Source organism: Arvicola amphibius, chromosome 6 (genome assembly GCF_903992535.2).
Source record: "Arvicola amphibius chromosome 6, mArvAmp1.2, whole genome shotgun sequence".
Taxonomy (NCBI): Eukaryota; Metazoa; Chordata; class Mammalia; order Rodentia; family Cricetidae; genus Arvicola; species Arvicola amphibius.
In genome coordinates this window covers 136,296,319-136,576,993 of record NC_052052.2, presented here as the reverse complement: position 1 = coordinate 136,576,993, position 280,675 = coordinate 136,296,319, and the positions used below count along the sequence as shown (strand labels likewise).

Sequence of the window (280,675 nt, the reverse complement as noted above, 5' to 3'; positions counted from 1 at the left end):
TTTTCGTTGCGATGCTGGATGATCTAACCTACGACCTCACACAGGCTAGGCCAGTTCTCTACCACTGAGCTATATTCCTGGCTCCCAACATTAAGTTCTTGAGAAAATAGTCTACAAATGGTAAGATTTAATCATTTTTCTTTAAAGTGGAATTTGTAGAGAATTTGAAAAAATTTGATGTCATCAGAAGTACCTATGCAGTCTTTTCAGAGGTGTGTACTAAAGAAATGGATCATGTTACAGTGAAATCATTGTTATAAAATTTAGAAATTCTTCATGCAAAAAGATTTTGTTTAAAAAGTTTTCTGTCACATAATTATTTTTTGAAATTATAATTATATCATTTATCCCTTCCCTTTCCTTCCTCCCATGTATCAATTCTTACTCTCTTTCAAATTCATGATACCTTTTTCTTTAATTATTGGGGTGTATATGTGTTTGTACATCTGTGTGTGTGTGTGTGTGTTTTTAAATATATAGATACAACCTGCTCCGTCTGCATTACATTACTTGTGTGTGTTTTCAGGACTGACCATTTGGTGTTGGATAGCCAGTTGGGGTGCTCTTCCCTGGGAAGACTTTCTCCCATTCTCAACATTCCTTTGTTGCCTAGAGTTTTTTGTGCAGGGTTGGGGCTTTGTGGTCATGTCATTCCCTACAACCCCTCTTGACATGTCTATTGGTGTTGTTTATGTATGTTTAGTTTTATTTTGGGTAAAGTCTAGTGTGACACAAACTGTCTTGGAATTTGCTACATAGCTAAGGATGACCTTGAATGTCTGCCCCTTCGCTCTACCCTCCAAATACCAGAACTGTGGGTGTGTACAACATGCTCAGCCTCTAAGAAGTTTCAACACCAGAGAATCTTCCACTAGAATCTGAAATTTATACACTAAGACCAGCAGGTGTCGCTGTGATAAAAGATTTATTTCCCTCCTCTTCTATTGACAAAAGTGTGTAAGAAATAATTCATATTCATATAGGTGAATAAAGAGAAAAGTATAGGAACTGACGTGTAATGTAGATGGTTAGGAGTGTTTTTTAAAGTATATTTTTCCCTAATTATTTTCATATCTTTTATTATGTAGTTGATGTCAGAGTTTTGTTAGAGAAAATGTAAAGGTTAAAAAAACTGTTAATTTTCTGGACTTTATATTAAATTTAATAAAGTTCACGTACTGCAAGGTTCCAGTTTGTAAGAACATTATCTATAATGACTTTCACAGGCTCTGAGAAACTTTTAATGCTTTCTTTCAAATTAAGGAAGAATTACAGTGTCTGAAGCATCATTGAGAGACATAAAAATATAATCAGCAGAATATAAAAATAGGAATTAGAAAGCTAGTTGTTAGTGTTTTATTACTCTAATATGGAAGCCAAGGTAGAATATGACCCATGGTATTCACTGGAGCATGTCAGGATTAAGTTTAAAAAAAAAAAAATCTAGGCAATAGCTGAATACTGTCATTAAGGAATTGGCAATTGAATTGAACCCATGTCATAATAAAATAGAAAATAAAAAGTACTTAGCATTCCAATGACCAGGATCAAACATATAGTACATGATTAAAATAAGCAAACACCGTATAGGGACTATGCTTGTGAACTGTGATTAGGAAATCGTTTGCACTAAAGGTAAGACTTGAATGCATGAGGATTCAATGTAATAAGTAAGCACTTATGGATTGCCTGTATTCTAGTTATTTTCTTACTCCTAGAGAAAGGCGATGAGAGCGAGGGAGGGAGGGAGGGAGGGAGAGAGAGAGAGAGAGAGAGAGAGAGAGAGAGAGAGAGAGAGAGAGAGAGAGAGAAAGAGAGAGAGTGAAAATATTTTTGGAAAAGTCAATGTACAAACTACTTGATGCTGGTAAATGATAGCTCAGAACGGAAAGGGGAGAAGCCCTCGTGTAGAGTCAGAAGCCTTTTTGCTGCGTGTCCACCACTAAATTTGCACATGGACCTTAAGCAGCCCCTTGGCATCATTTCCAACCCCAGTAATCTCTGCTTATCCTGATAGTATGTAATGTGGCTCGTAAGTGTCTCAGGAAGGTTAGTCAGATGCATGACTGGTGGAGGGAACTGCTTGCCTGTGGGCAGATTATTTTAAGATGTGACTGGAATAGCGAGCGATTCCTGATCTAGACAGATGCAGCCTCGGGAACAGTGTGCACATACCCCGTGTGCTAATAATGGACAGCTGCGTTTGCTACATGTGCTTGTTGTTTGTGTGTATCCAGATCTGACCTCACTGATGGCCTAGTTCACTTTTGCTGTCCTCAGACGTGGCACTGCAGATGGGAACAGCCCCAGGCCCACTTCAGCAGCACTGGGGGAGCCTGGCTTGGTTCCTCATTCTCCCACATTTAACCATGTGTTAGCTAAATTGGCCCTGGCTTCCTAACCTCCACTTTACCAGCTCCCCTCCCCAGTGCTAAGGTATCCCCTCCTAACCAGATTCCTTGCTCTTTGCTTGTCTCCCTCTGTCCATTCTTACACAACAGCATATATATATTTATATATCTTGTAACGGGTACCATTGGCTTTCTGAAAACACTCCGGTGGCTTATCCCACAGCGTGAAACCCAAACTCTGAAGTCCCGGCTGTCTCCTTTCTCCTCACACCTCAAGCCCTCAGTTTCATCTAGCCATGCTGGCTTTTCTGGCCTCCCAACATTCTTGTTTGCTCTCAGAAAGCCCTTGCCTCCCAGGTGCGAGCAACAGTCCCTCTCCCAGTCTCGTTGGCTCTCTCTACAGATGCTCTGTTCCCACAGAGGCCTTCTCAGGCCCCAGTCCTCCTGGTTTTAATGTTTTGGCAACTAACATATAAGCTGTATGAGAAGCTTGTTTGTCTGATCCACTCTGTATTCTCAATGCCTGGGCTATAGTACTTATTGGGTTGATGGGTAAATGCGTGTGTGCATGCGTGTCAGGTATGTGGAGGCATGGGTGAATGAATAGGGAGATTGGTGGATGATGGCTGAGCCTGTAGGTAGGTGAATAGATGGGTGAGTAAAGAGATGGGTAGACTAGACTATGCTGTAACCCAGTATTCCTCTCTCCTAGACAACTTCACCCCTGCTCTTTTTAAGAGTAATACAAAAGAAATTAAGCATTTCTCAATATTCTGACTACATTTGGTAATGGATTTTTAAAAGCACTGAAAGATAATACATTATAACATTTAAAGATAAACTGGCGAGTGGCAATTTTAGCCATAGATACTTAAAAAACAGCCCTTTCCTTAGCGAGGCAGATAAACCACTTGCTAAACAACTTCCGCATAGCAACTGTGTGTTGAGGCCGAATAGCACTATACTGATTCTGTTAAAAACTAGTCTCTAGGAAGAACTCAGTACTTCTCATTTCTTGACAAAACACAGCTCATGGCTCTTGTTGGGAGAATATTTGACTATCATATCAGAACTGAGTTAAGACAAAGCTGTCGGGGAACCATGAGAGGTGATGAAGCAGAGCGAGAGTTCAAATCCCAGCTCTGCTCCTTGGTTGGGTGACCACAGACAAATCACTTAACCTCTCTGTGCCTCAGTTTCCTCATTTGTACACTTGAGTTGGCAAAAGTGTCAAGAACGGTCACACATTTGAAGATGAGATGAGTTAACGCGTTTAGGAGGAACTGACAACGTAGGTCTGACAGTTGTTGTTTGCACACTAATGATTTTGCCATCACTGTCCCAGGTTCCCCGTGCCCATTTGGGAATTTCCTTGCAATAACTATTGAAAGGTTGCTCAGTCGTGGCCATCAGAAGTTGAAGCCTGTTGCAGTTCCCCTTGGAGCACTTAGTGGATTAGACTGATTTTCTATGCTCTTAAAATACACATGAAAGCCAAAGAAAGGCGAGTTTTCTAACTCCTTCGATGGCACACCCACACAGCTGGCCCCACAAATGATGTCACTCTCCAGGAAGATCAGCTAATATATTCCATAGGATCAAAGGTATTTCCTAGGACAAAATGTGTTTTGCTTCTACTTCCCAGGCCGGCTTTTGATTCAGACCCAAATGAGAGAGACGTTTAGCCTTTCAAATAAGTCTCTGCTGAAGCCATTTTGATACCACTTCATTTACCAAATGTTTTTTATGATCACATTTAGTAATTTTGGTGGAATTTCTCATCCCTAAAACAAGTTGTGCTCACACCCTTTCAGAATAATGAGGTTGGTATGTGGTCAGGTTGTCTGGGGCTGTCTTATCTGCAGACCAGATCCCCAAGTCTGAGTTCCTTGTGGTGACTTACTCCTCGCTCCTGGCTTTGCTTTGTTCCAGTGTACTTGGTATGTCTGGCCGAAACACACCACCTCCCCCGTTCGGAACAATGCTGCACACATCACTTCCTGAAGTAATGGAATTGGAAGGCAACTATCTACTCACCAAACAGGCTGAAACAACAGTTCTTGATATTCTCCTCAAATACTTTAACTTCCCCAGGAATCCGGAAAAAATAATTCCATGGGGCAGTGTTATGAATGAAGACATAGCATTCCAGTCCCCTGACCAGGATCCAGCAACCAGAGCCCCAGTCACTGCCTGCTTGGCATGATGGAGAGGAGCTCTGGTTGTGCTGGTAGCTGCATTTGAGAGTCCGTAAGATAAGGGTCTGGGGACCATCCAGAGATGACTTGCAGCTTATTGCATTGATTTGTTCTATAACAGTGCTTTCCCTTTTTTTTTCTAAAGAAAACTCAGGACTTTAGTTTCAAATGCTCCACACTTAAAAAATAACAATAAAATGCTTTTCAACAGAGAATAGGCATCTCTTTCAGTCAGATGAGTTTTGTAGCAGCTTGAAAGATTTCTTCACCTCTTGTCTTCCTTTATCTTGAATTCAAACTAAAAAGTATCCCTGTTTTTTGTTTGTTTGTTTTGGGGTTTTGCTCTTTTGTTTATTTCAAGACAGGGTTTTCTCTGTGTAGCCCCTTGCTGTCCTGGAACTCACTCTGTAGATCAGGCTGGCCTGGAACTCAGAGATCCACCTGCTTCTGCCTCCCAAGTCCTGGGATTGAAGGTGTGCGCCGCCTTGAGAACCGTCTTCTTTATGATCCTTCACAATCTCTGATTTAGGGTTAGGCCTATTAATTTGATGGCATTTGGAATCACCTCGGGGTGGGAAAATCTCTGGACCTATCTGTGAGGGTTTCTGGATTGAGTTCACTGAGGTGGAAACACACACCCTAAATGTGGGTGGAACCAGTCCAAGGGGTGGGGATCTGATAAAGAAAACAAACTGAGTCCCTCTCTCCCTCCCTCCCTCCCTCCCTCCCTCCCTCCCTCCCTCCCTCCGCCCCCCTCTGCCTCCTGACTGTGGCTGTGCTGGTGTCCCCTCACACGTTCAGAACACCATCATTTCCCTACTGCTGGTGACTGCACCCCAGAGCTGCGAGCCAAAATCAGGCCTTCTGTCCTTGGTTGCCTTAGATATTTTGTCACAGCAATGGGAGAGTGACTTAATACCCAATCCAGACCTCACCACAGCCACTTCAGTGTTGTGGAGAGCAATGAGGAGACAGCTAATAGGGACACTTTTGCTTCTGCAGTTCACACCAGAAGGAAAGCTTCATTTGAATGTTTGATTTTGTGTTGACACATCCTCCACCCCTAGCATACAATCCAAAGTATAATACTGTGTGTAAGTGTCACCGAAGAGGATCCTAAACTGGGGGAAGAGAACCAAGACACTGGCATTGCTGAGGGAGTCTGCGTTTTCTCCGAGGAAGCCCATCTCATCTACTTGGTAGCACGTCCCTAAAGCTCTCACCCAGGGTGCTCCATCAGCAACCTGGGCCTCTCCATTCTGGTGCCCTGGACTCAACTACCCTGACATTTTTCTCCAGATGAAATATGTAGAGGTACACCATTTAAAATGGTGTCTCTTTTCGATCAGAAATCAATTGTGTGTAAGCCTGGAAGTAATTTTGTGGTTTATATAAGCATCACCCAAAGCCCCAGTGCCAATGGACGATTTTTCTTTATAAAGTAATGACATCATGTATTTTATTATCGTGGTGGAATGCTAACAATTGATATGAAGTGTTCTTCCTTTAAGATATCTCTTTATTTAGCCTTAAGAACTTAAGAATGGACCAAATCTTCATTGTTTGGTGTATCAGTGAAATCACTTTTGGCTTTTATACCTTAGCTCACTCCTAGGATTGGTTTAACATAGTCATTTGCCAATTCTATAAATTACAGTTGCCTCTCTGGGCTGTGTCACTTGCCCCAGAAGGGACCCAGCTATGAATAATCAACACTTTTATCTCTGTTCTATTTGTTGGTTAGTTGGTTAGTTGGTTTTTAACTTATTTAATTTTTGAGACAGGGTCTTGCTATGTGGTCTCAGATGGAACTCCCTCTAGAGACCAGTCTGGCCTTGAAATAAATGCTAGGATTAAAAGCATGTTCCTTCACACTTGATCAAAGCTCTCTAATAGGCTATCACATGTATCCAAGAAAAAAAATGTGTTGTCTAATATAGCCAGTATTTTCTTGGTAATGCATAAATTCTAGATGTAATAGTATAGTTCTTAATGTAAATACCAAGAGTCTGTCAGCCTTCAACACAAGACACATCAAAGGTTATACACAGGCAGCAAGATAAATAAGAGTTTTTCTCCTCACTCTTAATTTATATTCTTTCTGAGTAAATAGATTTACCATGTACCTGTTTATACACAGTGTTAAAATGGAATGGATTTTTTCTAAAGTGAAAGCTAATTTCAGTTTCATTCAGGGGCCTTTCTCTCTAAGCCAGTCAGACTTTATCTAGGTATTTCCACGTGCTTTTCTAAATAACATCCAATTACGAGATCCTTCAGTTGAAGAAACCATGAGGAGCTAAAACATAAATAGCTGGAAAGCAATCAGAAACTGCACTTTGAACTGTGGGATTTTGTGAAGAAATCTCTAAGTTAAAATAGGTCTTTGTTTCTTCTCAAAAGCCTTCATAGAAGAAGCAGCATCTAAAAAGATGAACACACTGTATCTGGGCAGAGATGGAAAGAGAAACATTCATAGAATTCCATTCTAGAATGCCATTGTCCTTGCCAATAGCCCCATGTACACTCTTACATTAACCCTGCAGAGTGGACTCCAGATCCTTGTTTATGCACGAGGATACTAAGGACTGGAGGCAGTAGTTTGCCCAAGTTTATATACTCTGCGTATATTCTTGACTCCAAATTCCAGCTTCTCTGCTGACATACTGTCCATCCTCCCCCTCCTTTTTTAAAGAGTCTCATGTAGCCCAGGCTAGCCTTGAGTTCACTGTATAACACTTAATTCTTCTAAGATCACAGGTCTGCATGACCATTCCTAACATTACATGGTGCTGGAGGTTAAACCCAATATATTATGTGTGCTAGACAAGTACTCTACCAACTGAACTATGTTATAACCCATACTTAATTTCTTTGTTTTATCATTTCTCTATATTGGGAGAAATAATAAGAGCTACCTCAAAGGTGATGAATACTTAATGAGCTGAATAACTTAATACAGTTTGTGACATATGGTAGCCACTCAAATGTTTAAAATAGTGTATATAGTCAAGTCTAGGGGCAATAGATCTGTAATCCAGCCACTTGGAACACTGAGGCACATGAACTGCAAGTTCAAGGCCATCTTGAGCAACTTAATGAGGCCCTGTAAAATCATCTGGGGATATGGGTCAATGGTAGAGCTCTTGTGTAGTATCCATAAGGTCCTGGGTTCAGTGCTCGGTACTAACTTTTAAAAAGTCTAAATACATATGTGCATTTGCACACACACACACACACACACACACACACACACACACACGGTATTAGAGATCATATGTGTCTTTGCTCTCCTTCCTGGCTGATACAACAGTCTGTGCCCTTTGCACCTTATTACTACAAAGGAAACAGGAGCATAAAGAATGTATGTAAAGCATTTGGTTTTCTCTGGAGGAATGGAATCTCCTTTGTGCCCCAAGAGGAGTTGGGTTGAGGAAGATGAGAAAAGGTACTTGGATAAAGCAGATGGTGGCTGGCGATGCAGGGTTGGGGGCGGGGCTTCAGAGTAGGCATCCTGTCCATGGCCCTGGAAGGGACTGATGAAAGTGTCACAGTAGGTGGTGTAAGAGGTGCTGGGATGAAAGTCTGCTGCCTGGGTGGACTGCAGTCAACCTTGAATTAGCTAAAAATAATTCTGCCTTGACTAAAAGGCAAAATCAATAGTGTTTTATTCTGGATAAAGTGCAAAAAAAGGAGCATTGTGGTCCTTGAAGTGTGGTTCAGGCTCAGCAATGCACATGCAGTTTTCTGCAGGAGCATTCACAGAAGCGCTGTGTCTTGAGATGTGTCTAACAGCTCATCCTGTCTCCCAGATCCCCACCCCTTTCTCCACATCTTCACCCAGGGACACCCTTCCACTTTGGCAGTAACAGTTAACCCATTTCCTGAACTAGACAGACCATCCTTCACCTGCCAGTTCGTATGTTCATCCGCAAAGGCTGGTTAGCATCTGAACACAAAACACGAAGTGGTAGCTTGGTTCCGCCACCTGTAAAGGCCCCGATAAGACACCAGAGGAACCCAAGTCTGTCAAACCGAGTCGCTGTGGTGTGTTTGACCAGTCGCTGGAATTTAAAATACAATTATTTATCAATCTTAGTAAAAGTTGTATTATTCATTAGGACAATGGAGATAATGATTAAAACTCTGGAACTAATCAAAGCACCCAGTCATAATCTTACCCTGCCCTGCCTCTGTAAATTTAGCCTGTTACCCTTATCCTCTGCCTCAGTTTCCCCATGTGGTTGCCAGTATCTGGTGCTTCATGAGGCTTAATATTCATTAATAAATATTAATCTATTATTTGTTAAATATATTATAATTAATGTATTAACTATAATTAATAAACATTAACAAATGCTCATTAGTACTTATCCCCTCACTCACTGGTCATAGTACCTGCTCACTTAGTTCCTCTGAACTCCTGTGAAGCGGGTGGGTGTGGTGGTTTAAAAGAAAATGGTCCCCAAAGGGAGTGGCACTATTAGGAGATGTGGACTTGTTGGAATAGGTGTGGTCTTGTTGGAGGAATGGTGTCACTGTGGAGGTGGGCTTTGAAGTCTCATAGATGCTCAAGCCTTGCCAGTGTCCCAGACCACTTCCTGTTCCCTACACATTAAGATGTAGCCAGCCCATGTCTGCCTGCAAACTACCACTTCCACCATGATTATAGTGGGCTGAACCTCTGAAAATATAGGCCACCCCACTTAAATGTTTTTTTCTTTATAAAAGTTGCTGGGGTAATGGTGTCTCTTCACAGCAATAGAAACCCTAACTAAGACAGTGGGAAACCCTGTCATAACCCTCATCTGATGCTGACAAATGAGCTTCAAAAAAGAGTCAAGTAGATCAGCTAGGACCCCAAGCCCTAGTGCCCCTTCCTCAGGACTCTCTGGTGCACCCATGGAAATGCGGCAGCAAAGGCTGGAGCTGAGAAGCTTCCCAAGGAGCAGTGTCCAAGTGCAGTGTGTGGTCCTCTGAACCTATAGTCACCTATAGTCACCCATAGTCACCCATAGTCACCTATAGTCCCGGTCAATCCATACAGTGAGTTTAACATAGTTAACATAGTTACACTTACGTAGTTCAAAGACCTGCCTTTTACACCCAGATTTGAGCTTTCCTGCTTCTTGTACTAAAATAATTTTAAGAAATGATGACGAACAGGGTAGTGTACTCTTTTTGGCTAAAATCAGTACTTACTTGGTAAACCTCTGGAAAAAAAACAAAGTGGATCACCAATTTTGGTTTGGAAACCTTGTAAGGCAAACTCTGAGCATCAGGTTGGGTGTTCCACTTGCCAAAAATCCCAACAGTGAACCGAAAAGGTGGCATTGCTCCGGTCAGCCTGAGCTCTGTCATGAGAGTGGCTGGGAACACAGTGGAACCAGAGAGAAAGGACATAACTGGTCTGCAGCCATATTGGCACTTGCAGAGAAATAATTTAAGTTTACAGTGGTATTTAGTTTACCTAAATTAAGCTTAAATTTAAGCATTTGGATTTTTAAGTAGTTGGAATTTTATCTCTCACTTTCTTTATCATCCAGGCCACCAACTCTTGGGTTGTTTGTTTGCTTTTTGAAGAAGTCATATACCATTCTGGGAATCTGGCAAAGTCTATAGATTTCTTATCCCACCTCCACCCCTAAAACACAATTTACACTGTGGATTTACACTGGCTAATTGAAAAATTGATTACACTTGACCATGTAACCATTTTGGTCTGTTTGTCATGGATCTGTTTCTCCATTACACTTCAAGGTTTATATAGGTGGGGTCGAGGTCACAATAGAAGGATTCTGTATTAGAGCATACTGTTCTGTCTGCGGGGCACAGAGGAGTTTCTTTGTAAAGTGGGTGGTGGTTAATGGGAAAACTCACAAATGGTCAAAGTGTATAGAATAAGTGTCAGTGGAGTGCTCAGCCGTGAATGGGACATCTGTGTCACACACACACACACAGAGCTCATGAACCATTGTGAAGAAAGGGATAAAAGCCAGAGGTCAGGAGGATCTGAGAGAAACAGAGTCTTCTGGACATTATTGGACCTCACGAGGCCACAGCAGATGTGGTTGCCTCCACAAGACCTGTAAAAGATCAAGCCAGTCAGCATACCACCATGGAGGGGGAAGGGGTTTGCCAGCCCCCACTCCCGGCTGAGGAGTTATGGACAATTATTGGCTTCTAGGGAGGGAGATTCAGTTTTCTTCAAGGCTGTGGCTCCTGGCAGGTCAATCATACTGAATGGATGCCCACGCACAAGGATCATACAAATCAGACTCCATGGGTTAAAAAGGAAAAAAAAAAAAAAAAGGCACAGTGATGGGAGAACACAGAGCTGAGGCGGATCTGGGGGAAGTTAGGAGAGGAGTGGAGAGGTGAATATAACAAAATTATATAAAGCTTAAAGAATTAACAAAAATGATATTTTTAAATGGAGGTTTTAAATGACTGCAGCACGGGGAAAGGTTCGAGGACGCTCATGTTGAATCTCACTACTGGAATGGGACAGTGAAAGAATGAACAGTCCTTCCCTTTCTCTTCATTTCTCTAATACTTGGAAATAAACAAACAAGAAGAAGTAGCTTTTCTCACAGAATGTTGATGTGGGAGTCCCCTCTGTGTGCTGTGATCACCATTAATAAATAAGAAACTGCCTTGGTCTTTTGATAGGGCAGAACTTAGGTAGGCAGGAAAGATGGAACTGAATGCTGGTAGAAAGAAGGGCTGACTCTAGAGATGTCCATTATCGACCTTCAGAGATAGATGTGCTGAAACTGTGCTGGTAGGCCACGACCAGTTATCCTCGGACCCCCATCCCACAGCCACGCGTTGCCACGGTTATCCTCTGCCCCGCATCCCCTCACCCATGCGTTGCCATGGTTATCCACTGCCCCGCATCCCCTCACCCACACGTGCCACGGTTATCCTCTGACCCCATTCTTCTACCCGTACGTTTCTACTGTGATTTTTAATTCTGATTAACATCTCATTGTAATCAGCTTTAATTTCTCCTTTTTTGACTTCTAAACCCTTTATCTCTGTTCAATCCCAACTTTGAGCCTCTCTAGCAGACTTATTCTGTTAGAACATGGTCCTGGATGTGAAGAAATTCCAAGTACTTGTGAGAAAACTCCAAGAAAACAAGACAAGAGTTTTGTGACCTCATTTTCTTCAAAGCATGGAATTGTTCTTGGAATGTGTTTTCATCTCTTCTCAGATGCAGCTGACAGGAGTGAGTTTACTCTAGATTACTCATTATTGCTTGTTGTTGGTATTCAATTAAACGTTTAAACTATCTTTTATGTGCCTCTGTGGAAAAATGTGCTTTGCCACCCCTGTGCATCTTGTCCTTGTGGTTGTACACAGCTTGAACTCATGAGAACTTTACTCACGTGACCTTTCCTAACCCTCGGAGTTATTGTCTGATGCTCTGAATAATGTTGGCTGTTGCGCTTCGGTTTGCTCCATTTATCAGCTCCATTCTCCCAGGTCCTACCACCTCTAGATCAGTGACATATTCCACTTCCAGATCATCCAGTAATCTTTCTGGAATGGAGGAAATGCCCTGTGCTTGTGTACAGTATAGAGACCAGGGCCGCACACAACTGCTGATCCGTGAAATGCTGCTGGCATACCTGGGGACCAAAGTGTCTTCTTAGGTGGAAACAGCAAAGCCTCCATCTTCTTTCTGTCATAAGCCCGAGTCTGTTTGTTTTCCCCTTTGACTATCGCAGTGACTGTAGCGCCTGTCTGCCAGAGTAGTGGGGAGACAAAGGACAACAAACCCCGAAGTCCTGTAACTCACTGTGTATCCCAGGCTGACCTCAAACTCACAATAGTCTTGCTTCGGCCTCCCGAGTGCTGGGATTACAGGAGTGAGTCACCACACTGGCTTCACCAGCTTCCTCCACTTGAGCGTCTAGTAAGCATTCCCAAGTAACACAGCGATTGTCTTCCTTCTGGGGCTGAGCGTTGGCTCTGTTTCTTAAAGACCATTGAAAGCAATTCCAGAATGTCGCTTTGCCGTCCTTCGCTCCATTGTAGGAAAAGTGACAGAGGTTTGCCATTCTCTGAGGAGCTCTTAGCTCAGACTCTCTCTCTTGGGGTTGTGCTAATAGCTTCACACCTCCACAAGCACCCTCGTGGGCAGCATTCGTGAGGCCTTTCCCTCCCTCTAAGTGGCATAACATACCCTTCTTAGATAATAACATTTCAAGCATCTAATTTTTGCCCAGCCAAGAGCAACATGGGAACTAGGAAATTCCATCAGCGAGCCAAACAACTTCTTGGCGGCGGCAGTCACAGCTCTTTATCTGTTTCCTCAGTTCTTAACATGGGTTTTAGTAAGTTTTTCTCTGAATGGGTGGGTTAGTACAAGAACAGCCCGGTTCTGTGTCTCAGAAGTGATGATGCTAACAGCAAAGCAGAAATTTCTCCTTAAGGTGCCAGACACCCTAGCAGTTAACTCTCTGAGAAGATATGTTATGGAAACACACAGTATATTCAATTATGTCTTGGGCTTATGAAGCCAGTAATATAAAATCTGAGAACCCAGGCGGGGAGTGTATCTCAGTGGTGAGTGCTTGCTCTAACACTTAAGGTCCTGGGTTCGAACCCCAGCACAGGAAAAATAAAACCCTTCAGACTTGTCCCACTGGTTTGAGTACTCGATGAAAGAAGTGGTGCAGGGTGTGTTTAAAAAGACTGTGGGTTCAGGAAAAAGAAAAAAAAATGCCCATTTCCCAGAAATTTGTATTTCTGTTGCATTCATTTGTTGCAACAGACATCATCCCATCCTGGCTATTTTCATCTTGTTCTTTGTCTCCCCACTGCTCTGGGACACGGGTGCTATAGTTACTGCCTGCTCTGACTGTTACTGTGGTCAGGTGCATTATATTAAACAGCCCACACTCGGTTGTGGCTTTTAACGGTGACAGGGATGCATCAGCTTCCAGTTTCCATCGGCTTTCCCGGCGGTCATCTTACTATGATCCAATAGTTCCCCCACTTGATCCCCTAGTTTAATCTCATTGTTCAAGTTGTAGCTACTCGGGGCTCTTAGAACCTCACCAGTCCTAACTTGGTATTTATAACACACCCAAGACCCCAGCTCATGGATAGCTACTTCACCCACAAAACCAATATGCCATGGAGGAGAGAACTTGGTACCCTAAGGTATATAGAAATGTCTTTAAAATCCCTGTATATGGCCCTGGGTAAGTTACTCCACCTTCCTGGAGCTCAGTAACTGCTCTGTAAACTGCCAGGAAAGGGGACACGAATTGCTTTGGTTTTTTAAGATTTTTCTTTTTGAGATTGGGTCTCAACTATCCCAGGTCAGCTTCAAACGTGCTTTGCTGCTGAGAACTTTGAATTTCTGATCTTGCTCTCAAGTGCTGGGATGACAGGCAAGTGTCACCAAGATGGACTTGCTGTACCTCCCTCCTCTCGTCTCTCCCCTTCCCTTTCCCTCTCCCTCTCTTTCCCCTTCATTATATAACCCAGCCTGCCCTTGAACTCACTATGTGCCCAAAATATCCTTCAAATTGCAATCTTCTTGCCTCTGATCTCCCTAGTGCTGGTAATAGGTATGTTCCAGGACACCTGGCTGATCCCCAGCTCTTTTAAGGAGTGTTTGTTGAAGCCAAATTAAACGAAAGCACAGGTGGCAAGTGGTATAGTGCAGCTGTGCTGTTGGTATAGCTCGCGAGGACGGGACCATTTACCATCCAGGTGCTTTCCCGAGCCTGGAAGAGACTGCTGCCAATGCATGTGCTGGGTTAAAACCTGTTCCCTAGAGGACACAGGGATATAGTCATCAGCTATGACTCTCACTACAGGATCAGGGGGAGACATCCAAGTCACCCCAGACAGCACTACCTAGTCCTGGGCTGGTTAGTAATGTTCTCGTAATTGCTCTTCTTGACTCAAGCTATCTGGGTGGGAAGTTGACCTGGAACTGTAGTAGGCACCCTCTCCCTGCAATACCCCCAGAATCCTGAAGGTGGTGTGGCATTTTCAACAGTTTGAGTCTCATGGGGACTCGGTTCCTGCTATTTGGTTGAGGAGTGGCTTTTGACCCACTCAGGACGGCTATCCTATCCTGATACGTGGTATAGATGCTGTTGCGGCGCTAGGCCAGGGCTAGGGTGCAGCCTCATGCAATGTCTGCAGGGGGCATGCACGGCGCAGCTATCTCCATGTAGGTGTGTCTGCCTCTGAGCCACAGTGGCGGTGGGGAGGGGTTCTACTTGGCTGCTCTCCTTTCAGGAGCACACTGGCAATTTGCCCTTCCATGAGGACACAGTCTGGAGGTTCCCTGATGGCTCGGGGAGACAAGAAACATCTTAGTTGACTGGGGATTTCCTAGAATATGGAGTCAGACATTTGCAACGAACAAAAAACAGTACCTTCGGCACCAAAAATACTTTCCAAGCTATGTCAGCCAAACATAAACATTACCTCCGATCCCCACTGATAAAAACGCTCACTTCCCTACTTCTTCCATAGGAAGGCTGTGGAGTGAGATAAAGCGGGGTAGCACTACCAAGGACAAACATCTCGGCATCCAATAAACTTGAGAATGTTTCTCTTTTTGTTTGCAAGGCTGGTCGCTATTTCCTGCATGCCTCGTGTTTATTGACGCGCTGTCTCCTCCGGTGTCCAGCAGCCATTTCCACACGGCTGTGATGGACCTTGCACCTCTGCCAAGTGGAGTCGGAGCGAGAGATAACAGCCAGCTACAACAATGGCCTTCCTCAGTCCCTTGCCCAGAAAACCCCTGGCACCGTGGCCTGAGAATCCCTTATCGGCGGTGCCCTGGAAGGCTCCGAGGTTCTGGAAGCCGAGTGGTGACTTGCCAGACAGTGATAACAGGCGGGTGCCACCAAGAGCCAGACGGCTGACGGCCACTGGACATCAAGGCCCCACCTGGCAGACAGGCAAAAGGAAGAGGAGATAGAGTAGCCAGTTCACACAAGGGTTTCCTGGTCACTGGGGACACACTGTCAACACAGTTGGATGCCCCTGTGCTAGCCAGAAGGACTAAGTTTATTTTTGGATCTTGTATGGAAGTTAATGCAGGCAGTTCATCTTGAGGAGAGAACGTGTTTTCTGTTGCTCTTAGAAAAGGCACATGGGTCAGGTTTAATGGTGCAGGCCATTAAGCTAAGTGCTCAGAAGGCAGGGGCAGAACCCTTCTCTATGGATTCAAGGCTAGCCTAGTCTACATAGTGAGCTCCAGGCCAGCCAAGGCTACAGTTAGGACGAAAGAGAGAGAGAGAGAGAGAGAGAGAGAGAGAGAGAGAGAGAGAGAGAGAGAGAGAGAGAGAGAGAGAGAGAGAACATGATCATATAAAAGGTGCAAAGCTTTTTATATTTTTCATTTTTAAAATAAACTTTATTATTAAAAAGTTTTCAAATAAATAAAAAGATTGCACACAAAAAGTAACCAATCCCAAAGTCTATGCAACTTAATGGACTTCATACAGTTAGAGCCAACATTCAGAACTGAACTGAACTGAAGCTGTCAAGCTTCACGTTGAATTTTACACTTTCAGTATGGAATCCATTTTCTTCACTTACCCATTTTAAATGATCCTTTTAAAGTAATTTTTGTTCTTGTTCAAGAATGTCAAGCATGCATTAATCAAATCCACCCTACCCCTCCCTTCAGCTCCTTCCTATCTGCTCCCTTCCCCCTTCCAGTTTCATGGGCTTTCTTTTTAACACGGAGACCACTTAGGGCTGCCTGTGTGTGCAGGAGTGTAGAACATAGGTGTGTGCTGGAGCACAGGCGACCTTTCAGCGAGTGCGTCCCTGAAGACAACTTCTTCCGGGGCTCCTCAGTTAGGGGTGGAGCTTCAGGAGCCCCTCCCTACCTCTGTTAGGAGTTTGGCCACCTTGGTCTCATGAAGGTCTTGTGGCTGCAATCCCAGCCACTGTACTTTCCATGTGTGCCATGGCTCTATCAGGTCCAGAAAATACTGTTTTGCTACAGACTATGAAGGATTCAGGTCTAAATGGGACATCTATATCAACCGCCTCCCCAGGGTTCAGGGATCGTCAGGAAAGAGGAAGCAGAAAGAGAAAGAAGTAGTGATATTTGTTTTTCTTTTTCTTTTCTTTTTTTTTTTTGTGACAGTGTCTTGTGTAGCCCAGGCTTTCCTCAAACTCGCTATGTGGCTGAAGCTGCCCTAGGACTCCTAATCTTTCTGTATCCAACTCCTAAGTGCTGTCATATCAGGAAAGGCGAAGCTTTGGCAGTTATATGTCATCCTTGGAATGACGGACATATCCTTGATTCTCACAGGATGGATTTGATAATTCAAAGTAATTTGACTTGTCTGTTTTGAGCTGCCCAAAGAGAATTTCAACTAACATTGACTATTGACAAATTCCACTGTCTTGTGGAGATGTGGATCTAGAATGTCCTCCAAAAGGCCTTGTCCTTGGTCCCAAGAGGGGTGCTGTTGGGAGATAACAAAACCTTTAAGAGGTGGGGGCTGCTGGAAGGAGTTTAGCTGTTTGGGGTGTATCAACTTGAAGGCGACTGTGAGAACTTGATCTCTCTCTCTCTCTCTCTGTCTGTCTGTCTTCCTCTTTGTGTCCCCACGGACACACAGCACTCCCACTAGAGTTGTTGGACCCTAGCGTCCAATCACCGAGGAGGAGGAGTCGCCCCAAGAGACCATCTCTCATATCACAGCTGATGTAAAAGCATGAGGATTTTATTAATTCTGTCATGACAGGGTCCTCCAGCAGTCGGGAGGCTAGAAGACCCTGAACGTCTGGTACAGGCTATTTTTAAAGGGAAAAACCACAGAAGGAAGGGGTGTCTGGGGGTTGTTCTTTAATTATTATGATTGGCTTATTCAAAAGGGCTATTACCAATAATTGGCTGGAGAGTGGTTGCCAGATCAGATGAGGTAAAGGGAAACTTCTGAGGGTCACTTTACCCAGGGACTAAGTCAAAACATCAGTAACTGAATCAACACCTAAGGGTTATCTTGCCCCTTTTCAGGGAGATGGAAAGTTCCCAACATCTCAGTACATGCATGTGTAGCTGTTAGGTCCTTGGTTCCCAGGGGAGGAGGGGAAGTACTGAGAGTTGTCAGAAATGGCTTCAGAATTGTCTTAAAGTTCTACAGAGTCTTTAAAAGCAACAGGTCCACCTGATCATAGACAGAAACCTCCAGAATTGGGAGTCAAAGCAAACTTCTGCTCCGCATAAGTAGATGGTCCAGGCATCAATTCTTAGGCATCATAACGCAGGCAGTACATTATTACAGAGCTGGAACCAGGACAAATAGACTACACTGGTTTGCAAAGGCATCTTCAACTCAATGCACAGGTAAGCATCCTGGTAGATAGTGTTATCACCAGACACTGATGGAAATGCCCCCTCGTGGTCTCAGAGCTTCATGGAATAATAGCTGGGACTGTGATCGAGGAATGAGTTCACAACTAACTCCTCATTGTTGTGCAAAGTGCTTTACTGTTCGGTTCTCCCGAGTCCAGAACAGCGGGATCAGCACTCTTCACCAGGGTCACTGAGCACAGTGCGGGTGGGTGTAAGGAGCCTGGGCTCCGTCCCATCACTTGCTGAAGTCACACAGCTTGTCCTTAGAGTGACTCAGAGAAACCTCCTAGCCTGATGAGTTGTTCCAATTATGATCCATACCTCGTTTTTGCACACTGTTTTATTCAACATAAAAGTGCCTGGGTGACATGAAGAAACTTAATTACATTATATAAACACAGTGTGTTCTACCCTGGACCGACACCTCATCACCTTCAGGCAGTTACTGTGATATCGCTTAATCTCTAGGAGTCTTCATTAGACGTCTGACACGATGCCGCGCCAGCTACCTGACGGGGGGGGGGGGGGGGGGCAACGTGTTCTCCCCCTATGATTTTACATCACTCCTTGTGTTTAATATGTGGGTAGGTTGATTTTTGTATGTTAGTCACTGAAATCCCCTGAAGAGAAAAAAAATCTCATCAAAACATGGCTTCGCCTCTGTAGAGCCAACTGTGCTAGGTTGTGTACTTTTGTTCTCAGCAAGATTTTGCAAATTAAGATCAGGCTCCGTTGCTCAGGCTGGCAGATTATTTGAAGCATACAAGGAGATGTGTGTGGACGGCATGCAAATTCTTTGCTATTTCATGCAGGGACTCAAGTGTCCATGGAATGCGAGTGTCACACATATGGTTTCATAACAAAAGGATATAATGGAGGAGCAGCCAGGAGGCAGGTCTCCTAAGGTGAGGACTGGGCATAAGGTTTTCAGCCCTCCTCTCCTGGGATCTGCTGTCTCTCCCACCCAGGACATCGGTGTGTTCGCCAGCCAGCAGGTCCCTCATATCCAGAGATTTCTTTATCACTAGTTTTCATTATGCTGATATGGTTGACTAAATTATTGGCCACATGACTGAACTCAATCTACACCCCCCCCCAACTCTCCATCCATGGACCCCTCTAGTGAGCACCAGCCCCATTCCAACCTTCCATTCTTTCCGGTGCCCAGTCTCACCTGCATGCTATACAGAGATGTCCCAGGACCACCTCATCAACAGAACAAACACACCCTCATCCTTCACGTAGTGCTACAGCGGTTTTGTAAAGTTCTGTGCCAGGCTCTGGGAGCAAAGCAGTAAGAAATCTACAGCAGAACATGACTGGAAATTTAGAATTGATGTTAGGTTCTCACTCATGGCTCTTTGCACTTTATTGGCTAACTTGATGAACGGCACAGCCTCTGTAGGACATCCTGCTGTCATCTGAAACTAGCAAGTCCGGTCCATCCTCCAAGTCAGCTGGTCTTAGGTTCTCCACAGTAGTTATCCGCTGCCCCTCTGGGCACTACAGCTTCACATTTGAAAGACATCCGTGTCCCATCTCCATCTGAGCATATTACTCTAGCCTTTGTGAACCTAAGCCCCCAATAACAAGAGCTAAAAATCCAAAATCAAACAAAGCAGTTAGAATCTGAAATTCTATGTCCTTCTTAGCCTTCCTCACAGAGATTCTGTTTTATCCTGTGTTGTCAAAATTTTTATACTAAAGCTGGGCATGGTGGCTCACACCTGTGATCCCAATACTAAGGGGCTTGGGAAGAAGAACTGCAATGAGTTGCAGGCCAGCCTAGGCTACATAGCAAGTTCCCAGCTGGTCTAGGTTGAAATATAAGACCCTGGATCAAATAATGAGAAAATTAATGAATGGGTGAATATAGGAATAAAAGAATGTATAAGTCAGATTATATAAATTCTCCAGTTTGTATGGTGATTCTTTCTAATAAATACATCACAATGAAAATATCAGAAGTCAGAAATGCATTTAATATGCCTGACCTACCAACAATCCTATTTAAATGCCACAGTGTACTGTACAGTGTCTGTCTGTCCTTCTGGTTGCTGGCTGGGAGCTGAGGCTCATTGCCAATGCCCTGAATTGTGGCAGAGGAACAATCACACCCCTTTTGATAGGTTCAGGTAAGAGAGAGAGCCACATTCAAAATTTGATGTAGTCTCCACTGAGTGCTTATCATAAAGCCAAAAGATAAGTCAGACCATTGTTAGTCAGGGACCATCTGTAGTTGAATCACAAACATGACGTCAATCACCCTCAGCCAGCTGGCATCCAAGTTCACCAGTACCTTTTTCAATGAACCCAGTTCCCTCGGTCCTGAAGCAAACTGCCACCGAGTTATCTTGCAAAGCAGGTTTTTGGATTTCAGTCCGAGAGATATGGTGGTTAGGGTCAAAGTGCCAGGAGATTTGGTGGACACTGGTGACTGTGTGTCTCTGAGAAGTCCATCACCTTTCCTGTCCATTAATCTACCTGTTTCTCAAAGAGAAACTTCCTGGCCTCCTTCTTCAGGGCATGCATCCATTCAGTGGCCAGTCAAATGGCCCTTTATTAATTTTTCCAATAGTTCTCCTCTAGGCTAGGCACTTGTTTCTCTTTCAGGCTGGGTTCCCAGAGCTCACATGGCAGCTCACAACCCTCGGTAAATACAGTTCCAGAGGATGCCCTCTTCTAGCCTCGGTGGGCACTGTCATACAGTACATAGACAAATGCAGGCAGAACACCCATACTCATAAAACTAAGTCAATCTAAAATTAAAGATGATCTTATGTTTTCAAGGTAAAAATTGAACTTACTATAATTGTATTAAATATAAAACTACCTCTGGTGACTTGTGCTTTTCTCTTTCAAAAACAAGTTTTGGGTGGATTTTAAACTAGGGTGTGTGTGGGGGGGGCGTTTAAACTAACGATTCAAAACCAAGCTGTTGTTTCTTGCTCTACCTGCTTGAAAGTGGATCAGAATCAGGTTAGGCTCCACGTATTTAAAGAAAATCAGAGTTCTTCCCCTTTATCTGTCTTAAGAATGGTGTCTTGGGGCCAGAGAGCTGGCTCAGCAGTTCAAAGTGTACTTCTGTGGTGTTCAGGTATAGGAATAGCTATGGGCTTGCGTGACATAATGGGCGGAGCTCGGGTGCAATCAATTGTGAGTCTGTCTTGAAAACAAGGACGAAGAGTAGCCATGAATGTGGGAAACTGGGTGCTGGGCTGCGTGGCTATCGCAGGTTTATGTCCATGTCAGTGGTAGATGCAATGCTTTTAACCGAACGACCCGTAGAAGAGGCCCCAGCTACAGTTGTCATCCAGCAGCGGCATCAGGAGGGCTCCCAGCAATGATGGAAGCAGTTTCGGGGGATCCCCAACCTTCCTTCGTCCGTTTATCTGACTTCTACTGCAGAGATGAGAGAGAGCAGAGGGGCTGTGATTGAGAAAGGTGGTCCCATCCCCCGAGTTTTGGCAGACTTTTTGTTTAACCTCCTGGGCTGATAGACTCCTGATTGGTCCCTACTCTTTGCCTCATTTACATATACACGCCCAGCCAATCAGGGTCTTTCCATCATCAAGCTGAGACTCCTGGGACTGTCTGGGGTTTTGTTGTTGTTGCTGCTCTTTTGTTACGTTCTGTTTTGTTTTGTCTCAGTGACCTGCCATTCCTGCTCTCTGAGATCCACTGCTTCTGCCACTCTGACCACGAGTCCGCCTTTTGCAGACCTGTTCTTAGGAAGACAGCACTTGGGGACCCTGAGGCCCTAACACAGCTTCTCTCACTTGGCATCCCACAGCCACTGCACGCTAAAGCTTTTCAGTTTTCTGTTCAAGCTGCCGCTCCCTTCTCCAGTGTGGTGACCTTCCCTTTTTCTTTCGTTCACAGAGTCTTCCTGAAATGTACACAATCATGGTCTGCCCACTTCATTCTTGGAGGAGGGGGCAAGCGTTTCTCAGACAATGTGGGCAAATCAAGTGTGTGTATATCTGTGTGCATCCTTCCTAAGGCAATAGTTTGCTGTCTACACATCCGTATACGTGTTCATATTTTTTTCTTTTCCCTCTTTTTCTTTTTTGATTTTCAAAAGACAGGTTCTTACCATATAGCTGAGGTTGGTCTCACGCTCAAACTCATGACCCTCCTCCCTCACCTCCTGAGTGCTGGAATTACAGGTGTACATGCCACACCCAGCCACATTAGCGCCATATCTGTATCTATATTTTATCCTGTGTTATGTGACTTTTCCAGGGGTGAGATGATCAGATGTTTACTTGTCCCAGATAAGGCACTAATGACAGAGCAGGGAACAGACTGCACTGGAGCCTGGAGCCTGACTTGTTTAACCAATGAGTTTATTGGGGTTATTTACAGGCGTGGAGGTGTATCGGGGGCTGTTGTAATACCCTAACATGGGGGACAACTTGTAAAACCACACCCCTGCAGCTCCCTGCACAACTCTCAGGCAGCGTAGGGCCACCGAGTCTCAACTCGAGCCTTCACTTGCTGTGTCTATAACCTTGGGGAGCATCCTTGTGATTCCTGTAGGTCTCGAGAGCCTCCTGGGCCTTGAAAACTTAGTTTTCTGAGTCTGGTGAGCCCCCCTCCTTCCAGGAAGGGAAATTTCAATTCAGAGGACACAGCTATACAACACAAACCACCTGTTTCTGTTTAAATGGGATAAAACGGACAAAACTTGGAAGAGGTTGTGTAGCTTGAATGTTATGCATTATGAAATGATTATCATGGTCAAGCCAATTAGCATACAGCTCACCTCCTATAGGAACTATGTGTGATGAGAATATTTAAGATTTAAGGTTTACTCTGAACCAATTTCAAATATGCGAGGTAGGGTTCTGCAGCATATCCACACCCACTCACAACCCCCCCCCCCCCCACACACACACACGCTCGATTCACTAGAATGGCTTACACCCCATAGAATGAGCCAGGGTAGTCCATCAGTGTCTGTCTTCATGCTGGAAAGATCGAGAATCCAATAGCTGCTTAGTCCTGAAACTGATGCTCAGCAGGCCCAGTCTCACGTTGAAGGCCTGGCAGCTCCCTCTAACACCTCTGGTGTCGGTCTGTATTAGAAGGCAAAAGAAGCTGGAACCCAATGTTTAGTGGGAGATGGTGATCGCAACAGCAGGAAGATTACACACACTCCTCACCAGCGAGAAACAAAATTGGGCATGAGGCACTAATGTTGGACCTCTGCATCTGGGCTGCCTACTAGAAGGTTACCCATGCTGAGGGAGTGTCTTCTCGCCTCCATTAATCCCTCCTGGAACTATCTCCCTAACTTACCAAGAAGTTTCTTAGTTGATTCCAGATCATGTGAAGTTGACAAACAAGATTAACCCTCACAGTAAGTGATTTTCAAATTCCTTTTAGAAAAGGTTGTGAAAAATATTTGCCTAAGGGAGCAATATTTGTTCCCTACATTATCTTCTAGAAATTTTGTAGTTTGAGGCCACATATCAGAGAAGTTAGATTCAGAGATCATTTTTCCTTATGTGACTATTCCACTTTTCAAATACCATTGATTGAAAATGTTCCCTCTTCACCTCAATTAAACTCTCTTTGTGACTTGGTTAAAAAAAAAACCGGCCTTCCCTGGGGGCTTGTAAGATGGCTCAGTGGCTTAGCGCACTGGCTGCTCTTCCTGGAGGTCAATTTCCAGCATCTACGGCAGGGTAGGTTCCAGGGTATCATCCAGCCTCCAAGGACACGAACACGTGTGGTGCACAGACTTACATGCAGCCAAAATAGTCATATAATAAAAATTATTTTCTAAATTGGCCTTAGTATTGTGGGTCTGTTTCTGGGTCCTCTATCCCACCCCATCCCACCTCACCCCACCCCATCCCACCCTACCCCTCTCATCCCATCCCCCCACTCTGCCCCACCCCATCCCACCCCACCCCATTCCACAGTGAATCTTATATCATCACCACTTTGTTGTGACTGTAGTTTCCCAGTGAGTCATGAAATGAAATCAAGTAGTAGTAAGCTTCTAACTTCTCCCTTTTCCAAGTTATTTTGGGATCCATGCCGTGGTTCAGACACCAAGTATGACAACCTTGGCTTGATCCCTAGAACCCACACAGTAGAAAGGGAGAGCCAACAAACAAAGGTGTCCTCTGACCTCCACTCTTATGACATGCCATGCACACACACACACTCATAAATAAGCAAACAAACAAACAAACAAACAAATAAATAAATGTAACAATGTTTTAGAAAAAGCAAATGAAACCAATTATTTTGGCTCTTCTGTAGAAATAAGATTGGTTGGATTGTGTACTGCTTAACATGCATGAAGTCCTGGGTTTAATTCCAAGCATTGAATAGCATTGGCATCACTGATTTCTCAAAGCAAGATGTAAAAAGCTTTCTGGGAGCCGGGCGGTGGTGGCGCACGCCTTTAATCCCAGCACTCGGGAGGCAGAGGTAGGCGGATCTCTGAGTTCGAGGCCAGCCTGGTCTACAAGAGCTAGTTCCAGGACAGGCTCTAGAAATTACAGGGAAACCCTGTCTCGAAAAACCAAAAAAAAAAAAAAAAACCTTTCTGGGATATCTTCAGGCTGGTGTTCATTCTGCAGGTTAAGCAGGGAGGAAGGGAGGATGGTTTGCTAGACTAGTCTCAAAGACTGGCATGTTTCTTTTATTTAAACTTTCTCAGTTGCTTATTCAAAAACAAAACTGTAAATGTAAGTAGACAAATGAAATCTAAATTTATGACTATTCAAAAACAACTAGGTCAATAGAAACACTACTACTCAGTGTAGAGCGGTGGTTCTCAACCTGTGGGTCGCCACCCCTTTGGGTCAAATGACCTTTTCACAAGGGTTGTCTAATACTACAGGAAAATACAGCTATTTACATTAAAATTCATCACAATTCATCACAGTAGCAAAATTACAGTTATGAAGTAGCAACGGAAATAATTTTGTGATTGGGGTCACAACATGAGGACCTGTATTAAAGGGTCGCAGCATTAAGAAGGTTGAGAAACGCTGGTTTTTAAAAATGTAAAAATACAAGGAAGTAAAAATCTTGCTAGGCTAGAGATGCGGCTCAATTAGAGCACATGCCCAGTGAGCCCAGCCCTGTTTTCCATCTCCAGCAGAGTAAACTGGGTGCAGAGGCACCTGTCTGTAAAGCCAGCAGGTGGGAGATAGAAGCCGGAGGAGCTGAGGTTCAAGGTCATCCTCAGCTGCACAGTGAGGCTGAAGCTGGCCTGGCCTGTGTGAGATTCTGCCTCAAAAAATTGCTAAACAAAACAAAAACAACTCCCACTCAAAATCTTGGTCAACTTGTACACTGTAAAGAAAGAATGTAAGGGGTAGGGGTAAGGGAGGTGTTGGAACTCCTTGCTGGGTCTTAAGTGTTAGTGTCTGCCTGCTAGATGCAGGGAACGAGGGACTGGCAGGTTCTGGACTTCTGGGCCCTTTGATTCATGTAGCTGCTAAGTCAGTACTGGATTTGAGTTTGTTCCCCACCAAAGTCTCCTCAGTCCCTCACCTGGGGAGTAAATTTGCAGCATTGCTCATCCGAGGTGAAGGCACCACCTCCGAGCTACACCTAGCTTGGAGCAGCATTGGGGTGCCTCGTACTCCTCAGGATTCTTGGCTTTCTTATACAGGCTATCTTTTTTTTTATTTATTTGTTGCCTCAAGTGTCCCTTAACTCACGCTTTTCCTTCAGAACACAAACAGGACCCTACTCCAGGCAGGCCATCGAGGCTCCAAGGGCCAATCCTCTTTCTTGCTTTGTGGACTTACCATAGGCTATGAATAGCACATTAGAACTGCTTTTCCATCTTTCTTTCCTGTGTCTATTTGTGGGAAACAACTATTTCTTATTTGTCGCCAAACAAATAAGGTCTACAAGGTACATGCCACCTCAGGAGTCCTAAATAAGGTACCTCAGAATGACTAAAGCAATTGCACATGAATGAGTACTTTAACCTAAGGTGTATTTGAAATGTTCTCATGCCTTAAATAATTAGTACTTTTACCCTCTCATAGGGTGCTAGCCTGTAGAAATGCAACCATGGCTCTTCCTGCCCTCAGCCTCAGTGAGTCAACTGCCTTAAGCACTGGGTGTTGGGGTAAAGTGTTGTCCCACAGGCTGTGTGTCATGGATGTGACTTTTGACTTCAGTGTTTTTTGATATCTCAATTTATAATCTCAGGGCTGGTTAGTATTCGCTCTTACATGTCACCAGAGAAGCTAGCCATGGCACTTCTGCAGGGCTCCTGGTCCTCAGGTTGTAAGGCAGCCATATCCTGCATTCTCTCTTGTTAACAGTTGGTATCCCCTGCTAGAGGATACCCAGCAGACACCTGGACATTAGAGTTTCATTTTCAAGGACTCTGTCTCCTTTTATGCTATTTTTTGTGTGCTTTATTTTTTCCTTGCTCCCCTGACCAAGAGGCTACGGTTTCTTTCTTGGGTAAGCGTTTTTCTGCTTTATGGAAGCATTCTTCACAGGGCTAGAACTGCTTTAAATGTTCCACTCCAGGAAACAGAGCCCGATGATAGATGGAAACTATCTTAGAGTCGCTGCTAGGTTGCAGGGAGCTTGACTCTAGAGCCTCCTGAATCGGGTACCTACTTGTTAGAGGCAACTTTTTAAAGTCGTGGTGAAATTGATCATCATTTCCCTTTTTTTTTTTTTTTTGTTTTTTGTTTTTCGAGACAGGGTTTCTCTGTGGCTTTGGAGCCTGTCCTGGAACTAGCTCTTGTAGACCAGGCTGGTCTCGAACTCACAGAGATCCGCCTGTCTCTGCCTCCCAAGTGTTGGGATTAAAGGCGTGCGCCACCACCGTCCGGCTTCATTTCCCATTTTTATTGCTCGGCCCAGTGGCTTTGAGCAATATTCACACTGTTGTACGACTATCACTACCATTAGTTCTCAATTCTAACTCGTCTCGGACCCAGAACTGAGCTTATATAGGGCTTCTTGGAGGAGGTGGGGGGGGGTTGAATTCAGGGCCTCTTGCATACTGGACAAGCATTCTTCCTCCACAGCCTGTGATAGTTCTTGTTTAAATGCAGGCATTTACAACTCTTAAGTTTCCCTCTAAACATGCTTTTCCCTCTAAAAGAACACATAAGCTGCACCTCATCAAACTTAAAGTTTTAAGTGATCTTAAAGAATTGCCCCCATTTACCTTATTTCTTTAATACATAAATTATTTTAGGATTATGTCCCTTGACTTTTGTATGGTGTGAATTTACCAAATTCCTTCTGTTGCCGACCTCTAATTTCATTGTCTTGTGGTGGCAAAACACACTTTGATGATTCCAGAAAGTTTCGTCTCTTGAGAGCAGTTTTATGGTAGAGTGCTATTTCTCTGGATAAGTTCATCTGCACTTGATAAGAATGGATATTTTGTTGTTCCTGGGTGGAGTGTTCTACAACATCTGGGAGAGCTGGCTCACTGAGTCATTCAGATCACCTGTATGGTAACTGACCTTCTGTTGTTTGCTTTACCCATTATTTAAGCTGCGCTAGGATTGAGGTGTGGCTCCATAGGGAAGCGCTTTTCTAACTTGTGAGGGGCTGTGGGTTCAGCTCCCGACACCACAAATCAATGAGTTAATTAATGTGAAAGTGGACTATTGAAATCTCCAGCTACTCATGTTGGGGTGTCTAGTGATTCCTCCACTTCTGTAAACTTCTGCTTCAGGCCTTGAGTATCTGATGCTAGGTACATGTAATGTATGTCCAAAATATTATAGTTTTGACACCTTGATCCTTTTATCTCTATTAAATTTCTTTGTCTCTTGTAATAATTTTTAAATTAAGATCTGATCTTTCTGAAAGTAGCTTCTATGATACAGTTTCCTTTCATTTATTATTTGTATCATTATTTCTCCATCCTTTTGAATCGAAGCATTATCTTTTTGTTTTCATATGTTTTGTCAACTCTGTATTCCACTGAAGTATTTCACATATTATATCTAATATAATTTCTAGTATGGTAGATATGTCAATTTCTATTTGATTTCTGTATTGTATTATATATGTGTGTACATATATATTGTGTGTGTTCTTTGCTTCTTTTTCCTCCTTCTTTTTTTTTTTAAATATTTATTTATTTATTATGTATATAACATTCTGTCTGTGTATGCCTGCAGGCCAGAAGAGGGCACCAGACCCCATTACAGATGGTTGTGAGCCACCATGTGGTTGCTGGGAATTGAACTCAGGACCTTTGGAAGAGCAGGCAATGCTCTTAACCTCTGAGCCATCTCTCCAGCCCCCCTTTTTCCTCCTTCTTTATGCTCTTCTTTTGTGTTAATTTCTAGTTTTCATTTTTATCTTTTTATCTACCTATTTTAGCTTTTTCCTCATCTATTTCCCTAAAGATTGCCATTGTCTTAATTTATTACACTACTGTTCAAATCTATTCCAACTGAATTACAATAGTATATAGAAACATTTCTCGTATTCCACTCTGTTCTTAATCTCCTATTATAGGCTATTTTTCATGTTCATTACATCTTTATTTATCATATGACCCTCAATACAAATATATATTTAATATATGTATCATAGATATATATGATTTCTCAGTGTGGTTACAAAAGGAAAATAGTTACAAAAATATCTTTGTACTGACTTTTACTTATGTAGCAGCCATATTGCTTTCTTGGCTGGCCTTCTGTTCTTTATTTTGTTGGACTTGAGCTACTGTTAGGTATCTCCTTATTTAATCCTAGAAGACTCTCAATTTACAAATTATTTCTTAAATTTTTATTACATTTGTTTATTTGGGGGAAGTATGCATGGAGGTCAGAGGACAACTTGCGGGAGTCAATTCATTCCCCTGATCAAACTCGGATCATACAGCCTGGTGGCGAGCATCCTTACCTTCTCTGTCATCTTGGCAACTCCAGAATTACTTTTTGTTGACTAGTTCCACCAGTAGCCTGTCCCTCATTTTCTGGAGAGTATGTCAATCTCTCCTTCATTTCTAATGATAGATTTGCTGGGTATAGAATTTTTTTTTGACAGGTGTTTTTCTGTTAGCATTTTGAATATGACATTCTGTTGCCTTCTGCTCTCCCTAGCTCCTGATGAGAGACCTGCATTTGGTATTACTGAGAATTACTTGTCCACAAGAAAGGCAGCTACTTTCTTGGTGTTAAGTTTCTCCTTTAAGCTTCAATGTGCAACAACTTGATTATGATGTGTTCATATAAGAATCTCTCTGAGTTTATTCTACATAGTGCTTTTTAAATGTCATATATGCTCTTGTACACTCTAAAGATTTGTCACTTGAATTGGTCTAATAAAACACTGATTGACCAGTAGCCAGAGAGGAAGTATAGATGGGGTGACCAAACTAAGGATGGTGGGAAGGAAAGCGGGGAGAGGTGTGAGGAGTGGCCAGCCAGACACAGAGGGAGCAGGAGATGAATGTGTCATGCTAATAAAGGTACTTCCATGTGGCAGAGCATAAATAAGGAATATGGGTTAACTTAAAATATAAAAGCTAGTTAGTAATAAGTCTGAGCTATCTATAGGCTGAGCATTTACAATTAATATAAGCCTCAGAGTGGTTATTTGGGAGCAGGCAGTTGGGATGAGAAGCTTCAGTTTACACATATTTAAGTGTTTTACATTAAATTTGTGGACTTTTCATCCATTACCTTTTCACTTATTCTTTCTTCTTTTCCTTCTGAAACTCACATTCACGCGTAGTTATGATTGGTATCTCAAGTCTCCGAGGATCTGATCATATTACTTCATCTTTCATCATCTTTCCTCAGACTAGAAACTCAATTGACCTATTTTAAGGTTCACTGATTCATTCTTTTTTTTTTTCACATGCCTAAATCTGTCGTGGAGTATCTCATTTTTTGAAAAATTTGGTTAATGAATTTTTTTAATTTCAGAATGTCTGTTTCGCTATTTGCTATATGTTTTCTATTTCTTTATTGATATTTTCTATTTTGTTTAATATTATTTTCATATTTTTTGTTTTTTTTTGAGACAGGGTTTCTCTGTATAGCCTTGCTATCTGGAAACTCACTCTGTCAGGCTGGCCTTGAACTCATAGAGATCCACCTGCCTCTGCCTCCCAAGTGCTGAGATTAAAGGTGTGCACCACCACCACCTCATTCATATGCTTTTATTTAGTTCTTAGGGATGATTTTTTTTGCCAAAACATTTTTTTCTTTGTGACAAGGTTTCACTTACATAGCCCTGTCTGGCCTGCAACTGACCATGTAAGCCAGACTGGCTTTGAACTCACAGAAATCCACCTGCCTCTACATTCCGGATACTGGAATTAAAGGCATGCACTACTATGCCCAGCTTCTCCAGTTCATAAATATTGACATTTTATTGCATAAATATTGTATACAGTTAGAATAGAAATTCTGAAGCTGTAGAGTTTCACATGGGATTTTACACTTTAACTATTGGATATATTCTTGTGCACACCTTTTCTCTTGGCGAAAAGAGGAAAACTTTATGATAGAATTTGAACTAGAAAAGCAGCCTTTCCTCCCTTAGGTAGCTTCCTGCTGTGTATTTGGGCACGGCGGCGAGAAAGGGAGTTAATCCAGTGCACACTTATGTCACTTGGAGATGGTTTTGTCCTTCTCCTGTAATAGCCACTCTAGTCTCTCCCCATTTGTTTCCTTTGTCAACGAAGGGTTAGAAAGATTTCCTTAGGGACTTAGGACTGCTAAGTCTCTCAATGTTTGTAGTCTCTACCGGTAAGCTGTGACCTGCCTTCAGCACTCCGCCAGGCAGGGGACAGTGCTGTTCTTCTGACTCGTGCAGAGCTGCTTATAGTGAGCCCCCAGGGCCTCTTGTTTTTTCTAAGCGTGTACCCAGAATCCACCTGGACATTGTCAAATCTCTGTGGATGTCTCGTTCTCCAGGTTCCCCTCTTTAAGTGCTTTTGGTCTTACCGTCTCCCCACCCGATTCCACTCCTCAGGCATCCTCAGTATTAAACAGCAGACACTGGCTAGTTCGTTAATGATTCAGGGAGTCTTTTCACTTGGTGACCGGGTCAGGTTAAACATAGGACTAATTGTTCAAATACATGAGTCTACAGGGGACATGTCTCATTCAGAGTGCCAGAGAGGTATTTGATAATTTTGTGGCGCCATGAGGAGGCTACAGAAAGTTCAAAATTAATGGGGAGTTCAGTAGGCAGATAGAAAGCAAGAACTCAGGGCCTTATTTTGCATTTATTGGCATATCATAGCCATTTGTTGTTGAGTGAATTGAAAGCTAAGTTCATTTTGCAAACAACTAAAAGAGACTCTTTCTGGTTCTTAATGGTTAGAACTTTATGACTGATAAATCAAAACTTCTCAAACCTGTATTTTCACTGGTAAAATGAAGTTAATAAGCTTTGAAAATAGTGGGTAAAGGTGCTTGTTCCCCAATTCTGCCCTCCTGAATTTAATCCCTGGGACCCACTAGGTGGAAGGAGGGACGGATGCCCAAAGGTTGTCTACACACACACACACACACACACACATGCACACACATGCACAGATGCACACACGTGTGCGCGCACACATGCATGCACGCACGTGTGCACACACACTAAATTAATTAAATGTAATTTAAAAATAAATTCTCATAAAAAGCTTTGAGGAATGAATATATTTTGCAATTGCTTTGTATAGCAGGTTGTAGTCTGTACTAACTGTGTCCAGTGTATTATTCTCAATATTTTTCATTCCTAGCCTTGTACCTTAAGACCTCAGAATCCCGTTTGATGCTTTATCTAAACCCAAAGATCATTTTCCTTCCCTTTATACTTAAAACATTAATCACAGGAAATTCTAAAGAATCTCCATCCTGTGAGTAAGGAAACAGTAAGACCTGAAAAGAATGTGAACTATAACAAGCTACAAAAGGAGTCTGCGGCAGCTTGGTGGTGTGTCGAGCCCTTTCTTTCCAGAGTTGTTAGGGTCAAAAGCCTTGGTCCTCTTGGCCCCACTGGTCCTGCTGTCCTCGTCCACCCTGTTGGTCCTCGCAGCCTTAATAGGCTAGGCTCAGCCACCCGTCTCACATGTTCCAAGATTTAGTGAAAAATCAGAGAACGAGTCCCTTAATGTGGTAACATTTGGAAATTCCCCAAGTCCATTTTCTCGGCCTTGACATGAGGTTGATTTAGGTTTAAGCAGAGGGCAAGAGGTATACATAGGTAAGCAGTCCTGGCCAAGGTGCCGTCCTGCCCACCACTGTCTCAGCTCCAGCCTTCCTGCAAGAGGGACTGAGAAATTATCAGAACGGTGTGAAATCTCTGCAAAGAAACGAGGTCCCCTCGATGACACAAGGTTTCAGCGTTTTTGTCCCAGCATGAGACTCCTGAGAGAATCCCAATTCATTGGGTTTGTTGTCTCAACAGTCTGATAGCCAAAGTGAGGCTTGTTGCTCTGTCTAGAATATCTTTGCTCCTGCCTACGATAGTTCCCCCTTCAGGGTAGGAAGATCATCTTTGTGTTATTGTTTACCCTAGTGCTAAACTACCCTCACAGAGTAACCAAACCAAATCTGAATTAATATTAAAAAACGTTCCCACCTTCCCTGGACACTTTCTTCCCCTGTGGCACCACTGGCAGAACTGACGTCTGAAATGGTGCTCCATCCCATACCGGTGGCGTGGGTAAGTACACTGAGGTGTGGCTCAGTGACTCACTCTGCAACTCACTCCACTCTCTCCAGGAACTGAGCCACGTCCACAGGCACAAGAGCTCCAATGCCAGATGTCAAAAGTCAATGTTTTCTTAGGAGAGGAAGCGTGTCGCTGGGTGTCACTGACTAACACCGGCAAACCATCTGAAGTCGCTCCTCTCCTCTCCAGCTTGCAGTGGGGATTGCTTACTAGACCCTCGGGGTTGCCGTGAGAAAATAACGGTGAACACCAATGCTTTCCGTGCTGTGATGCCTCTAACACTGGCCTTGGAAGCCCAGCAGTTAGTACCTTCCTGTCTGAGCAGAGCTTTTGACCTCACGAGCACTGTGGTTGGGTGGGTGGGCTCCACTCAGGTGTATTCTTTGGAAAGTAGGGAGCAGCTTGCCTATGTGAAAAGGTACCAAGCCCAGGAACTCCATGGCAGTGATAACCTTGGAAATGCTTTAAATAGGGACCAGAAGCCCCACCCACCCTAGCTTTTATTTTATTTTATTTAAAAAAAAAAGTGCAAAAGTGGCCCTGTCCTGCCCTTGTAGCTAAGTACAAGATGGCTCACCCACTTGCCTCTTACTGGCTGAGAGACTATTGCAAAAGTACCTGATTGACTGACAGTCTCATGGTGATGAAGGGCCCGAGGATACTGGGTCCTCTCGAGTATGTTTGCTTATATGAGAGAAAGCATGTCTACCCCAGGTCCACAGCACTATCCTTGACCAGTTCACTAAATCATTTACAGCTGGTACCAAACCAGATTTTTGGCTCAAGCGGAAACCAGTCCACAGAAGTCACTTTCTAAAGACTGTCTTTCTGCACTGAGGACTGTTGAGAGGTGATAGACAAAGGGAAGTTGATATTTCAAGTACACATCATGGGGCTGGCCTGTCCATCACCACACACAGTCACATCCAGAGGGGAGATGATAGAAATACTTCAGATTAGCTTAGTAAGTTTTAAATATCAACACATTATTATTAATTATAATTATTCACAGAACATTCAATTCTCAGAAGTTACTCATCATTAAAGTGTATACCCTTTTACCAACGCTCCTGTTTTATCCACTATAAGCCCTTGGTAACTTCCCTGTTTCTCCAACTTTAATTCTATGTTAGAGTTACATAAAGGTGGCATCAGTATCTATGGGTCACAAATTACAGAATTTCCTTTTTTAAGTCTGAGTAATATTCCAGCTATTTTAACCAATTTCCACACTTTTTTCAAGAGAAAACTGTTTCTTAATGTAAGTAAAGGTATATAATGATGATTTAATTATGTGCAATATAAGAGTTTTAGAGGTTGTATAAAATATAGTTAGACATTTACTGACCTATTAATTAAATCAGTAGGGAATATTTAAGACTACACTCAAAGAATACAAGAACCAAAGAGGAATATCTCTGCCTTCTGAAAACTTACAAGTTAGGGAATTTTCAGTTTGGATTGAAGGATAAGTTCTTTTGAGGAGAAAACCATAAACTGAGTTATGAAATTCAGTTATTCTCACACATTTCTACAAGAAGCACCTCCCCCCTACATATCAAATTTTATTCAAATGAGTGGTGTGTGCCTCTAATCCCAGACTCTGAGGCAAAAGCAGAATCATGAGTTTGTTATGGGATAATCTTTTTGTACACTGTGAAGATGATGTGTCTCTGCCAAGGCACCTTCTGATTGGTTTAATAAAGAGCTGAATGGCCAATAGCTATGCAGGAGTGGATAGGCGGGACTTCCAGGAAGTGGTACGAACTCTGGGAAGAAGAGAGGCAGGACCCACCAGCAAGACATAGAACACATTATACATGTAGTATGGAGGAGAGTTAATAAGCCACACGGCAGAATGTAGATTAATATATAAATGGGTTAATTTAAGTTATAAGAGCTAGTTGGCAACAAGCCCAAGATAAGGCCAAACTTTCATACTTAATAAGAAGTCTCAGTGTCATCATTTGGGTTCTGGTGGTCCAAAGATAGCCTGACTACATGAGTTCAAGGCCAGCCTAGGCTAAGAACAAATTCATTATCAGCCTGACCTACAAAATAATACCTTGTCTCAGCAAAATGAAAAATTATGAACTAAGTGGAGCTCTTGCCTAGCATCCACAATGCACTGGGTTTGATTCCCATCACTGCCAAAAACATGTTCTAAAAATGAAATAATAAACTTCTTTTTCTTGATATTGTAAATAGATAGCAAATAAGCATCTTGAAACTTCATTTCTGGTCAGCATAACAGAGATAAAATTTTACATAAAAATTAATTCCAGGCACTTTAAAGAGGGAATCTGAATTGAAATTTTATATAAGAATATAGACCTGTTGTCTGGAGAGATGGATCCATGGTTAAGAGCACTTGCTGTTTTTTCAGAGCTCAAAAGTTCAGTTCCTGGGACCCACATCAGGTGATCCACAGCCAACTGTAGCTGCAGTTCCAGAGTATCTGATGTTCTCTTCTGGTGTCCACAAGCACCTGCATTCATGTACAAATACCCATACATAAAACACGTGCATACACAAAATAAGTAAGTCATTGAAAAAAGAATATAGACCTAGGGAGTAGTGAATTTTTAGTGTTTCCTTCTTACATATTCTTTGTAGAATACTCAGACTATATGAATTGCTCATAATTCTATTACTAAGGCATACTCACTGTTTTGTTTTAGGACTTAACTTCTAACCTTGTATGTATAATAGCAGCAAATTTTAGTAAGTACACATGACAATAGCTGCCACCACAGCATGTATCTAAGCCTGTTATATCCAGCATCCCTGTTACATACAGTGTCTTGTTTGATAAATGGGCTCAGGCCTCCCTGTGTTTACTACCAATTTTAAAGGTAATATAGTCCCTGGGTGGCGATGACATACACCTTTAATCCCAGTCCTTGGAAGGCAGAAGCAGGTGGATCTTTATGAATTTGAGGCCAGCCTGGTCTACAGAGTAAGTTCCAGGACAGCCGGAACAACAATGAAAAACCCATCTCAAAAAAATAAAAAAGTAATAAATTGTGTGACTTTTTTTAACCATCATTTTTACTGAGATATCGTGTTAATTCATGACACGGAATTTTAACTGATTTGATTAAGCAGATGCACTTAGTCAAATGATTTATTTTTGAACCCTCTGCTATTATACTAAATGCCAGTGGTAAACATGTGTTGTTGTGATAGCACACTGCAAAAGATCTTGTCTCCAAGATTCTTTTCTTTTCTTTTCTTTTCTTTTCTTTTCTTTTCTTTTCTTTTCTTTTCTTTTCTTTTCAAGACAGGGTTTCTCTGTAGCTTTGGAGCCTGTCCTGGAACTAGCTCTTGTAGACCAGGCTGGCCTTGAGCTCACAGAGATCTACCTGCCTCTGACTCCCAAGTGCTGGGATTAAAGGCATGCGCCACCACTGCCTGGCTCATGTGCGTGTGTGTGTATATGCACATGTGTATGCATGCAGGATAGAAGTTGATGACTGACATTTTCCTTAACCAATTTCTATCTTGCTTTTGGGATAGGTTCTCTCACTTTACCTGGAGCTTGAAGGTTCATTGAGACTGCCCAAAGTGCTCTAGGGATCCTCTTGTCTTTACTTCTCCAGAACTAGGATTAAAGATACACATCACCGTACCTGGTTTATTTATTTATTTTTAATGGACGGTAGAGATTGAATTTGAGTCCATCATGCTGGCATGGTAAGTACTTTGCTAACTTATCTCTCCAGTCCTTACTTGGACAGTTTTTGTTTTGTTTTGTTTGTATTTGAGGCTTTTAATAGACATTGCCAAGCCAATTATTCCTTTCTCATTCAATGTTTATATTCATAGAACGAAATAACTTAATGAGTATCTGATATTCTTTCATGGAATTTATTTTATCAGAGTTGCCACTGTCATCATATCTGTTCACAGCAGTGAAAACCCTAACTAAGGCACACGGTGAACTGCATGGCTTCCTCACTGTGGTTTGGATCTGGAATGCCCTTGAAGGCTCATGTGTGAAAGGCCAATCCCCAAAGTGGTGCTTTGGGAAGTGGTGGCAACTTTAAGAGGTAGAGCCCAATGCGAAGCCTCGGGTCATCAGGGCTGTGCTCTTGAGAGGGATGGTGGGACTCCTGTCTCCTACACCTTGTCATGTTTGGGCCATGGGATGAAGTGCCCTTCGCCATATGCTTACTTCTGTGAGGTGCCATTTCACCACAGGCCCCAAAACAGCAGGGTCAACTAGCCATGGACTGAAACCGCCCAACCTGTGAGCTAAAATAAACCTTTCCATTTTGAAAGTCTATTGTCTTAGGCATCTGTTATAACCTTGGAAAACGGACATGCTCCACTTGGCTTTCCCTCTCAGTGGCTTCAGATTTTGAGCTCCCAAATTTGCCATAAGTCTGGCAAATTCAGGTGGTATTTTATCGGGCTCATAGTAACAGAGGGAAAGGTGGTGCAGTTGCTTTTCTTTCCACTCGAACAAATGAATTCTATAAATTTTTATGAGTCTGAATACGTAATGAAGATTTTATAGGTTCAAATCCACACTGTAGTTTTTCCCATATCCCTTTCCTATCATCATAATATCCAGATTCTAAGACATGCGGCTGAAGAATTATCAAGAGAGCTGATTAAAAGGGGAGGTTGGTTTATCATGCTAGTGTGAGGGGAGACCCCTGCCAGCATGCAGGATAAGTGGTCTAGCCTGCCATAAGTGGTCTAGCCTGCCAGCATGCAGGAGAAGTGGTCTAGCCTGCCAGCATGCCAAGGAGGCTGGTCTAGCCTGCCAGCATGCAGGAGAAGTGGGCTAGCCTGCCAGCATGCAGGATAAGTGGTCTAGCCTGCCAGCATGCAGGATAAGTGGTCTAGCCTGCCAGCATGCCAAGGAGGATGGTCTAGCCTGCCAGCATGCAGGAGAAGTGGTCTAGCCTGCCAACATGCAGGAGAGGCTGGTCATCCACAAATCAGGCAAGGGAGACTGAGGCCCCAGCTGTGGGAAGAGGAATGGAAAGACGCGAAGAGTTCCCAGAACTGCTGAGGAGGATGCTCGTATGGACACAGCGCTGAATGGCCAAGTCACCCAGTTAACGATTCCAAGCCAGGCAGTCTCGTTTCAAGCCTCCTCCTACCTCCCTTATTTCTCGCTCTCTTCCCATCTCCCAAGTTTCTCCTTTTGATGCAGAGCATCAAACCCAGGGCCTACAGCAGCCACACTCAACTGGACCACTGAGCTCCACCCAGCTTTCTCATCACTCTTTCAGAGTGACCTCCAATCTAGAAACTTTAGGATCCAGTTAAAGCCGCCCCTCCCCCACCTCTTCTTCAACCCTCATGCCCTGGGCCCACACTGATACCACCTGATAGTTGCCTGACTCTGACTCCTCTCTATCAAGTGTGTGCTGCTCTCGTGTCTTCCACGTTTGGCTTTGCATGCTTTGTTCCTTCCTGTGTCCTTTAAGTGCGTGTTAGCACAGAGCTGTGCAAAGGACAATGGAGCTCGTGTAACTGCGGTTCTAGCGTATGCAAGGCTCAGCCGCCTGCCCCAGCCTGTCACTTTAAAGGATGAATATAGGTGAAAAACAGTGAGAGGACATTTAATCAATGCGGCCACCCTGGGAATAACAAATTCCGGTGCCTTCTAGGTCCACTCTCAGGGACTGACATAAGGCTTAGGAGTAATAGCGGGAGCACTGGGACAGGAGCAAGAGCAAGAGCAAGAGCAAAATGAAGTGTGCTGGCTCAGGTGTAGTTCGCTTGATCATGGTCCCAGCTCTGGCTCTAAGGAAGACACATACAGATGACCTTACTTTGAGGCCGTTGCTTCAAAGCGACCAATCCATTTCCTGCTGGGTGCTCACTTCTACTTCAGAGTGCACCCTCACTTTTATAGATAACTGCCCTCATGTGGGGGAGCCCCTAGCCCATCACCTGTTGCTTTTATTTTCCCCTATCTCTGTGCCTTTGGCCTTGTAAAGGGCTTGAGGGGATTAACCCCAGCACTTCCTGACACTAGCTTGGCAAGCACACTATAACTGGTCTGTGTTCTCAGCCCTGTGTGCTCATTGATTTGTTTCTGAGACAAGGTGCCACCATGTAGCCATGGCTGGCCTTGAATTTACCCAAGTGCACGTGCCATTATGCCTGGCAAGTTAAAACATTTTACCGAAGAGCAAAGGACTTTTGTAGAAGTCAGCCCACTTTTAGAGGAAAATGATTCTGTGTTCTGTTGAAAAGGAGAATGATTGTAGGCATGGCTTTGGAACGTGGCCAAGAGTTCAAACGGTAGCTAAAATATAGATGACCAAAATGAGGAGAATTTTCTAAGAACACAGTGGCGAAAAGTATTCTTCCATTGTTCTGTGTGGTGGAATAGATTCCTCAAGAGCTCTTGCAAATAATGTGTTCTATTCAGGGCAGCCACTGATGCCAGATTCCACTAATGTGGACTAACCTCTTTTGACAGATGGCATCTGATGCAGGCTTGCTGAAATGAGCTCTCATCTCTCATGATAACCCTTTATTCTCAAGCACTTTCTTTACTCAGTTGAAGTTATATTTGAAGATTTTTATGGCTCGGGAATACAGGTTAGCCCTTAGTAACCATGGGAACGATCCCAGGAGTTCCATAGCTATTAAACCCCAAGAATTGCTCAAGTGCCTTAAACAGTTGGCATAGTCTTAACTTATGACATACACAGACTTTTCTACATAATTCGTCATCTCTGATTACTTAGGATAATTAATGTTTGGTTAAAAGCATCACCTCAGCTCCCCAACACTCCTTTATACAAAGAGTCTAAATGTTTAAGTCAGGGGCTTAACCCCAGACCCCTGGCATCCATCTTAAAATATTGAGTGGAAAACTCCATTCCAAGCCCCCTCCCTGGGAGTAGCTGCAGCCCAGACTCCACCTCCAAGAAAGCCTGCCAAACGGTGACCCCTCTCCAGGGAGGGTCACTCCCACAGGCTATTTGACTACCCCCCAGAGAATGAACATGTGGTCTCCTGATGTAGGATTCCCCTCTGTATGCTGTGATTACTATTAATGAATAAAGAAACTGCTTTGGACCTATAGCAGGGCAGAACTTAGCTAGGCTGGGGAAGCTAAACTGAATGCTGGGAGGAAGAAGGTGGAGACAGGGAGAAGCCATATAGTCCCACCAGAGACATATGCTGGGAACTTAACCCCGTAAGCCACAGCCACACGACGATACATAGATTACTAGAAATGGGTTAAGATATAAGAGTTAGCCAATAAGAAGCCAGAGCTAATGGGCCAAGCAGTGTTTTAAATAATACAGTTTCTGTGTAATTATATCTGGTCTGAGCTGCTGGGTGGCCGGAAACCAAACAGGCGGCATTCTAAAAACAGTCTCCTGGTTTTCCGTGGTTGTTCTGGTTCTCCTTTTCCCCTCTCTTGTGTTTTCTGGGGCAGGGGGAGGCACCTGGGAGTGTTGGCATCCATTAAACCTGGGTATCTTCTAATTCAGTCTAATTTGGTCTGATTGGGATTATTACGTCAGCAGAGAGGTTTGTCGACTAAGGAAAAATACTTAACGCTTAGTATTATACAAATGCTATGTAAATAGTTGTTATTTCTGTACTGTTTAGGAAATAGTCACCTTGATTTTATAGGAAAATGATTATAAATTTTGTAGAAAAACAAAATTCTTGATGGAGAATCCCATGGAAAATTATATTCTAGGAAACAGAGGCCAACTAACTTATCTTAACCCTTGTTAAAACTGCCTGTTTGTGTGGAACCCCCTCTAGTTAATTGCTCATCTTAGCATCTAGTAAAATAAATTGTTTTAAATTGCTTACTCTGTGAAGCCTACCTCACAGTTGCTGATTGATGGAGATGCTTGGATGTGGTCTCTGTCCTTAAAAATCCTATGTTCCCTTGGGGAATTTCCTTTCTAGTGCAGTCTATTTGGTGTTTTGTATGCTTTTTATATCTTCTTTGGGTTAGAGAAATTTTCTTCTATGATTTTGTTGAAAATATTTTCTGTGCTTTGAGCTAGGTTTCTTCTTCATCTTCTGTTTCTATTATTTGTAGATTTGGTCTTCTCATAGTGTCCCAGATTTCCTGGATATTTTATGCCTGTATTTTTTTTAAGATTTAATGTTTTCTTTGACTGAGATATCCATTTCTTCTATTGAGTCTTCAATGCCTGAGATTTTCTCTTCTATCTCTTGCTGGTGAGGCTTGCCTCTAAGGTTTTTGTTGAGTTCCTAATTTTTTTTTTTTTTTTTTTCAGATTTCCTTTAGTTTGGGTTTTCTTTATTGATTGTATTTCTACTTTCAAGTCTTGGATGGTTATTAATTTCCTTCTATTCTTTGTTTATGTTTTCATAGATTTCTTTAAGAGATTTATTTGCCTCCTCTTTAAAGACCTCTATCATACTCATAAAATCTGTTTTAAGGCCTTTCACTTATGCTTCAAATACGTTGGCATATTCAGGGCCTGCTGTGGTAAAGTTGCTGGGCTCTAGTAAAGACACATTGTCTTGGCTGCTATTGTGGTTTTTTTTTTTCTTTCTTTCTTTTTTTTTTTTTTTTTTTTTTTTTTTTTTTTTTTCGAGACAGAGTTTCTCTGTGGCTTTGGAGCCTGTCCTGGAACTAGCTCTTGTAGACCAGGCTGGCCTCGAACTCACAGAGATCTGCCTGCCTCTGCCTCCCGAGTGCTGGGATTAAAGGCGTGCGCCACCACCGCCCGGCTTTGCTATTGTGTTTTTATGCTGGTATCTAGGCATCTGAGTTTGGGATGACTGTAATTCTAGGTGCTGATATCTGGCTTTGTCTTCATTGGATGGGACTTTCTTCTTTGGATTCTGTGACCCTCTCTGGTAGTAGATGTGTATTGTCTGGCAGAGAATTCTGGGATCCTTCCAGGTGTGGCCAATGGAGTTCTGCATAGAATATGTTTCTAGGTATTGTAAACTGACCCTTAGGAATGGGGATGGGCGGGGGGGGGGGGGAGCTGAGGGTTTCCATAGTAGGGAGGAAAGCCAGCAGGATCTGCTTAGTCCCCTAGAAATGGGGGTAGAGAATTAGGAGAGGCCACAGTAGGTTGTCTGCTACAGAGCTGGGGATGAAGACTGGGGATTGGATTTGGAAGAGAGGAGACAAGAGTGGGGATCTGAAGCCAGCCTGCCTGTTCGTTGGCCTACTTGCTTCTTTGGCAGGCTTGACTGGCAGATTCCCAAGGGATGCCTGCTGGAGTTGGGGGCTGGGACAACAGGATGAGTAGGGGGAAGGAGGGTTAGAGGAGAAAATCTGCAAGTCCTGATCTGCTGGAGATGGTGGCAGGAAAGGAGAGGAGGCCACAGTAGGAGGTCTATTGCAATGGCTGGGGGGGAGGGGTTGGATTTGGGATTGGATTTGAAGGGGAGGAGGGAGAAGCGAAGATCTGCCAAGAGCCTACCTGCTTCCCTGGCTGCAGGTAGCCTGTGGGTTTCAGGATTTGAGAGCTGGGGAATGGGATTAGTGAGAAGAAAGAATGTCAGAGGAGATATAAATAAAATTATTTAAATAATTATATAATTTAAAAATTATATAAATAATTTTTGAAAAAAGATTATGCCATGGTATATTTAAGAGGAATTTTTTATCATTTATAGAAATTGAATGTAAAGGAAATAATTCAATTGTTTTTCTCTTGGAAAAAAAAGGTCCACAATCCTTTATTATTCTGAAATCCAGAAAACTTTCAAGTAGAGCTTTTCTCATTTGCTTTCAGCAAGCTTTTTTGATGGTCTAAGGGATCTAAGCAACTGTGAGTCTAGCCTTATTCCTTTGCTAACCCTTCTTAACATGTGTGTACCGGTACCATGCTACATGGTACATTAAACAGAACCTCTGTTCATTATTAAAAGTTTTTTTTTATGTATCTTGACTATGGAACTTTCGTATGAAGAATGACTTACTTGAATCTGCATATTAAATCCATGAATAAAACAAATACTCTCGACAAGGACTCCTTTTGGAGAGTTAGTCGAGGAAATGGAAGCATCTCAGATCTAGTACCTTTTTAGAGGGTATAAATTAATAGGATGCACGGTCACAGAAAGAGACTTTAAAAGGTTTTTAAGAATGGAAGCCACGTTCACAGCCCATGGGGAATATACTCTCACTTCAGTTTGATGCAAATTACATTAGCTTGATGTTGAGCAGAATGCTAACCAGATAGCCACCCAGAGGGGAGAGGGAGAAGACTGATTTCAGGCCTGATAATCCCTACTGTCTTCTTACAAAATACACTCTGTGTTCCACCTTCTCTGTGACAGCTGAAGGGTGTGAAGAATCAACACCCATAACCCATTAAACAGGGTGACGAGACACACCAAGTGGTCCTGTCATTCCTGGTTATATTATGGTAGTCTTATAATAATATTATATTGAGAGTCTTCTTCACTTTAGGGGACGCTGTAGCAGAAGGGTCTTACTGTTTAGATCAAGGGTTCAGACATGATTGTTGGCCCTCGAGGTAATGTTTAAGTCCCACTTTTTTGGCTGCTGAACATACAAGTTGTAAATCTACTGAACGGATGTTGGATAGGGAAGAAAGAAACTAGTAGCTAAAGAATTTAAAATAGTTTTTCTGTTGATCCCTGCTTAGGCTAGACTACGCCCCAAGAATAAGAAGAGAGCGCATTGTTGTGGGATATTTGAACACTCTGTGGAGATACATTGCTGTGACTGGTTTAATAAAGAGCCGAATGGCCAATAGCTAGGCAGGAGGTATAGGTGGGATGTCTGGGCAGTAGGAGATGAATCTAGACGCTTGAGAGATGCCAGGAGACACAGAAGAAGCAGGATGGGTGGTATGCGACAGAACATAGATTAATAGATATGAGTTATAATAGTTAGTTAAAGCAAGCCTAAGCTAAGACCAAGCTTTCATAATTAACAAGAAGTCTCCATGTCATTATTTGGGAACTGGCTGGTGGGACAGAAAAACAATAGTTACATATGGTGTCCAACAATGTTGGGGGCACATATTTCCATATGTGTCTTTAAAAGTTTGTGTTTTTCAAGCCAGGAGGTGGTGGCACACGCCTTTAATCCCAGCACTCGGAAGGCAGAGGCAGGCGGATCTCTGTGAGTTCAAGACCAGCCTGGTCTACAAGAGCTAGCTCCAAGACAGGCTCTAAAAGCTGCAGAGAAACCCTGTCTCGAAAAACTAACTAACTAAATAAATAAATAAATAAATAAATAAATAAATAAATGTATGTTTGTGTTTTCAAAAAAAAAAAAAAAAAAGACCAGATAGCAATAAAAACAAGTAACCCAGGTGATCTAGCCCCTAAGAATGACTCTGCTGTAATTTCCTCAACATTCTGTATCCAGAACAACTTCAAAGCTGCTAGCTGAGATGATCAAACCTCATGAACTATGCAGCCAATATTTCAGATAAGCTCTATACTTTTCCTTTACACAGAGACTAAACAAAAATTAATATAGCTAGCTCTCTCAGCACTTGACCATTATCCTAATTTTCTCAGGGTCCTCTAAAGATGCCATTGCCCCAGATAATAGGAAGCAGCCTAGAGAACAGGACACCCACATTCCCAGTAGGTGGAATGGATGGTTTTGGTCAATCAGTGGATTATGGATGTTTATCATCATTTATGAGGGTTGGATATAAATTGTTATTGGCTATGGCCAATAAAAAGGCTTAACAAAGCATGTTAGATTCAGGGATCTCTTTCTGAAGGGAAAAACAGGAGATATAGTATAGAAATGATGGGATAAAAGGGTAGATTGTTGAGTCTACTTTTGAACAACCACTAGTCTCAAATATTTTACTTTGGTATAGATTTTATATTTTGATACAAAGTTAAGTTTATTTTTATTATGCCATACTATATGTTCCTAATCTTGTTTAAGGTATTATACCTATGGAGCTTATTTAAAAATGTAAAGTTTTAATTCTTGGAAGCTATTTAGGATAATAAGGAAGGATAGGTTAGTAGTTAGTCATCTATAACAATCAAACTTATAGTCATATTTGACACCAGGTGCTTTTTCAGTCTCCAGAACCATTTGTGGGTGTCTGTGCTGTATCATCCCATGGCAGGAGAACACGCACAAGAGAAAGCAAGGGAGGGCAGCTCAGTGCTATAGCATTTAGTAGGACATTTTCCCATCCCAACACCTGGTTCCAAATAACCGACTCAGAGGCTGAATATGAATTATAAAGATAGACTAATGGCTCAGGCTTGTTACTAGCTAGATCTTACACTTATATATATATTTTTTTTCGAGACAGGGTTTCTCTGTAGCTTTGGAGCCTGTCCTGGAACTAGCTCTTGTAGACCAGGCTGGTCTCGAACTCACAGAGATCCGCCTGCCTCTGCCTCCCGAGTGCTGGGATTAAAGGCGTGCGCCACCACCGCCCGGCTTCTTACACTTATATTAATCCATATTTCTATTTCTGCTTTGCCACGTGGCTCATGGCTTGTTACCTCATTTTTCACATGTCCTGCTTGCTCTACAGCTGGTTGGTGTCTCTCCTGACTCAGCCCTTCTGCCTCCCGGAGTCCTCTTGTCTCACTGTTCCTCTCTACTTCCTGCCTGGCTACTGACCCGTCAGCTTTTTATTAACCAATGAGAGTAATACATATTCACAGTGTGCAGAAGGATTAGTACACAGCAACAGCAAGGTCACTGTCATGCTTCATGATACAGTCCTGGGAGGGTGATATCAATCCCCACCTTCATGACCTAGTCACCTCTTATCAGGCCTAAGTTCCCAACACTATGGACGAAGTTTCCAACAGCAGGGTTTGGGGGTGCATGGTTATTCCACGCTAGCTGACCGCAACTGCAGTGCTGCAAGTAGAGGATGCTGGCGTGTGTGTCCTTTCACAGAAAAGAAGGGGAGCATAGAGAAGCATGCTCGGCTTGCCCCAAACAACAGGGTCAGCTGCAGGAGGAGCAGGCAGGCGATACTCCTTATGATCCATGACAACTTCAGTACATGGTGGTGTGTGTAAGCAGTCACCCTGGAGAGTAACATTATAGCAGAGAAAGCTGCAGAAGGAGTGACAGATCATAGCACATATATTTTACATCCTTGTCTCCAGAGCCCCAAGCTGTGAAAACCCCAATCAGAAGGGGACCTAAAATTCAAAATTTCACACAGGGGTTGCTGTTGGCCATGGCTCTCTGGGAAGCTAACGGCTCTTGTCATAGCTATAACGTTCCTGTAGTAATAGTTGCCAAACCAAAAGAGAAAACAGCAAACATAATAACTTTTTACGAATATATTTCCTCTCAAATACCCAAGAAATTTGTCAACTTAGCCGAAGCTGGGTTCCATCAAGGATAAGCCATCGTCTAGGCTGTCAAACCCATAACATTGGTGGGTGGCGAGATGACGTCATCGCTGCTCTGCAGCTTGTAGTAATTTCCCCTCCCAGCTTAGCACAGAGGTTGAGATGACGGCTGGAAATGGGATTTAGGCTTTCAGATGAAAGTCACACTTTTCTTTTCCATTGCAGTCACAACATTCTTCTCTTGAGTGGGATAACAATTGTGCTGTCACCAGCATTATGTCATGCTATCTCCCTTGAAATAGCATTGTGTAAGCATGGGAGCACAGCTGTGCAAATAAAACATATTTGCCGGCAGCTTGGTGAAATCCTGCAGGCACATACTAATTGGCTTGCCTTTTTAAGAGTAATATCAAGGATGTAATATGAGAGCAGTTGCTGCTGCAAATGAGCCAGGAGAGAGTTCGGGAACTCTGAACCAGGCCTGGGCTCTTGTCGTGATTCCTATGCCTGTCTGAGTACCCATCTTAAGTCTCACTAGGAATACCCTGGACAGCCAGGGAAAGCCTCCATTGCTAGTCTACCCTTGGTCCCCGAGATCTGGCTGAGCTTGGGGATCAGGTGTATTACCAGCTGATAACCAAGAGAGGGAGCGCTGCGTGTTTCATAGTCTGAAGGAAACATTTATTGTAGCTGTTGTCAGAATCGGAAAACCTTGACTACCTTTTGCAATAGCCCAGAGCCCATCGAATAAATACAACAAAGACACAGTTGATGAAGTGCTGTCATGTACCAGGGTGTGAGGGTTTAAATGAGAAGTGTCTCTTACAGGTTCATATATTTGAACACTTGGTCCCCAATTGGTGGCCCCGTTTGTGGTTATGGACTGGGCATGACAGGGAACCTAGTTAGAGGAAGTACATCCCTGGGGGGTGGACTTGAGAGTGTAGAGCCTCACCCCACATCAGTTTTGTTTCTGTTTCCCCGATGTGCTACAAAGTGTAAAATCAGTCAGCTTCCTGCTCCAGCCACCTGCTGCCACCCCCTCCCCCCCCCCCATTACGTACCTGCCCTCTGGAGCTGGAAGCCAAAGCAAACTCTCATCTGCATGCTCCTCTTGGTCATCATTTTATCACACCAACAGAAAAGTAACCCAAACACAGGACAAACCAAAGAACTACCCTGGTTTTAGAAATACCGATGCTACCAGGGTGGATAGGAAGGGATTAGAGATGCCTGAGAAGGGGGTTGAAGAAACGGCGCTTCCTTTAGTCTACAACAGAAATGCCTACTTGGTAGTCACTTCACCCACGACTTCTCTACAAACGGTGTGTCTGAGAAGCCAGGGATGCTCACCTCTAAAGTCATGGGCAGAAGGTTTGAGATCCTCCTCCGTAGACATTTCTGTTGGCCGGAGCTCTCTTAGCTTTCTTTCTTGTTCATCCTTCTCATTATCTTATCAAGCAAGTTCAGGAAGAACTGGGGGTTTGGCTCAGTTTGTGGGGTGCTTGCCCACATGCAGGAAGCCCTGGGCTAAACCCCAGCTTTGTATAAATTGGGCATGAAGGTACCTATTTGTAATCCCAGAATTTAAGAATTTCAAGCTGAAGGTCATCCTCGTTAGGTAGTTTGTGGCCAGCCTGGGATACATGAGATGGAAGAGGAGGAGGTGGTACATGACACTTCCTTCACAGAACTGTGTATAAGTTGCGGTATCACCAATTGTAGTGGTGTCTTAGGGTTTCTTTCTTTCTTTTTCTTTCTTTCATTCTGTTTTTGTTGTTGTTGTTTGTAGTAAGAACAGAGCAGGCTGCGTCCCGTTCTTTTGCTTTTTTCGAGACAAGATTTCTCTGTGTAACAGTCCTGGCTGTCCTAATACTAGCTCCTGTAGACCAGGCTGGCCTCAAACTCACAGAGATCTGCCTGCCTCTGCCTCCTGAGTGCTGGGATTTAAAGGTGTGCGCCACCTTTGCCCTGCTAGTTTGGGCTTCTATTGCTGTGAAGACACCATTACCAAAAGGCAAGTTGGGGAGGAAAGGGTTTATTGGTTTATACTCCCATATTGCTGTTTATTATTGAGGGAAGTCAGACAGGAACTCAAACTGCAGGATCCTGGAGGCAGGAACTGATGCATAAACTGATGCAGAAGCAGAGGGTGCTGCTTACTGGCTTGCTTCCCAAGGCTTGCTCTGCCCACCTTCTTATAGAACCCAAGACAAGAAGCCCAGAAGCCCAGGGATGGCACCACCCACCATTGGCTGAGCCCTCCTGCTTTGATCACTAATTGAGAAAATGCTTTACAGCTGGATCTCATGGAGGCATTTCCTCAACTGAGGCACCTTCCGCTGATGACTCTAGCTTGTGTTAAGTTGGCACACAAAACCAGTCAGTACAGGTAGTTTGAGAGAAAATGGCACTATTAGGTGGTATGACTTTGTTGGAATAGGTGTGGCCTTGTTGGAGGAAGGGTGCCAGCGGATTTTTCTTTGAACTGCCAGCTCTCTCTCCCTCTCTCTCTCCCCGTCTCTCTCTCTCCCCCTCTCTCCCCCCCTCTCTCTCCCTCTCTCCCCCCCCCTCCTCCCCCCCCCCCTCTCTCTCTCACACACACACACACACACAAACCAACATGGAGACTTATTATTAACTGTGAAAGCCTGACCTTAGCTTAGGCTTGTTTCTAGCCAGCTCTTATAACTTAAATTAACCTACTTTGATTAACTTATGTACTGTAACATGGCTTGTGACTTTTTCCTCTTTTCCTGCATGTCTTGCTTCCTCTATGGTCAGCTGGCGACACCCTTCCACCTCACCCTACCCCTGCCACTTCTTACCAGACTTCTCTCTGTCCAGAAGTCCTGCCTATACCTGCTGCCTAGCTGTAGTAAGAGGTCACTTGTTTATTTGTTGGCTGCCTGGCAGTTCAGCCCCAAAATAACTACACAGAAACTGTAATCTGTGTATCACCACGAGGCTGTGGCTTACTGGGTAAAGTTCCGGCATCTGTCTTTGGTGGTGCTACATGGCTTCTCCTTGACTCTGCCTTCTTCCTCCCAGCATTTAATTTAGTTTTCTCCACCTAGCTAAGTTCTGTCTTGCTATATGTCCAAAGCAGTTTCTTTATTAATCAATGGTAATCATACCATAAGAGGGAAATCCCATATCACCTAGCTATTGGCCATTTAGCTTTTTATTAAACCATTCATGGTGACATATCTTTACACAGTGTAATTAAATATCTCACAACAGAAGTGTGTCATTGTGGGGGAGGGCTTTGAGAGCGCCTTTGTTCAAGCTATGATCACTGTAGGAGACATTTCACTTCCTGTTGCCTGTGGGTCAAAATGTAGACCCTTGAGCTCTTTCTCCAGCACCATGTCTGCCTGCACGCCACCATGCTTCCCACCATGATGATCATGAACTAAGCTCTGAAAGTCACCCAACTAAATGTTTTCCTTTATAAGAGTTTCCGTGATCATGGCGTCTCTTCACAGCAATAGAAAACCCTAACTAAGGCACCAATCATTCATTCTGGGAATCCATGTCTCCAAAATGGCAATATATTCTGGGGTCTGTATTACCAAGAGAAATAGTGGTTTTCTTTGAGAAAGTCTTCATAATAAAGTATCACAATCTAAGGAGCATAAACATCCGGAATATATATCACATAGCAGAGATGTGGATACTGGAAGCTCAGCCAGGATCGGTTCCTCTTGAAGCCCTTCCCCTTGGCTTGCAGAAGTATCTTCTCTCTTGTCCTCTTGTGTGACCTCCCTGTGTGTGTGTCTATGCCTTATAGCTCCTTCATATAAGGACTATAAATGGCCTCACTTTAGCTTAATTGCCTCTTTCATGGCCCTGTTTAGGATTGTGGCTAGTGATAGACAGCCTGTTGAACAGCCCAGGGCTCTGAGCCCAGACCCACTCAGTCTGCCCGGGCAGAATTATAGTGGTGTGACTAGGAAGGACCACTCAAGGCTCTTGGGGATGGTTCCATGTAGATCTGGCTTCAGAGCCCTAAGGTAAAATTTCATCACTAGCCCTCTTTGCATTTAAAAACCACCTCTTAGTGTCTTACGTGAGGGACAAGCTCGGAACAGTAGAAACGTTTTTCCTCCCCAGCAAAAGTGGATTTCTTCCTTCCCTTCTGCCAGCAGAAGTTTCCAGAGTGTAAGGCATAAAAAAAATCCATTTGAGGGCCTCATTAGCATGCCTATTTTGCAGACAAAAACCTCTGCCAGCAAGCCTTTGGCAGAGCTAGACTCTAAGTCAGAAATTCCATTCGTGAGCCTCAGTGACACAGATGTGAGTGACCACCTCTGCCGAAACGCGGCTCTCTCTGCTGGGGTCCCCAGAAGCTTTCTGACTGTTGCCAGTGACCAGCCTACCTCTGGCTGCCATGTCAGTCTTCCTGGTAAGGGGAAGCCAGTGGGTGTCAGGTTTTGGCTGGACAACAGGAATCATGCCACCGTGTTTATAAAAAGCACAGAGGCTTTTTAAACCTAGGAGAAAAGTCTTCATTACATCATTGAGGTGCGTCCACCATTACATCTACTTGGTGTATTTTATATTATGTCTGACTTTTGTGGATGAAGCTATGGAAGCTTCTATGTTTAGTTAAACACCAAACAAGGAGGCCCAACTGAGTAAGTACCAGACACTCGAGACCCAGAATGCTGACTCAAAGGTACACAGTCTCACAGCTCTCCAGTTATGTGTAAATCTTAAGAACTAAGACTTTAAAGTAATTGCCCTAGTTTGAGACAATCAGTTCTTACAGGGTCCATCATGGTTAACAATGACTGTCAACCTTGTCAGGTCCTAAATTCACCTAGGATAATGCCTGAGAAGGATTATTTAGACTCATGGTAATTGAAATGGAAGACCCTCTGTAACCAGGCAGCACCTTTCCATAGGTGTGGTCAGAAGACTGCTTGTTCATTTCCCGGTTGCCCAGACCCGAAATAATTACACAGAAACTGTATTATTTAAAACACTGCTTGGCCAATAGCTTAAGTGTACCGCTAGCTGGCTTTTATATCTTAAATTCACCCATCTCCGTTATTTTATATTTTACCATGAGGTTCGTGGTTTACTGGCAAAGTTCCTAGGCGTCTGTGGCAGCTACATGGCATCTGACTCTGCCTACTCTCTCTTTCTACATCTATCTGCTTGGAATTCCCACCTTACCCTATTCTGCACTGCAATAGGCTCAAAGCAGCTTCTTTATTAACCAATGGTATTCACAGCATACAGAGGGGAATCCCACATCACCTAGGATCCCAGAATGAGTAAAAGGGGGAAGGTGAGCTGAGCAATGGCGATCATAGTTCCCTGCTTCCTAAGTGTGGGTGCAAATGTGACCAGCTGTCCCAAGCGGGTGCTGCCAGGTCTTCTTTGCCCTGATGGACTGCACCCTGGAACTACCAGCCAAAGCAAACCCCTTCTTTCTTAAGTTGTCTTTGTCAGGGTATTTTATTATCACAGCAAAAGGGGAAGAAATGCAGCATATTTAGTTTTTTTGCAAATAGACTTTTTAAAAGAAGATAAAAGAAAAATGTGGGAGTTTCAGCAACAGGACAATGACGGAGACAGCACATTAACCAACTGAGAAATTCTTCAGAATGAGATCTTGTTTCCATGGAAATATAATTGTACTAATAATTGAAGGGAGAAGAGAATGTGCATTTATATAGGATTTTAAAGTTTAGCATTTATTTTCGTTTTCCCTAATAGCTGGCTCTATTAATAAACAACTTAGAATTTCATTACCAGACATTTTGGCTCAAACACAAGAAAACTGAGTATGTTCCCTTGGTGAAATAGGTACAGTGAACATATCTATTGATCTATCTGTCTGTCTGTCTGTCTGTCTGTCTGTCGGTTGGTCGGTCGGTCTGTCAGTTTGTCTGTCCATCCATCTGTCTACCTATCTATTTATACAGATAGGACTTTAATGGGAATTAAGAGAAATAAACTGCTACTTTATTGAACATTTTTTTTTGTTTTTCACAAGGGTTTGTTCTTCAGAGGTATATGCCAAGTTAGTCCAACCTGGTAGAGTGCATGACACAACATTTAGAAGTGCTTATTTCTAAAACAAAATATGCCAGAACCAAGGCAGCCATTAGTGTAAAAAGAGACTACTAACTTTTGCTTGAACTAATTTATTGATTGATTGGTTTGTTTGTTTGTTTGTTTGTTTTGTGACAGGGTATCTCTGTGTAGCCTTGACTGTCCTGGAACTTGCCTGTAGACCAGGCTGGTCTAAAACTCATAGAGATCCTCCTGCCTCTGCCTGCCAAGTGTTGAGATTAAAGGCGTGCACCTCCACTATCTGGTGTGAACTAATTTATTTTAAAGATTTATTTTTCTTGTTCTTTTACATTTATGTATGTATGTTTTGCCACATGTGTGTGGGTACCTAAGGAGCCCAGCACAGGGCATTGGACCCTCTGCAGCTGCAATTATAGGTGGCTGTGAGCTGCCTGATAATAGAATCTATAAACTGAACTCAGGTCCTCTGCAAGAGTAGCGGGTGCTCTTAACCTCTGAGCCATCTCTCTAGAGCTGAATTTCCTAATTTAATAATAGTAATAATAATAAAGTCCACAAGTATTTATCTTTACTGCTTGTACTGGCTTTTGGAACCCATTCTCTTTGGAAGGATTCCTTGCTCAGCCTAGATATAGTGGGGAGGGCCTTGGACCTGCCTCAAAGGAATGTACTAGCCTTCCTTGACTGCCCATGGAAAGCCTTATCCTCTCTGAGCAGTGGTTGGGGAGTGGGGAGGGGGGAGGTGGAAGGAACAGGAAGAGGGGAGGGAGTGAGAACTGGGATTGGTATGAAAAATGACAAAAAATTGTTTTCTTTAAATTAAATAATTAAAAAAATAAAAAAGAAAAGAAATGGAACGACAGATGACAGAATAAGAGAAACAAACAAACAAACAAAAAAAAGAACAAAAAATCCACAAGTATATTCTCTTTAACTGTATGGGCAATATTTAATTTGCCATCCACAGTGGATTAAAGTGGAATAATGGAGACTGAGAATTCTATTTCTTTTTCAAATCAGAATGTGCTGTTTGGAAGAGCCGTTTGCTTCAAAGCCACAACAAAGGAAAAACAAACCAAACAAAAAGCAACAACAGGGCACTGCATCATCACTGTGCCAGAGACAATGGCGCCCTCAATGAGCACAGAGTCAGGAATGTAACTTAGATCAAACTGCTCCGTCCCCACCAAATCTAAATAAGTAGCCTAAGAAATATGAAATTAGGAAAACATCGGTCTTCACAGAAAGATGTAGACATCGTCAGATCAGCAGTGAAACAGCCTTCTGGGAAGGGAAAGAGTGAAAGTATAGGCTCCTCAGAGTCTGGACCTAGAGGACGGAGTTCCGGAGGAAACTTTGGTTCATGAAAGGAACCTGGCGCCCCGAGCTAAGGTCCCCTCAAGATGTTTGTGCTGAAGTCAACACGTTGGTCTAAGGTGGCAGGGCCTTGGGGAGGTCATTGGCGTGGGTTTCTCATGAACTGTGGTGGCATCTTTACAAAAGAAGTCTGGAAAGCTGTCCCGCCCCTACGGTCAGGATGAAAAGGAAAGGTGATCTCTATGAACTGGGAAGTGGGTCATCCCCAGACACTGACACTTTGATTTGGGACTTTCAGCTTCCAGAACGGTGAACAATACATCTATTGTTGATAAGCCACTCAGTGTGTGATATTTTGTCACAGCAACCAACATAGATAAGACACTCAGGAAGTGATGTGAACAGTGTATAAACTGCTAGCATCCCCTGCTGTGGGGTTAGGGCAGTGTCTTGAGATCCATGATTATAATTAGTGAGAAATGGTGGCTAATGTGATGGAAATTGCCTAGTAAAATTGGGCTGGAGACTTTGGAGCAGGAACCACTGCATCAAAGATGAAGCTGCCAGCAATGGGAATAGCATCCCTGGATGGTAAAGGCAGTGGCTCATCTTGGCTATCACTTGACACACTTGAGAAGCAGGAACCTTAGTTGAAAAATAAATGGCCTCTGTCAGATTGGCCTATGGGCATGTCTGCTGGACAGTTTTTTTTTTTTTTTTTTTGGTTTTGCGAGACAGGGTTTCTCTGTAGCTTTTTTTTTTTAGAGCCTGTCCTGGACCTAGCTCTTGTAGACCAGGCTGGCCTCGAACTCACAGAGATCCGCCTGCCTCTGCCTCCCGAGTGCTGGGATTAAAGGCGTGCGCCACCACCGCCCGGCTGGACAGTTTTTGATTGCTAACTGATGTAGAAAGGCATAACCAACTATGGGAGGTGCCATCACTAGGCAGGTATTCATGGGCTGTAAGAAAGCAGGCTAAAGGCTAAGTGGCCGTGGCACACGCCTTTAATCCCAGAACTCAAAAGGCAGAGGCAGGCAGAGTTCAAGGACTGCCTGGTCTACAGAGCAAGTTCCAGGACAGCTGGAGCTACTCAAAGAAACCCTATCTTGAAAAACAAAACAAAAAAATGGGCTGAGCAAACCAGGGGAAGCAAGCCAGTAAGCAGCATTCCATCTTGGTCTCTGCTTCAGTTCCTGCCTCCATGTTCCCTGCCACAGCTTCCATTGATAATAGATTGACTATAACCGATGAGCAAATGGACCCTTTCCTCCCTCTAGTTTGGTCTGATTTATCACAGTAAGAGGGAAGCAGACTAAAGCCGTGGCCTAACAAAACTGTAACCTCTACTTAGGAGACTAGGCTGATGTTGTAAGGAGGCCTCTTGTTTGTTTCCCCGGCCACCTGGCAGCTCAGACCCAAAATAACCTCCTGGAAACTGTATTACTTAATTCACTGCTTGACCAATTACTTAAGCATATTGCTAGCTAACTCTTACATCTATAATTAACCCATCTCCATTCTTTTATATTTTACCATAAGGCTCGTGACCTACCAGCAAGGTTTCAACCTATCTGTCTCTGGCATCTCCATGGCTTCTTTTCACTCCGCCTTCCTCCTCCCAGCATTCAGTTTAGTTTTCTCCACATAGCTAAGTTCTGCCCTATCACAAGCTAAGGCAGTTTCTTTATTCACCAATGGTATTCACAGCATACAGAGGGGACTCCCACATCAGGCTGAGGAGCAGACATGGGCACAAGCCTGGTGGTAGACAGAGGAATGTCACTGTAGCCACAGGCGAAATCACAAGGACAGAGTTCCCTCATCAACATAGCAGTGGCTCAGATGGTCTCAGCTGTACTCAGACTGATCACCCACTGGGTCAGCACCAATCAGTAAGGAAAAAAACACCCAAAACTATGCTATCCACAAAAAATGTTCTCGATCACAAAATCTGAGGTAGGGTTGAGAGAAAGCATATATTTTTGGATTTTTTTGTAAATCAATAAATTTTAGACATTATTTTAAACCTCAATAGCATTCAAGGAGTAGCTCCCCATGAAATACGATGAATTGTGAGGTGACTGCAGAGGAGGGAACTGAAGAGTAGTCAGACCGTAAGAGGAAATCAATGGGGTATTGAAGAAGTAGAACCAGGAAGATGACATCAAGTTTTCAAGAAGCTTTAGACTTTAGTGGGAAAGAACAGAATCAACCCTGCCAAGAATTATTTCAATAATGGAGAAGACAGACTGGAAGTGGCACACACACACACACACACACACACACACACACATATTCATGCACACACATACCATAATGCAAAAAGAATCAAAGAATATGAGAGTTCCTATAGTCATGCAATGGCAAGCCAATGCATGTATAGTTGATATTTTTAATTGTTTTATTTATTTATTCTGTGTGCATGCAGGAGTATGTATATATATGCCAGTGTCAGGACAACTTGAAGGAATCAACTCTCTCTCTCTCTCTCTCTCTCTCTCTCTCTCTCTCTTTCTCTCTCTCTCTCTCTCTGCCATATGGATATGAGAATCAACCTCAGGTTCTCAGGCTCACCGGCAATCCACTGAGCTATTTTTCAGACTATCTGATATATTTTTAAAACCATCAGAACTAATGGAACAGGTATTATTTTAAAACATATATTTAATTATGTATTTCTCTGCATGTGGGTATGCATGTGATGGCCAGCAGACAACATCCTGAGGCTGGCTCTAAGTCAGGTAGTCAGGCTTGCCAGCATGTGCCTTTACTCTCTGAGTCATCTTCTTACCCTGGAAAGCTATATTTAAAGAACTAAAATTTCCAGGAACCAGGGAGATGGCTCAGCACAAGCTGCTCTTCCAGAGAGCCCAGAATCTGTTCCCACCACACAATGGCAACTCACAGCCAACTGTAACTCCAGTTCCTGGGAATCTTACACCCTCTGCTGGCATCCACAGGCACTGTATGCACATGGTGCACAGACTTACATGCAGACAAAACACCCCTCTGAGTTCAAAGCCGGTGTAAGTTCCAGGATAGTCAGGGCCTAATGGAGAAACCCTGTCTCAAAAAAACCAAAATTTCCTAGAAATCTAGATCTCCCGATTAAGATAGACCAGCATGTACTAAGCAAAATAAAGAGAATGACGGACAGCACACACCTTGGTTAAAGTTCAGAAACATGTATAAATATAAGCATATAAATAAATAACATCATTCATACTCTGAAGGAAGTTCCACACAGGGAAACAGGCTGGTTTCGGAGCAACAGGGGTGTCTACCCTACTTTTTTTACGAGATAGTGCAAAGGGCAACGAATGATTTTGAGAAGGAAATTTGTGGCCCCAAATTCCTCACAATCCAGCTGCTCTTCACTTGTCAAGAGCAGAGAGATTCAGAGAGACCCAGTTCAGAGAGACCCAGGGCCTGTGAATGTACATCGATGTATTCTTCATGGAAGGACTCAAACAGTGCTCCACAGTCCAGCAGAATCCTGTCACCTGGGGGAATCTGAGAAACCCCAGGGATCGTGTAATCATGAACTCGGTTGATCAGGTGACAGGCACTGATCCCATACAAGACAGGTCCTCTCACCAGTGAGTCACCAATGGGGGACAGGACCCCTCCCCCTGACTGCTGAACTATTGGCTCTTGAAAGACTTTGGGTCTCTCAGGAGGTGCCATTGTCTTTAGCTGTGTACACACTGGTGACATTGCCAGGCTCCAATCGATAGATCCGATCCCAAGGCCACACAGACAACTGCAGTCAAACCCAGAGAGACACAAAGAAAACACAAACACGTGAATGTGGGGAAGAAGTTAGTAGTGGGAGGAGAAGGGGGAAGGATGGGAGGGAGGAAGATGAGAGGTGGTGGAAGGGAGAGCAATTAGGATGCATTATATACATATAGGAAATTTTCAAAGAACAAATGTAATTAATAAAAAAGTAAAACACGTACACACACACACACACACACACACACACACACACACACACACACACAATCCCAGGTATAATCTCGGACCCACTACATCAGAACCTGACATTTATCAGGCTTTCCGTGTGACTTATATGCACATTAAAATCTGAGACCTGAACCGGGCGGTGGTGGCGCACGCCTTTAATCCCAGCACTCGGGAGGCAGAGGCAGGCAGATCTCTGAGCTCGAGGCCAGCCTGGTCTACAAGAGCTAGCTCCAGGACAGGCTCTAGAAACTACAGGGAAACCCTGTCTCAAAAAAACCAAAAAAAAAAAAAAAAAAAAAAAAAAAAAACTGAGACCTGAGGCTGAGGAGATGGCTCTCAGTGGGTGGGAGCACTTGCTGTGTGAGCGGGAGGTCTGGAGTTTGGATCTTCAGCACACACATGAAAAGCTGTGACGACACCAGGCACCTGGAACTGTGGTGTTGGGGCTGTGGCAGAGACGGGAGATTGCTGGGGCTCGCTGACTGCCAGCCTAGAGCAGAGGCAGCAAGCTCCAGGTTCAGGGGATAGCGATAGAGGAGGATACTTAGCGTCATCCTCCTTTGGCCTTTGGGGGCATCAGAGCAGGGTGGGAAAGGCAATAGTAAACCCAGGATTTGATCAAAATGTAAACCAAGGGCTCTAACAAACACCCAAAATGAATATGTAGAATCCATTCTTCTCCCTCCCCCCACCTCTCTCCGTGTGTGTGTGTGTGTGTGTGTGTGTGTGTTGCACATATCATGGCATTTGTGTGGAAGTCAGAGAACAACTTAGGAGAATCAGTTTTCACCTTCCACCATGTGGGATCTAGAGATGGAATTTAGGCTGCCAGGCTATTTCATTCAGTCAGGCTGACTTCTGTCCTCAGCTGTGAGGCAAGTGTGGCAAGTGCAGCTAGAGCTTACCTGCTAATATCTGGGCCTTATGTACTGGTGCACAGTGGGTGATAGGCTGGGTACCAGTGCACAACGGATGGGAGGCTGGGTACTTTGTCCCTTACTGCTTATCTGCAAGTAGTCAATCTGCTCCATGTCACTTGTTGCCTATGAGTGTGCTGTCCCTGGTCTCAAGCATGTTAGTAACCAGCACACTGCTTTGCAGAGATGTAAACCAATGCCTTGAAAATAAATGCTGTCAAAAACCTAAACTAGAGAGGTGGAAAGAATTGGTAATAGGACATAAAATGAACCTATTTAAAGATGTTCAATAGAGGCCTTACTGTGGGGATGCTTTACTCTTTAAGTTGGTAGATGTTGATAATATTCTTTAACCTTTTAAAGGTCAAAAATATCCAAATTATGAATTATCTATATGGAAAACTATTTGAGAGGGGGGAAATTGTATAATAAGAAAGCTAAATTTAAAAGTAAATGAATCAGAGCATAATCTTTATAAAACTAAATGCAAACCAGAGGGGGGAAAAACAGGCTGATCTTAGACAGTGAAAAGAGCTGCATTACTAATCATCAATTCAGAGAATATGGGAAGTATAAAAAAGAAACCAAAATTCTTCTGAGCTCCCCTTATACTCAAATACGTAGATTGTTCTGATGATCATCTTTCCAGGAAGTCTGCTTAGTATTTATGAATAGGACCATGCCACGCAGATGTTGTAAACATACCCATTGAATTTGGTGCCTACTTGTATTTGTTCCTGTTATTTGTTAATTCAGCTCCCCCTACCCCACCTTATATAGCCCAGGATATCCTCAAATTCTCTATGTAACCAAGGCTGCTCTTGAACTCATGACCCTTCTGCCTAAGCCTTCCAAGGGCTGGGATTACAGGCATGCACCACCATGCTCAATGATGCAGCTACTTAAAATTTAAATATATAATCACAAATAGCAACAAGGAAATCATCTTTAAAATTAAAATTGCAAAAGTGGTATGAAATTATGTTTATTGCACAAAATTCAGATGTATATGTGGTGTGTTGGTGTGTTCATATTCATGTGTGTGTGCACATACGTGGAGGCCAGAGGGTAATGTTGGGTATTTTCCACTGTCACTCTTTTCATCATCATCATCATCATCATCATCATCATCATCATCATCAATTGGAAATAAGGTCTCTTATTGAGCATGGACTTCCCCAATTTGGCAAGACTAGTTAGCCAGTGAACTCCAGGATTCCTCTAGTCCTTAATTCCCCAATGGGTGCTATGATTGCTGATCTATGCCACCATGTCCTTTATACATGGGTGCTAAGGATTGGCACTGGGGCATCAGTCTAGTGTGGCTAGTACTTTAGTAGCTGGGCCAAAACCATGTAGTGTAGGTTTTAATTGTCCCCTGATGGTCTATGTGGTAATGCCTTGGTCCCTCTCCTGAAATACTATTGGGAGCTGTACAAAACTTGAAGACATAGAGCATCATGGGAAGTCCGTAGATCATTAAGGGTGTGTCTACAAGGGGATGGCAGCCCCCTTCCCATTTTCTCCTTTGCTTTCCAGCCATGAGGTGAGTGTCATTGCTTTAGTGAATGCTCTTGCCATGAAATCATGATGTGTGTCACCTCAGGCCCAAAGCCAGAAGCCAATACAAACCATACCTTTTGTAATTAAATTATATTAAGCACTTGTCATAGAAGGGAACTGACTAATTCACATAGAATATGATGCCTCAGTAAATGAATCGGCAGGTGATTCACTGAAAGTTATTAACAGGTCAAAGAGGTAATGGACTCACATACTCTGTGTTCATGGCTGAGTACTCCAACCTCTAAGATATCAATCACATTATCTGGCTGACTTAGATTATATGGTTCAGTTTATTAAGTCTCTTCTCAAGCATTCTCTCTGTTATCTCTCTGCCTCTGCTATTCCACTTGGCCGTGTCACAAGCTAAGTCCATCTCTCTGTATACTTTGGGGATGAACCATACAGTAAAACATACTTGGTACGTCACAATGGCCTCAAGTGGACGCTCAAAGCTACCAGCCATAATGTTAAACCATCCTGTTCCGGTTCACTGTCCATTTGTTTCTAGACCTCCATTTCAGACCTTCTTTGCCCTCCCAAACCTCAACTATATCCTCTGTCTTCAGTTCCCACTCCAGATAATGTTTCCCACTAAAGCAAGAGAGTAGAAGACGCGGGAAGAGGACAGATTTAAGCTCCCCCAACCATTATCCACCCATCTCTCTGGATCTGTGCTTACCCATTGTGTCTGCTCACATCACAGGCAACACCTGTGCTCTGTGTTGCCTGGGGACATCCCTGTACACTCATCCAGTCTCAAGTCGTCACCCTTAGGATGCAAAATCAAGTGGGTTGACTTTTCTTTCATGGTGAGAAAACAAAACCCTCTTAGTCGCCCTCCTCACTTTGTCTTCCTTAACAAGGTAAAGTTCTTTTTTTTACAAGGTAAGTTCTTGAAAGTGCCATGTGCCCCCATTGTGCCCATTCCTCCGTCAGCTCTCAAAACGCTCCCATCAGATTTTTGTTGCGTTTCCTGAAATGACTATTCTCAAGGTCACCATCTATACATGGCCTAATCCAGAGAGCTTATTCTATTTCTCCTCTCGGAGGGTGGCTTGTCTGCTTATTGGTTAAATTGGGACACATTTAAGAGTGACTGGAGAGGCTAACTGTCAAACTATTCAAAGAGAGCCTTCCTTAGACTGAATAAACCTATTTGGGGTTTTGTTTGTTTGCTGTCATTTTGTGGTTTTGGTTACAAGATTTCACATAGCCCAGGCTGCCATTAAATTTGATATGTACGTAAGGGTGACCTTGAATTCTTGATCCTGTTGTCTGTACCTCTCTAGTGCTGGGGTAGCATGCATGCATGTACGTGCATGCGCGCGCGCACATGTGCGTGTGTGTGTGTGTGTGTGTGTATGTGTGTGTATTTTGTGACCATATCCAGCTAGTAGAGTTTATTTAAACAAAGAAAAATAAGAATGATCCACAAACAAGGCTGCTAGCAGACCCTGGCACTGCCAGCCAACAACATCATCTGACAGCATTTACAAAAAAAAAAAAAAAAAAAAAACCTGAAGTGAAGCATTGTTGGCGGAGAGTTCTGTCCAGCCTGGTCCCAAAATAATCACACAGACTGTATTAATTAAAACACTGCTTGGCCAATAGCTTAAGTATATTGCTAGCTAGCTCTTATATCTTAAATTAACCCATTTCCATTATTTTATATTTTACCATGAGTCTTGTGGTCTACTGGCAAGGTTCTAGCTGGCAGCTCGCATCTTTCTCCTCTGGCAGCTACATGGCATCTCACTGACTCTACCTACTTTCTCCCAGCATTCATTTTAGTTTTCCTGCCTAGCTCTATTCTGCCCTATCACAGGCCAGAGTAGTTTCTTTATTCATTAATCAATAAAAGCAGCACATATACAGAAGGACTTCCTACATCATCTAGAGATTGCATTGGTATGGATCTTGGTTTATTGATACAAATTTAAGCTCAATTTTGTTATATGTATATTTCTGTTCTTGATTAAGGTATTGTGTTTGTGCAGCTCATTTAAAAATGTAATGTATAATTACAAAATAGGTTAATAGATATTCATCTGTGCTGGTCAGGCTTGTAGTCATGTTAGTTAGGTTTTCTAGCTATACAAAGATATATTTCAGGCCAGTCAGTGGTGGCGCACCCCTTTAATCCCAGCACTCAGGAGGCAGAGGCAGGTGGATCTTTGTGAGTTTGAGGCCAGCCTGTTCTTCAAGAGCTAGTTCCAGGACAGGCTCCAAAGCTACAGAGAAACCCTGTCCCAAAAAAACCAAAAAAAAAAAAAAAAGAAAGAAAGAAAGAAAGAGATATAGTTCAGTTAGATAATCTTCAAACCTTTCAAAGACCTAAGGAATATGGCATTTAAAATATTTTAAGAACTTAGGACTTTTCATGACATGAGACACATTTGCTCCTGGCAGCATTGATTGCTTCAAGAGGATGGTGGGCATTGAAGAGAATTCTTATGGAGTGTGCTAGCCATTTGGGCAAGAAGCTGCTTTTGCAGAAACTGCTTGACTGGACTTGCAGGGTCCACAGAAAAATGACTGCTAACGCTGCCTAAAGAAGGTGAGACAGTTCTCAGGGTTCCTGCTTCATGAAAGAGTCGGCCAGACATTCAGCAGGCAGAAAAAAGTGACTGACAAACTGCCAATACAGGTGTAACTGTCTTTGAAATTTCCTGCTTCATGGAAAAGTCTGCCAGATACTATGGGCCTGTTGGCTCAAGATGGATGGCTAGAAGAATGTTACAGAAGAACTTTGGGTGACTGTCTAGGCAGCGAGATGTCTCTGTCAATTCTAAAGTTTTGGAAGATGCTCACAATGTACTTTCTGATTACTTAGGTAATATTATATCCTTCTGGAGTCTTTGATGGAGTTGAAGAATAGATAGTTATAATTTCCTTAGTTATGATAAAAGATAAAGTGTATAAAAATATTGTAACTATGATTCTTGTTTGATACCTGTTTTGTCATATGTAATTTTACTATGTTAAAGTTAAAACCTTCCTTTTTTATTTAGACAGAAAGGGGAGATGATGTAGGAAGTCCTTCTGTATATATGTTGCTTTTATTGATTAATGAATAAAGAAACTGCCTTGGCCTGTGATAGGGCAGAATAGAGCTAGGCAGGAAAACTAAACTGAATACTGGGAGAAAGTAGGTAGAGTCAGTGAGATGCCATGTAGCTGCCAGAGGAGAAAGATGCGAGTTGCCAGCTGGAATCTTGCCAGTAGGCCACAAACCTCATAGTAAAATATAAAATAATGGAAATGGGTTAATTTAAGATATAAGAGCTAGCTAGCAATATACTTAAGCTATTGACCAAACAGTGTTTTAATTAATACATTCTGTGTTATTATTTCGGGTCTGGGTGGCTGGGAACGAATGAGCAGTCTGACAATAAGGCATAGTTTTCATTGGCTACAGCTTAGTTAACCAATCAGTCAATGGATTATAGCTCAATTAGATAATTGGCTATGGGGCCTCCAGCAACCAGCCAAAATGTAGTCACTGTGGCTAACTTCTATTTCGGTTTGGGCTGTTTGCCTGCCCTGTTTAGAAACCCAGTTCAAATCAGTCATCTTCTGCAAATTAGAATCAAAAAAACCAAGTCACTAGACATGAGCTGGGACTGTTCGTGGAAAAGCAAGATCTGCTGGTAGATTTGAAGCAGCTGCTCACTGCTTCCTTGTTATTCCATTTGGGTCTCTATTTGGATAATAGTGATCAGACCTTCCTCTCCCTTCCTGGTTGCTCCTTGTTTGTCTTTTCCTCATGTCTCCTCATCTGCTGGCTTTGAAACTCCCCTCTTCCCCACAGCTTAGCTCAGACTTCCACAGTGATCTCACTCATGTTATAACTTTAAATGCTACCTCCACCCTAATGCTTCTCAAATGAAGCATTTATTATTATTTATTATTATTATGTTTGCTGGCCAACACCTCTTCTCTGGACTGGAATATCTGTGTGCCAACTCCTGGTATTGATGTGGGATGTCCTTCTGTATATGTGTTGCTTTTATTGGTTACTAAAGAAGCTGTGTTGGCCTATGGCAGGGCAGAATATAGCCAGGCTGGAAGAGATGTAGATGTAGAAGAGAGTAGGCAGAGTCAACAAGATGCCATGTAGCTACTGAAGGAGGACATGCCAGAACCATACCAGTGGACCACAGCCTCATGGCGATACAGATTGATAGAAATGGTTAATTTATGATGTAAGAGTTACTTAATAAGAAGCCTGAGCTAATATGCCAAGCAGTGTTGTAATATTTGTGTGATTATTTGGGTCTGTATGGCCAGGAATGAAGGGCAGTCTCTGCCTACAAGGTATCTACACATATCTCCAGTTCCTGTGTTCAGTGCTGAGTGACTCTGACATATTTCCACTGATGACAACTCAGCTCTCCTGGTTGTTGTACATAAACTCAACAACGTTATCCTGACTCCTCTCTGCCCCACAGTTCTCAGCCCACATCTGCCCATTCTTTAATCCTATTGGCAGCTACATCAAAACAGCTACAGGATCCAACTGCTTTTCACCACCTAGTACTGCTTCCACCCTGGTCTAAGTCATAGTCATCTCCTGTGGCACAACAGTGACAGGTCCTTCACTGGTCCCCTGAAATCTCCCCTAGTGATGCTATTGACACAGAAGTGAGATCATAACATGATTCTGCTGATAGTCCTCTAAGGACATCCCTTCTTGGTCATGGAAGCTAAGTTCACACTACAAACTGTCTCATCCTGTGCCTCTGACCCCTCACTACCCATAGTAATACCTGCCCCTCAATTCTTTCTACTCAAGAGTTCTTATAGATAGATGCTGTTCTCTGAGCTAAAGTTTTCTTTCTCCAAATGCTCTTGTGTGCTATTCTTCACCTTCTATTAGAAATTCAAACCCTTTCACCTTGAACCCCAAACCTTAATACCCCCTTCCCTATTTTCTCTTTGCATTTACCACAAATAAAAACATTTTCTCTCCCTCTGTTATTCCCTCCTCTCTCTCTCTCTCTCTCTCTCTCTCACTCACTCACTCTCTCTCTATCTCTATCTCTTTCTCCCTCCCTCCCTCCCTCCCTCCCTCCCTCCCTCCCTCCCTCCCTTCTCTTCTCTTCTTATCTTTTCTTTTCTTCCAGGGCTGGGTTTGAACCTAGGTCAATACGAATGTCGGGCAAGCACTTGACCTCTTTGCTGGTAAAATGGCTCAGTAAGTAAAAGCTCTTACACAAGCCTGACAATCTGAGTCTGATACCATGGTTGAAGAAAAGAATTGACTCCCGAAAACTGTCCTATGATCTCCAAATGCACACCATGGCTCATGTGACCCTCCCACACACATGCAGAGACAGAGAGTCACACACAGAGCTTTGCCAAGAGGCAGTACCACTAAACCTCAGTGCTTCAAAGCATTGGGAGCTGGGCCCGGGCATCCATATTGTTTTGAAGAGCAAAGTGATTCTGGGGCAGCCAGAATGGAGAACCGCTGTGTTAGTCAAACCATTTTCCTGGATTCTGAGTTTGGAATAGTCTTCTGGGATTCAGGCAACCCGTTACAGCTGTCTGCTGAGCACAATGAGAGAAATAGATCTCTATGCCAAACCAGTACATTGCAGATCCACGGAGATGGCCGTCAGTGATGACTAGCAAGGGGAAGGTTAGAAGGAACCCAGGCAATGGTTGGTGAGCTTGTGCCTCAGTCTGCTGGCCCTGAGTGCAGGGTTTCTGTGGGAGGAGTACAGAGGAGCCCCCATGGAAACATCCAGCAGTCAAAGGGCTGAGAGATGGTGACTGGGAAGAAGAACCAGTATCAGTACAGACTCAGTGAGCCAGTGGGGAGTGGGAGCCAGGCTTCTGTGAACTTCACCAGACAACATAGACCTCAGTGGTCACAATTCATTCAATAGAGAAGCTTTCTGTCTCCCCGCCCCCTTCCCCACGCTGTCCACAATAATCTCATATGGATTTCAAAAGCTTTTCTCTTCCATTAGAGTCCCGGATCTATTATGTTATAATGTGTTTGTCTGTGCTTATTAACTATTCAGGAGGCTGTGTTGTTCAAGAGCTTGTGTGGGTAATGAGTAAATATTAAGTTCCTTACACCATTTTAAAACACTGAAAATGGCACTACTTCCCTGAGTGATCCCAGACAGAGAAATTGCTTTGTTCTTTAGATTTTTTTCTTCTAGTGATCACAATAATCTCTTTGACCTTCTCTCCATATCTCATATTTGAGCAATCACAAAAGTTATTTTAAAAAAAAAGAATGTAATGTCCCTTTTTAGAGGCACCTTCCAGAATGTTCTGAAAGTTAGAACAACCGGATGTATTTACTTTCGGTCCCTGCTTAAAAGCAGCATTTCAAGCCCAAATAATAACTCAGGATACACCTGTTACATTAGTGCAAGTTTCAGTTTCTGAGCTTTTTGTGGGGCCCTCCTTTCAGAGTACTATTTTAGGGGTACGTGGCACTGTGAGGAGGTGGGACCTGAAAGCTGCAGTTTCTCCTGCTTGGTAGTGATTCCTCCTGTTTCAATTTTCATGGGATGCCCTGGGACACAGAAAGCTTTGTAACCAGGGGGCTTCACCAGGCACCCGACGGACTACTACTGGAAGAGCCTGCAACCCCATAAAGGTTCAAAATACACAATCAGAAGATGTGTATTTTGATGGTGTACCAAGATGTCTTTGTTCAGTAATGAACCCCATGTTCACGGCTGCTTTTCTTGGGACACCTTCTCAAGGAAGTCAGCCTCTGAGAGAAGACAGCTAGGATTTTCCAGCTGTTCATTTCATAAACAGGTGTCAAATGCCTGCTGAGAACCAGACATCTTCTTCACAATCCTCACACCACGGAGCTTCCACACCGAGCAAGGTCTGCCACACACAGAAAGGGTAGCAGCGGGAACTAGTGTTCTGTTAAGGAGCCTGGAAAGGATAATTTGGCACAGGTACACAGTGCAGGAGTTCCTTCCTTCGGAGCCAGACAAGTCCTTCTTGGAGATAGGTCGTGAGGTGCTGTATGCCAAGGAAGTGTGTACAGCCCTGGGGATGAACGAGGTCTCCAAGAGAGAGAGTGTAGACAGAAGGACATTTGGAGGCTAAGCCCCGGAAACTAGCATGGAGAGGGAGCCTGAGGAGCAGGGGATGGGAAAGTGAATCAGAGAAGTTGAAGAGGATGGCAGACTCAGGTGTGTGAGTGTCACTCATTCAGGTGGAGTGAGCGTCGATTGTGTCAACCCCACAGAGAAGCCCAGTGGGATTAAGAGAATGGAGTATTCCCAATCAGACTGGGATGCCTTCATGCTAATCTGCTTTCTGCCACTACAATAAATACCTGAGACATATACAGAGAAAAGTATTGAGACTCACAGGCTTGGAGGTTCTGGGCAATGATGAGTCGTCACCTCAGGAGCCATAGAATGAGAAGTGGGGGTCCTGAGATCTGTGAAGATACACCTCCAATGATCTTACCCCCTTCCTCCTCTGAAGGTGCCACCACCTTCCACTAGCACCACCATGGACCTTCAACACATGGACCCACATAGGGAACATTGGAGATTCAAACCACAGCATCTTTATTCAGATATTAGGAACAGTAAACATCCTAGATTTCCTGTTACGAGGGATAGCACCTAGATGCTGCAGTAACCAGGAATGAAGACAGGAGGGAGTGAAGAAAGATTCTGTTAGCCGGAAGGAACCACAGTCTTCAGGGACATAAAGGGAGTGTCCCGGAAGAATGGCAAAAACTAGAAGGGCAGATGGAGCCACACTCAGTAGAATCAATATCAGTATAATGGGAGATAGCGTTCTGTAGACAGGAGGGAGCGATTCGGTAAAGGAAGTCACTTGCCTTCCTTCTCAACTGCAAGACTCATGTGTCAAACAACCAGCAGTCAATGCTTGAGAGGGTTCCCAGAGCTCCACTTTATGCCAATGGTTCTCAACCTTCTAATTCAGTGACCCATTAATACAGCTCATGTTGTGGTGACTATAAATTATTTTGTTGCTACTTCATAACTAAGTTTTTGTAAATGGAGACTGATTTTTTTTTTGTTTCCTGGACACCCAGGCCTGAATAATTTACACAGAAACTATATTAATTACAACACTGTTTGGCCTATTAGCTCAGGCTTCTTATTAATAACGCTTACATCTTAAATTAACCCATTTTTATTAGTCTATGTACTACCGTAAGGCTGTGACCTACCAGTAAGGTTCTGGCATCTTTCTTCTTTTGCAGTTGCATGGCATCTGCCTGACTCTACCTTCTTTCTTCCTTCATTCAGTTTAATTTTCCCCGCCTAGCTCTATTCTACCCTGTTATAGGCCAAAGCAGCTTCTTTATTAATCAATGGTAATAAAACATTCACAGCATGCAAAGGGGAATCCACATCAAATTTTGCTACTGCTGTGAACTGTAATATAAATATCTGATATGCAGGATATCTAGTATGCCACCTCCAAAGAGTTCGCGACCCATAGATTGAGAACCACTGATCTATGCAGCTGAAAAAGGCACTGATATTATAAACAGTGTGTATGGTGATCTTCTGTTGATATTTATCAGCAGCACAGCAAGAGGGGTTGAGAGGTATGAAGTATTGAGGGGCATAAAGCTTCGAGCTCAACTTCCACAGCTTACTGGACAGGATCACTGGACAGAACCATTGGGTTTTAAGCCACCAGTAAGTATCACAGGACACGAGGCATGATGGGGGTGCATCACAGGAAGCCTTGAACAGCAAGCCGAGGGATTTCTATTTTAGGCTGTATGCCAAGGCCATTGGGCAGGGAGGGGGTGCTGGTCCAAATTTGAGCAGCAAACTACCATAGTCAAGACCATGTGAGCAAAGGAAGCTCCTTGATCCCTCCTGTCGGAGGCAAGCTCAGGTCCGTTTAGGTCAGGAAGGTGGGAAGAAGTTCTTGTTTGAAACCTGCTGTCTTGGAATGCGAGGACACAAAGGAAGAGAGGGAGTGAGCAAGAGATGCTGCCTGAAGTCCTGAAAGAATAGTTTTTGGAAATTCGGTGTTTGGCAAACCACAGTTTAACATTTGCAGGAGGCTCAACCTACCATGAAGAGCGTGCTTACAGATGCTGCCAGTTTCCCCTGTTGCTAACCCAGGAATAAAGGCTTTGGGTCTAGAGAGGTTGCGACTGATAAAAGCCAGGTGACTCTCAGAAATGCTGCTGAGAAGCCCCGATTTTCTTACAATGTCAATTTCTTTTTCAGCGGCTTAGAGCGGAGCGCTGGGAACACTCTCAAGTGTTCATGTTGGTGTTGCAATCTCCCTAATTTAGCTTCAGTTTCTCAAGGCGGGGCCGGGAGCTCTGATTGCCACCTGCCATGAGATTAGCGTGTTGGCGTGAGTTATACCTCAGTCCAGGCAATGGCTCTCAGCCACGCACAAGGCCGGTTCAGTCAGAGCAGCTGGTGGCATTCATTTTTGTAGCCAGTGTGAGTTAGAACGCATATGGCAGGAAGAAGGGGTCGCTTTGACTGCCTATCCTTTTCACCCTGAGTGAGGGCAGGGCTGAATAACAGGAGGCGCTCTTAGGAAATGGTTTCATCACAGCCCCCGAGGCCAGGCCCTCAAATCACAGTTGAGTTCTGGCTAAGAATCTGACTCATGCGAGTGAAACCCCACCCACTTTCGCCCATTTTCCTCCTTTCCGCTGACAGCAGCTCAAGGTGGTCTTGAAATCTTGGGGTCTTGGTGTGTGATTAGATCAACATAGGCTGCCACTGCCCCGTGCCTCACGGCTTGGCCTTTTCGTTCCCAACAGGGAAACGAAGGGAAAAGGCTGCTGAGGGACTTGGGAAGGTGAAGGAGCTCCGCGAGATGGACCGGAACTGGACTGGGATAGCGCTAAAGGTGCTGCACGAAGGACCCCAGGATCTCAACGAGGTCTTCCCTGACGTTTTCAGCAGAACGCCGCTAGATGCCCCCGGAGGTCGGGCAGGCCATGGGGCGTGCCCAGGCGAGCGGGGGCGTGGTTAAGGCGGGGCTCTGAGATGAAGGCGTGGTTATGCGGTCGTGGGAGGAGCCGGGGCGGGAGGTGGTGCCGCGGAGGGGACCCGCGGCCCGGGCGAGAGCTCGCCAGCCCCGCCGCGATGCCCCCGCGCCCAAGACGCCTCCTCCCGCCGCTGGCCGGGCTGCCGGCCCTGGCCGCGCTCCTTCTGCTGCTCGGCTCGCGTAGGGGTGCCCGGGCCCAGGAGGCGGCGGTGGACGGTGGAGCCGAGCAGGACCCGCACGCCAAGCACCTGTATACGGCCGACATGTTCACGCACGGGATCCAGAGCGCTGCGCACTTCGTCATGTTCTTCGCGCCCTGGTAACTGCAGCTCCCGCAGACCGGCGGGGCCGGGACCGGGGGTCAGGGGAGGGCGCGGGGCCGCGCGGGCCATCCGGGGGGCGTGGGCCGCTGCGCCCGGGCCTCGCCGCTGACGTGGCGCTAGCCGCCGGGCGGAGCGCGTGGAAGGGCGGACCCCGAGGGGAGACCCGGAAAGGCCTCTCGGCCCCGCCGCGCTGCCGGGGCCCAGACCCCCACCCCCACACAAACATATACATGCTCGCGCGCGCGCGTACACGCACACACACAAGTCCCCTGCCCAGCTCCCTAAACTTCCTGTGCTGGCCGGACGCGGTGGGAGCCCGGCGACCACGAGCCCTCGCCCGGAGGGTCCTCCCTGCTGGCCCTTCAATATTGGGCTGGGTTGAAAAATCTAAGGCCCTCCCAAAATGTGACTTCCCACTCTGTGTGTCGAGGGTGGGAAGAGATCACCTAGGTTGAGGAGTTGGGGTTCCCCGACCCCTGGGAGCCCGGAGTAGTGCCAGTTCTGGAGTCCCCGCTCCACGCTGGAGTGGACAAAGCTGTCTTCTGTCACCTCCTACTCATTGCTTATTTGGGGCCCCAGTCAGTTGGAAGAAACAGTGTGAGGTGGAACAGTTTATGTAAAAGCCATACACCTTCATGCTTCCATTCTCCGGTTGGGGCTTCCTGGTGCACCCCGCTGCGTTCGCAAGAGAACTGTACCTCAGGAATTGTTCTAGACTTAGCAGTTCTTTCTTGCTGGGCCTAGATGCTCAGAGAAGGAAGTTCTCTCTGGTCCAGAGCAGATAGTGTTCAGAGCGCAGGCCGCTTGAGGTGTGGGGATGTGCTGACTGTGTTTATTGCTGAGCAAAGTACTCTTCCCTCTCGCTTGCTCCGTAGGGGCCCCTTAAGGAAAGGGGGCTAAGCGGTTAAGAACAATGTATCTGTGGAATGCGACTTATTCAGTGATTATGCCATCCAAAGTGGTAGAAACTTTCTTTTTAACCCTGTAGTGGGCTATTTTTGCATTTCAACTCATTTAGGGTTACATTAACTTCTAAGGGTCAGCCTGGCTCACAGCCATTATCTATTAAAGAATCCGCGAATGGATACATTGTTTTCCGAGAACAGCTGACTTGAATCTGTAGCTTCCAGTGAAAGAGAAAATACGGGTAGCCTGCAACAGCCAGTGGGTGTTAATAGTTACTCTGCATGAGTATTCTCAGAGTAGTGACTCCAATTAAGTACACCACAAGACTTAACTGGGGCCAATTTCAGTGGAATAAATCTGCAGGTTTTAGTTTTATAAGCATAATTGACGTGCAGATAGAGTTAGGTTCTCTGCGGTGCTGGTAGAGTTTTAATTTTGGAATATTTCCTGTAATAGGTATTGCATAAATTCTTCTTTTAGTTGTATTTAGGTAGACACTACTCCCCAAAGTGAGTCTTCAGTTCTTTGCTTCTTGCTACTCTGCTAAAAATGTCAGAGATACATAGGTGCTCACCATGGCCTTTGAAAGCTAGATGTTTGTTGTTTTGAAAGGAGGTTGAGACAGGACCTCTCTGGGTAGCTACATTGACCTTGAATTCATGATCTTTTTGTTTCAGCCTATGGAGTGCTAAGATTTTAAAATTAGACTTTTAAGAACGATATGAAACTCAAGAAAGAATACACTGGGTCTCGGCCCCACTTCTCAGGTTGCGTGCCTAGAATGTTAGATGCCTACATGTGATACTGGGGGCAAGGACACCGTGTAATGAAAACATTGACCTATGTCTGTTTGTTCTAAGCTTGGTGGCTGCAGGATTGTCCTGCTGTTGATTTTTGTGCCAGAATCAGAGCACAGTGCCTATAGTGCCAGTTTTTGGGTCATACTGAACCTGGGGACAGTAAGGTCAAGATTAAGGTTAGGTGCCTTTGCTGTGACTTGGCCCCAGGCCACCTTCTAAATGCAGCCGGCTGGCTCAACCACAAGGACTCTGAACCAGAAATGCCAGCTCGATAGGACCGTAGATTCATCGCTGTTCCTGTGTGCAGAAGGGTGTGCCTGCTTGGTGACGGCCCCAGATGGTCAGTTTAATTTGGGGTGCAGGGAACTAAATCTTTATCCTCATTTTTAATTTTGTATCATCCTAAGAGCCTTTTCAAGGATGCAGAGGATGGGTCCAATTCTAAGACGAGGAAATCAGATTCCTGTAATGTCAGAACTGCCCTTGGCAGTCCCTTGTGGCAGCCACCTGAAGGCAGTCACCCTCCAGTCTCCCAGCAGCGTCTCATAACTGGGCTCTGCTCCACCGTGAGAACCAAGCCGGCTTTCTTTGATTAAGTCCCAGATGCCATGAGGAGCAAACAGGAATGTGGGTCAGGTGGGGAACGAAAGTCCACGTGCCTGATTGTGTACCCACTTAAGGAGTCCTTGGATCTTAACTCCCCCCCTTCCTTCCTTACTCTCCTTTCTTCCCCAGCCCACACCTTGCTGAACTAACTTTGCTGAATTCACAGACGTTAAACCCTGCAATACAGTTTCACTGTGTGGATTTTCACCCCATTCATTCTGCTGGAGTTGCCAAGAACTTTGTGCGCACCAAGTATCTGGACAGGACTGTGCTGGATTTCTTGGCACTTGTACCAGATACATAAAAAGAATACTGACGATCTTCCAGAAAAAGGGAATGATGCTGGTTTTAGGATTTTATTGCTTATATGTTTTATTTTTATTTCTGTGCGTGTGTATATCTCTATGGGTTTGTGTGCCGTGTGTGTGGGTCCCCGAGGAGCCCGAAGAGGGTGTCAGATTCCGTGGAATCAGAGCTACAGACAGTTGGGACCTGCCTGGTGTGGGTGCTGGGTGATCTGAAAGAGTAACAGGTGCTCTTAACTACAGACCTCTCTCCAGCCCTATTTTATTTGGGCCTTTGTAAAACAGGGATTTTCTTAGCATCCCAAAAAAGTCCTGCTGGGAAGACACATTAGCTTGAAGCCGACTTCTGAGGACTACCTTAAGATGTTTGTTTTGGAGGTTAGGTCTTCTGTCAAAAAAGAGGCTTACCACAGATTTATTGAGGCATTATTGAGTCAATACCAATTATCAGTGCCTATCACTCTTGTAAGTAAGCATTTTTTTAAAGGAGCCGTTCAGAAGGCAACATAGCAAGTAGTGACGTTATAAACACACCACTTATTTATTCAATAAGAGAAAAAACCCAGCCCTGTGCCTTAATGCTGTGTGATTGCACTCATTCAGAACTCACATGTGGTACAGCATACAGATTAGAATGCAAGACCGCAGTCAGCACTGCCCTTTAGGTCCTGTGACGAAAGATGCGAAGAGAGGCAAGTCAGGGCCTTGCTGCTATTAAAGATAGATGGTTTTAAGATGAGCGTATAACTAAACTCAGGCAATCAATACCAGATACTTGATTCTACCGATGATTGGAGGTCTGGAGATGTAACTCAGAGGCACAGTGCTTGCCTAGCATGCACAAAGCCCTCGTTTGATCTCCAGCACCACATTAGGCTGAGGGTGGTTGTGCACACTTATAGTCCCAACGCTTGGAAGCTGAAGGTAAAAAAGGCAGAAGTTCAGAGTTATCCTCAGCTACATAGAACACTCAAAGGCAGCCTTGGTTACTCAAGACCTGTCTAAATAAATATAAAAAATTAAGTATATTTATTTTAGGGCTTCTGGCTGGAGAAGGGGCAGAGCTGATTAATCTTGAGATCTCCTTGCATTGTGTACATTTCGTTATGTAGTAGAAGAGAGCTGTCTTTGTAAATAATGGAGCAGTTTACAGAAGGGCGATAAGCCCCTTGGGAGAGCAGGGGAGACTTTTCCAGAAATGCAGAAAGAGAAGAGAGTGGATACAAAGTAGCCTGAGAGACAAGAAGACTTCTTGGAGGAAATGATACACAGGCTAGATCTGAAGGCAAACAGAAATCATCCAGGTGGAGTTTCGGGGAATTCTTGGTAGGGTGCATATATGCCTTGAGTTCCAGGGTGTACAAGTATGTTTCAGGAAACTGAGATACTGCAATTGTACCCCTAGGCCGGCTAGAAGTCAAGGAGGTAGTATCTGGACATAGAGGTCAAAAAAGAATGTTAGGACAGTAATCTGCAAAATTTTGATTAATGTGGAGAATGTTGTCATTGTGAGCTATCTATCCACCTGCTGCATTTTGAGAAAAGCAGGGTTGGGAGTTGATGTGGAGAAGGCTGAGGTAGTAGTAACCTGGACGCCCTGGGACCTGGCGCTCAATGTGCTCTTCCTCTGACCTCGCTGTAGGTGTGGACACTGCCAGCGACTGCAGCCAACTTGGAATGACCTGGGAGACAAGTACAACAGCATGGAGGATGCCAAGGTCTACGTGGCTAAAGTGGACTGCACGGCCAGCTCTGACGTGTGCTCCGCCCAGGGTGTGCGAGGATACCCCACGTAAGCAGGAAGAAAGAGGATGCGTGTATCTCTGTGCTGGGGTTTCCACGTGTGTGTCTGTTGTCCGTGACCAAGGAAGGCCCAAGCTGAACCTGTGCTAACTTCCCTCATAGCTCTGTGGCGCTGAGTGTAAGCAGGTCCCTACTATTAGGACAAGATTATATTGAGCACTGTGTATTGTAGACGCCTTTTGCATTTTGCATGGGGAAAGCCTTAATCTTTGTTGTTTTTTTTCCGTTTCTGAGACATTGAGCATTTGCAGGGCAGTGGTGGGATCCAGTCGCCTGAGATCCAGCCCTGGGTGATGTGTCACTTAGTTTTACACAGCCCGTTCAGACTTTGTCCCTTTTGATTGGAACTCTTACCACTACTGCAGTTCTTCTTTTTCTTACTGATTAAAGATCTTTACATCCTCTGCAGCTAGCATACGGTCTCTCTTTCTGTTGGGGGGCAGGTGTGACAAGCCAGAGCGTGATAAGCTTCTCGGCAGCCACTTGCTCCCTTGATGGGTGTGTGCATGATGGGGTAAACAAATGATGACTGGCTGTGCACTCTGGATGACTGTCCCCCCCGAAACCCGTGTGTTAGGCTGGCCAGTAGACTGTAGTGCTGTGGGGAGCGTACAGAACCTTTAGGACATGGGGGCTGGTGGTTCACTACAATTGTGTCCTTGAAGGGGATATTGTGATATCAGCCCTCTTTGTGTTTTCTTTTGTTTTTTGTTTGCTTGTATCATGTCTGTTGTGAGGAGAGGGTCTGTTAGGTTCTATCCGGGTACAGAGCAAAGGCAGTGAATTCAAGTTACCGCATGGCCCCAGTCATCTAAAACAGGGAGTCAGGATGCACTATTTCTCTTTCTAAGCTGATGATCCCAGCTCCTTGTTAGAAAGCAACAGAAAGTTGGCCGACAAACTGACTTCTGAAAGAAAAGAGGATGTCTCAGTCCACTTCTGTTGCTATGATTGCCTTGCGGACTGGATAATTTACACAGGAGTAAAGCTGTATTGAGTCTCTAGGTCTGGAGGGTCAAGGTTATGATAGGCTCCGTGTGATGAAGGCCTTCTTACTCAGCAGAGTCCCAAGGTAGCACGAGGCATCATATAGCGTGAAAGAAAGCTTGCTTATTTGGGTCTCTTCATATAAAATCACTAATGGAGTCATGGCCTTGCAAATACGATCTTATCTAATCCGAATTGCTTCATAAAGATCCTACCTTGTCCCACTTCTTGGAATCTCACAATGGGAACTAATTTTCATGGATTTGGGTGGGGACAGTCAAATTAAAGCACACTGTGGGTGAGCTTTAGGGACTCCAGCCAAGAGGTCTTGGAATTGTTCCTACTGCATCTGCTTTGGGGTGACTGAACTTTTCATTCCTGTCTCTTTCTCCTCCTGAGGGAGGACATGGACTCATGACCAGGCACCATGTCTGGTGGAGTCTTCCAGAAATAGCCATTGTGGTGCAAATGCAGGATCTCATAGATAGCAGTCTCCCCTTTCAGGCCCTGTGGCCTGTGGAGGGATGGGGGAGGGTAATTACCAAGGGGTTATGCCCTTCCTCCTGCAAGGGAACTCTTAACAACTTCGACTCTTAAGTATTCGTTACAGTTGGGGCACCAAGTCAAGTCTATGTAATACATAACTTAATTGACTAATCCATAGGACCTGGAGTTAAGTATGAAGTCTGAGGTCTCTGATCCTTAGAGGCAGCAAGTGATGTGGAGGCCACAGTGGAACCCCAGGTCTGCCATCCATAGCTGTGTAGCACTGGCTGTGTCATTGACCTCCGAGTCCAAGGGTGACAGCAGCGCCCTCCGCCTCGCTTTTCTATTAGCACAGGGCTTCAGTGGAGTTCTACATTTGAGATTTAGCCTTTCCATAAAGGACTCTGGACCTTCTGGGTGTTAGCGATTGCTTACTGATGAGCATCACATTCAGACCTGTATCAAGTCAGATCTTAGAAGATCCTGGTGTGTGTACCTTGTAAATAGCATTCACTCACTGCTGTTTAAAGTGAACTATGGGACTGGGTATGTAGCTCAGTTGGTAAAGCTCAAGGCCATAGACTCCATCTCTGGTCTGAATTAATGAACAAGTGAATGAATGAATGAATGAATGAATGAACTGTTTGATTCCCTTAAACATTCTAGAGAAGCCGCTGATAAATAGCAGGGAAAGTAAATACTCACTGGTGAGAGTCTAGTACTTCCAGGATGCTGGGACGATAGAAATGGGTTGACTGTGTCCCCTTCCTCTCTGTACTGCCTGCCATACAAAACATGCCACAGGGAGGCTGAAACTGTAGTCACAATGGGCGAGAAGGACGGGTGTTACTGGCGGGGAATCTGTCTTAATTTTGTTCCCTGTTGCTGTGATAGAATACGCCGACTAAAGCAGATGACAGGAGACTGTTTATAATAGTTCTGAATGCCAGGTTACAGACTGTCTTTGTGGGGAAATAAAGGTGGAAAGAAGTTGAAGCAGCTAGTGACATCCACAGTGAGGAGAAGAGGAAGAATGAACGCATGCATGCTTGCTCATGCTCAGCCAGTTACTTGGTAGTTCAAGATCCCTGGCTTAGGGAATGGGGCCGCCCATGGTGAGCATGTTTTACCACATCAGTGTAATCAAGACAACCCTCTCCCCCCAGACATGCCCACTGGTTAAACTCTGACAATCCCTCACCAAGACTCGCTTCCCTAATGATTGTAGATTGTGTCATGTAACCAACCACTGCAGAAGCATAACGGGGTTCTGTACTGCAACATCAGGACTCCATGGGTGCCACTGGCAAATTTAAAAACACCTTGCATTTTGTATCCTGGCTTATTTAGAAAATCAAGTCCCCCTGAGTAAGTCAGACACGTGTGTGTGTGTGTGTGTGTGTGTGTGTGTGTGTTTAAAGAATTGGAAATAAGCTCAGACTGTAGTGAATGTAGGTGAATGTGGTCTGAGAGGGATTCCCATGTTGATTAGGAGCCTACAGAAGTGCCCAAGGACAAACTTTCGTTTGGTTTTGGTTTCTACAGGGCGCAGGAGGCAGAGTGCTGCGTAAGTGGTTGCATTGAGGCAGGTGGATATACCTGCCTGTATTTTTGCTTCCTTTCTAAGTATGACAATGTACTTTAGCCTGCTTAGACTTTGGTTTTGTTGTTGGGTGGTTTTCTTTCAGATAGGTTTTCACTGTGTTTCCAAGATGATCCGGAACTCAGTTTCTAGGCCTTGTGCATAAGCTTCACCTCCTTGGGCCCCAAAGTGCTGGGATGTGGAGTGTGTGCCTCTATGCCTAGCTTTCATATGTTCTTTATGGGAGGTGCAGTATAGTGCCTACATCTACTTATCAGACCTCAGCTTTTCCTTGTGTAGATGGTCCCAGACTTACAGATGGTTTGACTTGCTATCCTTCACCTTCATGATAGGGCAGAAGCAGCCCCATACAGCCATTCTACCCACCGCTTTCAGCACCGTGAATTATAGGAGACATATCCTTGTTCTGGTGTCGGGTGACTTTACCCACCAGAGGCTCCTGTGTGTGCCTGAGCACTTGTTAGGCCGGGTGGGATGTTTAAGTGGTCCAACTTACTGTTGTTCTAACTTAGGATGTGCTTGTGAGGATGTAAACCTACTGTAAGCTTAAGAGAATTGTCTCTGGGAGCCTGAGGACGCTGGACGTTTGCTCATGTGTTCTCCATAAGGCCATTCTGTCCTCCTAGCTGCCAGATATAGCCAGTGGACTGTTTTTTCCTTCATTTCATGATGTTGGAGAGGGAGCCTAGGGTCTTGTGTGTACTAAGCAAACACTCCTCAGTTCTTTTCTAGACAGGGCTTTACTCTGTATCCTATGCTTGCCTCAGATTTGCTATCCTCCTGTCTCACCCTTTGGCAAACTCCACCATGTAGTTTGGTTTCCTTGTATAGCCATGGAACTTCATTTAAAGGGAACTTACTTGTCTGTTAATGGGCTGGATGTTTGTGTCTGGGAAAACATGCTGACATTCTAACCCCACTGTGTTGGTACTGGAGGTAGATGCTATTATGGGGCTCCAGAGACCTCTCTTGGCTTTCCTGCCACATGAGGACACAAGGAGAAGGTGCCATGAGGGAACCAGAAAGCCACTGTAGACATTAAATGTATTACTCTATGAATTTGGACTTTAGTCTCCAGAACTATAGGAAATGAACTTTTGTGCTTTATGGGCTGCCAGGCCAGTCTTGGTGTCACTGCAGCCCACGCTGCCTGTGACACTCCACCTACATACCTGAGTTGTACACTTCCTCCGGGAGGTGTTAGAGGGCTCCTAGCCCTTGCCTGCATTTCTCCTTCTTCTGACAGGAGCCACAAGTTTAATACAGTCTTGACAACTTCTGTGAAGCTTTTTCTAAGGCATGTTATAACTGGAGTGATCCAAGACCAGGATGTGTGACATTCATCCTTTGGTGATGTCTTATACTCACCGTCAGAGGAACTGTTCCCTCATCTGCAGATTCCGCAGAGGCCAGTGAATAGAAAAGATTCTTGTTCTGCGGGGATGCAGGGGATGCAAGCGGAGCTCTGGGGCTGGAGTGGGGATTCAGGGGATGCAAGCGGAGCTCTGGGGCTGGAGTGGGGATTCAGGGGATGCAAGCGGAGCTCTGGGGCTGGAGTGAACGGGGGGGTGAGCAGATAGACTGCAGCAGTTAGAGGGCCCTGATGGTTGGTTCCACCAGGGACTGGGCTTCCGTCTGCCACGGTGCTCTGCAGACACCTACTGCAAAACTGTTTTGTCTGCTGCAAGCCTAGTGAGGCCCGCAGGCTGCGGGAGCAACAAGGAGGCCAGGAAGGATGTGGGGTGCTACCAGGGTGAAGCCTGGTGGAAGTACTGAGGGCAGGTTTAACTCACAGCGTGCATCTGCAAGTTTTCACCCCAGTTGTATTTCCCTTGAAGAACATCAGAAATGTGTGAAAGTTTAGGAGCATGGGACAACTCCTGTAACATCGGTTTTGATTGGCAGATAGGTACCTGGCTGCAGCCCCTGGCAGATCCATTGCTGTTTCACTGCATGGTTTACTCTTAACCAAGGGCAGCTTTAAACTTGTATACTTCTGCTCTCCCTAATCTGTTGTTATTCTTTCAGCCTGAAGTTTTTTAAGCCTGGCCAAGAAGCAGTGAAGTACCAGGGTCCTAGAGACTTCGAAACACTGGAAAACTGGATGCTGCAGACGCTGAATGAGGAGCCGCCTGTAAGTGTCCCCTCCCCCTCCCTTTACAGCCCAGAGGCCAGGCAAGGTGAAAGCTTACAATTCTTTTTGAAGTCGTAAATAGATCTGTCCCTGTGCTGCTTCTGGTTGACTGAATGAGTTTAAATTTGCTCAGAGGAGCTCACAGCACCCGAGCATGTTCTCCTTAAGTACAAGATACTGAGTAAATGGGAATCATTATTCTTAAATGGTGGAATTTCCACAGCATGTTCACCGAACTGTGGGGTGCTTTCTGTTGTCAGGACAGCTGTAGATTTCTGACCCACTGTTGGGAACAGGCAGTTCGCCATACTGATCCCTTGAACTATTCTTGGCTTCCTTGGGCAAGAACCTTGGGGATTAGATTCTTCCTAACAGTCTTTCGTTTCGTCGAGTGACTCTGTGTACTTCACTGTGTTTCTCAGTGTGTAGCCCAGGCTGGCCTTGAACTCAGGTCGCCCCCACTTCCCCACCTCCCCAAAACTGGGATTATAGCTGTGTGCCGCCACACGGAATGTCTCTGCTCTTGTTTCTGATTGCTCCTTTTGTAGCCCAATAACTTTATCTTTCATTTGTCTACTTTTTCCTTTAAGTAGTTTGCCATGATTGTTTTGGAATTCTATGAATTTTTTATATGAGTGTTCAATGTTTAGTAAGCTATAAAAGGTTTTTTACTCCATGCTGAGTTGTTTAGATGGCAGCTGGGTCAAGCCAGCTCACAGCCCTTGGAGGCTGTTTCAAATGGCTTTGTCATGGAGGCCGTTCATAACATTTATCCGCTTTCATGCTTTCTGGAATTATTTCATTTAAGCTACAAATATCGTTAGTGTATAGCAGCCCGCCGCATGGTGACCATCCTTGGCAAATGGTGGTGTCACCTTAGATTTATAGGTTTACTTTTCGGTTTTCTTTGCGCCATTCAGGGCAAGGCAGGACTGCCAGGCTGGAGAGGAGCCTCTCACCATCTCCAAGTTTCTGTTCAAATAAGCACCTATCTCAGAACGGACTGATAAATAACCTGAACACAGTTCCTTCATAGGAAGGTGTTCAGACATGTACGAAAGTGCCATTTTCCCTGTTTTGCCAGCCTGGTCTCCCTTCCTCCTGATCCCTCCTGCATCCATTCAGGGAATAGACATACATTTTTGCTGTGTAACATAGCCACTGTGTCACACATGAGTGCAGTGCATACCCATGCATTTGTACCAGGGGCTGCCTTTGCCCACCTGGAGACAGGCAAGACCAGGCCCTGTTGACTCTCCTGTGCAAGCCAGTGCTTTCTCCTGTCTCCAGCTCCTGGAGCTCACTTGGGCTTGCTCCTACTGTCTGTCCATAGTGTGGCTCTTTTCCTTTGCTTCTTGATCCTCAGCTTTCCAGGCCTGAACTGGTTTTACTAGTAATATAAAACCCTTAGTAAATGCTCAGGTGTTTTCCTTCTCTCTGTGTGTAGGCACCATCAGAACACTGTAAGTGTTACTTACTAGGGCTGATATGGAAACTTCCATTTTGCTCTAAATCATAACTACACTACACAGTTCCTTTAAGGGTCCTGTGTGTGGATGGTTACATGAGGGTGGGTGGACTCAGTGGCTTGTGGTGCGGTGTTGGGGGGACTGGAAAAGTAGCCAGCGTCGCCTCGTTTCCCGTCTCCGACGACTGTGGGAGCATCAGGAGTTCTGAGTACAACTGCAGTGGGAACAGCTCACTGAGGGCGAATTATTGTGTCGGAGCTGTGCGCTGACTGGCTGCCTGTGGTCCCAGCACTGGGTTGAGCTCCACCGCTCATTGGTGCCACTTTCAAGGGTGTGTGTGACCCTGCAGCTGTGTTCTTCACTCTGGATGTCCCAGCTCACCAGAAACTCGCTGCCTCCTTTAGTGTTTTCATACCTCACATTTGAAACCACCATTACTGTGTCCGTAGTATCGAGGAGCTGGCCTCATTTTAGGTAACCAGAACCCACAAGCTCGTGGGTGAATTTGCATCTTTGTCGTGCTGAAAAGCTGCAGGGGCAGGTGGGGTTTTCACGTAGATTGAAACAGTATTGTTTTCTCTATGAAAGTTGTTTTTTCAGAGGGGTGGGTATGAATTAAGCAAGAATTTTTTTTTTTAAACACTTGAACTACCACATTTATTCAGTCAACAAGATTCTTGAGTGGCTTACATTCCTGGCAATGTGAAATCCAACACTACCTATATATATATATATTTTAATTTTATTGAGCTATACATTTTTCTCTTCTCCCCTCCCTTCCCCGCCCCTCCCCTTCTGCTCTCTCCCATGGTCTCCATGTTCCCAATTTACTCGGGAGATCTTGTCTTTTTCTACCTCCTATGTAGATTAGATCATGTATGTTTCTCTTAAGAGTCCTCTTTGTTGTCTAGGTTCTCTGGGATTGTGAATTGTAGGCCGTTTTTTGTTTGTTTGTTTTTTACTGTTTTTTACTCACTCATAAGTGTCCAAAAGCCACTTATGAGTGAGTACATGTGATAATTGTCTTTCTGGGTCTGGGTTTCCTCACTCAGTATGATGTTTTCTAGATCCATCCATTTGCCTGCAAATTTCAAGATGTCATCATTTTTTTTTCTGCTGTGTAGTACTCCATTGTGTAAATATACCACATTTTCCTTATCCAGTCTTCAACCGAGGGGCAATTAGGTTGTTTCCAGGTTCTGGCTATGACAAACAATCCTGCTATGAACATAGTTGAGCACATGTGCCCTTTGGATATCAATATGGCGATTTCTCGGAAAATTAGGAAACAACCTTCCTCAAGACCCAGCAATACCGTAACTTTTGGGTATATACCCAAGGGATTCTCAGTTGTACCACAAGAGCATGTGCTCAACTATGTTCATAGCAAGAAAATTTTAAAGAGAAGGTAATAGTCTCAAAAAAACCTTTTAAAATAAACTTTCCACAAAGAGGCCTACTAATGGGATGCTGTGTCCTGTACATGGTGGCAGATGGCAGAATGGATGTATGTGGAGGCCTGCCTCCCCATTGGGAAGTACAGGCTGGGAGGGTGGTGAGCTTACCGGGCTCAGCACAGATATGTCCTGAGGGTTTCCATCCTCAGTGCAGGAGAGAGGTGACTGCATGGAATCTCCCCTTAAGCATGCTAGACCCAGTCACCTAAACTTCATGTTTAGTGTCTCTGAGCAGTAGAGGCTCTCAGACAATCACAAGGAAGAATGACAGTGACAGTATGCTTTCTTGTGGAAAAGTTTAAATATGCACATTTTGAGGTGCTGTAAATTAGACCCAGGGCCTTGACTCAACCAGATATCCTATCCCTGAGCCATATTCTCAATCCCAAATAGGCAGTCTTTCTATAGAGCGTTTTTTTTTTTTTAAATTGCATTTGTTTATTTAATTTGTGTCTGTGAGCATGTACTGGGGGTGGGAGTGATGGAATTGTATTTTGATTCATTCCCATATATGTAATGAAATGTCTTGGGGATGAGAGCCCCCAAGCCTAGACCTGAAATTCATTAATGTTTCTAGTTTTGTTATATGTGCCTTTTCTGTATGTCCCAAAGGTAATTTTTGTACAATGTTTTCAGTATGCCTGCTTTCTGACTTCAGTCTGAGACATGGGGCCAGTGTGGGTTCCCCATTGTATGCCTGTTGTGGAATATTAGTTTAAGATATGTTACATTTGTTTATGCTGTGGAACATTTGTTTAATAATGCAAAGGTGTATTGCATTCTTAAATTGTGTTGCATTTGTTTAACTCTGTAAGCTGTGTTACTTTGCCTGCCTAAAACACCTGTTTGGTCTAATAAAGAGCTGACTGGCCAATAGCTAGGCAGGAGAGGAAATAGGTAGGGATGCCAGGCATAGAGAATAGGAGGAGAAATCTAGGCTCAAGAGAAGAGGGAGGAGTGAGAAAAGGAGAAGAGGAGTTGCTGGGGCCAGCCACAGAGTAAGAAGGAAAGAAAGACATAAAGAAAGGTAAAAAGCCCAGAAGGAAAGTGTAGTTAAAGAGAAATGGGATAATTTAAGTTAGAAAAGCTGGCTAGAAACAAGCCAAGCTAAGGTCAGGCATTCATAACTAAGAATAAGTCTCCATGTATTTATTTGGGAACTGGGTGGCTGGCCCCAAAGAATGAAAAATGAACTATAGGTGCGTGCTCTTTTGCTCAGATTTTGGAATATTCGTGGTTGACTTTAGTGATGTTGAATTTGTAATGTAGACAGTGTCATGTTCGTTAACTTGACACCAGCTAGAGAAAATCTAGGAAGAGAGTTTGAACTGAGAGAACACTTCCATAAGATTGGCCTGTAGGCAAGTCTATAGGACTTGCCATTTCTGGGCAAGTGTCCTGGGTTTTGTAAGAAAGAAGGTTAAGCAAGCCATGGGGAGCAAGCCAGTAAGCAGCAGTCAACCATGGCCTCTGCTCCTGCCCTGACTTCTCTCAGTGATCCACTATAATGTGGAATTATAAACCAAATCCTTTCCTCCCCAAGTGAGTTTTGGGTCATGGTGTTCATTATAGCAATAGAAAGCAACCTAGGAATAGACTTTTACTTAAATTAAAAATTGAGTTCTTGAAAACTTTAACTTGACGAGATGTGAAGCAATTTAAAAACATTTAAAGATGTATTGTGAAAAAAAGCAGCCTTTCTAAAAACGTTTATCGTTACCGAAAGGTAAATATATTAAAATGCTCGTGCTGCGTAGGCAGCTCAGAGAGGTCAAGGGGCAGAGAGTAAGCATTGGGTCCTCAGTCCTGCTCTTCATTTCTTCTTAGAGAATAGTTTTACTATGTATGTGCATATATGTGTGTGGAGGTGTGTGTAAATGAGTGCAGTTGCCTCGGAGGTCAGAAGAGACTGTTGGAGCCCCCGGAGCTGGCGTTATAGGTGGCTGTGAGCTGCCAGGTGGGGGCTGGGAACCGAACTCTGATCCTCTGCAAGAACGATGCAGCTTAACTGCTGGGCCATCTCTCCAGCCTCCTTTGTTCGTTTCTTACTGCTAGAGTTGTATAGCCATTTATTCTTGTTGGGTGACTGACTGGATGCTGGTGGAGGTGGTAAGCCATCTACTTAGCCCTGCCCTGCTCAGCCTCTGCAGCTGATAAATTCTCCACTGGCAGATCAGCTGCTTTCGTCTCTGGGCATCTGTATTAGTAAATAAATTTGCAGTGGCTGTTAGAGTGGCGTGGCTGCTGACTTTGATCTCATCTCCTTAATGCCCCTTCTCCTCTTCACTGTCATCTTCTCTGGGCTGCCTTTGGTGCAGAGGGCCCTGTGGGATTGGAGTCTGTAACCCATGTGTATTCTGTGTCTCTGGTGTACTTTGTTCTGCTGAACCCTGATAGTTAGTGTCCCCGTCACTCCTCTCTGCTGGTGGATATTGTGTGTTCAGCGTACTCCCCACATGCACTAAGGTGGGAACCTTCACATGTGACAGGGCTAGTGTTGTGGTCTCTCCAGACCTCCTCTCCCCATTCTCACTGTTCTGGGAATTATTATCACTGTGTGGAAGACCGCTCAAGGCAGATAGCATCTATGAAGGTTATGGTCTGCTGCGTCTTTACTGCCTTGCATGGAACTCAACCAAGGCCTGTAACATTTGCTGCCCCCAGTCTCCTTTCGCCTTCAGCAACATCAAACTACAGTCTCTCTCTGCCTTCCGCACTGTGAAGGCACTCCTCAGCTCCTTCTTTATGGTAGTCTGCTATATGTTCCTGTTGGTGAAACATATCTGTTCTTACATTGAACCATTTTACTGTTCTCCAAACCTTCATTGGGATGACTTCTGGTCTCCATTGGCATATACTGTGTGGTGAGGTCGTCTGGGCCTCTGTTGCCTGTGGTGCCTGGCTTGGTGTCAGTGGCTCTGGGCATGGCTGTGGCTTCTGGATCTCAGCCTCATGGTTATGATGATGAAATGACTTGGACCAGCTGAGGCTCCTCCCGGGTGTGATGGGAATGAGGCCAGAGTTGCTCAGGGCTCTCTTCAATTCACAAGTTTTAAATCACTTTTATTTTAGTATATTGTTGTGATTTCTATTTTATCATTATTATTAAAACTCCCATTGTGCTTCATTTACAAATTAAACTGTCACAGGCTTGCATGCTCAGGGAAAGTAGCAGATATGGGGCTTGGTTCTATTCATTGTTTCAAGCAGGGGCTCTTGGGATGTCACTTACCTGCTGTGCTGGCAGAAAATCCTTTGCATTTCTGTCCCAAACCTTGTCACGTGAATTGCTTTCTTAAGGTTTAGCTCACAAGGCCATCCCCGCCATGTCTCTCCTTCCTGTGACGTGTTGGGTTCTTGGTTCCTATTGCTGACTTTTTGTCACTCTTTGGTAGCATCTCTTCCTTGTTCTCCCTGCCCCCCGGTGCAAACTGAAGGTCACCAGTACCTGCTCCCTTGGGATTTTGCCTCTAGCTTTGCCTGTTTATCCACCTTTGTGTCATTAGCCCCTACCTGTTCAGAGCAGGAAATTTACCTTGAATTCCGTGGGGAATCTCAGACCAGGTCCAAGGAGAGGGTGTGGTTTGGGGTTGTATAGACTTCACTTTGTTTTTTCATTTGTTTGAGTTTGGGAAGGAGGCAGCTGCCCCGGAGCCTAAGTCCTATAGGGTGGGCTTGGTGCTAATACACTTGGTGGAGGTGATTTCCTGTCTCCCTGGCCTTGTTCAGCACAGCTGTGAGATAGACAGACGGGGACTGTTCTGGACAGGGACAGGTCACCTCCCTGCATCAGCTGCATCAAACCCACAGATAATTGCTTTGCTTCTTATTAGACACCAGAGCCTGAAGCAGAACCTCCCAGAGCCCCTGAACTGAAGCAGGGGTTGTATGAACTCTCGGCCAACAACTTCGAGCTGCATGTTTCTCAAGGTAAGGCTCTGTGCTGGTTTCTCTGGCCATTTGAAGGCTCATAGCAACATCGAGTCACAACTCCTGTTGTCTCTTCAGCACCAGTTGGACTGTTGTTTAATAAGCCTGCTCTTAAATAGCATCCCCCTCCTCCTTCATCCTTGTGGGCCTGTTTGCCAATGCTGTGAGCTCACTGGGTACACAGAGCACCCCGAAGCTGTGAACACACCGGGTGCACACAATACCCTGAAGCTGTGAGCACACCGGGTGCACACAATACCCTGAAGCTGTGAGCACACTGGGTGCACACAATACCCTGAAGCTGTGAGCACACCGGGGGCACACAACACTGAAGCTGTGAGCACACAAGAGGCTATGAGCACACAGGGTGCACACAATACCCTGAAGCTGAGCACACAGGGTGCACACAACACCCTGAAGCTGAGCACACCGGGGGCACACAACACTGAAGCTGTGAGCACACAGGGTGCACACAACACCCGGGGATAAGAAAGCCCTCGTTATGGTGGTCATATGTTTACTGGAGGCTGAAACAAGCACATTTTTTTGTTTAAACAATGTAATAGGACTGTTCAACTATGAATCAAATTAGGTGTTCTTTATACTCCCTTTTTGGAATTAGTCTCTAAATGTCTTCCTACACTCTCCACTGTGAATAAAGCACAAGCCTCCCTTTGTTAGTGCATGGGCATGTTTCAGAAGTTGGCCCAAGCACATGTGGCCAAAAAGCAAACACAGCTTCCTTGCTGGCTCTATTATCAAGTGCTGCCATGGAGAGACACCCCCTGGAAGACTGGCTTGTGCACACTGTGGGAAAGAACGTAGGACCATACCTGCCCTTGCAGCCTGCCTGCTGGGAGTCAGACCGCCCCTCACCACCTGTACTACTGAAATAGTTTCATGGTGGCTTTCCTTACCACTAGAATGAGGTCTGTAATCTGTACTAGCCCTCCAGCCCTGGGACCTTGGGTGTTTCCCCTACTGGGAAGTCAAACTAACTCGGGTTCTGCTAAAACGTGCATCCAAATGTCATAGACAGTCTCTCCAGTTTAGCCCCGCCCCGCCCAGAGTGTCTCCTGCAGGACACACCCTGCAGACCCCACATGGTATTATTGTTCCAGGGCTCACTAGGGCTCAAAAGGCAGCTATGGCTTCTGGCACTTGCTGGCTTCCCATCAGAGCTGCTTGGCTTCTAGGGATTCAGTCTCCATCCTGCAGCCCAAGGTTCATACTCTACTTGTCTGCAAAGATTTGCCTTGAAAATAAGTCACTCATAATTTCAAATAAGTTGATTCCATGTTTCCTGAAATGCATTATTGTCATAGCAAGAAGACCTCAGCCACCAGTGCTCAGGTCACCATCACACTGCCTCCTGTCCACTGGGGGCTCTCTCCTGATTAGGGGGTGCTGTCAGCCTGTGTAAAGCAGAACAGACAGATAAAAGTCCCCAGTGTCCAGAAAATAATGTTGTGAGGACTTGGTTTTGTGATTTGTTTTTTTAAACCTGTTTTTTGACAAAATGTAAGTACAAAAAGCAAAAGTAGGGCTCAGTGAACTTTAAGACAGTTTTCCATGACCACTGTCCAGATCAGGAAGCCGCAGCCCACTGTGTGCCACCCGCCTCCAGGGCTCTCTGCCATCCTCTTCCCGTGGCACCTGTGTGGGCGCATGGCCTCATAGCTCAGGTGTGTGTTACCAAACACCAGACTTCAGTCATCTGACTCGTCATGGCTCAGCTTAATGGTTTTCTCTCCCCCCCCCCCCAAGTTTATGTTAGATTTTATGGATCTTAAGAGCTTTCTTTCTCTTTTTTTCCTTCTTTCTGGCTTTCTTTTATTTAACCTCACTGAAGGCTGAGAGTGTCTGTGTAAGGCTCTGCTGATCTGCATGCTATCCAGCATTTCTTTCTGTGTTTACTGAGCACATGGTTTGCGGGCCTGCAGAACTCCCCAGTCTGGACTTTGCTAATCAAATAAATCTCTAGTGGATTCACACACTTCCTTGGTTTGTTTTTCCCATATATACTTTTGGGATGCTGGCAGGCTATATGGCTGTCTGTGACTGTGATGTCTGTTTCTGTGATTGTGACTGGAGCCGCACCAATGGCCACTGTCTGGTCCCTCCCCCATCAGATGTGTCCGTGCTGGCCTCCTCGCGGTAGTTAGGGTAGTAAAAGAGGCAGGGAAAATGTACAGTTCTTTCCCTTTTTGCCAGTTTTCTCAGTGTAAGTTGGTTCTCTGTAACCCTTCAGAGAGGACAGGTTTGATTGTGAGTTACTGTTTTGATCTCAGATATAAACATACATGGTGGTGAGTCCCTTTTTACCAGAAGGACTTGAGATCTGTGGGCAAGAGGAACAGAGCTGTATTCTTCAGTTCAGCGTCTGGTGTCTTGTGACGTAAACCCCAATGTTTCTTTTCCCTCCTCTCTGCCTTGGCCTTCCCTACAGGCGACCACTTTATCAAGTTCTTCGCTCCGTGGTGTGGTCACTGCAAAGCTCTGGCTCCAACCTGGGAGCAGCTGGCTCTGGGCCTTGAACATTCCGAAACTGTCAAGATTGGCAAGGTAAGTGCAAGCCCTTGTTAAACTGGAAACAGTCCGCTTTGGGCTGGATTAATTAGCGGAGTGGCCCATTATTCATTCCGTGTGCAAAGCTGAAAACTTGATTTATTAATTGCAGTTAGTGTGCCACTTGACAATTCATTTCACCCTCACAGATGGCAGCCTGGTTTTGGAGTCTGCTGGCTTTTCCACAGCCTGGAGATAAATTATGGCCTTGGCCGATTTATTCTGAAGGGATGGCCAATTCTGAGTTGGCAGCCCTGGAGCTATGCAAAGATATGGGCAGAGCCTTGTAGAATGTGCACTGGATGTCCGTGGAGCTCAGCCAGTGGCTCTCCTAAAGGGTCCTGGGTTCTGCGCTCACACAGGCTCATAGCAGAGCTTCTCATGGCGAGCCCTGCTTTGTGCTGCTGTCCATAGTTCATACAGAGAAGCCAGACATTCCTGTGTGTCCAGGTCTTCTGGAACTATCCAGAGCAGCTCCTGGACCACCACGTGCTTTTAATCTCATTGATTTTTCTGACAACTCACCAGACACTCACTCCATGGAAGGTCTCTAGAGAAAATCTCCCTTTTCCACTCTGCCACAGGGCGTATTTGCATACAGAAACAGAGCTACGTATCTGGTTATGAGAGTCAGAAGCAGAACCTCAGGGTTGGTTGGGTAGACCTGGTAGGCTGGCCTTGGTTGAAATGTCTCTCCTCAGTTGCCACTTTGCAGAAGGGAAATAAGGCAAATCATGTGTAGTCATGAAGATGAGAATTTGCTACTTAGCATGGCCCCTGGGGTGGGGCGATGCTGAGGAAATTGTAATTCTCAATGTGCAGTGTGCGGGTTTTCTCCTATGCCTGCCATGCTGTCAGTGCCCTGTTCTGTGCTGTGATTATTTCCGTCACTGAAGAGTGTGTGGACCTAAGTGCATCACCTTGCATTCTGTCTTGCCCCAGTCTTTGTATCCTTACTTCAGATTATTTTGTGAGTTTTTATGGGAGGTGATTTACCCAGGCTCTAGCAGAAGCAGGCATGAGCAGACTCAGGCTGTGAGGGGCCGTCATGGCTGGGCACTTGGAGCTACTTTAGACAGGACCCTGGAGAGTGCTTGTGCCCCTCACAGACCCAGCTTAAAGCTTCCTGGACTTCATTTTAACACCTTAACGGCTCTCACAGCAGCCTTACAGCTTAACATAGTTTAAACCCTTTATTGACATACTAAAAAACGGCTTAGTTCTGCTTGGCTAATTTTAATGCTGATACAAATTTTTTAAATGTTTGTTAAAAATATCAGGCAAGCAGACTCTTGATTTACATGTAGTAATCTGAGCCAGGCCTGATGGGACAGGTCTCTAACCCCAGCTATTCTGGAATCTGAGGCAGGAGGGTCACAAATTCAAAGCTAGCTGTAACAACTTACTGACTATATCTCAAAATAAAAATATTTTAACAAGAGCAAGGGATGTAGCTCAGCAGTAGAGTGCTTGCCTCATATACACAGGGACCTGGGTTCAGTTCCCACCAAAATAAATGGCTCCTGTAATTCTTACTGGGGCAAGTTATAGTGCTACACTTACCAGCTGTTCTTATTAAATGTGAACTGCTTGCTCCCGCTTCCGGGGGTACATGCACAGGGACCCATGCACGTCACTGACCTGTGTCCCCTGTCTTGATCTGAAACTGTAGAGCTACAAGGGGCAGTAGGTTTCCATGGCATTGGGAACTGCCCGGGGAGTGTCTCCCTCACAGGTGCCTGCTGGCTCATGCCACGCCTTTCCCAGGTGTCAGGCTATGCTTCTTAAACCTGCCATTTTTAGTGGAATCCAAATGAATCCTGTATCTTAAGCCAGTCTTGTCACCACGTGCCATTAGCATGGGTGGTGGTGTGCATGGCTTCTAGGCAAAGTCTTTCTAAAACTTGCAGCAGACTGCCATAGAAGCTGTGGAATCTGGATTAAAACCTTTTTTTTGGTAAAGTATAAACTGTCTAATAATGCGTTTTCCCAGGCTCTGAAGACACTAACTGGGTGCTGTGTTCTTTGTTCACAGGTCGACTGCACACAGCACTATGGGCTCTGCTCAGAAAACCAGGTTCGAGGCTATCCCACTCTGCTGTGGTTCCGAGATGGCAAGAAGGTGCGTCTCCACCTCCTGTGTGGATGGGATAACTGTTCCACTCACCATTGTGGCTGAGGTGCTGAGTTTACAGGGTTAGGAAATGGCCGCTGTCACCTGCTGGAGGAATGTATATGGTGGAGTGTGATGTGTGCTTCCCTAACTGATAAGACCTAGTGAATAGGAAAGCTGACATTTGTCAAACTGCTCTGAGGGATTTTTGGTAGCTTGGGTTTTCATTGGCTTAGACGCCTGTGCTCTGGGATGAACATGGACCTTCCAGGCTTTGGAACGGTATTACTGCTAGCTCTCAGTGGGGTGGGATTCTTTCCTCTGCCCCTTCCATGCCTTGCCCATGGGCAGCATCTCAGAATTCTCAAGGAAATGGGATGGATGGATAATGGCTAGCCTCTACTTTAGACTCTAAGGATGTATAGCTTGTGTGTGTGTGTGCAGGGGTAGGAGGTGGGTGCTCTGGAATCTAATTTCCCGTCTGAATGGGAGCAGGCAGATCCACAAGAGACACAGCTGGAGCTGAGAGCCCTGGCGGTGCCTAACTGGACCAGTGGGGTGGGCGGGCATGTGACTGAGAACACTGACAGAATCACTGTGGCCCGTGTCTTGGACAGGTGGATCAGTACAAGGGAAAGCGGGACTTGGAGTCACTGAGAGACTATGTGGAGTCACAACTGCAGGGTCCAGAGGTGGCCCCAGAGACTGTCGAGCCCTCAGAAGCCCCAGAGCTGGCTGCTGAACCCACGGGTGACAAGGTGGGTGTCTGTCAGGATGGAGGGAGATGGTCCTGCCCACCTTGAGTCTTCTCAGTGCAGAACGATTTCTTGTCTACTGTTACATGCTGTGCATGGCCAAGGTCAGCAGAGGCTTCCCTTGAAAAACCTGAGCTATATGTGAGAAAATCCCTCCAGAGTTTGCCTTTTTGCCCTAGGTTCTTGGGGACAGAAAATGTGAGGGTTTTCTGTGAAACCTTTCCTGCAGCCCTGGCCCCTTCTGTTTACTCCAGAACTGACTGCTGTCATTTTACTCTGACCCTGAAGCAGAGGCTCCTGGGAGATCTGCAGTAGGAAGGGCTGCATAGTGGCTTGGCCAGTGGATCACAGACTATTTCGTGTGTGTGGGCAGCCTCTGTCCCTCCTCATTCAAGGGTCCTGGGCTTTAAGATTTATTTTTATCACTTTAATTCAGTGTGTAGATGGGAGTGTGTCCGTGCAGGTGCCTGCCAGAGGCATCTGACCCCTAGACTGGAACTACAGGCCACTCTGAGCTGCCTAGTATGGGTGCTGATAACCAAACTTGGGTCCTCTGCAAGAGCAGCTCTTAACCACTGAGCCATTTCTCCAGCCCCGAAGAATCTTGGGTTTTTTAGACTTTTGGTTCTGCATTTATCAAGTTTCAGGCACATTCTAGGTACTGTCGTGGGGCGCCAGGGAAAACAAGCAACAAAAACCCTTCCAACTGTTTTCCAGTCTGTGCAGGGCGCGGGTCTCTGGAGGAAACGATGAGAGAATTATGTGAGCAGGTGGCAGAAGGCAGTGACAAGCCCATGTGCAGGGAGCTGGCCTAGAGAGCCTACAGCTCAACAGTTGCCAGAGGGGGGCGCTTGTGAGCCAGCTACCGCTAGGAAAGCCAGCTGTTGTGTTCAGAGCAGGGCCGCAGGCACTGAGAGGACTCAGTTCCAGGAGTGCAGTGGGGTGCCCAAGACGGGGAGGGATAGGAGCTGGAGGGTGGAGCCCTAGCAGGTTTGAGCAGTCACCTTCAGGAAGATGAGCTGCAGCTGCCAGGGTAGGGAGATCTGTTGGCTCTGGGCTCTGAAACACAAAGAGACCCCAAAGTAGGGGTTGGAGGAGGGAGGCTAAGAATCCCACCCAAGTGAGGATAGTTCCTGGGGAGTAGGATGCAAGGGAGGGAGGTGAATCAGATTTCTGGAGTTTCTACCCAGTGGTGGCAGAGAGGGTGAGACTCACTGGGGCCAACGCTTGAAAACCCAGGCCATGGAAACTGGAAAAATTTGTGGTGTCAATTGCCCTTCCCCCTTAGTGGGGCAGCAAGAGGCCCCCCTTAAGCTTAGGGACCCGTTCCTTAGCTGTGCTCTTACTGGTCACGGGTAGCCTGAAGTTACTGGTTTACGAACCACATACAAATAAATGTTAGAGGAACATGTGTGTCATGACGGTCATCTCTAGCAGGGTAATTACACACCACAAGGGCTTTCTTTATGTTCCATGGCTATTTATAACCAAGTTTTCCATCAGTAATCTAGCCTCTCAGAGCGCATGGCTGCTTACTGTGGATGTAAGGATGGTAGTGGCCCCACTCAGCCTGGGAGTCTCCAGCAGTACACGGAGCTGTGCAATCTGTGCCCCACAGTGGCACCCTCACTTAGAGAAATACAGATGAGATCTAAAGAACCGTAAGACAGAAATGCTTTAAAATGCCTGTGTGACATCCCCCAGCCTGCGTTGGATGCCATATTCACACTTATTTTGCATAGCAGAATACATAGCCTATGTAATTATAACCAGCTATCCCACCCATGCTGCTCGGTTCCTGATGGCTAGTAGAGATAAATGCTTGAAGACAAGCAAGACGAGAAAAATGGCATCAGCAGTTAGCTCCTGCAGATCCATAGGCATCTTGGGCTGCAGGCTTGGGAGCTATAGGCTTAAGCCTAGAATGGACTGGTCCTCATCGCAGAGCCCTAGAGGATAGGACCTGTCCTTGAAGTCCCTGGGCTGGTTATGGGTAGAACAGAGGCCTGGAGGGCTATCTCAGCCTACTACTGCCCAGTCCCCAGCAGCTCTGTGATAGTGTGTCTGCCCTGCATATAACTTGTAGATGGCTCTGGCCAGATTCCATCTTTCTGCCCTGTTCTTTCTTATCAGTGTCTTTAAATTGACCTTCCTCCCTTGAAGGGCACTGTGCTGGCACTCACCGAAAAGAACTTTGAAGACACCATTGCACAAGGAATAACCTTCATCAAGTTCTATGCTCCATGGTAAGTGGTCATCTTAGATATGATGTAGTGCATCCTGTCACACAGCATGTTTTTCAGCTGCCTGGGCAAGAGTCATTTACACAGACCATCTTGCAGGGAATGATGCCACTGTACCCTGGCTAGCAACAGTTATTTTATAGAGAAAAACAATCTACTTTAAAGCTCAGTCTACTTAGGCACAAATAGAAATGGAAGTGAATTGGGATGGATGTATAAAAAGTTCAGGGGAGCTCAGCTTTCTCTTAAAGCCATTCAGTACGTGACCTAGTTACCTGAACCTTCCTGCCATGTGATCCTCAGGGACCAGAACAAGAGTAGATGGAGAACAAACTGAGACCTAGATAGCCCGGCATTGGAGGATGATAGCTTCCAGGAATGGCTGGAACTCCGCGTGTCCCTTGATGCCCTGGGCCTCTTTTCCTTAGCTATAAAATTGCACCATCAATTTATCTTCAAAAGTACAACAGTCACTTGAAGAACCGAGTCTGAGGAAGAGTGTTAGATGCTAGGTCACTATGTCACTCTTATCTGCTTGTCCACTCCGTGTACTCGGGAGCGTAAGGTTAATGAGGATATGACGCATGACTTGGGCAGCTTTTGCCCTTGAATAGAAAGGCAGCTTGGTATGGTGATTCATGCCTGAAATCCTAGCACGAGGGAGGCAAAGGCTGGAGGACTTTGAGTTCATGGCCAGCTTGGGCTACAAAGAAAAGAAACAAACAAAAAAAAATGCTCCCACATAATGCCATTAGAATTATTCTTTATTTAGACAAACCCTCAGGCTGTCCAGCTAGTGAAGAAAGAAGACCCTCCTTTGGGAGGACAGACAGAAAGAGTGACTCTCAGCACAAGAGGCAAGATTTGGCCTAACTTTGCTGTGGCCTCTTAGAGGTGGCTGAAGTATCAAGGAATCTACAGCAACGCAGTCCAGTCGAAACTGTGCTCCCTGTTGTTCTACTCACCATGTGTGGAAGTGGGCTCAGAGGCCACCAAATGTGGCATGACTTCCAGTTCCTTTTTAGGAAAGGAGGGCCCCTGTGTACCCAGGGGGAGAATGTGATGGTGTGGATTCTGAGGCTGTTGTGACTGTCGACCCTGACCCAGATCTCAGCATAGATGCCCCTGTTCTCTTCTAGGTGTGGGCACTGTAAGAATCTGGCTCCTACCTGGGAGGAGCTCTCTAAAAAGGAATTCCCTGGCTTGGCAGATGTTACCATCGCAGAAGTAGACTGCACTGCTGAACGGAATGTCTGCAGCAAGTACTCGGTGGGTACCTCTGGGGACTGTCATTTGGCAGCACGGACTGAGTTCACTCTGTCCAGGCCCCTCTAGAGAGTGGCTTGTATCTTGAGTTGTGCCGTTTGAGAAAAAGTAATCTCTGAAAGGACAGCCTTCTCTGCCACAGAGAAAGCTCTGGGCCTTGCTGGGTCTAGTGTACCGTGCTGAGAGAGGTGTGCTGCTGCCATCATGACCCCGCCTGCCCAGCACCCGCCTGGTGCCCTGCTCTAGCCACCCGAGTGCTCAGCGTTCAGTTATAACAAACATCCTGATGGATGGAGCTAAAGAAATGTATAACCTAAGCCACCCTTGGAAAAGGCCTGGTGATGGGTGGTGATGGGCATGGAGCCTGCCTCATACACACCCCAGTCATCCTGATCTTAGTCACTGCCCATCTTATTTTCAAGATAGGATCTCTCACTGGACCTAGACCTGACTGGCTGGCCAGTCTCAACTCCTGGACTCAGTCAGTCCAACACCGGAATTACAGATGGGTACCCCAGAACCTGAGTTTTATGTGTGCTGGAGATCCAAATTCAAGTCCTCATACTTACATATGTGGGGTGGCACTTTACTGACTAAGCCATCTCTCCTGCCACCCAATTTTCAAGAAACAATTTGTGTGATTTAAAGTACTTCCCCCCCTCTCTTTTAAAGGTACGAGGCTACCCCACATTGCTGCTTTTCCGAGGAGGTGAAAAAGTGGGTGAGCACAATGGAGGCAGAGACCTTGACTCTTTACACAGCTTTGTCCTGCGCCAGGCAAGGGATGAACTCTAGAAACCCTGGGAAGTCGTGCATCCTGGCTCCATCACCTTGTGCAGGAGTGACAGCAGGCGGACATCCGCGTTCCCACTGGGGTTAATTGGAAAGCTGCGTGTACTAAGCCTCTGTAGCTTCTCCATGTGTGCTGCTTCAGCCACCACACACTATGGATCTGATCATAGCTCATGGTCCCCGGGCAAATATTTTCAGTGGCAATCCGTCCTGTAACCTTCTCTTGACAAAATTAAATTGGCTTCCCTTACAACAAAAATATATAGTTAATGGAAAACCAAATTGCTGACCCCCTGTTGGCTCCTGAGGGATGTGGCAGAAATGCATCATCCAAAAGCAGGTTTTTGAACTGCCTGAATTCTGGAAAGGTGGCCTGTGGCACGTTGATGTCCCTCTGATCTGAAGGTCACAATTGACTTTATAATATGGTGGTCCATAGTTTGTTTTGAAATCTCCAAACAAAAATCCACAGGATTTTAGAAATACCTTCATAGCTAAGGTTGGATCCTGGCTGTCAGTACTTCTCTCATTGAGAGAGGTAAGCCACGGGAGCCATGTGAATGGCACTTCTGATGTAGGTTCAAAGGATCCTCTTGTCTGCTTGGCATAGATGGAAGGTGTAGCTGTCTTCTGCAGGAAGTGAGGGTGTGGGAGGGGCCACATGGTGGTCCCCACCATTCTATTTGCCTCCTGGGACAAAAGCACCCAATGGGCTTTTCAGAACCAGGGAGACGCTGCAGCTTCAGTATGGCCTTCCTAGCTACAGCTCTGACCCTCTTCCCAAGCTCTCCTCTAAGCAGCTCGCTCTCTCATGTCCACCTTCACGGAGGCTGACCTTGTACTGTATGAGCAGGAGGGTCCATCTGACCTCCAGACCAAAGACTGCCCAAGGCTGGATATCGCACTAGCTCCTTCTAATTCTTGTCGTCCTGGATGTTAGACATTGCCGCTCTCACCTGTACAAAGATGCAGCTAAGCTCGCGCCAAGCCTCTGTCTTTCGCATTGAGTTGCTTGTCCTCAGGAGCACTCTGTGCCCAGACCCTTCACCCACCTTCCATGAGCAGGTGAGCTCCACACCTAGCACAGAATGAATTGCAAGGGGACTAGAAACAAGACCACATCTACTTCCTGATCAGCAAAGGCACCCTGCCGGCCCCTTCCAGACATTTATTATTAATCATGTGTGGTTCACAGCTGTCCTTGAGGCCCAGCTCACCGTGGCTTCAGCTTTGCATCATGAGTCTTGTATTAAAAGAAAACTCAAGTGGTACAATTGGTTTATACTTTCTAAATAAATTTTTTTAAAGAAAAGGTCTGGTCTTTGCTTAAATGTTACAGCAAAATGGATATAAAATAGACAATAAATTATAGTTTCTATTTACAAAAAAAAGCTGTAAGTACAGTTACAGATTATAAATGTATTATTTAATCAGTTTAGTACGAAATTGCTTCCCAGTACATGATTGTGAAAAAGACATCTAAAAAATATCCTAAGATTTAATCTGATTCTTACTTTCTACAAGAGGAAACTGTGGTTTTAGTTCACAAATACCATGCTCACCTCAACAAACCCATTCTTAGAGGCAGGCCCTTCCTTTGGGTCTCTGCTGCAGACTAGTCCTGAGCCACGTGTGCTACCGTAGGGAAAGGCCAAGAGCAGTTGGAGAGCTGGTGTGCTGGAGCCGGTATCCCTGTGTGGATGTGCTTGTCGAGCCCGCTGGGAGCTGCAGTCACTTTCTGCTGGTCCATGGCTTAGAGGAAGGCTGCTGCAGCGGCTTCACGCCCTACCACACAGTATGGCCCTTCTACTTTGGGTTCTAGTAAAGACTTCAGGGAAGAAGGGGGTGCAGAAGTGCTTCAGTTTGTTTTGATCGAAATTAGTACATTTTCACACCACCACCACCAACAAAAACCAAGTAACTGCAACAGCAGACAAAAGGCACCTCTCCAGTGAATGGCGGTGGCTAGGGTGAGCTGGGAATGGAATCTGATAGAGCTCCCCCTTCCCCTGCATTCTGTTACCTGCAGAATCTCCCAATGCTACTGAACAATCAGTAGCTCTTTCCGTCAGGGGTATTTCATATTCCTTCAAGGTTATTCTCTACTTACACCGCAAACAGCTAGATCTAAATGCTAAAATACTAGTCTGGGTGAGACTGGGGGCGGTGAGCTCTGGCGTGTTTCTGCAGTTACCAGGCCTGTACTGAAAGCACTACAACTTCCTACAGACAGCAACTGCTCAGGTCTGACCTGGGGACGTCATCAGCAAGGTCTTCATAAGATCCCCTTTGGGCAAAGGCACCGGCGGGAGATGCTTCCAGTGCCATCATCCCACTTCGCTGTGCTTCTTCGTGTGTGTTAAGGCAGATTTAGGTAGGAATCCAAGGCAAGAGTCACTAGCAACGAGCTTTGCCTTAATGGCATCCGCAAGCTCTCACAACCATATTCCTGTATTTTTTCAAGATGACATTGGAGTTATCGTCAAAGTAAAGAACTGAGATGGCATTCAGCTTAGTTGGTGCACAGCATGGTTTGGGGACGTACTCGGGATTCATAAGGTGAACCTGTTCCAAAATAGAAGTGGGAGCGGGCACTGTTAGAAATAATAACCTGGTCTGGATTCGATCCCACTTACTGCCAAGTCGGGGCACTCACCAAGGTCTGTACAATGGCGTGGTTGGTGGCATTCATGTGTGCGTTGAGTGGGAAGGAACACTCTCCATCACAGTAGTTGGCAGCATAGCCTTTGGGTGCAATGATCCAGTCCTTGAGATCAAGCAAACGGAAGGAAGTGAAAGATCACCAGGTACCCCTACATCATCTGCACTCTCAGTGACCCCAAGAGAAGACATTGATCATGGTGCACACAGCATGTGGACAGGCAGGGAAGTCTGGGAATTGCCCAAGTTCACATTTAGTGACGCTGAGGTAAGAACCTGGTTGGTCTGACCCTAGAGCCTTGGTCTTTCCATGGGCTCGTGTGACTTAATTGCTGCAAACCTGTTAGGTCTGGGATTGCGCTTGTGGCTGGCTTGATGGACACATGCTGCCGTGGAGGAATCCTTTCTACACTATGAATATGTATTGCTCTCATTGGTTAATAAAAAGCTGACTGGCTGGTACTTGGGTAGAAAGTTAGGCGGGAAAGCCAAACTGAGAATGATGGGAAGGAGGGTGGAATTGGGAGAGAAGCCAGCCAGTGGCCCAAGAAGCAAAGCATGCTGGAGGATGGGTAAAGCCATGAGATATATGGCAATACATAGATTAATAGAAATAGGTTAATTTAAATGTAAGAGTTAGGTGGTAACAAGCCTGAGCTATAGGTTGAGCATTTGTAATTAATATAAGCCTCTGAGTTGTTTGAGACAGGGTGGTTGGACAGAAAGACTCGGTTTACTAAATGCTCCTTGACTTAGGATGGGGGTTACATTTCAATAAAACACCAGCGTTAAATGCCCATAATACACCTAAAATATCGAGCACCGTGTCTTAGGCACAGTGCCCTGTGGGGCTGACTGAGAGCTGCTGCCACCCGTCATGTCCAACGATGAGACTCCAGCCCAGAAGGACTCAACCTCCAAAACTCAGGGCACTATATCTAGAGAACACATACTGCTCCTACATCGTCATATAGCTGAAAAATGGTCAGTTAAAACATCGTAGGTCAGGATCTGTCATGTCTACTTGGACCCAAAGGATCGTCTGTAGGATCCCTGTCAAAGTAACGCCACCTACATAGAGAACAACTCCTATCTCCCATTTCTCAGCACACTTAGCTGGACTTGGTATGAGCCAAACATCTTCCACTGGGTGAGCCAATTTGGAGCTACTGAGGAAATTATTAATCAGATTTTTTTTCTTTGTAATCCTGTTTCTAAGTATAAGTTGCTTAAATGTCCAAATACATGCCCCGCCTTACTCCAGCAGCCTGAGTATTTGAGAGCTCCTCCCAGAAGCTGACAGTGGCAGCCATGGGTGAGGTATGAACAAGGTACCCATGGAGGCCCATCCTTATTCTGAGGACTCACCTGCCATCCCAGGTCCTGGAAACTCACGTAAAGTTCATGCTTTTTGCAGGCTGTTTTTAATTCACTGCTGTTGTAGTCTGTTGGAGGAGATAAAAAAAAAAGAGGTACTCATTAATTCCTTCACTTAAAAACAGACGTGAGAGCTTTTCCTCTCATACATGCAGGCACTGTGCGATGCTCAGGGCAACCGTGAGCCAGGCCCCTGTTGACACACGTGGTTCCCCCCAATAGTTCGGTTGCGTTCCCAGTTGTCTGCTTAAATTTAGAGCCACTGGGGGAATTAATCATTTGACTTTTTTTTTTCTAATCTGGCTTCAAAATAAAAGTGGTTCAAGTGTTTAATACATTCCCCTTGTCTGTGAAAGAATGTGACGAGCGCTAGAGGAAGTTGGCACTGAGCCAGGGGAGCTTTCGAACACGCCGCACTTTGCCCGTCGTGGGGTCTGCTTTGGCACCGTTATTTCACGGCAACCTTTCCACAGCAGATGTGCATCACGTAGTCTGCCTTGTGCAGGTCTGCAGATGGCTGTGTGGCGATCTCCACTGGATTTGAGAGAAGGCCGTCATTAACAGGTAACTGTCACTGCATTCCACATGTGGACTATCCAGACATGGCATGGAGCTTGGGTGACAGCTTCTGGCCCCCAAATGGGGGAAAGGGTGACACTGGGAGGCCACCCTCTCCTGTTCATGGGTTCCAGTCTCACCGCTGTGCTGAGCCCTTTCTCGGTACCCTAAACCATCCCAAAGCCAGCATTTCCCCGAAACAATCTGCTGGGCCGCCTGTGCAATCCAGGAGCCACCGGCCTGGCTTAACCAGCCTCACCAGGAGGCCGGGGACACATTGATTCATTTCAGCCCATCGGAGCAGCTTCTCTGTGACATGCACATCTCCTGCCTGACGCCAGGGACACAGATGAATCACGTATGGCTTCTGCCTTGGAGACTCAAAGGGCTGTGTGAGAAAGGTGCTCTGGGTGCCCAGCTCCAACTCAGAATACAGACGGCATGGTCAAGAGTCATGCAGAGTCAATACTGCTGAAGCTTACAGAAGGGACGGTGAGGGGCTGGGGGAGGGACAGAGCAGTTCTGTTGGAATGGGTTGGAGGTGGGAGATAACACTGGAAAAAGGAAGGACTCACAGTGCCAACAATGATGTGGAGGTACGAAGTGAGTCTGGAATGGTCTGATGAGTCTGGGGGGGGGCAGTTCAGAGCTCTGGTTTTAAAAGACACATAGGTGTGTTTGCTAGGTATAGGGGCAGAGAAAGGAAAAGGAGGAAAAGAAGTTTGGGAGGAAGAGTCTTCCTCTAAACTGGCCAAGAAAAGTTAGAGACTGGAGCACAGCACACCACCCCTGTGCTTGTCCATCAGCCATGCGAACCAACGAGTTCCCTAACAGATGTATTGGAACTGGAATTTCACACTTTAACACGAACCCCAAATCAGAAGTATGCAGAACTCAGAATTCTGTAAAGAAACAGTATCAACTGAGGCTAGTGGCCTGGAAAGAGAGATGTAGGTCAAGTATTTGCTGATTCTAAATCTACTCATTCTCAGCTGGGCGGTGGCGGCACAGCCTTTAATTCCAGCACTCGGGAGGCGGAGGAGGCGGATCTCTGTGAGTTCAAGGTCACTCTGGTCTACAGAGCGAGCGAGTTCCAGGACAGCTAAGGCTGTTACACAGACAAACCCTGTTTTGAAAAAAAACAACAACAACAACAAAATCCACTCATTTCTACCCTGCCCCCCACCCTGCCTACCTGATTTTGCAGGAGAGCCCCCCTCCCTCACCTGTAGTTTTAAGTCCACATGAGAAGCAAATTCAGAGCTACTATGGAGGGGAATTTCTTTATTCAGGGCATGGAGGATTCTCATTCTGAACATAGACACACCTTTCCTGCTGAAAACAACCCATCAATGAAAAAGAGAGGAAAGGAGAGAAGACATAACTTCAGGGATTGCAGGTCAGAGTAACCTCTAGATAAGGTTGCTACAAAGGAAGCTTAAATAATAGAAAGGCAGGACATGCTAAAGCAAGAACATTATGGCAAAAGAACAGGGCAGATAGGAAAAGATAGGTGGGCGCAAAAAAAAAAAAGGAAACAAGCAGACTATATAAAAACGATAAACATTGGAAATAGAATGGAAGACGAGTGAAGAATTACTATTCATTTCAAGAGACCTTCAAATATAACATAAAAGTAAATGGTAGGAAAATATGACTATCTATAGGGAGACTTGGAAGACAGATAAGGTATGAGGGTAGAACAAAAGTGGGCCTCACAGGAGGTGATGATATCATGAGGCACCACCTCATAAGGTGCTACATGCCTTTCTAGTGAATAGATCAGTTACCTTGACAGTAGATTCCTATAAACAAGGATACCCCACTCATGTGGGAAGTCCTTCCGTATATGTGTTGCTTTTATTGGTTAATGAATAAAGAAACTGCTTTGGCCTGTGATAGAACAGAGCTAGACGAGAAAACTAAACTGAATGCTGGGAGAAAGAAGGCAGAGTCAGTGAGAAGCTATGGAGCCGCTAGAGGAGAAAGACATGAGCTGCTAGCTGGAACCTTGCTGGTAGGTCGCGAGCCTTGTGGTAAAATATAAAATAATAGAAATGGCATGAGCCTCATGGTAAAATATGAAATAATAGAAATGGGTTAATTTAAGATGTAAGAGTTTGCTAGCAATATGCTTAAGCTATTGGCCAAACAGTACTGCAAATAATATAGTTTCTGTGTGTTTATTGCCAGACCAGGCAGGACAGAAACCTCTGCCAGTACCCCATGTTTACTGTCTTCTGTATATCATTTTCTGTCCTTAGATCCTATCTTCTATCTTGTGACACTTCATGAGGTCTTTATCACATGTACCTGGCCAAACCTTTCAGCTTCCAAACCATGAGCTAAAAATAAGCTTTTTCTTGTCAAGTACCCAGTCTCAGATACTTGGTTATAGCAACACAAAATGGACTGAGCCACCACATAGAAATCCTGGACCATGAGGCACGGCAACATTCCCAGATGAGTATATTCCGATCCTGTGAGAGAGCTGTGCACCTGGAGAGAGGACAGAAACTCCAGGACCCCAGGCCCCATTCCACCTTCTTCTGGATCTCCGATTTGGCTATTCCTGAGTTTATAACAAAATGGTAATCATAAAGACAGTGTTCTGGAGAAAACAAATATGAAGGAGTGGGCACAGAAGTGCCTCGACCTGTAGGAAAACCAGACACAAACACGGGTGGCGTGGAGACGTCAGGATAGTTAGTGTCTGATAGGAAATGGCATTCCTTCTGGGGACCTTACTCTAATGAGCTGGCTCATGTTAGAAGTGAACTAAAGGTCACCTGGTTGGTCAGCATGTGAGAACTAGGGTGAGAACACAGGGACAACTCCTTCACCCCTGGATTCCTAGCTTCCACTCTGCAGCAGGCCTAACATCATGTAACCCAAGAACTCTGTCCACTTCCCAGCCGTCCCAGCTGTCTGCGAACACGCCTGGACTGACTCCCTCAGTGCTCAGCACAGAGAACTTTCTGGAAAGAGAAGCTATTTCTTTTAGAGCCAGACATTGACGTTTTTGTTATTAAGGACTGGGGCCAGAGAGAGGAAAGGCAGGAATTCAATCCTCCTGTTTCCTTTCCTACAGATATTCTCAGGCCAAGCTTGTGTTTCCTTATAGTTCCATGGTGAGCGCTGGCAAAGAGTGTATAAATATTTGTGAAGGTCACTGACCTTTGGAATACTTGTTTCTGTAGCTCAGGGTTCGGTGCCCTGGGTTCCACGTGGAACAATGCTGACCCAGTTTTTGGTGTGTTTTGTTTTTATAGATTGACAGGCAGAAAAAAAATCCTCTTACACACACCACCATTGATATCTGTTTAGAAGAGGGGTCTGAGGAAGGCCAGGTTTAAAAAAAAATAAAGAATATGCAGCTAAAATTTCGTAAGAACATACCCATTTAAATGGGAGAAAAGAAGAGACTGCAGCTTTGTCCAAGTGGGGGCAGAGGAAGGAGAAGGTACAGATTAGAGGCAAAAACAAAACCATGAAAACACAAACTTCTCTAGCCCCAAGGCCAATGATAGGGCCCATGGACACAGTGTCTGACTCATGGGCAGCCCATGCACCAATCTGAGGAATCACCAGCATTGCCACCTAAAAGCCACTAGTGCTCCATCCAGACCCCAGGTCAGAACCATCAGGAACAAGTGACACACTGTCCAGGCAAGTCTGAGCACACAGGAGCCACAGGTGCTGTCTGGGAAGGATCAGAGGCAGGGACACCTTTGCTCCAAATAGAGCCCACAACTGTCTTTGGCCTCCAGGATGCCAGGCAACCCAGGGACACGCTGACATGAACACTTGGTACCAGCCTCAAGATACACCTCCAAGAAGGGCTGACTGCTATAAGCTTAACATGGCAAGCAAACCCTGGCCCTCAGTCACCCCATATAGTTCTCGGCTCTGAGACAGGAGGGCAGGGCCAGTGAGATGGCTCAGCAGGTAAAGGCACTTGCTGCCATCCCTGATGGCTTGACTTCCCAGTTTTCTTCTTCTTCTTTCTTCTTCTTCTTCTTCTTCTTCTTCTTCTTCTTCTTCTTCTTCTTCTTCTTCTTCTTCTTCTTCTTCTTCTTCTTCTTCTTCTTCTTCTTCTTCTTCCTCTCTCTCTTTCTCTCTCCCTCTCCCTATCCCCCTCCCTCCTTCCTTTCTTCCTCTTTCTCCTCCTCCTTTCAAAGAGGACATACCCACTCCTATCCCCCCTTTCTCCTCAAATGGCAAGGAAAAAGCAAAACAGTGGCTCCTACAATGACTCCTCTTTTCAGGGGCTTAGCTGTCCTTGCCTTATCTCTGGGCTTCTACGCCCCCTCTTATCCAATGGAATGTCTCTGGCTCCCACTCACTCCACCCGTGGAACAACGTGCCATTGAGGGGGGTGCAGAAGGTGCCAGCTCCTTGTGTTGGCACATCAGGCAAGGGCAGGGGAGTCACTAGGATTCAGAGTTCGGGTTTCGGAAACTTCTTAAGAGGCTGCAGAAGGGCTTGGCTTTCTGTCTAGATTTCTTCTATGTTGGTACATCAGTACTAGAGCCACAGGAAGGCCCCAGTCCAGTGCAGTTCAAGGATTTCAAGGCTACACACGTGCCACTTCATCAGTATATGACACTGGTCTCCTCTCGGCTACATGCCTTAAAACAGACACGATTTCCCTTTAACACCGAGAGTTCATGAACTGGCTGCGACTTCCTTTCCATCTGTCACTTCCTGGACTAAGGTGTCTCCTAACTCCCTGGACCCTCCCATGGCTGGTCATTACTATAACTTACTGGGCATCTTACGCCTGCCTATTCTGCTTTATTAAGATGGAGAATCAAAATGCTCAGGACCTGACCACAAGTGTTTCAGATTTTGGAATACTTGCATCGCCTTTCCTAAGCTGATCTTCTTTGATACAAAAGCCCCCTAACATGTGAAACTTTTTGAACATGGACAGGATGCTCAAATGGTGTTAGATGAAGTGTTTCAATTTTGGAATTTTCATATTGGGGATGCTTGGCCTGGACCTGCCTTATCCAATTGCTGACCATCACAGAGGGAGACCTAGGGGGGAGGCAGAAGGGGAGGCCTAGGGAGGAGGCAGAAGGGGTCTTCCTGTCTATTGTTCCCCTGATAACTATTATCCTAAAGAGATTTAATAGCAAAACCCAAGCATGATAAAGCTGGGCTTTGAAATGATTCCAACTCTTGAGTCACTAGCCCACATTTAGCGCACTCTGAACAAACATCTTTCTTAGCTGAAGCATCTAGAAGCCAAGGTCAGGCTCTAAAACTCTAACTTAAGCTCAAATGACAAAGTAAAACCCCCACCTTCCTTTGAAAAATCAAAATGTTGGCATTTTCAGGCCCGGGCCCTGGCTTCTTCTGAACCATGATGCTCATGATAAATTAATTCCCTCAACTTCAGCATCCTCAGCCCATGGGAGCCAGAAATGAAGTACCAGGAACACTATAAGATGTGAGTCCCAATCTGTGACTCAGGGCCCCTGAACTCTCCAGCAAAGATTGCACATCATAATGACGTCATTGAAGACATGTTTTCTGAGACATTCATTCTAGTTACTTCTCTTGTGCTGGCAGGAGACCAAACGAATGCTGGTGGGGAATGTAAGGGGCTGGAGACACGCACCGCCCACAAGGTCAACAGCACCTGGAGCTGTTGGATGCTCATGCTTTCCCGAGAGGTCTTAGATGTACGCTCAGGTGGGTGGGAAAGGAAACGGAAAGAGGATTTCGTCCCAAGCAGCAACAGAGCAATGACAGACCCGTGCCCCAGGATGCTCAGTCCCGAGGACTTGCTATGTCATAGGCAGAAACAGCAACAACAAAATCTCCCATTATCTGAGAGCAGTGATAGCAAAGACTGAACTATAGCCCAGTGGCAAAGCCGTCACCCAGCAGGCACAAGGTCCTGGTTCCCAAGCCCAGAGCCACCAAAGGGGAAACCCCCTCCCTTGCAAAAAAGAAAAAAGCGACAGTAAAATTCCAGTGACGATAAAACAAAGACCAGTTCAAAGTCACAGCATCAGACTCACGAGACGACGTGAGATGACATCAATGTTCCTCTCCTCCCCAGATGTGTCATGGAGGGCTCTGAAGAAGTAGCTGCTGCAGAACCAAGAATTGCCAAAGGACATCATCCTTCCACGCGTTGACCTCGCAATGGACTGGGCAAGGGGCACCGCAGTCCCCCACAAGGCAGAACAGCGGAGGCCAAGAGAAACATTACAGAAGAGGAGAGACCGGCAGCCGGCAGAGACTTGGGACTGCAGGCCAAGGACCCAGGGGCGCGGCTCAGAGCACACCAGACTGGCAAGACCTGGGGCTGGGAAACAATCGCCAGATTCATAAGGATCCCTCCTGGGCTACACAGAGCAACTTGGCCCAGCACTGTCAAACAGGTGTAAAAACAATAAAGACACGTCCTGAGGCCATGCAAGCCCATGAGAACAGTGCAACTCAGCCAACGTCCACCATTCCTATGGAGAGGACAGCTGTAGGGAGGCGTAGGCACGTGGGCACCATGCAGGGAGACTTCCCTCCGACCCACTGTCCGGTGCACGTGTCTGCAGGGTCCAGCCTGAAGTCAAGTACAAATGGGAAGAACAGGTTGGGGCGGGCTTCAGGGGCCAGGAGGCAGCAGGCGGGCTCGTGGCCCCTTCCTTGTGGTGGGCAGGCCCGGCTGTCTCAGGAGTCTGCTGCTCGGTTGCTAAAACAGCTGCTTGTCATGTTTCAGCCTGATGACAGGTGGTTTGATGAATGAGGCTGGCATCTTTACTCAGGTGCGAGATGTCCCTGGTGGGCTTCTTCTATGCAGGGCTTCTTTGGGAAGAAGGGTCAGTGCCCTTGGAGTGTACCATGGAAGAAGTGGGCAGCCAAAGAACAGGAATCTCTCCCTTCAATCTCCTGAGAGGAGTTCAGGGCGGGGGGGGGGGAGGGGTGAGTGGGTGAAGTCACACTGTAGATGGCCTCTTTTCTTGAAGACAAACTAGTTTGTCCCACAACCTCTGGCCCTTCAACAGCCTGGAAGGGAAGCCTAGAAAGACATTATGCCCATTCTCCAAGCACAGGCCAGATTTCTGAACATCTTCCTTCTTTTCTTCCTTGGTTTCCCCTGTGGTTTGTTGCTGTTGAGTTAGTTTGTTAGTTGGCTTTAGGGTTTTTATGTATTTACTTTGAGACAGTTTTATACTATATCCAAGAATTTTGGCCACCAGCGCTCTGTAGGCAAGGATGACATTGAACTTCTGATCCTCCTGCCACCACCTCCCAAGTGCTAGGATTATGGGCATGCACTGCCACACCCAGTTAACACAGTATAGGGGTCAAACCCAGGGCCTTGTGCATGCTAGGCAGGTACTCTACCCGCTGAACTGCATCTCCAGCCCTAGAAATCCATTCTTAGGTAGAAATCTCTCCCTCTGCACACCCACTTCCATTAATAGAAAAAAGAGCCAAGTGCATAAAGCAGAGCTCTGAGGGGCTGAATTCAAGTCCCTTCTCAGTTCCCTGGAGGTTCAGAGAAGACAGAGATGACAGGCCCCGTCATCTCGGCGCTTGCTTTGTTGAGGGTTCTAAATACATGAGAACAGAGGGACTTAGCCTGGGCCCCTCTGCCCTGAACTACTGAAGGAACACAGCAGACTTGGAGGACTGGGTTGGAAAGTGGAGTAGGGAGGCGGAGGGGCAACAGGAACCCTTGGACCGTATTGCAAATTAGGCCACTAATTAATATCCATAATTAATTTTAACTCATCAGCTTGAAAGAAAAAGTTGAAAGGGACTTGGGGAAAAGGAACGGGATGACTTTGCTGAAGCCCAAATCAGAGACAACACATTTTCCTAATTAAAAGCAACTGGCCTGTGTGCGAGGCGGGCAGGGTGAGTGTTGAGTCAATCATGGGAAATTATCATTTTCAAAAGCAATCAGCACTGCCAGGGTCGCCTCCAGTCTGAGGTCCTAGTAACCAAACTGGCCACAGTTCCCAGATGAACCCTACCACTGGCTGACTTCATCATCAGGCCCCAGAGGAGAATGTAGACCATTAATTCAATTCAGCAGTCTGCCTCCCAGGGGAATAAAGCAAAGCAAGCATTCCTTTTTATTTCTTCTTTCTTTGAAAGCCTCAACCCTGACTGCTTCTAGTGGTAAAGAAATACAGGAACACCCACGCTGTGCAGTGCTTACAAGAAACACCTTAACGAGGAGAGGCAAAATGTCACAGCATCCTGGGTGGTGGCCACTGAGGGGTCACCTCCAAATCACTGGCATAAAAGAAGGTTTAGTACATCACAGCCTAAAATCTAGGGGACACTTCCTCTCAAGGAAAAGTGAGGTGCTTTAATAAGCTGCATTCGTTCTTCCTGGGAACCAAGAATGGCAGCTGCCGTAGCTGCCGTGAAAATAAACACAGCCTCTAGAACTGTTTTACTTCCTTGGGATCCCAGCATGCGTTCTAAGCACGTACTTCATACAAGTGGCTGTAAGTCATCTTTGAAGGTGATTATGTGCCGTGTGACTGCATTTCACCAGACCCTAACGCTGTGAGGTATCCCGCACCCTCACTGACAGAGGGCTGAACTGAAGCGCAGGCCCACTGGGCAGGTTTCTCCAAAGTCACAAGGTTGCAAGAAAGAAAAAGAGAAAATTCTGACAGAAAGTCTCACTGCCAATACTCAATGTCACACTTGTTTTCTGGGCAGTTCAATAACCCAGGGAATCCAGGACAGGAGCCCTTGCTCTGAGCATGAACAATGTTGGGATTCGAACTCAGTACCATTTGACTGCTATGCACTTGCTTCTAGGAGCTTCCATTTCCCATTCCTCCCAGTGCTAGAGAAGACTTCTGAGAGTTGGAATTAACCCTCAAACACTGAGGACCGTTTCCTCTCTCTTGCCCTTTGGATTTGCTGGTCCAGAATAGAACTGAGTACCTGCTGCAGGCTTGGCCAATCAGAGTTCTTCCTAGGCAGCAAGGTGATCAGGGTGGGGCACACGGTACAAGCCAGCCCAATGAGCATCAAGGCCTGGCTTCTTGCTGAACTCAGCAAGGGAGAGAACTCTTTATCTAAAGATGAGGTTGCCAAGGTCACCCTGAGACTCTGAGAAACCTTACCGTACACTGACCATCTTTCTGAAGATTCCACCAACAAGAAATAGAACTTTCTAGTACCATCAGTTTCCAACAGTCCAACAAAACTGAAACAAGAAACCCTAAATTTCCCAGTCAAGTGAGCCAATAAAATCCCTGTTAGAGGCTCTGAGTGGACTATTGCTCCCAGCCAAGAGTTCTGGTGATGTTGATAGAGAATGAATGGTTTGGGGTGTTGGTTTTTGTTGCTGATTTTGTTTTGTTTTGTGTGCATTGGCATTTTGCCATGAGTGTCAGGTCCCCTGGAACTGAAGTTACAGACAGTTGTGTGCTGGCATGTGGGTGCTGGGAATTGAACCCTGGTCAATTAAGCAGTCAGTGATCTTAACCTCTAAGTCATCTCTACAGCCCTATAGAGCATGAATGCATAACACTTCATGGAAATTGAGCACTCCAAGTCTGAAAAGCACAGGCTGATGGGTGGTACTCAAACCAAAGCGCACTGAAGATACTGTATAAAATTAACATACATTATATGCACATAAGGGGAATAGGGATATAAATTAACTTTGCCATCAGACATAGGTCTTATCCCCAAGAAATCTCCAAATCTGAAAAAAAGAAACATCTGAAACCTCTCTGGCCTCAAGCAGAAGACCTGGGTTTTGTTCCCAGCATCCACACAGCGGCTCACAACCATCTCTAACTAGTTCCAGGGGACCTGGCACATCACCTGTCCTTCATGGGCACCAGACACACGTGACACACACATACAGGCAACACATTTATGAATTAAATAAAACAAATCTAAAAATTAAAATAATTGGAGTGTTCCCATGATTTTTGTAGGAAGGGAATAAAAAGAGTTACAGTCATCCCATACAACAGAAAGATGCTTATTGGAACCAAGAGGCAATGTGGATGCCTGCAACTCTAGTCTTCGGATAATAGCGCTCTGTGCTGAGGGGCCTAGGATCCCATATAGGTATCTGTGGCCGGGAAATTACCACCGTTGCCACTGTATTTGCTGAGCAGAAGCCGTCCCACACCTGGGGCCACAGGTACTTTTGTCCTAATGGGCACCAAGCCTCTGTCCACACTCACCTGAAGCACTGGAGCCCCGGGACACGTCCTGTGACTGGGTGGAACGGTTGCGACTCTGCTGCCGACGCCGACCGGAGACTGACCGGGTGGTGCGCACGTGGACCTCGCTCACCTTGAAGAAGGCCACCATGAAGGGCTGCTTGTCGTAAGGGCCGTCTCTGCCCACCAGGCCCGCCGCGCGGGGGTTGACGTGGAGTCCTTTAATGCAAACCAAAGCCCACCCCTCTTTACTCCACAGAACCTTCGTCTCAAAGCTACACAATGAGGCGGCTCTTCCTAGGCTTCCGTGGGCTAGTAAAGTAGTAAAGAGTGGGAAACGTGGACAAGGCCCCACACAGTCTCCCACCCTAGCTGGGTCCCTTTAGATGGAAGACTCAAAATGGCCTCCCAGAGTACGGAATCAACCAATGGAGTGCGTGCTCTCGTTTCTGGTCCTTTTATTTGTCAGTATTCATTACTTCCTCTCTGGCTCTATTTCTCCCCACCAATGGAACGACAACTGAAGCAGGGGGCCAGGCAGGAGGGGAAGTTTCCTCACGGGACAGTCAAGATTCTAATGACTTTCCAAGCTCTCCTTCCTCCTCTCGTTCCTTCCAGTTCTATCTTTTGGTGCTGGGTAGAACCCAGGGACTCACACATGCTAGACAAATGCTCTCTCGCCGAGCTGTATGCACCAAGTTTCTGGGTGCAATTCTCCCACCCGACTCAACCTGGCTATCCTTCTCATTGTTTTCTGCAGCTGCGGTGGTAGGGTGGGGTGGGGGAGACATGGGAAAGGGGAACAGTAGGGGAAAGGACCTGAGCCTGCTTCTAAGTCCTTGCTAGAAAAAAGGTCTTGCTTTTCGATATGGTTGTGAGAAAAGAGAAAACCAGGTCATCCCGGCGCCAAGGGCTGGACTCCAAACAATGGCTCCGCCGCAGCTGCTGCAGCGGAAATGAATGAAAACGGCTGCGGGCAGACGCTGGCAGCATGCAAGTCACAACTCACCATCCTGAGTCACCACACTCAGCTGGAGTCCCATGTTGTGCTGTGGAGTCACCACCCACAGATTGCTAGTTGCTGTGATGTCAAATTCCAGCCAGCCTTCTTCCGAGGCCCACACCGCACGGGTGTCCAACAAAAATAGGTCAGAGTCCCTGAGAGAAAGACAGAACAAACGGCACAGCGCGTCACCTGCTGTCCTGTGGCGCGTTCCTACTGCGTCTTGTCATTAAAGGAGGCTGAAGTCAGATCATGCCCATTTATATGACCAGCCACAGCTCCGCCCTAAATGACACCGTATAGAATACAGATACAACTTAATTAGGAAAGACCCAGGACATGAGCTATCAGGCCCTCCTTAAATTCACCAAGACCAAAGATTTCTGGGAAATTAGGGTAAATTGCAAATGTTATTTCATTTGTCTGAATATTTAGTTTCCTTTTATTATGGCATTGTTTTATTTATGATGCTATTAAGAACTTAATTATGGCTAGTGAACTCTAAAAAGTAGGAGGTAGGGAACAATAGGCATAAGAGTAGATTAAATCAGGACCCAAATAATATATAAAAATTATATAAAGATTAAGTCTCACATCAAATCTCTGCAAATATCATCAGGCTATGTGTATAAGATATATGTAAGTCAAAGTGAATTCTGCATTTCAACTTAGCAAACATTCCCCCAAATATTTCATTATATATATAAAAATTATCCTCAGTTACCAGAAACCCTTCTAGTCCCATGCAGTTTACACAAAGGATGCTCAACCTTCACTACTTTAAAATAAGCATCAAATTCTAATCACGTACATTCACAACGTATTCTCTTCTAGCTTGCTTTACTAAGCTGTTACAATAACTATCACTGCTAGAGTACCAATATCTCCCTTCTCAGCTGGGAAACTGAGTCTCAGACATGAGGTTACGGTAAGGATCATGTAGCCAAGATGAAAGCACAAATGAGCATGAGAATTTAGCTCAGCGCCGATTCAGAAAGTTTTTCATAATGACAAAATGACCAAAAAGAAAAAAATCTTTTGAGATTATTTCCCAAGACATCCTGTGATAAATGAATAAAGTTGACTTATCAACCATCAGAGTTTTTTGAGGCCAGTGCACCATCTGAGTTCAGAATCTTAGATTTCTTAGATGGGAAATAGGCTTCTCCCTTCCAAGGCAGCTTGGAGCTAGAAGGGAGAGCTATTGTCATCGTTCCCACGTGGAAACAGTAAGTGACAGGGAGTTTACTCAGCTGCTTAGCAGTCTGCAGGGGCACATGCAAGTCTGTCCTCTTTAATGTTCTCCCCCTCGCGGTGGATGGGTCACCCTCCCTGTGGACAGACCGTCCCCCCGCGCCCCGGGACAGGGTCAGGGAGATGAGGGGTGTTCAGGGAAAACAGCAAGAGGGGACTGTGAGTCCAACGCTTTGAAGTGGAGATGCAGAGAGACATAAGACCCACTCTGCAAGGTCAGAGATGACCCTCATCCAGAAATAACACAGACGGTATGAACAGCTCTGCGGGAAAACCAGCCCCAGTCCCCAAGAAAGTGGAGGCTGTAAGTAGTCATGTTAGGAGCAGACTTTGGCCGGCATTCCCCAAAACCGAGATCCAGAGAGAAGATGAAAGTAGGAGGCAGAGTGTGCGCCTGCGCACCAAGTCCCTGGCGAGGCTCCGTTGTTAGGTGCGGAGCTCCAACTACGCTACAACAGGCACCCGATATCTAAGGAAGCGAGATAAGGATGCAGGCAAGGGCCAGACTGGCGGGCAAGGCTGGCACACAGACCTGGGATGGACTTATGGTTTTGTTTCTAAAGGGTGGGGTTTGTAAGAAAGGATGGCGAGCGGAACACAGAGGTGCACACCTGTGATCCCAGCACTGAAAATCGTTGTCTAAAATGGAGATGGAAAACAGAGGAAAAAAAAAAAGAGAAGGGAATAAAGGAAAGAGGAAAGCTGAAGATGGATCTGGGAGCAAGTAAAATTTGAGACAACAATGGAAAAACAGCTGGTGAGAAAGATTATTATTACAATGTGGGAAAAATTAAGTTTATATGGTTTTGCTGACTAGTCTTTTGTCAACTTGACCCAAGCTGGAGTCATCTGAGAGAAGGAAGCCTCGACTAAGAAAATACCTCCCTAAGGTCAGGCTGTAGGCAAGCCTGTAGGGCATCTTCCTAATTAGTGATCTGTGAGTAGTCCAGCCCATTGTGGACTGGCCGTCCTGGGTTCTGGGTTCTGTAAGAAAGCAGACTGAGAAAGCAATGGGAAGCAAGCCAGTAAGCAGCACCCCTCCATGGCCTCTGCATCAGCTCCTGTTTCCAGGTTCCTTCCCTGTTTGAGTTCCTGTCCTGACTTCCTTCAATGAGAAACAGTGATGTGGAAGCATAAGCCAAATAAACCCTTTCCTCCCCAAGTGCTTCGGCCGTGGGGTTTCATCGCAGCATTAGAAACTCTAAGACAATGGTTTATGGTCATCAGTGGATACCAGGGGTTGAGTTTCTGTCATAACTACTGCAGTTACCTCGGGCACCCAGACTGCATGGCTGTGTCTGCGGTGCCCATTGATCACTATAGTGATGATCATGGCAGTTCTTGATGCTTACGAGCCTGGCTAAACAAATGCAGTCCAATAGCTACTGGTCCAAGTGGTGGTGGCGGAGGGGTACAGCTTGACTTTAGGATGCCTAGGTTCTCTGCAAGGGACATCCGTATGCTAATTCCCTTTCTTACAACTGTGACAAAAATGCTTCACAGAGGCAACTTAAAGAAGGAGGAATTACTTTTGGCTCATGGGTTCAGAGGATTTAATCTATAACTGCTTGGACCCATGGACATAGGCAGGACAGCCTGACCACAGGAGCATGCTAAAGAAGAGAGCACTTTACTCCGAGGCTGTCTCTCTGAGACAGAGGGTGAAGAAGGGAAGTATGAAGGTATGGAGGGAGGGAAATAGGACGGAGGGAGGAAGGAAGGGAGGTAGAAAGGAAGGGAGGAGTAGAAACAAGGACAACATACCCTCTGGAATACATCCCAAGCTAGCATCTGGCTAGGCCTATCACCTCCCAAAATGCCACCAAAAGGCCAAGTGTATAGCACACCAGCTCATGCTGAGCATTACATAATCAAACCATAACAAGAAATAACACAGACTTAAGGTAACAGGACTAACTGGGATAAAATATACATATACACACAGGATACTGAGCTTCCACGGGACACTGTACTAGAGGCTGTGTGTGTGTGTGTGTGTGTGTGTGCGCGCGCGCGTGCATGTGTGTGTGGCAGGGCTTCACACACTATATATAGTTCTGGCTGGCCTGGATCTCACTATGTAGACCAGTCTGGCTTTCAACCCACAGATATCAGCCACCCTAATATAAGAAGCAGTGAGCAAGACACACTGTCACAAAGTAGATTACAAGAACTGATGCCTGAGGTTGCCCCTCTGACCCCTACACAGATGCCCACACCCCACCAAAGCGCTAGGTTGCCCTCTGACCCCCAAGAAGATGCCCACACCCCACCAAAGCCCTAGGTTGCCCTCTGACCTCCACACAGATGCCCACACCACACCTCCTACCTCCCCAAAGAAGAGGTGGAAGCTTTCGTGAGAAGAGTTCAGGTAACCTTGACATGAAACCCATTGATTTGGAGGGTTTGTCTGCAGGATCTGGCCACAGCTCACTGACAGAGATGGCTACATACGCAAGTGTCCTTGTCAAGAAGAAGCTTGTCTGGAATATTCCACTAGAAGGAATTCCTTGCAATAGTTCTTGGCTTGTGCACCAGGGGCTCATGCTTTATGGCCTCCATTCCCATCTATAAAAAGCAAAGTCTAGAAAAGTCCACGGTACAGTCTGAAAATACCGAACAAGGACTCAGAAAAAGTAGGGAATCAAAAAAACAAACAAACAAACAAACAAACAAACAAAAACCCCCAGTGCATTTAAAGATCAGAGTTGGCTACATATAGAAACAGGGCAGCTATGGGCTTAGAATCATGAGCCGGCCTCACACACGGTGCCAGAGAGGAGCATGCAAGCTCCCAGTATGGCTAGCTGTGGTGACACCCCCAAGACTGTCCTGACTTTGCCCTGTTCCTCCCATTCAAGAGAGCAGTGTGTTCAGGGTGAAGGCACCACTAACATCTACTAAGGGCTGAAGGTGCCCCCCAAAGTCATGGGTTGACTTCTTCTCCAGTGCAGCAGTACTGATGTGGATCTCTGGGGTCTGATTAAGTCACAAAAGGCTCTTCTCTCATGAATGGACGGTATCCTTGTCACCAGAGAAGGTTCCAGATAGAGGACAAGTTTCCCCCTCTTCTCCACTCTTTCCTTTCTAATTTCCGTCCTGGAGATGACACAAAAGAAGGTCCTCACCAGCCGTGGCTCCCTAATCGTGGATTGCCCTTACTCCAGGGCTGTGAACTAAGAAGTCTCTGTTCTTTGTAAAATATCTGTCTTGGGTATTTTGTTATACTGAAACAAAGTGGATCAAGAAACACGCATTTCTACAACAAGTGTAAGGAACGTTACAAGGATTAAACTCGAAGGCACAATCTCACAGCATCTAGGAACTCTCTGGCCCCCATCTATTTATCTTCTTCGGTGTCTTGTGGCCTTCTCAGTGTATCGACTCCTCAGTAAAGTGTGGCCTTCCTCAGGTAGACTGGGGGTTCTAGCTCAGTGTCAGAGGACTTGCCCAGCTCGTGTAAGGGTTCCTACCTTGGCCCTGGAGAAAAAAAGAGTCCCCCAAACCGAACAAGATGCATCTGATTGCTCTTAATCACACTCTGGCAGAGCTAAAATGAGACAGCCTCAGCTAAGATACTCTGCACCCCTAAATGAAGACTCCTCATCTGGCCACAGTCACCCCAAGTGGTTATCTGGGCTCTTGCTGACATGGCAGACTCAACTCACATAACAACGGCAAGGGGAAAAAAATCCTAAAACTAAAGAAATCTGTAAGGCACCTTTTGGCGATTTTGATTCTCAACCACCACTCAGATTCCATTTTGTTTGATACTCAAGGCTTCCACGCCCAAAGTCAGAGCAATGACACTTTTCTCCGTGTCTCTAGGACGTGAATTTCCACAGACTGTAAATCAGCCTGGAAACATTTTTACCAATTGGCAAAGCTAACTGAAGAGACCTCCAAATTAAAATCAGCACCAGAATTAAAATCGACCAGCTGGCATTCCACTCACAGACCTGGAAGGTTCTGGCTGGTTGGCACAGCTGTCCCCACGGGGCTCCTCCTCTGACTCGGCTTCCAAGGTGCCCTCCAGGTTGGTAATATTTCCCTGGGTAAAACACCGTGGGCCCTTTCTTCATTCATTGCAGAGAAGGGCAGGAGGTGCCCGAATAGCCATCCTCCTGCCTGTACCCAAGGTCACCGTGCCCTGTCAGAAACAGCTGTGCTTGCCAGAACTCATTTTATTAGGGGGGAAAAAAGTTCCTGATAAGGTAGAATTTATTTATTTAAAATAAGCAGATTCATAATGCACGTCTTTGCCGTGTACGGGTCTGGATTTCGTGGAAAAGTAAAGACACAAACAAAATTCCAATACTGGTAAACTCATTCTAACGAGGAGGGCCTAGTTTTTTTTTTGGTTTTTCGAGACAGGGTTTCCCTGTAGTTTCTAGAGCCTGTCCTGGAACTAGCTCTTGTAGACCAGGCTGGCCTCGAACTCGCAGAGATCCGCCTGCCTCTGCCTCCCAAGTGCTGGGATTAAAGGCGTGCGCCACCACCGCCCGGCAAGGGCCTAGCTTTTGAGCAGATTAAAGAAAACACAATTGAAGAACCTTTGACACTTGAGCTTCTCTTAATGTAAGGTATGTATTTATATTTTTGCCACTAGAAAGGTAGAAAGGGAACTATAAATTTGATAAAGTGTTACAAACCAGGATGCACTGCTACACACACACACACACACACACACACACACACACACACACTACATACATGCATGCAGGCATACACATGGGCTTGAGAGGCAATGCTGAATAAATACATAAATTGATCATTGATCATTTCAATTGAGTTTGTAGCACTTGTGCTAAGCTTTCACCTTGGGGACAACCATATTCTAGGAAGATGCTGAAATGCCAACAGAGACCCTCTCATCTTCACCCGACACAAAGCGCTTTGCCATCAGAACAGAAACACAGAAAATACTAACGGTGTTGCCCCGGTGACTGTCCCAAGAGCTCTTATGTATGTTAGCTCCTCATCAACACCCTAATAGAGGCACATGACCAGCACAGCACAGCACAGCACAGATTTGGCAAAAGTTGAAGTAGCTTGGTCACCATGGTCACACAGCCAATAGCACCTGCTCTTACCCATCTTCCCTGTCATCTCCAGAGAAGACTGCATCAGACTGCAGAGCTTCAGGCTCAGTAGGCCCAGGTGGGTTTGACAGGCGTACGTTTGACAGGCTTGAGAGGGATGCAGACACTACAGGATTTGGAGAACACTCCACGAGGCAAGGCCCAGAGCATAGCACCTGTTCATTCCGTATTTCACTCCCCCCTTTGCCTGCTCCTAAGTTTGGAGGCCACCTACTCTTTCTCCTTTCAGAAACAGTGCACATCAGGTGGAAGCTGGGCCATGAGCTCAGTTGTATTATGGACTGGCTATCAAGTCAGGCTGCTAAGAAGACTCACAGAGAGATCTGTCTAAAGTTTCAGTATTTGAGATGATAGAGGAGGTGGGAAGGGAATTGTGTATACCCAGGGCTTCTCAACATACCTTCTACAGCTACTTAAACAAAACATTGATTCCATGGCCTAGAGTCTATTCCAGCCTGCCTTAGTGGCAAACACAAAGAGAATGAAGAATCCCTACACCTTCTGAGGAAGAATACATCTTAATCTCACCTATTTTAATTCTCTGATCCTACATTTCTATATCTTTGACCCATGTAGGGTAACAAAACAGTTAAAATACTGCTAATTTGGTGGAGCAGGAGGAGTTTCATAAAATAATCCTAACCACTAATGCAGTCTGCCTCTCCACATGTATGGAGATGCATGCAATCAAAAGCAATCAGCTCCTAGTAATGAATAATACATAAGGCACAGTGCACAGAAACCTAAACCCATTTTCCTACCTCATTCAAGCTGACCAAGTATGTAGGCAGTTCCCAAAGACTGCTGCTCTCTCCAACCACACACACCCCGACTGCTCTCCAGCAGGAAGCACCTCTGCATTCATCTGAGCATACACGATATTTTTATAATTTTAATTCCACATTGTGCTTTACGAACAGCTCATGGGATCTGGAGGGAGGCCGGGACATTCTCGAGCTTGAGCTTTGGTTTTGTATTTCTTCAGGTAGAGAACATTCTGAGTAGAAGGGGCACATACTTAACCGGAGAAGCTAGCTGCTTACATCACCCCAGCTGTAGGTGCCCCCCTTTTCAGGTGGAAAAGAACAAATACTAAAAGGGTTATTGCTTGTCTGAGGCCCACACTCAGTTGTGAAAGCCAGGTAGGAAAGGGAACATGGTGTGGCTAGGCACTGTGATAAACGCTTTTTCTCTCCCCAAACAGCAAAAGCAACTTCCCATCCTGATTTTCCCAAGGTTGTCCTTTTCAGAAAAGAAACTGTCTCTGGTATCTGAAAGGGTTGAGTTCTATCTTTGCTGAAAACCCAACGACATTTTGTAACAGCACTGTCTGCTCACAAGTAGTGCTGCACTAAAGAAATACTTGTCCTGGATCCTGGATCCAGGCCAGCTCCTGGACTCGGTCTTCTTGTAGATCTATGTTAGGTTCATAACACATGTATCAATATCTGTAAGGGATCCGTTTAGAGACTTTTAAATTAAAATGCTAGTAAGACATTGGTCTCCTAAGATGATGTAGACTTCTGGTTTTGATGTGTCAAGCTAACACCACCACCCAAAAAAAGGAAGACATGGGCAAAAACTCAAGCCTGTTTGAAATCATCATAGAGAAGGAAGCTGGGCAGCACACGTGGGGTCAAATTCAAGATCCCCAAATGGGGCAGGGTGCCGAGGCAAGGTGTTTGCTGCCTTTTTCATTGCAGAACACTTGTGAATTCCTACAACCAATAATAAACCAAAGTAGAAAGCAGGAGCTTGGCACACTATCACCAGCTAAGGATAAAAATGCGAGTTCAAATGTTGATGGTGATGAAGACGATGACGATGGGTTGAAGGGAGAGAGGACATGAAGGTCGCAAAGGAAACAGCCTTCTAGACGTGAGCATGTCAACGTGATCTCAGAGGTTTGGATTCAGTTTTCTTCCTCAAGTGCTGGCTGCCATGAACACCAATATTTTCATTTGAGATATTTGCCAAATATGAAGCTGTGTATACATGGGATGAGAAGCTGAGAAAACAAGCAGAAAGAAGCTGTTTGGAAGCTTCAGAGCAAAGGAGGATTTTTGGCAGTTTCACAATGCTGAGAGTTTTTAAAAAATGAGAGTTCAGAGCCCACCAAGGATGAGGGCCTCTGGTAAGTATCCTAGTCTCAGCTGAAACCCCCAGGGAGCTAAACTGCAAGAGGAGGGGAACCAGAAACAGATGAGCCCTAGAGAACCCAAAGCCCAGCTTCCTCTGGGACAAAAGGGTAAAATGATTGGCTTGCACTGCCTCGGACTTCCAGAAGAATGTTGAATTCAGTCTGCAAGAAAGCAACAGTGTCTATAACTGTTTTTATTAGATTATACACAAAATTGAATAAACAAAAAAGTTGTCAGGCATGTCAGGAAATAAAATCAAATGGAAAAAACCAATCAAGGGACTAAAAAGATGATGGCAATAGACCCAGAGGTGATCCAGATACTAGATCCAGATGCAGTTTCTGAATCCAAGCTGTATAATAGCAACAAATCACCAATTGAACTTATTCCAGGGTCTGAAACTGCCTTAATATTTGAAAACCACTTAATGTATGCACACTATAAAGGAGAAAAAACACATACTCCTATCAAATCAGAATATATACATATATACACATATATATGTGTGTGTGGATATATATATATATATATATATATATATATCCACACATACATACACAAAATGTTACATCAATTCTGAACGTTAAAACAAACAACAACTTTTAGGAAGTTTAGAGGATAATTTCTTTAGCCTACTTAGTTTGAGCATATATGGAAACATTCAAAACAATCATTCTTTATAATAGTATGGTAGCAAATCTTTCACTTGCCCCCCACCAAGGTTAGTGAACAAGTAGATGTCAGAATTGCATTAGACTTCCTAGCCAGCAAAATTAAAAGAAAAAAAAGCAGCAGCAAAAAATGAATTATAAAGAAAGAAATAACAGATATTTACAGTTGATAGGGTTATACTCATAGACATTTCAAAAGTATGAACAGAAAAATGATAAATATCAACAGAAAACTCCAAGTTTCTGGATACAAGATCAATACACAAAAATCAGTTGCAGTTCTACATGGGAGCACAAACCACACACACTACATCACATTACACCACCATTTAGAAAAGCTTGCAAACATTCAATGTCAGAGCTGAAGAGATGACTCAATGGTCTGCTGTAAAACCATGGGAACCAGAGTTAGGTCCATGTAACACGCTGAGTACGGTCACACATACCTCTGTAAGATAGGAGGATAACTGGGGCTTGCCTGATGTTAGCTTTGCCAGAAATTGTGAGCTCTGGGTTCTGGGAGAGACCCCGCCTCAAAGGAATAAGGTGAAGAAAGAGGACACCTGACACCCTTCTCTGGCCTCTCTATCCACATACTCACGTAGCACACATGTATGCATTCTCCCTCCCCCCCTTCCTCCCTCTCTATCATACACACAGCTTAATGCTATTTGTACCAGGAAAAAAAATGTATTTTAAGTTCACTAATTCTTACTTTAAATATCTTCCCAAGAAATCGGTTTGACAGAACATGGTAAAGAAAGGGGATCATTACCCAAAGAGAATAAGTGATCCCTGCCAAATAATATGATTGTGAGACAGGGAGAACGTGGAGGGCAAGAACAAGCAGAGGTGAGGTGACTAACTCATGCATGGAACGGCTAGCCACATCTCGGAAAGGATTTTTTTTCTCAGAATTTCTGACTGGCTCTCACAAGAATTTCTTGGACTTCCACGAATGAAAAATTTATTGAATAAGAACTACAGAAAAAAAGTGGCATAAATGCCTCAAAATTGCCTAATTTACCTATCTACTATAGTTTGAACGCAATATACCTTTCACAGGGTCAAGTGTGAAGAGCTGATCCCCAGCTGAGGCTGGTGTTTTGGGAGATTGTGCAACCTTTAAGAGATGAGGCCTGGTTGCCGAAGTAGGTCTCTGGGATGGGCTTATGGGGCCCTGGTGTTGCCCCTCAAAACCATAGTCTCTCTCTGCTTCCTCATATGTGAAAATGTAACAGTTTGTGCCCCAATTCCTTCCAGAGATAAAGCCACCATGCCTCCCTAGTCATGAACCTGTGAACTAAAAGAAAATCCCATCTTCCCCAAGCTGCTCTTTCCTGGCTAAATTTGGTCACCATGGAAAGAAAAGTAGCTAACGCAGATGTGATAAAAGTCCTGGTGTGTGTATGTGTGTGTGTGTGTGTGAGAGAGAGAGAGAGAGAGAAAGAGAGAGAGAAAGAGAGAGAGAGAGAGAGAGAGAGAGAGAGAGAGAGAGAGAGAGAGAGAGAGAGAGAGAGAGAGAGAACCAACGTGCTACCATCCTGCTACTCTGCGTGGGTATGGGCGGGCTAGGGGAACACAGAGCTGCCTGTAAGTGCACTCCACGTGTGAAGACAGGCACTGTGCACATCACACAGAAGATTGTAACAAAGAGGCAAACAGGCAGGATGATCCGTGGAGAGTGCGGATGGTGGCACACAAATTTATCCTAATTATTCTCCTCTCACTTCCTCTACAAAACATGTTGATGGGCAGTGATGGGTCAGGAGAACAATTGAAGAATGGAAAGGCCGTCTGTATGAAGGCCTGAATTCTAACAGCCATGCTCTACCACCAATGGGAACAGACCGGAGCATCCTTGTGACACCTGCATCTGAGCTCCAAAGATGGAGGAATGGGGCACGCCAACCTCTTCTGGGCACTTCTTGCTTATCTGAGCTTAGGAAAAACCCTCACATCATCAGGTGACTTTTAGGAAACACAACAAACCATATTTTCAGCATTAGTTAGCCTCGGCAAAACCCAAATATGCCATGCTTTCTTCTCTTAAATGTGACCTTTTCTTCTTCTATTTGATGGAGCAGGGGAAACCTAATGACAGGATATGAAGGGAAGACCTTTTCCAAGCTGCCAGTTCTATATAAAGAGCAAATTTATATCAGTTTTACTGTAAGGATGTATTCGCTTGCAGTAGCAAATCTTGCTCTCGCAAATAAATATATTTTCTATTAATTCTTTGAGAATTTCATACATAAATATTTTGATGATTTGAATAAGTATGGTCCTCATAGGCTCATATATTTGAATGCTTAATCCCCAGTTTGGTGAACTCTTTGAGACAGATTAGAAGGATGAGAAGGGTGTGGAGCATTGGAGGAAGTGTGTCACTGGGGGGTGGGCTTTGAGGTTTCAAAAGCCCACACCAGTCCAGTATCTCTCTGTCTGCTGCCTGTGGATCAGGAGGTAGCTCTCAGCCCCATGCCTGCCTCCTACTATGCTTCCACCATGGTGGAAATGGATTAACACTCTGAACCTATAGGCAAAGCCCCAATTAAATGCTTTCTCTTCTAAGAATTGCCTTGGTCATGGTTTCTCTTCACAGCTAGAGAACAGTAACTAACACACATTCCATAAACCCATCTTAAAACATAAACATCCACAAAACCCCTGACTAACTTTTAAATTTTATTGTCATTATTGTGTACACATGCATATGCTGTGCCTGTGTGCATGATGCATGTGCGCGCCATGACATGTGTGTGCAGGGTGCATGTGCGCACCATGACATGTGTGTGCAGGGTGCATGTGCGCACCATGACACGTGTGTGCAGGATGCATGTGTGCACCATGACATGTGTGTGGTGATGAGAAGATGACTTTGTGGAGTTGCTTCTCTGTCTACCTTCATGTGAGTGCTGGGGATTGAACCCAGGTCACCAGGCGTGAATGTCAAGCACCTTTACCTACTGAACCATCTTGCTAGCCCACCACGGAGCAAATTTTAAAAGAAGTAATAGACATAGGGTATCCTGAATGCCTCGGACTTGGTATAAATTATCAAGTTGCTCTCACTGTAACCTAAGGGTTGCTTCAGGTCTTTCCTTGACTTATATACGCTCCATCTCAATACCCATTCTCAGGCTTTAGGTCAAGTACCCTGTTTCTGGAGTAAGCACCCTGTCCTTAAGAAGTCACTTGCTAGTGGTGTTGTAAACTTACCTGATACAGTTACTTATAGAAACATTTCTACAGCCAGTACTTGCCTTCTCAGGGGCTCTTGTCACCTCCCAATCAGCTCATTATGTCAGAAGATGCAAGACAGCATTTCTTCTGTCTTTAGCTTAAGTTCTGAGTTAGCATTTAAAAACCCAACTCCCCTCCCTCCAGGAGGCCAACTAACTACTTTGTAGCACAAACATTTGTTACTAAGTGAACACAGCAAATGTTACAAATTGCACGTCAGTGCAGATTAGATAAATACGTTTCCTTTCTGTTCAGAAAAGCCTGTTCAGCCAAGACACCCCAAGATGGTACAGATGGGGAGGTCAAACCAGCAGAAGAAGCCCTGCAGCTAAGTCTGGAGGCCTCTGGAAGAACATTCGGAAGTAGCAGGAGGCCTGGGCTCCTGGCCCACAGATAAGAACACCTCCCCCAACCAACCTGGAGGCCTTCAACAGCCTGAAAGTTTCCCAGCTTTCCTAGTATTCCCCTAGGCACACAATTTAAGCACATCCAACTGCCAAGCGCTCCCATCCTACGAGACACATCAACCCAATAGTCATCTGAGGTTGGGACCATTCTAGTTTCTGCTTTCCAGACACACTGCTAGCCCAAGGAAGGATGTCACTATCATCCTGAGCACGTGGAAGCTGCTCCTTTTTGGCCAGAGTTCAGGATACATCTCACAAAGCTCCTGCTGCCACTCTCTTTGAAATAAAAACTCTTTCGAAAAATTTCGCAGTCACTATACTTCTAGCCTAGTGTTTTTGTTAGGACTTTTCTTGTGAGAGAGGTAAAATCATGCATTTCAAACAAACCTGTGAGCCCAACAAGTACCTTCAGGCTATTCTCACTAGAGAAGTAAAATGGAATAACCAGTTGGGCAGAATGAAAAGCCAAAGGCTAAGACAGGGCCAAAGAGCCAGTTCTCTCCAGTGCATCGAAAGATGAGTACCTAGCAAGGAGAGACTTTGTTTTTCCAAACAAGATAGCTCTTGTGAAGCTACCAGATTTATGTATTTATGAGGGAAAAGCAAACACCAAAATCTTCCTTGTTCTGAAATTCTGGTCCGTTGATTCCATACCCCAATGCCTATAGCTCACTCATTGTTTGACCGTCCCAGCTAAGACATGACCTACAGCTTTAGTGTATCTATCCAGCACCTTGATGTGTTCCCAGTGCCTGGCATCTGCTGGTCCTTCTATTGTTACATTATTTGCTGGAACAAAGGGCTAACTCAGAGGCCTATTAACATATCAAAGGGGACGCTGGCCACCAGGTTCTTCCAGCATCCCTCAGTCCCTAACTGTTTCAGGGTCTTCCTTGGCTGACTGGTAAGGAACAGGGTACTGTTCCTGTTCCTTACCCTGAATTCTCCAGCTCAGGCACTAGGCTGGTTTCCCTTCCTCCAGCTCCTTTGACCCCTATATAACTCAGCCATGTTGGCTACGCCAGTCTCTGGGCCCAGGTTGCCACTCATGGTCTGTGGCTCCTCTCTTGCCTCCCCCCACACCCCCAACGTGGCCTGACTCAGTCTAACCATGAGTCTAACTATGTTCACCCTGGACTTTTCCAGATGCCGCTGCCTCTGGCTTTGCCCTCCCTTTTATCTATAATAAACCTTCACCTCAACCCACACCTAGGGGCAGTCATGTAGGCATGTCTTCCTTTTGTTTCTTTTCTTTCTTTCTTTCTTTTCTTTTTTTTTTTTTAGTCATCCAGTGCTGAAACCTAGGAATGGCATAAATGAGTCCCAGTCCCAGGAACGCATCCGTTCTGAACCAAGCTGCTGATCGGACTCTCCTAAGGTATGTATGGAACATTTATTTGTTTCTCCTGGCTTTTGCTGTCCACCAAATCTGACTCCGAATTCTAGAGCCCAGTACTTAAGCTGCCGCCTCCCTCCACCTGCTACTTTGTTAAGTGTGTCTCCCAGCACTTAGGGCCTTCTACGTCTCCCTGCCAAGGTACCCACCTGGGGACTCTCAGCTCTGGATGGCTACACCCATCTAGCTATCTATGCCTACGCAGGGACATCTTTAAAGACACTCATCCATTTCCCTTTCCCCAAAAGCCTCAGTCTCTCACCCCCACCCCCCGGCAGTCTAGCCTGGAACCACCTGAGACCTTTCCTGTTATATCTTATATCTTTTTTTAAAGATATAAGGATGGGGGAGGAAGGCCAGTTCCACGAGGGGCAGCAGTCCCACAAGGGTTAGCGGCAGTGACTTGAGGCCTTTGTAGGTCTCCAGGCCTCCATGAGACCCCTGAGGACTTGGCGGGTCACCTTCACAGATGGAAGACTTCAGTAGGTGAGAGAGAGAGACAGATACATCATGCAGAGAGAGTTTGGGCATAGTTTATTTAGTGAGTTATGGAGGGGGAAGGGGAAAAGGGGGAAGAGGAGAGAGGCGGGGGGGGGGAGGGCGCGAGCATGGGGAGAGATAGAGGAGGAGGGAGGCAGAGAGAGCAGAAGTCATCTCTTCAGGAGAGAGACAAAAGAGAGACAGGAGAGAGCCCAGGCTGGAGGAGGTGGAAGAGCCCAGCAGAAAGGGAGGGAGTTGGGAGTGGGTGGGGTTTGTCTCTTAAAGGGACAGGGTACCCAGGTAACAAGCCTGCAGATTATAATATTTTCCTTGTCTCCTCCCTCCAGGAGCTATGGTCCCCGCTGCAGTCCAGCCTGGGACCACTTGAGACCTTTTCCTTGTTTCTTCCCCTAGGAGCCTCCTGCAGTCCCACAGCTTCTGCTCTCTGCTCCCTCCTAAAGTTTCCTTTCCCCCACTCATAGCTGCCAGTTCTGTCTCCCCCTTAAGCCCTCTTGGGTCTTTCCTCCCTCAGGTGGAGCTCTGAGAGCCTGTTCTCTGTCTCTCAGCTCCCTCCTACACTCCTTCTCAACTCCCCTTGGGAATTTATAGAGAGTCTCTCCAGCAGAGTTCCCAGGAAACAGACCTGAGAAGGCCTGAGCCAGACACTGGTGTGCCTTCAAAGCTACACCAGCCCTTCCCAGGGCTAGCTCCCCCCGTCCTCACCACAGAGCTGTATATCCAGAAGAAACCAGGGTCAATCTGGAATCTCTGGAACCTACTGGAAAGTCGACGGTTTTTCAAGGCAAATTAGATTTGGTTTCAGAAGCCAAAGGAGACTGTGGCTGTGCTATAATCCCAGGACTCAGGAGGCAAAGGCCAGAAGACTGCCAGTTTGAGGGCAGCCTGAGCTAGGCCGCAACCCTGCTTCAGAAAAAGGCCAAGCTGAAGTGTCTTTGGGTCTGTAAGTGTGGGGTCTCCTCCCTTCTTTCCTGCTTATCTTTGCATTTACTTTCCAGTTGCTCTAGGCATTATCCCTGGCTTAAGATGCACCCCGTGTCACGTGACTCTCCACTTCCTGTATTCTGTTCTCACCGAGTGCTGTGCTAGACAAATCCCCGTCTGCTCAACACACTTCAGACTCATTGGTTTCCTTTCTGGGACGACAGATTTGAATTAAAGCCTTACTACCGCGTCCTCTGCCTGTCCATGCTCCGTCAGTTGCTGGCCAAGTTGTTCTTCATTGCTAGGCAACACCATGAATATACTTTATTGCAGATTTTTTCCCTCTATAAAGCAGTCACTTGGACTCATTTTAGCAAAGCATAGTAACATAGACATACTGAAAAGGTAATCTATCATTCCCTGTATCTAAATGGCAGTGTTTGAATATGCTTATTCAAAGTAAACATGTATGTATACTATATATGTACAAATACTATTTGCAGTCACCTGACTTGCAATCACTTGTAAGCATTATTCTATAATTTTAATGTGTGCATTAATTTTAGCCACCCACATATCATCAAAACTGAGGATCAAACAATAAGTAAACAGTTTATCCCAATAAATCGATTAGCTGGTCGTCAAGGATGCTTACTAAGTATTACTGACTTGCTTGGGGGAAAGACCCCTATTTTAAAAAAAAATCTACTTAGCAGCAGAACACCCTGCCGGGTAAACACTACCCTTCAGCACACCAGCCCTTCACGTTCAATAGCCCCCTGACCGCCAGACCACCTTCCAAAGACACCTGGGGTCACATGAGGAGAGAGGGTGAGAAGCAGGGAGCAGCCCCACCTTTGGGCTTCCTTGAGCCTTCGTACCTGTGCTGGTGCTCCTGTAAGACTTGGTAAATGCTGATAAGAAAAGTTTGGTTTTTAAAACTCCCCACAACACAGTCCTTGTAGACGCGGAACTCTGCAGCCGTCACCGCCTCACCCTCGGGAATCTGGGATAAGTTGAACTTGAACTCTTTGTGGTGTCGCTGGCGTGGGGAGAACTCCTTGTCGCACTCCACTGTAGGGTTAAACAAGAGAGAGTGATAACTGGTGTTACTCGACCTGGTGCCACGGGCTCATCTCACGACCCGCTCCCCAGTTTCACATCACAGATTACCAGTGACCAGCGGTGGATTCACGAGACCAAGGGGCTGAAGGAACACGGGCTGAACTGCCGAGCGGGCAGGTTGAGATTGAAATCCCCCCTTCTGCCTGAGATGAAGCAAAATCTTTGTACCGTGTTCAGTTTGAATACAGGAGTTTCAAGAGTCGAACAAAGGATTGGCGTGAGGTCAAGTTACTTAAAGACTCTTGGTTTCGGGTTCCCTCATCAGCACCAAAGAACACGGCTGTGCAGAAAGGCGTGAGAACGAATGAAATATTGAAGAAGAGCTTGCCACCCACTACACCTGCCTAAGAGTTGTTGGTCCCCAAAACAATACGGGTTAGCAGTCAATGCAATTGGTTGCCCACCAGAACAAGATGCTGAGGCCTTCGTGGTGGATGTGCCACGCGCTCTCCCTGCAGAACACGGAGAATCAAGAGGGAGCCGAGATAAAGGCCCCCTTCCTGCCTGGGAGGTCTCTTAGTGCTTGATGGACGGTGCTCTGCAGCTAGGGGAGCAGAGTCTGAACCATCCTCCTTTAGTGGGCCCTGACTGCCCTGCTACCCACTATACCGAGAGAAGAAGTGCCCACTGGTGGAGGAGTGGCATGGCTCTTATGACAGTAGCCAGTCGCTTCCCGATTGGAACTGCAGTCCATGCCACAGGAGGGCACTCACATCTGGTCCAGTAAACCTGGCCAAAAACCCATGACTGGGAGGTCATGGGTCCTACTGGAAGGCTATTGCTCTTTCATAAATAAATGATATGCCTGTCAAATTACCTTCTAAATATTCATCCTTATTCCCATAGGTGAGTGCTGATGTCAGCTTTGGGAAAAGAGGCTTCGATTTGTCATGGACAGTGGGAACTACAGAGACTCAGGTCTGCTCCAAGGTTGGTGAATAGGTGACTACTGAGTGTCCAATGTAAATGGGACATCTGTGTCTGTCACCACATCCAAGGCTGGGGGAGCACTGAGGAGAATGCAGAGCCCAAGGGTGGGGTGGAATGGTATAGAACGCTGTCTCTTGGGCATGGCATATGGCTGCACACATGAACTCATGGCAGTGTGACAGCCTGCCTATGGCCCACGTAAGACTTGGCCTGGTCATGGAAGGTGTAGAGACTTATAAGCTGCCACCTCCCACACAACACCCTGACGATCTACAGGCTATTGGCAGTTGCTGGAGGAGGGGGAGACATTATCTTCTGTGGTGTAGCTATTGGTGAGGTGCTTCTGCTCCTATAAACAACCTGCTACTCACGTTCCTACATAATCAAGACACCCTAACGACGGTTCAATGGGTGACAAGAGACAGGAAAGCAGAGCTGCTGGAAAGGAGGAGGGGGAGGAAGAGGGGACATGAAGATAGTGAGGGGTTATGAGCAGAATAGAGGAGAGGTCATCAGGAAATCCACCATTACGGATAATTAATATATGCCAATGACTTCCTGACCCTTCTACCTTTTCCTCCCTGTTGCTTTTCCCTCCCCAGTTTTGTTCATGTGTCACCATCCGTACATGACATGAAAAGGGACACCCTGAGCTAAACTCGGGAGCTGTGCCATGCGTGGAAGACAAGCAGTACATCTCCCCTGTCTTGCCCTACAGAGGTCTCCACATTTTGCTTGCCGTTCTATGACAATATTTGTAGAACATTAATTTGCTATTTGACAACTCCATACATGTAAATAATACATCCTCTCATCTCCCTTCCACCTATGTCAACACGTCTAAATCCCTTTTCCCCATTCATGTCTTTTTGTCTAGGGATCTAATGAGTTTAACCGGGGCCACCTGTCTAGAACTATCCACTGGAGCCGAGTGTCAGTGGATTTTTGTTGAGGAGTCTAGGGTGAAGTCTCATCGAAGATGATCAGACAGCAGAAGAGGGTGTGAGATTCTCTGAAACTATGGTACAGTCACCTACACAGGCAAAACACTCCGACATTTAAAAATAATTTTAAAAGATTTAAGTAAATAAAAATCTATTGGTGGGAAGATTTGAAAATGACACCGACCAGATCTACAAGAGACTTCGAGGAGTGACAGATGGTTGTGAGCCACCACATGAATGCCGGAAATTGACCCTGGATCCTCTGCAAGAGCAGCCAGAGGCCTTAACAACTTCATCTCCCCTTTGCAGTCCTTTAGGAAAAAGCAGTGGCTTCAGGAAGAGTCAAGTGAGGTCTGAGCAGCGAGTAGATGATGCTGTGTCCCCAGTGCGATGGCAGCTTTGCTAGCCAGTGACCGAGGATGAAAAGCAAGATTGTTGAAGAGGTCACACAAGGACGGCCACACAGAAGGCGGATCACCTTTCCTTAAAGCTGATCTGCCTCCTAAATTTGATACATTTATCATTGTCGGTTAAAGAGGAATTAAATCTGATTTCTCAAAGAGATTTTCTTGAAAAAGAAAAGTCACATATCCTTTCTATAGGACCTTTTAGATACTAATTTAATATAGCTAAATGGAAATGAGTTTCTTAAAGATTCCTTAGAGAGCGCACACAAAAATTCTCCAAAGAATCCCTTCCATCTCTTACTATGAATAGAAAAGAATTACATACATAAAATGAAATACAAGAAAGTAAGACATTTCCATTGCAAGAAATAGCGGGACCGACTATGTGCAATGAATGGGAAGTGTGGCAGTCAGTCCTTGCTGAGGACCACCACGTCCAACAAGCCACCTCCAGCTGCATTTGTCACCTGCTCTCGCCTGCGCACTTTGGCACTGGTGAAGCTGAAGCTATGCCTACGCTGCTGCAGGCCGTGGGCTTCCTCACATGCCTGTCAGGGGAAAGACAGCAGGTGTGTAAGAGGTCTCATAGCCTGAAACCTCCCTGTTAGGAAGAAGTCCAGACCAGGGCAGAAGGTCATGGAAGTGTGAGAGGGGAAGAGAGTAATAGAAATAATGGAGAGAGAGAGAGAGAGAGAGAGAGAGAGAGAGAGAGAGAGAGAGAGAGAGAGAGAGAGAGAGAGAAAAGACAACTGTCAGGCGGGCGGTGGTGGCGCACGCCTTTAATCCCAGCACTCGGGAGGCAGAGGCAGACGGATCTCTGTGAGTTCGAGGCCAGCCTGGTCTACAAGAGCTAGTTCCAGGACAGGCTCTAGAAACTACAGGGAAACCCTGTCTCGAAAAACCAAAAAAAAAAAAAAAAAAAAAAGACAACTGTCCAACCATATCACGTTAATTTATTTTTAGTTTTGAGGTTTCTTTAAAGATATATTTGTTGAGAGAGAGAGAGAGAGAGAGAGAGAGAGAGAGAGAGAGAATTGCAAAATGTGTATGCAGTACCAGAGGTAGCCAGAAGAGGGTACCCTATCTCCTGGGGCTGAAATTAAAGGTAGCTGTGAGCCATCTAATGCGGGTGCTAGGTATTGAAGCTGGGTCCTCTACAAGAGCAGCAAATGCCTTTAAGTGAGGACCCATCTCTTTAGCTAAAGTTTTTTTATTTTGGGTTTTTTTTGTTGTTTTGTTGTTTTGTTTTGTTTTCGAGACAGGGATTCTCTGTGTAGCTTTGGAGCCTGTCCTCGTACTAGCTCTGTAGACTAGGTTAGACTTGAACTCACAGAGATCTGCCTGCCTCTGCCTCCCGAATGCTGGAATTAAAGGCGTGTACCACCGCCACCTGGCAGTTTTTTGTTTTTTGAAACAAGGTCTCATGCAGCTCAAGACAATCTCCAACCTGCCATGTAGACTAGGCTGTCCTTGAATGACTGATCTATCTGCCTCCACCAGGGCTGGGGTTATAGGCATGAAACCATGCCCAGTTGAGGAAGCCATCTTAGGCATCTAGTTCACTGGGGCTTTGGAACAGACCAAGCACAGCCACCAGCTGACATGAGAAACCTCAAGGAAGAGCCATCTTGCTGAACCCAGTGACTTCAAAGGACTGAAAAGTCACACTGCACTGCTCCTTCTAGCCACTACATTCCTGGAGATTTGTATGACAGGCCACTGATACAAGAAAAAGAAAATGTACAGAAGAGGCTAAGAAAAAAAGGAGGAAGGGACATAGGATCATGCTAGCAAGGAAGCAATTGCATGTAATTCTTAAGGTTGAAGACTGCCCAACACTGGGAGGCAATGTGCAGGAAGAATCCTGATAGAGGCAGGTTCATCTTTAATCAGGAGGAAGAGACTAGAGGACCCCAAATTTAAGAACAGCATGGAGAGAGATGGCTCAGTTGACAAGTGCTTGCCAGGCAAGCTGGGGGACTTGAGTCTGGTCCCCAGGACTCACCCATTAGGTGAGGAGGTATGCACGAGTGGGAACGGGATGGATGCAGAGACCAGAGGATTCCTGAGGCCTGCAGGCCAGCCTGTTTAGCCAAATAAGTGAGTCCCAGGGACAGCGAGAGACCCTGCCAAAAAAAAAAGTTGGAAAACAGCAGAGGGGAACACCTAAGGTTGATATCTGGTCTCCATATACATCCACACACGTGCATATGCACCCACACATGCAGACATCCACACACAGTGTGAGCTACATGCTTGGCTCACAAAAGAAGAGGAAAAAAAGGGTAAAGAATCTGGCAAATTCTCAAAGACATAAAAGGATGCTAGACACGAGAAAGCATTACTTTGTTACAGTGTGAATTACAACCCCTGCCTTCCAGGGACTTTTTCCCTTCTAAGACATTCTTTTATCCTCTTTGGAGGAAAGTCAGTGTCTACAGCCCCAGAGCCTCTGCATCTCTCACCCACCGCTGACCCCTCCTGTGCCTTAGTGCAAGTTGTCTACCTTCCTCTCTTCCTCCCAGGATGGAGAGCCATCTTTTCTGAGTTTGCTTTCCCACACCACAGGGTGAGTGCCATTGGCTCACAGTGACATACGACATAAATACACTTCGGTTACATGCCTCTAGGTGCACCTGAAGACCATATAATGGTACAGTGCGAATGTCCCATGATCCTCTTGGGCTCGTGTGTTTTAAGACACAGTCTCCAGCTGACAGCACTGTTTTAGAAGGATACACAGCCTTTAGGAGGTGGAGCCTCACTGGAGGAAGTGGGTCCCTGGGGTTGGACTTTAAAGTTTCTTAGCCTGCTCCTACTTCTGGTCTAATTTCTGCTTCCTGACTATGGCTGTGAAGTTACTAGTAGCTTCAGGTCCTGGCTGCCACCGAGCCATCTCACATTCCCGCTGCCGTGACGTCTCTGCCACCGTGGACTGTCTCCTGTCGTGACCCTTGAGCCAAAATAAACCCTTTCTTAAGTTGCCATGTGAAATCTCAGCCTCCCTTTTTCCCCCTTTTGTGATGCTGACAGTACGTTTGAGCATCCGTTGAGTGGGGATAACCTTTCCTGAGATCAGGTGAGACCACTATTCAGTATAGCATAGACATCGGGTAATAGACACACCAATGCTGTGACATTCGCAGGCGGTTATTTGAGAATCCAGCCCTCTGCATTCAGAACAGGCCCTTGCTGAGTCCCTAGACAGTGCCAATGAATACTTCCTGCAATTTAGCTTTGTCTTTGAGGACAGAATACTGTGCCCAGAAGGTGGCTTGTGGAGTCACATTCTCCTCCTCTCCAGTAAAATGCTGCTGCGTTCTCCCGGGCAGTACTTCCAAGAATTTTTACTTCAAGGACCAGTTAAAGCCTTTATTAAAGCAGTAATAACCTTGTGCGAGGTCACCTACTCTCTCTCTTTGTCCTTTGTAAGGTCAGTGTAAACAAAACAAGGCATCGCGCGCGCTCCACTTCCATCCCATCTCAGCAGCAGTGCGTTTGTGTTAGCCCTCAATCAAACAGACCGCGACTGAAAAAACCAGAATTCCACCCTTTAAACAGAACGAATGTGGTTCCCAGGACTCACTTTAATCTCTCTGTTTGCCTCAGATTCTACCTGCTTAGATTTCAGGCCGACCCCGGATCATCATTACCCTAAGGACAGAAATGACAGATTTAAGGACGGTGCAGCCTCTGGAGGCAGGCACGGAAGCAGGGCCAGAAGCACCAACTTAAGCCTAGAACTTGACCAGCACCACTGCACTCCTGCCTGGTCCATCCCCACCTCTGCCCCATAGAGCCTCATACATGAACCGTGTACCTATCATGCCTTGCCTCTTAAAAGATGAACACTTCTATTACATATATGTCAACCACTGTAATTCATACGGTTTTGTGTTTTTCTTTTTCCCTTGATGTTTTTCTTTTCCGCTCAGAGGCTGGGTGGAAACTGAGCAGGCACTTAGGAACACAGGACAGGCATGTTCCCAGAGAGAGGGCAGATGGCTCCTGCAGATGTCCAGCTGCTTGTCAGCTGAGAAACAGGGCTGCAGATCCCCAGGTGGGCATAGCTATTCTGCAGGTCCTGTTGAGTGTCCCATCTCCCGTCTTCACCCTTACTTTGGATGGATCTATTAAAAACATGGAGATTACTTACAAGAGATGGCACAGATGTGGAGAAAGTGGACTCTTGTGCGTCACTGGTGGCAAAGTAAGATGGTACGGCTGCTGTACAGAAAGTATGATAATTCAGTGTGCTCATTGTGGGCTTACCACGGGACCAGTCACTGTCTCGTGGGATATGTTACAGCCATGCCATAGAAGTGGTATTCCTAACAGTCCAAAGCCAAAAAAAGCAAGGCAAGTGTCCATCGATGAACAAAACATGGTGTGAACCCACAATAAAATATTCTTTAGCTTTCCAAGGGAAGAATGTTTTCACAGACACCACAGTATAGGCGAAATCTTAAGGCACTGTGCTAAGTGAAATAAGCCAGGCACAAATGGATACATAGTGAATGGTTACATTTATATGATAGCTTAGTTCAAAGAGAGAGAAAGTAGAAGGCTGTTACCAGGAGTGGAGAGAAGGGAAACTGGAACTTAGTGGTCAGTGAGTAGAATTGTAGTTTGGAAGATGAAAATGTTCTGGAGATGACTACAGAGCAATAGTAATATACTTCATACCATAGAACTGCACCCCCAAAGGCTGTGGACTATTCCTTTACACTGTGTAAATATATGTCTCTGTGACTGGTTTAACAAAGAAGCTGGCTGGCCAATAGCTGGACAGGATAACGTTAGGTTGGAGAACCGGACTAAGGACACTGGGAAGAAGGACAGAGTGAGAGGAGTCACCAGCTGGATGAAAAGAAAACAGGACATACAGGAGAGGGAAAAGTCATGAGCCTCAGGGCAGCACATAGATGAATAGAGATGGGTTATTAATTTAAGTTTTAAGAGCTACTTAGTAATAAGCCTGAGCTATCAACAGAGCATTTATAATTAATATTAAGCCTCCTGTGCTTATTTGACAGCAACTACTGAGACACAGAAAAACTCTGTCCACAAAAGGCTTTTAGATTGTGGGGCTCAGAAGATGGCTTATTCCTTAAGAGTGCTTGCTGCTCTTGCAGAGGACCTGGGTTTGATTCCTGGCTCTCCCAAGGTGGTTCACAAGTACCTGTAATTCCAGTTCTAGGGGAACTGATGCCATCTTCTGGCCTCTGCAGATATCAAGCATGCATATGGTGCATACATACATACATACATACATATATACATACACATACATACATACATATATGCACTCAAACACTTAAACACACAAAAAATAAAATTGGACACATCTTTAAAAATGACAAATTTAGGCTACTCATATGTTTAACCACAATAAAAATAGCCTACTAAAAATAAACACCATGTCTATCACATGATCAGACCCAGCTAAATTAAAACATTCTTTATTCTCTCTTAGGATAACCAATCTGTCAAATTTTCTCAGACATTTCAAAAAATGATTTTTCTATATTTGGCTTAATGGAATTGGGCTCTCAGTTGAGTTCTTCCTTTCCAATTCATTGTTTTGTCTCTTGACTCATTTTTAAAAGCTAATTAGTCAGACATACGAAAAATTCCATTAAGCTAATTTTAAAAAAATAGAGCTAGTACCATGAATGACAACATGAGAACCATACCCTTCCAAACAATGCGGATGAGTCTCCTTTTCAGTGCTGCGTTAGAAGCTACGTCAGGGACATACAAAGGACAGTGGACTTAGAGACATGCTCCACATTGCTGGGTCTAATGCATAGCCCAGGCTGGCCTCAAACTCAGACTATGGATTCCCTGCCTCCAGCCCCTGAGTGCTGGGATCCAAAGTGCAGTCCACCACACCCAGCTTCATTTGGAATTTCTGCAGGTGTGCTCATGAGAGGCCCAAATACCCTCTCCCATGCGCTTGGATTTTGTCAGGGACGATTGCTCTCTTCCTAAGAACTGATCTATGTCTCAGAGGTCTAGCGACTTATCTACAGACCATCTCATTCTGTTCATATTTTTGAGGGAAGGTTTGTGTGTGCATGCCTGATTGTGTATGTGTGTAGGTACCTGTGTGCATGCGTGTGAAGGCCAGAGGACAATCTTGGGTGTCACACCTCAGGAGCTGACTACCTTGGGTTTTTTGTTTTGTTTGCTTTTTTTTAGTTAGGGTCTTTCAACAAGACCTGGCACTCACTGATAAGCCCACTGTCTTAAAAAAAGAAAAGAAAGAATTTCAGAACTGTTATTCATGTCCAATTTCCCCTTCTTCACTGGGCCTAATTAAATGTTATTTTTCTTCTCACTGTCATTTAATTGGATTATTAAAAGGTAGTTCAATATGGATATTTTCCCAAAAGGCATCTATGTCTGAATTATATCTACTTAAGGTGTCTGTCTAGAGAGGGGCTGGGAAGAAATCCCAGTTGGTATTGTGCTTGCTATGCAAGTCCAAGAACCTGAACATGCTCCTCTGCTCCCACACATGAGGCCCTGTGCTAGATGCGGCTCCCATTCCCTTGTTACTGTTCTCACAGTCTTGGCCTGGTCTCTGCTAGGCACGGGAACATGTGTCTACAATTCTCAGGGCAAGGGCAATGGAGGCAGGTGCATTTCTGGGGCTCACTGACCAGCCAGCCTACCGGCATTAGAAAGATCCAGGCCAGTGGCAGGCCGATCTCATAAAACAAAGAACGACTCCCAAGGCTGTATTCTAGCCCCCATAGATCCACCCGTCCCCACACCCTCACAACACCTTGCTGCCCCCCCACATATGCGCCTATACATGTACATACATGTAAAAATGGTTTAGAAAAATATAAAGATTACACCCATTTCAATTGAAAAACTCAGAAGAGAAAATGAGAATGAAGGGAAAGAAGAGAAAAACTGTTTAATGTACAACCACACACAGTACTCCATTGCTAACTGGATTGGGTTCCTGGGAACCGAACACAGGGCCTCATGCCCACAAGGCACGAACTTTACTGACAGAGTCATATAACAAGTCATTTATTACTAAAAAGAAAAAAAATACAACCATTTTCACACCCAAATGTAGGTATTAATGTCATTTAGGTGGGGAACATTCTCGGTAGCTTCATATTTGTGTCTCACTAGGGAAATAAGCAGATCTCAGCTGGCATCAGGGAGAACATTTGGCAGTTACCAAACGTGGATCAGGAAGTCTCAGGGCACCACTGATACCAAATGACTGCATTTTTTTGCCCACTTACAAGGACTAGATAAAGCAACCAGGCCACATTTAGTACAATTCAATATGCACAGTATGCAGTTTTGTATTCCACAAGTGATAAAAAAAATTCACATATTTGCTCAAAACTGAACAACCTAAGAAGAAAAGCAGATTCTCTCCCAGTCCTCCCACTTCCACAGCAGAGCAAGGCCGGGCAGGGAGCACGTCCTCTGTGAGGGAGGGAGGCCGTTAAGGCTGGACTTGGGCAGCTTTGGAGCTCAGGGAGCAAGCTCAGGCCTTGCAGAATGCTTCTCTTTCCTCTCCCTGGGGTTACCCAGCAGCTCATGCACCAGTGGATCCCCATTTCCCACCATTAGCGTTATACCTTTGCTTCATTCTCTGTATCGTCTCCTTCCAAAACGACAGCTAGACACACGGCAGACTCTGACATTTCTTATCTCTTAGTTCCTTATTTTTAAAAAATCTTCTTGTCGGTGAAGTGAATTATTTCTTTGGGTCTATTTACAAACTCATCAATACTCTCTTGTGTTGTTTAATATGATATGCTATTTTTCATTTCTAATAACTCCAGTTGTCATTATTGTTAGGTTTTTCCAGCCCTTTTCAATTGCCTTGTGGTGTTATCTGCTCTTTCCATGCAGGTCCCATGGTTTCAGTCTAACCCGGGGTTCAGTCTCCAAATTCCCCAGGACAGCTTGACCGGCTACTCCTCTCTGATGCTCTCGACTTTGGTAGTGTGTCTCCTTGTGTGTTGGGGGATTGGGGATTTTCAAGTTTTGGGTTAGAAATTCACTGTTAGAAATTCACTGTGAATATTTAAATTGATGCTTCTGTTGTTCCTCACAAAATGCAGTTTTCCATTAGGAACCACCTTACTGCCTAGGAGTCACAGAATGCTGTGTGACCCTCAGCAAGAGCTCCAGGCTTTGTTTCAAGCCTAAGCTGGTCTCAGGTTTTGTAGCAGTGTGGAGCTTTGCTCTTGTGGAAACCTGGGCTTTCTGTGTATTTGCTCCTGGGAACCAAGCCTGGTCCTCATGCCACTGGGGAGCAGCCCTGAGCCCCTTGCTTTTCTTTATCTCGGATCTGACAGCATGTCAGCAGGGGGCCCACAGATTGCCCTGAAAACTTCCACATTTTGAAGTCTTATCTTTTATGTTTGGAAAACAACCTTTGGGATACATCCCTCTCAAATATCAAGGATGTTGCAAAAACAGCTTAATGTCTGAAGTATTTACAAAGCAGTACCACAGCCCTGCTTGTCTTGTCTGTCCTTAGAACAGTCCCTGAATGGAGGCAAAGCAAATACTAGCTACCACTGCCATAAAATCAACAGGAATCTAAGGTCAAAGGCCACTAACATTTACTATTTCAACTATTCTCTTTATGCTCATCCCTCCCCAGTGTCTCCCATCCCTCCCCACTGTCTCTCATCTCTCATCCCTCCCCACTGTCTCTCAACCCTCCCCAGTATCTCCCTCCATCCTGCTGTCCTTCCTAAAAGAGTGTGTTTTATTCCCAGGTACATTTATTCCCCCAGTCTCCTCCATACCAGCTCACCCACAAAAGGTCCCATCATCCCTCAGTAAAGCTAGAAGCTGACAACCAAGCTCTAGCAAAGGACTTCTTTTAGAACTTTTAAGTTTTATACATATTTTTAAATCTAAACCACAGACTGAGTGGCTTGCAGACCATAAGAATTTATTCCCCGCAGTTACAGAGAGATTTCAGAGGGCCAGGATACAATCAACATATCCAGGGATTGCTAAGGGCCTGGTTCCCACATGGTATCTTCTTACCATGTCCCTGCATGGTTCTCAGGGCAAGGCAGCACTCTGGGGCTCTGTGGTTTTGAGGGACTGGAACCAGGGTTTCAGGTATGCTAACTAACCATGTACATCACTAATCTATACTCTCAGTCCCATGCAACCTTTATAAAAATATTTATTCTTATTTTTAATCATGTGGGCATGTGTGTGTCAGGGGGAAGGCTTATGTACATGTGTGAGTCCAGAAGAGGGGGTTAGATCTGCTGGAGCTGCAGTTATAGGCAGTTGTGAGCCACCTGGCATGGGCGCTGGGAATCCAACACAGGTCCTCTGGAAGAGCAGCAAACAGTCCTACTGCTGAGCCATCTCTCCAGCCCCATGGAACCATATATATAAATATAAATACTAATCCCATTCGTGAGGGCACTGGCCTGAGGAGCCAATCACCTCCAAAGGCCCCACCTTCTCATGCCATCACAGTACTTATCAGGTCTCAACAAATGCATCTGGCAGGGAGAGGAGCCCCGGCATCCAGGCTATTAAAGTAATACAGTGCTCTTTTCAATCTTCCTGCAAGGGGCTGGAGAGATGGTCCTGTGGCTAAAAGCTTGTGCTGCTCCTGCAGAGAACCCAAGGCTCAGATCTCAGCACTCACATCAGGCAGTCCATAACTATCGGTAATTCCAGCTTCAGGGGAGCTGATGCCATCTTCTGGCCTCATTGGGCACTACACTCACAAGTGCATAGCACACACATGCACAAAACTAAACATAATAACAATCAATACTTAAGTCTCCCTTTAAGACTGAATCCCAGGAAGCCTTCTACTATAATTTCAATCTTAAGTTCAACCCAAAAGTCTAAGTGTTAAAGACTTGACCCTGGCAAAGTATTGCTACAAGACAATGGAACCAATACAAGATAGGTCTTAAGTCCCTGGGTGTCTCGCCTTGAAGAGGAGAACAGAATCTGTATTAGTTTCTTTTCTCACCACTATGACAGAGGGAAGGGAGAAAGATACTTATTATGGCTCATCATCTCGAAGGCATCTGCCCATCATGGTGGGAAGGATGTGATGGAACATAGCAATACAGAGCATGGTGGCCAGGGAGCAAAGAAAGGGAGACAGGAAGGGTCAGGGAGAAAACACTCCCAATGATCAGCGCCCAGTGGCCAGCTTCCTCCAGCGAGGACCAAGCATCCAAACACGACCCGCTGGGAAATATTTCATATTCACGCCATCATGGAATCCAATTTCTTTAACACTTTAACCAATTTAACACTCATGGGATGGGCAACTGTATTCTGCTGTGTGTTTCTCTCATGAGAAGCTGCCTTAGCACAAGTCTAAAAGCCAACAGAGCCAACGGAAAGGTTCCAAAGCCACGGCCAAATGAACCTTTCTCCTCTTTGCAGGTGTATTGCCTTGGGTGTGTCTTAGGATGATAGACAGCTGCCCTCTTTGCATCTACCTACCCCCAGTGGTGATGGTGCCCTTGACTGTGGGTCCCCATAATGTCTCATGAGAATCTGCAGCATCGTATCCTTAACCTTGTACCATCAGCATCACCTACCGCACCGTGAGATCATAGAACAGGCCCTGCACATGTTTACCTCCAAACCTCCAAGAGAGGGCTTAGGGCTGAGAACTCACAAGGGGCACACAAATGCCCAAGCCAGGACTGAGCACTCTGTCCTGGGCCCTGGAACACCCTCAGGGGGCATGTGGGGTGAAAATGGAAGTCAGGCTTCTGACCTCTGCCCCAGTGAGCTCTTCCCCTGAGATCCAGGAGAGATTCTCTAGAACAAAGTCACCCGGCTGGAGCAGCCTGGCAGGTCTGCTCAAGAGTGCTGGTTTTATAGCAGCAAGGCTATTGGCCCGAGCAACTAACACTCATTCTGCTTCAGGATTCAAACTCCAGGCATGCTAAGTTTCAAAAAGCAAAAGGAGGAAATTAATCTGGCAAAGCTATTTCAGTCATAGGCTGAGGCACAGGTCGCCGTGCATAGGAGGGAACCAATTTTGACATCATACCCTGTGTGCACTTCATGCACAGAAAAAGACCCCTTACCCACTCATTTCTTTCTCTTCCATTATTATTTTTTAAATCTTAATATTACTTGATGTAAAACAAACCATTTTGAGGTAAATGATTCAGTGGCTTTTAGTACACTAACATACACCACAATCTTTAGCTGATTCCAGAAAATTCCATCCCCCAAAATAGAAGTGACTAAACGGGAGCTCCCCAGTCATTGCTTATCTCAATGTAAGGTCAACTGCACAACACTCGGAATTTGGTGCACACTGTCAATGTGCAGAGCTGGTTCCCAGCACACAGCAGGCTCATGGTGAGCCTCTGCCGAGCAGGACAGAAATGAGGCTAACCGGGAGGAGTCACAGACGACAGTAACGGGGAGAACCGGATCGATGCTGCAGACCGATAGTCAAAACATGAATATGATACCCCAGATCAACATCGTGGGAAGGATGACGAGGGAGGCTGAAGACTGAGCAAAGACAAGAGAGGACACATCTTGCCAGAACAAACTCTGGCAAAGCTAAGAAACAAGGAACCCTCATCAGATGACGTCTGTGCGCTCTTTTGAAAATGCATAGCCTGGTGTGTGGGGCACGTGGGGAGGCTGACGATGGGGGAGTCAAAGGGACTTCTTTCTAACTTAACCAGTTTCAGTCCCTCCAGGTGGTCATAGAAATTAGCAATGGAGACAGTGTTATGTTATTCTATCATGTATTGGTCTATGGTATCAAAAATAGACTTTAATGGATTTGTCTGTGTTCACTCTCTGGTGACTAGCCCATCCTGATGAGGTACAGGAAGTGACAAGATTATTTTGTTGCAATACATTCTTTTTTTTCTCTCTCCTTTTTTTTTAAAAAAAAGAAAACAAACTATCTTTTTTCATTTTACATACTAATCCCAGTTCCCACTCCCTCCATCTATGTTCCCCCTACTCCCCCCATCCAATCCTCAGAGAGGGGAAGGTATTTTCTTTGTGGAAGGTGCAAGGCCCTCCTACTATATCTAGGCTGAGCAAGGTATCCATCCAAAGAGAATGGGCTCCAAAAAAGCCAGTACAAGCAGTATGGATAAATCCTGGTGCCACTGCCAGTGGCCCCGCAGTATGCCCCAGCCACATAACTGTCACCCACATTCAGAGGGACTAATTTGGACCTGTGCTAGTTCCTTCTCTGTTTGGCTGGAGTTGGTGAGCTCCCATTAGCTCAGGTAGACTGTTTCCGTGGGTGAATTCATCACGGTCTTGAATACATTCTACAGACTCTGGCACTAGAAGATACAGCCATCCCTTTTATTAAGAGCCTTGTTTCTCAGGCTCTCCCACACCAGGGACTATGTTAATTATGCTAACATCTGTTTATCTGACCGACACATCTTTCTGCTTCCAGGAAAGATTCTAGGGGAGGGAAACTAAAAACCTCCAAAATGGAAAGTCATCTCCTGAATAATTGAGAGTTAACTATGCTGGCTTAGGCAACTGTCTCTCAAACTGGGTGGTAGAAAAAAAAAAAAGCAGCAACAACAACAAAGGCGCCAACCCCCAACACTAAATCCTGACTTTCTCCACAGTCGGCTTAACCATGACAATGGAGCTATTTGGTCCAACAAATCATTCAAGTCTTAAAAGTTAAAAAAAAAAAAAAAAAAAAAAAAGTAACCAACAGGCCCAATCCCCTCCTTCAGTTCCCAGGGTCACCAAGGTTTATATTCCTATTAAATTACACCGCATCAGATTATTATATTCTTATAATCCATGGCATAGAACCCGGTGTGCCAAACACGGGCATGTGGGTTGAGTCCTTTCTCATGATCCTTTCCAATCCTCCCCAGAAGTGGTTGGCACAGGGCAGTCTAGGCTCTGAGGCCAGCACACATCCTTAGCCAGAGCCACCTGCACACGGTCCTCATTGGTCCTCTCCGAGGAGGTCATCTCCAGTGGCAAGTGAAAAAGAAAACACGGGTGTGTCCTGAGGTAAGGCAGGTGAGGATATGGAATTCTCTTTTGTGTTCCTCTGGCTCAAGTGCCTCCAGCAACTCCTGGACTGTCGCAGGTAGTGGCACGCATTTGTCCAATGAAGAGACAGAAGCCCTGAAGCCAGGAGAACCGTACTTCAGGTACTGGCTGGCCTGCCAACAGCAAGATCACACAGTGGAAGATTTCCTAGTTAAACCAAAGGCCAAGACTTGGCACCAGATGCGAGGGTCTTAACAGGGGTGTGTGTTGATGCCTGGGGGTTCTAAACCCAAGAATAAAAAGACTCCACCCTGGGGGCGCAAATAGCTCCCTAGTACAGCAGGGCCGGTCTGCGCCCAAACAGAACGAGGCCTCTCCTTTCCTTTAATAGACAAAACTTGGATTCCAGGTCCCTGCAAAAACATAACAAATGCTTCTCCCAACACTGCTCGGAGAGAATGGCTTGCCTTTTCTGGGGCAACAAGGCCTCTCTATCCCTCCCGAGCCACAGAGAAGCGGCTTCCTTCTGTCCAGCTCTGCTGGATTCAAAGTCTACTTGCAAAGGTCACATGCCCTACATTGCCAAGGGCACAAACTCAGCAGGGCCGAGCACGTGAATAGACTACTACGTACAAACAAGACAGAACACACCCCTAGAAAGTGAAGAGGGTGAGAAAAAGAATAGTCGGTTGCCTCTTCCACGTTGCTGTCTACAAGAGAAACGTAACTTCTCAGCTAGCCAGGTACCTCTCACCTGAACAATGTTATCTTAAAGTTGTTCTATTCGCAAGGGCCCCAGAGATGCCAACCTACCAAGGCATTTGGGGGCACTTTTCCTCAGACAGGGCAATGACAAAAGACTAGCATAAAGCCAGGAAGACAAGCCAATCTGGGACCCTTTCAAGTGTGACAGATTTGTGGCATGCACTTATTTACATTTTTCATGTGGTTTTGATTTACTAATTAACAAGTGGGGCAAGGAAAACACATTTCGGGTTGGGTTGGAGGTACAGTCTCTCACAGTGCCTCATCTCTGCTTCCCGGGGCCTTTGGTGAAATGTGACTTTTGGATCTGCTGTTCTTCAGTAATTTCCATGTCTAACATGGCCTTGTCATGTCGCTGCAGGATTGAGCTTAGGAAAAACCAGGCTGGAGAAGAAAATCCGCATCCAAGCATGTATCTGTGGGGAGGGGAGGAGAACAATGGGAACGACCAAGTGACCGGCCAAAGATTTCTCCGTTTCTCCCTCCCTCCTCTAATTCAAAACATTAAACTTTCTTATTGCGGCCGCACCAGACGGCACATTCTTCGCTCTGGTGATTCACTTAGCTTTCCTGAGAACACAATGGACAGAAGATCTCCGTGTGAAGTGACTGATTTGCCTCCGGACCAGGTCCAAGCTAAACTGCTCCCTTCACATTCTGTTTTCCCAGAAGCACAGCAGGTCCTCGCGGTAGGAGAGGGTCCACAGGGTGGGTGGCTCCCTACCTCCCTCCGGCCAAGTCACAAGGTCTCTGGTCACAGGCCCATGAGATCAGCAAGCAGGCATTTCCGCAGGTTTGGGGCAGAAGCGAAGCAAAGCAAGCGGTCAAGATGGGTAGAGGACAGGGAGCATCTCTGACTTGATTTTTGACCCGGGATTTCTCGAGACCAACAGTCCAGCCTCGCCAGAGCACTGAGATAATAAAGAGCCAAGGGTCACAGAGTGGAAAGAGAACAGGTGGGGTGGGTGGGATGGGGTAGCTCAGTGGCAGAGCCCTTGCCTTGCCTGTGGAAGGCTCCAAGTTACATCCGTAGCACTGGAAAGAAAAGGGTGGAGCTGATGGAGGGGGGTGAGAGGAAAGGGGAGCTCCTGAGGGTTGTCGAGGAGAACGCCCTAGGGAAGGAGGTAGGCAGCAGCCCCTCAGTAAAGACATGCACGCACACAGATTAAAGCCCAGTGCCCGAGCATCTCCTCGCCCTAAGTTCCTACTTGAAATACAAACCATGTGGCCCATCTACGCTTGGTACGATGAGGTGTCACATCTTGATGCTCCCACAGCCTATACTTAGCCCTGCCTTATCTTCTTCCCGTCTGATATCAGCACTAAGCAGGCCATAGGTGGGCAGGAATAAGGAAAAGCGCAGGCAGCTATGCAAATCATCTTAACTATCTGCTTTTCCCACCGATTCTTCCACCAAAGCCATGCAGCAGCAATCAGTAACTGATGGTCTCTTTTCAGAACCTTCAGCATCACCTCCTACAGGTAAGCCTCCCAGCCATTCAGGAAAACGCCAGTCAAGACTCCTCCCTCACTGGGCTGGAGAGATGCTCAGCAGTTAAGAGGGCTTGCTGTTCTTGCAGAGGACTGGAGTTTGATTCCCAGCACCCACGCCGGCCCCCTCACAACTGCCTGTAACTCCAGCTCCAGGGGATAGACACCCTCTTCTGGCCTTCAAGGGCATCCACATAAATGTGCACATATACACACATAAACATACATATACATAGATTAAGAATAAAATGAATCTGAACTTCTTTTTAAGAGACATCACAGTGGCAGCTGCAACCTAGAACATTTTCTGTGGAGAAAGCAAGCCAGGGATCAGGGAGAATCTTAGAGGCAACTCTCGGGGCACAAGAGAATGCTGAACAGGCTGGCTGCAATATATAATTTCAGACTTAGAAACCTTAAACTGGACCATTGCCAGGAAGGGGGGGGGGCTGGCTGTAGGGTTGCTGGAACACACACACACACAGGGCAGGCCCGCTGCAGGGCTGGAGTGGTCCTGTGGTTAACGGAATGAATGAAGGGCCTGAGGGACTCGTTGCCATGGCTTAAGATTCCATCAAATCAACAAGGCCACAGAGCCTGGCACTGTGGCTTCTGAAACTTCGCCTGTTGCAAGTCCCGCCACAATCTGGATCATCTGTGTCATTTTGCTTCACTTTGTACTGCTGTTCCCAGTGGAGCGGGGACACTTCGGAGGGGGAGCCTACAAGGTTGGAGAGAGTACTGCAGAGGTAAGGAGTGGAGCGGGGGACCCCAGGATGGAGCGGGCTGCGGGGAGCAGGAAGGTGTTTCCCTACAAGCTCCCAGGATGAAGATAAAATCCACAGAAACAGACCAAGTCCACCACAGGCTGGGGTCTGGGACAAGATGTAACTTTTGGTACTAGGCTCATGCACAAGATAGGACTAGGGACGAGTTTCCAAGACCTGGCCCAACCATCAAAGCACTGCACACAAAGAGAAAGGAAGAGAAAGTGCCACCCATTTCCAAAGCCCAGGATAATACGAGGCCAGTCCCCTGTGCCCAAGCAGTCCTTTACCCCGACCCTCACTACCAGCAGCTGTCCTCCTAGGACAGTCTGAGTCCTGCAGCATACACTTTTCTCACGTGTCCTATGTCGCATACATCTTGCTTCAGCAGGATTACACTGAACACCCACTATACACAGAGGGCTTGAGTGATGTGTGCACAGAGTCCTCCTGATAACCACACACACGGTAGCCACGTCACTGTGCGGACTCCATGACGAGGAACACGGACTCTCAAAGACGGGAGTAACTTACTCAAGGCCACATGGCTCATGAAGGCCTAGGAACTGACCCCTAAACCCATTGTAGGAATAGTAACTATCATCCAGAGCCTGTGGGCAGCCACCAGGACACCTAAGAGTTCAGAGGACGGTGTCAGCTCACGACTCAGAGATCTCACCACATTGCACGGACCTGAGAGGCAAGGTTTAGCTATCCTACCCAGATCAGAAAGCATCCCGTCAGTGGGAACAGGGAAGTCAGAACACAACGCCCTATAAACTCACAGTTTGGGGCTCAAACTGCCACATCTAGATGGAAGTAAGACACAGTGTGCACCCCAAGGCATGAACCCTGTTCTGCTTAGGAAGTGTCAATCAACTCAGACATGGGCTTCATTCCTGTTATCTCAGCACCAAGGAATCAGCTTTTCTGCTAATTCAAGGCTAGCCTGGGCCACAGAGGAATCTCCTGTCTCAAAGAGAACAGAATACAACAAAAAAGGAGCCTGAGATTTCCCTGGAAGAAAGCTACCGATGGGAGAAACAGCCTGGAACGAGCTAGAGTCCCTTCTGTGTCTGAGGAGAAGTCAAAGAAATAATTCCAGGGCTAGAGGCCTGGCTTGTAGTCCTCCTTCTAGGCTGTCCGTGCCTGCTGCCTTGGGGCGTGGACAGATGGTCATGTTTCAGAGGACTGGCTCCACCTGGTACCCCATGGGACTATGCACAGAGAAACTTAAGGTTCTCAGACCCTAAAGCAAGCAGAGAACTAAAACAGCCAGGGTCTGGAAGAGCTACCAGCAGGAGAGAAAAGGGCAGCATACTCCATGAGCAAGCCAAGAGAAGTCCTTTCTTTCTTTTTTTCTTTAGATTTATTTATTTATCATATGTACAGTATTCTCAGTATTCTGTCTGCAGGCCAGAAGAGGGCACCAGATTTCATTACAGATGGCTGTGAGCCACTATGTGGTTGCTGGGAATTGAATTCATGACCTTTAGAAGAGCAGGCAGTGCTCTTAACGGCTGAGCCATCTCTCCAGCCCGAGAAGTCCTTTCTTAGAGCTGTGACATTACGACCAAAGCTATGGTCCTGCTGCTTCCAATGGCTTTTCAACTCACCACAGCCTTGCAGGGCCAGATCTATTGTCTCCGGATGAGAGCTTCCTTCAGAACTAATGCCATCAGAGAGAGCAGGAAAGTGTTCACAGTAGTCTCTCTCTATCCTTAGGTGTTCCAGAACATTCATCAGACACCAAAATCTACACATACCCAAGGCTTATATAAAATGGTACCAGGACTAGAAATATAGCTGGGTGGTTGAGGGGTTGCCTTGTTTTCACGAAGCTCTTGGCTCAATTCCAGGACTATAATAAATTAATAAATACCAGAAATCATCTCTAGGTTAATTTATTTACACTTGCTCAACAGAGAAGCAGTTTCTGTTTTCCATTTTCCTTAGGTTTTGTTGTTGTTTATTCATTGGCTTATGAGACAAGGCTTCAGGGAACCCAGACTGCTCTCAAGGCTGGCCTTGAACACCTGATCCTCTTGCCTCCACCTCTTGAGTTTTGGGTTGAAAGGTATACACTACATCACCCACTTGGTTCCATATTTGATTGACTCTGTCAATACACACTCCACAGATATTGAGGTTTACTGTAGCTATAAAACTACACATAGCTTTTGATATATAGTTCTATAATAGTTTGTGTACACACACACACACACACACACTAAAATGTACACACAAAAGAATTACAACAAAGTTACATTTATGTGGAGTGAATTACTGTAGATGAGTCTTTTGTCATTTCTATTTCCTAAGTGATTTTCAACAAATAGGTTCTGTTTGTAATAAAATACACATATTATTTCAAAATAAAGTTAGACAAGCACCATTTGAATGGGCTATTGATGGCCCTGATTTCACTGCCTCTTACTTTTCTTCCTTAATTGGTTGAGTACTCTCAGATGACCAGGGACATAGCTGTAATGCCTCTTTCCAGCTGATGGGAAGATTACTCACTGGACAGAAACTGCTACAGAAAACAAAACCTCAGGCTTATGTTTCTGGTTGAAAATTCACAGGATCGCCTCGACTTCAGTTGCAAGATGAAACCCAGCATTTGGGATGGAAAGACTTCTTTCCCTGACTTGCTAAGCCTGGGGAAAATGTGATGGGGAAGGGAAGCTAAAGACAGTAGCAAAGGGCAGGATGCACCACTTCCTGGCTTACCTCGGGGTGAACTGACTTTGACCTGAAGCCTCTGAAGCCACAAGCCTAAATTAATAGCCATCCCCCTATCACTGGAGACTATGATAGGTAAGGAATCTACTACTGAGACATCCAATCTGCCCCCGTATCATTCATTCATTTCATTCATTTTGAGCAGGGTCTCTTTAAGTTGGCTGACCCTGGCCTTGAACTCACAGTCCTTTTGCCTTAGCCTCCTAATCAGTTGTGATTACAGGCATGCTCCTGCATTCTTGCCTACTCTAGAGAAGGGTGATAGAGCAGGTCTCCAGGGTTCCATGCTCCAAATGAGGCCCTTTGGCTGGAGCCCATAGTCTGGCTGTTTGTGACAGAGACATTAGAAGCCCCTCCCATTGGGAGCTTGTTTGTGATTAAACGCCTTCTACTCAAAGGGAAATTCTGCAAGTTGTGTCTGCTGACAATGCAGAACTCCACAAAGATGCCAGCCACGCCTTACAGCTGCCAGCAGGCTCAGGTGGGGAGGAACGTTCCAGATCTGAATGAGAAGGGCTGAAATGTTTCACGGGCTGTGATACCAAGTTAAATACCATGATTCCATGGGGGAGTAGCAAAGATGATAAAACTATTTTTATCTCAAGTCCACTTCAGCAAAGGAGGACATATTGTATGGCGCAGGGATTTGGGTGTGGGAAGGCACAACCCTACTGCTCACGGGTTGCTTTGAATTTAGGGATAGCCTTGGTTAGACACAGAGAGGGAGACCTTGTCTCAATGAAACACATGTCTCGTGGGTCTAAAACAAGCACATTATAGTGACTTTTTCATGTGTTATGTGAAAAATGGAATGCTTGAAGAATGTTCTTTTATACTCCCAGCACGGTGAGATTAGGAGATCTGGAATTCTTCCCTGGCTCTAATTTGTACATTTTTGCCTTGTTTTTGATCTACTGAAATTCTTTGTAAATTATGAGAAAAATCAGCAGAACAAAACTGTCTCGGCCATGGATTTGGGCTATTTTATGCTTTTTAAATATCTTCAAGGAAGCAGTCCGGTTATAGCATGTGGGCATGGAGTTCATTCACCTGTCAGATCCAAAGCACAACTGTCCCACACAGATGGGAGTGGTCAGGCTGGAGGACCCTGTCCAGTTCATTTCCTCATCCCCGTCCTTCGCTTTGCAACATGAAGTGGTTGAACAAGGTGTTCCCCAAGGCCCATCCCAGCATCCCATTGCCACAAGGACAGGAGGTGATTGGGGCAACTCATACAATCTGCTTAGCTGAAGGGTAAAGGAAAATGCACATACATGCAGGACTTTCACTCCAGACAAAAGCTACTTTATGAATACATAATCCCATGACTCACTGATGACTGAGGATTCCGTTAAAAAAGTAAGAAGTCAGTGGGGCCGAGCCCTAGAAGACCTAGCGATGAAAGCATGCGCCTGATTCAACTCAAATCACACAAGAACCAAGCGAGCTCATCCGCACATATAAGAACATGTCACACTTGGGATGCTCAAAAGCAAGGCATGGGCTACAGAGATGGCCAAGCCAGTACCAGGCTCCTGAGCTCAATATCCAGAAGTCACATAAAACAACAACAACAACAACAACAACAACACACACACACACATACACAAAACAAACAAAACAAAAAACCAAAAACTGGGGTATGGTGGCACACACTTGTCAACCCAGTGCTAGGGAGAAGAAGGCTGGCAGACCCCTGGAGCTTACTTGCCAGCTAGTCTAGCCTACTTTGAGAGTTCTAGGTTAGTGAGAAAGTCCATCACACACACACACACACACACACACACACACACACACACGTGGGCAGCACCTCTACATGCATGAGCACATATGTATTCTCTAGTACATGCTCCCACACATTCTAACACGCATACAGATGAAGGTGCACACACAAAGACAAGACATTGTGTTTTTCTATGAAATTAGAAAGTTGGTTTCTCGACAGTCAACATGTAATGAGGAATTGGGGCTGTTTGCTGCTATTTCTGACTCATCTCCCTTTTAAAGCAATATTTAGAACAATTGCTACTACTGAAACTACAGGACTTGAATTAAAGTCAGACCTAATAAAAAAGATCAGACACCCATGGGGCCACATTGGAAATACTAGGGTGACAAATTTTGTTTATATAACATTCTACAGTATTTCCCCCTAATGATGCAGTGTTGCTTCCTTTAACCTATGATAGCTTTCCGTCCCACTAATTCAATGCTTGGAACGATCAACTTATAAAGAAAAAAACCCACTGTTTGGAGGCAACACATCACAAGAACAGGCATGGCTTACTTGATGGCAGAGATGAACAAGATCAGAGGGACTGGACTTACAGCCCCGTTGAGGGCACTGTCCACAGTGACATAAAGTCTTCCCACTGATACCACCTCGTAAAGGTTCCACCTCCCTCAACAGTGCCAGCCCGTGGGCCAAGGCTAACCCACAAGCCTTATGGAGACACTTGACATCTAAGCTGCAGAGTAGCTCACATCCTGATGCACTGGTACACCTTGAGGTGAACTAATTCTCATAATTCAGTCCATCTGCAAGCCACTAATCATCAAGTAAAAGCCAGTATAGACAAAGACAATTAGGGCTAGTTGTTTAACTGGGAAGTTTTCCATCTGGGGAGAGGTTTGCCCTCAGTTCCCTGCTTTCATCTTGTTTGATCCCCTGGTGACTCAATGGCTACATGCCCTGAGACTTCCTGGCAGTGGCGATTCTGCATTAGGGCAGAATCCAAGGTCACTCCAGTAGCTAATACGTGGGTTTTTGTGACTCCGGTTCGATGTCGGCTCCTCCACTCAAAATAGTGTGAACAAGAACTGTTTGATGGCTGAGCAACCAGTGTGTCGTTTGAATCGGGGAGAAGATCTGTCTTAACTGCTCTTGAATGGAGTGTGACTGTTCTCAAAGGCTCCCTCGAAATTCTCCAGCTGACTCTCCACTGACTCTATCATCCAGAGGGCAGACTCCGCAGGAGGTTGGCTGAGACAGTCTAATACAGAAGTGGAACCCATGCTCGAGTGTCAGAGTCGGACCCTAATTTAAACCACACCAATGCACAGGAGACTAGCAAGGTGCCCCTGCCAACTCTTTGGTTTCCGGTCTGCGCTAGTATTTCTACAGCTCTGCTGTGTTCTATTTCCTCTAGTTCTATTTTTGGACACAGGGATTGTGTTGGGAAGGCCACAAACTGGAGACAAAGGAAAACTCTAATAGCAAACACAATCCCCCTTGCTCGACGCTTGCTGCAAATTATAATGGGAACCAATTAGGCCATTTCTTCCCTCCATTTTTAATAGTTTGGGGCTGGCAGACACAACTCAATGGTAAAGCACTTGCCTGAAAGGCTACAATTCCCAGAAACAGTACACTATATGGTACAACACACACACACACACACACACACACACACACACCAATCCAAAGTGTGATCTTCCTCATGACGCCTAGGATCATTTTAACCTTTACAATATGTTCATTAAAGCCATTTCAGCCTATGGATGAGCAAGGCCACCAGTGGCAGAGACAGTATGTAACAATCAACAGAACTCTTGCTATGTGCCCAGAAGACTTATCAGCTCCATACACAGACCCTTCCTCATAGCTCCCACGCCATCCCAACTGGTGACAAACTTCCCCCAGGTCCCGAAACCTATCTGTGACAGTGCCTGTCTATTTGATTTGAGCCCAAAGACATTATTCTAAAGTTCATGCTGTTGAACACTCTGTTACTCTCCATGCATTCAAAATTATTTTCGTGTCCATTGTCCCATGACTGTGTTAGTGATGAAGGCCTTGGTGAAGGTTAAGAACTCATAGCTTCCAGGAAGTAACGACTCCCACTGTTCAACGCTAGAAACCAGGACTGACTCCTTGGTTAAGTCCATGAGTTCTTGTGGTAACTGTGAGAGAGGGACCCTGTCAAGGGGAGAATAATTGAGCTGTTGACTCATGAGTTTGGCATCACACAATATGATCATTTTGAAAGATACATAGATAAGCTCATTGTATAACTGGCTAAAAAGGACACACATGAGTCACCAGCAAGAAAATAATGACACCAGGAGGTCAAATGGCATACTCATTTTGGGGAAGGAGATGCATCTAGTATATGGGCCCCCTGACACTTAGACCACATCTCCTTGCAATGACCTGATAGAGACTGAGACACGGAGAGGGAAAGAGAGCAGTAGAGAGAATCCATGTCATTATTCAGAGATGGAGCTGAGGGATAAAAATAAAGAGAACACGCACATTCTATGTAGAAGGAAAACACCCTGAATAGAAATAAGAGCATCAGAAGCTAGGGAATAAACACATTGCATGTCCTGGATTTCATCTAGGCAAGCATTTCTATAGGACTGGTAGATTTTGGGTAGAAGATACTGGTTTGATCTTTTACGTTGTTGGTATCCTTGCAGTGAGATCTAGACTTCCTTTGTTAGTTCAAGCTGGACCTGAGAGGAAGGTGTGGGAAGTCTTGCTAGTGAGCAATAACGTCTGACATGGAGAAGGGAATAAATACAATCCTAAGACTGAAGGAAAACTAATAGTTTTGTGGCTCTGGCATTAAGCAAATTTCTTGAGCGTCCCTCCCCCATGATTTCTTTTTTTTTTTAAATATTCATTATTTATTATGTATACAAATATTGTGTCTGTGTGTATGCCCGAAGGCCAGAAGAGGGCACCCTCATTACAGATGGTTGTGAGCCACCATGTGGTTGCTGGAATTGAACTCAGGACCTTTGGAAGAGCAGGCAATGCTCTTAACCGCTGAGCCATCTCTCCAGCCCCCCCCCCCATGATTTCTTAAGCGTAGGTACTGGCATCATGCCCTGATCATGGCATACAGTGTGACACAAGAGGGTGCTCAGGTTATGATTAAAATTACCATCAGTAAATTCTGAGGGACTCACAGTGAGCATGAGCCTAAATTAATCGAAGGTTCCCTTGAACGGCCCAGAGTTTCATCCAGCTGTGCTGGGTATCAGCCATCATTAGCGGGTGCCCTCAAGGGCCCATCTCTTCAAGGCTTATTCCCCAGCAACTCAGATGTTGGGAGGTGGCAGAACCCACAGCAGATGGTGTGCGGTAAAAGGAAGTTAATCACTTGGGAACGTATCCCTGAAAGGCATTCTTGGACCCTGGCCTTTTTCCTTCCCTTCGGGGGTGTCCATTCTCTGTCCCCACACTACGACATTCTGCCTACCTCAGGTAGAAATGCAATAGAGTCAGCTGCTCATGGACTAACATCTCCAACGTCTCCTCTTCTTAAGTTGCTCTTCTTTGGCCCTTTTGCCACAGCAACTGAAAGCTAGGATCAGAGAGGTAGTAGAGCCAGTCCAGGCATGACGGGACTTTCGTGCCTCTGATGAAGAGAAGACTAGTCGCGGAGAAAGATGGGTGGCTTCTAGAACGTAAGTCCTTTGGCTGACAGCCATCAAAGAAATGGGGACCTCAGTCCTACAACCACAACAAATTAAATAACTGCACCTTCAAAGATTGGACCAGCTGCAGTTTCTGAGGGTTGCCACGAGGGGGCGGCACCACTCAAGAACAGTGGGTTTTAATCCTGAACCTCTAGTGGCCTTCTAGAGAAAACAGAGTAGAAGAAAAGGTGGGAGGAGCAAAGAAGGGCCTCTTCTACACGTGACTATTTCCTATTCAGATCAGGGGGATTCCCAAGATAATCTGAAGGGGAATAAATGGGGAATTTCTACTCTCAAATGTGGACATTTGAACTTACAATTATGTTTACTTTATGGCAATGGAAAAGCAACAGGAAGCCCAAGTGACACCAGGCTTTCAAAATGAATGTCTATCTGCCCTGGACTGGTGACATTACCAGTCTTCTCTGGAACTGCCAAGCAGTGACACTGAGTAGCAGGTCCACCCTCATGACACTACTCCGTTGAGGGTGTGGCTGAGCTAGGATGCTCCTTAACCGAGGTGTATTCCATGCACTTTCAACTTCCGGTGGGTTTACTGGAACATAACCCCATCTGAAACCCAGGCCATTCTACAAAATATTGGAAGCATTTTACAAAAATCCAGTTATGCATCATGCTAAAACTTAAATGAGAACACCAGAGAAGAGGTAAGAACACGGAACTTGGGACAGGAATGACAAATTGTGTGTCTTTAAGACCCTTAACCCAAGCTGAGGATGCTTTTCTGCCCTTTCAGCAATTGATGAAAACAAAAATCTACAATCAGTTATACACTTCACATAGAAAAATTACCCAAGAAAAGCTGGGACCTAAGAGTAGACCCCGATGGGGTGGCTTACAGCTGGACAAGGTATTAAAACCATAAATGAAGTTTTTAGTGTACTTTGATACCCAGTAATAAAACTAACAATAGCTGAAAATACACCAGAAACATTTATATTTCCATAGTTTTTTGAGCTTTCAATATTTTAAATATAATTCAACATTTTTCTTCCCTGGGCTCTTCATATAACAACGCTTTGTGTGGAGATGGCTCAGAGTTTAAGAGCACTGGTTGCTCTTCCAGAGGACCCTGGTTCAATCCCTAGCACCCACATGGTGGCTCACAACTTTCTACAATGCCAGTTCCAGGAGACATGACACCCTCTTCTGCTCTCTAAGGGCACTACAGAGATGTGGTACAGATGTGGTACATGCAGGCAAAACATCCATACACATAAATAAAGAGAGGAGGAGGAGAAAAGGAAGGAAGGAGGAGGAGAGAGTAGGGAGAAGGGAGATGGGGAAGGAGAAGAAGAAGAAAGAGAAGGAGAAGGAAGAGAAGGAGGAGGAAGAGAAGGAGGAGGAGGAGGAGAAGGGGAAGGAGAAGAAGAAGGAGAAGAAGGAAAAGGAGAAGAAGAAAAGAAGGAGAAGGAGAAGAAGAAGAGGAAAAGGAAGAGGAAGTTGTTGTTGAGGGTTTAGAAAATAGCTGTCTGTTTAATGCTTGCTGTGCAATCATGAGGACCTGAGCTTGATTCCCAGAACCCACATAAAATGCCAAGTGTGGTAGAACAATGCTTAGAATCCAGCACTGAGGAAGCAGGGACAGGAAGATCTCTGGGTTTTCCTGGCCATCCGGTTGTCAAGCCCTGGGTCCAAAGGTGAGACTGTGTCTCAGAAAAAAAGTGGGCAGCTGTCTTGAGGACAATGCCTGAGACTGACCTCTGACCTCCACAGGTACTTACAAATGCACACACACACGTAAGAATAGCTTTGGCGCTTATTGTCTATCCTTGTTTGAACAAATATACCAAAGGGTTAATACTGCTAGTGTGTTTAATAGTGTATTGGGGGAGATGCAGCTTAGGGTTAAACCCAGCGGCTCCTGCACGCTAGGGAAACAGTCTGCTTCTGAGCTACATCCCCAGCCTAATTCTGTTTATCTTGTGACTTAAGCAAATTTTAACTTTCATCTCTTCTAATGTGTGTGTATATTTACTCCTTATTATGGGTCTCTGATTACTTTATAGCTAGAATTCATAACCACTTTCATTTTCTTCCAGTTTGTAATAGATTAATTTTGTGACTTTCTGGTGCCTAAAGGCTATTGTATTTCAAAACGTATCTGAAGTCTAAGCCAGCATTCATACACACCAAAATGGAGAGGGTTCCTTAAGTAAACCCAGAGAAACGTTCCCTAAGACAGAGTCTAAAATAGTTACGTGAGAGAATATTCTGTCAGTCTCGAGAGCAGATGGATTCGCTTATTCTTCCCTCCCTAAAGTCCTCCTGCTTTCTTAATCCAGTTATAACACAACCTTATCAAAGCATATAACACGGACAAGCCTTGCTCTAAGTCGGCACCGACCCAAAACAACCATATCACTGTTAAACCTGGAAACTCTGTTCTGGTTTGGCCCCCTCCACCCCATTACCTCCATTTCAACACTTGCCCATATAGATACCAGACTCTGAGGGAGACATTGCCCTGTGCTCTCAGAATTATCACAATCGTTTTCACAGATATGTTTTTTCATTTTGCTAAGAATCCCAGAGCAGGGAGGTGGCTCCATGGGTAAATATGCTTGCTTCCAACACCGATGACCTGAGTTCCATCCCCAGGGCCCTGGCTCCCCACACACATAAAAAAAATGTAATTAAAAAAATTTTGATGGAAAAGCATTTTATCACAAGCACACACATGCATACACACACACACACACACACTTTCCATCAGCAGAGTCTTTCACTACCTAAAGAGAACATTAGGTAATTCCAAGAGATTCCTGTGGCATGAACTGTTACCACGGCAGCGCCACTGGAAAAGCCTTGCCAAGGGAAGGGAGCCCACGTGACCTTCAGGAGGCGGTGAGGCCTGGAATCAACTGGGTCAAATCAGACCGTGTTGCAGTCAAGGGAAACAGCAGTGAGGACGAGCCCTGGCTCAGACCTCATTTCAGAACAATGCGCATCCCTAAAAACCGCCTCCTCCATCAAGTCGGTCCAGCTAGCTGGGGAGGCAGTAACGGCAAACTTCAAGCGCTTCTCTCTGGGGAGCATCCATTTGCCCTGCTAGGGTGCTTGTTCCCATGATGCCCAGTGGACGAGAGACATAGCAATGGGTTACCATGGCAACAGGGTACTCCTGTAAGTCAGACCTTCTTCCTGAAGATTCTGTGCCATTTCCTTCTCTGCCACTGATTTCTCGCCCCTGTCATTGTGCCTGACAACAGCATTGTTGCTCCCTGGCCTGATGCTTCGAATCCAGCCCTCATGGGCTTCATCTGACTGTTGCCCTTAGATACCAACTTCCCACGCTGATACCAAGTGGATGGAGCTGGGCATGCCATGCATCTAGGTGAGTGCCAGTCCAGAAGTGAGTGTAGAGAACAAAACTATTCTCTCAGACAGAACTTTGAAAAACCAAGGATGGTGTAACAGCTGTGTTTACTACTGACCTTCAACACTATTCAGCATGAGTTTCGGAATTTCTTATCCAGCTGTTTGGGCTCTAAGTGTGAGCTGCCTTGAGGTAACTATGCACTTAGGATGAGCCCTTCCACATGGCATTTTCCAATGTGTAAGCGGTGGGGGGTATTGCTCAAAGGGACTCCGCGTCCAACTTGGGTGTCAGGGACAGGTGAGTCAGAGACAGGGTCAGTCCCAGTATTCTGACTCAACACTGTCGCTTTCCCCGTTCTTTCTCAGTGTACAAATGTCTAGTCTTGGGGCTGGAGGGATGGCTCAGCAGTTAAGAGCACTGGCTGCTCTTCCAGAGGACCAGGGTTCAATCCCCAGCATCCACATGGCAGCTAACAACGGTCTGTAACTCCAGTTGCAGGGGACCCAAAACCCTAACATAGACATATATGCAGACAAAACACCAATGCACATAAAAATAAAAAATAATTATTTTTAAAAAGACTCTTTAAAAAAAAAGAAACAGCCAAAGATCGCCTATTCTCAAATCACCAGGAATCGGTACTTACTGCAGAAGCCAGTGTGAATGTTGCCTCTCTTACACTCTGAGATGCCCCTCCTCTTCAGAACAACAGTTTTTAAACACTTGGAGCAAGATATAAAGAATTTAATTATGAAGTATAATGAAACCCCTAGAAAACAATTTCCCCGATACTTTGTCTACTTCAGTCCTTAAATCCAGCACAGCGCCTGGGACCAAGTCAGTGTCTCAGGATGAGGTCCATGCAAGGCAGGCTTAGTGGTGCACACTTATAATCCCAGCACTCAGGAGGCTGAGGCAGGGGGATTATGAGTTAAGGTTGGTTGGGACACACAGTGAGACCTCATGAAACAGACAGAGAGAGGCAGGTTGGAAGGGGAAAAGAGGAAGAAAATAAAAAGAATTCTGTGCATGTAGCGTGTCCACCTGAGGAGCAAGGACAGGAAAGGGCAAAGCTCCTGGAATTGGCTACCCATCAGCCTCTGCGACAGCAGGAGCCTTCCTGGCCTCAGCGTGTTCTTGGTAAGCGTGGGATGCTGAACTGGGTGTTCTCTGACTCGCTGGACATTTAAGGTTTTCTGTGAGCCTTTGTAGCAATTATACTTTGGGGGGCTCACACAATATGAGGGCCGCCATTCTGCTGTTTATAAATACCAAGAGCTTGGCCTAAAGGGAATGTATAATTCTTATTTTTTAGCAAGCAAAATAAATGTATTTTAGTATAATGGCATTAAAATTTTTCTTTATTGGTATATACAATTAACCAATGAAGACCCCAACCTCAGGGGGTTAGAGAGAATCCAGAAATATATTTATTTTTAAATACTTTTTGAGACAGGGTTTCTTGTGTAGCCCTGGCTCTTCTGGAACTCACGCTGGAGACCAGGTTGGCCTCAAACTCACAGAGATCCGCCTGCCTCTGCCTCTGGAGTGCTAGGGTTAAAGGCGTGCGCCACCACCACCACCCATAATTATTCTTAGAATTGTTTCAAACCTATGAGATAATAATCTCTAACTCTGTATGCAGTAGGCGGTCAGACAAATTTTTCTGTGACAGATGCCTAACATGAAAGGGCCTCTTGGTGCAAAATATTGTGTGTGGGGGGGGGCGGGGGAAGTTACTATTTCTATGATGCACTCCAGTCCCCCAGGTTCTGCTGTCTCATAGACGCCTGTGAGCCCTAGAAGGCTTCCAAAACATTCAGCCCTCCAGTTCAGCACAGCATGAGTTCAAGCACAGCCACACACTGGGCTGTCAACCGGAATCAGCAAACAGCGTCTGCAGTCATAACCATACCTGTCTGCCTCTCGGAGGGCAGAGCTTTCTACTGAGTAACAGCGTGCAGAATGTGGTCAGCCCGTCAGGACAGCCCCCCGGCTGCATGCGTTCTGACACTAATCAGGAGAGGAGCCACGAGTCTACACTTAATTCCTAAACCTCATCTCATCCCTTTCTATCCCTCCACAGCCACACACAGGGGGAAAAAAAATCCTGTTGTCCACGCTACGCATTCTTTTTCCAATTCTTCGGGGCTGTTCTTCCATTTCTGTTTAGAACAGCTAATCTTCCACAAACCTGGACTGAGTGCAAGAGGCCCATTTTGCACATCCCAATCCCACAAATGTAAATAATGCCTGGATATCATTAACCCTTGAATGACAGCTTTTCCCAGCCACAGATCCAAGAAGGTTTAGGAAACATATGATATCTGTTCCTCACTCATTCCAATGAGTTTATTACAGGTTTCAGAAAGCTACCACAAATTTCCATTTATTTAAACTCAAACCAAACATTTTGAAAGGATGAAATGTTTAAGCAATCACTTAAAATTTTTATCAACATGGACATAAAAAGGCTATACTCCTGAGCCATATGCCAATTGGAATAAGAGGAACCGAAGCCCCACACTGAAAAACATTAGTCCTCGCTGTTCCTGATGGTCACCAAATTCAAGGACCTTTAGAGCACAGATGTATAATAGGAAATGGACCAAAAAGAGCCAGTTTGATCTTTCAAAGAAAATACAATGATCTAGAAATCTGTTTAGTGCCAACTGTTGGAAAGGAAGAGAGAAAGGGGTTATGAAAGTCATCTAGACCCTTATTAGGTGATGTGTGTCTAAAGAGTAAAGAACATTTAAAATTGACAATTCAGAACTTGTAACGGTGCTGTTGAGAGGCTAACCATAGCAGAGATATTAGCGATGGTTTCCCAAAGAGGTTCTGAGCAGATTCTGGTGAGGGGCTTCTGTTTGGTTCACAGGCAGATTGCAAAAGTTCCTTTCCCATCCATCAGTGAATTTTCAATCTTCTAAGAGTTTGCCTTTGACCAAGAAAGCCTGGAATCATCCATAAACACTGAGGGGCCACTGATCAAACCTGCCTAACATAGGAGTCTTCGAGACGAATTTGAAGTATCATACATGGGGCAGGGGTAGACTTCTCTCTCTCCTCAACTGTCCACACACTAAGCATACAGCAAACTCAGCATACAGCTGAAGCTCCTGCAAAGCCAGTGAAAAGTCAAATTGCTGGGCCCCATAGCCCACACTTGGAGCTTAGCAGCAATCGGGCGTAGGCTCCCAGAGCCACAATTAGCAAGTCCCCCAGGGACAGTGATGTTGATAAATTGCAGACCGCACTTTGAGACCAATGGCCTGTGTGTATCAAAAGGTCGGAGATGGAACACGAGGTTAAGCATTCTGCAACTCTAACGAGAGGATACTAGCCCACTGGTTTCTATCTCTATTCTATTATAGTGCTACTACTTTGTTGAGAGTTTCATACATGCTTACAATGTATTTTGCTCATATCCATCCCCACTCCTGCCCCTAACTCCTCCTGGATCTACCCCCACCCCCAGATCCCCAGCTGCATCTTAATTTTATGTCTTTTTTTCCCAGAAAACCTACTAAATCCAACTGCTATTACCCATACACACACAGGTGTGGGACCATCCACTGAAGCATGTTGATTTACCAGAGGCAACACCCTTAATGAAAACCCTACTAGCCATCAGCTGTCAATAGCTCCTCAGCTGGGGGGTGGGATCATGAACCCCTCCCTTCTACATGCTCTAGTGTTGACTGGCTTGATCTTGTGTCTTGCACAGGCAACCACAGCAGTTCTATTATGCCCAAATGTCCAGAAGATACTGTTATAGCCTAATCTCCCCTGACCTAGTTCTTATGATCTTTTTTTTAATCATAATCTTTTCTGTGATGATCCCCAAGTCTTGCAGGGAAAGGATATGAGATAAACTTCCCATTTATGGCTGAGCACTCCACACACATTTAGCCTCTATACTTCAACTGGTTGCAAGTTTTGGTGTCAGCTGCCATTTACAACACAAAGAAGCCTCTCTGATGAGGCCAGAGAACTTCACTAACCTATAAACAGAGAAATATGAATTTAGATGGAAGTTTGACACTATGACCATTTGGTAAAATAATAGTATAAGCTCTCCCTGAGCTTCCCAGCCGTGAGTGTTTTACCCGATTATTTACTCTATCATGTGTGTGGAGCCTTAAATCCATTCAGACAGTGGCTGGTTACTTCCATAACATTTGTGACACTATTGCACCTGCTAGCACATCTTGCCATGCAGGTCATTACCGTAACTCACAAATTTACAAAACAGTGATGATTCCTCCTAGCAGCCTACATAGTTCCTTCCAATACTTTGAAAGCAAGGAGGAAAGTTCTTGGTCAGTACCAGCTTGATTTTTCCATGTTCTATGACTCAGTTGTGTGGTGTCTTCAGCAAGAGGATCTTATCATAAAGTTCTGATATGCAATCAAGAACAGTGGCCATAGCCTGTATTGTACAACTCAAAGGGAGGGGGTTTCCCACACCTTGAACTGGGCTTTCTGTTCATCAGTCAATATTTTCCAGGTGGAGTATTATCCCATGTTAACTCCAATTAAATATCCCATAGTGTATTTAAGTTTTTTTTTTTTTGTGTGTGTGTGTGACTTATAAGGTAGCTGGTTTCCATGATTTTTCAAACACCCTCTCCCAACTGCCTCTTCTGTCCTACCTGTCAATGTTTTTTTAATTTATTACATTAATTTTTTTGAGAAGAGCATGGTGTGTAATGATCAGAGGATATCTTTGAGAGCCAGTTCTTTCTTTCTACCATGTGGGTTCTCAGGATTGAACTCAGGTCATCAGGCTGGACAGCAGACACCTTTACCCACTGAGCCATCTGGCTTGTTCGCGCGTTTCTATTTTTAAGAGTTAAAAAGAAAACTGACAAACCGAATCAAGAGAAAGGGGAGGGTTGGTGAGTACTGACATGGGGTGGCTGGTAGGTAGTAGAGTCCTCTTGTCAGCAGGACAACACTGGAGGCAACTGGCACCTCAGTATTATGACTTACCCTGGACAGAAAGGTTAATAAACCCACTTTCACCCCAGTTAGGTGAACTTTATTATTTCTGGCCTCCTCACTATGCTACATGAACTAACATCTTTATAACATGGAACTTTAGTTCTAAACTGTGTTTTCTTTAAAAAAATTAACAATCAAATTTCAGCTTACAGAAGATAAACTAATTTTAGGCTTAAGTGGAGAGGCATTAATTTTAGTGGCATAAAAAACACTGAATGTCAGCCAAGCCAAGAAGGGAAAGAACTAAGGAAAGACAACAGCAGTAGAAGTCTCTGGAGCTTAAGTCATTTGGTTCCCTAGTTGTCTAGGCAAATAGGTGGAATGTGGTCCTGAGAATCACAGAAAAGCACATGCCGAGAGAGTGCATTCTGACCACAGAAGCCTGAGTTGTTTAAGTCAAAGATCCCTGTAAGGGAATGAAAGAAGCCCCAGTCCACATACTCACAGTACAAGAATCTTAAAGGGTCACAAAACTGTTTGCATGAGGCAATTAGTTGTCTCAAAGTCCTGGGAACAGGACATGAGAGTTTAATGTATAGCTTTCCCACTCACCCTGAGAACTGGTCACCAACAAAGAAAACAGCCGTACCAAGTTGGGTTGGATTACAATACTTGTCATCCTCCTTTGAGGACCCGGACCTCTGAAGCAAGAGGTCCAGGTGCTGGAAACCCCGAGGCAGCACTCACCCTGGGAGGGTGTTACCAACTGGCCAACTTAATGTGCTGTTGACTATGCTCTGTGGAAATGCTTGGTGCTAATCTCCTGAACCACATGGCTGACCCGTGTCTCAGAATGCAGCAATGTTTGTGTGTGAAAGGGTACATTCTTTCCAAGGAGACCCTTCACACTTGAGCAGTAATGAGACTGAATGTGACCCGAGTCGTGTGTCGGTGCAGCCAGAGATAAGCAGACTCGAAAGTGCCTTCTGTGCTGACCTCGCTCAGCCTTGCTGGGACACTTCACACGCTGTATTTTTCAGATTTTAATGGTCTTCTGACTTCTGTGCTAGCATAATTTATGGCCTCACTGACCCTCAACATGCTCTTCGTGGGGTTTTAGTTTGCCTTACATGGTCCCACAAAGGCCCTTAGAAAACTGCAAAGCTCTTGAACCAGATACGGAGGCTGTCTTCTGCCGCCATCGCATAACGTGCGCTCACTGATTCCTGATCATTTCTGCAACGTGAGCGCTCCCTCTCCAAAACTATAACAGGACTAGCTGTGGTTTACCCTCCTCTGTGTCCTGTGCAGCCACACAATTAATATTCCACCCTCAACCACTCAGACATGAAGGGCAAGCTTGCTTCTGTAGTTAAATACAACAGGGTAACAGGAATGGCAGCCTTCCAGGGTCTCAAGTTAAACAGATACACATTTTAGTCGACTTTTTTTTTTTTATTAAAAATTTCCGCCTCCTCCCCGCTTTTAAAAATGTCTGTGAGCAAGCCCATCATTGTGTGTATACTGGATAGACACGGATCACTTAACACACCTGTGTGTCAGTGGGTGGCTCTGTAATCCAAAAGACAGCATTTAGGAACTCCACATTGTATAAAGCATTGGCAATGAACTCAGCAATCCCTCTAGGATCTGCTAAAAGGTTGGCAGATGAATGGTAAACTTTTACATGGGAAGGACCCTAGGCAAGATTGCTGATCCTTCTCACTGCTGTTTCTTAGACTAGCTAATATAGGTAAGGGAAGTTTTCACCTGCTCAAAGAGAGTGCATTCATAGGGTTAAACCTGGAACAATACCAGTGCTTAGAATTTAATAATAATTAGCATTCCGTGAAAGATTTTTCTTAATCGCCCTGGCATAGCTAGGCAATGAGTTTTCGGGCACCATATTGAAGTGGGGGAAAGGCAGAAAGTTTACAGAATATGTATTTTTGTGTATATACACATATACTCTAAAGAAATGGAAATTAGTACTGAGAAATTTATTTTGGCCATGGAATCAGAAATAAAGTCAGGAAATATGACACCCATCCATGCTCAGAAACAGGTCCTGTTCTTGGACTAAAGGACAAAACAGCTTTTAGACTATATGTAAAACAGAAATGATGGAAGGGAGGGGGCATTTCTGCTTGTGTTCCTTGAACTCTAGATTATGACTAATACATAGAAAGCACTAGGTATACCGGGCTATAGCTCAGAAGAAGAGTGTGTGTGCCATCCTGGTTCAATCCCCAGCATCTCTCTCTCTCTCTCTCTCACACACACACACACACACACACACACACACACACACACACCCCTGAGGACATGAGATGCTCATTGAACGAATGGATTTTCTAACTGTAGAGGAGAAGAAGACCCCTTCCAGTATTAATCATTGTCTCTGTTCTAAACTCTAATCTCCATTAAAGTCCAGGCTTAAGATGAAATTAGTCACTTAAATAAAGGACTTTGGTAATAAGTTCTGGTAGTCAACAGAGATCCCTGCAAACTCTCAACAGTCGCTAAACCAAATAATAAAGGGGTGAGGGATGGGGGAAAAAGAGATGTTGAGGCCAGGTGTCATGGCAAAACACAGATATTGGCTGTTATGGGTCAAACTGTCCCCTACAGGCTTGTGTGTTTGAACACTTAGGCTCAACTTGGTGGCTGTTTTAGGAAGTTGTGAACATTTTAGACAGGAGGCACAGATGATGAAGTTGGGTCCCCGGGACCAGACCTCTGGATGGAGTTAAGTTAGAGTGTGGCTCCATCTCCATCTGAGCTCTCTGAGCCCAGATCTGTCAGAACGTAATGTAAGCCACTCCCCAGGCCTGGCCACAAATTGAACTACCCCAGCCACCTTGATGGACCACGCTCTCCAGAGCGTGAGCCACGGTGAAGCTCTGCTCCTCTAAACTGCTAAAGGAAAAAGTTAACTAACATGGTGACAAACAGAGGTCCATCCTCCCATCCTCCCATTCTCCTTTCCTCCCTTTCTTCCTTCCTCCCTTCCTTCATATCAAAGTGGCAAGAATAAGAAACCTCCATCACATTGCCCCAGAGGTAAGCCTGTGGGGACATTGTAGCTGGTGACACTCCTGGGTGGGCCAGTCTTGAGTTGTGTAAGAAAGCAGACTGAGCAACCATGAGGATCAAGCCAGTGAACTGCATTCTTCCATGGTCTCCGCTTCAGTTTCTATCTCCAGGTTCATGCCCTGACTTCCGTCTGTGACAGAGTGACCTGGGAGCTGTAAGATGAAATAGACGCCTTTTCCCTCAAGTTGCCTTTGGTCATGTTGTTGACGGGCAGCAATAGGAAGCTAAGACAAGAATAATGGGACTTTATGCTCTGTTTTAATGCCTCACACGTTTGTATCTCTGCCTCTGACTTATAGTCTGAGGTAATTCTTAGGAGATCAAAATTCCTTAGTACGGCATTTGGGCTCTCTACTCCCTGAATGCTCCACCCACTCTAGACATCTCCACTTCTGACAATGGATACAGAAAGGGATACCACATGCTACCTACGCTCATAATTTTCAATGCAGAAAAAAATGTGATTACATTGATTCTTTATAGGTTGCAATTGATGGCTGTCTTTTATCCAGCTTAAGATGCCACATTCAGTGAATCACGGCATTCATTCATGGGACTACTAAGAAAGGTCAAAGCTTGGCAAATCAAACTTTGAGAGCATGCAACTATGATGCTCCACCTGAATCTTGATCTAGCTTTCAAAAAATTAGCAGTCGTGACCTAGCTTAAGTTTAACCCTTGGCCTTGAGTACGCGGAAGAACACGGCACCCTCTTGCAGCCACCAGACAGCTCTTTTGTTCTAGCACATATGAGGAGAGAGACTGAAGGATCAGAAAGTCGTAACACTGAGTAGGTTTCCCAGTGGAGGCCAGCCTCCAGTCCCCTCTCCAGAGTAATCACTCTTATTTATAGCTTGTATATCCCTTCAGAGCAAGCCTATGCATGCACACACGCGAATATTCATGCTTATGTAATCTCCCCTTAATAGAAATGACAGGCTCTTTAAAAACATGCATCTTGAAGTTAAGGGAATATATTTGTTTTCCCGAAATTACAAAGGGCTAGTACTGAAAAGAAATCACACCTGGACCGAGAAGCAAATCGAAGAAAGGCCTAGTAGGATTGCCACATGAATGGAGCCTTGAAGAGGAGGGAGAGGGAGGACCGGAAACTCCTCAGAGGTCTAGCTAACCTCATAAACGAAAGCTTGAGAAGGAGGAGGAGTATATAGAAGGAGAGCAGACTTTGACAGTAGATTTGAGCTTACTTTGCACACTAGGAAGAAAAAGATAAAAAAAAAAAATCAAAGGACACCAAACACCAGATGGAAGGGCAAAGACCTCAAGATATAAGTTCAGTATCAGTCCATAGAGCCAATGATAGTGTTATCTAGGACTACGGTATGACTGTATTCAAACCATCTGGCGAATTCCAGTTAGGACCTCCCGAACTCTTTCTCAAGAATCAGAAGGCACTTGATAGTCTGTCTGACCCCACCCTCTCCCAGCCTAGTCTACTCCTCCTTCCCCCTGACCACTGTCTGAACCATCTGTATCTGAGCTAACAAAGATCTCTCAGCCCTGTCTGTGTGTACTGCTCCCTCTTCCTAGGCTAGCAGTTCTCAAACTGTGGGTGGCAACCCCATCACATGGGGGCACACATCAGATATCCTGCATATCAGGTATTTATATTATGATCCATAACAGTGGCAAAATTACAGTTATGAAGTAGTAACCGAACAATTTTATGGTGGGGGCCACCACATGAGGAGCTGGATTAAAGGGTCACAGCGTTAGGACATCAGGAGGGATGAGAACCGGTGGCCGAGGCTGTTATTTTCCTTTTCTCCTCACACAGCAATCCCTCTCACATGCCAGTGCACTCACCTGTGCAGGAGAGACCTACTGCAGCCAGCCCATCAGGTCTGGTCGCTTCCTATCCAGCTTCTATGTCCCTGCCTAGCATCCATCACAGGCTGGACTGATTGCATCTCTATCCTATTTACATGTTAACTTTGTCCATCGTTACAGCGACTGGGTCTCACCTAACTTCTGGTTGATCCCAGGTCCCTAGCAGTGTACCTAAAGCAGCCACACTTAGGCCTGACCCTCCCTCCCTGCAGCAAGTGCGCTCTAGGCCAGAACTCCAGATGGTCCCCAGGCGGCCTTGGTCTTGCCATCTAGAACTAAGACTGCCCAAGAATGTCTCTGGGATGGTGAGAGCGTGACACTGAACAGTCAGAAGAACATATAATCATCAGGTGACAACCAAAGACGTCCCAGTCCATCCAAGGGCACTGCCACCACCTCCTCCATGTAGCAGCCTGAGGGACACATCAATAGTGGCAGTATCCTTCTCTCGCGGTCAGATGCTTGCCTTGTTTCTCTGTTACCAATTGGTTATGGTATAAGCTGATAAACTGGTCTAATTCTCTGTCACCAATCCAGGATAACTGTGCCGGCATACTGACTCTGAGTGAGTTATCAAGACCCCGTAAACCAACATCACAACCATGTCCAACAGATCCCGGGGGGAGGGGGGGAGCGGGGTGTGTGTCATGATACTTGGGGCCACCCAGAGTCTCCAAGTAAAGGTCCAGTATATGACATTGCAGGCCGTATCTGTTTTGTTCTTTACTGCATAATAAAGGTTGACAACACAGAGGGATTTGAGGCTTCCCCTACTTGATTCAGTAATGTGATCACTCACACTTTTGAATCTGAATTATTAACCAAGGGAGGTTTTTCTTTCATGACTAATGGAAAGGGATGAAGTGAATGCAGGCAGTAAATGGACTGGCTCACATCAGGGCCACACCCACACATACCACACACACACACAGCTCTGGGAGAGCCCACCAAACATTTTCACTTCCCTGTGTATCCAGAAGTCAATGAGGCATTTACCCTCTGAGCTTCAGGCTGGTGAAGGACACACCATGTCACCCTAACAGACGGTCTTCTACACATCTGGGGACAAATCTATCTCTCTAATCAACATCAAACTGATCATACTGATTACCTTTGGTATTGAACCGTTGCCACTCCCACAATACTTGATATCCAACAGGCATACAGTTGCTTCTGTCAAGAAAGAGCTCAGAAGCCCACTAAGTCCTCACAGGCGCCCAAGCCTAAGCTATCTACAGAACCCACAGAGGCACAGAAGATGTCTGTGTCCACGCTACTTCCTCCTACCCAGCCCAGTCTGGCACACATCGCCTCCACCCAGAGTTGAAAATCTCCTCCGACGCTACACAGCCCTATTATCTAGACAGACCTCTTCAGTCCCTGCACTGTGTCAACGAGGGCCCCTGAGGTCACTGAGGACAGCAGGGCTGGCAGGGAAGCACGACTTGGCAGCGCGCAATTGTCCTGGGCCACACCGCGTGATCACGGATCTGAGAGCTCTGTGCCGAGCAGACAGACAGGACTTCCTCTGCCCTGCTCACCTGGGTTTGCTCCTGAGGATTGCCTCACAGTCGGCCCTGCAGCGCCCACCCAAGCAAGCACGCGTCAGTCCTCACAGGTGCTCCTCTATTGAGTTTCTCACTGCGTCACTGCTCAGCGAAGAAGGGTTGGGTTGAAGTCCAATGCTATCAGGCAATGCCAAAAATAAGAGGGCTGGTCTTCGAGAAAACAATAAACAGAGCCATTTGGAAGTTTTGCAAGAAAGTTTTAAGAGGGTATGGTTTAAGTTAATAAATACTCTATTAAAAAGCTAATGCGTAGCAGCCGAAGGGATATCATTCATGTGCACAGGAGGAATCATCCAGCTAGAAATATTTTGCCTCATCATCTTTGACTTGATTACTGCATTCCAGAAATGTGATACATTTCTTCTCCCAAAGTAAGGGGCCAGATGAGAACAGTCTCAATTCTGAAAAGCTCACAGACAACTCCCTCAGACCTGAGGCCAATGCTTAGCCTTTTCCACAAAACTGAAGTGGATCTGTGGGCTGACCAGCTCGGCTGACTGCCAGGGTCAAGGACTTGTAGCCCTCTCTCACTCACTCTGCTGTGTAGGCATCCTGGAGTGACCACTCTTGTTCTCAGTTAAAGAATCATTGAAACTAGAAAATGTGGCTGAATGTGATTTGCTTATATTAAAGAGTTATTTCTTGAGCAATGTGGTCAGTGGGTTTGGAGAATAAAGACACCCCGATGAGCATTCCTGCTATGCTCCTACACAGGAACATGAAATGGTCTGATAAAAATAAGATGTAATTCCTAAAAGTAAATACACAAATCTAACCTCTAGAGCAGGGTTCTCAACCTATGAGTTGCGACCCCTTGGCAAACACAGGCGTTACAGTCAGAGCAGCAGCGAAATTACAATTATGAACCAACAATTGAAATAATTGTGTGGTCGGGGGTCACCACAACACAAGGACCTGCATTAAAGGGGCGCAGCATTACGAAGGTTTGGAACCACTGCTGTGGAAGAAGGAAAACCATGCCTGTCAATATTAAGAGAAGCTAGTGCATAATAAAGACAAAAATGATCCTGCCATCCAACACGGTTTAGACCTGGCTTCCAGGCCTCTGTGGGCAATGGAGGAAAATTGTTTGAATTTTAGAGGACATACGAGCCATGGAGACAGACACTAGTCCATAGGGGAACATGAGATCAAATGAGACATTTCATGGACATTATTGACTATGTATGAAATTTTGTACTGGAAATATTTAGCTCTACAAGGCAATTTTCCAAATGTATATTTAAACTTTCCTTAAAAATTCAAGAAGCACTCATATTTATTCTCTTCGTATCTGTTACTGGTGAGGAAGTAAGGAAGAGGAGGGTCGTCCCATTGTATAGTTGAGCATCTAAGATGAAATGTCCCAGTAAATCTGATTATGACTGAAAAGGGGTTTAAGGAGGAATGACGCTACCTACCAAGTGGGAGCTTTCAAATAAAATATATAGGCTTTCGTACGTATGCTCTCAAGTACTCTTTCCTTTATTGCAATAAAATCCATATATTGGCTAGGAGAAGATACACTGATACAATTGATAACAAAATTGGTGATCATAAAAACTTATAAAACATTCACTATGCATTATGCACTAGCCAGATTTCTGTTACTATGATAAAAATAACTGAGATAATTAACTTAGAGAAAAGGAATTTGGGGACTGATGGTTTGGGGAGGGGGCAGTTTCTATTGAGCCATTACTTTGAACAGGAAACATGAATAAGGAGCAAGGAGACAGAACAAGGAATAGGAGGCATCAGGCCCCACTATCCCAAAGGGCATACCCCTAATGACCTAAAACCTCCCACAAGACCCTGCCTCTTAAAGTACCCATTACTCCCCAACAGCACTGGCCTGGCAGAAATGCCTTTAACACACAGGCCTTTGGGGTACATTTAAAGTCCAAACTATAGCAGACCAGGTGTTTCAGTGATTCACGACTGTTTATCAACACCAGACCCTTCGGCATGATCTATTAATCAATAAGCAATCGGTTCCTTAAGCAAGTACAAGATGTCTATTTAAGAGAACAAACTCAAAAGCTAACAAGGCTGAGAAGAACCAAAGAGCTTTCCAGGATAAACAGTCTAAGATGACATGATTTTTAAATATTACAGATTCTTAAAAGACCAAACCAAACTAACCAAACAAACAAATAACAAAAACCCAGCATGCACACAACAGAAGCCAGCACAGATTTGTGGTACTTTATGACTCAAGATCACAGATGCTTTGTTTATTAAGCTACCCTGATCAAGATTATTTGGCCGTTTCTTTATATTACCATTGGCCTTTTAAAGTAACAGTCCTGTATTTATAGGATGTCAGCATTGGAGGAGACCTTAAGATTTATCTTGGGATAGCCCTAATATACTATATAATAATATTATATATATACATATATATATATATGTACACACACATACATACACAAGACAAGGAGACTCTGAGGCACAGAGAGGGTAGGCAACTTGCACAATCATGATCATCGAAAACCAAGCAGTCCTATTTTCAGAGGAAAAAAAAAGTCAACATTAATGTCTTCGATAATTTCAAAAGGCCTTCCCTGATGAATAATCCAAGTTATTAGTGGTTCTCTGACCCCTACTTTATACACAATTACTGATTTAGCATCTGACTCCGTCCCCTGCTTTGGTTGGCTGAGGCAGGGTGATCATTGACAATCCGCAACATAAATAATCCTTGAAATGCATAATTGAGAAGTGAGTGTAGTAATTTTAGCAAATGAAGCTTGGCTCTTGGGCCTTAAATGAGGTTATTCTGTTGAGCGAGCCACCCTCCGCTCTCTGCCTGCTTTCGAGTCCTTGCCAGATTTTGCCATCCAAAACCTTGGAATCCGCGGTAGCCCAAGTTTTCCTGAGCTGTGTTGGAAAGTTCGAGTAAGCTTGTTACTCTTCGGCTACTGACCAATTAAAATCAGTACACGATGTGGTGAGGGAGAGTGAGTGAATGAGGTCAAGAGGTAATAATTAAAAATGAGGTAATGAGATGATTCAATCCGCATTGCCTGCCAAAAGGGCCCACTGGTGACCACGTTCCCAGTTTCCCTGTGTTTCCCAGGCATCTAGCCACAGAGTCTGTGGGATAAAGTCACCTCTAACCCTAGCACAGATTCCTCTGGTTCCTACATGGCTTACTATAAAGTCTGAACATAAGAGAATTCATTTGCAGCATTTTCCTTATGCTACAACATGGTTCAGAAACCTAAAGATCGTTTTGAAGTATGTCCCACTAACAGGTGGATGATCTATCTGTCCTGTGATCATCCATGTGCACAGCAGCGCCCAGTGGGTGACTGTGGATCACCTAAGAAGCACCTTCGAGATGAGTGGGAGAATATTACTGGTTTGAGGAATAGGAACAATAAATGGCTAGGAACCTATAAGCTTGGGTCCTAGGGTATTTTGCTCATTTATGACGATAATGTAGAAAGTTTGTGGAGACAACTATTCTGCTACACCAGAAAGAGTGCAGCACAGAAGTGTGGCCTTTCAACACAAACTAAAAGAGGCTCTGGGCTTCTCATGGACTTGACCTAAGGAAAGTGGCCTAGGTTATCCAGGAGATCCCTGCAAGTCCAGAATCTTCTGGTCTTGTAGCATGCATGACACAGATATGGCTACTTAACCTACAGGTATTCATGGCCTACAACCCCTCACATGTTAAGACAACAAAGGTAACAAACCCTACAGGAACACAGTCTTAGGTAAAAATATAAGATGATTTTTGCCATTAGTAAATTCAAGCCTTGCACTTCTCCGTACTTCACACAAACAAGCAAGTCAACGAGTTAAGTCTACAACTCAAGTGATTGAGAATTCCATACTCACGTTAACTTGGGGCGGGGGAGAGCAAACAATAGAAGCAGAAGATCCATAACACGATACCATGCAGAAGCCACCACTCCCCACAGAAAGATGACCAATGGTCACCTCCACTCAGGTGCTAGCATCTATATTTCTCATCACATTGTGATGAGACTAATCTCAGAGGAGGCCACTTAGGAAGGAAGGAAGGAAGGAAGGAAGGAAGGAAGGAAGGAAGGAAGGAAGGAAGGAAGGAAGGAAGGAAGGAAGAAAAGAAAAGAAAGAAGGAAGAAAAGAAGGAAGGAAGGAAGAAAAGAAGGAAGGAAGGAAGGAAAGAAGGAAGGAAGGAAGGAAGGAAGGAAGGAAGGAAGAAAAGAAGGAAGGAAGGAAGAAAGGAAGGTAGGAAGGGAGAAAGAAACAAACAAAGAAAGAAGAGAAATACATGTAAAATAACACAGAATCTAAAATATCTTTTTATGTTGATGCCTCTAACATTTTGTTGCTGTATTTAATAAAATTGAAGCCTAAGAGAGGAATCAAGCCATCTCCAGGCACATGGAACTTACTACTCATACAATCTGCAATCCAAGAGAGAGATTTACAGACCCATGGAGAAAAATAAATCAAAGGTACACTCGTGAATAACGGCCAATAAGAACAGCTTCGTGGCGACAGGGTGATGGCTTATGCTCCTTCTCAACACCCACTCCTGGTTCCTCATCGACAACTCAATTTCACATTGACAGAATTTATAAAACCTCAGTTTGCCAAGGTTGGTTGCTAACTCTAACTCCTTACTCAATGAATTCTTAGGTGCTTGTTAAGATTAAAACACATCACCTACCAGACTATCCACGCCTTGGCATTAGATGCCAAGACAAAGTTGGAATGATTGTAGCACTCAGTTTCTTGGGATTTGTAACAGCCCACGTTCTGCATGGGAGATGGAAGATGGGGTGCTGCCCACACTAGATTTATTTTGGAGACTGGGAACTTAGGGACACATTAAATAGAGCATACGTTTAAAAATAAGCACCACCTGGAATTTCCAGTATGTCACCTCACAAAGAGTGTGACGATGTATATTTGTTGTGGTTACTGCAAAATTTCCTGTTGCTTTAGCAAAAGTTCCTCGGCTTTGGACTGGCTCTCCTACAAGGACGTTTACCATGAAGAGGTAGGGACTAATAAAGAGGCTTGCCCTCAGAATTTTATATCTAAGTTGACAAAAACAATAAACTCCAACTCCCACAACAAAAAAATTAAAACAAACAAAACAACCCTTAGGTTCTTTTTCTAAGCTGAAGGCTGTGTCGACATAGTTAAGACAGAACCAATTGCCTAGACAGATTTTGGTACCTCTGAGTATGACCGCTATTTCCCAAATGATTTCACTAATTTAAAATGTGAAGATGCCGTTCTATGTGAATCTGGCAACTTTATCTTTTTTTAAAGCCTGCATTAGTTTGCTTACAGATCAGATCTTGTGTGAGATAGAGCTAAAACTTCATGTGTTGACTTTACTAGCAGCACAGGGTTTGGTTACATTAAAACAATAATGAGGAAAAATATCACATTATCTGCTAAGTATTGCTTTTTCTGACAAAATAACTTCGCCACATGGAAGTCTAGATTTCCTAAGAGTCAGGACACTGGAGACATACAGATAATTTTCCTCTACCTAGAATGTTCATTTTTTAAAATCTGGTAAGAATCTGGGTAGGATTGGTTCAATCTCCCAGCATCAAAGATTGGTCTTAGTTTAGCTTCAGCATGAGAGAGAGAGAAGAGAGAGAGAGAGAGAGAGAGAGAGAGAGAGAGAGGAGAGAGAGGAAGTAGAAGAGATGGGATGGAGGTGAGGGAGGATGAGGGAGTGGGGAGGGGAAGGAGGAGAGGAAGCTCTCGAGAGAAGCTCTCTGAGCCTCGTCCTTCTCTCTCTAGAGAGAGATAGGGAGAGAGAGGATGCCATTTAGCAGGCCTTAAAGAAACGATGTGGGATGGGAAAAGAATCATGTTTACATCTGGTCCCAACCTTTCTCAGCTCTGTGGCTGCTTCTGGCTTCACCCTAACTGCCAAGACAAGACATCCCTCCCCTGCACCACCATGAATGGATGAGTGGGTGGGTGGCTCTCTGTGTCTCTGTGTCTCTGTCTGTCTGTCTGTCTCTCTGTCTGTCTGTCTCTCTGTCTGTCTGTCTCTCTGTCTGTCTCTGTCTCTCTGCCTCTCTGTCTCTCTGTCTCTGTCTCTCTGTCTCTCTCTGTATGTCTCTGTCTCTGTCTCTCCTCTCTCTCCTCCCTCCCCCCCCCTTCTCCAGATGGAGTTCTCTGCTGTTTTAGACCTCTCTACAGAACACCATACTGACGACTCCACCTCCACTGGCCTTCACTCTTGGGATTCCACACCTTTCAATTTCACCTTCTTCCCATAGTCCTCTTCACTAACTCCATGCTTCTTAATCTATCTCGGTAACTATCTCCTTTTTAACCTTAGATACTCTTCTGGGAAATTCTATTGCTGTTTATTAAGTTATGCATCAATCTAGGCTGTAGCCCTTCAGTTCTAGTCTTGACCTTTCTTGAAAATTCCAGCCTTGATTCCAGTTGCCTACCTAATGGGTTCCAAGGGTTCCTCTAACTTGGCAAACTGTCTCTTCTACAAATCTACAGTTTCCCCTCGTTCTCTAAGCCAGCACCTCTCAACCTGTGGGCCATGACCTCTTCACCAGGAGTCACACATCAGATAACCTCCATAATCAGATATCTACATTATGATTTATAACTGTGGCAAGTTACACTGATGAAGTAGCAATGAAAAACCTTTTATGTTTGGAGGGTCACCACAAGATGAGGAACTGTATTACACGGCTGCAGCATTAGAAAGGTTAAGAAGCCCTGCTAAGCCGTCAGGAGTTACCTATCCACCAAAATTTTTAAGATCTGTGCCTGGGAGTCACCCTTGACACCTCACTGTCTACCATTACCCTCTGGTTCTGGTTCAGCGCAAAGTAACTGGAATTGAATTTCCTCCTATACTTTTCCCGTGCCTCCTGCTCTCCATCCGTGCCTCCACGGCCTTCACCCAGGCCTTCATCTCTTTGCTAGATTACAGAATGGCTTCCCATGGCCAGTTTCTGTTTCACCCAATTGCCTCACAGAGACAGAGGGCACAGGCTGATAACACTACTCCTGATCAGATAGCTTCAATGTGTTGTCATCAATAGGAAGGTTGCCTCTAACTGGCCTTGTGTATCCTGGATCTGGCCTGTTTGTCTGGCTGTGTCCCTCTGGGGTAAAGAACTCTGCATGACAGAGCTGATTTTCATTCTGTGGCTTCATTTTTTTTTTCATCTACTCAGATTGGAGCAGCCCCTAGCCCTGCCAAACATATCCTCTAGCTGAGTGGTTCTCAGCCTTCCTAATAGTGCAATCCTTTAATACAGGTCCTCGTGTTGTGATGATCCCCAAACATAAAATTATTTTCCTGGCTACTTCATAACTGTAATTTTGCGACAGCTGTGAATCATAATTTTAAAAATGTCTGGTATTCAGGCTATCTGATAGGAAACCCCTAGGAAAGGGTAGTTTGACCTCGAAAGGTGTCGTGACCCACAGGTTCAAAATTGCTGCTCTAAATTATCTGCCTAAATCAACTTTTATTAAGACTTGCCTCTGACTCTGATTTTCCTCCTTGGTGATCTCTGTAGCTATGCTATATGCATCTTTCAAAATCATAGGCTAGGTATAAAGTAAATTCACCCATCTCGATGTTTCTCCTCATGGAAGGTTACAGTCATGGAGAATTTCATGGAGAATTTCAAGGTCACTGCACACAGTAGGTGCTTTATTCACTGACAAAGAGATGGCTCATTAGGTCTTTTTACTTTAAGATAGCAATTATTGTTCTATTTACAGCTTAATAAAGCGTGTGAAACCAAACAAACAAACAAAAAAACCACAACGATTTTCAGAAGGGATCCTTATAATCTCCTAGGCAGTATGGGGATCCTACGGTACAGAGAACTTTCTCTGTAGTAGGGAAGGTCTTGCCTGAGCTAAATACTGCAGCTGGTTCTCTTCACACAATGAAGGCTTTAAAAAAAACAGCACAATGATATCAGCCCATGTCCAAATCCTTGCCCCACCCCAGACCTTGGGTTAGTGTGATGGCTGCAGCGACTCTGCATCTCATTTCCCCATCTTCTCATGGCAGTGACATGATCTAAGACTGTTGGAACTGTGGCAGAATGACTGGAAATTATCAAATGGTGCATTATTTCCCAAGGCCCCTGCTCCTCTTCTCTTTGTCCTATGACTATCTTCTGTGTAGACTATGACATCTATGACTATCTTCTATGTAGACTATGACATCTATGACTATCTTCTATGTAGACTATGACATCTATTACTATCTTCTGTGTAGACTATGACATCTATGACTATCTTCTATGTAGACTATGACATCTATGACTATCTTCTGTGTAGACTATGACATCTATGACTATCTTCTATGTAGACTATGACATCTATGACTATCTTCTATGTAGACTATGATATATGAAAGTAGGCCAATATCACAAAGAAATCACCAAAGCATAATGAGAACCAGAGGCCAACACTTCGACTTTTGAAAGTCGGGACCCCCCCAGGAAGCAGTTTTGATAGAGCATATGCTGGGCCAAGTGTATCTCCCTCCACTCTTTCTCTGACACCAGACAGAGCAGGACAGCATGGGTGTGGGGCCCAGAAGATGTGTTGCATCCTCAGGCAGAGCTGAGACGACACGCAGTATGTTTTCAGATCCTGTCTGAGAGACCTGGGGGACATCTACAGCGCACACAACACTCAGAGGGCAGAAGGGTGAACGTGGCTGTTTGCTCAGAAAGTCATGGAGAGCCGGGCGGTGGTGGCGCACGCCTTTAATCCCAGCACTCGGGAGGCAGAGGCAGGCGGATCTCTGTGAGTTCGAGACCAGCCTGGTCTACAAGAGCTAGTTCCAGGACAGGCTCCAAAGCCACAGAGAAACCCTGTCTCGAAAAACCAAAAAAAAAAAAAGAAAGTCATGGAGAGTAGGGTAGAGGGGATCACTGACATTTAAAGCGTGTGCTCAAGAATGAAACTGTCAGATATCTACACTAAAACAACCTTGAAAGTAGCATATGTTGGCCTGGACTAGGTACCTGAAAGTCCAGGATCTGGCTATGGTTTGGAGGTGTTGGTAAATGGGCCTTCAGCATGGGGCTGTAGAAAGGTGACAGGACCTTGAAAGGGGAGGGCCTAGCAGGAAGTGGTTGAGTAACGGCCCTCAGAAAGGATAGGTAGTTCTTGTGGGATCTGCTAGTCCTACTGAGAGGAAGTTATAACATAGCACTGTCTTTTCCTGTGTTCTGAGTTCTTTCCACACCAGGTGATCTCTTTCCTACATGTTCCACGATGCTTCCCAGCCAAGTAGGCCCTCACTAGAGGCTGATTCTATGAAGCCACCCAATCTTTGACTTCTAGCCTCTAAAACTTGAGCTAAGTGAACTTCTATTACTTAGAACACGGATTCTCAACCTTCTTAGGAGACTGCTGGGAAAGGGTCATATGACCCCAAAACGTCATGGCCAACAGAGGTTGAGAACCTAGCATCATTTAGTTATAACACTACAAAATGGAGTGTTATAGAGACACACCAGCCTATATCAAAGTGGTAAGGGATGCGAATACAAAATGGGAAAACAATCCAGTGAATTTGCCTGGAAAAAAATGATGACCAAGGACAAACATAACCCAATCCCCTGCTTACTTTCTAAAGCTATACAAACTCAACAAATGAGATACAATCCTATAAATAAGAGGTAAGATTTCTGTGCTAGAGTACAAAATGGGAAACAGGCCAGAAGGAGGCGTTTGAAAAAGGAAGACCCAAGCTTATTGTGGTGTCGTGGGGACGACTCTGTAGACAGGTGTGTGTGTGGAGATGAAAGCAGAGGGATGGGTGGATTTCTGACGCAGGAAGGGGCGGAGTAGGAATTGGGAAGACCCAGCGAGGGCTCTTTGATGGCAATGGGGCAATAGTGGGACATAGCCCTGAACAATGCCTTTGACATGACACAGGGGGGTGACAGAAGCTGGTGGTTTGTGTCCCATTCAGTTCTGTTTGTACTACAAAGGTCCCAAGAACCCCAAAGTGACTGTCAAATGGCAACTGTCCACTTGTCCTTCCTGCCCCACGCTAGATAAATTCCCACAAAGTGGAAGGGGTAGGAAGACAGGGACATGGGTCTCAGACACAGGGTACCATCTAGTCCCACAGCCCTGGCCCATGGCCAGTGGACTGTGTAAAAAGCAGCCAGGTTCTACAGACTCCCTGTGGGTTGTTCAGGCTCAAAGACACCCCAAGAACCTTCTTTATCTTGAAAAGACAGGAGCATCATTTGTAAAAGGTTAATCAGGAAGAGCCCCCTAAGGTCTCCCACAAGATGGATGATGAGGATTAACCCCATGGACGCTGGTCAGAATGTTTTGGAACTGGCTGCTTAGGAACAAATGGCCCATCACCAGGAGATCCGGGGCACCTGCGAGCCTGCCCACCTGCCTGTCAACACCAACCACAGTTTCAGTTTACAGATCCATGAGAACTGCAGGCTCATGGGGCTCATTCTTCTTTCCACTGTCTTCCCAGCTATACTTTTTCTTCAATAAGCAGTCAGATCATAGAGTTTTATCTTTCACAACACTGAGACTTTTCCTCTCCACAAGCCTCCTGAGAGTCACCTCCCAGCTGGGGCTCACAATCAGCTATGTGTTTACAGTGACCCCCTGGAGACCTGAAGGTGGGTGGGTTTTTTTCACAGTTGACTCAGTTCCCAGTTCAGTGTCAAAATGAACTCTTTCCTGTGCTGGGGTTTAAACAATAGACACCCCTAAGGAAGGGCCTTAGACGCAAAGACTCTCTGAATGTCTGTCCTCACGTCCTTTGCCTCACATTTTCTCCTCGAGGTAGGTCAGAGCCATCCCCTTCCAAAGTCAGCCACAAAGCCGAAATACATATTACTGCAACTCTCCTGCTGTCTTCCCGTGTAACAAAGGTCATAGAGAAACTCTATCCACCTCGTTTGGTTACAGGACACGTCGGGAGATGCTGAACAGGATGCACAAGTGATGTAGGTGTGTCTTCTATGTATCAGATGATTTCATTGGTTAATTAATAAAGAAACTGCTTGGCCTCATAGGTTAGAACATAGGTGGGTGGAGTAGACAGAACAGGAAGAAGGAAGTGAGGTAGATGGCTCAGACAATTGCCCTGCCTCTGCTCTCTGAACCAGCTGCGATGAATCCAGCCACCAGGCCAGACATGCTGAATCTTCCCCGGTAAGACACCACTCATGGTGTTACAAAGATTATTAGATATGCGTTAGTCAAGATGTGAGAAAGAGGCTGGAATTAATGGGCCAGGCAGTGTTTAAAAGAATACAACTTGTGTGATGTTATTTCGGGGTATAAGCTAGCCGGTGGCCGGGAGCTGGGCAGGATGAAAAGCAGGCCTGCCCGCAGCTCCTCACTACACACAAGTCTCAGCACTGCAGAATATCCAGTTGCTCAGGCCTTTAGACCTACTGCACAGTATGGTAACAGTGGCTAATAACACGAACCACACACTTGAAATTTGCTAACACACACATACACACACTAGAATTAATTTCATACAGAATAGTTTTGTTTGGGATGTATGTTAATATGGTAGGGGTACATGTCAAGTTAAGATTGAGGTATATGTTAATAAGCTTAAATTAGAAAACAAAATAACATTCTTAGCTGTTTTTTTGTGAATGAAGACAAGCACTGCCATCCATCCATAATTTACAATGAATACTTTCCCAAGTAGGAAGGAGAAGAATTCCTAACTTTTATGTGTTGCTGAAAATATACTCCAGCATATACTCGGTGTTGGGATTCACAGGGGTCATGTGCAACCTTGAGACTACCCATCTTATTTTTTGATCTTCAGTGGATGTTTAAAGGCATACAAAGGGTTCACAGTTGTTCAACAGATACACTGGGAATAGCTAATTGTTCTCTCAGCTTTGCATCGGTGTACAACAGCACACACGTGTGTTCCACCTTTGACACAGAAGTTACTCACTATCTAGAGTCCAGCTGGGTAAGCTGATCTATGCCCCTGCTACATCATGGATCTTAAATGTCACTCAAAGACCTTTGTGGCCTCCATGTGGTAGCACTGGTTGGTGAATCCTCTAAAAGGAAGGGCCCAGTAGGAAGTCAACTCAGTGGAACATGCCCGCAAAGATAATTAAGGGACCCCAGCCCTGTCCCCGTCTTCACTCCCATGTCTGGGCTATGAAGTGAGTAGTTTTGTTCCCCCATGTGGCCCCCACTACGATGGATGGTGTTGCCACAGACCCAACACAACAAGGCAATCAATATGGACTAGACATCCTAAACTGTGCGCCAAGGCTTTATCTTGGGTGTTCATGATGGCGCCAGAGTGCTGATCTGAGCAGACACAGTGCTTTCCATGTTAGCCACCAACGGCGATTCTCCTTTGGTTGGGCTGTGGCCTGAGTTTGCCCTCTATTGCTAGCTGCTACCAAACCTCTGACCAGAAAGGGAATGACTGAGGGTCTGACACTTAACTGATTAAGTCCCTGGAAAGATACACTTTACTCCAGTGACTCAAGAAATAAATTCCAGAGTTGTGCAAAGACTGTACATATAAGAGAGAATATAAAATGAAACTTAAAAATGAATTAAAATTTAAAAAAAACACTAAAAAGAAGAAAAGACTGCCCATATAGAAGCTGAACTATCAATCACCTGTTGGTGGGATCTATAACAGGGCACATCTACTGTATGTGGTCTAAAGTTATATACTTAAAACTATGTCAGTCTGGGCACCCATTACATCAAAAATGGCTTGATTTCTTTGAGACGGGGCCTCATGGTGTTGCTTAGGCTAATCTGTAACTCAGAATCCTCCTGCCTCAGCCTTCTTAGTACTGAAATTGTAGGTTTATAGGCATAAGCATATAACGTATACAATAAATTTTTTTTAAATCTAAAAGCCGAGTTCAGTGGTGTACATTTGTACTCCTAGTACCGGAAGACTGAGGTGGGAGGGGTGTAAGCTAAGGGCAGCCTGGGCTCATGTGGTGGGTTTCTGTCTCAAAAACAAACAAAACAAAACAGTAACAGGAATCTACCAGCCAGCAATCCAGAAGGTGGCTCAATCTTGCCAGATATAAATATAAATTCACTTATCAGCAAAAAGGAAGGCTAGCTTTAGAAAAGGTCTATCAAGGGCAAGTCATTCTGTGGGCTTCTGAGTAAAATATAAAAAATAAAACAACTTACTGCTATAATGAAAGTAATAAGCATTCCATAAGCATTAAGAAATACAAATCCCAGAAGTCTTCTACCAATACCCAGGATTTAGCAAATGGGGGGCTTATTCCAGCTTAATTCAAACACACACTAGCCCCTCAGTGTGACCTAGACCTCTCTAGACAGGGCTGCTAAAGCTGAGGCGTGGCTAAGTGGCGAATGACTCAGAAGGCAGAGCACCTGGGTTTGCTAGCCGGAAGGCTGCAAGCAGACGGAGGGAGCCCTGCTCGGAGAGAGGAGCAGAACGGATTGCTTGCAGAGTTTTTTCCCAGTCTGCAACAATTCATCTGTCAAAAGAGAGCATGAATGGGAAAAATCCAGCACCAGAGCCAAGGACTGTGTTGCAACTGTCTAAGATTTTTGAGAGCGGGCCAAACCCGCCTTTATAGATTGTTTTCACTCTCGTGGCTTTGCAGCCCTTCATCCCTAAATACTTGATAGCTGCTTGAGAGGTGTAACGTCGGCTCAGAAGCTGACTCACTTCTGTGCTCCTCTGTTCACGTTTGCTGCACAGATGGTACGCTTGTACAACTGGCCAAGGGACGTGCAGACACATGCCCCTTCTTAAAGAGTTGACAGTTATTCAAGGAAGTCTTTCTCCACCTTGGTCCATCTCTCCCTCCCTGATTGGACTTTTTCTTCTACCCTGCTCACACCCACCCCCCACCCCATGAGTGGAGACTGCATTTAAAAACTAGTCACTTAGCTTCACGGGGCAGCTCTGAAGAAAATGATCCTAGGCGGGCCAAGGATGTGAAAAGCATTAACAAGATTTAAGGATTATCTGTGGCTCTTAATTCCTCCTCCTGTTCATACCTCTGAAGGTCAGGGACCCTGACAGCTAGCTGCTGGGCAAAGGCTGAAGGTGAAGGAATGCCAGACCGAGGGTCCCCATATGGACCTGCTTCCTTTAAACCCAGTACCACCCCCCTGCTCAGCTACCTGATGCACTGAGTGAGCTAGTCATTCATTCTGAGCACAGCTTTCAGAGACCACCGCTGTTTACACTGCCTCGTGAAGGGGCTGCTCATCGCTAGGGGCCATCCTGTTTTAGGGTGGTGAAGTCTGCAGTTTTTGGTACATGTGCACTCCTAGCTCTTCAAACAGCAACCTGCCCAGTAGACGGCTGATAGTAACAGGTGCTAGTGGGGGTATCTCACGACTTGGAACCCGAGGGCTTCTGTGAAGCACTCTGCCAAGGATGGGAGTTCAATGATTTCTGAAAGGATTTTATTGAAAAAGAAAAGAAAAGGAAAGAAAAGAAAAACACACCAAAGAAGGGAAAAACAGCTGTTTGGAAGTAAACTATAAAACATCTGTAGCACACGACCATAATCTCTAAGTGTGACCATGAACTTTTACAGGGACTTCATACTTTAGAAACAAGACCCCCGCCCACACAAGATATCTCAGGCAATAAACTGTCCCAGGTGTTCCTCGCAGGGTACAAGAGAGGTGAGTTCAGGGGTGCTCCCTGGGGACAGCACTGAGCTTTCTGGAATGCCACTGAGCACAATGTCCCCACTACAGCTGGCCATGGGGAGGAACAGAGAAGAGAGGAGAATAGTGATCTTTTCTAATCGTCCAATGGAGTTTGGAGAACCAAAGGCCTCTGCTGGGAATGCTTTGACTTCTGCCTTGAGCATTTTTTTTTTTTTTTTTTTTTTGGAGACTATTCAGGGCACACAGTTAATCAAAGAGCAGAGACACATTCTGCTGTTTCTTTAGCTCCCCACACTACTACACTAGAACTCAGAGTTGGTAGTTTTTTGGTTTTGTTTTCAATAAAGGTTTAAGGGTCTAAGTAGCTCAATGTATTTTTCAGTAACTAAGTTACCAGAAACTTGTAGCGTGCCTGTATTTATTCTCTTTAGGAGGCTCCAAGTTGCTAAAAGGGTCCTCAGAAGGACATATTTCTTCACATTCTCTTGATCTCCGTGTGTGGAGATTTGCTTAACAGCTGTTTTATGTACAACTGTTTTTTCAGCCGCGTCCTCCCCCTCCATAAATAGACTTTTTTTTTTTGAAAGGCAAAAGACACAACCGAAAGTTAAGTTCTCCACACAGTCCTGCCAGCAGCAGACACGGTAGGTCATGGGAAGACAGTTAAGGGAAATCATCCTGCCCCACGGCCTCCATTTATTCCCTTAATCACTTACAATGGAATTGGAGTTGAAAGCAGAAGAAAGCCCGTTGAGTGTGAAGACAGCACAGCCCTCCCCGCATCCCAGTCCAGCAGAAAAAGCCAAATGTTGTAACAACTGATTTTACTAAGTGCCTGGGAATGCCACACACCCAAAAGCTCTTTTCTCCTTCACCACCATGGCTAGTAGCAAGGATGCCAGGTGCAGTACAGGAAGAGAAAAGCCAGCAAATGAGCCATTGCGATCCGTGAACAAACGAACTTCCTTCATTTCAGCAATGGTACTTGTTGACGCCGCCCCTTCTGAAGCAGACACGGTACCCTCTTTTCTTCCAACAGCATGCATGGAGATGCCACACAGGCCTGTCCCTATGTCATAGCTGCTGAGAGGCCCGCCACAGAAAACCCAGCTGGCACAGCACTGTGCCCGTAAAGGTCTAGGGCCTCTTCGAGCTACCTAGAACAGGTGTTTGGCATGGGGGTAGGAGGTCAGTTTTCTCCAGAACTGACCTACATTTCTCATTGCCATGACAACTTTCCTCAGTTTATAAGCACAGTCGAACATTCCTATTTTGAAACACTGCAAAAATCCAAAGCCGTGAGAGCAGACATGCTATCACGAGCAGAAAATTCCATACCGGCCAACGTTGTCTCGTACACAGAACTGTTTAAAAATACTGCATACGTCACTAACAGGCTATGTATATTAGGTGTATACAAAACATAATTAAATTTTGTGTTTAGACTTGGGTCTCATCCCCAAGATAGCTCATTAGGTCTATGTGAACACTCCAAAACTGGAAAACATCCAGAAGTTGAAGCACATCTGGTCCCATGCATCTGGATAAGGGATATTCCATATGTGTTATGCTTTCTGGGAAGGGAGGGTCCTAGGGGCTCCCCTTTCCTGGAGCGAAGAGTGCACTTCAGCATGTGACTTCCACAGAACACTCTGGAGTCCCAGAAAAAAGAAAGTAACCATGTGACAGCCCCTCCACCCCGGAAGCAGGAAGTAGTCAAGCTGTCTTGGGACAATAGCCCCCCTTCCCTTGCTGCTCCTAAAACTCTGGGTTAGCATCCAACTGAGAAGTGAAATGACTTCCAGGGTGGATCAAGAGCAACTTACTGCATCTTCCTGACTTGTGTGTCAAATGCTGTCTTATACCAGACGCTACCATTTGAAATCTGAAGGATTTTACAAGATGAAGTGAATATCATCAGATGCATAATTTTTAAAAATAAAAGACACTTTGGAAACAAAATACCTAAATTTGAGGACACAAATTTGGAAACTTTACTCCAACAAAGAAAAACCTTATTTTCCAATATCATGTGTGTTAACAAGATGAACATTTCCCCTTCAGATGACATGAGCTCTCTCTCTGTCTCGCATGTGCATGTGCGCACCACACACACACACACACACACACACACACACACCACACAGACCGGCTGAACTCTAGAGACAGCAGATGTAGATGTAGATTTTTTTTAAAACAGAAACTAGCACTAAAGAAATAAAGGAGAAGGACTTAGGTCTTAAGCAAAGGAGATCCAAGAAGATATATCAGAAACTTGATTTTTTTTAATATCACTCATCACAAAACGACTGGAGAAGAAGGACATGTTTTATAGTTTATGTGAGACATACAGTAAGCAGACTAGAAGTACCACCTTCCATGTCTGGGTAACATACAAGATAATTTAACCAAGTTGCAGAAGAATCACGTCTGCTTTATAATAAAGGCCCTGAATTTAAAAGAATTAGAAAGGTGATAGAAACTACTGTCTACGGAAAGAAAACAATAGACAAAGAGACATCACATGAAATGTGAAGGCTTTTCAGACCAGTAACATGGGACCTTAGAAAGGATGCAAGAAGCTGGGTGGTGGTGGCTCACACCTTTAATCCCAGCACTCAAGGAGGCAGAGGCAAGAGGATCTCTGTGAGTTTGAGGCCGGCCTGGTCTACAGAGTGAGTTCCAGGACAGCCAGAGATACACAGAGAAACCCTGTCTCAAAAGAAGAAAGAGGAGGAGGGGGAGAAGGAGGAGGAGAAGGAGGAGGAGGAGGAGGAAGAAGAGGAGGAGGAGGAGGAGGAAGAAGAAGGATCCAAGAGAAACCTCCCTTGCCACAGAAAGCAAGGAGACCCGCTGGGTGGAGCACATTATACAACCACAGGTGACTTTCCCACCTTACACTCTTTCAGTTGCCCTGTTTTTCCTGCAGAGTCAGCTGTGCCCTCTTAACGGGATCCCTCCCAGGGATCATTTAAACAGGTGTAAGTCCCTCTGACCATTGCTCTCCCTCTGAGTGCTCACATCTGCCTTTTCCTCCCTCCCCAGCCAGAGTTCAGACCAGACGCCTGCTCTCCATCTTTACTTCCATCCCACCAGTCTTAGGTCACCTCTGCGGCTGGGATGAAACATCATGGCTAGAAAGCAACCTGGGGAGGAAAGGGTTTATTTGGCTTACGCCCCCACAACAGGAACTCAAACCAGGGCAGGGACCTGCAGGCAGGAGCTATGCAGAGGCCCTGGAGAGGTGCTGCTTGCTTATTGCCTTACTTCTCATGATTTGCTCAGCCTGCTTTCTTAATAGAACTCAGGACCACCAGCCCAGGGATTGAGCCACCCACAATGGACTGGGCCCTCCCTCAGGAGCCAATAATTAAGAAAATGCCCTATAGACTTGCCTACAGCTCAGATCTTATAGAAGCGTTTCCTCAACTGAGGCTCCCTTCACTCTAGCTTTGCCACGCTGACACAAAACTATCCAGACACTACCCCATTCCAATCTGCCCCGTTCTCTTTCGCCAGTGGCTTTCAACCACCACCCAAGAGCCCCCAGGATGCCAAGTTCAATAATCAATGTCAAGTTCTCATACTTTTGGGGTTCGCATACAGGTTGCACACCCTTAATCCAACATCCCAGATGCTCCATCCTCAAGAATCTTTTCAGCTATGACAAGGTAAAATGCCTGATTGCATGTGACAGTTCACAGTCCCGACTCTTCCCCCCCCTCTTCTACCCATTTATCCTGTCGTAACAGCCACACCCGCTGCATCAGTTACTCTCCACACACGGATAGCACCAAGCTCTACCCACGCTGCTCTGCCCTTCACAACACCGGAACTCTGTCAACCAATGCCTGAGTGACAACTCCACCTCCGTGTCTCCAAGATGCCTCCAGCTCACATGAGCATGGATAACAATCTTTCCCTCCGGTGCACAGGCTGTCGGGGTCCCCAGTGTCTGAACAAACCCTCCCCAAGAGAGGCTCCACCTCAGCCTCTGGGAAGAACAAACCCTCCCCAAGAGAGACTCCACACTTCTCTCTTGGCGGTCCCTTCACCTTTAGTTTGCTACCTGCTTCACTTCCCTCCTAAAGCTCTCAGGGTCCCTATACTCTTCCTCCCTGCTTTCTACATGACCACCATTACCCCATCCAGCTACAAAAATAGCTGCTCAGGGCTCCCCACTCACCCCCTCTACCCAGATCGTGTCTTTTTCAATAACTCTTCTCCCTACCATCAGCTTTCTAGTCTTGTAGGACAAGGTCTGGCCATGTAGGGTAGTAGGCCTTGAACTCTGGACTTCTACCTCAGCCTCCCAAATGCGAGGATTACAGGTGGGAGCAGCCTCAACGGCTCCCTGCAAATGTATGTTTGCTCAAGTGGCCCTCCTACCACTCCAAACACAGTCACTTAGAGAGTCCCGTGACTTCCCATGACATTTGTGCTTTTTATGCTAGGAATTAGGCCAAGCACTCTGCCACTGAGCTGGAGTCCCATGGCTCTTTATCCATTCAAGTCCTGAATGTGTCCTATCCAGTTCTGTACTCACCACACAGCCTTCCTCGTCTACAAGTCCAGCAGCCCCCACGCACAGGTCTTCAGACCACATCCTGCCACTCTAGAGAACCTTTCCCGGTCTCCCTGTCTTAGCCCGCAGCTCTTGTTCCTTCAGACCACCTCCCACAGTTTGTCTTTACATTCAGTCCAGTAACTATATGATCAGTAGCCTTGTGGCTTTATTGCGCTGTATCCCCGTACCTAGCTCTTGACATGTGACCGGCACTGAGGCATTCTACTTCCGGCCACTGTGACAAAATACCTCGGAAAGTCTGCTCAAATGAAGAAAGGTCTGTTCAGATCATGGTTTCTGAGATACAGAAAACTTAGAAACGTGGAGCCTCGTGGCTGTGTGCTGAATTACGGACGCCCAGTTAGTACTCAGAAGAACCTGGCATGGATTAAGTGGGGTGCAAAGAGCCTTGACTAGCTACATCCATGCATTCCATGAGAGAGGATGAGAAGCAGGTATGGACACGGGTTCTAATGAGAGTTTCGGGGCCGATAAAAGATGGCAACACAAAGTGTTGTCCGGTTTGAGCATTAGCAAGTTCCCAAGAGATACTTGAAAAATCAAGTTTTTGCTGTTCACAAGTAGAAGAACAGGCGTGGAGTCCTTACTAAGTTAGAAGCTGTTCGGAGGCAGTAATAGAATGTTGATTCAAGAACTGCCAGTTCCGGCAGCGGTAGCACATGTCCATCACCAGGGAAATATAGAACTGTGGCCGTCTTAGTTAGGGTTCTATTGCTGTGAAGACACACCATGACCACTGCAGCTCTTAGAAAGGAAAATAGTTAACTGGGACTAGCTTGCAGTTCAGAGGTTTGGTCCATCATCATCATCGTGGTGGGAAACAGGGCAGCAGTGGACGTGGAACTGGAGAGGAGGGCTACATCTTGACCCTTGACCCGCAGACAGAAGGAGATTGTGACACTAGACCTAGCTTGATATAAAGACCTCAAAGCCCATCTCCACAGTGACACGCTTCCTCTAACAAGTCCACACCCCCCTAATAGTGCCACTCCCTATGGGCCAAGCATTCAAACACATTGAGTCTATGGGGGTCAGACCTATTGAAGCACCCCAGTGGTTAATACCAATCATGGGACCAGCAAGGAGAACATAAATACATCACTTACAGGAGAATGGATGGAGCTGGAGATTGCGTTAAACAAAATAAGCCAGACACAGAAAGACAAAAATAATGATTTCTCTCTCACATGTGGAAGGGTGTGTGCACTCACACATGGCTAGTAGGAGAGGGACAATCCAGAAGAGAGGATAAATATGACAGGAAAAGGGACAGACGACGGTAATGGGAAGGAGGATAGTCCAAGTACATGACATTCTTGAACAAAATGTCACTGGGAACCACATTGCTTTGTATAATGTGTACACACAAAGAAAGTTAAAAAAAATAAAAGGGTAAATATAGAAAGGGAAAGAAAGGTAAAGGAGCTGTTGCTATTTCTGTCCTAGCTTAGGACCCCAGGGATTCTGTCCCACGATCCCTAGCACTACACCCAGCATGAAAACATAGCAGGCTATCTGTGGAATACGGAAGTGAAAGAATAGATGACTGAACAGAAACGCCAAGCCCTTGAAACACTGGAACATTCCATCTTGTAAACTTAATTCTAAGTGGGCCCTTTGGCAATTCTAGTAAGAATCATTAGAGACGGGGTTCCTTCCATAGATCTCATGCTCGACTCATGACAGTGACAAAGGGTAAAGTGCTCTTAGGATCAAGAGGGTGCACCAGGACACCCTGCACATTATTCTTTGGGGACAACATGGTGGATTTATGCCAATTTAAACACTTCTACAATACAGCCTGAACTTGAACTCCATAGAACTTCTGTCATTGATTGGTTGGGAAGCGGGGGAGAAGGGCATCAGAAAACCCGAATTCAGCAAGCACACCACTCACACACATACACACACACACACACACACACACACACCACCTGCATCAAATGCACCACACACACATACCACAGGCACCACACACCACACACAGCTACTATATGCAATACACTCACCTTATTTACCTACCCAGGAAGAAAGTAGGCAGTCCATGCCACCAGGATAGCAGCCTCAACAGTCAGCAATAAATACAGACAAGAGACATCAAAAGTCAGAAAGAATTCCAGAATGACCCACCTCATCCTCCATCATTCTACAAGGAGGACACGAAGGCCAAGAGTTGCTAAACAGCTCACTGAATTAGGCTCGTGGAGCTGGGACTTCTGTGGGCTCGGGTGTGAGTCCAGAATGTTTCCTAAGATACCACTTGGCCTGGGCTTTGCGCAAGCCTTCAACCTGCTGCTGAGGCTTTCACACGAATGTTGTGAAACCATTTCAGGAAATTCTTGGACGTGTTATGCTCACATTCTTTCGAGTTGTCCGAGCGTCCAGCAGAGAACTACAGCAGAGTTCTGGGCGGCCCACAAAGCCACTGATTTTTCGAGTCTCGTTAGAACCACTCATGACTATCAGGACGTCGGCACGACCACTGCTAAATGCTAACATTGGCAGCAGCCTCCCCTCAGTCTGCATGCAAGGTTACTACTAAAGCACACTGATGTTACGAACAGGTTTTGCTCACCGGGCTTGAAAGAGACAAACAGGAACGCAAGAAGCACAAGCCTGGGGCTTCTACTCTGTGTCCACCACAGCACAGACGAAGGGTCTTCAATGTTGGAGTCTATGTCTGCTCCCAGTATCTGGGAGGGCATTTCTTGTGATGGGAGATTTCAGATTTTACTTCTGTATAACATAGATTTGCTATAAATTCACCTGCTCAGTCTGTTCAAACCATTTTGAATATGGGATTCCAAATCTTTTATAAATCTACGTTGCTGGGAATAGTGGTGCACTTGGGAGGCAAAGACAGGTGGATGTCTAGTTCAAGGCCAGCCTGCTCTACATAGTGAGTTCCAGAACAGACAGGGTTATGTAGAAAGAGCCTGTCTCAAAACAAACAAAAACAAAACAAAACACAAAAAAACATTTTTTATAAACTTGTGTGTATGTTATATGTTGTCTGTGTGTGCATGTGTCATGTGTGTGTGTGATATGTGTGTATGTGAGTGGGCATGTGTATACATATGTGTGAATGTGCATATGTGATATATTGGGAAAAAATACGGAAGAAGCGAAGAGAAGTTGAAATAGTCCCATGAGAGTCAGCATTCTGCTTGTCTTGCAGTCTAAGCAGTGAGAATATTGGGGGACATCATATACTGACTCATCTATATCATGAGGAGCTGAGATGCAGATGACAACACTCAGCATAGTGCACTGGGGATGTAGCTCAGTGGCAGAACATTTACCTAAATCATATAAAGTCCTAGGTTCAAACCCCAGCATTACAAAATCCCAACCTAGCAATCTGGAGAAAGAATTTTATATATAAATACCCATGCATACAAATTCAAATGTATCTGACTTCCCTTGAGGCAAGGTTATAAACTCATCTTCATCTCTCCACCTCAGATTCACACTATTGAAGTCTGGGTGGCCTCTCTCCTCCTGTTGCATAACTGTAGAAACCCTGGAAGTGGTGATGCTGGAGACTGGCTGTCCTGGCGCACAATGTTTCTGAAAGCATAAATCTTAATTCCTGTCCCTTCCATAATAACTTATGTGGACTGTCTAGAAATCGTTCTACTCTTACCTCAGAGTCTTAAATTGTTAGAAAGGCATAAATAGCCTTACCTTGGCTCTCCATAATAGCTGAGAAACTTCCAGTAAACTTGATGACCAGACTGCTGTATCTACAAAGGATTAGTTTAAGCAGCTAGGTGCACACTGAGCCCCAGTAAGTACCAGAGGGACCTGCAACCATAAAGTTATTCCATTGCTACTTCATGACTGTAATGTTGTTACTGTTATGAATCCTAATATAAATATCTGATATGCAGGATATCTGATATGACCCCCAAAGGGGGCGCAACCAACAGGTTGAAAAACAATGCCCTAGAACAACACTGGACAATAACCAGAAGTAGCTTCCTTAAAACAATTGCTACTACAATACCAGACAGTCTGGAATCCAGTGCCCTAACCCTGGCCCCAGGACCGCACATCATCTTAGGCACAACCCAGAGAAACAAGAATCTGCTGGTAGACCAGATATACCCTACTGGGCTCAAAAGCACTCGCCAGCAAATATCCACCCCCACACACTTGCCTTGCTCCCACCTCTAAGGTGATTGCAGCCTGGGGGTGTCCACGAGCACAGCCAAGTGGGGAAATGAGAACCGCGCCAAGAGCTGAGGCTGCTGCAGCTGGGCCTGAGTGAGGCAAAGCACAGCGGGAGGGCGGAGCAATCCTGAAGAACTAGACTGCTGTCCTTGCGGGCAGCGAGAAGGTCCAGCCTTGTTCTGAGTCATCCCCATCCTGGAGGATAAAATCCAGGGCAAGCCCAGACCCTCAAGTTATTCAGATAGCCACGAAAACAGCAAACACACTCGCTGCCTTGCTGGAGAGCCAACTGAGACCAAATGCCGAAATGTTCATCCATCTAATTCCATGGCGCTCTGTCCTGGTGACACTGACAAAGGTTAGGAGCCTCCACTCCACACTCTCCCCATCCCCACACCCTCTGGATACAGAGTCCCCCCGACACTGCTTTAGTGACAGCCTGGCTGCCCTCTCTCCAGTCTTCCTTGACCAGGTGAGCTGGAACTAGCACCTCTGCTGAGCCAACAGGCAGTTGTGCTGGGGAAGGCAAACAGGCAAATCCATTGAGTTTACAGACCAACCAGCCTAGTCAAATAAGTGAGCTGCTCCAGGTTCAGTGAGAGACAATATCTCAGGAAATAAGGAGAGAGAAATAGAGGAAAACAGGCAAGGACGTTGACTTCTGGCCTACACACACAGACATAGACACACACACACACACACACACACACACACACACACAACTAAAGCATATTTATTTTGGCTCATGGTTTGAAAGGATACAATCCAGCAGGCTGGATTAGGCATGGAGGCCAGCAGCGCCATAGGTGGTGTAGGATAATCTTTTTGTACACTGTGAAAATGTGTCTTTGCCAAGGCCTTCTGATTGATTTAGTAAAGAGCTAAATGGCCAATAGCTAGGCAGGAAGAGGCTAGGCAGGACTTCCAGGAAAAGAGGAGAGAGAGAGAGAGAGAGAGAGAGAGGAGAGAGATGAGAGAGAGAGAGGAGAGAGAGGAGAGAGAGGAGAGATATGAGGAGAGAGAGAGAGAGAGAGAGAGAGAGAGAGAGAGAGAGAGAGAGAGAGGATATGAATCTTGGCATAAGAAAGACGCCAGAGGACACGGAGAGGAAACAAGAGGTACAGGACGGAAGAGAGATAAAAATCCACAAGGCAAAACATAGATTAATCTAAATGGGTTAGTTTCAGTTATAAAAGCTATTAAGACAAGCCTAAGCTATAGGCCAAGCTTTCAAAATTAATGTCTCTGTAATTTTCTGTAAGCTGGCGGTACAGAGAAAGGCTCTACACATGGGAGTGGGAATGTGCAGCCTAAGATACCTCATATCCCAGCAGAACTGAGAGTAGAGAAAGGTACAGAAGTAAGGAAGAGCTAGGCTATCACCCTCAAGGCCTGCCTCCCGCAGCCCACTTCCTCCAGTGAGGCTCCACCTCCTAAAAGTCCTACAACCTCCAAGACAGCACTACTAGCTGGGGGTCAAGTGTTCAAACACAGGAGCCTGGTAGGCACATTCCACATACAGATACTATGACAGAATGGACTCCAGCGGCACCCAGAGGCGCTAATAGAGAGGTCAAGCCCCAGGCACTCCAGGTTCACGGAAAGGACTCAGGTATTTCCTCGTACTTTGAGTTTTTTCCATCACGTGTCTCTTTCCTTGCAAACGAGTTACACTGTGCGTAAATCAGAATAAAACTGAGATTGCCTCTGCATTAGCATCAACCTCATTCACCTACCTGCATTTGGGTGCCATTTCTGTGTGGTGTACCAGTCTGGCTTTCCTATCTTCCTACTCCAATCCTATCTGTGAAGGATGCTCTCCATGGCAGGACCCACTTTCCCATTATCCCATGGACTCTGCTCAGCCACCTTCTCTAGGAAAACACAGTGTGGTGAGTGAACAAGATTAATTCCAGATGTTCTCTGGTCTCCTGTTCCCTCCTAATTCCCCTTGGAATATGGGAACTCTACTGGCTTTGCCTGAAACACTGCAATCAAGCACAAACCTGGTTTTCCTGGGCTGTGTCCACATGTGTGCAGAGAGGCAGGGCAGAGGGAGGACCGTGCCAGGACTTTGCGATCACGCTGGGGAGCACTCACACCCGGAAACTACAGAAATGGCATCAGTTGGTCAAAATCCGATGGAGACAGAATCTACTAAGGTACTCGTATGTATTTCTCTTCAGCTATTTTCCCGACTACATCATAGGGACCTATAATGAGAAATCTCCTCTGGGAATCTGGAGATAAAATTGCCCTTGGAAAATTCAATTTTGGAAATCAACCCATAATGAATCCAATTAAGACAAGTTAAGCCACCATAAAGAGGCAGATTAGCTCCCAGGCCGGCAAGGCATGGGAGTAATCAGATCAAGTGTTTCACAAAAGATCGGAAGAAAGAACACAAGAATGTGGTAATCAGCTGGGAAAGAGGGTGTTCCTGTCACCTGTCACCACCGGACCTTAGAAAATAGGATCCGAAGCCAGGCCTGGTGGCTTATGCTTATAATCCCAGCACTTGGGAGGCTGAGGAGAGCATATTGTGAGCTCCAGACCATAGCAGGCTATACAAAGAGAGCCAGTCTCATTAGGAAGGAAGGGACAACAGAAAGCAGGGTCCAGAGGTAATGGCAGACACAGTTCCTACCCAAGCACGGTCTAGAATTTGGGGAGACAGTCTCAGGAATTTAGAACGAAAGTCACAGTTTGAAGGATCTTGCGCAGTCTTGCATTCTGATTCCTGCTTTGTGCAACTACCTCCCAGTTACAATAGGGTTCTGTGATGTCAGTCCTCGGGGAGAGGACACATTGGCCAAAGGACACAAGTGTTTGGTCCCACTGGGAGTTCTCATCCTCACTGTATGCTAATAAACCAGTACAAAGTTTGGAATGTGGCTTGTTCCACCTACAGAGAGGGAAAGGGCCCACATTTAACTAGAGCTGTCTGCTGCCTTCTGCTATTGTGATTCCACTATTAGTCTGGAAGCTTGTGGCCAATATCAGGCATTGACCTTTACGACCACAGTACAAGTTCGCACATTCACCCAAGAGAAAACTACCCCTGACACATGCAACGCTACCTGAGGAGGGGAATGGGAATGATCCTATTCCCCGAGTACTGAGGAGGAGAGGAATCTCATCTGTTAGCTACAGACCGTCCCGTTGGGCTAGGACCTAGATGAGCCTGGGGTCACAAAGTAAACGCGGAGGTGCTCTATTAAACAGAGGACAGAGAATGTGGCATTCCCAGGGGTGATCTCGGCAGGAGACAAGTTGGCATACCCAAGTACACAAACCAAGTAGCATGTTCCTGGATCACATGAGGAAAAGAAACTGTGGAGATTCAGTCTGAGATGGCTACTGTTTGCTCTGCTAAACCTGGCCCCCAGGAAACATCCTCTCCCACGGTGAACCAGTCTTCAGCAAAACTGTCTGCTGACAGTACGATGCTTGAGCACCCAGCAGACTTCAGCGTGCGATGCCTGAGCCCAGTGTCCTGATCCACCACACACTCGCCATGACAACCTCAGAAAACGTTCTAAAACTCCTCTGCCTCAGTTTCCTCATCTGAGAAAGGATAGGATAGTGGTGACTTTATGGCAGCCCTCTAGAAGCTGGAACCATCACAAAGTACTATGGAGGGAAGGGATGCTCGCTTGCACATCAAAGCCAACCCTCTACAGAAGACAACCCGGAGCAAAGGCCAGCAGAACCGGCAACTCTAACTTGCCGGTTGTCTCCAGGGCATGGAAGAACAATCCCACACAATTGGGCCTCAAGCCCAGGGAGCTGGATAGGCCTGGATGACATCTGGAATCGACCAGCAGTAATTGGTGCATATTGAGCATTTACTATCTGTTGGGGTAGACATCTGTTTCCCTGAAAAGGTTTAACTTGGTTGACCAGTAGAATTTTAAGCAGAATTAAATCCAAGACAGACAATGAAGTGCCATAAAAATCAGAACAGAATGAGAGGTCAGTGTCATTCATATTGTACAAAGGCACACCATGCCCTGTTACACTCAGCCTCGTTCTTCCAACAAGCCAAAGAACCGTCAGTCATCTCAAGGAATATCAGCTGGGTCCCAGGAATGCTCAAAGTCAACACTGCAATGCTGGCAGGACAACACTGAAACTCCTGATGCCCAAGGCTCCTTTCCAGAGATGGATTCACTTAGCCGGGGAGGCCAGAACCCTGGGATTTAAGCTCCCCCACGGACTCTAGACAAGAGTTAACAGCACAGCTATAATGGATTTTAAATTATTTCCACCAAGACAGGGTTTTCCGAGCTCCCCTCATAAGAGGGGTCATCTGGGGTAACTTGACTGCCATGTATCCCAGGCCCCGTTTCCTGGAATTTCTGAATGATCCACTCTGGAGTGGGGTTCATAGTTTGCGTGTCTGAAAGTACCTTGGGTGTTCGGCATAATCGACAGGGTTCAGAAACCAGGAGGCATTATTAGGAGAGAGAGCCAGTAATACCACACAATCTGCAGGGAGCCGAAAGTAATGATACAAAGTATCATGTTTACATCCACAACCCAAAGTCTCTCCCCTTGGGATCCTACTGCAACGCTAGCCTATGTCCTGGACCTAGATGACAGATGAAAGAAACAAGAAAAATAAGCAATTCTGAGAACTCTCCATCCTTACTCAGGGGACCACAAGGCCCAGAGAGGAGAAGCAATTGTTGCATGTGGTTTTGGTCACTCCTCCCCACCCCCATTGTTATTTGAACAAACAACAACCAGGACCCAGTGTTCAGCCCTGATGTCAGCTGCGCTCACACCATGGAATAAGGACTTAGATACTGACTCAATTCAAGGTATATTCAGCTGCTTCAAAACAGGATGTGGCTGATTTTCCTATTTTAAATAAGTTTTATGCTGTGTTGTTTAGACTAGTCCACGGTATTAAACAACAATAATGCATAAAGCTTGCAAGCTCATTATGTTAACTCTAAAAATAGATGTGCAACCCTATGCCAAAACTCAAGAAACATGGGGGGGTGCAATGTAAAACAAATTCTATCTGACTCTCTCTAAAGATACTAAGATAACAGTCTGTTAAAAAAAAAACATAGCAGACAACCAGAAGGTTTACTGCAGAATGCAGCGATGATTTGATGTTAGAAAACCTGCAAATAATTTTTTTATTACAGTTTTCAAGTGATTTCAATAGTGTCATTGAAGACACAAAACTGCAAATTACTGCGGCCTGGTCCTGTGATCCCAGGACAGGCAGGAGACATGCCAGTACCCCCTGGGGACCCCACGGCATGGGGCACCGCTATGACAAATCATGTGATGGAGAGGTGGTAAAGAGAAAAAAATGGAGGAGTGTAGGCACTATGGAGAGAGGTGGACTGGAGACAGGATTGCAGTAATATGTTGAGAGAGAGGACTGAGGTTACATGCTGTTATTACCCCAAAAATTCGGCCTGAGGGTACACAACAGTGTGGAGTTTATGCAGATACAGACTCAACCCCGCCCCAACCTTCCACTGGGCCAGGGGATCCACCTGGCTCTGAGCAACAGTGAATGCCCAAGATGAAGAAATGTTCACTTTCTGGATTGGACCTCCTCAAAGGACCACTGCTGTCCTCAAAGTCATTAGAGACCCTGCTGGGGACGGACTGTGGTCAATGCTGCTGCCCCACGATGGGATGAAGCCTAAGATCCATGTGGACATAAGCAGTTGGTGCCACTGCCTGATGCCTTGGTGATGTTCTCAGGCTTTGCTGCCTGGGGGGGTGGGGCCATCCTGATAAAGCTGTGGATTGGAGAGCGCTAATCTCGCCACCCACAGGAGAGCAGGCCCCGCCCCTCGCTGGCCACCAGGCGGCTCTCCTCAGTCGATAGCTTCTGGTGGGGATGCAAGCAGAGACTCATTCTCCTTGGCAGGGCTGGCCACTAGGAACTTGATCATTTCCCATGGGTACACGGACAACACAAAAGGGGCTTGCTTTCTTTGGGAGAGGCAGTTATGGAGGAGGGGGACGGACATGGGAAGACCAGGAGGTGGGCGAGATTGGGATACATAAGGCTAGATTCCCAAATAATCAACTAAAGACACATTTAAAAAGAATTGCAAATGACAACTCACAACTGACATCAATAACTCTTTTTCCCAAACATTTCTTTTTCCCGGACATTCTAACACTCCTGCGGAAACCACCAACCATATTTTTCCATGCTGTGGAAATCTACTGGTTAGTTTTCACAAGTTTTAAATTTCTAAAAACTAGAAAACTCAAAACACACTGCCCCACAAAAAAAAAAAAAAAAAAAAAATTAGGCATTCTAATACACCTGTGTTGAGCTTGACCCCAGCTTAGTCCATCTGAAGTAAAAGCCAGCGGCGCTGAGCTAACCTGCTGCAAACAGAGGGTCACCTGGAAATCTCTTAAAGATGCCCAGGCTCCTACACCAGACGTGGAAATTGAAGGGGTGCAAACTGCAGGACACTTTTTTAAAGCCCTCCACGGTGGTTCTAATGTCCAGCGAAATCCAGAAACCTCTGACTTAGACAACTTTCAGGATGCCTATTGGATAAGCTTGCTGACCAGCGTGGCTCCCTGGATCCTTCCCCGCTAGTTAGCCCATATCCTTTGCTCTGGGGTTCTAGCCTTCCTTCAGAAGTTACCTGGGACTTTTGAATAATTCAGTCTGGAGTTTGACTGCACTGACACATCCCAGACTTGACAACTTTTGGGTCGGGTGGGTGAGAAGAAGCACGGGTAGGAACGGTCCCACCATCCCCCAGAAAAGAACACAAACAAGCACAGCATTTGACAGACCACGGCGGAAGTAAAAATAAAGGGTAGAGGGAGTTCAGGGGAGGGAAGACTTTTTCCACACCTCCAACTACTAATGCAGGATGTAACAGGTACTCCCACTGAGGGAGCCAAATAACTAAGGCAGACCCATGGGTCCCCAGACAGATGACCTGGTGAAGTGGCAGGTGATGTCAGATAGGCTGAGGTGACTCGTTGCCAGAGGAACCACTACAGTCAACCAGAACAGGGCAAAATGGAATGTGCCACACACGTGTCGAGGAAGCAGAGGCCACCTCCAGGCTGGGTACCTACCTATGCTCAGGCGTCGTGGCAACAGAACCCAGGGCACCCAGGCCTGACTAGGCAAGGAGGGAAACTTAAATGACACCTGGTCATTTCAACTCTGGTTCCCAGTCCAGTGTGTGGCACCCTAGTAGGTACACCCGCCTAACAAGCTAGAAGCTGTACACACCAAAAAAATGCAAGCACTATGCCCAGATTCCCATGGAATGGGCAAGTGGGACAGCCTGTTGCCCCATTGGGCACCGACAGCTGCATACGGAAGAAAACTATTTACCAGAACAGAAGAGCCAAACAGAAAAGGACAGTGGAGCCAGCACCAGGTTTGGGAAACTGATGGATTGCCAGAGGCTCCCTGCAGACCAGTCTAGGAGATAAGGAATTAGGGAGGCAGCCAAGGTGATGGCACTTTTACCAGCTTTGCCTCCAGGGGACGGAGAGGTCCTTACAGTGAGAGAGAGAACAGACTTGCCTCCTGTCTCCAACCAGGGATGGGCAAAGGAACCATTTTGGCAAGCACAGTACTGCTGTGATACAAGGGGGCCCACAGCACCTACTCCAGCAGAGCCCATGGTTTCATCTGAGCCTCGTCAACCTGGAGGAAGGCAAGCATTCGATCCTAGCCCCCTCCAGCCTCCTGCCCCACCTAAGAGGAGGAAAGAAGATGAAAGAGTTTTGTGAGGATCCCAGCATCTAACGACTAAAGACTAAAACCTAACATAAACTTCAGGATGTCTCCCCTCCCCCAACACCTGCCTGCCACATCACCAAAGGGCCTATTTACCAGGGCTTCTTGGAGCAGCAAACGTAACCGACATTGACGGACAGGAATCCAGCTCAACTGGCATTACCAGGCATACTAAAAGGCAAGACACAAAATCTGAAGGGAGAGAGCAAGCAGCAAGACAGATTCTGGTGGAGCCTTTAAAGAGGCCACAATGATCACATCCGGAAATTGAAATAACTCCAGCTAAGTGCCAGGGGCAAAAGATTTGCCAGCTAGTTCCTGAATAAGGATTGTCTTTGGCCTGAATGAGCTGACTGTATTAAGTTTTCACCTAGCATAATAAATACAGAAAAAGACAGCTTTGTATCTCGGAGGAAAAATAGCTGACTGAGAACTGAGTTTCCTCAGCATCCACCCCCACACCTACTGGACCCAAACCTCCAGGGTGGGGCTTCAAATCTACACTTTGCAAAGTACCAGGTTCTCTGATGATCAAGCAGCTTAGGAAAAGCTGCTCTGTGCCAAAGGAAGCTTAAAAAACCCAGAGACACACTCTCTGCCTCCCCGAGCAGAACAAACGACCTACTTGAAATGTTTTTGCCACTCTCTACAATAAGCACCAGAAGTGCTGACGTATCTTCAAAATATTATGATGTTCCATACCTGTTGGCTCACGTACCGAAGTATTTAATTATCTGACTGTTTCTGCCATGACTGGAAAGTCTCCTCCAAAACTCATGTTAAAATTTAATCACCAACCAAAAAGTATTAAGAAGGGGGACCATTATAAGACAATTATATCATAGGGGCTTTGCCTAAGGGAATGAGTTGGGTTGATATGGACATACACATGGGAAGAGACACTCCTGGCTAGTGTTTGCTCTAAAGCCCTCTGCGACTCTGTTAGTCCAGGTATCCTAACTGAATGGAGCCAGGAGTGGCCAGGTTCTGTGTCTGTTATTCTCTTAGGCTGTGGGGTGACTATGGGTGTTAAGACTGTGTTGTTACATTGTCCTCCCTACATTCCTGAGGTTAGGAGGTAAGATGCCTGAAGCCCACGCCCCATTCTCAGCCCCTCCAGAGGCCCAGGATAAATGACAGCTGCACTAGGTTGAAGAGCAGGCTGACAACACAGCACAAGCCTGACTCCATAAGGAAGGGGACCGAGGGTATTTCTCAGAGATGGAAGTGTTGCTGAACATGCACAAGGCATGCTTCTGTCCCCAGCCTTGCAATAACCATCATGATACCCTCATCATCATCTTGAGGCAACAGCCGATGATGATGATAACAGTCAGAGTTCCCTCCCTGAGAAACGTGAATTTTCTGACAGTGACCCCACAATCTTCCATTCGTTAGCATTCTTTAGGGCGGCCAATTATTTTAACCAATGGCAGGTGGAGCTGGGATAAACCAATGACTGGGAAAATTTAAGCCTGCTGGTCTCAAGGGTGAGCCGTGCCAGAGCAGTGTGCGCATTTATGGAGTACGGTGTGATGTTTCAGTACATTATACAAGGTAAATGAGCACACCAGGCTAAGTAGGGTTTCCTTCTCCTATCATTTCTGTATTTCTGGGGCCTTCACTGAAAATGATACCATAAGGGGTGGGGGGAGCAGGGAGGAAGACGACAAGGACAAAACTCAGACTTACCACAGACGTGACCCTGGAGTCCACTAGCTACCTGCATTTGGTAAGGACTTCATAAACATCTATCAAATAAATGAAGGCACAAACGGAAGCCTCCAGCCATCGAATGCCAAGGTCACAGGCTGTCCATGCACAAAGTCAACTAGTACAGTCTTTGTAGGTTACGAGGACATAACCATAAACATTGCATACAGCCTAGCACATGCTACGTTTTAGCTTCAGCGCGAGGAAGGAAGCAGGAGCCAAGACTTCTTCTAACTAGAAACTGACGTGGCATATAGGCTGCTTGGTCCATGGTTTTCTCATGCTCTTACTCAAAATTGTACATTATTTTTAAATGAGAGCAAGTCGAAGAGGGAAAAGTTCCCTCATCACCACCAGGAAAGGCAGCTGCAGTCTTGTGTATGGGAAAAAAAGGTTTAAAATGAAGGAGGGGGATGTAATTTGAGCCTCCTTTTCCCCCAAAGCCTTTCCACACTCATCCTTCTGACTCCTCCATCTGCCTCAGCTGGACACACAGAACTGGCCCCGCTCACACCCAGCTTGCTCTGGAAGACACAGAAGACACATGGACACAGCCTGTTGAGCCTCGTCTGTGCCTCCAAAGGCCGGGAGAACACTCTCCTGCTGCGAGCTCCCTGGCAGGGCCTGGCTGTTTTTTCACCATTTCTGAAGACGGGCCTTCACTCAACAGCTGTGTTTGTTTACAGGCCTAGAAATGAGCACAAGACCCGCTGGCTTGATCCAGCAGTGTTTCTCTTTTGGCATGTCCCCCTCCAGACTACACAATAGATTGGTCTATGTGGCCCAGTTATAACTTGCCATCAATGGAAGCCAAGAGGCTGCCATGTCCAGGAATCTGGTATTATTTACTTCAAATGCTACAGACAAACAGGCTTTTTTTTTTCCTTCCTTTCAGCAGGGCCAAAGGCCACACCTACAGACCTACTGTCACCATTAACACCGGACCTCTGTTGACTATTGATGACGTCCCTACTTCTCACACATGGGGGACAGTGCAGTAAGTCAGTCACCTCGTGCTGCTCACCAGAGTGAACACGGATGTCAGTGACTGCAGACCAAACCTTTCTACCCCACACGTGACTCCGGGTGGCAGATAGCTTTGTGTGTGAAACCAAATCCTCTATCTTTTAAAGCCACATGAGGAGGGGGTAAAAGGCAAGGACGTGAAAGAAAATGGGGGTGCCTCCCGGAGTCTCTTCTATTTGGAAAAACGCTTGTGTTTTCTTTTGGTTCGGGTGTCTCTGATTCCCCCAAGAATGCCTTCTCCCCAATGCTTTAAAATAAAAATAAGAGGATTATTATTTATTATAAAAATAAAAAAGCTTAACTTTGGGTTTTTTTTTTTTTTTAAGGATTACTAAGTCCTCTTCTTGAGAAGTCAAAGCATAACTTATGCTTTTGAGAACTCTTTTGTGTTATCCCTCCCCTGGAGCTGACCACAAACAAGAGACTGAACACACACACACACACACACACACACACACACACACACACACACACTGAACAACTTTCTCCAGGTTCACAACTCACTTTAGAGATACATACTTCATACTTGAAATACACACACACACACCACGCTTCTACAAACTGTGCATCCCAGGCTCACAGAATTCTTGGTGTCTCTGCTGAGCTGAGGGCAGGAATGTGCCAAGTCTTAGCAGTTTAGGGGTCAGGCAGAGGAAGGAGCCTAAACTGCACAGCTACATTAAATAGGCTGTGTAGAAGGCTTCCAGGATGCCCTAAGTTCAAAGTGTACCCCAACTGCACGTACTTCTGTGCCCCACCTGGCTTCTTCACCAAGCCAACTATCAAGATGCAGCCAGCATCCTATTGCCTAATCCCCCTCAGGAGAAAGGTGACTTCATGGATTTACAACCCACGCTTTGACAGGACAAGTTACAGGTTGAGCATGCCTTATCCAATATGTTCGGGACCAGAAAGATTTCCAAGACTGGATTTTCCCTAGCTTTGCCACACTTGCAGATCTGCACTGAAACAGGCTGTGAATGTGGCCCAGGTCCAAACATGAAACTTATTTCTGCTTCCGGTACACTTGACACACACAGCTGAAGGTACAGTTACGGTGTCTGCAGTGTGCCTTTGTTTTGACCCCTGCCTTCCACAGCAGGCCAGGTATGGAATTTTCCACTTGTGTATCCACGTCGATGTTCAAAACATTTTGGATTTTGGAAGAATTTGGATTTCTGATTTTCAGATTAGGGATGCTCAACCTGTAGGGCCCCTGGAAAAATACTTAAAAGCTGCGGACGGACACTGGGATAGGCACACAGTCACATCTCCTCCTGAACCAGGATCTGAGCACAGATGCCTCCAAGCCCAGAGCCAGAAAGGGAATCGGGAAGCTGTGAAATACAGCTGATGTTTTCATGTCTACAGAATTTATTAACTGTTTTACTATATTAGCATTTTGAACACAATGATGCCGTTCACTTTTCTTTTGCATTTCTTATCGTCCCCAGTAGGAGGGCAACACCTACTGCAGAAAAGCTCAACTCCACCACACTGCGTCTTAGCAATATAGCAGGTGTTGAGAAAATTCATCACTGAGGCAAAGGTCTACCCAGGAAGGCTCCCACTGGGCCTGGATGTTTCCTTGGGAAAATAGCATCGACACATGGAGTCTCATTGTAAGGAAAGAGCAACCTCTTCCTTGTGAGCCATGCAAGCAACACACAGGCCACACCCTCAAGAAAGTTACAAACCAAAAGCGGACAAGTAAGAACGGAAGGATAAGGGGAGAGGGCACAAGCAATGCTGAGAAGATTTGGAGAAACAGGAAGCTGGGGGGTCTACTCTGAAGATGTCAAGAATGAAGTAGCTCCCATTTTGAGGCTGGAGGCATGAGCCAGCGTAAAAAAACACCCAAGACAGGGAGGGGACAGCCACACACGGGCAGGGTGCTTGCCTTACTGTTTCAGTGCCTCGCCGAGAACTTGTGACTCCGTGAAGTAGCAAGGATGACCAGCCTTGTATCTGGAGCCCCTGGCTGTGCCGCGAGAGTTCTGTGATGTCACGTGATGACACCAAGGCTATGACATCACACGCCCTTCTCAACCTTAAAGAGATGCATGTAGACCGCTATGCTAAGATAATAAACTGTGTTCTCTCCATCCACTGCCAATGACATTATGGTGGAACACTTGCCTGGAAACTTACTATCATGACCCGCCAAGAGCTGAAGGTCAGCATGTTTTGATTGTCAAACAGGTTGCACATGATGCAAATCCATGACGTCAGAAGTGATTTCACAAATGTTTGGGTAACAGGAATCTGACTCATAAACTCCAACACAGCCTAATGAAACAGCTGTGTATATAAGTAACCCCAAGATGGTCCTGGAAAAGGGTTACACGGGGAAGCATGAAATGAGAGGATAAACTCTGAGCCTTGAAGAGGCTACTGTCCCATGCCATAGCTTTATGTTCTATGTAAGGCAAGGGCAAATCCACTTTTCAAACACGACGTGCCACCGCTGTTCATGATGGGCAGGGAGGTGGACAACCCTAAGAAAACGAATGCATAGAGGCTTATCGTTTACCAAGTTAATAGGCAGCGTTCTACCAAGTGCAGCACTGGGCAAAGGAAATGCCCTTGGGAGGCCCCACAAGACAGCAGTACTTATTTCAAGCATCTGTGTGCATGTGCATGTATGTACATGGGTACATATGTATGTCCATGTATTCTTATGTGCGTGCATGTCTTCCCTGATTGTCCCCTAACTTTCTGTTTGGGAGACAAGGTCTCTCACAAACATGGAGCTCATTAGTTGGCTAGAATGTTTGGCCATCAAGGCCAAGAGATTCTCCTGCCTGCCTGCCTCCCCAGCGCCGGGATTCCAGGTGTTCACAGCCATGCCCCGCTTCATAGGAGAAAAGCTGGAAGTCAGAACCCAGGTCTTCACATTTGCATGGGCTTTACAGGAATCTCCCCAGCCCGTCCAGAGAACTTTTTGAAACACCCAAGGTTTTGACTTTGATTTTCATTTTGTCTACCAGACCCTCCTTTTTAACCTGTGAGATCACATAGTCCAAGACAGTGAAGCAACTTGCCCGACTCCAACATCTCTCCTCACCCATGTGCAGACTGACACAGATACCCAGAATTGGGACAAAAATGTTACGATTCCGCATTTTGTTTCAATTTCATGAATTTATTATATCACACATTTTAAAGGTTTCATTTTAAAAAAAGTTAATTGAAAGCTGAGAGCGGTGGTGTATATCTAATCCCACACTCCAGAAGCAGCTGAAACAGGAATGCCGCAAGTCTAAGGCCAGCCTGGGCTACACAGTGAGTACCGGGCTAGCCAAGGCCACTTACAAAGACTATCTCAAAAAAAAAAAAAAAAAAAAAAACAAGGAAATATTTGGTCTTTAAATTTTACTTATTTTTTAAAGCCATCACAAAGGATATTTTATTTTACTCATTTTTTTTTACTTATTTGTTTTGCATTTTAGAATTATTTTATTTTTTGGAATTATTTTATTATGTAGCCCTTAATTGCCTAATATACTTTCAGTGTAGTATAGGTTGGACTTAAGTTTGAAAGCCTCCTGTCTCAGCTCTTCTAAATGCTGGCATTACAGATATATACAGCTTACCTGTACAGGTTATGTGTACCATGTAAGTCTTTGAAATCTGACTGGGGTCAGGGATGGGAGCACATCGCTATAGTGGCAGCTACTCAAGAGGCAGAAGCAAGACATTTCCTGGAGCCCAGGAAGTCAGGTCCAGCCTGGGCAACATAGCAAGACCTTGTCCCTAAAATAAATTAAATGCTGGACTGGGGATGTAGGTCAAAAGTACAGTGCTTGCCTAGCAATCCCCAGCACTATAATAAATAAACAATAATAAGATAGAATAAACAATCTGTTTAGTCCTACGTATGCTCATTACTTAAAACCCGAAGCAGACTTGGGCGAGAGTTCAGAGTTAGAAGTTCTCGAACAGTATGTGCTTGCTTCACTGATGAGGCAACTGGGATCACAGAAATGTCACATGACTCTGAGAGCACCGGTTTGTTAATGACAAAACCAGGACTAACCAGCATGCTCGGGATTTCAGTATGCTCTGCGGCGGGTGAGTGGGAAGGCGTGAGTTCTGACCGCCCAAAGGATCGGGGGCGCTTTCTACCCACACATCCACAGGTCTCCTCTACTCACGGGCATCCGAGGAGGCAGAATTCTGTTTTCCCAGGGACACTGAACTCCTGATCTAATTAGATGCAATCACAACTTTCAAGCACAATGACATGGAGTGTGGTCCTTACGTGACGACTTAAAACTGCAAGGAATATCTCCTGGGTGATTGAACTTCAAGTCTCCAGATCGGCACCCGAAAAGACATCCAAGACAAGCTTTCTTTGTTCCACATAACCATTTGGAAGAGCATTCTGAGGGTGCTATCCCAGCACTGTAGCAGACATGACAGATACAGACATGAGTAAGAAGGACCTTGGCCTTAGGAGCACTCAGGCTGTGGGAAAACCCTGTGCAGACATGTTAGCCTTACACGGGTACTCCAGTTCTGTTCTGGCCATGTAGTCTGGCCATGTATGAAGACTACAAGTGGCCTGAGCTGTGTTGGGGGAGCACAAAAAGGAGAGGACCCTCATTCACCCCAGATACACATGAGCACAAAGAGGGGCGGTGACGGTGTTTGTGGTCATGTCCAAAACAGACAGGATGGTGGAGTACCGAGGGCTAGCCTGTCGCTAGACGTGTTCTCTAGGTGTCATGCTTGGCTAAGAGACCCCTGTAACTAGCCTCTCTGAAGCATCGGTAAGCTTTACCCTTCAGCCACCACCACCACAGCTGTGTGACAGAAGAAGGGAACACACAAGACACCACAAGGTCCTGCAGGAAAGAGCAGAGCAGTTCCATGCATCCTGCTTTCAACAGTCTTAGATGTAAGCCCTAATTGTCAGTGTTATGACTTTCTAAAACATGGACCTAGTAAGGTCCTGCAAGGACTTAATAGAAGCCTGAACGAAATGTCTTTGGTTTTATTGTTGTTTTGTGTTTGTTTTGATTAGTTCTTTGAGACAGAGTTTCACTGTGTAGCCCTTGCTGTCGTCAAACTCTGAGATATGCCTGCCTCTGTCTCATGAGTGCCGAGATTAAAGGTGTGCACCACCACACCTGGCTGAATGTCTTTGTCTTTAAGAAAGTGCCTGATGTTAAATATTGAGCCCCAACTCACTGAATCTATTCCTAGTACTGCTGTTTTAACCTTGAGGTAGGACCTTTATTGCTTCACACAATTCTGTCCACAGAACTGGCACGCTGTTTTATCAAAGTGTGGTGTCTACTCAACCTGAACTCACAATCTCAGTGACTTCACGAGGATACTAGACCACTGGGGCTTGGATGTCACTCAGTGGGGGGAAATCCTGGGCTCCATCACAGCACCAATAAAAAGGAGATAGGGAGGAGAAATAATGAATGGGCTTATTCTGGATCTTGTGCAGGTTATGACAGGCTGAGCTGTAGCTCAGTCAAGAATGACACACATCCATCTACACAGTTCTCTTCCCGGGCAATGGTGCCCTTCTCCACTAGCAGGAATACAATTTGCCTTGATTCACTATCCTAAAACTTTGATCTAGAAAACGAGTGACAGCTAGGGAGGGCATTACACGGAAAACCTGTGCAAATCATCGGAGGTGGAATTCTAATGTGAACTTTTGACGTTGGTGGGGTAAAGGAGGTGACCAGCACTTATGCCTAAGGGCCATGAAGAGAAGAGAGAGGAATGCTAGGTGCAATATCCACCCTGCTCTGTAGTACAGAGATATCTGGGGGGCCTACAAACATCAGACACTCCTGCTGTGGGGAGATGAAGCTTAGGGTACATTATATAACACAGAAAACACTGACAGGTTACTGGGCAGGGAGCGGAGACACAGGAGGAGTTGAGAATGAAGCAGGCCATGTACCTGAAGTTAGACTTGTTTCAGCATAAGGACTTTCCTTTTCAAAGGACCAAATGAAAGCTGGCACTCACAGGCACCCTATGTACTGGATGACTCATGTCCTTCCCGGATTAATGTCCTTTCCAAAACCTTGGAATGTGGTGTGAGTTGAAAACAGGGTCTTTATTGATACAATCAAAGTTAAGATGAGGCCATACTAGAATAGAGTGGACCCTTCTTAGTCCAATCTGATAAAGACCCTTTTATGAAGAAAGACACAGAAATGGGTCCAGTGGGCAGGGGGACAAGAGGGGTGGAGATGGAGGGATACTCCTACAAAGCCACAAATGTCAAAGATTGACTGTCACCTGAGAGGCGAGGAGATACTCTGTATTCAGCATCTCCAACTAGAATCCCTTGTAACACAGTTGCTGAGGCTCCAAGGAGCATGCTCACTCATATGACCTGCTTGGCAAACACATTTCAACTTGGAACCACTAATTTTTTTTTACTTCCTCTTGTGTGCTATCCCTTCCACCTCAGAAATCCCCTGGATATCCCCGTACATCAGAGCAGAATGGATTTCACAGCCGCCATTCCTCCCTTTTCTCTTCATGACCCTGACTCATTTCAGAGAGATGGGGATCACCAGGGACCAGTGGATCAATTAAATAGCAGGTGTCTGACTGAAATCCAGACTAGTTTTAATAACTGTTGCTTAAAATACTCTGAATGCTTTTTAAAATCTGAAACTGCTTTGGACTCAAACCAAGAAATGTTTTAAGATCAGTAGTACTTTTACCATATGCAGTGGGAAATGGTGCTGGTTCTTGCACCATCGGTGCCAACTCTTGGTTGACCCAGTGTCTTGGTCTCTTGAGATAGATGGAGCAGCTGTTCACCCACTAGATAATACTCCGGCAATTCTTTGGCCCTACAGAAGGTGCCAACTAGGAAAAAAGAAAGTACAAAATGGGACTGATGTGGGATGTCCTTCTGTATGCTGTGAAGACATGTTGCTTTTATTGGTTGATGAATGAAGCTTCTTTGGCCTATGGCAGGGCAGAATATAGCTAGGCAGGGAAGTCAAACTGAATACAGGAAGAATTGAGAGAAACACCAGAGGCTGCTGGAGAGAAAGATGTCAGAGCATCTATGGTAAGCCATGGGCCACATGGTGATACAATAGAATGGGTTAATTTAAATGTAAGAACTATCAAGTAACAAGCCTGAGCCAACAGCCAAGCAATTATAACTAATAATAAGTCTCTAAATGATTATTTGGAAACAGCTGCAGGATTGGTGGGTGGGACAGAAAAGCCTCCAGCTACATTTGGTATCCAACCAAAGTGGGGCAAGAATTTCAAATAAGACTGAGAAACCTTTTTTAAAAATGTTCTAAAACACATAAACAAAACCAAAAACAGCTTCCTGGTTGTGTCTCTCATGCAAGCCGCAGTACAAAGACACCGCAACATTCGGGCTTGAGCAGAGCATGGCGGATTTCCGCTGCGGTACACAGAGGCATCTCCAAGCCACGCAGCACGGTGCCTGATGGGTTTAACTTTTACTCCTACAGACAAAAAAGACTGTGGGCCAGCTGAATACTACCTGATGGCAGCATTGCGGGGAGAGTAAGCATGACCTCTGCCATGTTGGGAAGCCAAACAGGGTGGAGCCAACAGCCAAAGCCACTGCTTTGGTCTTAGCCATGCCCACGTAGCAATTTAAAGTAGTGTTCAAAAAAGGATTCCAGATACACAATAAAGACAGATTCAGAGAAAAGAAACTTCTAAATGGGTCACAGTGTGTTTAAAAAAATGTATGTAGGCTTGAAAGAAAGAAAATAGGTATAGGCAATTACAGAAAGAAATAAATAGCTTTAAAAAAATTTAAAGAGTCTTTATATTAAAGTAATATATCACATTAAAGTACTATAAGAGAAAAAAATCCACATAAGGATGGAAAATACACAGGGAGTCTGGATCCTGTATAATTTTGTGTTGAGTCTGAATTTTTTGGTTGCTGAAAAGCAAAGGACAGCCGCTGAGGGAAATGAGACTGAAAGAGATATTGATGAAATATACCAATAAATATTTTTAAAATGCCTTACCCTTAAAACGTAAGTCAAAAAAATTTGTAAAATAAAACTTGCTTTGGATAAGCAGTTTTTCTTTTGTTTCCACAGAAGAGGAGAGTTGAGGATTCCTTCCAGGCTAATATGCTAATATGGTTTGATTGAACAAGATCCACTGAAGGTCTCCAATGGGAACAATGGCCTAGGCGATCCAACGTTCACAACAGCTTCAAAGCTACTGGCTGAGATAGACCAACCAAACAAAACACCCCAGTCAGGACTTGACCATAATCCTAAATTTTTTCAGGATCCCCATAAGATTACCAGCATATCCAACCCGCAAGAAGTAGTCTAGAAAACTACACCCAAATCCCCAAAATATTATTTTTAAATGTTTTTATTTAAAGGGGGCTGGTTATAAATGGTTAATGGTCAAGGTTAATCTCTTTCTAATGAAAAGGGGGGATATAATATAGAAATGATGAAAAAAAGCCGGGCGGTGGTGGCGCACGCCTTTAATCCCAGCACTCGGGAGGCAGAGGCAGGCGGATCTCTGAGTTCAAGGCCAGCCTGGTCTACAAGAGCTAGTTCTAGGACAGGCTCTAGAAACTACAGGGGAAACCCTGTCTCGAAAAACCAAAAAAAAAAAAAAAAAAAGAAATGATGAAAAAAGGTAGATTATTGAATCTAGTTTAATTCAAAAAAAAAAAAACAACTGTTAATCTCAAAATACTTTACATTTGTATGGATTTTTATTTATTGATTTAAGGACAATTTTGTTATACTATATGTATATTTTTATTCTTGTTTAAGGTATATTTATACAGTTCATTTAAAAATGCAATGTCTAGTTAAAAATTGCAAGTTAAGAGTCATCCATAATAATCAAATTTATGATCATGTTAGGTTTTCTAGATATGCAGAGATATATTTCAGATGAATAGGTAATCTTCAAACACCTCAAAGACCTACAGAATATGGCATTTAAAATGTTTTAAGAGGCCGGGCGGCGGTGGCGCACGCCTTTAATCCCAGCACTCGGGAGGCAGAGGCAGGCGGATCTCTGTGAGTTCGAGACCAGCCTGGTCTACAAGAGCTAGTTCCAGGACAGGCTCCAAAGCTACAGAGAAACCCTGTCTCGAAAAACCAAAAAAAAAAAAAAAAAAAAAAAAAGTTTTAAGAACAGATTTGTCTCAATACTGAGACAAGTCTGTTCCTGTACCCAGAGGCTTTTCTGTACAGTTCCTGTAGCCATTTCCAAATAATCATTCAGATGCTTAATATTAATTATAATTGTTTGGCCAATGGCTCAGACTTATTACTAGCTCTTACATTTACAATAAATCAAACCCATTTCGATTAATCTGTGTATCACTACATGGCCTGTAGTTTACTGTAGATACTCTGACATCTTTCTTCTCCAGTGGCTGCTGGCGTCTCTCTTGACCCTGCCTTCTTTCTCCCTGTATTCAGTTTGACTTTCCTGCCTATCTATATTCTGCCCTGACATGGGCCAAAGCAGCTTCACTCTTTAGCTAATAAAAGCAATATGCATTTGCCGTATACAGAAGGATGGTGGGAAGAACATGTGTTGCATTCCATGTAGTTAACTCTATGTCCTCTGACTCTACATCCAAATCACTACCATAGCCCTGAAGGGTATGCAGAACTATATCTACCATTTGCCCTTGTTCACCTGCATCTTTCTCTACTCCACAGTGCCAACTCAAACATAATGTTCATCCATGCATCCCACAAACTCTTTCTTGAAGCTATAGATTCCTTATATTAAATAGCATTTCAATTATTCTCTTAAAAAAAAAAAACTAGGCTGGCTGGCAAGGTGGCTGCACAGGTAAAAGGGCCTAATGTCAAGTCTGATAACCTGAGATCAATCCCCAGAATCCATATGGTAGAAAGAAGGAATCAACTCCTGCAAATTGTCCTCTAACCTCCACATGCACTTTGACACACATGCATACAAACAGACACATACACACATACAATATAAATAAAATGAGAACACCCATATTTTACAATTCTATTAAAAAGTCGTTTATTAGAATTTGTTGTGGTTTGAACGTGGCTTGACCCAACAAAACTCATATTGAGCCCCAATTGCCCACTCTAATGGCGCTCAAGTCAGGGGGGGCTTTAAAAGATCTTTTCAGACCATGCCAGGGCAGCACAATAGAGCCAACACTGTTAGTGCAGGTGTGGGAGAGCCAGCCCCAAAATTGTGACCATGGGAGAGCTGTCCCTATTGTCCATCTGTCTTGTGGCGACATGGGTGGGGGAGAAATGCCCCCTTTCACTGCCACCCATCAACACTGGAGGCAGGAGGAAGGTCATAAAAGTGGGAAAGCCATCCCTGACCCCCACCAGCTGCAACACTCAGGAGAGCAGGCCCAGCACCTCTCCAGGGCAGCACAATAGCGTGAACCCTGTTAGCAGAGTCTCGAGTGAGCCAGCCCCAAAATTGTGACCATGGGATTGCTGTCCCCATTTCCCATCTGCTGGACCGACCCTACAGCTGCCAAGCCCCAGACCCAGGGTTATGACTTGGTCTGTCCTAACATCCACTCCATCTATGATCTGCTGGAGCACATGAAGGGACCTGACCTGCAGATCCAAAGCTGCAGGACCTCCACAACACAGGGCAGCAGCAGGATGTCCAGGAGACAGGTGCAGCATCGATTGTGTAGTGAAGATCAGGGGCTTCCAACCAGACCAATGACTCTTTGCAATGAGGGATGCATGGACCAAGGAGAATACAGCATTACCTGTTGGGTCACACTGAAGCTTTCCTAATTCGATTTTTTATGTTTTTCCCTACCTTTATTTTTTTTTCATTTTATTGTCTTCCTTTTTTTTCTCTTGAATTTTGTTTTGTTTGGGGAGAGAGTAGTGTCAGAGGACAGATGCAAAGGGTCAGGGAATGAGTGAGATCAAGATACATGGTGTGAAAGATATAGAATAAATTTTTTTAAAAAAATTGTTGGAGGCATCAAGAATCCATCCCCATGAAGATGAAGATTCTTCTTCCAAGTCTGAGTTTGTCTCTTAAGATTGGGTTAGGCATACAAAGCAAACATTTACTGATAGCAAATTGTTAAGAAATTTATTTTAAAATAATTCTTTAGTATACATATAACTTTTATCATTTTACTGAAGACAAAAGCAAGTTGCACACAAATGAGATGGAAGCTTTATTTTTATATAAAGAACTAAATCTTGAGCAGGGAGGTAGGGGAGGAGAAGGGGAAAGTCTACTAAAACATACTTTGTTTGAAAATGCCAGAACAATGTCTAATACTTTGCATGTTATTCTAAAATTTTAAAAATGTAAGCAAACGAAGAACTCTTGGCTGAATGTCTGATACTGCAGGACATAGAGCTTTTTTTGTTTGTCAAGATATATCAATATTTTGATTTCGTAACTATATTTTGATTGTATGTGAGAATGCCACTTGACATAAACACATAGTACAAAATGGCAGAAATATGTTTAGGGCCATTTCATAAACTGTTGGAGATTCTTTTTAATCCCTGGCCAAAATTAATTTCACATCTTTTTTTTTTTTAAAGTGGAACTCAAGTCAGCGACTCAGACAGCAATTTTTTTAAATCACATCCTAATACAACATAACTCAAAGATGAACTAATTGGATACTTACATGCTAAGGATTGATGGGAGAAAAATATATTAAGTCTTTGTTTCTTATCATTAAATCCTTATGTTTCTGTAAGGCCAAAAATATATGTATGCACAACATGTACGCACAGGAAAGGTACTCAATTCATAACAAACAGTAGTCAAAACTATGAGCGAATATGTTTCCAGCAGCTTCCCCGATGTTGCGAGGGCCCGTGCAGTATACCACTGGGTGTGTGCTGTGTGTTCAGAACCAAGGCTACAGAGAAGTCATGCAAGGCGATGTGGCTGGATACTGCTAGGAGCTCAGTTTCATTACACGTTCAGTTTAAAATTAAAACTTTTGGTGGCTGCACCTTCTGAAACCTTTACTCCTTGTCAAAAATTTTGACTCCCATGTTGAGTTACTCGATCCCATACGGGGTTCACAGCCCTCCATTTCAGAAGTTGAGCAAAGATCAAGAAGCCTTAGGAGAGTGAAGAGTTACTCCATTAAGTAGAAAGCATGAAATATCACACAGAATCTTACAACGTCTTTGTCAAGTGCTAATCTGTATGACCTGGGAGTGTCTAACCTGCTGTCAGATAAGACCACCACCCTAAGACCTGAGGTGAGGTGAGGTGATGCATGTGTCGCTCAAAGTGGTGTTTCCATGACGACTGAGCCTCTGCTTCACTGCGCTGCTACTGGTTGCTCCGGGACCCCCATGAGCCTTCCAAGCAGTCTCACTTGAGTAAACAAGGACAACATCTTACACTGTAGCTTATACAGGCAGAAAGAAAACGTAACTCGCATCTTCCAATGAAACCTGGGTACCTTCTGGCTTCCAGCTCATCGGGCCACTGAAGTAACTGCTGGACAGAAGCCATGTCTAATTCTGTGACCATTAAAGTTCTTAGCATGCTACAATTGCTCCACAGAGATCTGTAAACATGATTTAATAATGTATCTATGCAATCTGGAGGACCAGATCCTTCTAGTCTTCTAGTCTTCCCAGGGATGTAGAGATATATACATATACATCAACCTGAATATAAACTCTGGAATACCTGCCATGCTGCTCACATCTTTTAAAATAAAAGTACTGCTTTCTAGAAATAAGAGACAAGGAATGCTTAAGTTGTTAAAGGTTCATTTCTTGAGAGTTTTTGTTTTTTTGTTTGTTTGTTTGTTTGTTTGTTTTTGGAAGTTTCCAATTAAAATGTTCGCTGTGTCTACTAAATTTTAGTTAGGGAGCCCTGTGAGGCTGATCTGAGCTCTGTGTCTTGGCCAGAGGAATGGACTTTGCAATTCTCAAGCCAATTTCTTCTTTGACCAATTTGGCAGTGTGATTGGCTGAGCCTGCAGGTAGTCCAGCAAGCACTCTTGGTGAGCCCCATTTTTATGGTGTTGGCTTCCAGCTAAGCATCAGCAGAAAGGAGGCAATACCAGCTGGTCCAGTCTGTCTTTCAGCTACATCAAAGGCCAGGAGCTTAATGTGGCTGAGAAGAGAGTAATCCAGCAACAGTCACCGCTTTGGATGGCAGCCAGGAAGAAGTAGGTTGCACACGTCAGGCCTCCTCTAGACAAGGTTCAGCAGCATCCCATGTGGCTCCTCCACCCTCTCAGCTAAGTCACACAGAAGAGAAGCAAGGTGGAGGGAGCCCAACCCAGGACAGCTCAGAACTGGGGCGGAGGCGGAGCCATGGAAGGAGGTTACCTGACACTTCACCTCCAAGTATTTGATGACCATGGAAACCAGACTTGAAAAGAAACAGCCAAGTTATTAAAAAAAAAATGCCATTTTTAATCTTTCAAATAAAGAATGTTCGCTTTGTATTTCTAAAATGGGGGAATGAAAAGTCAAAGAGGCTTTTGATTTAAAAAAAAAAAATAAAGAATTCATGTTCCAGAACCCACTGGAAAAAAAAAAAAAAAAAACCTCAAATATACCTAGTCAAGGCCACTATATTTTTACAGTTCATTAAATTTTTAAAAAGGCAGGTAAATCACAAATGAACTGTCCAAGAAAAATAAGAAAGTTATTGTTATAAAAGCCACCGTAGGAATCCCAAGCTGAATCATTGCGCTGTACAACTTTAGAAACTCAAAAGAGCAAAAAGCCCTCTCAACTTTCAGTTTCGGAACCCCTCTGCTTCCCCATCCTGCCCTTATCACTTCCGGACTGATATATGTCCAAATATATTTCTGGACTGGTACTTGCTGCAGGGGTCCCGTGCCTCAGCCTAGCAACCCCTCCCTCCCCTCTGAGCCACATGCTTGCAGGAGAATGTGGCCTCGGGATCTTAGTATCATTGGGACCCATCCAGGCAGCAGCACAAAGCAGGCCTTCCATGTTTAACCGGAACAAGGCATATTAAATATTTAAGCTGATAGCAATGGTTTGGATCTGGAATGTTCTCCAAAGCTATGTGTCAGAGGCTTGGGAAGAAAGGAAACATATATACACAAGGATCACTAAAGTGACTTTAGCATTGCATTTATGTGTTAAGTGTGTGTGTGTGTGTGTGTGTGTGTACTTTTAAATGTATATAATATACTTTTCAACATATATATATGTAACGAAAAAAAAAGTCATGAAGTTGAGAGGGAGACATGGGAGGTTGGAGGGAGGGAAGGGAGAGTGGAAACTGTTTCTAGTTATATGTTACACTGTACCCACATGTACAGCACAGTATAACATGTAAAAATGAGAACAGGAAAAGCTAAATGTTAGGGAATAAGGAAGGACTGCAGGCAGGTAATTGACATGATTTATGAAGACGATATAAAGAAGTGTTTGTAAGCCAAACTCTGTCATGGACTTTTCATTTTGAGTGGTGGATGAATGCATAAAAATATATTTGAAGCCAAGCTTGGTAATACATGCCTGCAAGCCCAGCATTGCCGCAGGACAACAGCAGGCAAGAGTTCTGGGAGTTTGGGGCCAGCCTGGACTACATAGTGAATTCCAGGTTAGCCAAGGAGACGCTATCTCAAAAGAGAGATATTCAGTAGTCAACGTGCAGATCCAATGGGAAGCTCCACAGCTGCTCTTTTCTATCCCATACAGACGTCCGCCGCAGAAACGCACACACGTTGAGCCTGGTTCATTTGGGCATATGTTTTTTTTTTTTTTAATTTCAATTTTTTTTGAAAGTTTATAAAATTTCACAAAAATTTTAAATGGCAACAACTAAAAAAGTGAGGTCTAGTGGAAGAGTCCCTAGTGGGGTATGCCCTTATAATGCATATTGGGACCCAGGCCCCTTACTCTCTCTTTGCAGCTTCCAGGGAGCCATGAGAGGAACATGCTGCATCATTACATCCCAAAGCAAAAGCCAACTGACTAGCACTGCAACTGAAGCCCCTGCAACTGGGAGCCAAGTTAATCCTTTCCCCTTTTTTATTTAGCATCATCATGATCATGATCATTATTATTGGCTATTTTTAAACAGGGTTTCTTTGTGTAGTCCTGACTGTCCTGGAACTCCCGCTGCAGACCAGGCTGGTTTTGAACTCATGGAGATCCTCTGCCTCTGCCTCCCAAGTGCTGGGATTAAAGGCATACATATGCCACCACCACCCAGTTTCCTCTTTTTATTTTATGAATGCTGGGAGTGTTGCAAATGATTGTATTCTATGTTTTTTTTCACCCCCTCTGAGAAATGCAGAAAGACTATTTATTGCAGAGCCACAGCAATGAGTAAAGAAACTATCACAAACATTCAGCAGATGTAGAAACAAGAATAAACAGGAAAGGAAGAAAGAAAATAAATAGTTAAGATGGGTATGCTAATTGTAGTTTATTATTATTATTATAATCAAATATCTAAAAGCAGCAGTTTACGAGAGGATTATTAAGGCTCATTTTGAGGGGGTGAGTTCTGGCATGGCAGGTGGGAATGGATGCAGGAGCCTGAGGCAGCTGGTCATGTGCATCTGCATCCAGGGAGGGGCTGGGATGCTGACGTCCAGCTCACCCACTTTTCTGGTTTTACTCAGTCTGGAACCCTAGTTCAGGAGGTGGTGCTACACACCATCAGGGTTGACCTTCCTCTCCCAGGACATTTCAGAGACCTAACTCTGGAAACACCCTCACAGACACATATAAGGTTGGGCCTCAGTGATGCCCTGGGCATGCATTAATTTAGTTGACAAAAATCAGCTATCCTGTAGGCAGGTGCATATCAGACGTTAAACAGAGGTTTTTAAACCCTCAACAACTATGTCATCCAGCAAGGGTCCCAATCTTCATTAGGAAAAACCAAAGCAGGTTAGAAAAACCTCCTGACTTTTCCAGACAGTGGCAGCTGAGCTTCCAGTTCCCAAAAGCCCACGAATCACTTCACTGCACATCACCTACCCCATCTACACAGGAAGTTTTTCCAGCTTGATCCCGTGCAGATAACCACAGCTAATGTGCGTTCCCAATACAGGATAGGCATGATCATATTTCATTGTATATATGGATGAAAGTGTAAAAATAAAGAAGTTCCCATCTATCCCCACTATGAAAATAATTTTCTCCTCTGTCCCTTGTGTTCTAGAAATGGTCAGATTATGTTTGTGATTAATAAAGGCGTTCTGGGCCCTACTATTTAGGAAAAATGCAGTGGGTCCTCAGTGCCTCAGTGGTTGCCGATCACAGATGAAGCTCACAGTAGATGAGCAGCAATAAAAGCTCTACATCCTCATAGTGAAAAGGAGTATGCATATGATATGTCAACGTGACAGTACAAACTGTGCTTCAGGATGAGTATTTATACTCTGGAAACCCCATGTCCCTTCTCCCTCACCCCTGTGTGTGTGTGTGTGTGTGTGTGTGTGTGAGAGAGAGAGAGAGGGGGGGGGGGGGGAGAGAGAGAGAGGGAGAGAGAGGGGGGGGGAGGGAGGGAGGGAGAGAGGGAGGGAGGGGGGGAGAGAGAGAGAGAGAGAGAGAGAGAAAGAGAGAGAGAGGGCTGAACCCATAGCCAAAGCATGCTAGAAAGTTCCTTGCTACTGAACTACACACCAAGATGGGAAATATGAAAACTATAAGTGATTGCATCAAACTGCAGGAGGGAAAGTGAATATCACACAAATCTACTTCCCCACACAAAATCATTTCCAATACTGTAACTGTATGTAGGGAGATTGATGCAGAGGGTTAGAAGTTTGAGGTCTGTCTGGCTATATACCAAGATCTTCTCTTTAAAGAGAGAAATAAAAAACATTGCATAAAATTATCTCCAGAGTATGCGTATAGGTGTATTATCAAACACTAGTGAATTTTGTATTTAAACTTGGGCATATTCCCAAAATTCTCAAATCTAAACCACTTCTGGTCCCAAGTGTCTTGGATACTCAATTGTATTTAGAAGTTTCCCTTTGGGTGGGGGGTTGGGAGGGACCCAGGCTCATCTTTACTAATATTGCGGATTGTCTAAAAGGCCATTCAAGAACAGAGATTCCAGCACTGTTTTAAATTCCTCCTCAACTGATTCCAGGATGGAGGCATCTTCAAAACACTGCCACACTCTCATAGTAAGAGAGACATTGTGAGGTCCAAGAAAGCCATAGGGCTGTAGAATTGTGGGAATGTGGAATTGCAAAACTCCAGGTCACTGGAATGGTTCTCAGTACTGTTGGCTACTCAGACGTTAGCAGTGAATCTTGGTGGTTCCACTTGAGTTAGAGCAATAATAGCAAGCATCTCCACCCCAGGCTGAAGCCCACTGTAGCTCTGACCTAACTGACAGGGTCTCCACGGTACCCACAGCTAGAGCAGACCCCAAATTCGGCTCTATTTTGCCATATACTGACAGATCTCTTGAACTCATAAGCATCTCTCATTTCTGTTCACATTCCAAAAATAACAAAATATTAAGTGTCTTCCAGAACTTTAAGACAAACAGGAACCACTTGAGGTTTTCCGATTTTCTGTTGGATGTTTCCCCATCCTCAGCAAAAGACGATTATGCATTAAATAATGTGATGGGCAAGGGGCATGAAGACTTGGTTTTACATGGCCCCTCATTACAAACAAGTCTAATAAAGCTTTATAACTATTGAATGCTTAAAATGTACAATGCACTGTGATAACCTCCTTACGGTAGCATCTTTCTCTTTTCTTTTAGGACCTGAAGAGGTGGAGGCAGGATCTCATGATGCAGCCGTAGCTAATCTTGAACTCAGTATCCATATGCCTCACTCTTATGAGTGCCAGAACAACAGGCATGCACCACCATTCCTGACTACATGCGATATTCCAATCAATCTCAACAGTCACCTTGACAACTGCACGCAGTTTCCATTTTGTAGTTAATAAACAGAAGCCCAAAGAAGGCAACTTGCCTTAAGTCATACCACCTTAAGAGTTAAGCTCATTCTTGCTGTTATTTAGTTTTTATTTCATAATCATAAACTAAATTTGGCAATCTAGCCAGACTTCCAAGTAAGGAATCAAAAGGACCACAGCAAGAATGAGGACAAGATGGTAAGCACCTGGGGCAGAGCAACACTCTCCAAAGCAATGGAAGGAGGGGGCTGGTTAGTCAGGCACAAAAGACAAAGATGAATTGCAGAGGGCAGTGGGGAACCAAAAAAATTACAAAAGTCAATGATGAATGGATTAGAATGTCACAACAAGATCATCTGTGTGTTAACAAAAGAATTAACCTTAAGAGTGAATAAAATATACAAAAAGAGATAAAATGGAAGTCAAATACATTAGCACTTTCCAGTTAGTAATCCTGAACTTGCTGATTCTTAGCACAACTGGACCCCGCCACTAGACAGATTCCATCACATTCCCATTCTCCTCCACCTTTCCAGTGATCACATGCTCATCCAACCAAGGAGCATTGGTGCAGATGAAAACATGGGACCTTTCATGTTCCTCTCTTCAGCATTTGACATGCAGAAAACATCAAGATCTGTGTACTACCAGAATGACGTTCTCAGCCTCAAATTTTGTACTGTTAAGTCCCACTGTGGCACACAAAGTCACCACCAGAGCACACACATCCCAGGATGTTTCTGTGAAAGCAGGAGCCCTGGCAACCAAATCTTATACGCAAGTCTTCAGGACACGAAAGTTTCTGCTGTCTTTTCAAACTTGGCAAAGATATCAGAGGAGAAGTTACCAAAGAGCTCACAACCAATGCCGGTGTTGAAAACATGGTGGTGTTGACCGTGGACAGCAGGCAGTCTTGGGAAGCAAGATGCACCTTCAAAGCCCAGCTGAACAGGCTAACTCAAGCACCTTCACTCCAATACCCGCAGCCCTTCCAGAAAGGTCTACCAGCTTAAAATAGTCTAATGAACCGATGCCAAGAGAATAAACTATACATATAACACACTACTTATTTTTCATTGCTGCCTTCACAAAAAGTGAAGTGAGAGAGAAGCCCAACGGGTTTGCTGGGCTGAAGTCAGGATGCCAGACATCTCTGCACTCCATCCTCTCTGGGGTGCTGGGTGGAGGATCTGTTTCCGCAATCATTTATCCTATAGGGACAATTGAGCCCCTTGTGGCTACAGAACTATGACCCCTCCTTCTTTGATGGCTGTCAGCGCAAGGCTATTCCCAGCTTCTTTAGATCATAGTGCTCCACAGCCTGAATCCTCTTCCTCCATCTCCCAAAACGGAAGCGGAGAGCCCCCTCTTGCCTTTTCTTCCAACCTGGACTGTCTTCCTCTGATGTAGGTGGGTCTTCTATCTGTTACTTTCATTGGTTAATTAATAAAGAAAACTGCTTGGTCTGATAGGTCCGAACATAGGTAGGCGGGGAAGACAGAACAGAATGCTGGGAGGAAGAAGGCAGTGAGACAGTCGCCATGAAGCCAGCCACCATGTCAGACATGCTGAATCTTTCCCGGTAAGCCACCACCTTGTGGTGCTACACAGATTATTAGAAATGGGTTAAGCAAGATGTGAGAGTTAGCCAGTAAGAGGCTAGAGCTAATGGGCCAGGCAGTGTTTAAATGAATAAAATTTGTGTGTTGTTATTTCGGGTATAAAGCTAGCCGTGTGGGATCCGGGCAGGGTGAAAAGCAGGCCTGCTCGTCTCATTGCTACATTTCTCCTCTGTTTGTAAGGCCCCCTGTGGAGGATAGTTCAGGAAGAAATTCCTGTTTTGAGGTCAGCTGTTCAGTAATCATAATTTGCTTCGTCATATAATCTAATATAGTCATGGATAAAACACCAGGAGTGAAGATCAAGAGGCCAAAGTCCTGCTTACAGCAAACACCTGCCTAAGCTGTTGTTAGGTTGGGATAGAAAGAGTCCTGCTAAGAAGCACAAATATGGAAGGCTTGGTTCCCAACACAGCAGTGTCCAGAGCCAAGGTTTGGGGAAGTGATGGGATCATGAGAGCTTTGAGTTTAGTAATGGATGAGCCCTTTGTGGGGGTCACATGACTGCATCATTGGAAGGAGGTGGGAAGCAGAAAGCAAGGCCTATTTGGAGGAAGTAGGTTACTAGAGGTGAGCCCTGGAAAGCTGTATCTTGTCACCAGCCCCCTCTGTTCCTCTTCCTTCTGCTTCCATGGGGCCATGAAGTGAACAGTCTCTGCCACTTGCTTCAGCTGAGATCCGTGACATTGTGCCTTACCTCAGAGCCAAAGAAATGAGCCCAGGTGACCACTGAATGCAATCTCTATGATTGACCATGAGCCAAAATAAATACCACCCGTGTTGATTTTCTCAGGTATCTGTCAGAGCAATACAAAGTTTAACGTAAGTATCTAGATTTCTCTACACCATCTCCTACCTACGTGACTGGCCTAATTTTCAGACGCCAAAGGGATGAAGTTTGCATCCTGTAAACAAAACCTTCTTGGGAGTAAGTGTGGGTGTGATGGCTTGGAGAGAGGAATCCTCTCGGTGGTCACGTGACAGATCACCGCTTCAGCTGGCACTGGTGAATCCCAGCCTTGGAGACAACATCACCAGCCTTCCACCATACCTGAGCAGGTGTGGGCTGGGCAACAGAACTGAGGTGAGCCAGATAGAAAGGCAGATTGAGTGGCCCTGAAAGAGTCCCAGATCCCCGAAGTCTCCTTGTGGGCCAATTAGATTCACCATGGGAATAGTCTCTGCACCTTGACCACAGATGCAATTCTAAGCAACCAGCTCCCAAATGGGCATTTTTAATCATCAGGAGAAATGAAGGGAGGAGTTCCAGGAAGATCGGTCTATTTAAATCAGAACTCACCAGATTTGAGGCACTGGAACGAGAATTTTTTTCCCCACAAGTTACAATCTCCTGGGTATTAGTCACAAATGCATCACCTAATTTCACCTACTCGGTGAAAACCTCCTAAATGTAGCTATAGGAAAGTTAAAAACACACACTATTTTAAAAATTCAAAAAAGACACAATCAAATGTCGCAAGTAAAGTTAAACTGGGGATGGAGCAGGAGATCAATCTAGATAACTGCAAAAAAAATGTCCTAACTGCTGCCCCCATTTCCTGGCCTTCCTCGTCCGCAGGCACACAACCATTGCTCCAGTCTCGCTGAGGGGTCATGGTTTCTCACTGCCAACAAAATAAAATTCGGATCTTCAGGCTTGCTTCCACATCACCCGACTTGTCTCAGCTTGTCTTTGCTATCTCTCCCCCACCACCAAGAGTGCCCTGGGGACCGGTCCCCTGAGACTACTTGCCATTCTCAAATCACCATTGCCATGGCCCTCGGTGCCTTCCCCCTTTGTCCTTCTCTACCAGCAGAAACCCATCTTTTCTTTCCACCCTCAGTCTGAATGTCTTCAGTGCTCCCCCCAATAACCACACCCTCTGGATGTTCTGGAACATTCCAGTCTTACCTCAATAAACATCAACATGTGCCTCTGAGGTCAAAGTCAGTTCAGTTTAACTGTCTCTCTCTCCCAAACCAGTGATTTATCCCCCTGCATTCTGCATCTTCAACTTGATCCCTCCCTGCTATAGCTAAGGCCAACCCAATATGATTGGTACAACCAGATTAAAATTACCACATACAATGCATAAGACACTCTATGAACTTGAGAAATACTCTTTGTGCTAGAACTGTACTTCTGTTTGGCTAAAGAAACACCGCCACTACATCTTCTGGTGTAAGGACCATCTTCTGATGACAGAGTCCACATACTGTTTCCCTCATCTGCTACTTAACATCCTTTCTAAGTATGGGTACCACACTTGACTTATGATAGTTGAGATATATATATATATATATATATATATATATATATATATATATATATATATGTATGTATATATATATATATATACATCTCAATATATCAAATTTAAAAAATCATAAGCTGAAAATGCACCGAATGTATGTCACCTCCCAACCCTTTCTTTCAGCTGAGCCTCACGGAACACTATGGAGTAGGAAGATGTCACCCCTCACGAAGTGGCGAGAAGCAGAGCCCTGGCATTGACAGACGCACACTGCCATCTTAGGTGATAATCCAAAATCAGAGTCCCAAGTATGACTTCTACTGAAGATGAATGGCTTTGCAACAACACGAGGCAGAAAACTTTGAAGTCAAAGCAGCCTGGATCCTATGAGACCTTTTGTGTATCACACACACAATAACTATAAAAGAAATCAATACCGTTCGTACTAATAGTAAGATCTTATTAGACCTATGATTCCATAGATTAAAAATGATAAATTCTTATAAAAAGTGATTTTTAAAAAAAAAAAAAAAAGCCCACATCCAGCTACCTGAAGGCTCTAAAACAGTAGTTCTCAACTTTCCTAATGCTACAAACCTTTAATATAGTTCCTCATGTTGTGGTGACCCCAACCATAAAATTTCACTGTGACTTCATAACTGTAATTTTGCTACTGCTATAAATCCTAATGTAAATATCTGATATGCAGGATATCTGGTATGTGACCTTCCCAAAGGGGTCATGACTCACAGGTTGAGAACCACTGCTCTAGAGGTCGACCAAAAGCTGGCATATTCCAGGGCTTGGTACTAGAAGTGGGATGGCTTTCCCAATTCTGTGACTTCCAGGTAAAGCCAGGCACAGTTGACCCTAGCTGGATCACCAGCAGGAGACCCACAACCCTGCCTGAAAGAATCACAGGATACAGACCACCCAGCAACGAAAGGGGCCCCATAAGGGAGAAACAGGGAGCTAAAATCCTCAGTTCTGCGTGACCCCTAAACCATCCATACCCAAGACAGCAAATGACCTCAAGGAACTTTCTAGCGCTATATATCTTCTGGGTTGCACGTAAACATCTGGGTGGATGTATATATCAAAATTCATCAATAGCAAACAAAAAACAAAAAACATGCATTTCACATCAGCACTGATTGTACTGACACGCAAGGCGCAGTTCTGAAAAGCTGCTATACTAATGTCTGCCAACTAATTTTAAAATTCATTTTTTAAAAAAGAGTAAATTGAACTGCTGGGCCGCGGTGGTGCACGCCTTTAATCCCAGCACCTGGGAGGCAGAGGCAGGTGGACCTCAGTGAGTTCGAGGCCAGCCTGATCTACAGAGTGAATTCTAGGACAGCCAAGGCTACATAGAGAAACCCTGTCTCAGAAAGAGAGAGAGACAGAGAGAGAGAGAGACAGACAGACAGAGAGAGGGAGAGACAGAGAAAGAGAGAGAGAGAGAGAGAGAGAGAGAGAGAGAGAGAGAGAGAGAGAGAGAAACTGGCGTGAATAGAAGCATGAGTGAACCTATTAGAGCAGGTGCAATGCAGTCACGGTAAAGGCAGGTTCTAAGCGTCAGACTAGAAAGCATTTCTATATTTCGGTAGGCTTGAAACTTCACAATAAAAATAAATGCTGGGAAAAGTTAAAAGACACATCCCAACTTGGAATTTGGTCCCTCCACAAAAACTGTTGGGGCCCCACATTAGCAGGAGTCAACGTGAAGGAAGCCAGGAATTTATTACCGAGTTGTAAATGAAGAGCACTTAGGAAAGAGTTTGGTAAAACCCGGTTGCCATCCAGTAGGAAAAAGCATGTCCTGGAGGTGACCTTAGAGAATCATGGAAAGAACTTCCTCATCCCCGTGAAATGTTTGGGTGACACACTTTATTTTTGTAGCGTCAACAGGGCTATCCTGGTAGTCTGTGCGGTTAGTGGCATTAGGTGGCACCTTCAGGATAAGCTTCAACTCTGAGCTCAACTTTCTGTGAGCTGGATCCACAACTCCTGAAGTGCCATGAACGTTTAATAATGGATGAGGGGAGAGGACACGGGCATACCTGTTGATGAACAAGGTTTTAAATTAGCAGGTAGAGCATGGTGGGGGAGTACTTGCCCATTTCTCCAGGCCTGGGTTAAAAGGGCAGAGGGATGATGAATCCTTTTGTCCTAGAAGGGACCACCCCACATCCTCCAACAACTGAAGGGTGCCATGGTTAGATTGCATCCTACAGACACAAGATAAATGGTTCTAATAAGAGCCTGCCAGTTAGAAAAAGAAGCCACATATATGTCAAAGGCCAAGACAAATGAACCTCGAAAACAGTGAATGACACATCACCACCCATCAGCATTTATTTCAAAATGCAGATTAAAAAATTTTAAATGAAAAACAAAATACAAAACTACTGATTTAGGGTGGGAGGGCGTGGGGAGAACAGACCATCTAGAAACTTCCCTCCGTGTATCACACATTCTAAAAGCACAAGATGCCCAAGATAGTCTCGGCATATAGCTCAGTGGCAGAGCGCATACTTGGCTTGCACAGAGTCCTGGATTTCATGTCTGGCACCAAAAACGCATCAAAAGAGACAAGATTATCACCTGGTAGGACTTACAAGCATAAGACTAAAATTGTCTTCATAGTTCCATCCCATTTCCATCTAATCAAACATGGAGGGCACATCTGGGTTTGCTGTGTCTACTCCACTTCTCTCCCTCTCCCTTTTCTCCCTCTTACACTAAATACCTGTCCTAGAGATGAAGGCGTTTACGTCACACCGACTCTGGCAGAGGAAAAGGTTAACTGTTGACGGGAAAGGAAAAGAAAAGGGGTCTCCCTTCCAAGTCCTACCAATCTCATGAGAGATAATCTAAGCACTGAAAAACGGCTTAATTTTACTAATTTTTTTTTGGGGGGGGGGGTTTCGAGACAGGGTTTCCCTGTAGTTTCTAGAGCCTGTCCTGGAACTAGCTCTTGTAGACCAGGCTGGCCTCGAACTCAGAGATCCTCCTGCCTCTGCCTCCCGAGTGCTGGGATTAAAGGCGTGCGCCACCGTCGCCCGGCTTAACGGCTTAATTTTAAACACCTTATAGCAGCCTTTGAAAAGAGATACCTCGCACCTGGCACGTGCTTACTCTCGTGACATTCTGCCGACCTGTTTGGACATCCTCGCACACGCTGCATCGGTGTCTCTGGATTGGCCTCTCTGGGCTCTAATTCTGCCTGATTCATTTCACCAAAGGTCTGGAAATATACCGAGGCAATAATGAAGGTCTGTTCCAGTCACCCAACCCAGAGACCACGCTCCCCCCACCCCGCCCCTCTGAGTAAGGGGCATCTCAGCCCTGCTCAAGGCTTTGATCTGTTTTCGGTTTTTAAATGTTCCCTGCTGCCTGGTGGGGAGCTAAGTGACTCTGCTTCAATAGACATTATGTCACCCCTCAACCCTTACGTAAACAGAATGTTTAACACCTTCATAACACAAGCCAAGCAAGTCCCCAGCCGAAGCTGACAAGATAAGTATTTTGGACCAGCACCTGCAGGAGCCATGCCTGTTTGCATGTGAGCTTTCTGCCTGGCACAAGCAGGGCCTTGATTGAAATTGAGACTTGGTGGCAACTTCTGACTCCCCTAAATACTTAAAAGTCTCAATGATATCAATCAGGAGGAAAATGCTGTTTCATCTTCCTGGGGACCGTTTTTTTTTTTTTTTTTCAACCATGTAGAAAGTTCTTGAACATATACCCTGAAAAAGGGAGGCAACTTCTCTTTCTTATAGCTATCGTTGTGTACGGAACCTAACAAGTACTCCCCTCTCGGCACACAGCACTTCCCAACTTAAGGTTTTGCCATTCAAAAGTTTGGCTTTATTGATGAAGAGAGAAAAGACAGCAGCATAAGCATTGTTAGACAGTCTAAGCTACACAACAGTATTCTTAGAGACCTACTCAGTTAGCCCCACACTAGGTGTGTGGGTCTTCCCACATACCTGCCAAGTATGAAGAAATTATAGAGAAAAGGGCTATGGATTTAGCCCAGGGGTAGAGCACTTGCCTGGTATGCCCAAGGCTCTGAGATTGATCTCCAGCAACCACAGAACACACAAAACTTAGAGGATTGTCGGCATAGAGTCAGTCTTCAAGGAATTGAACCGATTCATACAACTGCCGGGTGGCAGAGACAAGAACTCTGGGCTGCCAGCTCCACAACCACAAATAGGAATCTGAACTTGAATGCCTTTCAGGGTTCTCTGCACTAACAAAGTCCTCTCTCTTTCGGTCCCAAATGTTCTCCCAAAGAATCTTGGTCTACAGATACACAAACCTCAGAAATGCCTCCCAGCTAAGGTGGCTTCTGAGCTGGGTTTAAAGAAACAGGTAGAATGGGAAGTGTGAAAGCAGACAGCTGGGCAATGTCAATGGGCAGTGTCATGGAGCAGAGTGAGGGACAGGAGAGTTCACAAAGACAGACCAGTGAGTGCAGGAGAAACAGATGGGGTGGGGGGAGCCAGCATTTTGGCTTCCTTCAGAGGACCATAAGGATCCAATGAAGGTGCTGGAGGGGGGAACAGATCACATCTGTGCTACAGAGAAGCTGGGCTGGCGGGGATGCCGGGCTGGTTAGCAACAGGGAGGCCAGGGGAGAAGTCAAGCCAAGGCTCATAAAGGCTTCATCTGGGGAACCTGGGAATCAATGGAAAGAGAATGAGCAGATGGGAGTGTGGGGGGGTTCCAAACCAGAGGCCATGAGTCTGGCAGGGGGATGGATGTGGAAGTGAAGGCAGACTAAACTCAAACCTGCAAACTGTGATTCTCAACCCTTACGCGGCTCCCATCGCCAAGAGATTGCTAGGATGCAGAATTGCACATGCCCGCCCTCACGAGTCGTGGGCAGATGTAAGAAGCTGCGTGTTACAGTGTCTGTGATGACTCCTCACTCCCCGTTACCGGCCTGCCCTGAGATATGAACAGAAAGGGAGAGCTTGTAGACAGATCGATGGCAACCTAACAAACAACCTTATAGGAATGGAATCTAATAGTTCAGAACTGAGGCTTGACATTGAGCACATTTGGCTTTCCTTTGTCAGTTTTCTAGCAATTCATTTCTCAGGAATTTTGCAAATATACGGGGCCACAGTTCTTACCATCTGTTCAACGGAAATGATGCCATTCTTGTACCAAGGCAGTTTGAGAACGCTGAACTATTTGATTCTGACACTGAAGTGGCTTAGGTCGCTCCGAGAAGAGATAGGTCAGTGAAGGAGGAGGGTAAGGAGGTCTTCAGTGTATGCCTATTTGCATGCCAAGGCAAAGGAGGGAGACCTCTCTGCAGCTAATGTCACAACACACTGACTGCCACCGCCTCCACAGTGCGTCACCCAAGAATTCCAGCTATCAAAGGACCCAGGGGCCACTTCCCTTCATTCCTGCACCCAACTATGACCTTTCTGTACCCTCCCTTCCTTCCCTGGGCCCAGTGTGTGGTTCTCCTGCCATGTATCAATCTTCAGAATCTGTTATGTTTGAGAAATGTCCAAAAACACAGCAAGTTAGACAGCAGAGCAAAGGAGCACCAACAATATCAGGTCTTAGGGAGAAGGGATGAGGACTTGGGGAAACCATTAGTTGCCACTGATAAAACAATTTTTGCAAATCAACTAAGACAGGAACCAGGATGCAGGGGATATGCAGCCTCCCTGAATGACAGGCAAGTGGAAGACATCAAATAATTTCCAAAACCAATACCTGAACCATGGTGGTACATGCCTGAAATCCCAACACTGGGGAAGGCTAAGGCAGAAGGATCAGGAGACCAAGACGAGCACTAATTGCAGAGCAAGACTCTGCCCTGTTCCCCCCCCCCAAAAAAAAAGCATGGGGCTGCAGAGATGCCTCAGTAGGCAAAGCGCTTGCTAGCCAAACATGAAGACCTGAGTTCAGGTCTCCAGAATCCAAATGAAAACCAAGTGTCCTTTCCTAGTGTCTTTACAATGGCAGCACCAGGAGTGTGGAGAAGAGACAAGTGGATCTCCAGAGCTCACTGGTCACCGGCCTAACTGAAACAGCACATTCCAGACTCAGTGAAAGACCCTTAGCAGACAAAGCTGAGGCTATCCCACAACCACACACACACACACACAAAAAAAAAATCTTCGCTATGTCTAATGGCCATAAATTAATTTAATTCCAGAAATACTTAACCTTTACATTCCTGTGAGGTTTTGGATTTGAATGTCTAAGAACCCCAGGTCTGGGCTTTCCATTGAATTTTCCATGATCTGAGGAAAGATCAGAGAAAAGTCTACCTCCAAAAACCAAACTGTTAGATTCTCCTGTGTTAGGCAGTATAATTATAGCTGTAGACTTTGCTGAGGAGGCTTAGAGGTTATTACTGCTAACTAATTCAATACGATTTTTAATAAATTACTTAACAACAAATGACACATTTTCTAGATTATAACCTTTTATTGGTTTTGGCTGATTTTCTAATAGTTCATATGGCCATAGCTTTCTGTGTGTTCTGAGTAAAAACAGGCCTGTTATGAATTCGGGGCGCAACTTGGTGGTAAAGTCCTTGACTGGCATGTGCTGGGTCTTGGGTGTGGTTTTTGGAACCTCATAATTTAAATTAAATAAAATAAAAATTGACCTCTAAAAAACAAATATGATGGAGAACAATAGAGAAGACTCGGCATCAACTTTCGGTCACTGCAGCATACATTCACACCCAACACCCCCCCACACACACACACACCCTACAACACTATTGACTACAGGACTGAATGCTGTTTAGACGCTTTGGTTAGCATGGCCTTAAATATCATTTTCTCCCAAGCTTTCCAAATTCTTGCCTTACTCTGTACATATGCACAGCTAATCAAGTCGAAATTTCTGCCTGAGATAATAGGAATAACAAGTAGCATTAGCTACTCCATAAAGCAGAAGATCATAACAAAATACACTATTTATATTGTCACACACACACACACACACACACACACACACACACACACCACCACACACCAGAACCCTTGGAGAAGGGGGAGCATGGGGAGAAAGTTGAGAGTTGATTGGAGATTGCTTTCTTAAAGTTTTTGGACTTAAGCCCTCTCTAAATTACCCGAATTTAAAACAGAAACCCATAGAAGCATCTTTGTGCTGTTTTCCAGCAGGATTCAATCTTTTAAACTCGACTCTTTAGAAACAAGACGCTGATGGGGTCACTAACAACCCCAAAGTACCCCAGATGTCTGCTCTCAAATTTTAAAAGAAATGTGCCTACTTTTATCATGATTTTCAAACATAAATAGAAAAAGTGAAATACCAGATGAAGGCCAACCATAGTTGTAAAGAGCCAACTTGATGCCCCACAGACCCAGAGCCCCATACACTCGCGACCCCAGGGTTCTCTGATCCAAGGAAACCATTCACAAATATCTTCAACACATTCCATGCATGTGAAAAGCTAACATCCTCTAGATAAAAGCCAGTGAAATGGTATGGATGAAGGATGGGGTTCTGAGCGTTGCTTCCTGTGTGTTAGGATTGGTCATTCTGTGCCCTTTGGTGAAAAATTATTTGTAGTAGGTCAAAATAAAATATTCTTTATGACTGTGGTGAAGATTTCACTGATACCTTCTATGTCAAAGTTAATTATATTTCATGGAGCCATATTAGTTAACAACCCTAGAACTAGGTGGGCTCTAGGCTAGTCTAGGATTTCTGAACTGTATTCCAGGACATTAAGAGTCATGGGGGAGCTAAGGAGATGGTTCAGAGGGAAGGCTTGCTGGGCAAGCACAAGGACCTGAGTTCGAATCCCCAGACACCATCTAAGCCAGATACGGCAGCATATGTCTGTAATTCCATCAATCCCATGGTGAGATGGGGGTAAAAATAGAGCCCTCTATAAAATAGGGCTCTTGTATTTTAGTAAAAATAGAACCCATTTAACCATCTAGCATAGCCTAAACAGGAGACCTGAGATTATCCTCTGACCTCTACGATATGGCCCACACTCATATACATGAACACACACACACACACACACACACACACACACACACAGAGAGAGAGAGAGAGAGAGAGAGAGAGACAGAGAGAGACAGAGAGAGAGACAGAGAGAGAGACAGAGAGAGAGACAGAGAGAGAGACAGACAGAGAGAGAGAGAGAGAGAGAGAGAGAGAGAGAGAGAGAGAGAGAGAGAGGGAGAGAGTTTAATTTTTAAGAAGAGCCATTAAGGTATGTAACAGCTTGGGACTAAAATGTTCCCAATAGCCCGTGTTTTAGAGGTATGGTCCTCAGCTTGGAGCTGTTGGAAGATGGTACAACCTTTACATGGCATAGCCTGGAGGGAAGGCTTCAGGGCAATGGGAGAAGACCATTAGAGGAACTAGCAGGATGGACCTCCCTCATCCTCTCGTTTGTGTCCTGGAAATGAGGTAGACAGTTTTCCTCTTCCACATGCTTCCCTCAGGGTATGCTTCCTCACCCCAGACCCACAGGTAAGGGAGACAGCTGATCAGGGATTTGAACTTCCAGAATGGTGACGAACCTGTTCTCTTTGTAAGCTGATTGCCTCAGGCACCTGTTATAGTAACAAAACTGACAAACGCACGCTTGTTGGAGTTGGAACCTGGACTGTCCTTCAAAGGCTGCGTTGAGAGCAGTCCTCAGTACCACAGCATTCAGCAGGGGGATTAAGGGACGGCTCTAACTCAGAGGACTAATCAAGCAAAAGGCTCGCAAATGAATAGATTACTTGAAGGTGGTAGGAACTGTAAAGGATGAAGGCTAAGAGGAGGAAGGAGGGGTGAGGGTATACCTGTGCAGAGTCTGTCTGAATCCTGGACTCGTGCACTCAGCCTCCACACCACCTCTCCCCACCTTCCTTGCCACCAGAAGCTAAGTGGCTTTGTTCTACCATATGCTCCTTGATGGTCTTCCTGGACATAGCCCCCCAAACAACTTTCAAGTCACCATAGAGAAAAACCTCTGAAAGCATAACACACACACACACACACACAAACCCCTCTTTAACTTGTTCATTTGAGGCATTTTGTTACAATAATGGAAACTGACCAGCACTGGGACCAACGAGAGAAAGCAACTGTTTCCATGAAGGGGGATGTAACAAAAAGAGATGGCTGTGCCGGAAAGCTCAGAAGCCTGACAGGTCCCAGAATGGCACTGAACAGAGTAGCAACAATGGGAAGCCATTCCCACCTCCAGAAGGAGGAGACAAAGCCTATAGGACACCTATGCAAGATGGAACAAGGCAACCTGCTTGAAGCTGAAGCCCCAGAAGGTCAGGGGCAGGCGGGAACGGAGCCTCTAGCACTCCATGTCCTCTACCGTAATAAGTAGGAAGGGCCAGGAATGGGCAAGGCAGTGAGTAGCCCAGGTTGGACACAGGGAGCTTTCAGTGAAAGCAGATTATGTAACAGAGCCGGCTCAAAGGCTACGATGCAGTAGCTGACTTGCTGTTGGCCTAGTCACAGCCTCCGTGCCCTGACAAGCACACAAATCTCAGGGAGCAGACTATAAAGAACTTCCATGATCTTTCTTTCGCAGAACATTTTGGAAAAGGAGTAGCCCATGAAATACGTTTTGAAAAAAGCTGATGTAGTCCAGTATTGAAAATTCATAGGCAAGCAAAGAACCCTAAACATTTGGTTAAGTGGCTTGAACGAGACAGGAAAACAGGACACTATAAAGACTAGAGTCTAGATGTAAGCCTCTGGGTCTTAATCAAGGGGTCTTCTAATCTGTAAGAAAAAGGCTTTAAGACTTTGGTGCCATCAAGAAATGGAATACGTAACCATACAGTCAGCAATGACTTGCAAAGCTCTCTGAAAGCATGTATTATTATCTGCCCTTCTGCCCTGCTGGGTCAATGGCAACTGCATCAAAACTCTGGGGAAAGAGCATGCATTAAAAAAAGAGAATAAATTCAATGAAGTTGCTAGTGCTATTAATTGGGAAGAAAAAAAGGGGGCAGAGTTGGGCATGGTGGGACACACCTGTAATGCCAGGACTCTGGAGGCCGAGGCAGGAGGGCTGAGAGTGCAAGGTCATCCTCAGCTACAAAGCAGGTTCAAGCCAGCCTAGGCTACATGAAACATTGTCTCAATAAACAAATAAATAAGTAAATAAATTAAGTTTAAAAGGGAGAGGCAAAAAAAAGAGAAAAACTAAAATCCACTATTTATCACCTACGTCCCTGCCACCACGTCGCCACGTTAATTCCAATGGCACACGAGCCTGTGTAACAATAGGATCAAATAACTTTTATTAAGCAGATAATGTAACGCAGGGGCCGAGTGTGTAAGAGCAGGAGTCCGCAAGACTGGTGTTAGAGGTTCCTGTCAACGCAAACTGCATAAAAACGCAAGGGCCTATTCCATGGCCCCCTGGAAGAAACACAGTTCTGGGTGGTGGCGGTGGTGGTGTTCCCCAGCTGGAGGTACAATCTTCTCTCGCACACAGTCTTTAGCTCTGTCCTTCAGCGTCCTTTCTCTTTTTGTTCAACCAGCCAGAACATACCCTAAATAGCATGCTAGGGAAACACAGGTGAATTTCTTGAACCTAACTACATAGCCATGGCCCCAAGCTCTTCCCTATTGTGGGAGGTCCTTCTCTGGAGGTGGTAAGTAAATGGGAAATAAGGGGTGGGAAATTTGGCTATAATTCAGTGAGAAAATACCCCTGCCTCTGATGAATATTCATAAAAGAATACTCAAAGTCTTGACACATGTCAGACAAACAGCTCAGTGCTACTCTAGCGCCCGTGGTCCTTGTTCGTGTCACCACATTTCCACACTTAGCTACCCAGTAATCTCTAGAGCCCTTAATAGAAAACAGTTAAAGGCACAACAGTCTACTCTATTATTTACAAAGCCCTTGGGGGTTACGAAGCCTAATTAGTCTAGATTCACTACTGTCTAGTTTCTCCGAAGATAGGCTGGGATCTTGTCTCTAGGTCCAGAAAGATTTTTTTTGAGGGGGCTGGGGAGTAGGTAAGAGAATTTTCTCAATTCCAAATTCACACTATTTTAATACAAATTTTCATAAAGAAAGGAAAAAGCATTTGCCTCCTCCCCTAACTACCCCCAATTTCAATAATTTACAAGCATAAAATTCCAATAATTCCTGTTCACTCTTCAGAACTCTATTTTCCTCCTCCAACCCTGCCGAGCACGGATCAAACAGAGCACAAACCAGGGAGCAATTTAATCACTCGTGTCTCTCTCTGCCTGAGGGATTGTCTAGGTACTATGGTGACAGACACCTCCGTGAAAGTATGCAGACGGGTGGGGGGGGGGGGGGGAGTAGCTCCTAGACTTTAAAAATGGAAAGAAAGATTTCTGATAGATTCGTCGTCAACACGCGAAAACACTGTAAGACCCATGTTGTCATACGCAATCAAACATTTTTATGCAACGCCAGGGGTGGCTCTGTGGACAGAGTAGCAGTCAAAGTTATTTTATATTATTTTCCCTCCAAACTCTGCATAATTTGGATTTGTGTATATCTATGGAGTGTTCTTGCCCATGAAATGGACAGCTTTTCCACATAGGGCAATGAGCTACTTAGGATGGTGGATACAGATTATATATTTGCCCAACTCACAGAATATACACCAAATGTAAGCTGAGGGGGCTGGCTAACCATGGTGTGTCCTCCATTACAAGTGGACCATTCCTGATGAGGGGTGTCCACGAGAAGATTTCTGTGGGGGGGGGGGGAGTAGGGTCTACATGGGAGATTTCTGGAACTTTCTGCTCAGTTTTGTTGTGAAACTAAAACTTCTCAAAACATATACTCTTATTTCTTTTTAGCATACCGCCTCTGCTGTTAGCATATACTGACCCCGGAAAGCACAAATAAAATCTGGAAGAAAAATTAAGCCAAGTAAAAACTTGTCATTTTGCAGTTGAAAGAGTCAGCCTTTGGACAATTTAAATGCAATTCAGACTTTTTTTTTTAAGGGAGGGAAAATAACTGGTCTTGGAGGGTAAGCAACGCCAATTTGTAAAAATATCCCCTGGCCACATCCACACAGACAGTCTGCACCAATGATACAGCTAAGCTCCTCCTCTTCCAAGACACAAGTCGGAATATTTTTCCCAGCCCATGTTCACGAACAGGAAACCAACAAGACTGTAAACACAGGAACAACAATCAACAGGCGCAGATGTTTCAGGCTGGAAGTCGCGTTCTGGACAGGGCGAAAGGGTAAGTGGAGAGAGAGAGAGAGAGAGAGAGAGAGAGAGAGAGAGAGAGAGAGAGAGAGAGAGAGAGAGAGAGAGAATCGGGACCCTGGCAAAGAGCAAAGGTCAACTCAGAGTGGGTCCTCAAGGGACGCTGTCCCTGCCTGCTCTGAATCCATGCTCTCCCGCCCAGACAGCGCTCCCAGTAATGAGAAAACAATCTGAACATCAAGTCGGCACTGGGGAGCACAGACAGTTCAGGTCTAGGGCAGTCCCAAGCTATCTAGCAGGACCGGTCATCATGGGTGTATGCCCATGAACTTGAAAGCCAGGAAGGCGCTCCCTCTCAGAACCAACAACCGCTCTCTCTGCAAAAATGTTTGGAGGAGATTCTTGGGCCCAGTCATCTGGGATTGTGTTTGAGATAATAAGACTGTGGGGAGCCATCAAGGAATTACCTGATGCAATTTAGATACCATCTCCATTCTGGGCCTGGTCAGGGAATAATGGAACTGGGAAGGGCAGGAAGAGGGATCTCCTGGTGCCTATCAACGGAACAATGCAGCCAAGACAGCATGGTTTTCAACTCAGTTTCTGGAAGAAAACAATTCTGTGTGGGGCCAGCAGTCCTGCAGCATACCAAACAAGCCATATTTATAGACATACTTAGTGTTTTCTTTCCAAAAAGCAGAGCTCTAAGAGAAAATGTTACTGGCCATGAAAGAGTTCAGAAAAAAAAATCCAGAAGCTGTGTACCTCCCTCACCTCTTAGCTGGAAGAGTGCTTCAGGATGCCCTTGCCGTGTCTCCATCATTTAAGCCATGTGCCCCCCAGCCCTACTTCTCCGATCACTAAGAATGGCTTCTGTAGGGATTCCTCTTAACACTGACATCTAGCAACAAGACAGAGGAAATCGGTGCTGAGCAAATCTAACAAATGTAAGTACCGGCACAGGAGGCCAGGGACCTGTGAGAACTGTACACGCTCAGTCAGTAATTTACCAATAATCCCAAACTAGGTGCATCAATAAACCCAGAACCAATCATCTGCCACAAGGCATGCTTCCTCAGAAAAACCACATTGTGAATGTTTTTCCAAGCCATATTATAGATCCTAACTTTATTCACAGGTGCCAGAAGACTACGGATTTATATTTTACAAAACTATAGAGAACATCTTTAAAACACTTGTAACTACTTTAAAAAGTGATCAGTTATGCATTACTGTGTAGGTGGAGTGGCAAATGCTTGCTATCCCAACAATCAGGAAACAGAGGTAGGAGGATCACTGAGTTTGTGACCTTTTCTCAAACAAATAGCAATAAACAAACAAGCAACCCACAGCCCATTGTTAATTTCTCATGTTAGTAAAACAAAAAAGACAGGCGGGTAGAATTTAGGCTCCGAGGATTTCTGCCCCACTCAGACAGACACTTGCGAGTCTGGCGGCACTGGTTACTTAGTAACTAAATCTCACTCGTTTTCCTCCTCCTCTACACAACTGTCTCTTCCCACATTGCAGGTGAGACAGCATTTGTTTTTCTGGCGCTCAGATTTCACGGGGACAAGAGATGGGCTACAGACGAGTATGGGCTGGAGGCTGAGGCTTTCAGAACAGAGCAATGTGTCTGAATGAAGTTAACTCCGCTCGCTGTCCCGGTGGCAAGAGAGAAACAGGGTCAACAGAACACTGGTGCTTTGATAGTAACACAAAGCCACCAGCCCCAGCCACTCTCCTCGTCAGCTCCTGGGTGACAGCCTGTGGCCAGGGACGCTGGGCCGGATTGCCGGCACGTGGTTGGGCTGTAGTGCAGCCTCTGGAGGGTGGGACAGCTAATGTGTAACAGCTGTTTACACGCACGCACGGGCCCTTGTAAACTGACTACTAGTATCTTACTCCTGCATTGATTTAAACGAGCTATTCACGACAGCTTCTAATCAGAAACAACGTTACCTCCTTAAAATATTGCCTACTTTCTTTCCAATGCTGGGAGCCAGCAACGGTGAAAGGAATGAAACTCAGGAGAGAAAGCAGGGAAAAGCAGCTCAGAATGGATAGTTAAAAAAAAAAAAAAAAACCACAATAACTTTATATCAAGTTATAAAGTCTACACTCTGTTATAAAGTCCACACACACCTAGAAAAGTGCCACTTCTGATGGGCGGCTGATTCGTGACTAGCCTAAAGGTGACTCGCCCTCTATCCTTCCCTAACTCGGCTTCTCCAGTAAAGCCAGAATGAGACAAGCGTCCTTACAGCCTGGTCCACTATCCTCTATGGCAAGTCTTCACAGCCTCCAGCCATATCCGTGCAGCATCCTGCTTTGAGACTGGGTGTAGCTCAGTGGCAGAGGTTGATCTTAGCATATATTGGGCCTTGGGTTCGATTCCCAACCCTAGAAAATAAAATCCAGACTCCAGCAGCTGGATTCTGAAGACACCCAGATGCAACCATGACTTGTGGAAAAAATGCTGAGTGTCGCTCTTCCCACCCCCCCCCCCCCCCAACTTAAGGCAAAGATTCCCAGAGCCAGGGAAAGCCTTCTCTCAGCTCATCAGCGGCAGGTTCTCAAGCAGAGGAACTAAGCATGATTCAGCACATTTGACAAAGGATTTATACCCGTTCTTAGAAGGACAACCAGAGGAAGCGCCATCCGGGGGCTACACAATGGTATCTGCTTGCCCTTTGATCTCCGCCGAAGAACACTGTGTCCAGCTTCTTTGCTGAAATGCCACCGAATTTCACATTTAAAAACTCTATTTACTACTTCCCTGGACCACACTCTTTCACACTCTCCCAGTTACATCTCCCGAGGATAGCTTACGGCAAAAAAAAAAAAAAAAAAAAAAAAAAAATGTATTTTCTGTTACAAAAAGGATAAGAAGAAAAATCTTGCTAAGTGTAGGCAACCCAGATAAAAAACTGCAGTGCTGATCCTGTTTATGCGAGAAAGACAGTAGAGTGTCTCTGGTTACAAATACAAGGAGGGAGTATTCCATTTTTCTTCTAATTTATGTTTCCCAAGAGTAATTCTGTTGAGAAGATTGCCAGTATTTTCAGTACAATAAGTTTCTTGTTTCTTGTACTAACACTAGCTGATTCCCCTTTCCGAGCAAGATGTGAGCCTTTTATTTCATTTAATCCCAGCGTCTGGAGAGCAACACCTTATTAATTCAAGATAAGCCTGAAGCACAGGTGTTTAGCAAGGCATCAGTTCTACTCTCACACATGTAAGGATATTACATGTGGACGGACACATGTAAGGATATTACAGGTCAATATACATGTAGACGGCTGGTTTTTAAAGACCCATTAATAAAGCATTTGTCATTTATAAAATGCCTCAACGAATGTCCTAAATATCTCCAAGCATTTTAATAAGCACAAATCAACCTGGGCAGTGGTGGTACACATGCCCTTAATCCCAGCACTCAGAAGGCAGAGGCAGACAGATCTCTGTGAGTTCCAGGCCAGCCCGATCTACAGAGTGAGTTCCAGGACAGTTAGTGCCCCACAGCGAAACCCTGTCTCGGAAAACAACAAACACACACAGATAAAGAATATCTTTCCTAAAGAATCAGGGCTTGCAGATCAGTGGGAATTTAAAATATAGGATACTGTGTATATTTTCCTTAATTCAATCTTTTTGAAGCACTGCCTGTGTGCTCAGCATGGGGTTAGACTTCCCTGCTGGATCCATGTGATGTCAGTCTCTAAAGGCTGACATCCTACAGGGTCCATACACAATGAGTAAGCAATTTTAACAGCAGAGAGAGAAATTCCATGTGCTCAGCAGGAGGAAGGAAAGGACCAGGGTGCCCTGATGATAAAGGAGAGGGTAGAGTGTATAGTAAGAAGGTGTTTGTAAGGGGGTGGGATTTTAACCTAAGACCTAAAGGATATTTCAGGATATCTCTCCAAGGTCACCAAATTGGCAAGCCTGTTTAGCAGACTGCCAAGATGTTTTAAGCGGTAGAAAACATAGCGAACAACATCTGTGGCCCTAATTTGCTGTAAATCCACCAGCTCACCCAGACACTCAGCTGCCACACCTCATCCACAGCAGACAGCCCCTTGCTTCCGAGCCTGCTCCCAAGATGGGATTCTGAACAGTCAACAGAACAATGAGCTGGTCGAATGACCAGCGTTCAGGCTCAGAGAGATTCATCCTGTTGATTCATACTTCCTGATGTCGGGCTGGCTGACAAAGCTAGGGTGGTTCAAATGTACTCCCTGAGCAAATTATTCCCCTAGTCCCAGGAAAGAGGCATGCTTACAGAGATGGGTAACTTTCCCTTATGCTTTTAGCGAGTAACCTTCTCAGCCCAGTGGATAAAGCACAAACATGATGATGTAAGATGGATCTTTCTGTAGGTTAATAGATGAGTCACGGATTACGTCATCCAACATGACACCAACTGAGAAATCTGCAGACTTCTAACATCCTTAGAGACTCCACTCTGCTCAGCTTCAGAAGCCTTTTCAATCCAGAAAAATGCCCCTTCTCATGTTCCCATCAAATGTTATCACAATCTGGCCTCTGGTGAAATCTGTCTTTCCCACTGCTACCTGGATTAAGATAAATACAACTGTTTTTACTGGCAGGTGGCAATGCTTGCTGCTTGAATTCTACCTATCCAAGAAGGCGTCTCTTTCCTCCCCCCACCAGTGGAGTCTAGAACTGGATCTACAGTAAGGGTAACTGCAGAGAGCCCTGTGATGGGATTTAAGGGTCTTGGACAAAGAGTAGTAACTTTCCGTTCTGTGTCAGTCTGTCTAGGAATTCACTTGTCCTACTGGTGGGCTCCTTTGGAGCTTTCAGTCTTTAAAAATCACTCATGACAAAGTCACGTGATCCTACGGGCCAGTAATTCCGATACTATAGAGGTTTAGGCAGGAGCATTTCCAGCTCCAACCCAGCTTGGGTTACACAGTGCAGGCTCTTAAAAAGGAAGACTGGGATGGAAGAGAGGGAAAGGAAAAGAAAAGGAGAGGGAGGAATTACGGGGGGGGAGGGAGAAAGAGTTAAAAACATACCGAGGGAGATATAATGCTAAACTATATAGCCATAACAAAATGATTTGCCAACTACCTTCAAACGGGGTGACTCAGAAGCTGTGTGCAATTTAGACCACAAAAGGTCAGAAAAGCAAGGAAAGAGGGGAATTTGGAAGTCACCACACACACATACACACACGCGCGTGCGCACACACACACACACAAAAACATGTGTCAACCGAGATCTTGACATTTCCATTACCACCAAAAATAATGGTTGCTGAACCCCATGAAAAACAAAGGTTTCTGAACCCTTGAGTCATTGGGGCAGCACTTAAAAAAACCGTTTCTGGATTCTGCCCGACCCTCCGCATGCTGACTGAGGTGAAACGCAGTGCCACTGGGCACTCTTAAGGCCCGCAGGTTTCTCTCGTGGGCCACGGCATTCAGAGCCCTGCTTCTTATCTCGTCAGAGATGGTATGATTTCCCTCAGACATCTGGAAACCCAATTCAAAAAAAAAAAAATCTAAGGAACTTTTAAAAAGATAAAAAATGCTTTAGCTCATCCATAAGATTCTGCCAATCTCTGGGTCTAGGTAGAACCAGCACCCAGTACATTATAGGCCCAAAGTGGCACTAAGGCTAAGGCCTATGGTACAAATCTTCTGCTTCCACAGAACTGCAGCAAGATGCTCTGAGGGGAGTCGACAGTACTAGCTTTCCTTCACTTGACTTTAGGATTCCCCCCAAGTGGCAATAAAACATGTCCAAAGCAGTCGGGAAACTTAGAGGAAGGAGGTGCTGAAGGAGAGAACAGGAGTGGGAATTATGAAATCAAAGAACCAGATCCGTTAGAATAAGAACAACACTGGTTCTCTGCCACCCTGGCCACCCCACCATCATCAACTTGTATTGACTGGCGTAAGAGAAAGTTTCCTTAGAGTGCTTTCTGGTGGTGGCTCAACCTTGAACTTGACTCCAATACTGTGAGAATTACTGTCCAATCAGATCCCCCTCCCCCACCCTGTAGTTCAAGCAGCCAGGCTGGCAGCCCTGAGCCTCCACTCCCTGTGAGATTGTCCCATGAACCCCCCAGAAGGGTTTCAGCAGTACTTGGATGCTGGCAGTCCTGCCTCCAGACTTCCTGCTCCACTTGGTTGCTACTCTTGGTTCGTTTTTCTTCTACACACCAGTTCCACCTAGCATAGCTAAGAATCCTAAGAACACTTGTAAAGAGCTCAGATACTTAACCCTGGGCCATCCCTGTAACTACTGCGTTGAAAAGGATGGATGTCTCCCACAGCCCTTGCAATCCTTTTAGCAAGCACATGTTAACCCATTCTGGGGCCTGAGTACAGGCCTGGGTCTCCCCCGTACTGAAAGCCCACAGAGACCCAAGAATGGCTGTACCCACTCTGGGAGGGTCTACTTCCCAAGTCTACCCACTTGGGGACATGCCTCCTACATTCCTGGTTTATACTAAGTTTATGAAAGAAAAAAAGTCTAGCGAGACTGGAAGCACTGACTCGGCAGTCTTCCTTACCCCCTTTTCTGTTTACAGATGAGAGAAAACTTCGGGGGGCGGGGGGGACGTGACTCTGTCCGAGTTTGCCGCAGAACATTTGTGGCAGAGCCCAATTTAGCCGCCCTCGACTTTCCATTCTGTTGCCTGGCAACGGAGTTCGGTAGAGCTCAGCGGCCAACCCTGGCCCCTACCCTGCACCCCAGCAGCTTGGGCAGCATTGATGAAAGGGTCAGCCTTTTGGGACAATGGCCAAGGGCATGAGAGCGCAGGCACTGGGTGGATTACCCCAGTTGAGCTGGAATCTCGCCCCGCACTGACGCAAGCCCCGCCTGGCTGGGATTGGGACACCTTCCACCGTCTTGTGGGACCTTCCCCTCAGCCTCCAAAGCCTTCCTTCCTCAACACCTGTGAGTTTCTCATTAAGCACTTGCATCAGGTTCTCAAAATTCTCAACTACTGTCGGATGCCCTGATAGTCAAAGTGGGTAAACTGGCACCCCAAGTGTCTAGGAGGCAGAGGAGGACAGTTCAGAGAGGGGGCTAGAAAGCAGAGAGCCTTATCTTACTAACGATGGCCACACTCGGGCTAGAACTGAGTAGAAGTGTCCCGAGCTTGGTAAGAGTAAGAATACAGAGAAAGTGTCCCGAGCTCCCTCAAGAAGACACCCTCTGCGAGCACCGCGGGACGCCCCAGGCCCTCCCGCTGCAGCGGAGCGCACTCCTTCCCTCCGCTGCGCAGGTGGCAGGAGCGCCAGCTGTCCCGAATCCCAGCCACGCGCACTCCTCCACCGCTTCCCACCACTTGACCCCGGGAGACAGGAAAGGAGGGATCTGCTCTCGGCGTGACACTACCCCAAATCCTTACCCAGGTTCACAAAGCTCATGACCATGTCCGCGTCGTTGAGGAAAGCGCTGTCCTGAGCGCTGGTCAGTGGGGACGCACCGCCGCCAGGTCCCGGTCCCAAGAGGCTCTTGCGGTTCAGGGAGTGTGCAGCGCCAGGGGACGGCTGTCTGCGCTGGAACGAGCTGGCCCCTCCGTGGGGTCCAGGTTCCTGTCTGTCTTCCTCCGACACCCCATCCTCTTCGTCATCGGCGGACAGGGCGTTATAGAGATCCAGCATGAAGAGCGGAGCGGACTTCAGCCGCCCTGGAGGGGGCTCCTCGCGGACCGGTTGCTGCTGCTGCGGGAGCACGGGGGACTGAGGCTGCTGGAGGCCGTGCAGGGGGCGCGGCCTGTGCGGGAGCCCCAACACCGACAGGATCTCCTTTTGCATCTCCCGCTTCTCGTGGGTCTTGAGCCGCCGATAGAGGAAGCCCGAAGAAGAGGATTGCGGCGGCGGCTGCTCTGCACGCACCGGGGTCCCGCCGGCTCCCAGCAGCTGCCCCCCGGCGGCGGCCGCGGCTACCGGCAGAGGTTGCCGCAGTGGCGGGGGTCCACAGCTGCAGAGCAGCCCCCACCACCAGCACAGCCACTGCGCCCTTCGCCCCAGCCCGGGCATTGCCGCCCGGCCCGGCTGCCCGGGCAAGCCACTCGAGGCGTCGAGCGGCGGAGCGAGGCCGGAGCGCGGTGGCTGTGGCCCTTGGCGTGGGCAGCCCCCGCCACCTCTCGGCAGGCTCTCTTCCCGTTCCTGGCACTCAGTCCTTATCTCTCATGGTCATCCGCGGCGCCCCCAGAAGCCCAGGCGGAGGAGAGACGAAGGGGCGATGGCCAGGATCTCCACCCTCCCACGGGTCTCTGGAGGCGCACGGGTTGAGCCAGGTGTGTCCTAGGCAGGACTGCGCTGCAGCCGGCACCCCTGCACGGGTCACGGCGCGGTCACTCGCAGTCCGCACACGTGCGCTGCCCTGTGCCCTTGCAGGAGGCTGGCTGAGGGGGACCGGAGGCAACAGCTCAGGAACTGGGGGCGATGCCGGGCACCATCCCTGCGCACGTCCCTCCTGGCTTGTAGGACGATCGTGAAGTTTACCCTGCCACGGGTCCCGGGCTGTGGCGACCCAGCGTCCTAAAAAGCCCGTCTTCTACGTGCAGCTTTAACTTCCCTCTGGCCCGAAACTCAGCGCCCCTCCGCCCTCGGGCACCGTCGCTCCCCCTCGGAATCTCCACACGCCTCCCCAAGTGGAGGCGGCCAGGATCTCGCTTTCCTCTCCGCGATCTCTCGGATACCCGGAGGAACTCACTCTCGGAGGCGATGGGAAAGAAGAGGACCCGGGCGCGGACCAGAGGCTGCGGCGTCGGCTGGGGAATTCGCAGTCTCCCGCCTCTAAGCGTTGCGCTCCCGTCAGCCGCCAACGTGGGCTTTCTGCGGCGCGTCTCGCTCAGGTACCGCACTCAAGCCCAGGAACGCCCCGCCCTTCTCGGTAACGGACAGGCTACCATCCAATGGAGAGACGATTCTTGCGTACATTTACATAGGCCCACCCCCTTCTTTCACCCTCCCTTCTCTGGAGGCCTCGCCTCCGCTGCGCGTAGGTTTCTAGCAGGGAGAATTCTTGGAGGCACCGGGAGTTGCTTGGGCGGGTAAGAAAGGTAAAGAGGTCATTACTAGGAAGAAAGATCTGATCACGACCCCGATCTAAACCTTTCTCTGCTACTACCTCGTCAAAGGTCAAGTTGTGTTAAATGTAAGTAAACACAGTTATTTAATCCATGCAGTTACCGAGGGAGAAAATAATGTAAGTTTTCTCCTTCCCTCCTTGGTTTCTCTTATTGATGGAATGTAGGCGTTTAGAGAACACGTGGCTCTCAAAGGCAGCTGCTGTAAGTTAAGACACACCCTGCGAGGAAGCTGCTCACACTCTCGCTGCGGAGAGGGCCTAGGACAAGCCAGATTAGCGTCCTGAAGGTTTCCAATCAGATATTTCAATGTGTCTCTTCATTTGGGCTCCGTTTGCCTTCTTAAACCAAAACCGACATGAAAAAAGGCCCCAATCTGCTAGTGTTACTAAGAAAGCCCTCCCTATGTCCTTGCTAGCCTCTCAATGCTACTTGTCGATTAGCATTAAATTTTAACGTACTGAGATAAAATATAAGTTACACATTCCGGGTAAAACGTAAAGAGGATGGTAAAGATAGTCTTAATGAGAGCAGAAGCCTGGAAAGTAGAGAAAATGGCCAGGATAATAAACAAGGCCCCGAGACCAGGTTGCTTCAATCCTTGAACAAATTGGGACCACTTCCAATACCACCTTCTACCAATAAAGACGAAAATTCATTTCCCTCTACACCGCTCAAATGCCCACTCATCTGTGGATGTTTATAATCAAACCCACCTTAAACATTAGATTCTTTCACCTGGAGAGAATGTAGGACTTAGGAAACTTCGACTTTCAGTTTTCGTTTACATGGTCTGAAGCATTGGAGATCCTCAATCCTTGGTTTAGGATGCCAGGACCCTGAGAAGTGAAAATCCTGCACCATTTCTTCTATCTAGGACATCATACAAGTATAAAATCACTGTGGTGTTGCCCAAGAGGCCAGGAGCTCCGCTCAGAAGATCTGAAGCCCAGCCAGTCCAGGAAGGATTCCAGCTGAGGGCCTCCTCTTTGCACAATCTCAGCCCTACCTCCTTTGTAAGGGGTCTGGCAAGGCATATGTGCACTAAGAGAAGCTCAGGTTATATGCACTGAGCTCTGCGAAAATAAATAGAGAAAGAAATGAACAAATAAGCCTTGAGGGCACTCCATAGGGCTGTGCCATGTAAAACACAAAAGTGGGGTTGTGTTTTATGTATGGTTCTATGAAGATAAGCCTGGCGCAGAACCTACATGTGGGGGTAGACTACTGACCACCCTTTTAAGGGACTCACATAGTGTGAGTCTAAAATAACATCAATCAAGCATACTCCTCAACAGCATCCCTAATTCAGGCCTGACATGGGCTCCCCACCCCTACCAAAAGGGACTCTGTTCTCACAGAATAGTGCTAAAATAAGGGGGTGTCCTGCGGGTGCCTTCAGGTGGTGAGTATGTGAATCTGAGGAAGCCTGAAAAAAAGGCGTGGCGTGGGAGGTCCCAAGGACGGTGATGTCCAACTGAGGGTCACAAAGGATGTGTCCTTACATGTCATGTCCGTTGTGCGGAGGCAGGCAAGCACTTGGGGCCATTTGGGTTCAGAGTGATGAGTGAAGAGATACTAGCCTCAGATTTCAATGACTGCAAAATGGGAGCACAGCTTCTCTGTGTCAACTGGAACTCGGGGTGCAGAGGGAGCCTTAATTGGTGACCCTCCCACTCCCTGCTTCCCTGACCACATCCCATCCGGGACTCCATATGGCCCAGAGGTCTTAAATCAGGGGACTGGACAAAGCACACGTGCAATTTCAAGTGCAAGCCGAGTGAAGTTGAGGGGACCTGAGCAGGTCCGGCTTCTGAATTCACTGGAACCTGTGAACACTTGGAGAAAAGCAGAGGTCACTTCGCCCCCTGCAGGACACCAAAATATCACTGCCCGCTTCCTCCAGAAACCCAGGCAAGTTCTCTCTGAGCATCCCTCAAGCATATGGGAGGAAAGAGGAGGAATTCGTCAAGAAGCCAAATGTGAGCGCCAACCCATAGCAAACATCTGGCCGCTTGGCTGACATTTCCTGCAGATGGCCTCAGTCTCTGGAAATAGGTTGTCTGTCCCACCCTTGCCCCACTTCGTGAAGACGTGAAGATGGCCTCACCATAAAGCACAAATTTGTTCCACACGTTCAGTGATACTAGGGACAGGGTGGGAATCCTGCTGGGACACGGATGGCTCACAGAAAATTCTTTAAAATGGAGATTTTTTTTCAAAACTGTTCCTTAGGATTTGTAGAGAGTTGTATGTTTACAGCACACTTGGGTAAATAATTTCTGATTTGAAAAGGTACTCCTTATTAATTTACCATGCCAAATCTTTTTCTTTTGAAACAATACTACTTATTTATTTCATACATTAAATAGTCTGTGCTTCCCTTTGGATTACGTCATTAACAATACCCTACAAGTAGCTGGGTGGTAGGGGCTCTCCCCTTTAATCCAACACTCAGGAGGCAGAGGCAGGTGGTTCGAGGCCAGCCTGGTCTACAGGGCGAGTCCCAGGACAGCCAGGACTACACAGAGAAACCCTGTCTCGACCAAAAAACAATACACGAGTGCAGTCTTTGATTTTATATTACATCACCTTCCCTAAAGCTGTGAGTTGTTGCCTTCGAAACACAACATGAAAGTCCCATATATGGCTGTGGTGTTTAAAAGCCTGCGCCCTGCCCTCCTCAAGTCTCTGGGATGCTCCACTCGAAGTACTCAACGTCCATCATTATAATTAGCACAAGGTTGGAGGAGTTTAACATTAATTCCAAAATATAATAAACTCACTCACATTTTAAAAATACCCGTTTGGGACTGAGTGAAAGGGGAACTATGTTAAGTAAATGTTTGCTGAGTACGAGAAACGAACATTTGAGTGTTAAATAAATATTGCTTCTGAAAGCTACACCTGTAAGGCAAACTTCAAAATAGATGTCTCATCCAAAAGTCTGCGGTCACATGGACATTCCCTCACACTCTCCCCTCACTGTCTATTCAAAAATGCTGGGCATTCACACTTCAAAATGTCATTCGGACCATCATATTTTCCTACTCGGAGGACATCTGGTGGCAAAGCGAAAAACTAATATATAAATCTGTTTCCAGAGACTGACTTTCCACACTGTAACCCAAATAGCAAATCTGTTATTTGTTGAGTTTCCCTTTTCCCACATTCTCAAGATCAGAGAGCACACACTATCTATACAAACGGAACAATGAAGTATTAGCAGAATCCGGGTGACTCCTTCGGTCGCGTCTCTTCATTCACTTTTTCATGGACCAACTGGAGTGTGTAAATGAAGTCACTTTTTTTTTTTTAAAGCTGAGCCAAACAATGCCACCTTTCCTTGCTTAGTTTCACCGTTCCTGAGGAACCTTGTTCTGAGAAAGCACTGGACATGTGTCTGATTGGGTAGAGCAGAAAGTTCTCTGACCCATCAACCTCTAGGTTTCTTGGCATTCTATGACCCAGTGTTTCTAGGCGTGTCTCTGTATGTGCTAAAGGCTACATGAAAATATGACGTTTTGTGCTATCAGTCCTCTTAGCCATACTGGTGACATGTCAGGGTCCGAGGAAACACCACAGTAAGTAAACTCAGGTTACATGAAAGTCATGTAGGGCATGGCACAGAGCTATAATCCCAGCCCTGAGAATGCTAAGGCAGGGTGAACTTGAGTTCCAAACCAGGCTGGGCCACACAATGAGGCCTTGTTTCAAAACAAACAGAAAGCAAAATCAAAATTGAAAAAAAAAAAACTACCAACAACAAAAAACTAAAAGTCAATATCACTGACTTTCAGCTCTGAAAGAAGGGCAAGACTACCTGCCAACCTCAGTCACTCAGCCATTTAACAAATGTTTGGATGTCTGCTATGTGGTGGGCAGTGTGCTAAATTGGAGAGACCAAACTTTAGTCAGAGACCTGTGCCCACCTACAGCCTCGACTAGGAAATGAACCAAATAAGAAACTCCACTGGGATCAGCCATCTACCACAAATTTGCTGGGAATTCCCCCCCCCCCAGGAGTCACACCTCTGAAAACCGTGTTTCACAGTGTGCTACAAGGGGGACTTTAAAGATAGAATTATAGTTGTTAAACAGGTGACCTAGAGGTAAGATTGGTCCTGGATTTTCCAAGGGGCCCAATATAACGGCAAAGTTCTTAAAAAGAAGACACCGCGCCTGGCGGTGGTGGCGCACGCCTTTAATCCCAGCACTCGGGAGGCAGAGGCAGGCGGATCTCTGAGTTCGAGGCCAGCCTGGTCTACAAGAGCTAGTTCCAGGACAGGCTCTAGAAACTACAAGGAAACCCTGTCTCGAAAAACCAAAAAAAAAAAAAAAAAGAAAGAAAGACACCGATAGAAAGGCACATCCAGAGAGAGAGAGAGAGAGGAGAATTACTAGTCTCACTGACTTTGAAGGTGAAGTGGCAACAAGTTAGGGAGAACAAGCGGCACGGCTAACGGGTATTAAGTCAACAGCAATGCCAGCCTTAAGTCCTAATCATATCAACAACCCAGAGGAACTTACACTCCAAATCTAGGTCAGAGCCTACAGATAAGAGCCCAGGGCAGTGACTTCTTAGGACCTTTGCAGCACAGAGAAAGGATCCACATGAACCATACTGCACACCCTCAGAACTGTGACGAGGAAGTGTGGTTGTTGGAAGGCACTAAAAGGCCTGCTCTTTCATCAATAAGACCAAAAAAAAAAAAAAAAAACCAAACACACATGTGTCTATTTGGATGATAAGTCATATGGGGAACAGGTAGACAGGGAAAGGACTGGAAGTACACAGGTACTACAGGTTATGGGAACAGCATGTGCAGGAGTTCTGTGGAGGGGGTATGCCTGGAAAGTTCGAAAAAGACAGAGGAAGAAAGCCCGGGAGGCTACAGCAGGAGACATTAGAGGGAACGGCAACAGGAAATTCTGTCAGAAAGTAGATATACCAAGATGGTATAGGACCATGGACACCCTGGTAAGGACACCAGTCTTCAAACACTAAGAAAGAAAAGAAAAGAAAAGAAAAAAAATAACATAAAAGAAATGGAGATGGCTCAACACAGGCACATCTTGCCAACATACAGATGAGAAGGAACGCAGCCTATCACTGCATTTTTTTTTTTTTTGGTTTTTCGAGACAGGGTTTCTCTGTGGCTTTGGAGCCTGTCCTGGAACTAGCTCTTGTAGACCAGGCTGGTCTCGAACTCACAAAGATCCGCCTGCCTCTGCCTCCCGAGTGCTGGGATTAAAGGCATGCGCCACCACCGCCCGGCTCTATCACTGCATTTATGTAAAAAATCAAAGACGGGCTGGCTGAATCTAGAAGTCAGTTGAGTACCTCCCTTTCAGAAGACTCCTAAGAGGAATGATGGCCTGGAACCCAGCAGGAACTTCCCAGCCGTTGGTCCATTTTCTCACCGGGTGGAAACCATACAGGTGAGGTCAGCTTTCTAGATTCATGGAGTATTTTGCACATAGTTTACACACTTTCCTATATAAATCAGTACAATTTTGGTTTAAAATAAAGCAATAGCATCAAATAAGTGTGAGCTGCAAAGGTCATCAGGTGGCTTTGGGCGCAGGAGAAATTAGAACTGATTGACATGTCAACAGAATCTCTTAGGTCACTGGGCTGAGAAGAGCATATAATGTTCTCAGGGCAGAACCACGAAGACAAGCCATGAAGCCCTTGCTCAAAATCAGGACAGAGAGGATGACAGCTCACAGCATCTGTCGAAGGGAAGCAGAAAATGCAGGGCAAGGGAGATGGTTCTGAAAACAGAGCCCAGTGCCAAGGAGATATGCTAACTGCACACACAAACAAGTCACTCCAACCTCTACTCCTTGCCCGAAGCTTGGGGTGGTAGATAAATTTGTTGAGGGCCAAAGTCAAGGACCCTAAAGGTTACTGTCATGCTAAGGAGCTGTGGAGAGAGTATAACCAGGCTTTTCATCTGCCCCTCGAGTACAGAAAATGCCCCCAAATAAACAGAAGCTTGCTGTGCAAGTACAGCTTCAAGACAAGGCCCCTAGAAGCCTTCCAGTGAGCTCTGTACCACCGTTCTGCCACCTCTGCATCTCTCCCTAGAACGAGAAGGCCAATAAGAAGTAACTTTACAAAAAAAAAAACTCCTGCAAGCCACACATGATGGTGTCCCAATATAGGTCCAGCACATGGGAGCCAGTGATGGGAAAGGTCAGCCTGGACCACCTAACAAGACTCATCTCAAAGTTAAATAACAAATGAAATACCTCCAGTGGTATCCTGGATAGGACAGTATAGCCGGAAAAAAGAAAGAATGAGAGATCTTAACAGAAAGCGGCTAGAATTCGAGGATATAGTTCATAATACTGCATTCATGGTGGTTCGTGGAAGATGATAAATATTACAATAGTGTAAGATGGTACCTTACAATCACAGGAGACACCAGGCACGATCTATACAGGAACTCCCCACTGCGTGTGAAAACTTTCTAAAAGACCAAGACTAGAATAGGAATAAGAGATTAGCTTCAGTCATTAAGAGCACTTGCTGCTCTTCCAGAGGACCCGAGTTCTGTTCCCAGCCCCCACATCAGATGCCTGCTCCAGCTCCAGGGCTCTGATGCCTCGGGCTTCCAAGGGCACCTTCACATAACCACATGCAGAGATACATATCTAAAAATGATTTCAGAATAAAAGTATTTTTAAAAATTCTGAGTTTGTTTTGCTTTGTGTGATTTAAGGGATCTGTTTATTTGTTTTGTTGATCTTTCCTTTTGAGACAAGACCACACTCCGCAGTTCATGTTGGCTTGGCACTGACTGTGTAGTCAGGCTGGTCTCAAACTCGCAGCTCTCCTTCTGCCTCAGACTTCTGGGTGCTGGGATTAACTATGAAACCCAGATAAAAGGCGTCTGTGGCTTTAGTGTGAGGACGTGGCAGGTGGTGTCCTTCGCTGCAGGAAACAATGTGAACCTTTATTCTGCTTTGATTAGTCACGAGGTAACTGTGTCACTGAGATTTTACGTCATTTACTCCACAGTTACTAAGGTTATTTCCACTTTGACCTGCACATGAGGCATGAGAGAGACCCAGGCTTCCATCTGGCCAGTGGTTCTCAACCTTCCTAATGCTGTGACCCTTTAATACAGGTCCACATGTTGTGATGACTGGCAGTCCTAAAATTATTTTGCTGCTACTTCATAACTGTAATTTTGCTACTGTTATGAATCATAATGTAAATATCTAGTATGTGGGGTATTTGATATGCAACCCTAAGGGAGTCACGACCCACAAGTTGAGAACCACTAGCTTCTAACCTCTTTACCTTTCTATTTTTCTTTGCTTATTTAATTTTCTTGCAAGTAATATAAATGTAACAAAGTATAATTTTCATGTTCATCATCAAACAGAGTTTCTAAAACTCAGGAGGGAAATGGCAGTCTCTGGCTCACCAGTATCCTGCTCCCTTTGGCTTTTCTTCCTCCACCTGGGAATCTTTTATTATTGTTAGGAATGATCCTCCTCCAGTCATTTTTAAGGACCTGTCTGCTTTCAGTAAGTTGTGGATTTTCCTTTCAAAATTACAGCTGACTCTCCTATCTGTAGGCTTTGCCATCTCCGGGTTCAGTCCGCCACAGGCAAAAATACTCAAAGCAATATCTCATCTACGCTAGACACAGACCCATGACTCCCAACTAAGCAATACATGTAACAACTATTCACACGGCATTTACATTGCGCCACGGATTCATCTACAGGTAATTTAAAGCATGCATGAGCGTGTGCATAGGTAACACACAAAGAACATTCCATGTCCCCTCTGTGATGGACCAGATCCCTCTCAACACAAACCAAAGGAAAGTCTTCCTCCTTTCAATTGCTTCCTGTCAGGAACTAAGGTAAAATATGAACCCCTGTAGTGATCTTTCATTTGTATTTTAATAAATAAAGTTTGCTTGAAGATCAGAAAGTAAAACAGCCACACTTTAATCCGAGCCGTAGAGAGGAATATAAAATGGGAGAAGACAGCTCTCAGACACAGTCTCATTCTGAGATTCCTGGAGGCAGGATCACCATTTCGGACTGAGGGAGAGGTAAGAGCTAGTGACTGCTGTTTTGCTTTTCTGACATTCAGGTTGAGCTCCAATATCTGCCCCTGGGTTTTTATTAATCGTGCTACACACCCCTGAGGCTTTGGGTCTGTGAGAGATCCCTGAACCACTCCCCTTCAGAGGCAACTACGCTTTGTTTTCCTGTCACTCCTTACTGCCCTGATAATCAGTTCTGTTGCTATGCTAAAATATCCTAACACAAACCAACTTAGGGAAGAAAGGAGTAATTTGATTTGTAATTCTATACTACATTCCATCATTTCAGAGAGGTCAAGAAACGCAAATCTCTTCCATTCAAGAACAGAGAGAAACAAATGGGTCCATGTTGTCTGCTTGCCCCTTTTGCTCAGCTGGCTTTCTTCACTCTTGCAAAGCCCAGGGGCCTAGGGAATGGTGCCGCCCATAGTGGGCTGTGCCCTCTGACATAATTAACAATCAAGACAATTCCTCACCGACAGCCCACAGACCAATCTGGTCCAGGCAACCCCTCCACTGAGACTCCCCACTTGATTCTAGGTTGAGTCAGTTGATATTTAAAAACTCACCCGCACACTTGTGGACAGTTCTGCTGGAGGTGAACGGCAGCAGGCAGCTCTTTCCTTCCAGCATCTGAAGCATGCTGGGCCACTTCCACCATGGTTCCAGATGAATAGCTGTTGCCCAGATTGCTTGTCCCTGTTTTCATTCAAGATTTCCCCTCTGGTTTTAGTTGTCTGCAGTTTCATTCTATGTCTTTGAGTGAATTTCACTTGGTTTATTTTTAAGACCTTTCTCAGCTTCCTAAATATGTGGATATGTGGCAAAATGTGTGGAGGGAAGTTTGGTATGGTGGCGTATACCAATAGTCCTAGCTGAAACAGAAGGATCACAAATAAAGCTTCCTTAGCTATGTTGGCAGACTTGGGGGAGGTACAGACAAAGTAGAGCCTGGGGTTTGTAACTCAGTAAGGAAAACGCTATCTAAGAATACACAAAGCCCTGCCTTTGGTCCTTAGAACCACATAAACTCCATGATGGTGTTGGCTTGTGATCCCAGTACCAGGAGATAGAGGCAAGAATATTAGTTCAAGGTCATTCTTAGCTATGTAGAGAGTTCAAGGCCAGTCTGAGATACTTGAGACCCTGTCAGAATGCAGGAAGGAGGAAGAGAGGAGGAGGGAGGGAGGGGAAGAAAGGAAAAGGAAAAAGAAGTAAACTTAGCCTTTTCTTCCTTTTGGCACTAGACAATGAAATGGTTTATCTTTTGTGATTCCTCCACAGGCACCCAGGGTTCTGCTGACTCCCAGCCCCAATTTTCACCATGTTATCAGAATGAATGGATTCTACTGGCCCCTCTGAAGACCTGGCCCTCCGGATGCATCTGCTATCATCTATGCTGTTCAGTCTAATCAGCAAGTTTTAAATTTTTTTCTGCAACATGTCAGTATAAAATATAAGGCCTCTGCTTTGACGCGAAGATTCGCAGCTCTCCATTTGCGTTCGGATGTGTGGTTGACAATGCAAGTGTTCTGTCTGTGACAGCTTTGATTTGGATGATGTGGGACACTTTCTACATCTGCTTGATTTCTGTGCTGTCGCCAATTTGTCTTAAAAAAAAAAAAAAGAAAAAGAAAAAAGAAAACCCACAACTCTCTAGGTCTAGGTGGTTTTCAGTTTTATACCCAAACTGAAAGATACAGAAGTTTCCCGTGCCCTCCATACTTCCCCCTTGGCCCCCACCCCCATCAGAGTGATACAGTTGCTACAGCTGATAAACCTCTTTGACACATTGTTATTACAGAAAATCTATAGTTACCTCACTTGGTGGTGTACCTCCCGATGGGCAGTGACAACCCACCCACCACCGCCGGAGTCTCACCTGGAACAGGTCTCCTCCCCTAAAACGCCTCATCCCCTCACCTGCATTCCCAGAAATGGGGGGAAGGTTGTTTCGTTTTGTTTGTTTTTACTGTTCTTACGGTTTTGCCTTCTTCAGAAGCATACAGAGTTAGAATGACAAACTCTCCAGGTTTTCAGTCAGGGTTCCTTCACCCAGGGTGATGTACATCGGTTTGCTCCATGCCTTGTTATTATTGTCGTTGTGTATTTGTTTTTGTTCTTAGCCCTGAGTGATAAATTTTCCACTATTTTGTTGAACCACACTTTGTCTCTCCCAGGAGTTCTCAATTTGTGGGTTGTGACCCCTTTTGGGGTCAAATGACCCTTTCCCAGGGGTCGCCTAAGACCGTTGGAAAACACAGATATTTACATTATAATTCACAATAGTAGCAAAATTACGGTTATGAAGTAGCAACGAAAACAGTTTTATGGTTGGGGGGGGTCACCACATGAGGAACTGTATTAAAGGGTCACGACATTAGGAAGATTGAGAACCACTGGTCTGACCATTCACCTCCTGAGGCAGTGAGAGGGTGAAGCTGTACCTGGGAAGGTGGAGGAGACTAGGTAGGAGTGGGGTTTTCATGCCCACTTGAAGAGGGCTGGCACCAGGTCTTCAGAAAAAAGAGGCGTCCTGGAGCCAACTTCCCTACCCCAGAAGCTCGACTGTCTCCAGTGACTTAGCTTTACTTGTCGGATTCTTCAGCTAAGCATCTGGTGTTGACACCCTTTCCTCCAGCTGACGAGCGCGTGCCAATTTCCCCCTTTTACTTGAATAAATCTATTAAGCATGCGGGAGCTTCTCCAGTAAGAGTCAGATGGTGTATGTAGTCCATCAAGGAATGCAAGCCACTGTGCTGAAGGGGGTTGTTTTGATCTCATGGCAATGCATAACAACACACAGGAAGCAACCAGAGTTACAAGTTGCTTGAATGATAATGATCTTCACACGCTCATATACTTGCATACTCAGTTCCTAGTAGGTGGACTGTTGAGGAAGGATGGAGAGATGTGAGCTGCTTGGAAAAGGCGTGTCTCTAGGGTGGGTTTTTCAAAATCTCATGCCAGGCCCAGTCTAGCTCTCTGCCTGCCCTCCTGCCCAGCTGCTTCCACACCCCCAGCTATGATGATCATGGACTAACCCTCAGAAATTACAAGCAAGCCCCCAATTAAATGCTTTATTCTCTAACTCCTCTTGGTCATGGTGTCTCTTCACAGCAGCAGAACAGCACCGAAGACACTAGGTTATCAGGGAGTTCCAGAAATAATTAGATCTGCTACAAGTCTGATGCCCTGCCTGTGGAAATGGGGAGGGAGGCTCTGGCAGCCTGCCAGTTCCTCAGGCTGAAACCACAAGTTGATCTCCGTTTCTGTGCACTCCATGGATGGCTGCCATGAATGACGTTCCTGCAGACCTGGGTGCGAGTCTCCAGGGATGGTCCCAGGCTTGGAATCCACAGGCTTGCTCTCCTTAATTGTCACCCAGCCTGTCTGTACAACAGTTAGATCCTCCCAGACCATGGTACCCTCTGACCCTGGGTGTGTGTATTTCTCCAGATAGGTAGAGGACAGCAGGTCCTTCAGGTTGATACCCTGCTCCTTGAAATGGCCTCTCAAAGCCTGCATAAATTTCAGATCTCCAAGGTGGAACCCCTTCTGTCTAAAATACTTGATGATCTCTCTCCCAAGCCCCCACTGAACACCATACGGCTTGGTAACAATAAAGGTATACCCATTGATGGCCATGTTCCCCAACGGCTACTTGAGCTTAAACCTGTTTGGCTTTTTATATGGCATTATTTGCCCAAGCTTTATATGGAGGCTCGTAAAACTGACTCTCCTAACACGTGGACTGAGATGGACAGGTAATAGCCGTCACCGCCTCGGACACTCCCAACATCCATCCTGATCTTCACAGGGAAGAAACCCAGTCTTCCCCGCTTTCAGCAAGTCAGGCTATAGGCTCTGCTGTTTCCCAGCACTTCACACAGTGCCTGGCACACATTAAGGTGCTCGATAAATATTTGTTCAACGATGGAATTTTCTTGGGTAAGTCCTTGGGCGGAGAAAGAAAACATATAGGACGCCTCCTTCATCGTCCTCTACTCTCTTTGAGACGATAACGTTAGAACATGGATGAGCAAGTATGTTTCTGACACTTAAAATAAGTTACGGACTGTGATGGCAAATATTAGATCATTTGGTAAACACTACAAGAATGTCAGGGCTTTAATCCCATCACCCTCTTTCTATGAGGACATTAGGACAGGATGATAGAAGCTAATTTTAACAGTCGCTTCTACTACCTAAATGTGTACAAATCACACTTCTAAAAATGAGACTTTCCTACAGAAATAAAACTAAAATTTGCCAATACACCTCAGAGTAAAATGTTATTTAAGGACTAGTAAAACATTTATTTTCCCAGTGTCTGAATAGGACACTTGTTCTCCTAATTTTCCTTCACGTCCCTCACCAGGACTGAATCTCCTGGCATGGGAAGCAGATTCCTTCACATGCCCTCTGGATGCACAGTCACAGCTGCCTCCAATCCCACCTCCCCAGCACAGGCAGGAGGAAGAACCTCCTGGCAATGCCAGCAGGACATGGCTGCTGTTGCCAGGCACACTCTGCTCAACGAAGAATGGGCTCGGCCCATGCCCTTAGCTGAGAACTGAGGGGAAAGAAAAAGCTGTTTGTGTGTTCTGCTAGTAAAATGAAGATGTTATCACTCTCAAGTGTGTGTGTGTGTGTGTGTGTGTGTGTGTGTGTGTGTGTGTGTGTGTACTAGCCCGGGGCTAAACGTGTTACTGTAACTACTTTTATCCTGTGTCATTTTCTCTTACCTTTGAACAGAGGGGCTCAGAAAACAGCCTTTGCAAGGTCTTTGTATGGCAAACATATTTCCCTTAGCAAAATCCCAAGGTCTCAAAGGGCCACTTCCCAGAGAGGCTCCCACGCCCATCAGGTTGCTACAGGTCCCAGAAGGAGGAGGCTGGCAGAGTGGCCAAGGAACCAAGTTTTGAGTCTGAGCCAGGAAAATCACTGCCTCTCAACCCAGAGCTGAGGCAGGCTGGTGGACACACACCGTCTCAGAGCATCCCCAGGCACGCAGGTCACTATCAAACACTATAAAGAAGGCTTGGGTTTGGACTGATCAAAAGCCAATAAACACCTTCCATGAGTGTATGTATGGTCTACTGTAGATGGGAACACAGAGTGGTCAATACATCACAAAAGCTGCTACAGGAGACATTTATAGGAGAAGCAATGTCTAGGTGAACCCAAAGGAATCTGGGAAGGCTTCACTGGCTGAGAGAGGGAGATTTAAGACTTAGAGCATGGCTGAAGGCTGTTTCTTTTAAGAAGGACCATGTTAAGTGACTGGTGCTACATTTACTACTGAGAACCAAGCAGGCTTTCTCTATGCTTAAGGAAGCAGCTTTCAGTGTATTGGGGTAGGCTAGAACTGAACAAAATGAATAAATCTGTAAATAATAATTTTAGTGCTAAATACATGAGCTAGCCTTTAATCGGACTTTTCCCCAACATAGGAGGGGGTGGCATGAAAGGGAAAGGCACTGTGGAGGTGGAGGATTCTACAGGGAAGCAAACTAGGGTGAAGGGCAAAACCAGAAGTGTTACTATAGATGTTTAGATGGAGGTCCCTCTAAGATACCCAAAGAAGGTCCTATAGAGAACAGGAGAAACATTCCCTAGATTAGAAGCATTTGTGGGATAAATTAATTTCCTGAGTCCTGGTGTTGGAGGTCCATGATCAGAAACCCTCAGAAGGCTGAGGCAGAAGGATTTCAAGTCTTAGATCCCATCTCAAACCAAAAACAGGGTCAATGAGATGGCTCAGTGGGTAAACCACACAAACCTGGCAACCTGAGTTTGATCCCTAGAACTCATGTAAGGATAGAAGAAGGGAACCAAACTTTACAAAGTTATGTACTGATCTGCACACGTGCTACGTGACATGCACACCCATACAAATCTCTCTCTCTCTCTCTCTCTCTCTCTCTCTCTCTGTGTGTGTGTGTGTGTGTGTGTGTGTGTGTGTGTGTTAAGAAGGAAAGAAAAACCAATCTCATTTTTAAAAAACAAAATTCATCTACAGAAAGTGGTGCCATTATCCCCTTTGTCAGATATTTTCCTGTCATTTCAGCTACCTGTCATCAACCACAGTAGGACAGAATTAAATTGGAAGCTTCATAATTAGATAATTCCTGAGTTTTAAACTCTGTGTCATTCTTCACAGTGTGATGAACTCTTTCACCATCTATCCTATTTGGTTCAGCACAAGAACTGGGAGAAGATAATGCTATCATCTGTTCTGTATTGCCCTCCAATGTCTTCATCAAATGCCTAATACTTTGAAACAGGACTCTAAACCCAGTGTTCAATCCCCCGCTAGAATAAAACATATTTAAAATCTTGTAATAAGAACAGATTCCACAGGAGTAGGACTGAGCAAGCGACCTAGGCCAGAGCAGGCCTGAGACAGTGAACTCCACAGGAGCAGGACTGGGCCAGCAACCTGGGCCAGAGCAGGCCTGGGATGATGAACTCCACAGGAGCAGGTACAGGGAAGCAACACTTGAGCAAGTGGGCCAGAGCCAGAAACCTCTGTGGGTCGGGCATGAATCTGGGACCTTCAAGGGAGTAGACCTGAGCCAGGACCCATATGGGTCCAAGACTGAGTCTGGAACCTCTGAGGAACTAGGCCTGAGCCAGGACCTCTATGGGTCTGGGCATGAGTCTGGAACCTCCGAGTGAGGAGATCAGAGCCAAAGACTTTGTAAGACCAACCCTAAGCAATGGACTTCTGCGGGAGCTGATCCAGACCAGGGACATTTATAGAAACAGATCTGAGCAAGCAACCTAGGCCAGAGCAGGCCTGAGACAGTGAACTCCACAGAGCAGAGCAAACCCTGAGAGTGCTGAGCAACCTCCAGGAACATGGAGTGACAAGATAACTGGAACCATGGCACTGACTGCACCACAAGGAGAAACCGTCTGAGCCTTGGATCTACTGGCACCTGGAAGATTAATCACCAGGGTCACAGACAGACCCAACCACACCAATTAAAGGAAAAGATGAGTAGACAAGGTAAGAACACATACATGCAACACCACAAAGAGTAACACGACACCAGTAAAATCTAGTGACCCTACAACAGCAAGACTTGAACAACCAAACAGAGATGAAGCAGAAGAAAATGACCTAAAAAATAACTTCAGGATAATGTTTGAGACTCTTAAAGAGGAAATGAGAAATTCCCTCAAACAAATGGAGGAAAAGACAAACAAAAAATTGGAAGACACCAAAAAAATCCCTTAAAGAAAACCAAGAAAAAGCAATCAAACATATGAAAGAAACTACTCAAGACTTGAAAACTGAAATAGAGACAATAAAGAAAACACAAGTCAAGGGAATTATAGAAACAGAAATCATGAGAAAGTGATCAGAAACCACAAACACAAGCATAAACAGCAGAATACAGGAAATGGAAAAGAGAATCTCAAGCTCTGAAGATACAATAGAGAAAATAGACTCATCAGTCAAAGAAAACATTAAATCTAACAAAAAGTTAACACAAAATATCCAGGAAATATGGTATAGCATGAAAAGACCAAACCTAAGAATATAAGGTATAGAAGAAGGAGAAGAAGCTCAACTTAAAAGTACAGAAAATAGGGGGCTGGAGAGATGGCTCAGAGGTTAGGAGCACTGGCTGCTCTTCCAAAGGTCATGAGTTCAATTCCCAGCAACCACATGGCTCACGACCATCTGTAATGAGGTCTGGTGCCCTCTTCTGGCCTGCAGGCATACACACAGACAGAATATTGTATACACAATAAATAAATAAATATTTTTAAAAAGTACGGAAAATATATTTAATAAAATTATAGAAGAAAACTTTTTTAATCTAATGAAAGATATGCCTATAAAAATACAAGACTTACAGAACACCAAATAGACTGGATCAAAAAAAAGGTTCCTTGTCACATAATAATCAAAACGCTAAACATACAGAATAAAGAAAGAATATTAAGAGCTGCAAAGGAAAAAGGCCAAATAACATATAAAGGCAGACCTATCAGAATTATACCTGACTTCTCATTGGAGACAATAAAAGCCAGAAGGTTGTGGATAAGTATTATGTATATATTAAGAGACCAGGGATGCCAACCGACTATTATACCCAGAAAAACTTTCAATCACCATAAAAGGACAAAACAAGATATTCCATGACAAAACCAGATTTAACCAATACCTAGCCACAAACCCAGCCCTACACAAAGCACTAGAAGAAAAACTCCAAGCCAAGGAAGTTAGCTACATCAACAAAAACACAGACAATTGATGACCTCACAGCAGGAAATCCCAAAGAAGGGAAAAACACACAAATTAACATCACCACCAACAAAAACTAAATTAACAGGAGATAGCAATCACTGGTTATTAATATCCATTAATATAAATGGACTCAATTCTCCTATAAAAAGACACAGGCTAACAGATTATATATGAAAACAGAATCCATCCTTCTGCTGCATACAAGAAACACACTCAACCTCAAAGACAGACATTGCCTCAGAGTAAAGGGTTAGGGGAAAAAATTTCCAATCAAATGGATCTAAGAAATAAGCTGGTGTAGCTATCCTAATATCTAACAAAATAGACTTCAAACTAAAATCAATCAAAAGAGACAAAGAAAGACATTTCCTATTAGTCACAGGAAAAATCCATCAAGAGGAAATCTCAATACTGAACATATATGCCCCAAATACAAGGGCACCCTCATATGTAAAAGAAACACTTCTAAAGCTTAAATCACACATTAAGCCCCACATACTAATAGTGGGAGACATCAACACTCCACTTTCAACACTGGACAGGTCAGTCAGACAAAAAATTAACAGAGAAATAAAGGAACTAACAGATGTTATGACTTAAATGAACTTAACAGACATCTATAGAACATTCCATCCAAACAAAAAAGAATATACCTCCTTCTCGGCACCTCATGGAACCTTCTCAAGAACTGACCACATACTCGGTAACAAAACAAACCTCAGCAGATACAAAAAAATTGGAATAACCCCATGTATCTTATCAGATCACCATGGCTTAAAACTACAATTCAACAGCAACACTAATTCCAGAAAGCACACAAACACATGGAAATTAAACAATGCTCACCTGAATTATCAATGGGTCAAGGAAGAAATAAAGGGAGAAATTAAAGACTTCCTAAAATGACCACACATTGTACTCAAATTTATGGGACACAATGAAAGCAGTGCTAAGACAAAAGTTGATAGTACCAAATGCCTACATAATAAAGCTGGAGAAATCCCACACTAGTGAATTAACAGAACATTTGAAAACTTTAGAACAAAAAAAGCAAATTCACCAAAGTGAACTAGACAGCCGAAAATAATCAAATTGAGAGCTGAAATCAACAAAACAGAAACAAAGAAGACAGTACAAAGAATCAATGAGGCAAAGAGTTGGTTCTTTGAGAAAATCAACAAAATAGACAAATCCTTATCCAAACTAACCAAAAGGCAGAAAGAGAATATCTAAATTAACAAAATCAGAAATGAAAAGGGGACATAACAACAGACACGGAGGAAATCCAGAGAATCATCAGGTCATATTTCAAAACGCTGTACTCAACAAAATTGGAAAACTTAAAGAAATGGACAACTTTCTGGATAAATATCACTTACCAAAATTAAATCAAGACCAGATAAGCAAATTAAACAGACCTATAACTGCTAAAAAAAAAAAAATAGAAACAGCCATCAAAAGTCTCCCAAACAAACATTCAGAGCACAACACCATCTTACAAGCTGCTGCTCCAACTTGTCCCTTTTCCATGAAGAGTATTCTACACGCACATATCTCCACTTTAACGTCTTCAAACTGGCTTCTACCTTCCCTTGTGTGCACCACCATTAGCCTTAGCCCATCAAAGCCAGGACCTTTGTAAATTTCTCACAGCAACTGACACACACAACCTGGTCTCTGTTCTTATACCACTCTCCCCTCACGGCTTGAATGAAGTCCTCTGCTGGTTTTATCCTATCTCGTCTCTGGCTCTTTGTTTCTACCCTTTCTGGATCATCCATTCTTTCACCAGCAGCCACAATAGACTTAAAATCTAAATTGCATCCCTGCTCAAAAATCTTCCAACAGTCTCCAACCCTTCCAGCCTCAAAATCAGGTTATGCCCTTGTCATTTGCTGCATGGCTTTGTTATCCTTAGCTCCTCCCACCTCCTTTAAGGTCTCAGTGTCCTGCCTTAGGGACTTTGCTTTTAATTTGTTCTTTCCTTCTGGAATAATCTTTCCTCCCTCACCAAAACTCTTTACCTCCCGCAAGCTCTGCCTTGACGCTTCTCTGTGTCACTTCCCCCCAAAAAACTGCATTTGACTCTAAGTAACTTTCCAATAACAGATGCTCACAGCGCCCTCTACAGGTTTCCTGGTAGTATTTAGCACAGTTTAACTAACTGATCTCATGTGTTTATCAGTCCTCCACCTATGGACTCAACCATATTCAGGGGGAAAAAAAAACACCTGAATCTGTAGTGAACACACAGAGACATTTTTTTCTTATTATTAGTCCCTAGGCAATACAATGTAGGTTGTATTAGGTATTATAAGTCATGAAACCTGGTTTCAATATACAAGAAAATATGTAGAGGTTCTCTGAAAGTACTGTGCTGTTTTACAGAAGGGGTTTGTGTATGGAGGGATTCTGCTATCCAAAGAAGGTCCTGATACCGACTCCCTGTGGGTACCAATGAGAGTAAAATGCTCTGTTTTTCAGGCAACTTCATAATTGTCAAGAAGTTAAGGACCATGTTTATTCTCCCGCAGAACCCAACCTCCCTTCATGATTCCCAGGAGATGCTGGGCAAATCTGTCAGATAAAAAAGTGACAGAGGCAGTGTGTCTCAGTGTGTAGAGTATTTGCCTAGTAGGCTAAGACCTTGGAGTCCATCCCTAGTACCATGGGGTTGGGAGGGGGGAATAAATATTTGGAAATAAAATTTATTTGCTGAATATAGTGAATTATTATTGTGGAAGACAGCTTGTACAGTTTGAAAAAAAAATTCTCAGCATATTCTAACATATTTTTTGCAAACTTTTTTTTCAAAAAAATGTTAGAAAAATATTTTCTCCTTTAGAGAGAGAACAATTATATCTAAATAATACTAAGAGAATTACTGAGAGGATTGATTAGGAATAGAAGAAATAATACACAGACCGTACACTGTAGTATGCTAAACAAATCTAGTTACGGACATCATATGGTACCTGGTTTTATCCATTAGTATATTTCTTTAAAACAAACAGGCCAATTGACTGCTCACTGTAAATACACAGAGTGGACACATTCACCTGAGTGCACACATCCCACTAAGAACAGATCCCGAAGAGATCTGCTTTGGAAAGGGGGTGTTAATTTATGTACTGACTGGATTCTCTTATTGAGACCCTCTCCTTGGGATGCAAATCCACCTACGTCTTAACCTTTGTTGATAAACGCAGATGCAGAGCCATCAAATGTTGAATGAGCACATCTCCCAGACAAAAGGATTCCTTTGTTACAGCTACACTAAAAAGATAGCCAGCTCCAAGCTCATGACTGTTTCTAACTCCAGTTCTGGGATCTGACACCCTCACCAGTGCACATTTAAAATCAATAAATAAATAAATTCTAGCTCCAAAGTGTAGTGCATTTGCCAAAAGAGCCAGGAAGTCTTGAAACTGTCTGCTTCTTAAAAATACACTGGCCTCTTCAGTAGAAGAGATGAAGTAGGAAACTGATAAAACTCTAAACGAAAGAGGTTTTCCGCTCAGCCTCTGATAACCCAAGTATCACCTGATTGTCTATTGACCTCTAAAAATGGTGCTTGGTGCTCCTGGAAGACACACATTAATGTACCTAAGGCTACATATTTCTTCTGAGTGAGTACTCATTCGGATGCGGTTTTCCAAAACCAGTTTGCTAATTTAGAAAGAAACTCTTCCAGCGTTTTACACTTAGTGAACCACACCAAAAGTGCTTCCATCAGACTGGCAACATCGGTCAACCAACGGACACCATGGTTCCTTTTCTGCCAAGACCTTTTCAGTTTAGAGAGCCCGTGCATGCAGGCTCTCCAGCATCACCACGCATCATCCTGATAGCTCACACATGCTTCGTAACTATCAAAGATGTGATAAACCTGTCAGAGTCTGCAGAAGGAGCTGCAAAAGCTATGAGACATTCCAAGTCTATCTAGCCAGGGACAGCACGAGTGTTGCAAATGCTTAGTATTGTAGCAAGTAGAAACCCCACCCTGATATCACTCTGTAATGTATGCTATGGGAATTTCCTCCATGAAGTAAATAGCTTTCTGTTAACCCTTTCTAGTCTTATGAAATTTCATATACATATATATATATATATATATCATTCAAAACTCAATAAATGTTCACAAGCTGAACACTCATAAACAGTACCCAAGTCAAAAAAATCACAGAGAGTCCCTCAAGAGTCCTTCTAGCAACCCCTAACAAGTGCTAGAAACCTATCCCATGAATGACCAGCATCTTGACTTTTGCCAGTCTAAATTCTCCTGTTTTTGAACTTCATATAAAAGTAGTCAAGCAAGCAATGGTAGTTCATGCCTGTAAGCTCAGCTCTGCATTCAGGAGGCTGAAATAAGATTGCCATGAGTTCAAGACCAGCCTGGGCTACAGAGTGAATGAGTCTCAGTTTAGTCTGGACCAGAGTCAGACCCTGTCTCAAAAAAAAAAACCAAAAAATAAAAAAATAAAAACAAAAACAAAAGATAGACAGACAGATGGATGGATGGACAGGCAGATGATAAATAAAGTCAGTCAGTCAGTAGTCATACAGCACGCTAATTTGTGTCTGGTTATTTTTCTCAACTCCATGTTTTATATATCTTATTAATATGTCTACAGTCAAATACACTGCAATTTTTATTCAATAATCCAGCAAATATTTACTGAGCTCATATGTACCGGGAACAAATGAATCCTTTTCACAGATAATGTTTCAGTGTCCATCTGTTTACGTAAACTCAACAAATAAAATTTTAGTTTATTAACATGTCTTTTAACGTTAATTGCTTTTCCAAACTAAGCATCAGCGATTTAAAAGATAATCTAAAAATCATTACAAACATAAGGACAGAGGAAGCATTTTTTTCTTTAAATAAACACAATTTCCATTTACTCCAAAATCCTCATTGTTGGCTTGACAGTCTCAGTGTTAATGCTCCTGACATTTAGTGATTGAAATAATATTTTTAGGATTTGAGGATCCATAGTTTTTGGAGCAGTTATTTCTTTGAACCAATTTGTTCTCGGTAGCAGGGTGGTGCAAAGGAAATACTGGATCTAGATGCAAAGCCCAGTTTTGCCATGAATCCACCATGTGACCTTAGACAAGTTCCTTGACCTTTCTATGTTGCTTTCTTCATCTACAAATAAGATGATGAACCTAGGAGCTTCCAGAGGTCTGTCCCTCAAAAACTGAAGGGGCTGGAGAGATGGCACAGTGGTTAGGAGAATTGGCAACTCTTCAGTTCCCAGCACTCATAGCTGGTGGTTCACACCTGCCTGTAATTTCAGCTCCAGGGCATCTGACAACCTCTTCTGGACTCCATGGACAACCAATTGCACACACACATACACACACACACACTCACACACACACACACAAATAAAAATAAAGCTTTTGGATTTTTTTTCACTGCAGTTCAGTTTTTTCAGGTAAGAATGTGTTAAGAGAACAGCACAAAGCAATGGTCTGTACCCTGTCACTTGTATTTTAAATAAACGCTGATTGGCCAGTAGCCAAGCAGGAAGTAGGGGTGGGGCAACCAGGCAGGAAGTAGAGGTGGGGCAACAAGAACAGGAGAATTCTGGGAAGAGGAAAGCTCAGTCTGCAGTCCTCACCCAGCTGCAGAGGAAGCAAGGTGAGAATCCCTCGCTGACCAAGATAACAAGCCACATGGCTAACACAGACAAAAATTGCGGGCTAAAATAAATTATAAGAGCTAATAAGAAGCCTGAGCTGATAGGCCAACCAGTTTGTAATTAATGTAGACTTCCGTGTGTTTCTTTGGGACTGAACAACTGCGGGACCAGGCAGGACAGAAACCTCTGTCAACAAAGGGAAGCATGAGCCTCCTCAGTTTGAACTAAGGATGTATAGCTGCTGCCCTGGAAACCAGTTCCTAGACCAGCCACAGGAGACACTCCTCTAGCAGACTACCTTCCCCTTTCCCTTTTAACCAGCATCTGGAGGGGGTTCCTGAGGGTTTCACACATGTGCCTTAGGAAGATAGCTCCTGACCATATCCAAAGGCTACAATACAAATACATTTTCCCTGAGGACGAAACTCTGCCCTTGGAGGAGTGCCAGTCAGCTTTCTATTCCAGTAACAAGATACCTAAGAAATCAAGAGCTAAAGATGCAAGGTTGACGTTGGCTCGTGGTCTCAGAGACTGTCGTCCACTGTTGTCTCACCGTGTTGCTCTGAACCTGTGGGAACACAGCATAGCACAACAGGAGCACATGGAGGAGGAGGCTGCTCCGCGTATGGAGGCCAGGAAGCAAGAGACAAGGACACTTGAATCGCAGTGTCCCTTTCAAGAGAGTACTCTCAATGTCCTAATCTCCTCCCACCAAGTTCTGCCTCTTTAAGAAATGTTCAGTAGTGCCATGGCTGGGAAACCAGGCCTTTAGAACAATGGCCGACCTCTGGGGTGGTGTCTAAAAGCTAAATTACCCAAACTGGTGCCATATCCTGAAGTCAGGATGGAAGAACCATGTCTGGTCTCAGAGGCTGCAAACCCCAACTGTCTCCCCAGAGACAAGTCGAGAGGAAGTGTTGTGTAAACGATTTGGTGAATTAATGGGTCTCCCCACTTCCCCTCTCTTTCTCTCTGAAACAGGGTCTCTTGTAGCTCAAGCTGGTCTTTCACTCGCTAAGTAGCCAAGGATGGCCTTGGATCCCTATGCCTCCAGCCTCTGTCTCCCAAGTGCTAGGGTTATAGGTGTGCAGCGCCACCTACAAATTTTAACTTCAATCCTTAAGCTTAAAATCTACTCTCCCGGGAGTGGAGAGATGGCTCTGTGACTAAGAGCATTCACTGTTCTGTCAGAGGCCTCTGGTTCAGTTCCCAGCACCCACACAGCAGCTCACAACTGACTCCATTGTCAGGGCATTTGATGCCCTCTTCCGACATCCACAGGTGCTGCACGCATACGCTGCACAGACATACGTGCAGGCAAAACACCCGTACGTATAAAAAAAAAACTACACTTTGTACATATAAACAATTTTTTCCTCTGTATCCTCCTGCCACGTGCTCCTGAATGGGAAAACTGAAGTATTTCTCAAATTTAAGCAACAGATAATAAAATGAGAGAGGGGCAACAATACAGCATAGTGGTAGAGTGTGTGTCGAGCATGCCGAAGGCCTGGGTTTGACCCCCGCCCCAGCATTTTGATACATAAGTAAATAACAGAAGATGAAGGTACAAGTCCAAAGGAGGTTTATAATGTTGATAAATACAAGAAAAGATGCCCTGCTGAAGCCCAGGCCTGCTTTCCATTCGGTAAGGTCTAAACTCGTGGACTCGTTTTAGGAACATCAACTGGGGAAAGCCAAAACAGACAGAGCCGGTGGGCAGGGCTACTGCCGTTCTCACAGGCGAAGGTGCAAACATTTAAATCAACCCCGATCCTATTTTGAGTTTATTGGAGTGAGAAATATATCAACACGGATTTTTTTAAGTCTGAAAAGGCAGTCACTACTTACATAAAACAAATATCCAAGAAGGAACGCTCCCCAGTCTGAGCCTGCAGTGGGACCTAAGGAAGGTGTTGACGCAACCCAGGGGTTTCGTCTTCCAACTCACAGCCCAACTCGTGTGTATGCAGGGAAGACCCGGAAAGGTGCGCAACAAGACACATTGCGTAATGGCCCACAAGGGAAAACAAGTGCTTTCTGGGGTCGCGGTCTTTCAACTCCCAATTCTTGCTTCAGTGGCTCTGTTGAGTCACAGCTGGGCTCCGTGTTGGCACACACCAAAAACAACATGACTAACTGCGAAAGGTGACAGGGTTTTGGCCAGCATTTTATGACCACACAGCCGTACCTTTCTGTCGAGTGGAAATGTAACATTTAGCTTGTAAGAGAAATCTTTCTCGGGCAGGTTCGGATTCGAAGTCGTCTGAGGTTTGCCCAGAGTGTCCTTTAGGCTCTGCTGCCAGTCAGAGGGGGCAAACTGCTGAAGTACAAAGACACCCAGCGTGCAAAGAGCGTGCCTATCTCAGAGGGGCTCCGGACATCCTAGGCTGGACACGGCCTCCGATGGAGAGAATGAAGCACTCTAGTGGAGCGATGTAAATGAGCCCCACATCTGATTTCCATTAGAAGACATAAACCCTTTTCAGAATCTTTTCCTCGTCTGCCCCCTCCTTCCCCCCAAATGGCACTACGGAGCACTTCACTTTTTCCAATCATACAGTGATATTTGGAAAGTTCCATTTGCTTCCATTAAGAAAAATACAGAGAAGGGAAAAAAATACATAATAGGCATCTATCATTTTGTACGTGAGGCTTGCTTGGTTATGGGATTTTCCCTCTCTCCCCCACAAAAACAGAAAACAGAAAATGTCCTGTTATATGAGTAATTTGGGTATCATACTGGTCAGCCAGCTTTTCCCTAAACGGGTGATCCTATATTCCATGACAGATGCTCTCCTTTGTCACGGCTCAACAAGGGGTTAGCTTTACCCTCAACTTTCTTTCATCCGCTGTCGTCCTTTATTCATTTTATCTTATAGCTAACAAGTATCGATTAACTCTTTACTATCCTATAAGCACTGGAGGGACAAAAGCAAGTAGCACCAGACATTGTCCCTGTCTCGGTAGAAAAATCTAGGAAGACTAACCACAGGAATCAAAGACTCACAAAGTAAATTCGACAGTTATTTTAGCTTCTGCAATATAAGCAAAGCACATGTGCTCATCCTCCTCTGCCAAGCTTATTTCATTTAGCAACATGGCCTCCAATTCTATCCATGTTGCTATAAATGACAGGATTTCATTTTTTTCCCTTTTTCTTTCTTTCTTTTTTGCTTGTTTTTAATTTTTGAGGGGATGGCAAACCCATTCTCATAACATAGCCCAGGCTGTCTCCAGATTTCTGAATGTTGGGATTATAGCATGTACCACCATATCAAGTTTTATTTCATTCATATATATATATACATATATATATACATATATACATATGTATACAAGAATATGTTTACCAGCATGTATGTCTGTGCATTATGTGTGTGCTGGTACCTTTAGAGGCCAGGTGAGGGTGTCAGATCCCTGGAACTGGAGTTACGGATAGTCGTGAGCTGCCATGTAGGTGTTGGGAATCAAACCTGGGTTCTCTGGAAGAGCAGCCAGGGCTCTAAACTGCTGAGCCATCAGTCTAGCCCCTTTTATTCTTTTAATGGATAAATGATATTCTAATAAATGTACACATTTTTATCTATTATCTGTCAACAAATGCCTTAATTGGCTGATCTGGCTGTCATAAAGAAATCTTGCACTAGACATGCACAATGGAAGCCCAGTAACTAGGAAGCTGAAGCAGGAGAATTAAGAGGATGAGGCTAAACAAAAGGAAAACCATATTACTTATTCTGATCTAATCATAATCCGTTATATGTTTGACAATAAATAATACAGAATACATATTAAAATATTGATTTTTTTTTAATTTCTAACAAAACAACTGGTATTAAGGAACTCTGTTGAGACAGGATTGGACCTAATCAAGGTCAGAAACGCCATCGTTAAGTTAAGAAGTATTCAACCAAATACCTAAAAGCAAAGGCAGAGCTAATGACAGGAAGTAACACTGCTCTTTCTAGAGTGTGCTCTTTTCTGAAGCAAAGACCCCGTGCAGGAGAGTGTGTTGCATATTTGAAGATCCAAGGTCTAGGCTGTCCAAGAGCAAAGCAGAAACTAGAAGACAGAGAGAAGACTAGGGAACCAGAAAAGCCAGAGATCACATGAGGCCTAAGTTAGTCATTAAGTTAGTCATTCTTCAAGAGAAATGAAGAAGCCATTAAAGGTGTTGTCAGTAGTGGGTGATTATCACAACTTGATTTTACATCTGTTGTATGAACTAATGATTGAGTAAAAATCAATAAATGAATAGCAAACACATTGAAAGGTACTTCCAAATGAGTTATTGCCCAAGTTACTGATTACTGCATGAAAATTCCTAGCATACGTATTGAGAATAAACTTGGCCCACGCCAGATTATTAACAAAGACAATGATTCTTGTATTTATGTCTACAGAAAACTGACCAAACCTGGGTAACATTCTTCATTAATCATGTTGGTTTGAGCCAATTCTGACCCATCTGTTTTCAAAACACTGGGAGGTGCTCTAGACTACACCAAGACTCTTAGTGAGCCAAGGAGCCTAAAGAGTCCTGGGGGTCTGTAGATGGAACCCCTGCAGAAAAATGCAAAGGCAACAAACAAATCCCAAAGGCCAGAGGCCAGAGTGTTCACAATATGCTAACTGGAGACCTTCTCTCTGAAGATTGTGTGTGTTCTACTTTTTCTTGGACAGAAGGGATAAAGCCCTTCTAGAGTTACAGGGCACATCATTCTTACATGGAATCCCTTGAGAACCTTGCTATCAATCCTTTGTAGGTCCTACCATCCATATCCCTGTCCATACCTTGAAATTTTGGCTCCTTGTATTTCTCTGTCTTCCTTGTCCAGTTCTTTCTAGCTAAAGCCTCCTGAGTCATACCCACAACATATCCTGCCATTGGAGGATGTAAATAAAATTCTTGGAAGGATAAAGTTCTTTTCAAGAGTTTCACTCCCCCCCCCCCACCAAGGGCCAGTTTAATTGTTCAGCAAGCAAAGGTACTTGCTACAAACCTGACAACCTGAGTTAGAACCCTGAAACCCACAAAGTAGAAGAAAGAACCAACACAAGTTGTCCTCTGACCACTGCACATACACCAGGGCATGTGCCCTCTGCCCTGCCACACATACAATAAGTAATAAATGTAAAAGCTTTTTTAAGAATGAAAAGGCCAACGGTAGGCAAGACCCTCCTTCCTAAGTCCAAACACAAAACGAGTCCCTACAGAAATGCCCAGTTCAGCTGTGAACATTCACAAAAACCCTCAAACCAATGATGTGTTCAAAAGATATCAAAGAGAACACTCCTGCATGGAATTATGAGCCACGATCATTCTTACAACCGCTGCTATTAAAATAAGCACTCAGGGCTGGTGAGATGGCTCAGTGGAAACAGGCCTCTGCCTCCAAGCTTGATGACCCAAGTTTTAGCCCCGGGATCCATGGGGTGGAAGGAGAGATTCGACTTCTACAAACTGTCCTCTTACCTCCACTTGCCTGCCATGGCGCAAGTGTCCATAAACATATATACGTGCACAAAATAAATAAAACACAACTTTAAAAAAAAACAAAACCTTTTCAACCCAGTTCTCTGCCCTCCCTGATTGTCTTAGAAGTTAGTTCATGTCCCACATCACCTGGCCCATAGAAGAACCAGAACAAGACTCAGTGAGGATCTTTACCTTATAATAGATTACTACAGCCAGGGACATATTACGACCCTTGTGGGAACTGGGCATTGCTGATCTCCTGTGCCCCCCTAAAAAGGAAAACACACACATGATATTTGTCAAAAAAAATATTACTCAGGTCACATATGTTTACTAAGTCCTTATAGGGGGCTGCGCACCATACGAAAGAGAATGAAAACATCCCGTTAAGATGCTGCTGCTCTGAGAACTCTCAGGGTACCATAGCAGTGTGGTAGTATTCATACCAAGTCTATGACAAAAGTGTATGAATTGCATATATGCACACACACATGCATATCTATGATATTCAGAAGGCACAATGGATGGTCAAGTCTTTTTGAGCCACACTTCTATGGCTGTGAAGAGACACCATAACCAAGGCAACTCTTACAGAAAAAAAAACACTTAATGAAGGGGTTGCTTATCATTTCAGAGGTTTAGTCCATCATCATCATCATCATCATCATCATCAGGGCAGGGAGCATGGGCTGCACACACACAGACATGGTACATGAGATGTCACTGAAAGCTCTACATTCTAATCTGCAGGCAGCAGGGAGAGAGACTCTGGGCTAGGCATAGATTTATGAAACCCCAAAGCCCACTCCCAGTGACGCACTTCCTCCAACAAGGTCACACTTTCTGATCCTTTTAGTTTTTCAAACAGTTCCACTCTCTGGTGACAAAGCATTCAAAAATATATGAGCCTCTGGGGACCAATCTTATTCAAACCACCACAAAATTTCTTACTGCAAATCACATAGTATTATATAACACCTATGAGTATGCTTTCTTTTTAAAAAAAATATTATTTATTTATTTTATTATTTATTTAGTGTGTGTGCACACATGCACACACATGTGCGTGTGCACCTAGGCACCAGTATGCCACTGACTGCATGTGGAGGCCAGAGGACATATTTCAGGTCCATTTTCACTCTCCATTTTGAGGCAGGGTCTCTCTTGTTGCTTCTGTAGCTGTGCTTCATACTGGCCTGTGAGCTTTTGGCTGATCATCCTGCCTTTGCCTCCAAACTGGCTGTGCAGGTGCTGAGGTTGCAGGTGCTCATTACTGAATCTGACTTTCTACGTAGGCTCTGGTGACAGAACTCGGACTGTCAGACTGGCATCTACTGAGCTATCTCTCAGGCCCCTTCTGTATCCAATCAGCTATAGATGATTTTTCTGATAGAAGTTGAACACTCTATAAACAGTTGTCATACTGTATTTTGTAGAAAATAATGACAAGAAAAAAAAAGTCTGCATATGTTAGGAAAGATGCAATTTTTTTTTCCAGTATTTTGTATCTTTTTAGAAACATTGAATCTGTGATGTAGGTGTACCTGCAGGTGTACTGTGGGGGCAGAGAGTGCTGATTGTATCTAAAAATTCCATGTTACAACCGCATTATTGCAAGACACACAAATATATATATATATACACACAAATTCTTTGGCCCTAAAATTCATCATTTTCTTCAGATTTTAAAAGAAATGGAAAGGTCTCTATAGAACCCAGAGAAAATAAAGGTCATCTACAATGTACCTACTCTGTAATACCCTGTTACTACAAGGTGCTGTCTCCCACAAACACACGTCCAGCAGTACTTGGCCCGAATATGCAGGTACCCAGGCCTCTGGGTGCACCTTTGTTACAGCACTGGGATGATGCCTGCTTGTGTGAATACCAGCATTGCACTTCCCCATGACCCTATGAGCTCCCAGTTGAAAGGCAACTTTGGCGCAGGTTTCCCTCCTTACCCTCAGCAAAGGGCCTAGCACTCAAGAGGGACTCAAAAGTGAATTCCGTGAGCTGGTGAGCCAGCTCAGCTGAGATGTAGCTACACTCTCTGAGGTAAGCCTGTCTGGGCTCCATGCTCAGAGCCATCCCATGTGGATGTAATCAGGCAGACCAGTGGAGAAAAACAGGGCTGGATCTGAACTCTCTGGGTGACGATATGTGGTTGTACAGATAGGGAAGCGTCTCCAAGCCTTCCACGCTTCGGCATCCCCACCACAGATGAAGGGTGGTAGACCTGTGGTAAAAGCCAAAGGAGACAGCACAGAGAACATAGGCCAGAGCCTGGCATATAATCGTCCTGTACTGAGTGTGTTTATCATGTTTCTCCTCGTCTGCATAGTAGGAATAAGCAAATTTGTACTGTCATTTGTGAGAATAGAGAGATGACCATGGCTGGTGCACTTTATTGAGATACAGCAAGAGAATGTCTAGACAGTATAAAGGCAACAGAGGACCCAAGCCTGTATCTCAGCGTCAGAATTCACTAGCTGGATGCTATGGTTTGGAACTTGGGATACCTCCAAAAGGGTCATGCATTTAACGCTTGGTCCCCATAGCAGAAGAACTAACTGGGAGGTAGAAAAGCCTCTAAGATGTGGGGCCTACTCTCCACAGGATGGAATGTAGGCAGAGACTGCTCATTCATTTCCTGGCTGCCCGGATGTGAATAATCACACAGAAACTATATTAACTACAACACTGTTTGGCCAATAACTTATAAATATTTCTAGCTAACTCTTACATCTTAAATTAACCAATTTCTATTGATCTGTGACTCACCACAAGACTATGGCATACCAGTAAGTTTCTGGCTGGTGGCTGGTGTCTTTCTCCTTCAGCAGCTGCATGGTGTCTCTTTGACTCCGCCTACTTTCTCTCTATATCTCTGTTTGAATTTCCCACCTGGCTTTGCTTTACTAAGCTATTGGCCAAAACAGCTTTTTAAATAACCAATGGTAATAAAACATATTCATAGCATACAGAGGGGGAATCCCACATCAGTGGAACCCATACCCGGCACTACTGTAAGGGCCAAGAACCTGTGACTGCCCATACCTGGCAACTGTTATCAAGGCCAAGAACCTGGACAGGCCAGGCCATAAGGCCTAGGGAAGAGCTAACACTATTAGTCTGCTAAATGGGTATACCATTAAAATGATTCCCCATGCTGCTTTATAGATATCAGTTATCACAGAGTTCCACTGTCACCATGCAGAGAATAAAAGACCCCAGAGCTCAGCCTTAAATTGGGACATCTATACCATACCCCTCCCCTCTGAGGCTCAGGATCCTTGAGGAAGAGGGAGCAGAAAGGTTGATCCAGAGGTGGCAGATTGATCTAGAGGTAGCGGATGACTTCAAGGAAACAGTACTTTCTAGATACAACAGGGCAGCTGCATATGTGAATAGAGATGGCAACAGCATACACAAGACCTGTGCAAACTCAAGGGAGGGGAGGGGAGCAGGAGAAAGAGAGAGAGAGAGAGAGAGAGAGAGAGAGAGAGAGAGAGAGAGAGACGACCTAGAGGGAGGGGAGGTGAACAGGAAAGGAAAGAGGGGGGGGGCAGGGCCTAGAGGGAGGAAGTTAGCTTACTGGGTGTGCACCATGTCATCAAAGGAGATGGAGACTCCTTCCTATCTCTCATTTTGCCTCGTGGCTGACATAGGTGAAAACACATGGTCTGTCGTATGCCCTCTCTATATGTACGGAGACACCACAGGCCAAAAGCAACAGGGCTGATTAACCATGGACTGAACCCTATGAAGTCAAGAGCCAAAGCAGACCTTTCATCCTAACCAATATAAATTGGTTATTTCAGGTTCGTTTTTTGTTTTTTCCCTCCACTCTTAGAAAGCTGGCTCACACAATGGGGCACTTAAACTATTCACCTCATCCAGCCTCTCTTTATTCGTTCAAAATAGAGACGATGACTACCCCCCAAAAAAACATGTCTCTGGGGTGCAGCAACATCCTGAGTGTGAGTAAGGAGCTTTGTCAAATCCAGGGTGCTTTAAGGAAAATGACTGCACACAGCCCTAGCTGCTGTTGACAAAGACCTAAACCAATCGATCTGCAGTGTCAGCTTGACAGCACCTGTCATTGGTCTTGTCCTCTCTTCCTGATTCTTCTGGGTCTCCTTCCCCATCTTTGTCTTCTGCTTCTACTAAGTTGCTCCTGGTTCTGCCATTGTTCCTTCAATGAGGTGGACCTTGGGTTTGGCTAACCAGGGACCCTTCCTATATACACCCTTTGCTAGCCCTATACTGCTTGCTAGCCTAAGATCTCTCAAAAATGACCTTATTTTGTGAGAAATCTGATATTACTTGGCAGTCATAGACAATTTTTAATGTTTCTCACCTTTCAAACTGGCCACTGCGGAACACACCGCGTGTACACATGCACGCACACTCACACAGCCTACCCATGAGATTACCATGCTGGGTGTCCGTGACAGTCACAACAACAAAACAGAAAAGGGACGTCTGTGGTGGGCTTAGCGTTAATGGCAAGGTTGGGATGACAACTGCCCTCACTACAGTGGACAGCTTCAAGCCCCCTAGCAGTCACCTCTGACTCGTCTCTTGGCTCAGACACTGGCAATCCAGGGCAGTGACTCACCCTCCCAGAGGAAAGGGTGAGGCTGCCGAATGTAAACAGAAAGCCAGCAGCACCTGAGTCTGGGAACGCAGGGAGTGTGCTGTCTCGGGGAGGAGCTCTGGGCTCCCCAAAGGTAGTGTGGAAACGACAGGGATTGAAAGAGATCATTGTGGGCCGCCTCTAGGTACCTCATCAGCTGCGGCGTCAAAGCCCGTGAAAGCTGTGCTGTCGCTCCACAGATAGCCCCTTCCAGGGAGATTTTCTCTCATTTCCACAGCAGCTATTTAGAGGCTAGATTTCTCTCCTAGCCCACTTCATCAGCTTCCTCTCCTCCCAGCATGACTTTCTCCACCCTCTAGACCTGCAAACTCGTAGATAGATGTCTCTCTCACCATTAACTACTTCCCAGTTCCAGGAACAACATGAAGGACAGCCACTATGAAAAGCTCCAAGTCCCCATCTAATGGTGCCCTCAGAGGGCTACCTTAGCCTTGGTCCTCTAAGAACCAGAGCAGTAAACCCATCCCCTTCCACACATACCCCGACGGGGGTCTGGTAGCCTTATCTTTAACCTGGTGCGCTGTTCACCGCAGCAGGGGCCCTAGTCCAAGATAAGATAACTAAACAGACATCCTGGAATGAAGAATTAGAAGTCAGAGATGGTCAGTTAGCGGGGAAAGGAGGGGAAGGAGAATGAGACCAGGCGTTTAGATTTGCTTTTACGAGAGACCAGAGGCAAGGGGGAGAGGGGTAGGTGGCTGGGACAGAAGGGAGGGAGAGGGAAAGGGAGGGGGAAGAAGTAAGAGGAGAGAAAGGATGGGGAGACGTCAGAATGAAGAAGAAAGAAAGGTAAGAGGAGGGGAGGAGTAGGGAAGGGAAGGAGGGGAGATGAGGCAACGATCTGAGCTAAGGCTCCCTGGTTCATGACGGCCATGCCTCCCCTTTGGCCCATAGCTTCTGCTGAATTCCGCAAGATCAATCTATATCTGTGAATGAATTCCCCCTCTTCGTTTAATTCGGTTGATTTCGGATAGTGTACCTACAGTAGGCTTTGGCTCATGCCTTTCCGTGTGTGTCCCCTCTCTTGGCAACTGCACATATACTCTACCTTCTGACTACACTCTTCTTAAGGGGAATGCCATTCCAGAATAGAACCTACCACAGAGGCTTATTTTAATCAGTATAACCCAGCCACAGCTGAAGGTTCATGGTGGCCCTATCAGCCATCAAAACCAATGTAATTTAAGGAGAGGTCTGAAGAGATCTTCTGGATCTCTTTCCTGATCAATGCCCTCCCTTCTTGAGTCTTAAGGAGGAAGCATATTGATAGCTTTGTATTAAAAAACACAAAAGCGGTAACACCATGAAAGGGCACCTAGGAAGCTGGAAAAGAAACTTGTCGTGGGAAGTGCCGTTAAACTGTCACAGCAAAGTGTTACTTAAGCCCACCTTCCTCAGACTGTTCAACTGGAAGGAATGCTTAACTCTGCTCCCGAGAGGCTGTTCCAATCACACGTGCTCTCACCTGCTGCA

The 280,675-nt window shown here is 45.2% G+C and overlaps 2 protein-coding genes and 1 pseudogene across 2 annotated transcripts; 1 reads left to right on the top strand and 2 right to left on the bottom strand.

The window, feature by feature from the left end:
- Positions 1 to 69,715: 69,715 nt before the first annotated feature.
- On the top strand, positions 69,716 to 97,534 carry Txndc5 (thioredoxin domain containing 5). Its single transcript, XM_038332892.1, has 10 exons — positions 69,716 to 69,995; positions 74,259 to 74,408; positions 79,524 to 79,629; positions 86,389 to 86,485; positions 88,935 to 89,050; positions 91,089 to 91,175; positions 91,784 to 91,924; positions 94,085 to 94,167; positions 95,304 to 95,433; positions 96,103 to 97,534. Exons 1-10 carry the CDS (start codon positions 69,775 to 69,777, stop codon positions 96,223 to 96,225), a joined length of 1,254 nt encoding a protein of 417 aa, XP_038188820.1. The 5' UTR covers positions 69,716 to 69,774; the 3' UTR covers positions 96,226 to 97,534.
- A 92-nt stretch (positions 97,535 to 97,626) lies between these two features.
- Bmp6 (bone morphogenetic protein 6) lies at positions 97,627 to 246,789 on the bottom strand. The gene is made up of 7 exons (XM_038332891.1): positions 245,371 to 246,789; positions 128,517 to 128,709; positions 112,003 to 112,151; positions 111,015 to 111,212; positions 100,252 to 100,328; positions 98,879 to 98,989; positions 97,627 to 98,787 (listed from the first exon to the last, which is right to left on the bottom strand). The coding sequence occupies exons 1-7, from the start codon at positions 246,002 to 246,004 to the stop codon at positions 98,638 to 98,640; spliced, it is 1,512 nt and encodes a 503-aa protein (XP_038188819.1). The 5' UTR covers positions 246,005 to 246,789; the 3' UTR covers positions 97,627 to 98,637.
- Positions 246,790 to 258,287: 11,498 nt separating this feature from the next.
- Positions 258,288 to 258,785, bottom strand: LOC121677235 (annotated as a pseudogene).
- Between the last annotated feature and the right edge of the window lie 21,890 nt (positions 258,786 to 280,675).

Coding starts and splice junctions, on each gene's coding strand:
- Txndc5 (XM_038332892.1), top strand. CDS start 69,775: ATGCCCCCGCGCCCAAGACGCCTCCTCCCGCCGCTGGCCGGGCTGCCG. Junction 69,996..74,258: donor GTCATGTTCTTCGCGCCCTG/GTAACTGCAGCT, acceptor ACCTCGCTGTAG/GTGTGGACACTGCCAGCGAC. Junction 91,925..94,084: donor CTGAACCCACGGGTGACAAG/GTGGGTGTCTGT, acceptor CCTCCCTTGAAG/GGCACTGTGCTGGCACTCAC.
- Bmp6 (XM_038332891.1), bottom strand. CDS start 246,004: ATGCCCGGGCTGGGGCGAAGGGCGCAGTGGCTGTGCTGGTGGTGGGGG. Junction 128,710..245,370: donor CATGAGCTTTGTGAACCTGG/GTAAGGATTTGG, acceptor TTAACCCTACAG/TGGAGTGCGACAAGGAGTTC. Junction 112,152..128,516: donor TTACAGGAGCACCAGCACAG/GTACGAAGGCTC, acceptor TCTTTCTCTCAG/GGACTCTGACCTATTTTTGT.